The sequence below is a fragment of the Epinephelus fuscoguttatus genome, linkage group LG10 (genome assembly GCF_011397635.1).
Source record: "Epinephelus fuscoguttatus linkage group LG10, E.fuscoguttatus.final_Chr_v1".
In the NCBI taxonomy this organism is placed as follows: Eukaryota; Metazoa; Chordata; class Actinopteri; order Perciformes; family Serranidae; genus Epinephelus; species Epinephelus fuscoguttatus.
The window spans coordinates 25352771-25641128 of record NC_064761.1 but is presented as its reverse complement, the minus strand read 5'-3'; the positions used below and the strand labels follow the sequence as shown (position 1 = coordinate 25641128).

The 288358-nt window shown below is 40.7% G+C and overlaps 7 protein-coding genes across 9 annotated transcripts; 4 read left to right on the top strand and 3 right to left on the bottom strand.

Annotated features, from left to right (window-relative positions):
* The first annotated feature begins 4259 nt into the window (after positions 1 to 4259).
* Positions 4260 to 5176, top strand: LOC125896241 (histidine-rich glycoprotein). Its single transcript, XM_049588649.1, has 2 exons — positions 4260 to 4303; positions 4420 to 5176. The coding sequence occupies exons 1-2, from the start codon at positions 4260 to 4262 to the stop codon at positions 5174 to 5176; spliced, it is 801 nt and encodes a 266-aa protein (XP_049444606.1).
* A 61309-nt stretch (positions 5177 to 66485) lies between these two features.
* pex5la (peroxisomal biogenesis factor 5-like a) lies at positions 66486 to 203258 on the top strand. The gene is made up of 15 exons (XM_049588779.1): positions 66486 to 66940; positions 124684 to 124788; positions 140157 to 140268; positions 147927 to 148136; positions 151777 to 151900; positions 153350 to 153443; positions 153737 to 153766; positions 156794 to 156889; positions 180168 to 180284; positions 181750 to 181893; positions 184142 to 184212; positions 186062 to 186280; positions 189119 to 189284; positions 193048 to 193205; positions 196105 to 203258. The coding sequence occupies exons 1-15, from the start codon at positions 66920 to 66922 to the stop codon at positions 196304 to 196306; spliced, it is 1869 nt and encodes a 622-aa protein (XP_049444736.1). The 5' UTR covers positions 66486 to 66919; the 3' UTR covers positions 196307 to 203258.
* On the bottom strand, positions 203019 to 257972 carry usp13 (ubiquitin specific peptidase 13). Of its 3 annotated transcripts, none has more exons than XM_049588775.1 (21): positions 257618 to 257972; positions 253997 to 254122; positions 250529 to 250589; positions 247456 to 247577; positions 245430 to 245572; positions 244975 to 245159; positions 244697 to 244794; positions 244413 to 244603; positions 242739 to 242810; positions 240372 to 240465; positions 238201 to 238326; positions 234572 to 234725; positions 233063 to 233237; positions 232861 to 232949; positions 231728 to 231850; positions 222914 to 222937; positions 222346 to 222489; positions 214723 to 214892; positions 210227 to 210416; positions 207998 to 208082; positions 203019 to 207694 (listed from the first exon to the last, which is right to left on the bottom strand). In XM_049588775.1, exons 1-21 carry the CDS (start codon positions 257726 to 257728, stop codon positions 207598 to 207600), a joined length of 2580 nt encoding a protein of 859 aa, XP_049444732.1. In that variant the 5' UTR covers positions 257729 to 257972; the 3' UTR covers positions 203019 to 207597. The 3 variants fall into 3 exon arrangements, with proteins under 3 accessions (XP_049444732.1, XP_049444733.1, XP_049444731.1); XM_049588776.1 differs by having other exon boundaries at positions 240393 to 240465; XM_049588774.1 differs by having other exon boundaries at positions 240360 to 240465; positions 257618 to 257970.
* A 1572-nt stretch (positions 257973 to 259544) lies between these two features.
* Positions 259545 to 264908, bottom strand: ndufb5 (NADH:ubiquinone oxidoreductase subunit B5). The gene is made up of 6 exons (XM_049588893.1): positions 264752 to 264908; positions 262755 to 262837; positions 261654 to 261720; positions 261472 to 261533; positions 261144 to 261250; positions 259545 to 259761 (listed from the first exon to the last, which is right to left on the bottom strand). The coding sequence occupies exons 1-6, from the start codon at positions 264867 to 264869 to the stop codon at positions 259641 to 259643; spliced, it is 558 nt and encodes a 185-aa protein (XP_049444850.1). The 5' UTR covers positions 264870 to 264908; the 3' UTR covers positions 259545 to 259640.
* A 218-nt stretch (positions 264909 to 265126) lies between these two features.
* On the top strand, positions 265127 to 268727 carry mrpl47 (mitochondrial ribosomal protein L47). The gene is made up of 7 exons (XM_049587682.1): positions 265127 to 265269; positions 266747 to 266895; positions 267036 to 267096; positions 267178 to 267274; positions 267436 to 267566; positions 267775 to 267870; positions 268374 to 268727. The coding sequence occupies exons 1-7, from the start codon at positions 265136 to 265138 to the stop codon at positions 268483 to 268485; spliced, it is 780 nt and encodes a 259-aa protein (XP_049443639.1). The 5' UTR covers positions 265127 to 265135; the 3' UTR covers positions 268486 to 268727.
* A 181-nt stretch (positions 268728 to 268908) lies between these two features.
* Positions 268909 to 282305, bottom strand: actl6a (actin-like 6A). The gene is made up of 14 exons (XM_049587577.1): positions 282132 to 282305; positions 280206 to 280282; positions 278003 to 278177; positions 275379 to 275479; positions 274903 to 275000; positions 274665 to 274759; positions 273970 to 274076; positions 272586 to 272675; positions 272405 to 272466; positions 272117 to 272231; positions 271551 to 271631; positions 270846 to 270941; positions 270588 to 270674; positions 268909 to 269709 (listed from the first exon to the last, which is right to left on the bottom strand). The coding sequence occupies exons 1-14, from the start codon at positions 282154 to 282156 to the stop codon at positions 269629 to 269631; spliced, it is 1290 nt and encodes a 429-aa protein (XP_049443534.1). The 5' UTR covers positions 282157 to 282305; the 3' UTR covers positions 268909 to 269628.
* Positions 282294 to 285895, top strand: aldh7a1 (aldehyde dehydrogenase 7 family, member A1). Its single transcript, XM_049587576.1, has 2 exons — positions 282294 to 282408; positions 283651 to 285895. The coding sequence occupies exon 2, from the start codon at positions 283656 to 283658 to the stop codon at positions 285282 to 285284; it is 1629 nt and encodes a 542-aa protein (XP_049443533.1). The 5' UTR covers positions 282294 to 282408; positions 283651 to 283655; the 3' UTR covers positions 285285 to 285895.
* The last annotated feature ends 2463 nt before the right edge of the window (positions 285896 to 288358 follow it).

Here is a 288358-nt window from a genome sequence, read left to right as displayed (position 1 = left end):
CTTCCCAACCTGCCACAGGAGAGTCTAGATGCCCTCACTGCAGCAAAGGAAGTTCTTTTGCAGCAGAATCCCTGGAGGTGTGACAAGGATATTCTGCCACTTAAACACTGGCTGACACAGCACCCAGCCAAGACCAACCAAACTCTCGTAGTCTGTGAAACACCTTTCAGTCTGAGCGGTGAGATAATTGTCCTACTGGCAGAAGAAAACTTCCTGCCTCTCAGCTCTACAGCGGAGCCTGTGCTGACCTCAACGGAGAAGAGGAGGAAACCACATACTCCTCCAACTAAACGAAGCACTCCCTCACCTGCTGTCAAGACCACCCCCACCTCAGAGCATGAGGAGGTCACCAGCGGCGGGCAAGGGGACAAAGGAACAGTTTCTAATGATACTTCAATCATCCTAATCGTCATCGCAGTAGTGGCCACTGTCATCATCAGCACTGTCATTATCAGCTGTGTGTGCTGGAAGAGGAACAAGAGAGGCAGGGGAAATATAGGCCGCAGAAGTAAGAACTCTGTGCTGTAGATTAGACCACCCAATACTAGCAACCCGAGAACTCTTAAAGCCAAGGGAAAATGCTCACTGATTACTGTGGTTTATTCGGAAAATGTGGAGCCCAGAGTTGATTTTAGGGCCTCAAAGGCAACAGAAAGGACCTCTTCATCTTCATTCAGATGGACCAGCTAGAACAAACTAGTTAACCTTTGAATTCATTTGTTTTTTAATGATCATATTTACCAGCCAGTATTTATGTGTGCTGTAAAAAGAGAGCAGACAGTCTATGTACTAACGGTAAAAAAACCCCTCATCTTGTGGGCAACCGGACATTTGGTGAATGTAAAATCAGATGCACTGAAACAGTGAGCTTTTTAAAGTAGAATTAAGACTGCATTCAGTATTTTGTTCAAACTATTTTCCATTTTTCAGTATTAATAACTGCAGTTTGATGATGGCTTTTTGTGCTAACAGCAATACATTTAGGAGACAGTTTTATTTTTTGTGCAAAATGGCATTCTGACTCAACTGTAACAGTTCATTCTATGGTTTCTTACAATGCAACATGTTATGTTGAATAAATGCACTACTTTTAGTGGGAGCAACCTTACATTGTGTTAATCATTCAGTGTACTAAGTGGTATTACATGCAAGCTTGTCCTTTATCAACACATTATTCAGGAGGGGGATAAAACTCCAAGTTATAACTAGAATTAACGCCTCGTGGTTGTATGCCTCCATGAACCAGTCAAGTTGCAGTTGACATCTATGTCTGTCCAAACTCACATGTAGCCACGACAGCTGACAATACAAATTCTAAAACATCGATGCTTCACAAACATCTTCAACCCCACAGCACAGAGGATCTATACAATCAGTGCAGTTTTAAGATGGGGGCCAAAGATTTGTCACCATTTCAATATCCGACCAAATGCCTCCCCTTCTGTTCCTGCCACAGCCAGAAAAGTGCTTTTGAAGATCATTATAATGTCACAGTGAAGTTGACCTTTGACATTTTTTAAATAAAATGTCATCGCTTAATTTTATTCTATTTGACGTTTCTGTGACATTCTGTCAGAATTAGCATATAAGTTCATAACTTATGGCCAAAAACATGTTTTGTGAGGTCACTGTGACCTTGACCTTTGGCCAGTATAATCCATTCAGTTCAGTCTTGAATCCAGGTAGACGTTTGTTACAAATTTGAGGTACAGGCCATCTGGAAATATTGCATCAATGAGAATAAGATAGACGCAAGGTCACAGTGACCTGGACATTTGACCACCAAAATTTAATCAATTGTTGATCAAATGTTGAGCCCAAGTGGACATTTGTGCCAAATTTTAATATTACCTTAAGGCATTCTTGAGATATCGCATTCATGACAAGAGGATGGACAGATGGTTGGATGGATGGACAGACAGATACCCCAAAATATAATGCCTTCAGCCATGGCTATCACCAGTGCCAGAGGCATATAAATAGAGAGTGGCATTATACTGACATACTGTATCAAACTTTCAGTGTTAAGACTGATAATAACATATTACCAGCCAATCATCTAACTTGTGTCTACTCTCCTCCCTATTAGATCAATTATATATAAAAAGGCTGCCATCTAACGGAAGGAAGTACGAACAGTGTTCAAAACATTTGATTAAAATCCAGCTACTCCACCTTTTCCTTCTCCTGCAATTACTGATACCAGCCAAAACAAACCAGTTACAAATGAATGTTTAACTGTTGTCTGACAGTAACAGTGCTCTGAAAGGAAGTTAAAACAAAACATAATCAACAAACTGGAGATTAATGCATGTGAAATACAGGTTTCTGCTTTTCCTGATGTAGGAACAGATACGTGTATGTTTTTTAAAAATAAAAACATTGTTACATTCCAAAGAGTATGTTAATGCTGGCATGTATGTATGTGCATGAATGACGACTATTCAAGTTTTAATTTGTTGTTTATGCTACTGTCCAAGGTAAATAACATACCATACCTACCACATCAGGTGGCAGGTAGTGCAGTGGTGAAATCTTATGCCGTAAGAAGTACAGAAGTACTGTATAAGAGTATAAGAAATGAGAAAATAGGTAGAGCAGCACAGTAAAGGCCTAAAATATATTAAAAAAAAAAAAACTTCTGTCCTTGCTCTTATCTCAAGCTGCAGAAGTGTGTTACACCACGCCTCACATGAGATGCAACACACTCTATAGAAAAGATAACTAATGAGACCGATCTTGTTTGTGTCTCCCCACTGCTGTAACGACTCGTTTCATATTGGGACAGAAAATAATAAGGTAGGTTTTGGCATTTGACTGAACAACATGTAGATTTAATGATAACTTGATATAGCAAATTTTTTTATGATGTTATTTGATACTTGACCACTCATATACCATCACTAGGAAGAGAAATTATGCCTAAAACTGCCTTCTAAATGTGTATACAAGTTAAAAGTCCAAGTAAAATCTACTAGGTTTTATAAATTGTACCTTCTCACATTTTTTTTTAATAGTGAATGAACATGGCAAGAGGAGAAATCGTGGTTCTTTTTCTGTCTTTACTGTTTGAGTCCTCATTAACTCAAAAACAATGTGAAAAGGAGACAGACTGCCCCAAAGAGACCCAGGCTGTTTTCAGTACCTCTACAACAGAAATCCCACGCATCCTAAAACCAGGTGTGACAGAAGTTTTCTTTGTGGACAGCCTAATTGACACAATCCCCAAAGCAGCCTTTGTTGAAAACCCCCATCTTGAAAAGGTGGAGTTCATGAGCACTACCACGACATCTATTGAGCCAGGAGCTTTCGAAGGTTTGGTAGAACTCAAGCATATTGAGATCTCCAGCACTCCATTAAAGTCGATACCAGTGGGAGTCTTTAAAGACCTCAGCAACCTGGAGAAGCTTGTAATAAAGCTTAACAAGCTCCGTAGTCTGGAGAACGGCCTGTTTGAGGGCCTTACAAAATTACGAGAGCTCCTTTTACACATGAACGAGATAGAATCGATTGAAGATGGGACTTTTGATGAACTCGACAACCTCACAGTGCTCCATTTGGCTAAAAACAACCTCTCCGCTGTATCTACCAGCTGGTTCTCAAACCTAAACAAACTACAGACGCTACGGCTTTATGAGAATCAACTGACCACCATTCCTGAAGATATTTTGCAGAATCTGCCAAACCTAAAGGAAATTGGCTTGCAGGGAAACAAAATAGCAGAATTGTCACCTAATCTATTTCCACATAAAGACAAACTAAATAAGGTGTGCCTGGATAGTAATCACCTGACTAGTTTACCTGAAGGATTCTTCATTGGCTTCCCTCAGCTTAAAACACTGACCCTACAGAAGAATAAACTGACAAGTCTACCACCTGTGCTTTTTGGAGAAATGCCTAAATTGACAGAGTTAAGCCTGAGTCAGAACAATCTCAGCGCTCTTCCTAAAGGAATATTCAGCCCTCTGAAGAAAGTCAAGAAGTTAGATCTGTCTAAGAATCAATTTGTCACCTTTTATGCTGAGAACTTTGAAGGTCCTGAGAGGCTCACAGACCTGAATCTACAGTACAACAAGATAAAGTCACTGGACGTAGATGTGTTTGAAAAGCTACAATCACTGATCACACTCAAGCTAGCTCACAACGACCTCCAGACGCTTCCTGGGGATATTTTTGAGCCTTTAACAAAACTGAGAAAACTTTACCTCAGTGACAACCCTTGGCACTGTGACTGTAATCTGATAGAGCTTCACCTCTGGATGAAGACGAACTCCGACAAGCTTGTGTCTCCTGCTGTCTGTGAGTATCCAGAAGATCTAAAAGGACAAGAAATAAAATCATTACCAGAAGATCAACTTATCTGCCCCCCCCTCCCCCCCACAACCACAACCACAACTACCACATCACTCCCAACTACAGAACCAACAACCACCACTCTTACTACCACATCATTCCCAACTACAGAACCAACAACCACCACTCTTACTACCACATCACTCCCAACTACAGAACCAACAACCACCACTCTTACTACCACATCATTCCCAACTACAGAACCAACAACCACCACTCTTACTACCACATCATTCCCAACTACAGAACCAACAACCACCACTCTTACTACCACATCACTCCCAACTACAGAACCAACAACCACCACTCTTACTACCACATCATTCCCAACTACAGAACCAACAACCACCACTCTTACTACCACATCACTCCCAACTACAGAACCAACAACCACCACTCTTACTACCACATCATTCCCAACTACAGAACCAACAACCACCACTCTTACTACCACATCACTCCCAACTACAGAACCAACAACCACTATTCTCACTACCACAACACCACTTCCTACTACAACAATAACAACAACCACAATGCCAACCACCACTACACCCCTTACAACCACCACACCCATCACAACACTTCCAACGACAGAACAAACAACCACCATCCTTACTACCACAACTTTGCCTACCACCACAACACCTCCCACAACCACCGTAGCCATCACCACATTGCCAGCCACAACACCAACAACCACTTTGCCAACTACGACTCTTGTCTCCACCACACCACTAGCCACAACCACAACAACACCAACAACTACTTTTCTGCCAACAACCACACCCACAACAACAATTCCACCTACTACGACAACTAAACCCACAACTGCTATGACCACAACTACACCTTCAACAACTACGCCCACAACCACTACAACCACAACTACAGCTACAACAACTAAGCCCACAACCACCACTCTTCCAACTACCCAAACAACGACACTTCCTCCACAAACCACTCCAGTGAACTTCACCTGTCCCATGGAGCCAGTCATTCAGGAGCCATCCACTTCCTTCATGCATCAGTACAGAGACAAAGTTCAGGGGTGCAAATCTCAGATGATGATCTACATCGCACTGCTGGTGGTGGAAATCACCTCCACATTGGTACTGGCTAAGTTCACACTGTCTATTTACCGCCTGCTGCAGCGCAGGGAGAGGATGAACCATAGGATCAAACTCACTCGCTTCACCTACAGAAGGGAGATCATCCTCAGGCCTCTATGAGAGGCAGAGACTGAAGGACAGCACTTTAGAGGAGCTCACTCTTTTGATGCCAGTGATGGTAAACGGCCTCATCAGCAGCCAAAGCATCCCTAGGTAAGATGCTAAATCTCTAATTACTCATATAAAGAGCAACATGTAATATTAGCAAAAATGTTAATCGAATAAAAATAAAATTATTGCTGTGTATTCCTAAAATTATCATGTTATGCTGCTTGTAAGCACAGTAATGTGTTATATGCATAATGTATTCTACAATGATTAAAAAACTCTGTCATGACATGACTGAAGTCCAGGAACTTGGCCACTAAGAACACAATTGTACAGCAGGGGGAGACAGAGATCCATGAGACTTAATTTTCTGTCTCATTTACAGAAAACACAAGGAGATATGGAAACTTTATCTAACACAATCTAGGATTGATGAATACGTGTCTGTTATTTAGATGACATTTTGTAAATTGAATAAAATGTATTGGCTTGTTTATTAAGTATTACAGCTTTAACTTTTCTTCATTTGTAGTTTTCTGTTAAAGTAGCAAACTTACTTTATAAAAGCTGAAATTATTGTATTGAAATTGATCTTTTTATCTAAACAAATGAATCCCACAGGTCATTTCATGAAGAGAAAACATTGAACAGGGGTATAGGACTGGGATTTGTGTTTCATAGGGTTTTCTTCCTGGTAACTGAGAGTTAAACATATTAATTAGGCTTTATTGGCAGTAGCACAGAAAGACAACGATAGGCCAGATTCATTAAGTCTGTGTGAGCATACGTGTGTGCGCATATGTGTGTGAGATGATAAAATAAAAAGCTAAAATTCCCTTAAAATATAGTTTACTAGAGCAGAGTAATGACAATAACATTGAACAGTAACTATGAGGTTAAGTGTCAACTTTCTTTTTGAGGATTTTACATAAAAGTTTAATGAACTTTGTGTGGCTCTTTATACATTAACTAAAAGGCATCTAAAAGGTAAAGGGGAGTTTGAAACTCAAAACTGTCCACACCCTAGACTGCCTTAAAACTTAAACCTCCTTGTTACCAAATAAAGCCACACCAGTGAAAACATATCACTGTACAGTATATCACAGAATAACTACAAATACTGCAAGTTGAACTTTGTATTTTGTTCGAGATGTCACTATTTCTAAGATTTACATGAGCAAATAAGCTTATTTATGACTGTTATAATCAGTGTTTTTGTTATAGATTTTTATTAAACTGAAAACTTTCCTTTCCTTCATTGTGGTCTTTCATGCTTCTTTATTATATCATTGTTGTTTTTTTATTTGTGTTTTTACTTTTATGACTTGTTCAAACTGTAGCCAACTACGGTTTCCTCTCAAGGGAACTCTAACAACCAAAATTGCATAATTCATTAATATGTTTTGTTAGCCTTTAAGGCAAAAACATCTGCGCAGTGATGTTATGGTTTTATTTTCACCAAACCTACATAAAATAACACTCACCGAGTAACTATTTATGCTCCGAATACTGACTGAAACAACAACAGATGAAATGGAGAAACAGTGGAAACGCTACAGGATAAAATGTCAACAACAGTATTAATAGTAACGCTGCATAAACATAGATTAATGTACATGAATCTGTTCCTCCTGTGCACACTAGGAGACTTCCCACTACACCAACCCTCCTGGAGTGCGAAAAATATTAATTATTTCAGAACAAAGTGTAGGTAGAAACAACCCAGCCCACTATGACCTGCACATTTCTGTCTGTCATGTTGAGAGCATGTACAGCAAAGTGTCAGCATCTGCTCTCAGAAGCCACTGCACTTTGGATGCAAATTGTAGTATTAAAGATATAAAGATGTCTGCCAGCTGAACCATTAATAAACATTCATTCATTTTTTTCCATTCATTTTCCATATCCGCTTATCCTGTTAGGGGTCGCGGTTAGGCAGAAGCCCATACCAGATGAAGGCAGACAAATTCACGCCTACAGGCAATTTAGGGTCACATTTTTGTTTCTTTGTTGATGCAAAAAAGAAACTCAGTAGTGTGGAGATACATAGCTATGAATCTCTTCCACTAGAGGGCATTTCTGTATCGGATAAAGCAGCAACTTACAAAAAGAAAGACTACAGAAAGATTTACTGTTTCACTTGTTAAAATGTCCCCAGTGATGTTTCTTCCCTCACTAAAACTGTTGTATTGAGTAACAGAGCAGATTCCTGTTGAAATCAAGCGACACAGACAAGAGAATCTGGTTTGAAGTAAAATAAAATATGTGTTCATATTTAATCAGATGGGATCCAATCTGAGACTACTCCAGACACGGCAACTTACATAAATCCCTTTAGAGGAGTCTTCTGAGAGGGAAAAAAATGTTATGAAGTTGTGCCAGACGGCAAGGCTTGTGAATAAAGAGACTGAATGAGGGTAACACAACTTTGCTTTATCAGATTTACCTTCAGGCGTAGACACAAAGAGATGGCTGTGTTACATCAGATAGTGTTCTGATGCTGTGAGAAGGAAATAATAAATAAGTAGCTTCATCAGAAAGCACAAAATGTTAACCAAAATGAAATGCATTTGTTAATATCAGCTTCTAAATCATACAGCAAGTCTTAACCGGTCACTGAAAGTACAAAATCAAATGTCTTATACTGACACCAACATGCTGCATAACTCAACTGTAGAGATGTGCTGCTAAATATTTCATCCCGCTCTGAACTGCAGCTACGTGTCATGCACGGTTCGCTATTGTTAAGTCCTCTCCTGTGATGTTGCATCACAAAGCTATTCTTGTCTCCAGATGAAGTAAGCAGTCTGATGTCTTTATTATTTATCCCGATTTGAGTGACTGGTGTATTTTAGTAAGCTCTATCCTTGCTTCCCTGTGTCTCTGTGATTGCAGATGAAGCAGCTGCAGTTCAGCGACTTTGTGATTCTCTGAAAGGGCAAAAAAGGAGGCACGTGTGAAAACACCCAGTTCAGTTGTTACTCTGAAACATTTATTGATTTATTTATGGGCCGAAAAGTTGTTAGATTTAAATATGAGAATCACCTAATGAATACCCCCCATGTGTAAATGTTTGACTGTAAATTCAAATTGACAATAATACAAAAAATAGAAATACAGAGGACGTGACTTCAGTGTGTCCTTAATGGTAGCTATGAGTCTTCCAAGCACTGTAATGTGCAAGCACCTCAGCATATGAGTGAATTACAAGTAATCCTTAACAGGTGATCTTTATATTCAGTAATTTCTGTAACCACTTATCCTGTTAGGGGTCGCGGGGGTGCTGGAGCCTATCCCAGCTGACATTGGCCAAGGGGCAGTGTACACCCTGGACAGGACACCAGACTATCGCAGGGCTGACACATTCACACCTACGGCCAATTTCACCAATTAACTTGCATGTCTTTGGACTGTGGGAAGAAGCTGGAGTACCTGGAGAAAACCCACGCTGGCACGGGGAGAACATGCAAACTCCTCACAGAAGGGCCCGACCACCCCAAGTCCTCACTGTTTGTTCTCGCTGTAGAGAACTCCAACACTTTCAATGTAATCATTTTGCCTCAGTTATTATTGAGAAGAAAGACTTATTTATTAATTTCAGGGTCAGCTTTGGTCTTTCTGGTCCATCCTAAACTTTGGCCGTGTTAATAAAAAGTATAGAAAGTTAACATTACAGAGTGTGTATTTGCCCAGGCGTATACACCAGGGTGTAAATAGACTTGTTGGTTATGGACACCTGGCTGATTGCATCTGCTATGATGCTATAGCCTACGCAACCAGGTATAAATAGCTTCAGTGGCTATTCCACCACAGGCACAAATTGTCTGACAAATCTGACATATCTGTAGATGAATTGTTGTCTACAGATACCTGGGTGCAAATAGCCTTTATCATATTACTATCATGCTGGCCTCAAAATGATCACTGTTTCTCTGTTTACCTTATTACGTACGTCTTAACATATGCTCTGACTTTAGCGTTAGATAAGCAACAACTTCCCTCTGCTCAACAGAAACAATACAAATACTCAAGATACATGAGTGGTCACAAGATGGTGGTGGTTAAGGCGATACCTGGAGAAAAGCATATTTGTTTTTCTTTTCTGACTTTCCTCTCATTTTTATGTGTTTTTATTTTTGAAATACTGAATACCCCTGGGGCGACACGGTGGTGTGGTGGTTAGCACTGTTGCCTCACAGCAAGAGGGTTGCCGGTTCGATCCCGGGCGTGGGAGCCCTTCTGTGTGGAGTTTGCATGTTCTCCCCATGTCAGCGTGGGTTCTCTCCGGGCACTCCGGCTTCCTCCCACAGTCCAAAGACATGCAGACTGGGGACTAGGTTAATTGATAACTCTAAATTGTCCGTAGGTTTGAATGTTAGCGTGAATGGTTGTCTGTCTCTATGTGTCAGCCCTGCAATAGTCTGGCGACCTGTCCAGGGTGTACCCTGCCTCTCACCCGATGTCAGCTGGGATAGGCTCCAGCCCCCCCGCGACCCTCAAGAGGATGAAGCGGTTAGAAGATGAATGAATGAATACCCCTTTGAAGCCTCGTATAAGTATAAAGTTATAGGCAGTTAAACTGAAGAGTTTTGCTGTTCAGATTGATTCATTTGAGGCAAAAGCTGGGAGTCTACTGATGTACAGTATCCCTACTTAGGATAGTCTTGAGGGGTTTCTGTATATCCTGAACAGCTCTCCTGCGTGAGTGTAAAAGCCATAATAGCATCATTATAATGCTTTAGGAAAAGCAATAAGAAAGGCATAGACGGGATAAAAAGATCTCTTCTTACACTTCCTGTTTTATTCATCTATGGGTTATTTTCTCCCTTTTTAATCAGCTCTGTCACTTTGTCAAAGTCCCAACATTCACAATTCTAACACCACCATATTCGACCAATCATTATCTTTCTCCCTGTATTCCTCGAGCCAATCAGACCCCAAAAGCTACTCTTTCAGACCTGCTATTGCCCCACCTCCCCATCACCACCATAAGCTCCAGGATGTTCACAGAGATTTAATCGAGAGTTTCCATCAACCACCTGCTGGCTTCACTCCACCACCAGCGAGATCATCATCCTAGTGAAGTCCAAATGCCAAAGTCTCTCTCTGTTCCTGACCTCAATAAATATCAATAAAAACTTCCAATTTATCTTTAATTATTGAAACAGCTTTGGCGTACTGGCAGCTCCAGTTGTACATTCAAAACTATGTATCTGTTTCATTCCAGTGCATCCATCGAAATGTCCTACTTTACGTCTAGGAACTTCAAAAGCAACAATTCATATCCTTGGGTGAGACTACTTCCTGGTCAGCCAACCCCTGAGGACGAAGCTCCAAATGTGAACTGCCTGACCACCTCAAGCAATCTGCATTTTGAAAACAATTTCTTAAAAAATGTTACTACTGGCAATTTTATGATTTATATTAAATTAGCTGTCTCATTCAAGTTTGCTGCTCACGGCTCTGTCTCGGAGCAGTTTTTCTCATAACAACTTATTACATTTTTTTGTTAAAACTCACAGTGTAGAAGTCCAAGTGTACCTGAGACAAAACAATGAATTTGCCAACAATAGCTGACATCAAAAGGCCAGTTATATCTTACAAGCTCATAGGTGACCTTGCCATGAGGCAGTTAGACTATAATGACTGGCTGGAGCTACGTATTTGCTGACTATGGAGTTTTATGCCCTGCTCTGAAGGTTATCTAGGTTTAAATCTTTCCAAAGCAAGGTAATTGTGCCTCTGCTACATGGGCTTACATTTGACAATACGAAACCGACCTCTTCTTTCCACAGAAACGTGCAATGAGGTGGAGGGCAGAGGATTACATTGTTGTTCATAAACATAAAGAAGGGTTGCATGGTTGTTGTAGGGATCAAACCCCTTTTGCACTTTCTAAAAGACCTCCTGATGGATTACAACCAGCTGATCTAAAATAAGCACGGCGGAATCTGCAGCAGAAATCCTTGGAGCTAATAAAATATAGTGCGGGTAGCCAAAGTGATTAAACTATAACTTCAATAACTTCAAACTTGCACTTATCTCCCCTTGGTGATCCTTTCTATTATAAGAAAACATGTGCTCAATTCAGCTCACCTTAAATTTTCATTTTTAAATTCGACGCCTTCACAGTTGCACAGTTTTAGATGAGCTAAACGATCCTCTTCCAGTGGCAAAAGAACTTGTCATATCCCTTGAAGCCTCTGCTTTTAGGGTAGGATAAGCCTGCAAGTCCTGCTAATGAGCCTGAAATGGAGCTGAAGAGGTAATTGCGTGTGAAAAGGGCAATGTGCTGAAGAACATAAGAGGCCATAAAATGAGGAGGAGCCCATTACAGCCAAACTAAGACATTTCAACTGGAAAATAGCATGAAGTAAGCAGGCAGATTTTCAGCTGGGGTGGAACACCTGATTACCTGGGGTTAATGACCAACAGAGGCTTATAATAGAGAATATGTGGAACATACGATAGAGATGTGGCTGACTGAATTTCGAGCACTCTACTGCCCATTCTTCACAGTATTTTCTTTCTTTATGAAGTCAAGAGAAGAGAGAAAACTCTTGGGGGTGATTCAATTCTTGATTAACTGTGGCTTCAGAATAATAATCTTAAGTCAAAAGTCAGTTAGAAAAAAAAGCATACAATCTCAACTGATGTGCATTTCTGCAAGACGTTCACATCCCCTTTTGTGAGTCTTGACAAAAGTCATTTTAGGAAACTGCCAAGTAGAAGTGGACCAGGCGGATTGAGGGGAACTGCAAAAGGAATGACAACACTTCACATAAGCCGATCCAATCACACTGACCACCACAAGTTCATGACATGTAATGGGCATTTTTACTTCAAAGCCTTATATAGTGATATTTTTAAAGGTCCCACTGAACTTTCTTATTCTGTTTTATTAGTAGGAGCAGTGGTATCTTACATGAACACAGCATTGTCTGCCAAAGTTCAAACAGATGAGAAAGACTTTTGCTTTAATGATTTATTCCATGCTACTCTCACAAGATTGAAGTGGGCAGGGCTTAGTTGGAAAAACGTGACATCACATATTCCCATGCACCAATCAGAGTTTGGCAATATTTGAATCAAAATCTGATGACAGTTGTTTGTTCATGTGGTCAATCACTTTGGATGAACCCACACAGTCCTGGTGAAGATTATCTGCATTTTTGGGTTTTAACCAGAGCATGTGAGCGGAGCAGGGAGCTGAAGGATTTTGTGTTGAGTGAGGAGCAGCTATTTTTTTTTTTTAAAAGGTGGAGCGGAACCTTATCTCTTGCTCCAATTTCGCTCCGGTCGCTCATGCCCCACGCAGAATGCATCTTTGCACCTGCACACACCCACACTATTTTCTTTCAAAACTATGGAGTTTACTGTGTACTTCAGAAAAGAAACTGAGAAGAGAAGCAGCGGTACCTTGGAGAACAGTCCCTAACTGCGGGGAGAGGCGAGAGGGCTTCCCCAGAGGTCGGCCACTTAACCTGGTCCGTCTCTTCCACACTTTGACTTACTTCCACCCTGCCGACAGCGGTACCGTGGAGAACGGTCCCTAACTGCAGGGAGAGGGGATAATCTACCTATTTGTGAATAGAAGATTACAGATTAGGGTAGTACGATGCAGTTTTTTTGAGCGGAGTGGTGAGCGAGTGGAGCGGGATAAAATTTATGATGGAGTGGAGTGGAGCGGAGCGGAGCGAAGAATGCGCAGAACCAAGTGGAGCAGACGAGCGGCGCAAAGTGACAGGTCTGTGAGCGAGGAGTGGAAATTTTCACCCGGTCCGCTCCGCTCACATGCTCTGGTTTTAACGCTTCATGAATAATAACAGAAATTAACTTTAACTTTGGGTTTTTAGCTATGTTTCTTTAAATTTCTTTTAGTATTTTTAGTAATGAATATCTTATGTCATAGAGTGAGTACTTAAGATTTGAAACCAAGTTTTCAGAGGCATTAATAGACCCGTTTACAGTTTGTAAACGATGATGTAGACAAGGTGCGCACATTTTTTGCAATGGAAGTATAACAGATCACAACAGTTTGTTAAGCTATGCAAGGGCACTAACCACCAAATATTGCAAAAACTACTTCAACAAATCAACTTTGGCAAGTGGCAACTGACTTCCAGATCTGTACGGTATTAGTGACTGGCCAGAAGACATTAGTAAGTGGTCCAATCTGGTATCTGTGGACACTCACAGATCATCAAATACCACAACACAGATTCAGAGTTTTGTGTGTTGAAATGAAAGATCCTTCCTAGTCAAAGACTGCCATGTATGATGCGTGGGTTACAATCAACAAACGAGAAAACTACGATAGTTTGCAGCCATAGGTGCAGCCAGTTGCTCTGAAATGGTTGTGATCCTCTCAGAATCCTGTGCAACTTGACTCCACCAATAAAATATGAATTCTGACAACCACACACGCAACAACCAGACATTCTGGTGCTGGTAAAATGTCTAATTCAGTGTTTGCAGCCTGATATCTCATCTGAATGACTGGGCGAGAATGCTACATCTGTTGCCAAAATGTGCACGCATCTTTATGACAACATCAGCTGTAAAAGGGTCTACAGTATTAGAAGGGTTAGGATAATTACTCCTTGCAATGTCAGAGGATTACCGGTGCCACTGATCCCACTGAGAATCAACACTAAATTGCATCCATGTGCTGCTTTCAGACAATTTTGGTTGACCTGTCTGTACAGTTGACCACCGACAGCTCTCATCATATAAACCATAGGCAGGACAATCCTGCCCTGGCATATTTTTTATGCTCTCTGGCAATTTTTATTACATTCAAAGTACAAATAAACCCCAGTGTCAATCAGTTTATTTTCATTATAAATTAGAATGTGAATAATTGACTATGAAGAACGTGAAACATCTAGCAAGCGAGAGACCCAGATTTTTTTTGTCAGAACTTGGAGGACCAGGTCAGAGATAAAAAAAAAAGCCAGTGAAAACAGGACTTACATTTGGAAAGCTGTGACTGTAACTGCTGGAGTCTTGTCAGGGCTCTGTTTCTATGAGGTTGCTTTAGAATCTGTCAATCCTATAATGGTCAAATGCAGCTTAAATCACCATATCACCTGTGGGCATATAGGAAATACAGTAGTGACCTCAAAGCTGCAAAACCCAGATGTTTTTTTTCTTGTTGCTCAGAAAACACACGCTGTCTTTATTTTGCATATAAATCTTTAGTTACTGCATTTTTTTTTGCATTTGAAAAACAGTAATTATTCCTGCCTTGACTTTCAGTGACTGTGTGGTTTGTCATATCTGACACACAGACGGTCAGTCATCATCTCTTGGCTCAGTGGACTCAGTCCTACAGCTGCCCTCCAGCCTCCAGAAGCCTCCTTATGATGCATATGCAACCTACTGTTTTCAACAAACACATGAAAATGTCAACAGACATGCAGAAGAACAATAAATTCTTCTTACATTCAGAGTACTTTACTATATAAATAGCCTAGAAGCACAGATAAGATAAATCAAAAAAGACACCAAGGCTCAGGACAATTCTTTGAGCCACAAATGTTCACTCAACATTGCCCTTAAGAAACAGGTAAAAGCCTGCTGGGACTTGTTTTGTTTCTGTGGGAACAAAGAGAGCCTGGAACAAACTGTCCAATCATGAGGTTCATCAGATAATGCAGAGTACTGCCTCTCTGATATTGGACTGAGGGTTGGCAGAATTAAATTTGATCTGTAAGGGCTTCATTTGCATACAAACACAAAGTTTACCCTGTGCCATATTTCATAAAGACACAGAACACCTGCTGCCAATTAGATCACCTCCTGGTGTCTCGCTTTGACTTTTAATCCTCTATTTTTATCCAACATCAGAAAGCTGTTTATTGAGTGAAGTGAAAATTATCATTATTGATTCTTCAGATATAAACCTCTGTTGGCATTTCTGATTTTTCAGTTTAGGTATGCAAACTGTCATGGGAATAAAAAGTCATGTCATATCTTTAAGTGTTTAATTTAGTTTATTCATTTATCTTGCAAAACAAACTGAATTAAGTGTATTTCACTAATATGTTAAAACCCAATTACAACCCATAAAACCCAGACTGTAGCTTAAACTGTGACCTTCAACACTACTTGCCTAACATTTAACCTTTACTCTTCACCTAATCCTAAATTTTACATTAACTTCAAGCCGTAAAATGGGTGAGGACCAGCCCATTGTTACCACAATCAGAGCAGCATCCTCGTCCTTGTGTTGCTTTAAGCAGTGGTCCTCTTAAGTGTAGAAGAACAAGAGCACATACACACACAAGCAGCCTCACACAGGCAGACAGAGCTGAGGGGCAGTCCTGGCCTCTGGCACTGGAAAACACAGCCGCCCTGGCGCTGGTGTCTCACGCATCCGCCCCCCCGCCCCTCCATCCTAACCTCCCACCCGAGGAGTCTCCAGCAGTGCCAGCTGAGTCCAATCTCTGCCTGCCAGCTGCACCCCCCCAGGCGAGCTGCAGCTACATGGAGCTGGGGTCACCATGACACCTTCTTACTCACTGCTAAAAATGGAATCTGTCAGGTACTGATACTTGTCATGGTGGCACAGTGGGCACAGAATTTACTGAAGCACTTTAATACCATTTATTTTGATGAAATAATTTGCTCAAGACAAATGGTCCCTCAGTGAATGAACAGATTATTTAAATGCCTCCAGAGATGTAGATTTATCTTTAACCTTGAATCAGTAAATGGAATCTTTTACTTTTACAGACCTGAGTTTTTCCAAGTAACATTTGCATGACTCATGGAATAATTCTGCATTTTCATACAGCAGTTTGTTTAGAAAAAATCAATAAAAGCACGAGTGTTGATAATATGGTAGATGATAGGGCTGGGTATAGTTTAATTACGTATGGTACCAGAACCCTTAAAGTACCGATACCAATAGAGTACTTCCTTCGATACCCATAATATGAATGGAGTGTTGTGTAGTATCTCATATTTTTGAATGTTTTGGTGGCATCTTGGCACACTGAACTGCCAGCTCTGTCAAATAAACCGCGCTCAGCTTCACCACACAGACTGTATGGAATGTCGCTTCTCCTGCTGGAGTGTGAGCTCCACATCGGGGATAGCTGTGAGAGTCCGCCTGGCCGCACACACTCAACAAGGCTCACAGGAACAGGGCTCACTCTTAGCATTACAAGGCTAACATTACCTAACAGTTTTTAACAGGTTTAATGAGTTGAGCCGTTCCGGTGTTGTGTGAGTTTGTTGGAATCATTCGACGGCTCAGTGTTGGATGTTAGCTGCTGCTGTGTTAGCTCAAGCTAACTGGGCAGATGCTGGATGTACCATGCGCTAGGAGGACAGCATCTCCAGAGATGGCAGCAACAGAAAGTTATTTGATTTAGGAGGGAGTTGGAACGGTTGTTGATCAGACCCTCGGCTTTAAAAAAGATCGAACGAAGGTATTGTTTGACTGGAGACATTTAATATTACTTGGCACTAGGTGCTAGTGTTTTGGTCAATACCTTAAAGGTATCACGTACCGATACACAACCTTAGTTGGGGTGATCACTGCTATTGCAACCATGGTTAAACAAAGAAGTCACAGAATGCTACCAGAAATTAGATGAACTGCAAACAATAATAATGGTAATAATCTTAGGAAAACCATCACCCTCCTGTCCACAGTGTGGTTGTGCAGTGATAAAATATCACATAACAGCTGCACATGACAAACATATCATCAAAATCCACACTGAGAATCTCACAAATGGGCCAAAGAAGGAAAAAATCTGTATTAATACATTAATTGGGCAAGATTATTGTTAAAAGTGCCAACAAAGTGTTTCACATATACCATTATATCACGATAAGTCCCAAAATAAGAATCTAAACAAAATATAGCACTTTGAATCTTGTAACTTTGAAGCTAAAATAAAATGTGAAATAAAACGACACTTTACAGGGTGGAATATTTCTTATTTTTGCATCTCTAAAGTACTGCCACAATGATTTCCCTGGTGTTTTACTTAGAGTCTAATTTGGACATGTGTAATTATGTGATTGTAAAGCAGGATACATGTGCCATGGATGCAGTAATTAAAGGGTTATCAATATGTTACAAGATTTGAGGTAGGAAAGTGAGCTGTGGGAGGTGCTGTGGTGCTTCAGCTGCTTCTGAAACCCAAACAGCTGCAAATTAACAATGGAAGCATTAGCACCCTGAGCCACCGAGATGTCTCTCAAGAAAATGTAGAAGATAAAAAAACAAAGTTGTCAATACACAGTGAAAACGTGCCAAAAACGCACAAACTGTACACTGAGGAAATGTTAAAAATAAGGACACAAACAGAGCAGCTAATGTGCCATGTTTTAAAAAATAATTGCAAAGCTATAAAATCTAAATGATAGTTTCAACCTTTAACTACAGTGATTGCAGCATCAGTAACTACAGTATATTAACAGCCCCTGGAGAAAAAAAGGGAGTGAAAAATGTTCAAGCGCCTGAGCTGATGAGAAGATGAATCTTGGATGATACTTTGAATAACGATGCCAACGACCCAGCTGCCAAAACAAGAAGAAATAATGGCTTCAAATAATGACTTGTCAGGATTTGTATGAGGAAATGAGACAGAAATAGCTCCGCTTGAAAAAAAAAAAAAAAAAAAGATGTGCCTATTTTTACCCTGTCCTTTTCTCCTTTGTCTAATTTTAGTTAAGAATTACTCTTGCTGGCTGCCCAGGCGGAGGTCTCATCCATCTGCACAAGGGTGTTTAAAAAAATTACAGGAACAACTTTGTCATCCACATTTAAACACCTGGAGTCACACACACAAAAATGCTTAGCTCTCAAAGTCACATCATCTTGTAAATTTAGGGGTCAGTTTGAGTCAGTAGATTAGAGGGAAGTCTGAGATATTTTAGGATCTAAGATGTCATTCTAAAACAAACCAGTGATAATGATGTCATTGACTTAATGAGCTGTTTCACCTTCGCTATACCCCACGTAGGCCTGGATGGTGCGGCATTAGACCAGCGCATAGGACACCAGAGAACACTTTGCCATTCAACCTCCAGATTCATGGGCAAAGCATTTGGCTCTTAATTGGCCGTTTGCAATTAGAGAGATTCTGTCTGTTCTGTTCTCCTACCCCACAGGACTGCTCTGTGGGTCAACTCTGAGTAACGGTTTGGGGTTTAATTAGAAAGAAATTAACTATAGTGCAGTTTTCAACATGACCTATAGAGAATTCTATATCAAACTGTGTTAAGAGTGACTGACAGTATCTTTCTATACTGTGCCGCACTTGTACTTAAAGTCAATCACTTTTATAAAAGCAACTTCAAGATTAAAGGAACAGTCAGGGGCTTAAAAACAACACTTTGAAATGGAGGCCAAACAGGGGCAAAGACTGAGTAGAGCGGCTGCTGGTGGACAAATATCCATCCATCCAGCCATTTTCTAACCGCTTATCCTCTGGACAGGTCACCAGACTATCGCAGGGCTGACATGTAGAGACAGACAAGCATTCACATTCACACCTACGGACAATTTAGAGTCATCAATTAACCTATCCCCAATCTGCATGTCTTTGGACTGTGGGAGGAAGCCGGAATACCCGGAGAAAACCCACGCTGACACGGGGAGAACATGCAAACTCCCCCCAGAAGGGCTCCCACACCAAGGATCGGGAACCCTCTTGCTGTGAGACGACAGTGCTAACCACCACACCACCGTGCCGCCCGGTAGACAAATATGTTATGAAATAAAAAAGTGATTACAGTTTTGGAGGTTTTTTTTATACATGTGTGTTTTGGTATTGTAGGTGATTTCTTCACTAGGTCATGGTAGGTATGTGCCTATGATAAAAGGAAAACGCCGAACTCAAGGCCTAAAAATGGGAGTCCACAAAAGAATGGATGACGCCATGGTGACTACATCCATTAATTGTACAGTCTATGACCTTTCCAGGTATAACCTGGCAAAGAAACTGATGAACTGCTGGGAGCATTACAGCATTACACTCAGACATTAAAGGCATTAGATATCTTAATACAGGCCTATATATGTGTTTCTGAAAGAATATTTTTTTTCTTTAAAACAAAACACCTGCCTCAATAAATCACTGTAACATGTCACTACTGACATTAAGCCTGTATTAGCCAATATTTTAATATTTACATCAAATCCAATGTGAAAGAAGCTTTGTATAAATAATTTAACACCCCACTCTGAAGCTACAGTATACAGTGATTTTAAGCCTCTTTTAGCTCATTTGTTTTGGCTCTCAAATATTTGTTATTCGGTTGAATCTGAGCAGCTGTCTTCCATAGGCATCAGTTTCTTTAAAAACACGCTCTGACAACTCAGTGTCTGCTAGCTCCTCAGCAAGTTAGCAACTAGCTTGGGGAGAAAGTCAAATATCTTAAAGCTAAAAACACACATAATTTTTTCAGGAGTTTCTGGGGAGCAAACCAAACCTGAAAAGAGTGAATATTGGACTTACTTACTAACTTATTTGTTAGGTGGACGGAAACACCCCTCCAAATCAACACTAATGTTTGCTGGAGGTGAAACTGTTTTGCCCTGACAATAAGCTGATGATGTGGCGACAGCTGTGAATTTTGATATTTTCTGCCCTCTTGATGGCAAAAATATGATTTTGACACAGAGGTTTTTTTTACCTCAAGGGCTTCACAGTGCTTTAGCAAAAACACCAGGCACATAAAGCGCAGAAACACAAGGTGTGTAGCAACACTAAAACAGCAAGCAAAAAGCTTAATTCTCATTAAAAACAGTTGCAAAAAGCCACCTCCAGCTGCTAAAATGCTTTCTGTGTGACCAGAGCCTAATGCAACTTATTTCTCTGTGCATTTATGACCATTAAACAAAAAAAAAAAAAAAGAACTAACATAGCACACAACATTTGTAACGTTGTCAGGAATCCAATGTTGTTGTTGATTTGTCTGGCAGTTTTGTTTATTTTGGAGCCAGAAGTGACCATATTTAGAAAAGAGGGTGGAGCTGTGAAGGACGAGGGGTGGATATGACTGAGAACCCAAGGACACCGCTGTGGTAGCGACTTGTCAATTACAAGGCAGCCATGTCACTCTGACACACAAAAAGAGAATAAAATTAGCTTTTACACTGATTTACACACAATCTCTGTTTGTCCTCATTTGCACTGCCTCATGTTCAAACTGGAAAGCTGGGTATTTTTAGATAAAAGTATCACCATTCTGTCAAATTAGACTCAAACGTTATGAGATGGCCAATGCAATCTTCCAAACAATCCAACAGCAAAGTCTCATCAGCTGAACCGCTGTGGATAGGACAGCCAATGCAGCTGATTATATCACACTGCTCAACTAACACACACACACACACACACACACACACACACACACACACACACACACACTTGGTATAACTGTAGTAGACTCTCTCTGATCGCGTGCAGTAGTCTCTCATGACAAAAAGGCTTTTTAAAGTATATCAGTGGAATTTTATATTATTTTCATGAAGAGTCCAAATAGGTTTATTGCAGGAAGAAGCTCCTACTGTCGTTTGGCTGGAAGTCTGATTGCAAATTTGCATGACACAGACTTACACTCATTTCCAAAATTCATGAAAAATAATTATTAAAAAATGCAAAGAAACATTTTATTCATTTAAAGGAATGAGTAGGAGGTTGCTACACTAAACATGTGACTGCTGAAACACTCACAGGTTCTTATTTCTCTTTGCTTGACGAAGTACTGTACCTATTCAGTGTAGCTTAGGTAACAATGTACCCTTCATCTACCTAAACAATAGAAATGCCATTTCTTTGTGAATGATTAATGTTCAGCATGTCTCTACTCTGTCTTTTATCGCAAGAATCTGTGCAGGCTCATTTGCAGTGACAACAGGCATTTTTGGACCGGACAAACTGTTTCATAGTTCAAAGAGCCCCCCTTTATTTTGATGTGTCCCTACTGCAAGAACTACAAAGGATCGTAGTTCTTAGAACCCCTTTTTAAGCTGCTTTTTGGGAGGAAGTACTCCCCCAGCACAGCAGGAACTGTGCCTAATGCAAGAGTGCAGTGATTGGTCCAGACACTATTGTATGTTGATTGGCTGAACACAGCCAATGCAGCACCAGCAACCGCCATTTTAAAAATCCATTCGCCGCATAAATAACAGACAACACAAAACACAGACAACAGCTCGTAACAAATAAAAAAATGGAAGAAAACACAGACAAGAGGACAGACAGTTAAGCCCACGCTTTACTGAGCATATATGTAACAGTGCAGATTGGCTTTGACTGGACAACGCAAAAGTGACAGTTGGCTTACAGTATGTCACATCACCGTTCCAGTTCACAGTACAAGCCCTGTCAGGGAGTCGCCTGATGACATGAACTAACGACTGAAGGTAATGTCAATGTGAATATTTATTAAATTGATGATCTTATACCACTTAATTTATCAAATGGACTAGTTCAACATTTCTCGTCAGCAACTTTCTCCACCACTCACAGTTTTTTGTGTTTTTCCCACACAATGCTAAAAAATGTTAGACTTTAACATCAGGAGGGGTGTTGTGCTTTCACAGAGGAGCTGGAGGGACTTTGACCAACATTTGGATAAGGGTCTTAGGAATTGCTGAGACATTTTCATTATCAATTATTCTCATGATTTTTTTCTCAATTAATCGGTTATTTCATCAATAAAATGTCGAAAAAAAGCCTATTAGTCACCCTGGGCAGGTATTTTGGATAAACAAGCAGCACTAAGGTGACTTTCAGGTTATACAGCTTGAGCCTCATGCTGCAGCAGCCTGGATCACAACATCCTCACTTAATGCACCTGTGTAGATGTGGTGAAGTGTCACCTCAGCCAGAAATCAATTGTAATGTCCCTCCACTCTAGTCTCCAAGGAGGTGCTGTTCCTCCACCCTGCAGTCCCACACTGCCTGCACAGCACTGAAGATGGGTACTGCTGTATCTGGACACATGCCTGTGTTAGTTTTTAGTGATGGTACATAGAACACAAACTAATATAAAGGTATAGAATCTCACACATACGTGTAAACTGTTGTATCTCTTTGGCGCACACACTTGTGATGATTAAGACATCCAATTTCTTGTGTGCAGTTCACAGCGCCTCTCAGTCATTGTGAAGTACAACTGCAGGGTGAGATGGAACAGCAGGTGATTTGGAGCCCAGCAGGCAGCCGTCATCAGACAGATTTACACTTTGGACAGTAACAGCGTCCACATGATTTGTCTCTGTGCACAATATTCTCTGTCAAGGTCCAGAAAAATGAGTGTGATTGTTGGTTTATCTGTTTGGGGAGAAAATGGGTTTCATTTCATTTCAGATGTCATCTTAAAACATCAGATTGAGGATTATTCCAATTCAGTCAACCTCCAAGTCAACTCAGTGAATAAAACAGCCAGTAGTAATTTTAATTAAGACTTGATTGCAGTGTCATTTGAATCATCCCAGTTGCCATACGAAAATGTTGGCATTGTAAATTCTGCAAATCACGATTACATTAAATTTGTAGGATTCATACGTATCATATCAACCAACAACAGGATGTGGAGGGCTTGACACCTAAGTAAGATGCCTGTCAAGTTGCAGACCATCGTAGGCAAATGTTTGAGACCAACAAACAACCAGTTCCTCACTGTGTTTCCAGCAGCAATGCATGTACGATTTTTTTTTCCCCACAAAAAAAGTGGTTGTTTTTTAACGAGACATTGCTGCGTTTCTTGCCAGAATAATGCCACCAACGCCACGTTCTATAAGCCCAGACATGATCTTTTTCTAACCATAACCGATTGTTTTTTGTGTCTAAATATAACCACATGTTCACCACAGCTTTGCTGAAATGTAAAGAAATGTAAAGGTTCAACATACCCGCTGTATAATAATGTATAAATGTAACACAGCCATGGTTTGCAGGAATGTACAGCACAAATATTTATTGTGGAAATTGGGTTGTTTCAGTAATATTTCGATTTTAGAACATCTTTCAAGTCAGCATCTGAAAAATGCTTAAAGATTCAAATATATAGCCAGCTATTTTTTTTGTAGGAATTTAATCCATTAAAAATAAGGCTGTGCCAAATTTGCCATACTAAACTAAAGCACAGATGTCATCCTACTGTATACAATGCAAATAAATAATGGTTTTGAATCTGTAAACTTTTCTTGTACTTTTGAAATCTCTTCTCCTTAATGTGTCCTTTTTTATGTTGTGTTATCAAAGCTTTTGAAGCTGTACTATTTTTGTTATGATGCAGACATTGAGCAGTTAGTAAATGTACATCTATAATCAATGTTATGTGCCATGTCAAAAAAATCATTTGTTTGCCATAATCACTCTTGTTTCACACATTAAGGCACCATTTGCTCAGATCCCAAAGAAATTATTAAAACAGACAAATGTTTCATTACTCACTGAACTCTGGTGCAAAATGCCAGCTCCTCAGGAAACTGTGACGAATCTGATAATAAGTGTCAATGCTGACATAATGTTCCTTTAGACAAAAGCTCTGATAATCTGTTATCCTGAACTTAAAACCTGGAAACAAACTGAAAAGAGCCTCACAAAGAGTCTGTTAAGCTTTTGGTTTCTGATCTTGTAAATTCAGTTCATATTTGAATATCAACTGCATAAAATTTAGTTTATTGATGTATTTACTGAATACACAGGCGCATATCTTACTCTTATGCTCGTAAATATTACTGATGTGAACAGATGTAAGATAGATATAAGCAATAAAACTTTGACTTAGTTGTGTGATAGTAGATCAATTGATATGTCTTCAGTTTTGCTGGTAAGGAGATGCTTGTTTTACATTTGAATGATGTTTTTTTCATGTCAGGGATTTGTGGTAACCAACAACCAATAATGCTAAAAAAAACTTGAATGTACACAATAAATACTTATCTCAAACATTCAGTGTCTTCAAAGACATACGCACACTTACTCTCTGCTCGAGCCTCCCTCCTAACTGACATTCAGCTGACCCACGAGGAGTCGTCTCAGTACGCATATCAGCAGTGTCATCCCAGCGAGGGGCCTGTCTGCTGTGTCAGGGTGCACCCACAGTTAACCTCACCGTGAACATTAAGTAGCAATATAAATGGAGATTAGGCCCTCCAATGTAGAGAAGATAGAGTGCGAGGAAACAATGTACGTCTCCCGATAAGTAACAATGATAAGGATGCCACGGAAATGACTGTCTGGATTAGGTGCTTGTTGAGAGGATATAATCCCCAGAGTGAATGCCTCTTATGAGAATTGTGCTGTTATTTCTTGATGTCTATTGTTAACTAGAATAACTGCTTTGCGGTTGTATGCCTCCGCGGGGTCAGTCAAGTCGCACTTACAGTTTACATTCATGTCTGTGAAAGCATGCTGAAAGCATACAATCAGTTGCGCACCTAAGATAAGTCTCACCAATTCACTATCATCATTCATGTCTCCCCTTCTGTTCCTGAATTATGACATTGAGTAATGGCCAGAGAAGGGATTCTGCAGAACATCATGATGTCATAGTGAAGCTGACCTTTGACCTTTTGGATATAAGATGTAATCACTCCATCATTATATCCTTTTAGGACATTTGTACTAAATTTCAGGAGACTCGCTCAAGGGGTTCCTGAGATATTGTGTTCAAAAGAATGAGACAGTTGCAGGGTCACACTGACTGTAACCTTTGACCACCAAAATCGAATCAGTTCATCGCTGAGTCCAAGTGGACATTTATGCCAGCACTGAAGTCCCTCAAGGTGTTCATAAGATATTACGTTTGCAACGGTGAGACGAATGCAAGATCACACTGACCTTGACCTTTGACCAACAAAATCTAATCTCGTAGCCACCCTCTCTCTGTCAACCTCAAGGCATGGCTGCTGTTGTATTTACAGTGGCAGCAGCAGCCATCACCTGACTGCAAGCACCTTTAGACACACACATTCATGTAGACATTTTACAACAGCTAAAGATTCAGTGTGTAGGATTTAGGGGGATATATAAGCAGAAATTTAATATAATGAATATATTTTCTTTAGAGTATTATCACCTAAAAATACAAATGGTCATGTTTTCCTTACCCTAGAATGAGCTCTTTATATCTGCATGGGGAGCAGGTTTTTACCTGCGGAGATCGCCATGTTGCACTGCCATGTTTCTACAGTAGCACAGAGCAGACAAACCAAACACTGGCTCTAGATAGGGCCATTCTTGTTTTCATTTCGGGCACCGAAGTTAGTAGCCTCTCTATGATGAGCAGCGTTGAAAAACCAAATTTACTGAGATAGAGACCTTTGTGGATATTTCAGCTCCTCGTAAAAACCTCCTGAACGTCTGTATCTTAAGTTATCAGGGTAAAAAGGTGAGCAAACATGAGCAGGTGCTGGGCTAGCAGCCAGCTTGCAATGGTAAAAACCTCCTGAACAATTAACACTGATCCTAGCCCAGAGTTCATGCTTGGCACATGGGAGAAGTTTCAGCTGGTTGCAATCTGCAGTCCTCACCACTGGATGCCACTAAACCCTTCACACTGTCCCTTTAACTAACCATTGAACAGCTATGTTTTCGACAGATACAAAGCAGCCTGTAGTTACTATGTAGTCTGGGTGCATATGTAATGTCTCTCCAACATAATATTTATTTTATTGCGTTTGTTTATCTGTGTTTTATCTATGTGTGTTTTGTAATACGTGTTGTCTATTAAGTCCTTTATAAAGGTGTAATAACTTTATGTCAACACAAAATAAATCAGATTTAGTTAACTATTTGTATTAAATTACAACTACACAAAGTTTACATCAGTTCTCATACATAGTAATTTTGACAAAAACCACCAATGTTGTCTCACTTCGACGTCGTCAAAATCTGGCGCTTGGGCAGTGACTGGTGGTGTCAGATACTGCCGAAAAAGCAGACCTTCAACGTCAGCATGATACGTGGCCAGTCGCTATTATAGTTAAGCTGCTCTCTGCAGCATCGGGGGAAACGCGGCGGGACAAAAACAAAAGTTAAGGCAGCGAAAGTCCGAGGTGGACGGGAAGAAGGATGGCTGGGTCCAGCAAACAACGACTCTCACCCAGGACAGCTGTATTTGCGTCACGTAAGATCATAAAGCCAAACCGTGGTCATTTTTCTTAAACCTAACCACGTGCTTTTGTTGCCTAAATCAAACCATGTGTGTTTGTTGTTTGAGGTTAAAAAAAAAAAAAAAGTGTTTTTTAAAATAAGACAATGTATTTAACAGCCATAAGTTGCCACAGCGTCCCAGAACGTTAACAACCAACGCACCCAAGGTACCTTTCACATCATATCTGGACATGAAAGGTCCATGACCAAATGTTGATAAGTCTGTATGGATGTATTACAACCACAGTCTTTTCCTGAACCTAACCAAACTGTGACTATGACGTTAATGTTCTGAATGTCCTATACAGGATCTTAATCTCTAAGAAACATAATGAAACAAACGAAGTAAAGTAAAAAGTACAGTATTTTGCTCTGTGGTGTAGTGCAGTAGAAGTATAAAGTAGCATAAACTGGATATAAATAAATAGGAGTACTTCAGAATTACACACAAGTGCATTATATGATTAAATGTACCTAGTTACTTCACATCACTGCATTTTGTCAATTAATAATAAGGCATCTGATTATAGGATTTATGATAATAAGGTGTGAGATAGACAGACAGCTGAAAGACGCCTCTCACCCAGTGCGTTCTGGGATATGCTCCAGCCCTGTGTGACCTTGCTCAGGATAAGCAGGTATAGAAAACGGATGCATGGATGTTTGCTGTTGTTTTTGTGTGGAGTGGGAGCGTGATTCAGCGGTCAACCCCCGGGACTGGCAGGTTAGAGGGGAACAGTCTGTTTTCTCAGAGCGCTCAAACGTCACATAACAATCGCACATCTCAGCCCGCCTCAACCTGTCACATTTCATTTGATGTTTGTTTATCAGACTGGGGTCGCACACCTCCTCCTCCTCCTCAATCAAAAATACAAGACTTGTATTTTTCGAGACAAGGTACTCTGAACAATACATAGTTTCAACAAATGTTTGCAGTTCAAAACAAAATGAATCATGCAAATGCTGCTTGCAGAATTATGCAAATCAATTATCACAGCGAGACCCGGGAGCAGAGGAAAAAAAATGCATATAAATAAAACAAAAGTGCTGATAGACTGAGAGAGATTTAGATAAGAATAAAGACAAACAGCAAGCAAGAAGAGTCAAAGAAGTATGGATCATTGCATTTTCAGTGCACTAAATTAAATGTCCATGTAAATATACATATTGCAATAGATATAAAAACGTGCTGTAAACACAATGTGCAGATTAAAATTTTGTATTTAATTTTAATAAAATCCTTGTTGTTAGTGACACTGACACCTCCTTCTGAGGCCATTAAGTGGACTGCACTAAGCACTGTAGCAAGCTGGCATCTGCATCGGCCAGCTAACACGAGACTGACCGTGACTGACCGGCACCCTGTTGATACTGGAAAATAAATCATAATCATATTTCTATTTCATTTGGATGATACCAACTCACAATACCATGATACTAACTAGCTTGCTGTTTGCAAATTACTTTATCAGCTGACATTACAAAGCAACCATCCTGCTGCCTGTCATCGGGCCGTATAGCTCTGGGTATCCAGCGACCACTACCACCAGTTTCTCCTCCATTGTCAACCAACTGTAAACTTGTTGTCATGACCACCACAGAAGACCCGCCTCTCGAATTATATGATTGGACAACAGGAAAAAAGATGATGAAAAAAGAGATGACGTGGGATGCTTTTCCGCTTTGAGTTGAAGTTTTTTCAACTTGAGGAGTTCAGATCGCTCCAGCAAAGATGCTATGTGCCAAGAGCGCAGTAACACGAGGTGCGTCGCAACGCAAGAACCACAAAAAGCTTTATTCTTATTAAAACAACTACAAAAAGCCACCTCCAGCTGCTGAAATGCATTCTGTGTGATTGGGGGCTAAGTCAGCAGCTGCAGCAGCTCAAATTCAGCCAGTGCAAACCTCAGCGGTAAGTGAAGGTCAGTCTTCAGGATGCCGTTGCAAAATGTATGTGACAGAAACACTGCATGTCCGGACTCTGTGTTGTGATGGTGCCGTTCATTTGGTGACATTAGCGAACTCCATTTCTTAGCTAACGTTAGCTAATGTTAGCTAATGTTACTGTTGCACATCGTGGTGGAGCTGAAGAGAGATGCAACACACTTTGCATGGGAGAAGGTGACCTTGAGGGCTGTCTGCCAGAAAGGGATTACTTGGTTATGGTTCATCATGTCTTTTGGATTTCCACAAAAAAATTGGCCCAAGAAAGCAATAAAACAGGGTGAATACATGTATAAAGCTACAAACAGTACCTATGAGAGATGTGTGTCAACTCTCCACGTACTAAAATTCCAAATGTTATAATGACTGAGGAATACTATATAAATCATGCAATGGCCCATTAGATGAATTTAAATGAACGAGTCAGTGTGCTCTGTTCTCCCTTGTGCTGCGTCTCATGTTGTCAAAACAGTTTTTGTTAGTTGTTGATGTACTTGCAGAACTAATACATGTCTACGACAGCGGCAGATTTCAATGCTGTCCTTCTCCATTTGCATCTACATCAGTGTATAAACCTCTCCACCACCACCAGACTCCTGTCTCTGCACAGGACAATACTGCACAGGTGCAGAGGAGAGTCAAATGTATCACCCTTTTAAAGTCAAAAGAAACTGAAAATAACTCCTTTCCAACTCAGTGCTGGTATATTTATTCATTTACAATGCTCAGGAAAATTCCTGATATGTAAATTAATAAATGTACCAGCAGACGAGTTTTCATTCAAGTTGTGCTGTCCTCCGATGCTCCTGTCACATATTCAGGTGTTAAAAGATGAAACAACATTTTAAAGTAGAAGTGAAGCACCTTCTATCAGAATTACACATTTACTCATGAGCCCCTGAGGATCTGCATTATTATCCTCTTTTGTTGTCATAAAAAGATTCATTTACGACGCGGTTTTTATGTCGTAGCTACATGCCAGATACTCACCCTGTACAGGAGAAATCTAACTCACTCATTCCCTTCACATTTCTTTCAGATTTCCGTCTTGACAATCGCCCAGCGAGAGAGACTAATTACCCGCGATGATTAGTAAAAAAAATTACAGGCTGCTGTCAGTTCACAGACTGAGGAGTTGCACAGAGTGACAGTGATGTGACAGAAAAGTCTTAATGGATGTGGAGAATTTAAGAGATGATGCACTGTGATGCAGAAAACTACAGCACAAACTGACTGATTGTCGGGGTGTCGGTGGCTTAGTGGTAGAGCAGGCGCCCCATGTACAAGGCTGTTGCCGCAGTGGCCCGGGTTCGAGTCCAGCCTGTGGCCCTTTGCTGCATGTCATCCCCTCTCTCTCTCTCCCCCTTTCATACTAAACTGTCCTGTCCATTAAAGGCAAAAAATATCTTTAAAAACTGACTGATTGTATTAAAATTCAGTTTGAAGTCCTCAGATATTAAACTCTACCATCAACCTGCAGCTCAATCAGTGTGGTTAACGCCCATGATAGGCATGATTACACTTTAAATTCAAATTCATACCAATTTCTTTTTTAGTTGCAATTGTTTTCTAAGAGTTTCTGAATGAGACACTTGCGTCACAACTTCAACCAGTGGTCAAGGTTTCCTCCAGCGTTTTGTGGGTTGCATTCATCTCCAGAGGAAAGAAAATGCAAATTAAGTGCAGCAACGTCTTGAGGCCTTTCAGGCAAGCGACTGCAAGGTCACACCTACTGGTGGTAAGAGGCCTACTTGAATTTTCATGAAGTGAACACATTACTGATGTGAGGTCAGGAGCTTTCTCAATGGCTTTGAGTGTGTGCCATTGGGATAACCTTTTGATATTCAGTATGCTTGGTGTTGTATTGTATATACAGTAATCTCTATAAACAGATTCTGCATATTTGTATCCCTGCAGTCTCTCGCTGACTCCCTGCTGTCGGTTGAGCAATGGCTCTCAATTGTTCTTTCAAGGTAGCCACTGTACAATACATTATCTTTTAACAATTAGCAATTAATGGCAACAAAATGAAATCGGAAAAAACAGGTATGGTGGTATTTTCAAAGTAGCAGCTTGTTTTTTTGAAAACGTACAACTCCACTGCTTATTTGGTCATTACAGAAAAATCTCACCTCAGTGAGTTAGCAAAGGTCATGTTGAAGTCAGCCAGCCAACAGTTACAATGGCAATACATAAAAATGGCTCTGACCATCCTGCTATGTTGATTCGAATGGGACTGTCCATTCTACTCTCATTGTATTTCTATGGTAGTCCATTTGTAGAGTAGTGCTTACCAAACATGTTTGAATGGCAGATAAATAGTCAGTGTGGAGACATGGTACACATCAGCCAAAATGCAGTCTCTTTGGCAGCCCTGGTCAAAATTTTGTTTACTGCGAGTAGTTAAGTAAGTAGAGGATGAACTGATCTCCAAAAGGCATGAAGTTAAAGACACATTTCTAAAATATTTTGAGCAAGATTACTTATTTAATTTCAATCTTTTACAGTTTCAAAATATCAAAAAAAAAGGAAAATGGCCTGAAGCAAGAGTTTGGGCACCCTGCATGGTCGGTACTTAGTAGCGCCCCCTTTGGCAAGTATCACAGCTTCTAAACAGGTTTTGTAACCAGCTAAGAGTGTGTCAGTTCTTGTTTGGGGGATTTTCATCCAATCTTCATTCAAAAGGCTTCTAGCTCTGTGAGACTGTTAAGCCATCTTGTATGCACTGCTCTATCCACAGATTTTTAATGATGTTTAGGTAAGGGAACTGTGAGGGCCATGGCAAAACCCTCAGCTTGCTCTTGAGGTTGTCCATTGTGGATTTGGAGGTGTGTAAAGGATCACTGTCCTTTTGTAGAAGCCATCCTCTCCTCATCTTCAGATTTCTTACAGATGCTGTGATGTTTGCCTCTAGAAGTTGCTGGAATTTAATTGAAACCATTCTTCCCTCCACTGACTGCAACACAAACCCAAAGCATGATCGATCCACCTCGGTGTTTAACAACTGGTCATGTGGTCTTTTTATGAAATTCTGCATTTTTTTTCTCCAACCTTACTTTTGCTCACTGCGTCCAAAAAGTTCTGTTTTAACTTCATCAGTCAGCAGGACTGTTTCCAAAAAGCATCAGGCTTGTTTAGATGTTCCTTTGAAAACTTCTGAGGCTGAATTTTGTGGTGAGGATACAAGAAAGGTTTTCTTCTAATGACTCTTCCATGAAGACCATATTTGTGCAGGTGTCGCTGCACAGTAGAGCAGTGCACCACACCTCCAGAGTCTGATTAATCTTTCTGCAGGTCTTTTGCAGTCAAACAGGGATTTGATTTGCCTTTCTAGCAATCCTACTAGTGGCTCTTTTGGAAAGTTGGTGTTGGTCTTCCAGACCTCAACTTTGACCTCCACAGTTCCTGTTAACTGCCATGTCTTAAATTTATTATTACATTATGAACTGAGGAAACAGCTACCCGAAAACACTTTGCCATCTTCTTATAGCCTTCCTCTGCTTTATGGGCATCAGTCATTTTAGTTTTCAGAGGAGCAAATGGCTGCTGATTGATGCAATATTTATAAAGCTTTGAAATTTGCATTACATGGCAATATTGGCCCTCAGTCCTGTTTCGTAGAGGTATGTTTGTATGTTACTAAACTGCTTTCCTAATTACAATGTTATGGCAATGTAACCGCTGCCTGGATTATGTACAGATTTCTTTCAGGCAACGAAACACTACATTTATGTATCACATAGGCTTCAGAAGAAGGTTGTTGGGGAGGATGGTGGGCGTATAAAGTACAGGACCTTGACCTCAGAGCCCTGGGGTCGTATCCAGATTCCTATCTTAGGTTTAGGCAACAAAAGCACTTTGATAAAAGTTAAGGAAAGACTGTGATTTTGGTTAAATGTTGTCTATATTAACAGAATGCATGATATGCTCTCCATAGCGTTTCCATCAAAACCAATTTACTGTTTTAAATTTGTTGTGTATTAATGCAATTTCTAAGAGATAGGGCTGCTCCAGAGGCTTTATCGCCATCAGACAATAGCCGATGGATTCTTAGATTGTATTGTATAGCAAATGATCACAACCAGTTAGGGCAACTAGCTTTCAACCACAGTACAAGGTACTTCTTTGTTTTTCATTTAACTACTAAACTACTGTAACCTGCTGGAAGATGTCTATGTTCTTGTTGTATTATCTACATTGAACCCAATATGTACATGTAGGCACACAAGAGCTGCTTGCTGCTGGCTGTAAAACCTTTACAGATTCAGTGACAGAAAGGAGACCCAACTGTTCCCAAATAAACCATTTTTATCTGCATAGAATAGCTGTGTGTGTATGTGTGGATTTTTGTTGTTGCTCACACACAGGAGACTTGTTCAAAATGAAGAGAGAAGAACTGTGAACTCCCTTGGAGGCAATACAACGGACTTGCCAGTGTTACATAAGGCAGTGATTGCTCCTTTTAAAGACACTGGCACCTCTGTGTTTTCCTCAATTCCTGGCTCACATTTTTCTACATTGGCACAGATTGGATCTATGACATGCTGAGGTGTCAGTGGTTTGGCTCTGACTGGAAAACAATAGAATGAATGGGCCAAATTTATCACAGATTTTTCTCGGTTCTTAAAGAAAGAAGGACATTTGCTTTTAATCTGTAAGAGGCTTAACCCCCCTGCTGTGAGAGGAAGTAATGTTTATAATCCCTAAAGACACAAGTTTATCAAAGTTGCGGCGTTAGAGATGAAGCACCCCCACAGCACTGTCCTTCACCAGAATCAGTTCAGACTAGTTGGAAAGAAAACCCACCTTCAGATGATATACTGTTTACTAATAACACATAAGTGATCCTCATACAGAAAATATTCTGTTTTGGGGGTACGCATTTTCCCTTGATATGTGTCATCAACTTGAGCTTGTATTTTATACTATCCGGCCTGATTTTCTGCTCTCTTACGGAGTCCACTGTTGTGACCAAAGCAAATGTCCCTCCGAGATTATTATCAAAACAATAACTAAACCAAACCCCAACCATCTTAAACCATAATATAAAAAAAATATATTATCTCCAACTTAAACCTGATAATCTCAAGGCCAAGATCCAATAATTTTTAATGTGTCTGATTTAGTGGCATCTGGCAATGCCGTTGCCAACATGGAAAGCCTAAGGCAGAGAGAGCACACCTCTCTGCCCTTCCACGTGCAAACAAGGAAAGCCTGAGGCAGAAACAGCAAACCCCCCTGCCCTTCCATGTGCCTACATGGAAAGCCTAAGGCAGGGAGGGCAGCAGCAAGGAACCCCCAGGAACAGCGCAGAGCAGCATCAATGACAAACAGAAATGACATTGATAAGTCAGACACAGCAGGAAAAGGAGGAGCTGGGGTGGAGGAGCAGCTTGCAGAGGAAGCAGCATCAGTAGGCAGGCCAGAGCAGTTTAACTAGGGCGCCCTGAATGAGATTTGCCAGTTGGTTGTATAGAAAGAAATCATGTGTTCCTTTGTGCCGTATCAAGTCTTCGTTTTCCGGGAGATTTTACCCAGTCCATCCATCCATTTTCTGAAACAGCTTATCCTCATGAGGGTCACGGGAGGTCTGGAGCTGATCCCTACCAACGTTGAGCAAGAGGCTGGGAACGCCCTGGACAAGTTGCCAGATCGTACGCAGTGGCAAACAGAAGTGCATTGTGTGAGGTAGGCCTATGGAGAACCAATCTAAACACAGATAATGTTAGAATTCTATATCCATTATAATGTACAATTAACATGTACTTCATACTGATAAGTTCAAAGCAAAAAAAAATTACCACTTAAAAGTGGATTTCAGAAAAGTAGACAATGTTGTCTATAAAAACATATCAATAAAGACAGCTTTCACTGAATAAAAACACTGTCATATATTGTTTTCCCAGTGTAACAAACTCTTATGTGTTTTAGTGCTGAGCAACTGTTTCCCTCGAGTTGTGCGATATTTTCTCCCCTCAGGGATTCCCATCCATCCTTAGATGTACTGTGTGGACCGAGCTTAGTATTGGCTCGTGACCACCATATTTAAAAAAAAAAAAAAAAAAAAAACTCGAACATGACTCAGCTTGGCAGAGACTCTGAATGCTGGGGGTGCTGCTGTTCGAACAATTCATTCAGGTGCACAAAACCAGCACAGTCAGAGCTCATCTCCTGACAGCCTGCAGATATCTGCTGAGGCACACTGCTGTTTGTCAGTAACAGACTACTTTTTATGTGTAATTAATTTAAAGCATTTATCATTTCTTTAAAATAGAATCTTTTAAAATGATTCATTTTCGTAACTACATTTGTCATAGGTAATAAGTGATGATAATGAATTAAAATACAACAGTGGCACATCCCTCATATTCATGCCCTGCCCTCCACAGGCCTAAAGCAGTCACTACACTGCCTTTAGAACACAATGTAAAGTACATCTACAATATGGTTTCTTTTCTTATTGCATTCAAGTTTTCTGCCCTACCTTGTCTGTAGTTTTGCCAGACTGTTATGCAACACATTATTTCTAAGTCAAGGAAGCAAAAAAAGTTCATCTCAAGTTGTTCCTGTAAAAGCAGGGGACATGAATATACTAAAAAAGGAGCTAAAACAGCCTGATTTATCATAAATCTGATTCCCCACACTGACTCAACACAAAGATGACTGTAAACTAATAAGCAGAGCAGTCAGTTCAGGGAATGTGAACACAATTTAAAAAGCAGATTTTCATTTGTGATGACTCACAGAAGCTGCACAAGGATAGAGGACTGAGTAATGCAAGTGTCAGACATCCATACAGTCTCCTAAAGCCCTCACTTCACTGCATGAGATCGCTGGGATGTCAAGATCAGAGGTCACTAAAGGTCACCAGTAATTGGTCACTGATGAATTAGGTGTTTCAGACGGGTAGAGAGACGGCTAATCAGCATGTAATCCGTGTGCGTTCACTCAAGGAAGCAAGCTAATTTTCTGACTGTGCAATAGTGGAATAAGATGTTGTTCCCGACTTTGGTGGCATATAAATTAGCACCTGCAATGCTGAGTCACCTGGTGTGCAGACAATACAATGTACAATGACTAGACTCATTTACATATTGTGGTGCTATTTTTAACTCTCACTCCGGTTTAATTAAAATCATAGAATGCACAAATTGCAGCGAGCTGTTCCTTTTGGAAAATGTGTCAGTGGTCTCTCCAGTAAATCACATGTGGCAAAGATTGTTCACAGATGAAGGGAAACGTGTGTGTGTGTGTGTGTGTGTGTGTGTGTGTGAGTGAGTGACAAGGGGGGCTTGCTTGTGTCAGTGATGAAGAAGCAGAGACGGTAAACATGACTACAAAAGAGTGGGAGGAAACTAAATCTGTCCCTTTCCAGACTGCGACCTCATATGTTTCCTAAAAGGAGTGAGCACAACAAATATTATACCCGAATACCTTCTGCTTTTCCTCTTGCTCACCTGTCACGATGGTGACAAGACTGGGCTCCAAAAAGACAGAGACAGACAGGCAGAGGGAGTGAGACTAATAGAGAGAGCGGTTCTTTGCTGCATTGCTGGGCTTGTGTCCCATCATTTCTCCATCTCATTTAATTTATCTGATATAGCCTGGCAGAATCACCCGACCTTGGCAGTGATTATGCTCACCTTGTCAGTCATTCTCTTAAGATGTGTCTGTGGTGTCACATGAGAGTTGCAGCATTGCTAAGAGTGGTACCCTGCAAAGGCATGGTAAACAAAAGGAGGTGGATATAATATGGTTTGGATAGCTCTCTTTAGCATGGGTTTATTTGGTTATGTTATGTTCAGACAGAGATGCATGAAAGCTCTGCTTTGTGAAATTAGGTTTTTTTTTGTCAACCTTCTCAAGGTTAGGGCTGGACAATGTATAAATTTTATATCGACATCATAATATGAGACCAAGCGAGGCTCAAAAGTGAAGCCAAAAAGGGAGTGCCAAAAACTGCAGTTCCTCAAATGGCCACTTGAGGCTGGCTCCAGAAGCCAGTCAATCCTAACAGACCCCCATGTTAAAATGCCCAATTTTACAGCAGAGATAAACATGTTTACAGCCTGGTACAAAAACAGTTTAGGTCTCTCTAGCTAAATTCCCCCCCTTATGACGACTGTGTGGAGGTTGAATTTTTGTATAACTCACACGTTTAATTTTATTAGGCTTAAAGTGACACATAATTAAGGGTGGGACATTTTGAGTGACAGGTTGCTCCAGCCTCTCGCCCAAATATGGTCACTCAAGGCTCCAAAGCCTACATCAGCGACCTGTGCTGACAGCGTCAAGACGCTAAATCCAACTTGTGTTGCATCAGTAATAAGCAATAGGACAACATGAATCATGTAATATTATGTTTATAAACGGACTAATGGCAATGGCAGTGTTGGCAATATGAAGGAGATCACATTTCAGGAGATGGGAGGGGCAGAGCAGCACACACGGTGTTTGTTTACAATGAAGTTCATGTGTTTTGGGGTGGTGAGAGTAGACATGGCAAGAAAGCTAATACTGCACGAATATGGCAACATTTTGAGATTTTTGGATTTGAAGCAGATGTAAAAGTGACGCATTGCTGCTGTTGTGAGTTGAACCTGTAAGAACCCTGTTTCAATTCATATCTGTCGCTCACTTTGAAAGCTCTGCAGTGGATGAGGAACAGCTGATTCATGAAGTTAAGATGAGGAATTATCTACATGAAACCTCCTTATTTCAGGACAACAACCTAAATAAGGACAGACAGACAGACAGACAGACAGACATTTAAAGTCCTGGCAAAATACACAAAGCAGTTCTGTGGTAGTTTCTGCTATAAAAGGAGTCTGCAGAAACAGATTTTGCCATGATGACACACACACACACACACACACACACACACACACAGACTCACAATCTCAGCCAGCTGGTAATCAACACCTCTCTAAAACAGCTTCAACAAAAACTGAACATTATAAATCATGATGGTAGAATTTATAAGACTGTGGTGTTAAACTGCTTTAGGTTTAACTATAGGTGTACCTCATAAAGTGGTGGACATACTGTATGTCATGTGCACAGAATTATTCCAAAAACATACAGTGGGCACAAAAATTCCCTCCAAACCTGACGTAGCATTTAACTGTTGAGACACCATATGGTGATGTGATTAACACATGCTTACTTGCATGTTGAAGTCCCCAGTGTCAATTTGTCAGAACAGCAGCCATCTGCTGAGGTGTGAGGGGTCAGCACAGGATTGTCTTGACTCCATATGACACCACACAGCTGCAAGGGTGGGTGACATGATGACACAGTTGGGATGCGGTTTCCATCAGTGGCTGTTATGCCAAGATGCCCTTGAGAAAATGTGAACTCCCCAGCAGGCCTGCTCAACAATCTGCTATTGGTTAATAGCAACTGTGGAGGGATGAGACAAGTATGCAGCCCCCATATGAGAACATAGATGTAACAGTGATTTTAAGAGAGGGCCACGGATGAAAGGAAACAAGCATGCTCTGTATGAACGGAGCCTTCAACCTCTGGCAGCCACAGCAGGGGGCAGCTCCCTACAACTGTGACCAGGCAGGCCAGGGATTATTCTGCATTTGTTTTGCCCAGGGGGCACTTTTACAAAATAACAGTAGCCCAACGGCCAGTTAATAAATCAGCATTAATAATTTATATATAAATAATTAGCCTGTACTTCTGTTGGGGACTGTTGGGGAAACACACTCTGTGAATCAATTAATTTTCACTGTGAACAGTGTTGGGCATTAACACGTTGCCAGTAACTGTAACAATATTACTTTTTCCAGTAACAAATAGTGTAACTAATTTAATTCCTAATAGAATTTCAGTAATAATATTACAGTTACCCCAAAACCAAACAACTCATTACAAAGTTACTTTTCTTATCAAATCACCACTGACATGAAATACAACATCACATCAGCAGGCTCATTTTCGCAATCGTCGAGTTGCGCATGTACGTCACAAAGCAGCAAGCTAGTTTTGAAGATGGAAACACTTAGCGGCTGGAAATATTCCCATTACTTTGATTTTGTCGGGAGGAAAGATCACAAGAACACTGCTGCTGCAGGTAGTCGGACTGAAACTCTTTCCACTGTGAAAAACACATCCTCAAACCTCCTGTCTGAAACACGACTACTACAACCGATGTACACGAACAACATTAGGCTGCAAGAAATACACCCCACCAAAGGCGAGCCCTCCTCAGCCATGGAGGTCAGCTGTAGCCCTACACTGGCTAAAAAAACAAAACTGGATTTTACTCGTGGACAGCTTTGGCTACAAAGAATTAATGAAGCTTGTGGCTGGATATGTTGTGAATGAAATGTTGCTCCATGAGTGACTCCTCATCTTTAAGGCAGATATTTGGGAAAATACCAGTCCACAGGCAACTGAAGACCTCGAGGTTAGAAAAAAAAAATCCAAGTGATCTAGCCTTAGCTACACTTACTGGAGATTACCCTGACATTCACACAGTGGCACACAATTTTGGAGAGATACGCAATTACCAATTTTACAGGGGTAACAGAAAAGTAATATAATAAGAAGTCTAACAATAACCAAAGTAATGTTATTACTTTTGAAAAGAGTAATGAGTAATATATATTACATTTTAAGAGTAATAAGCCCACCACTGACTGTGAATAAGAATATGGTCAGCAGACCACCCAGCATCCTTTTGCAGGGTCAGATTTGACATGACTGAAGTAGACTATGTGAGTTAAATTTCTAATTTAAACTGAGACGTGAGTTATTTCTAACAAAGTGTCACTTTGTGTTAAATAGTTTTTGGGACATAAGGGCTCAGAGTGTCTTCAACATGCAAGATTTTAGGCAACATAATAAAGGCGGTTGGGTATGAGGTTAGAGTACCTCTTACTCCTCCCTCCTCTTTTGTTTGGGGGTGTAACCTCTATAAAAGTGCATGTGGCACCTCTTCACATCAGTGACACATAAATTCATTTTGATTTATTTCTAAACATTGGTACTTTTATAGCTTATATGTGCTGTTGTGTTCAGAGAGAGAAAATGGAAATCTTTGATAAGAAGAAACTGTGTCAAGATTTTGTTGAGGGTACTGAACGCTGCACGCTCATGGGTCATCTTTCAATCAGTAGACTAGGGGAGGGTTTTTTTCCAGCTTACATTATTTTTTTGACAATGCACATTTGTTTCTTCATCATTTATAGTCGCACAGCGTTCTTATTTGTCAGTTGACATTTCTTGGTGTTAGCTATTCTTTAGAACATTTTTAACAAATCATGCTTTAAAAAGTGATGGCAAAACAAAATCAGCCATTTCAAAAAGCCGTGGCAGCATGTCCTACACATCCCCAGTGTAAATGAACATTTTTATGCTGATGAACACATTCACATGTACCCTAGTTTTCTATGTGTACTCAAGTGACTTAGAGTGCCTGTTTAGAGTTTTGCACATGTATCCACCTCCCATCCCATCACAGGAACCTGGACAAGTCCTTATTCTGATTTTAAGAGCCCAGTATATGTGAGCTGTGAGAGTCTGAAAGAAACCAGGATACTGTGACATGCAAACAACACATTTTTGAAGGTTTCTGGTTTGTCAGCATAAGCACATCTTCAACTCGAGTGATCCAAAATAGCTAAAGCTTTTCCCTTTTGGTGCAAAGACAAACAGAATTTTGTGTATTGGTCATAAAAAACACACTTTTATTTGGTGCAACTTCTAGTCATGCAAGTCTATTTGTCATTCCACCTGTAAAAACAATCTGTCCATTTAGCCTTAAATTCTACTAATCGTGCACTCAGGAAAACACATTATAGTGGGGGTAATGAATACCAATCTGATATAAAATAACACTAGGATCATGAGGATGATTTCCTAGGTGCACAACATTAAAACATGACAGATGTATGTGATATTTCTACAAGTGGAAGTAATGCTGTCCCGAGGAGAAACCCCTGACACTGTCTCCACATCATTAGTCCTGTCTCTGAACACTTGTTCCTTCAGTCTAATACTGACAAATGATGAGTAATGCAGTTTGGGCTCTGCTGAGTTTTGTCCTTAACTCTCAGAGGCACACAGGGAACCGTCCGCTGGGGTCTGACCTCAGATAGCCTTCTGGGACTCCAGCCCAGAATGTTTTCTCAAATCTCGAATCTTTTCAGTTTTTTTTTTAAAAGACCTTCAACACTGTCATTCAGATAATGAATTATATCCATGTTGTTTATCCCATTATGCTGCTCCCTAAAGAAATCTATTCATAATTATACAGATAATTGAGTAAATGTTCTTCTGTTTGCCTAATATTCAGTTCAGAGTATTAAAGATTTTATTTGCAATTAGAGCAGCCCAGATTATTATGGCATGGATTCAAATGTAGCAGATTTGTCAGCTAAACGTTCAGTGTGTGAACTCTACTCCAGCACAGTATAACAATATAAGGTTTCAAAGTGAAGCTGTTTACACTAAATTCCTGCCCTACCTTTGTTATGTAACTTAAAAATAGTGAAATCAGACCTTTTTGCCTCTTTTTAGATGTCAGGAGTGAAAATTAGTCATCGTCAACATTTGTTGTGGTATGGTTTCAGATTGAAGACAGCTGGAGAACAACTAAAATAATTGGAGGTGGGCTCTGGCATTAATCATGTTTTTTACAAATGCTGTACAGATTTTTGGTGTTCTATTAACTCAGATGGCTTTAAATACAAACACATATAGCTTCTGTCAATAATCTCCTAGGGGAGCATGCCCCTATTCTCCCTTATGGTTTGGCTAAGCCCTGGATCTTTACAATGTCTAGCTCCGTCCCTGGTCCGCACATGAACCCACACAAGTGACTCCGCTTGGAAACCATCTCACCAGAGCAATCCATCTTAAAAAGTCGTTCCAATTGATCGAGGAGCACAAGAGCGGTCTTTAATAAGCCAAACAGCTGAGAGAGGGTGGGGGGATGTGACCCTATTTCTGGGTTTTAATGTGTGTGAGGAATGAGGAAATTAATGAGGCTTACTATGGATGGGCATGTATGGGATGGCTGGAGCCAGCACTGTGTGTGTGTGTGTGTGTGTGTGTGTGTGACAGTACAAGTGCCCTCTAACAAGGTGAGCCTGCCTGTGACTTGACAAGGGGTTAGACAGTGTTTGCAATTACTAAACATAGTTTGTTATATAGCAAAGTAGAAACTGAGTTTGTTACGGAGTGCTGTGTAATGACACCAAGATTAGCTGGACAGAAAGGTATTTAAATCAGTATAGTGGATTATTTAGCATCTGAAAACATATCTGACCCTCACTGAAAAAGCTAAATTATCTGTTGCTCCAAGAGAATATAAATACAGTTAGAAGTATATCATATTAGGTGTAATGTTGCTTGTCCAATTGGGATAATAAGAATATTTCAATATATATTTCAATAGAATTACTCCCATATTTTGACCAAAAAATCATTCAGGTATGTGCTTGACATTAAGAATAAGTTAAATCCTCAGTGCAATAAGCATCATATTCACAAAATAAGTCACATGCAATTGCAGTCTTCTGCTGTTGGCTACTGAGCAGTTTAAGGTTTAATTAATTTACTCCTTACAGGTAACTACTGAATTCACTAATTCAAACTGTTAAGGGAACTTTTTTTGGAAACTCTGGAGGAAATAAGTTTGGATTCTGAGCCAAATTGGTTTTACTCATTTGTTGCTTATCTATAGACCCTTTTACTGTTTGTAAACAGTATGATGTTTTTTGGTGGGCGGGGCTTAGCTGGAGGCAAAACAATTCTCCACAGACATTAGCTAACGCCAATTAGCAAATTCTGTTGGCTTATTTTAGACAATAGAGGAAGATTCAGATATACTCATTCTGAGTACCTGAGTGCACTCTGGCACAAACTAGACGGTCCATAGATTCAGAGCACTGTCAGAATGTACCAGTCCAGAGTACCGCACTCTTGGAGTGGCAGAGTGCACTCTGGGCAATCTGTCTGGGGACAAGGAGCAGCAGAGCACCAAGCAGAGTGAATGTGTGATTAACTTAACCTTTGTTACTTCATGTAGAATATATAAAGCTTTGTTTCATCAACCAGCAGGGCTCTCATTTTAGTGTAGAGCGTCAGACTGCATTTATGAATCCACCATGTCAGGTCACTCACTCCTTGAGTTCACGACTGTTATTTGAAAAAGTAACCACTGACCAACAGGACCAGACTGGCCGACCCGTATGCTCTCACTCAGTGGATGGGTGATGTCACAGGAAGCTTTGTGGTTGATTACTCTGCCAATCTTACAAAGGTGGACGACACTTGAACAGTTTCCTCCAGTTTGTTTTGCTATCGAAGCTAACGTTAGCTAATGTGCTACCTCCCCAATTTCTGATGAGGTGGACATGATAACCACTAATACACATAACGTTATTCATTCCTACAACAGTAAATACTTTTTCTCTAACGTGATATGAAGTGTGCGCATGTAGCATTTTTGATGATCACCTCCGTCCAGTCCTTTCGTCTTATCGCATTTAACCATAGCTGTCTTCGTTTTTGTTGACAAGCAGTGGCGGTTTTTATGCAATAAAATCTAAGTTTTGAGCCATGACTCCTTCTATTCTGTCTCCAATAACACAACAAGACGACATTTTAAGATTCCTACGTAGCCTACAGCCCCATGGTGGCGACTCGTGTTTTGCCTCCAGCTAATAAAATGACGTCATTGTGGCGTTGGCCCTAAAGGGGTCTATGAACCAGAGCAGAACTGTGAACTCAATCTTGGCTGTTTTCCAACAGAGGAACTCAGAGCATCAAAGCTTGTACCTGGCTTTTTACATGTTGTTTTCTTCTTTATAAACGATCATAGTGATATGTCACGTGGAGCATAGCACAACACGAGTGCATGTGAAGCCCACAGGCCCATGTTGTCCCAACCTTCCTGTTGTTTATTTATTTTTTATCTTTTTTAATATTCTAAGCTTTTGCAATCTGAAAAATGTGTTCTACAACATTGCAATGTTGGTTTGAATGTGATTAATTGTTCAGCCCTGATGTAAACCATATAAAGCCTTATATACAGTCACTGCATATCAGCGTTGCCACATACCTGCTCTTTTGTTGCGTTCCAACAACCTTGGAAACTTGTTATCATGACTCTCCCAGCAGTAAACACGGTCTGGATCGGCCTGTCTACTGAGACTTGCATGTCGATATTTCAGGAAAACTGTTTCAGCTCCTGGCTGAAGAGAAGAATGAAATGGATGTCACTCAAAATGGCTGAAATTCCACAATCCACAGGTGGCAATGCAAGAGTCAGAAAGTAATTACAAAATACATGAATGCAGTCTGGCTTCAGTGTTCCATCTTGACCTTAGAGTTGGAGCAGTTGACAATGTAGTGTCACCTCATGCTTTCAACAATGTCACATGAGCTTCATTAGCAGTATGAGTTGTCATGGAAACAATGTTTCTGAGCACTTTGAGGACTTCTCAATCATAGTGACACAAAGGTCAAAATAGACAATGATCAGAAGCTGCAGCTAAGATTTTACTTTTCAGGATTAAAGCATATTTGTTTTGACAGTGGCCACTGTGCAGTTTTGACATACCCAACATTTACTGAAAGGCTTTAATTATCATCAACATTAAAAATTGACATCATGAGGTTTTCACATTGCGCCTGCATGTGTGTGTATCACTGCGACTCCATCCAGCTAATTATCCCATGGTGCTGTTGCGTGTTGGGAGGTCACAGAAGTGTTATTGGCTGTCACCACTAACAGGCGGCACTGAGAGATGATCGCACCATCTCTGTGTCAGCCCAAGAGCCTGAACACACTGCACCCGGTCAAAACACACACAGGGCGTACAGCCAACTCTGATAGGATTTACACAACAGTACAAAAAAAACACTGATGTCAAATCCTTTGTGAGCCAAATGTAATCATTTTTTTGTCAGGCAGGTTGAATATGAAAATATCTGTCACACTTGGCACAAATGTTACTTACTCTAAATCCAGCTCAAAACACAAAATGCAGGCTTATGTAATGTTGTCATATTAATACACTTTGAAATAATTTGATAAAGTGACTGAGGTTTTAATCCTCCTCACAAATTCCTGTCACTCTCAGTTTTTCTCTCTCCTATAATCTCGTCTCTCCTGTCTTCACCACCACATCTTAACTCTGACAGGCTTCTAGTTTCAATGCAGCAAATGTTTAATTCCCAAAGCAAAACACTGGTTTGCAAGACACCTAATATGTGAATCAGTACAGCTGGCACCAATGGACTAAAAGGGTGGAGATAATTAAAAATAAAGAGGTGTGATGGGTTCCCAGCAAGCAATAGTCATGATTTAAATGTATTGGCTATATTTAGCTCCGATTTAGTTTAGCTACACGTAACCCAAATCTAGCCGATTTAATTTTGAAATTGATTAAATGTAATTTTTGCCATTGCAGATGGCATGCGGTATGATATTCAATCACGTATGGAGAGTCAACAGTAATTAAAATATGTTTATCTCCATTTTTTGGACATGGTCTCTACATATCCGTATAATTGATGATGTCTACACTTTGGCTATGGTTAGACATCTACCAAATTTTCACTGACAGCCCAAATTCAGCCGTGATTTAGCCTAGACGTCAGGTCTTCATGTAGACGGCTATTAGACGTTTTTTAAAGCAAAAAATGCTTGCTGGGTTGTCTTTGCACCAGCAGTAAACCGTATCATAACCTTTAAACATTACATGTTTTCAGATCAGTAAAGTTTACATTTCACCATTATAATGCTGCAGCCTCCAGATAGATTAAACAGGATCTTACTGAGCACACATCTCTGAACAATCCATGAGTTCACAGAGGATAATATGTCATCTCAAAAAGGAACTATCCTCTCTGCATTGTCCAGTTCACAGAGAAGAAGTCTTACAGCAGAAATAACACATGATGAGTGCTGTAAAACGGTGGGACTGCAAATAAAAAGACACACTTACTTACTGACCATTAGCCTTAATAGTCCATTTTCTGTCATTTGGTTTGCAGCATCCATCAAAAATATAAAGAGGAGGTTACAATGGATGAATAAAATTCACTACATCTGCTCCTGTGTTAGAGGAAAGCATTATGCTGGGGAAACGTGCCAGCATGAGTAGTGCAGGATTCCATAAGACACTCCCCCCCCCCAGTTTACAGTGGTTTTAGAACAGGTGAGGGGCGTTGTCAGGCAAAACACAGACTACACTTTAAAGTAGTGTTATGCTACAGGATCTGTCATTTCCATGCTTCCTAATCACTGTCTATGTAAGCAGCCACGCAATGCATTCTAGTAGCACTGTATTAAGTTAAAACTAGGCTATTAAATGCAAACCAGGGGTGTCCAGCTTGATTCAATGCCTCTGGAAACTACCGAAAAAATTAAACTAACCATTATCGGTCTAAAATAAAAACAAAGTGGGGCACCTGGTGGCTCAGTGGGTAGAGCAGGCGTCCCATGTACAAAAAACTGTGTCCTTGCTGCAGCAGCCACAGATTTGATTCCAACCTGTGGCCCTACGCCACATGTCAGTTTTAATTCCTGGAGCAGACAGCCCTTAGCACCTACCTTAGCACGCCTATCAAGCGTCCAATAATGGGAGGCAGTGCTACCCCTGGCTTCCAAAAATGCACCTGTGGACACGTACCATTAAGTTGAAGCTCATGTCTATTAACTGATGTTTGTCCCACTTGAAGGACCCAACTATATATTGGTGTTTACCAACCCCGCTGTGGCTGTAGACACAGGTTATTTTGTAGTCTCACTTTAACTAATCCTGCATATACCTGTGCAATCTGTGATAAGTTTTAAGTCCGACAATTACAGTGTCACAATGTCACGACACATTTTGTTCTCCAGTGCTAAACTTGAAAAATAAAAGCTGAATTAAAGGAGCAATCTGATGGTCTTGGGTGTGCGGACCCAGGTGCTAATCACATGCCTGCTTTATGAAAAGAGGGCTAACATATTGTAAATACTTAGAATTAACTTACTGAATATAGACTTTTGTACACTGAGTCTGTTTCTTTCTGATCAGTTTTTTTAATCCGTCATCCAGAAAAAATTATTACGCACAGAAACCTTGCGCACTGATTCCGATGTGTTTTATTCTTCTATTCGTTGTGAAAACTTGCAATATGTGACAAAATGAAAAGACACATTTCCTCCTTTGCCTCTCTTCACTGGAGTTATTTATCAGGCTGTCACCAGTCCCTCTCTGTCTTTCATTTGGCATGACAGCTGCATGAAGGGGCGGAGCTGTCCTGCCTCTCTGTCCTCTACACTCTGTGTGCGGTCCATAACCTCTTCCTCGTCATCGACATCCACCTGTATGTTAATATCTGACCTGTTGAAAGTGAGCTATCCAAGTTGTGAAATTATTCTGCGCACCCCGTTCCTCTGTCTTGTCGTCGCTGTGTCCTGCCGCCACATTTCTTCTTCTTCTTGATTCTTGGTCAAATGTCTCTCAAGGCTTCTGACAGATGCGAAAAGCACAGAAAATCAAACCTGTTCCGAAAATTTTAATGATGGATGAAAGTTTCGGACTCACGGCTGAATTCACAAAGAATGAACTGCGGCCGCTGATAGCAACTTGAATTGCACTTCATTTGCACCCGCAGTTTGCTCCGTCTTAACGTCCTATTCACAAAGGATATTGCGCTAATGATATACCAGTGCAAACACACCCACAAAGTTTGGCAGCTGAGTGCAGATTGCCCCTGATTTGCCCCTGGTTGCAATAAGCCACACATGGCAAAGTATAAATGCTGGCTTTGCGCCAAGAACACCGTGGCAGAACAATGGCAGACTTTGTTTGGCAAAGTACTGAATACTGTATACCCTCATGTAGTGATGTCTGCTGGTGAGTCAGTCCAACAGTGTCGGATGGGTTGAGGCTGTGGATTTGCCCAAGTTTGACCACTTTATCACTATTCCCTCTCACTTGTAGCTGTTTTCTCGTTATCTTTTGAATTTAATATGAATTATGGAATCGTTTTTGTTCACGTTTGTTTCCCCCGTTTCGTAAAATAAATTATTGAAAGTTGCTTTTGAAGTGCGTGACAGAAGTGCATTTTGAGAACGACCGCAGACTGTCACCTGTTGAACGCATCAATATCTTCGGATGCCATTAAAGTAATAATGATTATAATAATAATGTCAAAATATTATTTACAGACTGACAATCACTGCTGCCACAATCACTGGAAAGTCTGGGCGAGAGGCTTCCATAGAGGAACGCCCAGTTTGCACCAGCTTTCTAAAGACATTATTTACTTGACTCAAACTGCGTGTGGCTATTAGCGCTGGTGTTAGTGAATTAGACGTTGTTTATCAATGAGGCTCATTTGCACAGAAATGGGCAATTTTTCCGCCAAATATATGCATATTACCTCATTTAAATACGTGCAAATAACATCGGAGCACCGAGACACAATCTGCTTGGCAGCGCAGTTAGTGGAGCATCTCACCCTCTGCGCATGCTTTGTGAATTAGATGGTATCTGTTTGCTCCATGTTTACCAGTTTAGCGGCCGCAAAAGCCACGCAATCCTTTTGTGAATTCAGCCCTCAGTGTGCAAACGTGATTGACACAACGTGAAGTCGTATTTATTTTTAGACGTGTGACAATTTCAGATGAAAGAAACTGACGCAGTGTGCAAAGGCCTTAACTGTTGGACAAAACCAAGGTTATTCTTGGATGTATTGGTGACTAGCATGCTAGCTAACAAAATACAACATGTAAACAAGATTATTTCTAAACATTATGAAGGAGTGTTTGTCCTCCTTTGGTGGAGGCTAGCTGTTTCCGCTTGCTTCATGCTAAGCTAGGCTATAAACACACATTGGACCAATCTGCCACATGTACAGAGATGAAAGTGGTATTGATCCTCTAATCTAAGAGAGTAAAGAGGTGTAGTTTTCAAAATGGCAGCATATTCCTTTAACATATTTTACTTTAAATGAAAGCGTTTCTACATTTAAAATCTCAGTTCCTTTTAAGCATGATGTCCTTGTGTCACTCTGACTTGGAACTGTGTTGTTGTTGTTATGTAGTCAGCTGCACACGATGACGGCGCACAGTTTACTCAGTTGAGGAACTCCACACCCACAGACATGCTGCAGTATGTGGGAGTCCTGGTGCTAACAGGATGCCTAATTAGCATCTGTGTGAAACTCAGGTAGTTATCAACCTGCTGCGACAATTAACCGCCCTCCGGCTTCACACTCTGGATCCCCCCGTCTGTCTCATATCTCATCTAATCATATCCCCGTCCCTTTGTTGTGAAGGTGTCAGGTTTCTGTTTGTCAGGGTGAGCCAACAGATGAGACAGGAAGGGGGGAGAGAGAGACAGACAGATCAGATACAGGGACGAGTGCTCAGTGTCATGGATGGTGAGCTTGTTTACATTTGTGCCAACCTGTTTGACACAGTAACGCCAAACTACCATGACAACTAGTTCAACGTACAAATGTGCCTCCTCTCCGTGGTGCAGGATCACGGTGCAGTGTTGTTGGAACAGTCAAACAGACTGATTCATCAGGTTACCCTTTATATTCATTTAAGAGGCTGCACACAAGACTTTAGATGGCTGGGGAAATCCAGCCATCTAAAGTCCTGGTTTTGTTCAGGGTCAAGTGCATTTACTGTGTCAGTGCACTTCTGTGCTGATGAAAGAGTCAAGTAGGGGCTTATGTTCAGGATGGAAACACGAGTCACCAGCCAAGTCCTGCAATGTTTTGGCCGTGACACAAAAGATCTTACTCCTCATCCAACCAACAGGTTATAAATGGGACTTACACTATAAGTTTCTACAATCAGCCAAGGTGTTTAGTAGCAACTGCCAGGGGACAGCGGACTGATACTTAACACCTATACTACACAGCCCTGTAGAAGAAAATCTTGGCATCATATGTGTCTGTAAACCATGGATAAGCTACATTTGTATGTTTCATGCATAGCACATCAACATGTCTACACAGATGTAGTTCTGGTTACACTTATATGCGGTGGATGGCATGAAACTAAGGAAAGATGGCTGACAAGCTGCAGACCAACGAATAACAAAACCAGGTGTGTTTTAGTGAACCATCGCAGCATTTACAGCGCCGATTTTGGCACCAAAACTTGGATTTTTTTTTTTTTTTTTTTGAGACATCAAGACATTTATTTTTGGCAACAAAACTGGGCATCTGAAACAAGAGGTTTTCCCAACTCTAAACACAGTAACCACAGCATTGCTGGAACATAAAGAAATGTTAAGTTTCAACCAACAAATTTTCACTCTGACCTTGTCACAAATCGACATTTGGTCCACCTCCAGATATGATGTGAAAGTTGATTGTTGATGTTCTGGAACGCTGCATCAAGTTCTGATGATTACAGGTATTGTACGTCAGTACAACAACGCAAATTGACTTTTTTCCCTCCAACGCAGGTGGTTGGGTTTAGGCAACAGAAACACATGGTTAGGTTTAGGAAAAAAGAACAGAGTTTGGCTTTATGGCCTTCGGGACACAAACACCGCTCCCCCAGGTGGAAGTCAGTGTTTGTTGGACTCATACACTACCCCTCCTACCCGCCATACTTGGACTTTCCCCGGCTACACTTTCATTCTTGTCCAGCCACGTTTCCCCTGATGCCACCAAGCACTGTTCAACTATAACAACGTCAGGCCGCGTATCATGCTGATGGACGGCTTTTTTCATCAGTGTCTGACGCTGCAAGTCACTGTCCAAGCACTGGATTTCGACGACTTTGGAGTGAGACCGGGCTCTTTCAACACACCTGCAACATATGAAATGTACAAATGTGACATATCTATGGTTTGCAGAAATGTACGATGCCGACATTTATTACAGGAACACTCTTCTGAGCGTGTGCACTTTCATCTCCTTTGCTGCTGTTGTGTGCAGAGGCATCATTATTTCAGATAATTTGAGCAACAGACAAGTAATATTGTGGTAAATGTCTGGCAAATCATTCGATAATGAGGAAAATATACTCAGAAGTAGCTCTAACGATGCATTCACCTCATGAATCATAACATATTGCTCTCCCTTACATGATAGCACATTAGCTGCTTTTAATACTGAAAAGTACCAATGTTGGTGACTCTATCTTTGAATTACTTGGTGTTGGAGTGAAACCAAATGTTTTTGCTGTCACCCACTGCTGCCAATGGCACTACTCCATCCTTTATATGCTCCATAGTTTCCTCATTCTAAACAGCTTATCCTGCTCGAGGTCAAAAGGGGCTGGAGCCTTTCCCAGTGTGCATTAGGTGAGAGGCAGGAGTACAGCATTTAGGACTATCTCACATTCACCTAGTCTGCCTGTCTTTAGATTCTGGGAATAAACCAGAGCACCTGTAGGTGACCCATGGTGACACAGCAGGAATGTGACCTTATGTAGTGCTTATCAACAAACACAAAAAAAAAAGCATAAAAACAAGTGTGTTTCACTTTGTAGTATCCATAAACATGGATAGTGCTTTGCTTCTAAAATTGTTTGTGCTAGGTGGTCTTTCATTGTGTTTTCTGCCATGCTGGGAGAAATAGAGCTCACCTTTGGCATTAGCTAAAGAGGATCCTTAATAAAATACAAATAATCTCTGTTGCTGCAGTAATTGACCTTGCCACAAATAGTAAAGAGCATAGATAAAAGGAGAGGCACTGAGGGGGTCAACATTGTTTGAAGGCGCTCGCAGCTCAGAGGCTCGTGAATGCAACCTGCTTTTATCGGTCACCAAAAAACTAAATGCAGCGAAAGCGGGCGGCTGCATTTGCATTCTAAACACAATCAGCGTGTAGTAATATCAAAGCACTCCAGCCCCCTTGATCTACTTTTGCATTCATCAAGAAAATCCCTGCATTTGCTGATAAACATAAATACTTTTGCATATGAATATTCCTAGTTTGGTTAATCTGGAGCAGTTCAGCTGACATACAAGTATGTGTTTGCATTGGAGATGAACGGGGTTTCTGTGTGTGCACGCATACTCATCTGAGGGAATATTTGAGAAACATGAATTATGAATCCCGTGCCGTGCACAGATAACTGTGGTAATGAAGCCGACAGAACAACTGGATAGGCTACATATTTAAAGAGGCTACTTCCTTTGTGGACATGTCATCTGGGCATTAAAGATTTAGACGTTGTGATAGCCCAACATTAGAGAGGGCTGCAGGGTGAGTGGGTTGGAGATGAGAGTATTATCTGGCCAGTGTTATGCGGCTGATGCTTGCAAGAAACCAGAGCTGGCAGGGTGAGGCTGACGTAACATGACGGCACATGGAGGCTTAACTGTGGAGTGTCCATAATAACAGTGCAAACACTTCACAAAATCCTAAATTGTAAGTGTTCAGGATATTAATAATATTCACATGTTAAATATATTCAGAATCAGAGAATATACAGAAAAAGCAAATATGTGGGATTATGTATTGCTTACAACTTCAAGTGTCTACAAACAACCTCTATAATCACATTACAGTAACAGGAGTGAAACATTCTCTCACAGTACAAACCATAACACCTTGGTTTGGGTAGTATTAACCCCCCAAAATGAAGCATCCACTTTGTGCAGACAGTTGCAAAATGTTTTTCACCAAATTAGTTTTTGTGTAATTAGACATCTCTGTCTACGTCATCTAGTTTCTCTGCAAGATTAGCCTCACGTGATCCCTATCCATGTCTGTGTTACTGTACCAGGCCACAGACTAAGAGCAAAGCCAACACATGTTGTTTAATCCTCCAGTCCTTCCAAGACCTTTTGTTTAATCAAACTCCACGTGGAGTCAGTTCACTGATAAAGAAACAGTATACCATTGCAAGGTCCTGACTGTCATCAAAGCACTGAAAGAACATGTCAGCCTTTGGCCAGGTGAGCTCATAGATCCACTTACTGTTGGGTGTGTAGATGACTGGTTGTGTTGATGGCTGTCTTTGTGTTGAGCACAAGTGGAAGAGTTACGATTAGCAAGCTTGTACTGTTTACTAAATGGTGATTTTAGCATCACGTTTCACTAGTTACAAGACTATGCTTTAGTTTTTGCAAAATATAAATAAATACATAGTGATTTCTGAAAGACCCTGAAGTGTAACAATACTTAGCGCTGTTCTGACGGTATTTCCAGAATCCTCTAACCATAAAGAAGAAAAATATTCTGTTTATTCTAGCGGCATTGCTCTATGGATAGCAGTGTGGGTCTGAAAGCAAAAATATCTCAACAAATATTCTATGTATTGCCAGATGATAAATCCTGCTGACTTGAGTGATCCTGACTTTTTCTCTGGCGCCACCATGAGGGTGATATTTGTGGTGCAGAGTGAAATATCTCCACAACTATCGAGTGGATTCCCATTTAATCTGCTACCGATATTCATGGTTCCCAGATAATCCCACTGACATTGGTGATCTCTTGACTTTTTATTAAAATATCTGCACAGCTATTTAATGCACTGCTGTGAAAATTAAGACATTCATGTTCCCCAGAGGATGAATTGTAAAAAGCTTTGATCCCCTGACTTTTCTTCTAGTGTCATAATCTGGTCAAATTTCCTTTCTGACCAAATACTTGACAAACTGACAACACATTCCCTTCAGCCTCAGCTGTACTTTATGTTTGATGCTAATCACAAAATGTTAGCATGCATGCCTAAAGATTCAGTTGGTAACTTTTATGAAAATAACTGCCATATTTGCCCAAAGTGTTACTATACCCTGAAAGAAGTACATGATACAGAACGTCTGAAAAAAATCATGTCGCTCCTCCCCTTCCTACTGCCTCTAAGTGCATTATCTAGAATCAGATTAAAGCACAGTCAGCTACAACCAATTAGAGCCGAGGAGTCTGTATCATGTCAATCCCTCCATGAACTGTGGTCAAACTGTCAAACGAGGCAGTGCTGATCAAATATGAATCAAGATTCTGCAACCACATTGTCTATTTCTCATCTCAAATGTTTCAGAAACATGCTTTAGTGTACTGTTTAACTGTAAATGAGAGAGTTTGTCTGGCTGGTGGGCGGTTCTTGGTACTCCAGTTTATTGCCTCTTAACTTGGGCAAAGTGAGATCAAGTAAACAAACACTGTAGCAAAAGTACAAATGTGTGAAACTGTAACCAGTCTTTTAAGAGCCCTGACACACAAGCATGACAGTCAGCCATAGGTCAATGTCAGGAAGTCAGTGACCGTACGGCACGAGAAATGCTTAGCACATGAGAATTGTAAAGGAAGTGAGGAAAGTGGCTAAAGTCAAGACGGTGTGAGATCAATTTATTTTTTTTTAATACTAGGTAAGGTTTTTTTCTGTCATGGTGCTCTCTAGTTGCGATATTAATGTGCTAACAGACTAACTAACATCTTGAATCCATCCTGTTGGTCTTTCAAATACCCTTTTTTTAAACAAATACAGACTACTGCCACCTGCTGGTATGGAGAGTTATTTCTTCTCACACAGGCGCAGAACGTATGTGCTGGTTGGTTGTAGCTGTAGTCTTTGTGATGTGTCCAAGTGCTTTTTTTTGGTGGAGACACAGAGTAATGTCTGGGCCTTAACATTAATAAATTCAGTAACAGTAATATCACACTTTGCATTTACTAAAAAGCTGATGCAACCCTGAACCCGAGGCACAGCAGAGGTTCAAAGACAATTGTGTTTGTTGGAGTGTAAACTGGTACAAAGTGTCTGCCACGCTAGATCATTTGACATTATTTGTTTGCTCTATTAACTTTTCGTCATTCTCCTCCCCTGCTCTGTTTTGTTGGCTCACTGTTAATGACTTGTCCTCCAAACAGCAGATTAGGTGTTAGCGTGGTAGTTACACTGCGCGCTAAATCAAAAATAAATCACATTTTGTCTGAGGTGACCTGGTGAAGCATGTAGTTTTCAGGGGTTGTAGATAAGAAGGAGAAGAAGTCACATAACACTGCAGTCTGATCAAACAGTAAAAGAATCAGCTCTGAATTCATTCTTACTGTTGATCAAGCAGAAAGACAGATTATTCCTCTGAGTGTTACTCTGAATAACCACAGTACCAGGGTCTCTCTGGTTATACATGACAAGTACACACACAAAAAACAGTCACTTCCTCTAATATGTTTGTTTGTGAAAACACACACACTGTCAGTTTTCTGGGTGCCACTGACTGAAGGTCAGACCAGTCTCAAGCAAACAAAGCACAGTGGTGACGTCACTGTGCTCTACTGCACCGTAAAAACAAACACACAATACCCAGACTGAAAAATGACAAAGGATATAAGACAGCAATTTCCATTCAATCACGCCTTGAGGTACAGAACTGTGTTGACTGACACAGTCTGTGACCTGTCGCTTGTGGAGAAATGGCAGTTACAGGCTGAGCACTATGCTTCACTGTGAGAAATGTGCGACTGCATTTATATGAGGGACGACTTTGAAGGTCCAAAGCGCTTTGTACTCTCTGCTGTATGCTAGACTGTGTGAACAGTGTGGAAGCCACCTGGCACAGCTTCAGGGACTATTTTACATCAAACACGAACCCTAAACTCTGCTCAACAGAACTTGATAATCCTTCATGTGCTTCACCCATATGTTCAGCTCCAGTCTTTCCTCAACGAAAATTAAGCCAACTGTGATGTCACGTGACGTACCTAACAGCCAATAGATAACACACGAGATAAAATGGAGATTTAAATTTTTAATCAGCAAATTTGTCTGTTGAATTTGGTGTACGACTGCAAGTAATGGGCTCACCAAATGTGCCGACTGCATCTATTTTGGTCCTCATTCATAATATTCAGGCGCTACTTCATTTCAAACACTGAGATTAATGTACTCTGACATGTTTCTGAGATTTATGACATTTTTAGAATTCAAAAACCTGTCCTCAGAGGCTATTTCAGAAATGGACATTACCATCTGTGATCCAGTTCTGAGCGCTGACAGGTAATGATTGAATTATGGTGGAGTGAATACATGTCATGAATACACAGAGCCTATACTGTAACAAAGGCTGCTCACGATGTGTTTTTTTGCACTAGAAATGCCACTGCTGATGATGATCAAAACCAGTGTGTCAATTGTTTTAATTATCATAAATTTATCGTAATTATTATAAACACTCATCTGGAGTGGCACTATGCCTCTTCAGGTGTGATTCTCTCATCAAAGTAATTAAGTGAAGCCTCAGTGTCTTTATGCAAAAATGAGCATAATAGGTGGGAAAACCACGACACATTTGCTTCTCTACCTTAGCTTCATCCACACTCGATGCAGAGGCTTCTTCAGTCTTTACAGTTTAATTTCTTTAAAGGAGCTATGTGCCACATTCAGAGCAAATCTATGATTCAGAGTCTGGGCTGGGACTGACTGCACACAGTTCTCAACATGGAGATGGTGGAGCAGCTAACAGCTAAGTGTGCTAATTCGATGAAGGGTGATTCCAACAATGTCCAATTCAACCTTTCTCCGGCAGCCAGTTTTCCCTAAAAGAAATAGCCATGGCTCAGAGGTCCCGTTTCTGTGAAAATACACACTCTCTGCAGTTAAGACAACCCAATCCCAAGAAAAAATGTTTGCATTGTTCGTTTCTACAAACCACGGACACGCTACATTTGTCAGAGACACTGCAGTGAATGTGTGGTTAGGTTTACCACAAAAAAACACAAAATCCACTTGGTTATGGTTAAGGTAAAATCACGTTTTGGCTTAAAACACAAACATTTGATGGCTCAAAAGTCGCTCGAAAAGCAGGGACAGGATGGTTAAAAACACCTGAGTTCGGTGGCTCAAACAGCACTGAGAAACGTTGCAAAGGGTCCATAAAAACACCTGGGATCAGTGGCTTAAACACTGCTGGGAAACTAAAACTAACTGCAGGGTGTGTGTATTTTCGGAGATACTAGACTTCTGAGCAATGGGTGTTTGTTTTTGCTCTCAGTCTAGTGGGAATTTTTTCAGACTAATGGTGCTTTGGCGTTTTGGGCCATTAGAACAATGGCATTGCACCCTTACAGCTGCTACAGTGCTAATAGAGCAAACTCTGTTGACCTGGAGGGAAACTAGTGGGTGGGTGCTATATTTCCAAAACCACACTGTCCCAGTATCAGCGATAATGGCCATATGAGCGCAGTTCAAAGTGGAGTAGAACACACTCATAGGGACTCATATGCACTAAAATGCACGTGGTTGAACCATCTACCATAGCAATGAACAGAGAAGTTGAAATTACAACACACATACACATGCAGCATGACTTCATTCTCTGCTGAGGACGCCATTAATCCTCTATATCTTTACACGGCAAATAGTGGTTTGCTGCTATAATAATGTTCTGAATGTCGCGTCCACAACCTTAAACATGAGTCTTCTGAAACGTGTTCAGAGTCCTTTAGATAATTTGTTGTCAAGTCTAAAGCAAGACTAACAGTCTACAGCCAGGCTCTACTGAGACTTTCTTTGTGTACCATATTACATGGCATTTCAAGTGGTGGACCACCTGATAGACCAATATTGCCATCCCTAACTAGGTCACTAGCCTGCCTAGTTACATTTCTTATAGGAATGACAGCTGCCAGAAATCCCCAAACATCAAGATAATTTCCCTTTTTGAAGCAGGAGACATTTTATAAACCAAACTGTACCTGAAGCAGATGTTAGTTTGAAAAACAGTCAGTTTCCAGCATGGACCTGCCACTGAGTGAAGTGATGACTGAAAATAAGAGAAGATGGTTGTGGTGTAGGTAAACTGCAATTCTCCATGCATGCAAATGCCTGTATGACAGGATTTATGTGCACAAACTATTCATGTGCATGTATTTTTCTTCGCATGACGTTTAGGGCTCTAGTTTCACAGACCGGGCGAGGCAGAGGCGCAGCGCACCTGCGCTTCGCCAACTGGGTATGGCCAGGTGGATTTTGCAAGTTTGGCACACCGTGCATGCTGGCGCAGCTACTCCTCTATCCCACCTCCATCCCTCCTGCCTGCGCAAGTCAGAAAGAGGGAGGAGAGAAGGCGTGAAGTGGGTTTTACACAGCCCATTCACATCACACCAATCAAATGAGCTCCTCTCCTCGCCCTTAAATGCGCCGCATGAAGGCGTAATGAGAGTTTACTCAAATCGCCATGGCAGAAGAGAGCAGTAGCGTCAGACGGCCAAACTTCTCCCAGGAGGAAGCTGATGTTTTGGTCCGGGAGGTCCAAGCTCGCAGTGTCCGAATATACGGAACTGCGAGCAGACCTCCATGGGCTGATGATGCAAAGGTAGCCTGGGAGGAGGTCACCACAATTGTAAATCAATGTTGCGTTTCTCTCGTGCAAGCACGCGCGCTCTCTTTCTCTCTCGCAGTCTCACTCTGTTTCTTTTCTTTTGGCTTTTCTAAGATGACAGATGCTGAATATATACTCCCTATCTGATGCTGTGGCTGTTTGTGGTTGGCCGAGAGGGATGTGAACTCATTAGTTTGCAGCTGTGTTAATCAAATCAGGTTGGGTTTCCATTACGCGTGCCAAATGTGCCAAACGGTGCCAATCCCCTTTGATCTGACATCAGATGTGATGGGACAGTCGATATAGAGATACATTTATGTGCTGATTGCAGATAGTTGCATTTAATAGTGGTTTTTGGGTATTTATTGCATCGTTAATGTGCCTGACATTCTGGAAACCTGCCTGTGAGGTTTTGGTGACGTGTGCGCACTGTCCACCGGTCAGCCAAACTTTCACTTACACCGGCTGTGCACCGCCTGCGCTGACAGTAGACCTGGTTTCAGCTGGCGAGCTTTTAGCACACCTTCGGCGAAGCCTTTTGGCACGAAACTGGCACTGCGCCAAGCTGGATCTGTCGGCACCTCCCACTGCTGCACCGCCACACCCATCTCAGCGCACCTCGGTCTGCCAAACTACCAAACTGAGCGCACCTCGGGTTGCGCTGCTCGAAACTAGCTCTGCGTGGGGTTCGCCACCCTGCGCTGCCCCGGGAAACTAGAGCCCTTAGTCTTGAAATCCACCACTGCCAATAAAGGGCCAGTGTGTAAAATGGGTTGAAAACAGTGACATCAGTGGTCAAATTCTAGATTGCAGGGCTCACTTGCTCACCCCTCCCATCGGGTAAATGACGGTGGCCTCGTAGGGACAAAAAGCCCTGCGCACGAGTTTTTCAGGAGTAGGTCTATCTAGCGATGAGGTGAATGTTTATTTAGAAATCTAAACCATGTTACGATATTGTAATGAATCCCTCACGAGCAGGAGACCAGAGGAGCATTCGGGAAAAAGGCCAGTTTATTTGAGCACTCCAAAAACTCCGGTAACACTCCAGGGGGTAAAAGACTTCGTCCCAAACTCTGACTCTTCTGGCGTAACACACACACTCCATAACTTTACACACATATTAATTTACCATACCGAGTGGGGACCCCCTCCCCTCTCTGCTCCACCAATCTCCAGCCCGCACACTGACTGACAGCGTGGCCGGTAAACAGAGCTCAGCTGTTTATTTAGCCTAGCGATACCTCTGGACTATAGTAGCTGCAATGGACGACTTTGAACGTGATTTTGAAGAGTTTCTTGTAGCGGACACAGACCCAGAGCCATACCTGTTTGAGCCGGAGCATACAGATGAGGAACTCCATGTCTTTGATGCTGAGCGGGTGAGAGGAGAGGCTGAATGCACAGAATGGGATTCGGTGCTACCATCGCTGGGGAGATATATCATCAGGAGGAAAAGTGCCGCAGAGAGTGCATCACAAGGAGTGAAGTTGCGTCTTCTTTTCCTCGCAGATGACGGTTCGGGTTCATTCTCTCCTGTTGCGTGGTAAGTGTGGTCCATTCGCAAACTTTATAACTAAAAAAACTTTTCACTACTCTCTATCGACGAACTACTAACACTCTCTGCTGTTGTCTCCTCCTTCTTCCTTCCTTCCGCTGTCTTCGTTGGTTCATTTATACACGCGAAATGCGTTCTCTGGCTGGCTGGATTGTCCGCTCGGTCTGCCGTACATACATGGCGGCGCATGATGGCAACCTCTCTAAAGCAAGGCCCTTGCTATATATATATATATATATATATATATATATATATATATATATATATAAGCATAATTATAAGGCTACGAAAACCAAACGAATTTTATTTTATAGCGATCATACACTTGTATAAACACATTAATGGGTAGAATATTCAGATTCAGATTCAGATTGACAATAAACCATGCCAAATATTACACACTGGCCCTTTAACAACTCAACAACAGTTCACTTTTATTCCAGCTAAATTCCAAATTTCTTCATCGCTGGGACAAACATGCCTTCATATCTAACCTTAAAATAACCAAAAATAGATTCTGAGGTGTTGTGTTAAGATTACTGAGCACACATGGCATAATATAGGTATACAATGTATGACCAGTAACTCCAGTTATGTATTTTCTCACTAAATTTACCTGCTCAGTGCTGAAGAAAATTTTCCCTGTCAGCTGGTACATTTCAATTTGGCTGATATAATTGTCCATCAGAGAGCGCAGGCTGCCTGGTGCCTCATTCAGAGAGGTGATTCCCCTCGTCTTAACATTAATTATGTTCGCCTTATGTCTGTCAACACAAGGAGATTGATGGCTGAGCGAGGGGGAAAACAACAACACAGGACCACAGTCCAATGAAATCTAAAAATAGATTCAAAGGCCAGCATGCACACATCTGTCATCTGAAATCGCGTGGGTGTGTAATCATTATTCATTGATAAAACATGTGGCAGCGAATATGAGAGAATGGGAATCTTTTGAAAAACAGCCTGGCAAATTTACGTCTGTGTATTTCTGGTGAATAATATACGCAGAAACACAAGGCCTAATAATCATGATGACTTTCATGCCTGGGGGCTGGATTTGTTTTCATCTGGCGAGGCATGAAGAATATCAAAACACTGCGGATGGAAAGGACTGCTGTGTTCCTGTTGTTGCACAACACATAATACTGAGTGTTGGAAGTTTGGGTGGTTGCTACATAGCAGTGTGTTCATTATTGCAATTCTTTCATATCCGCTGAGGTCCAAATACCAGTAAAAGTGGAGAAGCATAAAAAGTCTAAGCTTCACTAACTGATTTTTGTAGGCCTTGGACCTCCCAAAATGCCTGGTGTCAGGTGTGGACACAGGTGACACTTTTCAGCCCACAAGAGGTGACAGATCAAAAATAAAGTAAATAAAAATAAAATAAATAAAGACTTGTCTCTTGATCACAGGGTTCCAACAGCTTGAGGCAAGTTAGATTTAAGAATTTTTAGGACTTTTTAATGTCACTCAGAATAAAATTTAACTCGATCAGAACCCAATTATGTAGCCTGGTAGAACCATCTTGATGAAATGAGCTCACCATTCTGTTCCGCCCTCTGCATTTGGCAAGATATTTGAAATAAAAAAATAGATGTTAACGTTTTTTTGTTTTTTTTAACATTTTAAAACGCAGTGTCAGAAGCATTATTAAGAAAGACTGAGCATCTCTTGATAGCCAACAAAGCAGTGTTACATGATTTCCAGGCAATGAGGTTTATATCGCTGGTTACCTCTTGCTGCCATCTGGAGTCACCAGTGTGAGGAGTTGCCCTGTGCAGCTTTAATTCATGTAATCTGTTTAGTGATATAACATCTGACCTGAGTACAGTACAATATAATAGCTGTCCATATGGCGGTCCTCTACTCTACGTCATTTCCTGATTCAGTGCGATCCCTTTCTATTCAACTACTCCTAATGAGCAGCTGCAAGGTGAGAAAAGTGTCTGCATGTGAACATGTGAGATGATGCATTTTCTTTATTCAGAACAGAAGTGTGAAAGGGTCACCACACGTTGGTATTCAGTGAGAATAAGAATGATAGGTTTTTAATCATGCCTGGAGGCCTTGATACATAATGTAAAGTTAGAAGAGCATGTTATATCAAGCTGCATACCAAAAGAAAAAAAAAATCCATAGATTTTTACTAACAACAACGTGACATGTGAAAGGGTTGCTTATAGTCATGAACCTACAGAGAATTATCACCTGAATCTGCAGCTCCCCTCAGCTTTACTAATGTACGTAGCGAGTTTCATCTCATTGTTTAACTGTCTTAGATATAACTTTAGTGTTTCACTCTCACTGCTCTCATAGTGTGATCAAAATCATTGATGTCTTAGGTGCTTATTTATCCAACAGAGAAAAAGAAGAAGCTCGTAAACAGTCCTTAAATCTCAAAGCAAAACATGGTATTTAGAGATCCACTGCTAGTCAACAAATGATCTCAGTGTGAACTGTGCCTCTTTCAGAACAGCTGACCAGTGTCACAAAAGCAATAGTTCACAGTAAAGCTGTGGCATTATGTCAGAATATAAATAATTTAAGGTGTCCATGTTGTGCATAATGTTACAGTTTTGGAGAGTTGTGAGTGTGTGTCTGTTACATAAAAAAACAGCTAGTCAACAGCTTTTTTGTTATCATCCATCCATACATTTCATCTGCTTATCCGAAGCCAGGTCATGGGGGCAGCAGGCCAAACAAATCACCCCAGACGTCCCTCTTCCCAGCAACGCTTTCCAGCTACTCCTGGGGGACCCCAAGGCATTCATAGGCCAGATGAGATATGTAATCCCTGCAGCATGTTTGGGGTCTGCCCTAGGGCCTCCTACCAGAGGGACGTGCCCAGAACACCTCTAACAGGAGGCATCCAGGAGGCCTGATCAGATGCCCAAACCACCTCAACTGACCCCTTTTGACGCGAAGGAGCAGCGGCTCTACTCCGAGCTCTCTCCGGATGTCAGAGCTCCTCACCCTATCTCCAAGGCTGAGCCCAGCCACCCAACAGAAGAAACTCATTTCAGCCACTTGTATCCAAGATCTCATTCTTTCAGTCACTACCCAGAGCTCATGACCATAGATGAGGGTTGGGACGTAGATGGACCAGTAAATTAAAAAAGCTTCCCCACCGACTCAGCTCCCTCTTCACCATGACAGTCCGGCGCAGCACCTGCATCACTACAGAAGCCGCACCAAACCGCCAATCCATCCCACGCTCCATTCTACCCTCACTAGTGAACAAGACCCCAAGATACTTGAACTCTCTCGCTTGAGGCAGTAACTCTTGCCCGACCCGGAGGGGGCAATCTATCGGTTTCCGGCAGAGAACCATAGCTTCAGATTTAGAGGTGCTGACTCTCATTCTGACTGCTTAACACTCAGCTGTAAACCACTCCAGTGTATGCTGGCAGTCACGGTGTGATGAAGCCAACAGAACCACATCATCTGTGAGGGGCAGAGATGCAATTGTGAGGTCCCCAAACTGGACCCCTTCCTCTCCCCAGCTGCACCTACATATGCTTTTATTATCTCCACAAGAAGAAGAAGAAGAAAAAGCATGATGAAGCACGGCTGCTTCTGGGTATCAATGGCACGGCTCTGCAATGCTTCAAGTCATACTTAACAGATGGGCGTTTTTATGTGGGCATTACCATCGCCAGGTCCAGTGCAACAGGTGTCCACTGTGGGGTTCCTCACAGGTCAGTGCTAGGTCCAAGTCTCTTTTCAATTTACATACTCCTTCTTGGCCATCTTATATGCAGGCATAATATCACTTTCCATTTGTATGCAGATGATACTCAGATCTACTTAAGCTGTGATCCAACAAACAACTATCAAAACATGACTAACCTGCTAGACTGCCTTCATGACATTCACAAGTAGATGTCACAAAATTTCCTGCAGCTTAATGCTGACAAGACAGAGATATTGATCATAGGACAAGGCAGTGCAAACGTTCAAATATCAAACAATCTTGGTTCTCTGTCCCACTCGATAATGTCACACTTCATGTAAATTCAGTAGTTCAGTCTGGCTTCCACCATCTCAGAAAACTCTCCAGAATCAGATCATTCCTTTCCAATAAACATCTGGAAAATGTTATTCATGCATTCATAACCAGTCGATTAGATTATTGTAATTCCTTGTTCTCTGGCATCAGTAAAAAATCCCTCTGGTGCCTCCAGCTCATCCGAAACTCTGCTGCCAGAATCTTCACTTGGACTAGAAAACATGACCACAGCACACTGATCCTGGCTTCCCTACACTGGTTACCTGTTGCTTTTAGAATTGATTTTAATTATTGATTTCTTACAAAGCCCTGAGAGACCTTGCTCTAACTTATATAACAGATCTTTTATTGCCCTATGTTACTTCTCGTGCACTGAGATGCGTTGTGCGTCCTCAGGTGCATCTTTTCTTGTTGTTCCGAGGTCTAGGTTAATTCACAAAGGTGATGGAGCCTTTGCGGTCAGAGCTCCATGACTTTGTTATGACCTGCCTGAGGAGATCAGGGCTGCAATCTCAGCCTCATCTCACTCACTTCTGAAAACCTACTTGTGTGAAACTGCCTTTCAATCATTTTAACTTTTTATTATTGTGTGTTTTACTCTGTTAGATGTACTCTGTTTTTATTGCTTTTATCTTTTTTTATTTGCTTTGTCTTTTATTTGGTTTTGTAAAGCACTTTGTAACTGTGTTTTGAAAGGTGCCATATAAATAAAGTTTATTAGTATCATTATTCTCACTCTCTGATAGGTTACAAAGAGTGATCATCTACATGGATTACATGGGTTGAAAATTGTCAATATGCAGAGTTAAGGACATATTGATATACTTTGGTTTGTTATTTTACAGTTAATATTACTTATAATCTGATATGCAGAGATTAGACCCTAATTTCCACTTCCGTATGCGACTGGTGTCAGTAGATCCGTAAATATATGGATGATGCCTCTAGCGTCCAACGCAAGGAAGTGCATTTCTTTATGGATGCATAGAAACTACCTGTAGCCATGGGGGAGAGGATAATTTTGTCAATTTTTCACCATCCAGTAGTTTGGAATATGCGCCTGAAACATTACCAGGACAAAAACAGGACCCTATTTAATTAAAAAGACATATGAAGAATTCCTTCGTCTCCATACACATACATAAGTGGAAACGAGGCGTAATACCAGTACAGTTCACATTTTGAGTTCCACGACAATCCTGTTTTAATTGGTATTTATACATGTTACGCGATTCATTGCTCTTCAAATAGGCTGGTTGTCCTTTTCTTTAAACCAAAATAACAAACAAATAAACAGCTTTGATTTGAAGGACTACATTGATTATAAAGAACAAACATTTACTGGGAACAAGCCTTCTCAAGTTTAGTCAAGACTCATGGGTACCCTCACAGCCCATTTTCATTCAGACATCTTGAGGTGGAAGTTTAAGGGACCCCTTTGAAAATGGCCATGTCAGTTCCCTTGCAAAAATTTAGCGTTGTTTGGCCCACCTCCCGACAAGCAATGCTGACACAATTGTTTGCACCAATTGATGTCTTAGGTTGTCCACTTTCACATGATACTACACTCTAAAAGTTATCCATGGGGTTAGTTGGTAACACTTAAAATAAATACATTTTTCATCTTAAAAAAATGTTTGTTTCATTAACATGTTAGTTGACAACGTATTTTAAGAAGTTGGTAAAAATCAAAAATATTTTTGACATATCTTAGTGGGTTAGAATTAAAATAAACAAGTTAAAATATCTTAAATAGTTTGACCACTAGATATCAACACAACATTTGGATAAATGTTATGTCGGTTCAACTTAATGACATTTTTAGGTCAAAGCAAGTCATGTTGGTTGTACTAAACTAATTGAGTTTGTCAGATTATAAGACTTCTAATAATGCCAGAGCTGGAACTACTTAAAAAGATGCATGACTATTATAACCTTAACATTCACCTTAACTAGTAGATTCTTTTTTAGAGTGTACTACCTTCATTTAAAAAATAAGTGTGTGACAACCTCTTAAAAACAGCAATGTCAGCCTCCAATTTCTTTTGCCAGAGAAAGCCAGTTGGGGGGAAGTGCACTGTGCAGCTGCATGCACATGTCAACACCATGTTATATGTTTGTTTGCTTATTTATTTATGTCAATTCAATTCCCTATTGTGCACACCTACAGTTTTTGCCTGCATGGCTCAGCAGCCAGCACATAGAATATTTGATTAGCCTACTGGTCAGGCTGCTAGGCTGTATTTTATTTCATTTAAAGATAACTGAAAAACTGTAAACAAGCAGGTCTTGCCATTCTTTTCAAACTTTTTAATAAGATTTATCTTTTTCGATGCATATAGTTATATAGAGAGAAAAGTTGTGTTTGTGGCTCATGTTCTTTTTTTTTTTTGTATTACCACCGACGTTATTTCACACTCTCTCACTCTCCTATCTAATTACCTAGAGCCTATATGACTTGCATAGTTTTGGTTATATAATTGTTTCTTCCACTAATTGGACTACCGGGAACAACAATATGCTCTCCAACCTGCAGATATCACGCTCTTTCAGACATAAAGTGTGCTGTATAAATTTTGCCCTTAGCATTTAATTAGTAAATTGCTCAATATGTTGCATAATAATATAGCAGAGAAGTGAGGAACACACATTTCATCAACTGAGAATCCAGTAATTGGTCAAAATAGGTCAAACTTGTTACTTTAAAACTTGCTTTGTGTTGTTTACAGGACACAACGGAAACAGATATACTTTATATAGATTGATACTTCCAAAATAAATTTAGATAGGATGGTGTGTACATTATGGGCACTTGTCTGAACATACTCCGGAGAGTGAGATGTTCTTGTGTGCCTCCTTGTGGAGCACGCCAGCACTGGAGGAGGCACCAGAGGGCTGGGTCAGAGGGAGTAGTTAGCAAACAGGAAAGAGGAGCGCACTATAAGAAGAGAATGAACCCCGAGGAGCGTCAAAACATTTAGACCACAGCTGAGAGAGGAGGAGAGGAGAGAGGGAGACAGAGGCGAGGAGAGATACGAGGAACACGGCAATGCGTTCAGGATGAAGACTTAAACCGCTGCTGGTTTTATTTTTTCCTACAACAAGGACCGCAAAGCGAATACTTGTGATAATCCAGCGTCAGCACATCTGTGAGGAGAGGTAAAAGTGAGGTCCGACGTCGCACTCCTCTTGCGCCCGGCGCGCCTCGGTGTCACCGCGCACAGAAATCCTGGATGAGCACAAAGTATAAAGCTTCAGCACCTGAGGAGAGGACAGCTCCACTCTGTGTGCTCCTCCGGACATCCTGTCCGAAAACTCCGCTACAGATTTTAATATCAACACTTCCAGTCTGACTCTCCGCTTCACAAGTCTGGAAGAAGTCTAAAGACCCGCTGACGGAGAGATCCGCGACTGACTGTGTGCTCAATATGTACCAGGGGCATTTACAGGTAAGAAGCCGGCCTCTTTTGCTTGATCATTTTTCCATGAACTGTTTTTAGTTGTGATGGAACAGATGAAGTGACGTGACAGCACGCAGCCTAGTTCATGTCAAGGGCATTTTCACACAGGGGATATGAGGTAATCACGGTTAGTCCGAGGCAAGTGGAGATTTCTGCGATTAAGATGGATGGTGTTTTTGTGAATTGGTAACAAACGTGCACATTTTGACCTCTTAACCATCTGAGGGACGTTTGCTCTCATCAAAACAAATTGCTTAATTTAACAAGAAGGGATGTATGCACCTAAAAGCAGCTACTGTACTGTGGCGCGCCTACTGCACGTGCAGGTGCATAACAAATGTAAACACAGCCAAAATGCCTACACTGGTTAAAGCAGGTCAGCCTTTACACAGGGGGGGCAACGAATCATTAGTTTCTTTACGTGCATGCTTATGTCACATGACGTCATGCAATCTGACGTCAATTCCCATACAGCAAACTACAGTATTATATACTTTGTGTCACGTGTCGAGGCTGAAACTTAACTCAGGCACCAAACATTGGGAGAAAAAAATTACAAGCTTGATGACACAGTATGCAACTGAGCTTCTAACAGTGCACGTTTAACGCACAATATAATCACACATTGTCATTTCAGCACAATAATCCTCCCTCTGTGGTTAATGATAGTCTCCTCTCCATGTGAGACGCATGGATTGTTGGTTGACAGAGATGCTTCAGCTTCCAGACAGTTGATTATGTAATAAAAGAACAGTCCTGAGTCAGTACTCGGGAGCATTAAAGACCAAAATTTAATATTTCATGATATATTACTCAAGCAGCAGTATTCATTGAAAATGCATGAATAGGCGGTTGGCAGCTCTTGTCTGGATTACCCCAGTTGTGTTTGCTAAGGGTCAATGAAAAGCCTGTGATACTGAGTTAAGGTTTTAAAGACACAAAAATTATACACATGTATTCACAGTTTTACATGTTTCATCACATGATGTTTCACTTATCTCAAACTTTCTATGTTTTTCATGACATGCATGCGAGCCATTACACTGTGCTTTGTTCGGATCACAGCTGAAACAAGATACGTCTCCTTCTCGACCATTATACGGGGCTAATTTAGCAGCAAATGTCCAGTGAATGCAAAGCAGATGCTCTATTTGTCTGTAACGGATCTTTTGTCACGACACTCGCTTGCGTAACTGATGCATTTATCTTGTTGTTGACAAGACTGCATGTGCATATGAAATCAGAGCAACATTTGTGAGTAATACAGCCGGAACTTTGTCAGACAGGGAGCAGGAATAATGCACTGCTTGTGTGAGGAATGAGTGGGGTTGGTTTTATCATGATAATAAAATATAAAACTTTTTGATAAACTTGTAATTCTGTCCTTTAAAATAAATGCTCAGAAACACGCTGTTTATGTGTTTCACAATTTAAACATGATGGTGATTGTTGTACAAAAGTTGTATTTTTAAAAGTGAGGCTGCATGGAATTTTTTCAAGTGAGTTTTTTTATATCTTGCATGCATTTTAGATAAGTCAGCATACATTGCTTTAAAACATAGTAAAGCATATATGAATGATAAGTGTGCCCTCTAAAATCTTCTTTTTTACATACTTCATTGTGTGGACGTGACCTCTGAATGCAGACTTGGGGCATAAATCACTGAGAGTTGTGAGTCTCCATAGCTTGAAATTTTAAATGAAGCCAATACTGTGCAGACTTCTTGAAGTAACAGCGATGCAGCGTCAGTCAGTCACTCATGACCAGAGCTATTAGATTTCCTTCCTCAAAGTAAATACCCTTGTAAAAAAAAAAATTATTGTCAGGAAGCAAGATTTGTCAGCTTATGTTCTGCAGCTCAGAAAGCAGTTGGCTGTGGGAACAAGATAAGGATGTCCTGTCTCTTTTTGTCGTATTTTTTATTTGTTGACCTTCCCGTTTCCCCTGTCCTGGTGCATCTAAGGCTATGTTCACATTAAAACCAAATGCGGCTCAAATGAAACTGTTTTGCTCTCATGTGTCACAGATCTGATTTTTTTGCTGAGTTGTGTGGACACAGAAATCCAATTTATTCCGATCAGATCTGGGCCACTTTCATATGTGGTCCTAAATCTGATACATATCCGATCACTGGCCCTGCAACCACTGTGAGAACAGTTATACTGGAATGTTTTTTTTCCCAAAATCAATGGTTTTCCAACAACACACTTCACTGTAAAGCCACAGATCACTCACAATACAGTGTTGGAGGGATGCGTCGAAACTACAAAAGGCTGCCGTACCTGTACCACTGCTGCGGTAGGCTGCCCCAGTCACCAGCAAATAGAGCCCGACGCTTTCTGGCTGGGACAGTTTGCCTACATACTGTGCCAGCATTGTCGTGAGGCGCTGACAGAGATAGTGGATTGTAGCCCTGGGTATTCGAAAGTTTTGGAAACCCTCCACATTGCAGCCCCACCATTCCTGACTCCTCTCCCGGCTGCACCCACACCTGTCTCTCCGGAGAACCACCAGCAATAGCTGCTAATAGAGCTAGTGGACAGAAAGGTACAAGAGCCTGTAATCCCACAAAACGTACGCCCGTTGCTGTGAGAGAGAGCATTTCTCCAAATTGATGCTCTCCCAGACAGAGGCACATGGCTAATTACTATGCAGAATGACATCTTCAGACCCTCCTGCTATGGCAATAACGTGACGTTTTTTGTTGTTTCAACGCGCATTGGTTGCATATGAGGCATCAGGGCAGAGATTCGTTCACACTGATGTCTGATACGGATCACTTCAAACGTTCGGCAGATCTGGAGACATAATCAGAATTGAGCATTGAGCCCTGTAATGTGAACATAGCCTGTGTGTGGGTTAATGTGGCACTGTAATCTACGGACCGTGAGGTATTTCCATAAACACACTAACATGTTTGCATATTTGCTGCAGATCTGCACACAATGATACAATATTGGTTGAATCAAATATCTTGGCATGGGTTTAACATGAACGACGCCACCAGCTCATGGTTGGCTGGTGTAGATTGGGCTTCTGCATGGGTGATATCAGAGCCTGACATCACCGGTGCTGTTTGCCAGAAATATAATGCTGGACTCAGTTTCTCCGGTCATACAGTCTTTAAAAGTACCATAAACACATGTGAATAAAGGGCTTACTGTATTGTATCAGCATCATCTAGTAGTTTCCAATTTGTGTTGTGCATTTTTGTGAGCAGAGGATCAGCTTACTGTATCAAATGCTGGAAATGATTGATGCAGTTAAAGAGAAGCAATTCAGGGGTGTGGATGTCAGCCTTATTGCTCTTCCTGTGAAGGTGCAACTGAAGATGCTGCGAGGCGAGCTGATTCAGCACGGCTGCTCATCTTCATCAAACAAAAAGCTACAGAAGTGTCGGTGTACCGTATATTTTAGCTTTGATGTACTACGTATAAGACAGACCTTGAGATTGTCGCCATCTATTCACCCTTTAGATGGCTCTTTGCCTTAACGTTCTGACGTTATTGATTGCAGAGTAATTGTTGTGGTGGTTTCCCTGCTTCAGTATTCATGTTTACAGTGAATCTAATTACGGGATCGCTTGTACTGTGTGTATAAAAGACATCCTGGATTAATGAAAGTGATGCTCCAAGGCCTTTGGATATTTGCTCTGTTAAGCATAACATGATTACATAATTTGATTACCATATTCCAAGTTCCCCGGGGAAGAACTTGGATGGATGCAATCGTTGATCAGAAGTAGATTAAGTCTCACAAGATCTCCATCGTACACACCATCTTTTCATTTAGCTCCTGATTTGTTGATACAGTTTGGTTTGCTGGGTGAAAGACTATTTGTTTAGAGGTCGTCCTCCAAAACTCTGCAAGAGTAAACAGGCCGTTGATACAATCTCAAAATTGCTGAGCTGTCCAGAAACAGAAACAGTATTTCCTGTTTTCTGTTCTGATTTGGTGATTTTATTTGTGCCAACCCTTTTAGTTTTTGGTTTCTTATTGTACAGCAAAGCCCTGATAGATTCTTTTACTGGAGTTCCCATTCCCCTCCTAACCTGACTTCACAGACAGGCCTGATTCTGACACATTAAAATGTAGTTAATTAACATAATGAAATCTGTGTTATGAAATGCAAAATAACATGTCACAAGTCCTAATGATTTAAAATATTCCAATTAATGCTAAAAGAAAATACAAGTGGCGTTTAATGGAGGAAATCCTCTTGAAGAGATGCAGATGCAGAATAATCAACCAATAGAGAGGAAAAACAGAGCACAGCAATCAGTCAAATCAAACGACTGACGTACAAGTTGACAAGGGCATCACAGCACCGGCAGGTGTCCGTGCAAGCATGCACCCCACACCACAATTCAAGCATTAGGCATGAGTCACAGTTGCAGAGTCAATCAGGCCATCTTTCGTGAATGCTGATCTCTGATTTAAGTTGACTAAGGCTTCTCCTTTGTTTCACCGTTGCAGTAAGACTTCTCACACAGCCGAGGTGGTCAGCTATAGGCATGACAAAGGGGTCCTGAACGCTTTTTCCACAGAGACTGTTTTAAAGTCTCCTTGATTTAATGAACCATGGTCTTGATTAAGAGTGATTTAATAGGCCTGACTATTTCAGGAGCCAGGATAATGAGTGAAATCAGGTGGTATCCGGCTGGAACGAAAGCTCCACAGACAGTACTGCTCTCCTTGTTGGAGATGTGCGGAAGGGGGCAGGAAACTAATTGTCTATATGAAACATAGTGGAGTGCAAAGCTGATCAGTCGTCATATTTTGGGGAATAGTTTCATGAAATTTGTGAGAAATAAGCAACACTAAAATGTAAACTACAGATATTTATTCCCATGCCAAAAAAATAGAATGAGAGGAGTTGAGTAGAAACAGGCCATTGTGTTAAAGTAACGCTGCTCATTTGTGGGCTTGAGCAAATGACTACAAGTGACTACTACAAACTACAAGTGACTACTACAAATGACTTAGATATTAATTCCCAACAAAATGTCAGAAAGTATTTCACTGATCATAAATTCAGTTCCAGCCTTCTAACTAAAACAGGAACAAAATCGTACTTCAAAGAAGCTATTTGCTGAAACATTTAAACATCACAACTTAAAGTATCCTTTTGGTAGAGGAATAGTATAGGAATGTATAAATGTACATTTAAATTGAAATATTTACTTGAATGGTGTGTAAAAGGGCAAGTTTGACACTGGACAGAGTAAGGTCATCATTTCAATGGAGAGAACAACGTGCACTACGCTGATTTTTGAGCAGGGTTTGCAGCTGAAGTTGAGCTTTGACTATCGACGGCAGGCAGCAGTTATGACAGCGACAATTTTACTGCAGAGAAGAATGCTGGAAAAGTTCATTTCTGCATCTCTGAATGAAGTTATGTGTTTCAACTATGCTCTCAGTTCTCAAGCATGGCAGAAAAGTACACAAGGTTGGAAAATGAATACCATATACACTGTTCACACTGCATCCACAGCATCCTAATTAGCTGCTTTGGAACGTTAGCGCTACTAATGAACATTATAACTTTCTGAACCCAGCCTTAGAGTCTCATTCCCTCTTTTTACAGACTTAAGTGAATTACTGTGTGTGGTACTGTTGCTGAAGAGACCAGATAAACAACCTAAAGGATTTGTGTTGTGCCAACTGGCTCACCAAAGTGGTTGGCATCCAGTCTTCAGTCACTGGTGACAGTGGGGGGCATATTGGGAATGTCTCCTTCTCCCTGGTTGGGTAGTCAAGGCTCTATAGAGGCTCTGAGCAGCTTGCGGGGCTCGTAAAGCGGACTAGAGGGGGACTAAGAGGAATTCAAGCATACATCAGCAGCAGTTGTCCTATAAGCTGATTGAGGGGTTGTTGTTGTTTTTGCTCACATGGCATGGGAATATGGTCATTTTCACTGTCACATCAGCTCTGTGCTCTCCTAACACCCACCCAGCCATCCTGTAAAATCATTAAGAATGAAAAAATGAGCAATTGGGATAGATGTGGGCATGAATGATGAAGACGATATGAAAGATGGGGATGACGGGAGCTGAAGGAGGAGGAAAAGACATGCATTATTGTTGTGGTGCTTAAACAAAGTCAGTTATTTTATTTTATGTTTATCTTTGTTTTATGTACGCTTTAATCAAGTCACTAATGTGTCCCTCAGAGTCATAATTTCACATGATGAGTCCCTGCTGTCTGACTGAGATGAAATCCTGTATCATACATTGTGTTACAATTCATTATAGTCCAAGTTTGACAGTGAGAGTGTGTGTATGTGTGCAGGTATGTGTGTGTGAGACTTAGTGTCAATCACTCTTCCCTGTTTGAGAATCTAATCCATGGATAAAATCCTGATTCACGACTGACAAAAAAAAAAAGAACCAAAATCCAGAGCTGTGACGGGGGTGAAATGATGAGATTGGGCTTCCTGAGTATTCATGTCCTGTCGTTGTTCCCTCACAAAACAGGCTGTCAGAAACTTGTCAAGAATTAATAAGGCCGTGTTTTTAGAACCATTACAAAGACTGGTTTATACTTTCAAATTTATTTTGACAAGAATTCAAGAACCCAAAGCATTTATTTGTTAAAGTGAAATAATAACAAAATATTTTTCACAAAACTTTTTGTTATTATTCCTTTCAAAACTTCACAGTATGAAGTCTTCCTTCTCTCTCATTCTTAATAACTGAAATTATACATTCTTCCTTTACCTAGGGTCATGTGCCCTCGTCTCTCAAAACTGCTGCTATAACTCCAACACTTAAAGAGTAACTAAACCCTAAAACCATTTTTTCAGCTAATAATCATTGTTTCTGGTTGTATAGTAGTGTTACTGACTGATCCTGCTCAAAATCTTGACAGTTTAGTGCAAACTGTTGAAAATCTACATTTTATTTTAAAAATGTCGTATGGAGTGCCCTCTACAGCTTGAAACCTGGTTACTACATTTGAATATACATTACATTACATTGGAGGCAAATGATTCTTTTTCGAGGTGAATGACATCACTAACTGTCCATGCTAAAGCCTGCCCTCCCCCCTTTACTCCCTCCCTTACTATAAAACCCTCGGGGGTGTGTATGTGTGGAGCCGCGAGGGAGGGGTGGATGGATGCGGTGGGCTACTGCTCTGGCCCAGGCTCCCAGAGAGGGAGAAATAGAACCGGCCGCCTTGCCTTCTGCCCGTGTGACACAGTTAGGGGCGGTTTTCCAAGCCACCATCGGGACAATGAAAATAAGTCGAAGTGTGGAGCGGAGGAGAGGGACCTCTCTCCCCGCAGCGAGGGACCTTCTCGTTCTTCTCGATTTGAGTGCAGCCTGCCATGCCATCTCACAAAACATCCTCTTAGACAGACTTTCTACCACTGGTATCACTGGCACCACTCTTGCCTGATTTAAATCATATCTCTGTGGCCACACACACACACTTTGTCCAACTTAGAAATTCCAGATCCAGCTCTTTTCCAGTCACTAGTGGTGTCCCTCAGGGCTCTGTCTTAGGTCCCCTTTACTTTATCTTCCTACCTTTTGGCCATCTCTTTATAAAATTCGACATTCATTTCTACTGCTACGCCGATGACACCCAGCTCTATCTATCCACCAAGCCTACTTCCATTCTTCCACCCATTTCCCTTTCTGACTGCTTACTGGATATTAAGTCTTTGCTCTTGTACAGCTTCCTCAAACTTAACAGTGATAAAACTGAGGTTCTCCTTGTAGGTCCTGAATCTACTTTGGTTAAACGGCATAGTTTCTCTCTGACCACTGACAACTCAGAATTCTGTCCTCCCCTCAGGTAAAGAGTCTGTGTGTTGTCCTGGACAGCACATCGTCCTTTGAGGCACACATTAACATTTTTACTCGGTCTGCATACTTTCATCTCTGTATTGTTAATCACCTTCGCCCGTCGCTTGCACCTCACAGTACCGCTATCCTCATTCACTCTTTGGTTGCATCTCGTATTGATTATTGCAATTCTATCCTCTTTTGCTCCCTCTCAAGTGTCTTCATAAACTCCAGTTGGCCCAGAATTCAGCCGCCTGTATCATTACTAGAACCCCCTCCATAGATCATATCACTCCTGCTCTTCGGCAGCTTCAGTGGCTTCCTGTTAAATATCATATTGATTTCAAGATTCTGCTTCTCACCTTTAAGGCCCTTCATAATTAAGCCCCTTTCTACCTGTCTGAACTCCTTCATCTACACACCCTCCCGTATTCTTAGATCCTCTTCTGCACTCCAACTCACATCACCATCTCGCCAGCTTGTCTACCATGGGTTCTAGAGCCCTCAGCCATTCTTCTCCCACCTTTGAAACTCTCTACCCCATGACATTCACAATATTGACTCCTTTTCTACTTTCAAATTCTGTCTGAAATCTGTCTGTCTGATTTAATGGTGACACACACACTGAGACTTGCACTGATGATGACTTTATGTTGACGATTTTATACCTAGTTTTTATAATTATGACTTTTGTCAAGTTATTTTGTAAACTCATTACTGTATATTACTGCATTGTTTGACTTTATGAGCTATGGATACATTGCTGCTTGTGTCTTGTAAGGTGTCCTTAGGTGCTTTGAAAGGTGACTATAAATAAAATCTATTATTATTATTATTAATAGCCTTGCACTGGTTATTGGCTCATCACTGATGCTCTGCTGAAGGTTACCACAATCCAATGGAGATTTTTAAATACTTCATATTCTCTTATTGATTGTTAGAGTCAGATTATAGATTTTTCTCTGACAGACAGCCATTCATCAATATGACTGACAAACAGACACAAACCTTCACACGCCTGCAGACAATTGAATCCTCTACTATTTCAATATTTTGTAAATCAATTGTGGCTGGATTGAGCTTCTTAGTTTGATGAGTCTGTGCATAAAACAAGGTGATTAACTTCAGGAGGGAAGTGATTTAAACATACTGTATGAACATTATTTAAGCTTCAAAAGCAAAAACAGACCATTCGTACCACAAACAGAGAACCTCAGGAAAAGCTATCTACATTTTTGCGACTAACAGCCAAGTTTACACCTCTGGCACAACACTGCTAATGATGGTGCTAATTAGCTTAAGCATGAATTAGAGAACAAGATGAGATTTTGTAAACACACAAAGGTGAAATTTATTTGCCTGATATCAGACAGAAGCATTAACTCGTTACACTTAGTTTCCATCTTCAGTCTGACATTGCGTCAACTCTAACCGATTTCTGTGGGGGAAGGGGATTCTATTTTCTCTGACCAATCACGAGAGACCAACATATCCACCTGAATTGTAGGTCCACACTGATGTATAGCCATGCCAAAATACCTGTTATTCCAGGGTTTTAGGAGTGGAGCAGAAGGAAGTAAAAACACACTACAATGTTGGGGTGATACTGAGAAAACATGTTGATTTAGAACAGCCTCGGTAGCAGTATCCATCTCTATAGCGCTTGGCATTGGTGTTATCACCATTAGAGTTATACTCCTCATTAGTCCTGGTGCACCGCTCGACAATTGCTTGATAATGGCTTGACAACGGCGTTACTCACACCCATGCCGCTAATTGGATAATCCATTGTCCCACGCAGCACTCATTGGTCGTCTTTTATTTTAACCAAGAAACCGCTGTTTTCATGTCACCATACCAGATGAATCAGGCAATTTGGTGAAGTGGGTGGATTCAAAGGTCCTGTCCCAGGCGAGAATTTTATGATATTTTAGATTGTAAAAGGCAATTTGTGGCATATTGACATCTGACCAAACAGATGTCCAACCAAGGCCAAGTCATGAGCTATGTTGTATTTCAGGCAATCTTCATTTTTCAAGTTTTACTTTGAATTATTATCAGAGGATGAACAAAAAACTCTTCATGCTCCAGCCATAAATACAACGGACAACTATACCTACCTTCCATAGGGTGTTTATCAAAGGACCTTTTCAGTTTCCATAAACTACACAAACCACAATTTATATCTTTTCTTTTACTATGTTTTTCTTCGTAGTTTGATTAATATCTGATTAGTAGATTGGAGGTACAGAACCATTAGATATTCATACTGTATGTGCGACTTGCTTTAATCCTTTTATTCTTAAAGGCGCTGTATGTAAGAATGTGGCCAAAACAGTTACTGCACTCAAATTCAAAATACTGCCGCGAGTCGTGTCCGCCCCCCCCCCCCCTCCCCTACAGATCCTCACACAACATTATGAGTCTCAGCTGAATGTCGTGGGATTGACTTGGCCTGAACTACAGACTCTCTCTCACACACACACACACACACACACACGCGCGCACGCACACGCACACACACACACACACACACACACACACACACACACACACACACACGCACACACCAAATGTCAACACAGTGTATCAGGCTTTCTCAAACAAGACGCCTGTATCTGAGAAGGGATGTAATCAATGTGAAGCACCCAAATTCACAGCTTCACAGCTCTACATCATTCTCTCTGTTGGTAGATTTCCTCTGGGTATCTTTGTGCTCCAAGTCAGTTAACACGGCAGCCCCACACGGAGAGTCCCCTGAGCTACTGTACAAAGCCACATTCTTCCTCCCACAAAAGTAGGACAAGCCCCAGCATCTTTGTTTCTGGGAGCAGAGGGCTGTGCAGAAGAATGGGTAGCCCATCCATCTCTCTCGCCCAACCCATTCATAACAGTCATTCTCCAACTGGGAATTAATTTGCTCCAGAAACCAGGCGTCTCAGCACTGGAGAGGAGAGAGCATGTGTTTGGTCCTCCGGGGAGATATGAGCTATCACGGATGAGAGCTGTTGATAAACAAATATGCACTTTACTGTGGCAGATGCTAGCAGGATTTTCACCTAGATATTTAAAGGGACTTCCCAGTGATGAGTTAGTGCCACCCCTCCTTTGTAAACTGACTAAAAGATTATTCAGCTGTGTTTCTCCTTGAACTGTACTTTAATACTACTTCCCATGGCTCATAATAGCAATTATAAATAAGTATTAGTGAGTAATCTGCCTATTATTTTTTCATTTAACTAATTAAACATTTAGCCGAAGCTCATCACAATTTCCAAGAACCAAAAGTAAAGTCTTCAAATGTCTTGTTTTTTCTGACCAATAGTCCGAACCCAAAGATGCTGAATTTATGATAATTAAACAAAGAAAAGCAGCAAATCTTTGGCATTTTTGGCCTGCATGATTCTAGGGATCTCAATGTCAGTCTGTTGGTCGGTCCACCACTTTGGTCCAGGCTGAAATATCACAACTATAACTGCCATAAAATGGTCTACCGGTCCCCGGAGGATGAATCCTACTGACTTTTAACACCCCTGAAATAGAAGAAATGTCAGAGGATCACCAAAGTCTCCTACTGTCAGTAATTTAGCGCCAACTGTGGTGCAGTTCAGTGCTTGGTTTAGTCCGTACCAAAAGACTGTTCTTAGCATCAGAAAATAAGTCATTTTGTCACTTTAAGTGCCGTAATTGCTTCCATGAGCTTTGTGTTACAATCACAGCTGCTTGTACAACAGCCAAATCAGTGGCTAAAACTACAATAACTAAACTCACAACGCTACCACCCGTCAAGTACTGGAAAACTGCGATGAAATTTTGTATTCATGTTTCCCACATGCATGTGGAAAGCAGATGCCCACATGCTTCTATACATACTAGGCTTGTTTGAGGTGAACTGCACCTCGCCTGGAAAGTGGATGAAATCAGGCGGCAGCAGCAGAGGGCATTGGCAAAAAGCCACAGTCAACTTGGACACACTCCAGGAGCCTTCAGTCTTTACAAGAAGTCACAGAAACACTCACATTCTGTTAGATCTGATTCCAATTCATTACAATGTCATCAGACCCATATATCAGTTTGCTCTCAGTCTCCAATTGTTTAAATTATGGCAGAGAAGCCAATTAAAATGCTATACAGGCGATCTGTAATTTATGTTCATGGTTCAACCTCCATTTTACATGAATCCTCATGTAAATCAGCATCCTATCAGTTTACTGCTGTATATAAATCAGCTAAGCAAGACAACAGCTTTCATTAAAGATCAGTCAGATATAGTCAAGGCTTCACATCTGTACAGATGTAATCATCCCAGAAGTTTTCATGTTACTAAATACCTCAATAATTAAAACAGTCCAGTGTTAATATAAAAGACAGTATGTATAGTTTATGATCTGTAATATGAATGTATTTAGTCTCTCTACTAAATGTCACCATCAGCCACAACATGTATCCTGTTTACACAATAAACCTTCATATCAGACAAACCAAATCAAAGTCTCTCCAATACAACAAAAATGAAAAGTTTACATGAAACGTCATATTGTTGAGTCACCATCTAAACCAATCTGCTGTTAGATCAGGTGAGAGCTATGCGTTTCCCATCATGCCCTTGGTCTTGCAGTCGCTGGAGAACAGCTGCGGCGCTGGCTCTAAAAACTGCAGCCGGCTTGATTTCATGAGATAATCAACGCCCACACATGCATAACGTCAGAACAAGTCCAGATCAGGTCAGACACAGATCTAACCAGCATGCACTGTGTGGCAATTGGCAGTGAATGAGCCAACTGCAATCATGTGTCTGCGTATGACAACACGTTCCACACACTGGCACTAGAAAATACGATGTCAAACTCCTAACAGCAAGGAGAAAAGCTCCTTTGTTGTGTTTGGCTGAACGACGTGAAAAGTCAAAAGGAAAGTTGTGTGTGCGACAGCTTAATGAAAATAGGGCTAGTGACGAGAAATACATCACATACACAGAGTACATGAAACAAGCATCCAGTTTACATTAAAATGTGCACTTGGCGCACTTATGGTATGGACAGGCAGATGATGTTTCTGTGACATGGACACACATGAACCCTGGCAAACATCTGGAAACCATGATCTAGGGTGCTTTCAGACTTAGAGTTTGCTTGCTTTGGTCCAAATCAGGTACTAATTTTGTTACAACTAATTTTTGTTAATTTTTGTTATGAGTTGATACATGTTCTCACAGCAGCATCTGCAAACGGACTAGATAAAATGCCTTGCGCGAGAAAGCACCAGAGTTTGTTTGTAACCAGACTGAGAGCACCTCTTTAAGAAAGTCTCAGTCCGGTTGTTTTGGTCCGCACCCAAGTGCGATTGTTGTGTTCACACCCGCCCAAACGAACTGCACTTAGGAGGCAAACGAACTTGAGTTTGACTGAACCGAACCAAACGGGGCATGTTTGTGTAAGCATCCTTAGTCTTTTGTCTTCCTACTTAGCAAATGAATAAAATGATTAATCAGTTGTTTTAAACAGATACACTCATGCGTGTTATGTTTGCCTCTTGCTTTGAGCTTTTTCTGACACAGCAGCTACAGTAAAGCAGAGGGTGAGAACAGATTCACACATTAGATGTGAGGTATATCCAAAGGCGGTTGCTACATGGGGAACACGTGAAACACTGCTCCCATCTTCATCACGGTTCATTCACATCACTGTTGTGCTGGGAGAATCCATTTTTGCACCTCGAGCAAGAGATACTCATCTTTTGATTTGCCGACTCCCGACATCCTGCCTCTGGATTTGAACCCTAGCAACTCTATCTTCACCCTCAGCCCTGAACTGTAGCTCTTCCTCTCTGAGTCGGCAATCTTGTCAGATAATTGCAGGAGTACACTTGACAAAAACCAGGGTCTGCATATTATCACAGCAATTAGCGTGTACCCACAAATACCAATTACCTCCCTCTCGTGATCACCACTAATGACAATTTCAACACTCTCCGTCACAGTCCTGTACTTACAACCAAGTGCTACCCAGCAGTTTACAGCAGGGAGAAGCAAGCTGTTTGCAGAGAAGTCAAAATAATGGAACGTAAACTGAAGCTGCTCTAATTTCCCTTAAATTAATTTCAAGAGCTTTTTGCCGCATGAACCAATAATTTGTCTCTCCAAAGCTCTCTTGTGTGAGGCTGGAGTGGAAATAGGAATCTTTGATGTTATTTGTACATGCTGAATGAAGGATGAAGTGTGGAGGATAATGATACTGGAGCTGAAAAACGTGGCAATTTAAAATTATTTGCAAAGGCAGATGCAGAAAATTTGTGTATATTTAATTTGTTTAGTGTTTTCAGGCAGATGAATTTACAGCAGTTGTTCCGCTAAGCGAAGTAGTGAAGGAGGGAAGAGGAAAGGTCAAGTTATACCACTTTCCTTCAGTTGTTCACTAAGCGAATCTCAAATCTAGTGTAGTGTATTTCAGTGTCTGTGTTCCATAACTTTCTGTAGGAGTTTGTCTGTTGGAAGCAGGTGAAAGGGAATTGCCTTGCATTTCTATAAATACCTATGAGACATGCAGTTAATGAATTCTCTGGCAGGAGTTGAGGGCTGGGCTGCAGAGCGGATCGCAGAGAGGAGCTGGGTGTACAGATGGGATATACGCAGAGTTCAAGGGTACACCAGCTGAGAGGTCTAAAGGCAGGAAGGTTTCGTGGCAGAGCAGGACCGACTCCTCACCTGGAGCAGTCCCACAGGCTTTAATCTGACTCTGACTGCATGTGCATCTCACTTCACCCCTGTTCTGCTTGTGTTGTTCTTCAGATGCACGTGAAATACCTGCATGCTACTGTGTGCATGTGTGCATCTGTATATATGCCCCCAAGCATGCAGGCATGCTCACACAAGTGTGGGTAACAAGGCAAGGCATGGATGTGTGATTCATTTTCCTCCACATGACAGCGGCTTTAGCACTGTGCCAGGGAAGAGGTCGAAGGCCCTGCTCCCCCCTGACTTCCCACCATACATGCAGGGAATGAACAATGCGTCTTGGCAGCCAAGTGAATGATGATACATGTGTTCGTATGATGGTGCATCAGACATTGCACAGATCATCTACTGGGGTCAGTTTACCTCCTAAAATCATCTACATGTTCTATACGAACAGAAAAAGTTTGAAATTTAGTGTCTTACACAACTTTGGAGACTTTGGTTGGTGTAAATTAACAGGTTTTGTATTGTAATCCTGTTTGAGATATATGTTGCATTAAATAAAAATATCATAAAAGCCAATGAAGACCTGACCAGAAGTACCAGGACTGAACCAAGAGAGCTACAGGACATCTGTGTTAGTTAGTTAAAGAGAAAGTTAACCCAAGAGTTTTTGGCTCTCTACCCTGGAAGTTTAAAAATGCCTGGATATGAAGAAGGGGTAAAGAAAGAAGAAACAATCAGACTGAATATTCATTGTGAACAGCTACCCTGAAAGAGATAAACAAATATTTCAATATGATGTGACATTTTAGTTATTTGGGAACAAATATCTTGAGTACCAAAGACAGCACAACAAAGAAATATCTATGTCCTTGTTTAAAAATGTACCTATTCATTTCTACAACCCTCATCTCTTGTGGCAGGATGTACGTTTTTCCATTGTATCTTCCAATTCATTCCTCTCTCAGCGTAATCCATCACTGACAGAGGCAATGAGGGTGTAGGTGTTTCTGTGTGTCTGTGACACTGTCTGTATCAGAGGAAAGAGGCCTGTGTGTCAGTTAGGGGCTCGCTGGCTGTGGGAATGTCTAGTTCAAGCAATATAGATACCAGAGTGTGTTGCTATTTTGGGCTGTTTAAGCTTTCCATCTGTATGTGTGTGTGGTATGTCTGTGTCAGATTATTGCACATGAAGAAAGTTATTAGACTGATTAAGTTGTACAGTCCATGCCCCCTTTGTGACAGTGTAACAGCATGCAGAGGTACCATATACAGTAAACAATGTCAATGCTGGGTACCTCAGTTTCTCAGTCCGTCATCACAATTGACCTTATTTCCTCAGGGGCCATTTTGTCTAGACGAGTCTGAAATTTTGTAAAGTGGGCAAGATGTCTTAAGATGCAGGCAGGCAATGTTCTACAAGCATAAAAATAGAAAGGGATATGTGTCCCCTCTGCAAAAGTGCCACTGAAAGAAAGAGGTGGCCATCTGTCAGTGATATAGCCCAGTATGAAGGGTGTTGTGCCTGCACATATTCACGCTGGATTTATACGACTGCAAGTCTGAATCAGAATTAAATATTGTAAACATGGTTACTACAGGGAATCTAATTTAGATTCAGGATGCAGCTCAATCATGTGCAATACATCTGTCAAGTGTTGAAGGGTTAGGCTAATATCAATGGGTAAAATCAGACACAGGGCCATAAATAAAAACCTACATATATGTCTGCCACGACCCACGTTAATCCTCACCTCAAATAACCACAACTCATTACAACATTTCTGATGCTAGTGAGGTTTAAATACTCACATAATGATGACAAACAACAGGAGACATGCAGAAACCTGTGCGAAAGTGAATGGATCGATCCAGACTACAAAGGAAGAAACTATAGCACACTGTCATCAAAGATAAATCCATTGTGGACATTCACCCACATGGGAGAGTCCCAGTATAACCAATGTCCTCTACAGTTTGTCACCATAACTCTACTGGATAAAATGGGAGTTAAGCGCCTCACTCAGGTTCACCTTGATATTTTTAGAGACAGTCATGACTTTTGAACCAGTGGCTCTCGAATGAAAAGAATAGTCCTCTCCTCGCGGAGAGAAAAGCACATGCTAAAGAGCAACAATACTCCATTGTAAGGTAATCTCACAGAAAAGCATGAAATGACCATGACCTCCTAACACAACATTATGTGATGTTGGCATGTAATGTGTTAAATTATTTGGTGGTGGCACACTTGGGTTTCGGCAGTTTACTTTGTTTGGTTTAGAAAAAGATTGTGTTTTAAAATAAAATAACTATGTTTGTTACATAGCTGACGTGAGTACATTGAAAAGTACATAAAGGATGCAAGTATGTAAAGTGAATAGAAGTCAACGCTGACTGTTTTACACAGGACACAAACAACAGTCTCCTGGGGGAAAGTCCTGTGTTTCTTTGATTCATCAACCACCCCAACCTCCCTCCATGGACTCTTTATACCATCTGTGGGGCCATGACTTTAACCATCGCCCACTGTGTGACATTGTAGAACCAAGAAATTTGTGTGTCCACCATAACAAAGGATCCAAACTGACTTTCCATCGACATTGTTACCACGGGACCGGCAACATGTTACATGCCACCACACATAATGCAGTGTTTAGAGGTTGTGGCCATTTCATGTATCTATGAGACCAGGTTGTCAATCAAGAGTTTAATGTATCCAAAAGTGTGTGTGTGCAGTTTCATATGGATGCTAGCATATACAGAAGTTCAAGTGTCTTTAGCTTCTATAATGTGATGTATATGAGTGAAATGGAATATATTTGAAAATACAAACGAACTTTTTGCTGTATGAAATCCAAACACACACCTCTGACAAGCCACTGCTACCTTCTATGACCAACAAATTAACAGTCAAGAAGGGCTTTATAAGATGGCGCAGAGTTGACAAGTTGCCACAAATCACATTTGATTTGAACTATTTATATGATGAGTTAAAGAAAAGTTGTAATAATATTTCAACCTTTTACAGAAGCTAGGGGGGAACCAGGAGCAATTTTATTGATTTGATACCAAAATTCTGACATTTAGTTATATAAGAGATAAATTAACAAATAACACAGCAATTAAGGATTAGATATTGTTGGCTAATTTATGATTTCATGCTAACATTACTAACATAAATGTCTCAGCAGAATTCAGCGCTGTGTGAAACAAATCTGATGAAGGATTTTTGAATATAGCCAATGTAACAAAGATCAAAATCTGCTATAGACGCTTAACACATGATCTGCTCCTGGAAAGCAGCAGCCTGCTGTCTCAGCTCTAATTAATGTCCTGCAGTGTAAGAAAGTGACGTGGTCCAGGAAATAAATGCACACTATGAGCTGTACATTGTGGAAGCCTAAATGGAAATAAAATTCCAGCAGAGTTAATGAATCACAATCCATTTCTATTTCTGGTCAGTAGAAAAATGCACTGTGATTCATCTGAGTAGATAATTATGATAATCATCAGATAATGCATAGACATTAAAATACTGAATCACAGGGCTCTTTCTGAAAATCTATTAAATGTATTTTTTTCAATTAATGTAAAAAAGAGAAAAGCATGAATCACTCAAGTTCATTTAGAGTTGAGACCTCACAAAAAAAGATTTATCTTGTTCCAGCTTACAAAAGATAAGCGAGCTGTTGAGATAAGAGTTGCATGTCTGGGGTACTTAAAGCAGCCAGTGGAGTATTTTCCCGGCTTGGCACTGTTGTTTTGTTCCCAGCTCAACCAGAAATAAATCTATACAGTCCCATGTAAAGGTCATAAAAAAGATTTGAGCTCAATTGGGTGCAGTCAGGCAGAGAAACATGCTTCAATGGAAGAAATTCAAAATGACTTTCCCAAATTGATTGAACAGCTACTCTAAAGTGGGGCTGAGCCTCAGGCGTTGCATTTCACAGAGGAATATTTTCAAAACTTTATCCGCAACCTCATTGTAAAGGAAAAACAATGATCACATCATCCTGTAGCGGTCCTGCTGAAAAAAGAAAGACGCTTTAAATTAGAGAGAAATCCCATCACATCACGGCCTGAGGTTGGAAATGTCTTTTCATTAGCTTAGATGACAAAGACAACTTGAGAGCGTAACCTTTATACTTTCAACATTCCTCCATACCTACTCCTCTCCTTCACCTTACACACCTCAAGAATGCTACCACGTCAATTAAAGCCTATCTTCCAGCTATCATATACCCCAGGGTAGTTAGACAGGCTGCCACAGAAAAGGTCAGTCACAGCTTTAACAATGGTGCAGGGAGAAATAAAGACACTGAGAAGTTGGAGGAGTGTTGTTGTTGGAAATGACAGGAAGAGCTGGCACCAAACAACAGCAGGTCAGATTAGTCTTCACTGCTTTACAAAATTTTGTGAAATTCATCACAAAGACTGTTTAAACTTGGTTTTGTCTACTTCGTACCTTCAGTGGATTATAGCACAAATCGGACAAATGCTTCTTAAAGAGCTTTAAGTAAAATTATATTTGGACAAGTTGTGGCTAAATAAGAAAAACAGCAATCAATTGCCCCAGAAAACAGTCACTTTTACTATTGATCAATCTGCCAATCTTTATTTTGCCTGGTCAATAAAATTCGGAAATGAGGAAAAAGACAATTTTCCCAGAGCCCATGGTGAAGTCTTCATATTGCTTGTTTTGTCCAACCAACAGAGCAAAACCAGAGAATATTAAGTTTGCTATAAAAGAGGACAAAGAAAAGCAGCAAATATTAATATTTGAGGAGGCAGGACCAGTGAATTTTGGGGATTTACAGCCATCCTAGCAACTCTGTGAGACTGGACTGCTGTGTGTACATGCTAACACCAGCAAAAGTGTAATATCCAACCCCAGATTAACTCTCGTTTGGTGTTCAGTGGGTTGTTTTGGGTGCTGTATCTCTTATTGCCTGCTGCTTATGGTCTGGCACCTGGTTGCTACCTTTTTTGTAAAGCCCCAACCTGTGGGAGTACACGTCCATTAACTACCCAAGCACAGGAAATAAGAAGGAAATAAGAAAATACAGGCAGAGGGCAAAGTCTTTGCAGAAAAATACACCGCCACACACCTCTAGTATGCATGTTTAGCTGGTAAAACTAATTAGAATGTATTCTCAGAGGAACATGAATATCTATAGTAAAGTTTACAGCAATCCATTCAATAGCTGATAATAGTTTATAGACAGTGGACAGCACTGTCACCTCACAGCAAGTTCAAACCTGGGGTGGGGGAGCCCTTCTGTGTGGAGTTTGCATGTTCTCTCCTGTGTCAGCGAACCAAGGGCATTTCTCAGGGTTCTCCAGCTTCCTCCCACAATCAAAAGACACGCCTGTCAGGTTAATTGGTGACTCTAAATTGGACATAGGTGTGCATGTGAGCGTGGATGGTTGTCTCTCTATGTGTCAGCCCTGTGATAGCCTAGCGGCCTGTCCAGGGTGTACCCCGCCTCTAGCCCAGTGTCAGCTGGGATAGGGAGGATCACCAAAGTCCGTAGAGTTCACCCTCTGGGGACCATGAATATCAGAAGAAAATCTAATGGCAATTCATCAAGTAGTTGTTGAAATCTTTCAGTCTATAGAACAATTCACTGAGTAGTGCCAACCATCCATACTGCTAAATGAGTACCAAATTACTGACTGACTTATGAATTATTGACTAATCATTTTAACTCTTGTTGCACAATAATGTTTATAGCCAGAGGGAATGTATTCACTCATTTGCCATCCTAACATTCCTCCTTTCATCTGTGCTATTTCAAAGTTAAAAATGTCTCCTCATCTTTCACTTTATGTGCCTATAACTTGTATTGAAGATCCTGCATCCTGCAGATTCATTAACTTCAATAGATCCCTCTAATGACAAAATCCATGCAAAGATATTGCTTCTTATATAAATGACAGACAGCAGTGAATGCATATTGTAAATTCAAATTAGCAACTCAGAGGTATCCAGAGAGACATGCATAATATAAGTTAAAACACCAGCAGGTTCCAGCTCCATCAATCCTGTTAGAGCATTATTATACAGCCTCATCTTTTTTTGTTAATGTAAATCAGTCTGTTGTGCACAACAGAGGATGTGTTCATGCTTTGAAGAGCGAGATAATGCGTGGTATTTTCACTGCGCTGTTGGCAGCCTCTTTTATGGCCAACAGCTTTAACTCCAATAACAGACTCAGACTGTAAAAGAGAAATCATATATCGAACTATTAGTGACGAGATGGTTGCTTCTTCACAGCATGTTTGCTATTACAGTTTGTTCCTTTCTGCATTCATTCGCTGCACAAAGTTTTCAAAAGGCAGCCAGACAGAGCCGAGATGGAAACTCTCCATTTTGGCAGAGGGTAAGAGAAAGTAACAAACTAAGCTGTATGACGTGATTACGTGTGCCACACAGACCCTTGTGTAATCAGAACCGCTGCCCACATCTAATCTTGTGTGAAGAGCACCCTCCCCACACCCAACACAAACGCACGCACACACATACAACCATCAGCCCGTAGACGGCCAGTAAAGAAATTGTCTTTTGATGATGAACTCCTCAGCATGGTGATTTGAGCTCGAAGTCTGACATTTACATGAGGAAAGCTTCAACAGCAGCATCCGTCTCTCATCAGAAATAACCGCTATTGAGTCCACTTGTATGACCTAACATGAGAAAATCATCATGCTGAATTTATTTTCTGCACTGATGAAGGCAGCTCTCACGCTGATTGGTAGGTCATACAATGTTTCCAGTCTCTTATCATCAAAAGCGTCCTGTTGAAGGTCCAGAGCCAGATCAAGCAGGTCTCATGGCTGGTGGTTGATGAAGTAATAGCACAAATACATAAAATAGCATGAAATGACGGCTCAATGACAAAAATAAACTACAATTATTGCCACAGGGTTGTATGCCTCAGCAAACTAGTCAAGTTGCAGTTACAGTTTACATCCATGTCGGTCTAGACTCAACTGTAGCCATGACAGTAGACAGTGCTTCAAATATGGATGTTGCTGCAAAGAAGCTTTATATTCTAAACCATGGATGCCTCACACACACCTTCAACCCGGCAACAGAGAAGATATATGCAATCAGCACAGTTTCAAGGTGGACACATGAGATCACCAGTTAAGTGTCTGACCGAATGTCTCTCCCTCTGTTAATGAGTTACAACATTGAATAATGACTGGAAAAGTGTTTTTGCAGAACGTTATGATGTCACAGTGACAATGACCTTTGACTTTTTGGATTTAAAATTTCACTAAATGTATCCATGTGTTAAATGTTGGCATAATTAGGGTATGAAGTCGTAGTTGTGACAAAAAACATGTTTTTTGGGGGGGGGAGGGGGTCGGCATTTTTTGCCTTTAATTGATAGGATAGTGAAGTGTGAAGGGGGGAGAGAGAGAGAGAGGGAGAGACATGCAGCAAAGGGCCACAGGCTGGAGTCGAACCCGGGCCGCTGCGGCAACAGCCTTGTACATGGGGCGCCTGCTCTACCACTAAGCCACCGACGCCCCGACCAAAAACATGTTTAATGGACTGCACTTATGTAGCGCCTTTCCAGTCATCTGACCACTCAAAGCGCTTTTTACACCACGAATCACATTCACCCATTCACACACATTCATACACTGGTGGCCGAGGCTACCGTACAAGGTGCCATCTGCTACTCAGTTTTTAACAAGTTAAGTTTTTAACACACTCACGTACCAATGGAACAGCCATCGGAGGCAATTTGGAGTTCAGTATCTCGCTCAAGGATACTTCGACATGCTGACTGGAGGAACTGGGGATCGAACTGCTGATCTTCCTATTGGTGAACGACCCACTCTACCTCCTGAGCCACAGCCACACTAATCAGTTCATCCTTGAGTAAAAGTGGATGTTTGTGCCAAATTTTAGGAAAATTCCCTCAATGCATTCTTGAGATATCACGTTTTTTGCACTTATTATCGCGTATATTTTGCCAGATATTTAATACTCTATTGTTTTTAAAACTGGGTCCAGTGAGTGACCCTGACCTGGGGAACCCATTGGTTGTTACTGGTTGTGAACGTTAAATGGTTGTTACTGTACTTAGTGTTACTGTAATTTGAGGCATTTTCTGGCAAAGAATTTCCTTCAGGATAAATAAAGTTCTATTGAATTGAACAGAATTGAATCAAACTGAATTTATGTGAATGGGATGGACAGACAACCTGAAAAACACAATGCCTCCAGCCAACGGTTGTCGCTGGCACTGAGGCAAAAATCTAAAAAGAGCTATTTTGGTCCTCAGTTTTAAAAATAGGACCCGAAATTGGCCACACACCTGGAAGCTATTGTGGAATCTGAGACCTCCCGATCAATGCTCGGGCACAAAGCCAGCCTCTGCTCCAAACTTGTGGGTGCTGTGTTGAGGAATCCCTGCCTTGTTTCCCTTAGCGAATATCTGTTTCCATGCAGAAAACATCCTTCTCACTCATTCATGCAAGCACCTAATAATTACAGATTACCACATGGAACCATGCGTTTGGTTAAAGGACATCCTTTGACTGAAAATAACAATGCCTCTCCTGACATGTTCCTGCTCTGTTTTAGCAGCCGAAGTGGGAGGACTTGGAATAGCAGGCTGATGTTATCACTCCTTTGTGCAAAGCTATGAAGCGGCTCAATGACACAGCGTGTTAATGTGATGCTTTTGTCAAGGAACTCTGTGGATTTTACTGTACAAGCACGTCCCAGCATAATCTGGCATGGAAAGGCAACTGTTGAAGTGGGACTGTATGTGTGTTTGCCAAAGGCTAAGATTATAATAGATTGTCCAAATTACGTGATGCTAATGGGCTGCTAATTCATTGTTTGATGATGAATGAAACTTGTGCTATCTTGGCTCGCTGGTGTGACTGGCTGCTGTTTGGTTTTAAAAGAAGTAAGCGTCAAAGACAAACGCCTTGAGGGGAAAGACAAAAAGGGACACAGTATTTAAGACGTCAGGACAACAGCAAACAAAACCCAGCGAGCCAGTGTGCGGGGAATTTAAAAAAAAAAAAAGAAAAAGAAATCTGGCAATAAAGCTGCCATCAGTATCTCACCTTGCACAGCTGCTCTGCATGAATGACCATGGTCTCCCGAAAATCTGTTTTTGTGATGTTCGGCTTAGTGCTAGCAGTCATATCAGGACATCAGTCTTCTTCTGATAAAAAGCTCAGGGGGAAAATCCAGCCTGGTCTGAGTTTTGCCAAAAGATAGAAGACGTAACACTGGTCCTACGTTTTGATGCCTCCCTTACTTGCAATAAATGGCATAAGGCCACAGTGACCCATGATCAGACTTTGATTTACTGTCACAAATTTCAAAAGGGATTACCGCTGATTTTAAATAAAGACTCTTAAAACATTTAATCTGAAAAGTAAGATGCCAAGGCTGAACAGTGACACATCACCTCTACGCTTTGGCTTCGTGGAAGACAGAGATTCATGGCTGTGGACTGCTCTGTGTGGTAGTTAGTGGTGTCTCGCCATGTTGAGTTTGACGGCGTTCTGCGTCCATTGAGATCAATGATGCCGCGAGAGGGCATTTATCTTCTGACGGATTCCTTGTGATTGTGGTGAACGCGTAACGAGGTGCCTGTGGGCGTCTCCTTCTGTCACCGTCACAGTTTCTCTTTGTCACACACACATACACACACAGGTGCAAAAACACTAATCTGAACACCTCCCCACCTTCCAACACACACACTCAAACATCCACAGATATACTGACAGAGAAGAAAATTCCTGCCCATTGTAAAGCTTCCTCACAATAGAGAACCATATATAACAGCTGGCAGTTCCCATTTAAGGCATGCTCCTCTCTACGGGTCATACTTCAGTCTGATAGATTTGTACTATTACAATGTGATGATCACAATAGAGCCATTAGATGGTTGGCTGCACCCTTTCTTAACATGAAATGACTTTGCATGCCTGGAAGCTACAACGTCATTGTAACAAGGTCCACAAATTCATCCAGTTCATTGCGTCCAGAGAAACAAGCAGCTCCTCATTCAAACTCCAAATTTTCCACTTTAAACAGGATGTGAGGTCATCCACTCCCCTTCAGTTGAACAACTCGCATTGGACTGGCTGAACATGTCCAGTAAATGCTTTTAAAACATCAGCAACCACAAATGATTTGCTAAGTGCACAAGGGCTGCTTAATGGTCCCTCTGGATGTGCCTTTACATTAAGTTTGCATAACGTTTGAGGCTTTGGCTTCTTCTTGGAACTTAATAATTATAAACTTAGTAATTATAACTCCGAAAAGTTTCTGAGATGATGAACAGCAGTGCTGCTCCTCTCTGAATTACTGTAAAGATCTCCCATGAAACCTCATATTCTGCACATTCAGCTCAGTTCATGAGATAAAGTGAGTTTATTACTGTATATGTTAACAGCGTCCAAAGTCGCTGCCAGCCCACATGACTAATGTTATTCAAACATAAAGCGCTGCTAAAAACAGAAACCTTGTCTGACAGCAGCCTTCAAAATCCTGTAATTCATCTTCATCATTGAAGTTAAAAGGGCTGCTTTGGATGTTTTTCTTTAGTGGAACTTGGTTCTATATATATATCAAATGTGTGTATTTCAAAATGACAGTGTGTGTCTGTGTATGAGAATGTGTGTTACAGAGACAAATGCAAGGAAACTGATGCTGGCAGTCTGAGGTGTAATTGTGCCTTGTGCTTCAGTAGTTTATCTAATAGCTTTTTTAAATGTTTGTTTAATCACTTGGATCTGGCTATGCACTGGAAGTCCAAGACGCTTCCTGGCTCAGTTTTACTGATAACAGTATCAGCTCAAATAGGCGCCAGTCCAGTTCTTTAGAAAAAATGTCTGATTGGAACAAACTGTCAGTTCACTTCTGAATACAATTACTTACAATGCAAAAAAATGTTGATATTATGGAGGAATCTTTGAGGCTGCCAAATTTTGTGTTCCTCATTTCCAGGAATTACTGAAATTCTGCAATGAATCTCGTGTAAATTGAAAAAACAAACAAACACAAGAATTCTACCTTATTAATAAAAGCACACTGTGAAGGAATAAATCCTCTACAAACAACCAATGAATGATTGCCTTGCTGTCATATCCTCAAGTAGTCACATCTTTTTATGATATGTAAATGGCTGCATCTGAGGAGCATTCATTTCCTGTCACAGCATGGGTGAGCATCCTCAAACAATAAGCCATTACTGGCAGCCTATCTTGTTTGAGCAGCAGGACCTCGATCCATTCCAGCAAAGGACCAGTGAACAAGAGGCAGGCTGGGTGACAGCAGGGAGGTGGGGTTGGGTGCCAAGGCCTTCAGAGTGTGACACCGTACTAATCAGGGTGGGGGTGGGCGAGTGTAACAGGGGACCTACACTTGACCTAGGATTGCTTGTTAATGCGTAAACACTGAAAGCCTGACTCGTGCTTTTTATTTATTCTTGATATGAATCAAATCTGGGGTGCACATGCATTAATGTCTTACTTGGCAACTTTTGCAGCTCTAATGGCGAGCACTGGAGAGATTGATTTTTGGATTGTTTGTTGGCCTTTTATGAGTAATAAATGACGCACATATAATGCAAGCAGGAAATAACTTAGTATCCATAATGTGGATATCAACTGGATTTTGATCAGAGCTGACTTGCATGTAAGGCAGTGTCTTAAAAAAATAGGCATCGGCTTTGAAATTGGTCATGATCAGCAGGCTGGGAGATTGATGTGATGCTGATGCCTGCCCGTTAATGACCTGTCCCCTCCTCCCTACAATTCTCTATTCCTGCAGCTGCTGTTTTTAAAGGCTTTAATTGGGCAAAGTCACTCAAGGTAACCAGGGCCTCATGGGCCTGTGTCTGAGCAACCTGATTACTGTGTGTGTGTGTGTGTGTGTGTGTGTGTGTGTGTGTGTGTGTGAGTGTGTGTGTGTGTGTGTGTGTGTGTGTGTGTGTAAACACCGGCTGGGTAAAGGCACCACCCTGGGGCATACTGAAGTCAGCGAGGAGGAGATGTAATTGCTTGTGGTGGCAAAATGACTAACAAAATAATCCAACTTTTTGCTTTGATTAAAATTCAATTTCATTGCCAAAATTTTGGTGAGAAAACGTATGCTGGGTAAAATCCTGGCCCGAATACACACAAAGCTGATGATGATGACTGAAAGTGGATTGTGGATTCTTTTGTTTTTTAGCAGTGCTAACAGCATGGCTCTATGAATGGTAATGTGGTTCTGTCAATTGGTCGGTCCACCACTTTGGTCTAGACTGATGTAGCTCTGCAACTACAGGACTGATTGTTATGAAATTTGGTACAGAGATTTATGGTGTCCAGAGAATACATATTGCTGACATTGAGGAACAGAGAGGCACAAGAATGTGAACAAGTCTCAGTTTTCTTGGATTGTGGACAAAGAAAAACTAGTAGAGTTGTAGAGTAAGCTGTAGCCAGTCTGTAGCCACTTTCTCATTCAGAGCGGGAATATCACGCCCTTATGCCGCCTTGGTATTCTGTATATAAGGTGAACATTGTTTTGATTACATATTATGTTCGCGACCTCCCGCGAGAAATTTAAAAAACAGCTGTTAGCAGTAAATGTCCGCAAATCAAGAAAACAATGAGTCGGGAGCTCCTTACCTTCCGCGCAGGGGACAAGATCAACTGCCATATAACAGAGAAGGTAAATGATTGTTATTGACACATTGACGCCATTGTTGTTGTTTAGCAAGCGCTGCCAATGCATATTTTGTTTGTCACACCAGACGCCGACACTGTTGTGTTACATGTCACACCATAATCACACATTGGAGTGGAATGATGCTGCCGTCTTTTGGTCCTGTGTAAAAATGCAAAGAAGGCATAAAGAAGGAACTTTGTAGCAGCCCTATCTTGCAATCTCTGTTTAAAAAAATTTGTATTTAATTCAGCATGTATCTGATCCACCAACTGGCACTTATATTTGTGAGAAATCAGAATTTATAGAACGATTCATCTATGATTTCCAGGGTCTCCTCCCACTAAAATAACGTAGCTAATCTACGGAGGTTGGTGGCAAGTTGAGGCAACAAAATCAAGATAGATAGTTTATCTTTATGGATCATACTTGCCAAATTGACAAGACTGGTTAACATATGACACCTTTTATGTTGTGTTTCTAGAGTTATCTTCTTTTGCAGGCATGTAAGGAACTGTTAATAGGTCGCATATTTTTGAAGGAGTTTGGCGTAATATTTTCCATCTGGAGCAGGATGGGAAATAATCTCAAAAGGAATCTAGTTGTAGTCTTGCAAACAGTGACTGTAAGATCCTAAAACAGCAAAATCTTCTAATGTGTGAATTAAAACTCACATTGTCTTTACATGTGAGAGGGTGTCAGACTTTAGTCTTTAAGAAGTCTTATCAAAGACCTATAGTGTATGGGAGGCATTAGTCTTGCTCTTAGTCTTGAGACTCTCTCAGTCTCTGTCTCTCTCTGTCTCACTCACCCTCTCCATAAATAGCTCAGGGTCTATTTCAGTACCACAGATACTTGAGACAGAACAGAAAAATGAGTGGGCCTGGATTAAATTGCAGGTATCAAAACAATAAAAGCCAGTTTTCCAGTTTAAGTCAACTAATTAGAAGGTCGCCCTGAGAACAGCCCTCACCTAAGCTGCACAATATGGTCTGTGTTTTATTTTTCCCCCATTGTCCACATTGAAGCTATAATCCCCTGTGGCATACTGTACTCAGCAACATCTTTATCATGTAATTGAAAGGCAGTTGGACCTGCATCCCTTATTGTGGGTGGATAATTAAATCAAAACACATCTTGATGGACTGGAATAGTAATGCATGAAGAAGACAGAGAGCCACGTTTTGTAATTAAAGCACTCAGGGGCAGACAGCGGCCTAGTAGTCATTTGTACGACAGCTCCTTACAAAGCACAAACTCATCTACGGAGAGGGAGACAGCGCAGCCGCCCAGATCTAGGACAGTCAGAGGCTCGAAGTGAGAGAAGAGTCCGCAGCGAGAATGTAATGCCATTTTCCAGGCAGCCACTAGTAATCAGGTTACTGTACCCGTCTGCTCAATGCACAGAGGGGATCCTCCTCCTTTTACTGCCATCCCTCATCATTAGCAGCTGCAAGTAGCAACACAGCTATACTGTAAGTAATGACTTGGGCTGGCTCTGCAAGAGGGGCTCAGTGTCCTCGTTCGCCACAGTTTTGTCTTAATGGGCAGGTAATAGGGAAAGAGGAAATTGGCCACCGGGGTCTGGAGAGGGCTCTTGCTCTGCCAGGATATGAGGAGTTATCAAAGGGGGAGGGAGTTAAAGTAGAGGCAGGGAGAGAGTAGTGCCTGAGGGAGGGTGTTACCGCCCAGTCGTCATTTCCCGTCTTCGTCCTTCAATCATGTTCTCTCCCTAGCCATCATGGCCACCCGTTATCTGTCAGAGTCACTCTCAGATGTGTATGTGTGATATCAGGAAGAAGGGAGGATCTGGAATGAATTTGACAAATTGGATTTTGTGTTGGTTTGTTTGAGCCATTCAGAATGATTTTAACTAGGACAATAGGCACAATTTTGACGTTTAATCAGCTGGCAAAAAAACTCAAAATAGACATCAATGAATATATAGTATGTATCACATCACAAAATGTTCATTCCAAAACACAACCTTGCAAAACATTGACTGACAGCCAATTTAATTTGTTTTCCCAGCAACATCCACCCGTAGCAATACAATATCCGACAGTAATAACTCCATAACGACTACATTTTTTCAGAAATGAATACACTTGGTTAAGGTTAGTGAAAGATTGTGGTCTCAGAGAGAGTGCTTCAAATAGTTCTAAAATAAAATGCCAAAAATGAAGAAGATGAATTAAGACACACCTAACATTTCTTCTATATGCACAACTATCAAAGATAAAACTTAAATAAACACGTAGGAAAGTACGGAAAGTCAGCTAAGATCTGTATCCTCTGTTGTAATTCAGTGATCTGTCAGCGTCGCTCTGTTCTCCCGTCATTCTTCTTCCTTATAGGTTAATTATAGTGGGAGATGTGCAGCAGCCTTTGAGCAGCGGAGGAGACGTAGCACTCTTACAAGACTATAATGTCAGCTTCTTTTATTACCGTCCAGCTGGTGATCTGCTGCTGATGGAGGAATTACAACTCCAATTTCAGCACTGACAGAAACCCTGCAGGTATTACTGAGTGCTGATGAGGGAAATGTACAAGTCAGGGTCAGGTAATGGGAGTTGGGGTCAAGCAGCTATTTTTAAAACTGATGAGGTCAATGAGAGAGAGTGTGCAGACTGTGTAATGTTTTCTGATTACAAATGACTCTCTTTTCTTACGGCAGCATGGGAGGGGTCTAATGTCAGGATGGATTATCCAAATTCATTAATTGGTTTCTTTTGTCCTCTCAGGGCATTTCTGTCTATCAGGCTCCGCTCTTAAAATCAGACAGATGAGTTTCTTCTGTTTGATTTCTGACTCATGACAGATGTATTCTGAGATCTACATTCTACCTGATCCAAATCAGTTTGGTTTCAAGAACGGTCTCTCCACTAAAACTGCACTGCTGTCAATGATAGAAAACTTTAGATTAGTGAGGAGGGATGTCCAGTGCTGGATCTGCCTGCAAACTTGAAACAGTAAATCACCTAATCCTCTTGTCCATCTTTACCAAAGTACACAATTCTGGCATAGCACTGAGTCGTACCTGACACATGCAGAGATCATTTAAAGTTTATTTACATTGGGATACCACATGGATCTGTTCTTGGTCCACCACTCTTCTCAGTATAAAACGTCTCCCTTGAACCAATTATCCGCTCATATGGCTTTTCTTATCCCTGGCATGGTGATGACACCTAACTCTTTCTGTCCTTCCCATCAGAATACCCACTGTCTCAGTACGGATATCAGGCTGCATTGGTATCCCAAAATGGATGACTGAACGTAAGAGAGAACTAATGCTGTTGCTCATCTAGGACAGTGTCTGTCTGTCAAGCTGTAATGCTAATTGTAAATAAAAAGGGAATTCAGGAAAAAAGAGAAAAAGTCAGAAAAACTCTACAAAGTCACTAGAATTAATTTCTAGGCACCATGGTTATGCCTACCAAATTTAATGGCAATCCATTTGATAGGTGGATTCATTCATTCATTCATCTTCTAACCGCTTCATCCTCTAAATCTGGACAATTTAGAGTTACCAATTAACCTAGTCCCCAATCTGCATGTCTTTGGACTGTGGGAGGAAGCCGGAGTGCCCGGAGAGAACCCACACTGACACGGGGAGAACATGCAAACTCCGCACAGAAGGGCTCCCACGCCCGGGATCGAACCGGCAACCCTCTTGCTGTGAGGCGAGAGTGCTAACCACCACACCACCGTGCCGCCCCTTGATAGGTGGATATTTTCCTAAAATCCAAAAATGTGAACTTCTTATGGTGGCATGAAAGGAAAAGCCTGGGAAACCCAAAGACGGTAGGCCTACCATACACTAGAGGACTTTGAAAATACTTTACAAAGACTAAAGTCTGACACCATCTCACATCTAAAGACAGCCTGGCTTTTTTAGTCCCACACTATAAGAGCCCTGACACACCAAGCCAACAGTCTGTCATCAGTCAAAGTTGGGCCGTCAATGAGCATCTGTCACCCTAGCCTTTGTGGTGTGTCCCACACCATTGCCCTTCAGTGGCCCTTGTCTGCTTTTTTTCAGCCAATTTTAGTCAATTCAGCATTCAGGCAAAGTCGAGAAGGAGTAGGATCAAAACAAATATGTTACGTAAGGTGAGATTAGTTTTCTTTAGCCACTGAACTCTTTAGCAGAAACGTTTTGTGATGTGTTATTGTTCATTGGCGCATTGTAAATATGCTCTGTTCTTTAACACTGGATTGTTATGTGCTAACTAGCATCATAAAGGTCTTTCAGTATCCCTGTTTGAATGACTATTACAGACTAATGTTGTCTGCTGGTTTGGAGAGTTATTTTACCTCACACAGGCGTAGAACATCCATGCTGGTTAGCCACTGGCTGTAGACTTTGTAGTGTGTTCATATGCAACTTTTGGGCAGAGACACAGGCAACGTGAGAGTGGGCTTTTGTTGCCACTAGTCGGTTTGGTGTCCCTGGACCTTAAGACTGTGCAAAGACTGGAGATCTTGCAGGATCACTAATTTCAAAACTGCAACTACTATTTCCCATTCAGCTCCAGTTGGACAAAATAGGGTCACACTCCCTATAAGGCAACATTTTGTTGCCTCAACGCACTTCAAACCTATGTTTGTTAGCTGCACCATTTTAGTGGGAGAAGACAATGAAAATGAAAGGTGAACCATTTCAAAAATTGAGTTTTCTCACTAAAGACTCTTGCTGCTTCCTGTTGTGCTGGAGAGAGCGCAGCTGTTGTTTGTTGACAATGTTCACATCATTGAATTTCACTATTTGTATGAGCCAAGACCAAAAACTTACAATAATATCAGTAAATGTTGATTTTGTTGAAAAGTCGAACTGAAGAAAAGACTGATTTGAGACAGTTATGACTGAGTTTTACAACCACCTTGCAACAAACAATGGAGATCACGGGAGCGTGCACCAACTGAGGTAAAAATCTTATGATTTTGTTCAAACGTTGGAAATTTATTTGCAACAGTTAAATTGCTTGAAAAGTCATTTGGTGTATCATCTGGGGAACATGAATGTCTGTACAAAATGTCATGGCAACGCATCTTAAAGTTGCTGAGATATTACAGTCAGAAGTGGTGACTAGCATAGCTAAAAGTATAACAAACTTAACTTTAGTAAATTTGCTTGTTTAAACTTGTAGATCAGCTGATCTACAACTCTGAACCACTAAAACGTGTGAGAGACTAATGGAGAGGTGATCCAATGGAGTCCATTGGGCCCGTGTCAGATGACAGAAACATTTAACTGGAGCACTACTGAGAAATACACTTTGAACAAAAAAGACCTTGATAAAACCAGTTTGAAAACAAAAGGGACCTAAAACCCATCTGTATGTATAAACCTGATTTACACCAAATAATAAAATACATGAAAACAACACACCTGCTCATTGAGGTGTTCAGAGCAGGTGCGATGTTTAAAATAAAACAAGCCAACACTGCATATCATTAGTCTTAGCCGACAGAGTGCACTGAGGAGCAAACTCACATGAGGAATTGCTGAATTGCTGGTACTTCACAAATTTGCCACTTCCTTCAGTAGCTCACAGATGGCTCATGTGCTTCTGAGCGCTGGACTGTATCTACTGTACAGAGAATGATTAAGGGGAGAACTGACTCACTATTATTTCCTGAAAATAGAGACTTACAGCTATGTCAAGCCTTGCTGCCAGGTCATTTGGGCTTCTGGGAAATGAACAATAAACTCAATATAATAACACTCTAGAAGCCAGGGCACCCTTTCATTTAGTTTTGTGATTATGTAGGGGAAGAAATAAGCTCCTCTGATTATATTTGTCGGGGTACTTTTGCTTATTCACTACTTGTCATGGTGCTAACCTGTGCTGTATAAGAGCAGGTTGCACACTGACCAAACACATTCTGGTTCATACAACACAGCGGGTAAAGATTATCTCAGCCTCCATTTTTTTCCCTCCACCACTCAGTCAATTCTTTACATTACTATACTGTATGTGTATTGTGAACTATAATCACTTGATATTTTATAGTAAGTTTAAGGCATGTATTTCCTTATATTGCTTAAAGTGGCTGTATCTCAGTCCATGATTAGCATACCTCTCTCCACATCACTGATAACCTTTTTACTATGGCGGTGTTGGTAATGCCATGGTTCATGTAGAATGAACCTTTTGTTCCACTGCTGGCTGCAAACATTTTGTTTTGTCTTTCACTGGTGTCTTCACTGTTTCCCTTCAATGAAAATCCGAACTTGTTTTCTCAGTTAGAATTCCTAACATCATGGTCAGGTTATGCTCCAGGTCCAGGTTGATGATGTACTATCTAAAGTCTACAGAGAGCATTTGCTCAATTCACACTAAGTTCTAGAGTGGTGCAGAGATAATGTTTATTCAGGCCAACCTAGATGTTAAAATCACACCAGTTCCCTCTACAAAAAGCCAATGAGATTTTTCCACTGGATTTTGGATATTTGTAGAAAATAAACTCTGTGTCAGACAAGAATTTATGATATTAACACATTTGTTCAGCAATCATCTTTTCATTTACTCTTTATAAATGAACAGAATCATTTGCCAGAAGTAAAAAGCTAACATTAAGTTACAAACACACTACACTACGGTCGCATGACTTACGCTACCAGTACAACGAGGCTACAAAGCCCAGTTCAGACCAATGACTTGCGATGAAATGAAACCTTTTTAGAACATTGCAGAGAAAAGTTGCAGCGGTGTGACTGGCTAGACTGAGCTTGGCTCAAGCAGGCTGATGGTGTCACCTGCAACTCTGCTGGTCAAATCGCCGGCAGCTGATTTTAGAATGTAAAGTTTATCACCTGTTTCTACATCTCATCGGCTTGCAGTGAAGTCCTTTTGGTTAAGTCAAAATGACAGCAGACAGCGTGTGTGCTTGCTGCGGCAGGTGCTCTGTCCCCGCCCAGCCCTCTGTTTCAATCCTCACAGTACGCCAGTGTCGGACAGTGGGTCGCTGCTGCTGCTCACTGAATGTGCTCATGCCCCCTCACACACACACACACACACACACACACACACACACACTCATTGACTGAGAAATTAGTGCTTGTTATTCATATTCATATTATTATTATTCTGTAGTCTCATTTAACCCTTTGTTAGCAAATGCCTTTTTTAAGACATGTAAAAGTTTCAAAATTATGGGAACCACAGATCTTATTTGAGGCATCTGACCAAAACCCCATTCAAAAAGCAACAGACTTCCAGACAAGGGAGCCAAAAGTGCAAAAATGCTAACTCATTTCCAAGTTTTAGGACTCATTCCTGCAACACTCTGTTTCACAGCGTAAACATTAAAAATCTGAGTTGATGTAAAAGAGCACTATGAACTGCACAGGGCATTATTTGACCCCTCAATTACAGTTTTACAAGCGGTATATTAACATTAAGTGTCATGTTTACTCTGATTTTCCTTTCATTTCTGACCCTTCTCGTGGGTGTTACAAATGAGGCAACAGGGGTGTCTCTGGCCTTGACCACAACCATGAACACGATGGCTGAATACATACTGCATGAGGCTGCAACACTATAGTGGCAGAGGAAGGTCAGGTTGTAGAACATCAGAGTGAAGGGTCCAGATGGCAGCAGGGGAAAAAGCAGAGGATAAATAAGCTTTATTTTATAAAGAACAAACAGTAAACATGTACAGTGGCTATCTTGTGTTGCACAACTGTTTGAGTCATGTCAGCAAGGAAGGCGCATCCCCCACAGACTGATCTGAGGTTAATCAAGGGGCTTAGACCCTCAGAAATGTGATCCTTTGTTGTTGCAAGCTGTTTGGAATAACACGCGTCTTGTCTGGCATAACTTTCCTCTCGTTACATGCTCAACATTTCAGCTCCATTGTCAAGTTCAGGTCTAAATTAATGAACTTGTCAATCAAAAGGAGCAGCGGTCCATGCATGGAAGCTGTCTCTGATGTTTAATTTGCAGCTGTTTTAAATTGCTCTCGGTAGGAAAAGAAGCTAAAAAATGAAGGTAAAAGAACAGCAGGGAGACACAGATGAGTTGTTAAGTTCTGGAGCTGATGGCAAGGTGACACGAGTGACACCTATGTAGTATAATTGCAAATTCAAGACTTTAACTGTCCTATAGCTTTAATGATTAATAGGTGACAGCAGGTTGATTTACTTGTGTGTTGACTATAGTCATGGCCACTCACATGAAAGCCCGTTCTCTGTCCTTGTGGCTGACACGACCATAAAGAACCACATTGGGTTCTCCCAAAGGGAGCTGCAAGCTGTGGATGGACTTCACGTTAGAGCTTCAATCTCACTCCTGCATCGACAGACACGAGGAGTGATTTAAAAACTCCAGAGAAAGAATCAATCTTCCTCTGCTACGAAGAGTGGAAGTCAAAACAAAGCCTATCATCTAGTGCCGTGGTACCTGATAGAGGAGTCGTCTCCAGAGAATATAGCTATGAGGGCGAAAGAGGAAAGAGGAGCATGTTGAGAGAATGGTGAGAGGGTGCAAAGAGTGTTAACACAAGCTTGTGAATGTGAATAACATGACACTTACACAAGTGTTGCTATTAGTAAGATAAAAGTCAACAGAAATGCAACCCAAGAACAGCACTGATGGCTTATGGATTCCAGAAATGTGGATTATGTCTGAGATGTTATTAAATACTATAAATATTCATGATACCAGCCTCTAATTGTTTGCTGCTGAAAAGAGACATCACAAGTGACAAACTGCACATTTACTGACAGTTAAATTTGTCTTAAATCCTGATATCTTCTCCACACATGCCCTACATGTACTGTACCTCCAGTCAGACTGTGTAATTTGTGTATGCGCTCTATATTAGTAGCCCGAGTTACACAATATAAAAAAATGTTAATATATGCAGTTATAATGAGAAATGGGAGCGCATTATCCACTACTCAGAGTGCTCAACCAAGCACACTAGAAACCTCAGCAAAATCCTTGTGTTTTTCTTGCCAAATCGGATTCTCGTTAATGAAATGTTCAACTGCCAAAAAACATCTCATGTGAGTACTCCAACTGGGAGGGGCTCAAAGCTCTCGGTAATGAATACCACTGGCCACTTTTTAGACCAATGCCGTCGCTTCCTGAGTCGTTGCTGTCGGCAGTTCACAAGAGTCTTTTAGCCGAGTGGATACAGTGTCCGGTCTTCATACATATTAATGGGTAAAACATACATCCTCTAGTGTAGGAGTTGCTTCCAGAGTCAGGTCATGTACAGTGTTTCCTAAGTTGAAACTGACATGCTTTTTACATGCTCTGTGATCCAGTGTTAATGTTTTATGAGCAGTGTGCGATTCATGTTTCAACATGAGCCTGCAGCATCCACAGGGATTACATACACATCACTCCGATACTAGCTAGATGGTTTAGTATGAGTATCATGTTGAGGTCTGTCAGCCGGCTCGTTTTTTAATGATGCTCACCTCATTTCAGTTCATGTCACTGGGTGATGGTTTGCTTTGCATAGGATGGGTGATCTTGTTACAGTGTCCTCCTGACCCCCTGACCTTTGACCTACAGTGATATCTGGGCGACGGACTAAAGGTCTCTTTGAAATGTTCCTTTGTTGTTATCGTCTCAAAAATAAGACAACTATGGTTAAATGCAATAAAACCAAAGGATTGGACAGAGATGATCATCAAAAATGCTCAGGTGCAGCACACACTTCAATTTAGGTTATGGAAAGAGTATTTACTGTTGTAAGGATGAATAACGTTATGTGTATTAAGGGTTATCATGTCCACCTCATCAGAAATTGGGGAGGTATTAAGAGGAATATGAGATTTCTCTGTAACACTAACTTTTTAGCGCATTAGCTAACGTTAGCTTCGATAGCAAAACAAACTGGAGGAAACCGTTCAAGTGTCATCCTCCTTTGTAAGATTGGCACAGTAATCAACCACAAAGCTTCAGCAGTCCTGTCAAATCATCCATCCACTGAGTGAGAGCATACGGGTCGGCCAGTCTGGTCCCATTGGTCAGTGGTTACTTATTCAATATAACAGTTGCAGCCCCAGAGACATGAGCTAACATGGTGCATTTGTAAATTCAGTCTGACGCTCTACGCTAAAATGAGAGCCATGTTGGTCGAAGAAATGGAGCATTATATTCCTGTGTGAATTAACTAACGGTTAAGTAAATCACACATTCACGCTTCTCAGCACTCTGCTGCTCCGTCTTCCCAAACAGAGTGCTCAGAGTGCGCTCTGCCACTCTGAGAGTGCTGTGCTCTGGATAACTGAATGGTACCTTCTGACAGTACTACGAATTTACGAAGGGTCCAGTTTGTGCCTGAGTGCACTCTGATACTCAATGAGAATGAGTTTTTCTGAACACACCACTCGCATCATCTTCCTCCATTGTTTAAAACAAGCCAACAGAACTCACTAGCTACCGTTAGCTAATGTCTGTAGAGGATTGTTTTGCCTCCAGCTAAGCCCCGCCCACCAAAAGATATCATACTGTTTACTAACAGTTAAAGGGTCTTGTTAGCATTAGCTAGCTCATATGATTGCACAAGGATTCATGTGTAAAGGTTAGCCTATCATCAACATTGTGTACTTTAAATGTGTTCTCCTATGATTAGGTTGATTTATCTTTCCTAATGAATATGTTGTCAATATGTGGGATTTACGCTAATGTGTATTTTAAGACTTAAATTAATTATCAAACAATAATTTGGTGATGCCCCTGCAGTAACTCTGAGGCCAGGCTCCATACAGTATGATATGTCTGAAAGCTCCAGAGTGAGGGTGCCATGATACACTGGCATTACAGATTATTTAGATGTGCGGATAACAACTGAGCTGTGGCAGGTCGGTTTGTGTCACATGCTCATTTTCTACAGTATGAACATCACTACTGATTGATGTCGTCCAAAATAGTGAAATCATATTTGTGATTGTGTTGTAACTGTGATTATGATTAGAAAAATGATCACTGCCTTGTCATCTTATTTAAACAGCTTTATCATTTCATACGTGAGTTTTGATTCACATTGTGTATTGTATCAAAATCAAACACATAATGGAAAATTACTGTAAAGATTATAATAATGTCAACTATATCATATCACCCAGCCCTGCATTACTGTAGTGTTTCCCTAGTGAATTTATGTTGCTGTATTTGAGTTTTGCTGTGAAACATAAAGAATTCATTAAGACCAGTTAACATATCTCATCCTTTACGCCAGCTTGTTTATCTTGAGAAAATTCTGGCTGTGTTTAGTCTCACTGTCTGAAACTGAAGTTCAAAGTCATGCAAACCTCTCTCAGACACTGTGTGTGTGTGCCTCGCTGGCTGACAGCTTTTTATATGTTCTCCTGATGCACAGACACGATCCAGCTACACTTGGAATAGATGAATCTTATTTGCTCGAGTTGCTCTCCGTACAGAGTCTATGGCAATGTGAGCTCATAAATCTGCAATACTGGATTAAAACGTTGAACGCTACACATCATATAATTAATGGGGAATAATCAATAGAGGGTGATTAATATTGAAAAGTGATTGATGGAGAGATTATTGAAGACAGACAGTGAGGGCATTTGAAGTCTTATTTTGCACTCAGGACTGATGGAGGAGGGTCTCACGATCAGAGTGATCTTTGCATTCATTTGTCACTTTTAGTTCAGCTGAGCAGCTTTCAATCAGACAGTTTTCAGGGTCAGAAAACGACTGGAATCATTAATTTCCATTGAGGTGCATGCTGTTGAATTTCCTGGCAGATTTAGCGTGAAATTATATTTAAACCAATAGAGGAAAACACACATTAATATCAGATTTAACTGATGTCTTGTGTTTCTTTTATTACAGAGATTAACTGTTAATTCATGTAATTCCATTTTGATTAAACTAATCAAGTCAAGTTTGAGTCAGCCATGTGGTGACATTTTTAAATCTGTTAAACCTTTATGAGATCTGTGATGCAGGAAAGACTGAGACAGCACTGCAATTTGACTTTTTAATACTGCCATGTAGACGTTTCGGATGTCTTTTGTGTCTTTTTTGCAGTTTCAAAAACACTATACACAGGTGAGGTTAATTATAAGAGACAGCAACTGTGTAAAATGCAGGACATTCAAACCACGAAGAGATCTTATACCATACCAGACATCTAATCATGTTAATTCTCTTTCTGTTCTAAAATTAATAAAATTAAATTTGTCTGCTCACAAACATTTTAACTACTGTCCTCAGGTGTCCTGTTAAAATCCTCATTTCCGTTGATGCCTGAATCCAAAACAGTCGTTTTACAGTGACAATAAGGTATTTTCTGATTGGAGAGCAATTTATTTTTATACAATGGGTCTTATAATCCCCCGTTCTTCTTTTTTTAAATTAACAAACTGAGAATTATGTAATATTTTTTGTTTTAATTAAAGTGTTATGAGATTTTCAACACCAAACATTAGTGTGAGTTCAGATTTTTGAGTGGCGATGGCAGATGTCCAGGTGTTTGTGTGCACCAGACTCATAATGAACTGCACAGCACACTCCTCTGCTCTACAGTATGGGATGTCAGCTCTACTGGGACTGACTGACACTTTTTAAACAAAACTGCCTTTAAAAAAGGTCAAAATTGAGCTGCTGTACAACAGTGTCGGTTTGGCATGTGTGTCTTTTTGTTGTTTAATTATCTTAGAAACTATAAAGACGCATTTCTTCTCCTTTGAAAGAAAATCAATGAAGCAGTTTGAGAAGTTATTGGCCATTAAGACAGTCATCTGATTTATAATAAAGAAATAAAATGACAGATGTTCAACACTCCTAGAAGGGATATTTTTTTTTTTTTTTTTTTTTTTTACAATGTTGCTGTATGTGAGAATGTTTCTGCTTCCATTTTTTTTTCTTATAGCCTGAGGTCCAACTGACAACCATGTAGAGTAACATCAGCATGCATAAGCTCAAGGCTACTGTGTCCTGTGTGTGCTGCAGCCTTACATCTTTACAAATAATCTGCTCCAACACAGCTGTTCCCACAAGTCATTTCTTTGTAAGAGATGAACATGTGTAGGCCCACACTGCGTTCTATCCATGCACACGTATTCTGTAAATGTTCCAACTGCTCGACTGTAATTGCATGTGCAGTTTCTCCTAAGTGTTACAGACTTGAACAGTTGGGTACAAAATGCACATGTAGACCAATTAGGGCTGGGTGATATGGAGAAAATCAAATATAATGATATTTTTTTTTAACCAAAAACATCAACAAACCTCAACATCGATGCTGCGACAATATTGTAGGGTTCACTATTGGTGCTTTGACAAAATATTTACATAATGATTTTGATAAAACAATAGATTATAAGATATCTAACAAATTAATGCCCCTACTGATTTGGTTAGGTTTACAAAAAGAATCATGGTTGGGCGTTGTCACATCACATACTTGATGTTAAGTTACATACTTAGTGTAGTTACGGAAACATGGTGATGACGTACCTTAAAATAGCCTAAAATTGGTTTCACTTGCTTCACTACTCATTTAGTACATGATCAGTCTCTTGGGGGAAAGTCCTGTGCTTGTTTGACCCCTCCACCAACAGAAACCTGCCTTCTTAAGTGCAACACACACCGCTGCTGGCACAGTGCTGTGGCCGTCAAGGGCCGCCCCCCAACACACACCGGCAGCAGTGTGCAGCGGCACCGTCAACATGTATTTCCCACCCCAGCCCTCTAGGTTGCTGTACCTACACTAGTTGCCAACGGTTGCCAACTGCTAGTAACAGAAGAAGAAGAGGAAAAGCTTTGAGGCAACAACAACTTGAATTTCACAGGTGAGTTTCTTATCAAAGTCGTCTTATTAAAAATTTGAAACAAGCAGAGTTGATCCTAGACGAGACATACATAAAAGGCTCTCGCAGCGCCGCCATGAGCGCCAGCTGCGCTGGAAATAGAGCAGTGGGCTGAAGCAGAGCGGCGCGGCACGTCAGCCAGCGCCAGTGTGGGTTGGTTCATAGAATACAATGGAGGCAGGGGCGTTTTGACGCGCGGCATACGGCAGCGGTGTGTGTTGCACTTTATGCGATCATGGGCACGCTATACTACTTCCCTTTTTACTCCCAACAGGGCTTTCATCACGTGATCCCAGTCTTCATGATTATGTGGGTTATACACAACTTGCTGCTCATGATTACGTGGGTTATATATAAACTTGCATCATTTTGTGTAGGTATACATGCAAACAGTGCATGAGAACAGCCTGGGATATACTGTCAAAGTGGGTAAAGGCAAATAACAGCTGGAACAGTCTAGTAAGCTCAGAAAATGTCATTACTTGACTGTAATGTGGCCTTTAAAGCCAGGAAAAGACAACACTTATGATATTACAATATCAAAAATCTATGACAATACACACGCCTTTATCATGATATCGACATAGTATCGATATGCTGCCCCAACCTAACCGACCGTTGCTTAAAATTAGCTTAAAAGTTTAGACTTCATGATTAAAGAACATGTTTTCCTAAATTGTTTATCTTCAGACATGACGTTAGATAAATTGGCTGAACTGGAAACTACAGCCTTCACATGTTAGTACTATCTTAGACTAGAGACCTCTCTTTAGTGTACCTGTTTCTCTCCAGATGCATACTCAGATAGCATCCAGTATCCCACAACGCAAGACAGGATAAACAGATACAAATGGGTGGATGTTTATTTATTACTATCTTGATCTTTCGATATTTAATTAGTAAAGTTAATAGCTGATATTTGGGTATAGCTTCTTGTTGATTCAATAACTGTATACAGTCTCGACGGTAGGTACAGTACAGGCCAAAAGTTTGGACACACCTTCTCATTCAATGCGTTTTCTTTATTTTCATGACTATTTACATTGTAGATTCTCACTGAAGGCATCAAAACTATGAATGAACACATGTGGAGTTATGTACTTAACAAAAAAGGTGAAATAACTGAAAACATGTTTTATATTCTAGTTTCTTCAAAATAGCCACCCTTTGCTCTGATTACTGCTTTGCACACTCTTGGCATTCTCTCCATGAGCTTCAAGAGGTAGTCACCTGAAATGGTTTTCCAACAGTCTTGAAGGAGTTCCCAGAGGTGTTTAGCACTTGTTGGCCCCTTTGCCTTCACTCTGCGGTCCAGCTCACCCCAAACCATCTCAATTGGGTTCAGGTCCGGTGACTGTGGAGGCCAGGTCATCTGCCGCAGCACTCCATCACTCTCCTTCTTGGTCAAATAGCCCTTACACAGCCTGGAGGTATGTTTGGGGTCATTGTCCTGTTGAAAAATAAATGATCGTCCAACTAAACGCAAACCAGATGGGATGGCATGTCGCTGCAGGATGCTGTGGTAGCCATGCTGGTTCAGTGTGCCTTCAATTTTGAATAAATCCCCAACAGTGTCACCAGCAAAACACCCCCACACCATCACACCTCCTCCATGCTTCACAGTGGGAACCAGGCATGTGGAATCCATCCGTTCACCTTTTCTGCGTCTCACAAAGACACGGCGGTTGGAAACAAAGATCTCAAATTTGGACTCATCAGACCAAAGCACAGATTTCCACTGGTCTAATGTCCATTCCTTGTGTTTCTTGGCCCAAACAAATCTCTTCTGCTTGTTGCCTCTCCTTAGCAGTGGTTTCCTAGCAGCTATTTGACCATGAAGGCCTGATTCGCACAGTCTCCTCTTAACAGTTGTTCTAGAGATGGCTCTGCTGCTAGAACTCTGTGTGGCATTCATCTGGTCTCTGATCTGAGCTGCTGTTAACTTGCGATTTCTGAGGCTGGTGACTCGGATGAACTTATCCTCAGAAGCAGAGGTGACTCTTGGTCTTCCTTTCCTGGGTCGGTCCTCATGTGTGCCAGTTTCATTGTAGCGCTTGATGGTTTTTGCGACTCCACTTGGGGACACATTTAAAGTTTTTGCAATTTTCCGGACTGACTGACCTTCATTTCTTAAAGTAATGATGGCCACTCATTTTTCTTTAGTTAGCTGATTGGTTCTTGCCATAATATGAATTTTAACAGTTGTCCAATAGGGCTGTCGGCTGTGTATTAACCTGACTTCTGCACAACACAACTGATGGTCCCAACCACATTGATAAAGCAAGAAATTCCACTAATTAACCCTGATAAGGCACACCTGTGAAGTGGAAACCATTTCAGGTGACTACCTCTTGAAGCTCATGGAGAGAATGCCAAGAGTGTGCAAAGCAGTAATCAGAGCAAAGGGTGGCTATTTTGAAGAAACTAGAATATAAAACATGTTTTCAGTTATTTCAGCTTTTTTGTTAAGTACATAACTCCACATGTGTTCATTCATAGTTTTGATGCCTTCAGTGAGAATCTACAATGTAAATAGTCATGAAAATAAAGAAAACGCATTGAATGAGAAGGTGTGTCCAAACTTTTGGCCTGTACTGTATGTTAAAACAGAAAAATATGTATAAGAGCAGAGATTTTCTGATTAAAAAAGAATGTACATGTCATGCACATTTTAATACCCCTTTGCGTTCATACAACTTAAAGTATTTGGGATATTTCCAACATGATATATGTGATTCATTTTTGTATTCCCACTCTTTAAGATTCATCAGTTTTTAAGGTTTCATTGTACTGTGTACTTATCGAATTATTGATTGTTTTGAGATGTGTACCACTGTAGGTGAGTTGAATGGTTGACCACACCTGTCAGCATAGAGCTTAACAGCCTATAGTAAGGTGGGTGTGTGGTGTAGGCTGTGGTGGCCAATTTAAAACCTTTAGCCCGATCAAGACTTGACTTGATTACAATGGAAATGTTGTCCATTTAAATACATTTGTGACGTTTATGTGCAGATGTTATTCTCATCGTCAGTGCTGATTTCCAAAGAGTCTCACACCCACACATGATATCTGTAGGCCATGGCCCTGCAGGTTGAGCATGAAAACAGTGCAGCAGCAGACAGTGGTGTGCTAACACTGCTACACGTCCTGCTAATCACTGTATTGGCACCTCAGCTATGGCGACCAGTAGCTCAGGAAGTTTATTCTTAATGGTGTGAAGTCACAGGTAGGTTCGTGGGTGTTTGGGCTCTAACAGACTGGCACACACGAGCCTGATACCGTTGCACTGATTCCTATTTAAACCCTATTAGCTCAGCTGTCCTTGGGAGCGGCAGCCTGTAAACACCTCAGGGACACTTTTTCGCCATCTATCCCCATTATAAGGCATTACGGTCCTCTGCCTTTCCTTAAGTGTCACTTCATTTCTGTGAAAGCTCTGCCATGGCACATCCTCTCCATAATGAAGTATATTCAGTTGAGCTGAGATGAAATTAGGTTTACAGGGAGCCACAGTGGAATAATTATTTCCGTGTACGTTAATCTAATAGTGGACATTTACTGTAGATCTTGTTTGTTGATGTTTATGCAGTCTTGGTTAACAAACTGGGGGCTACATACAAGATAAACATCGTCGCATCAGCCTCAGAAAGTTGCTTGCTGTAGATAAAAGTTTAACATCTGTTAGTCATCATGTGCACAATACCAGTGTGTCAGTGTATTTTTGGTTTTAGATTCAGCCCTATGGGCTCTCTCAAGTGTGAGAGTGTGCATCCTCCTGACATTCACAGCTGAGCAAGGTTAAACAGTATTTTGACATAATCCTTCGTGTTTTTTAAGCTGCTGCATGGGATACCAAGATGTTTGGGTTACCATCTGAGGACAAAAGCTATAATTCAACAGACATAACTTGTGTCCGAACGTCACACCCCTCCTTAATCTAACAAATCATTACTGTATGTAACGCAGATGGTTAGAGGGGGCTAATCTTAACCTTTTCTCAGTGCTTCTATATCAGTAAGAATTGTGAAGGTGCTTACATTTTTTAAATTCTGCCACTTAATGAAAGAGTTATTTATACTTTAATGGTGACTCAACCCCCAAATTAATCAAATAAGTTACTGAAATAAATGAATCATGGTACGGTCAGCTAAATGTCAAAGAAAGCTCATAACAATAACATACGTCACTATGCCTCTCATGAGATATTCATTATAGTGAGAATATGATCAGTCAGGTTTATGTGACACCATATTGGATTCAATCAAAGCAAGAATAAAAAATGAAAGATTTATTGTACTATTTTAATTCAAGCTGCTGTATGTGGTAACAGAAAGGGCAAAAACAGCTGTGGGTCAGCTTTTTTAATACTTCCTTATGACCCCCTAACCAATTCTGGTTGTCTTGTAGACTAATCTCACCTATGTGACACCTGAAAAAGCTAACGCAAACACTAGAAAAAGTATTTGTCTTGGGTCTGATTGGCAGCAGGAGCCTGACATGCCCTCCAGTAGTTAAATGCTGCAGGTGCAGAAATGCGGCCACAGGGTGGCTTTCAGCAAATCGGCTGAAACCTCTTTTGTTGACTGAGGGATTTAAAGCGTCACCAAAGCTTAAATCCATACAGACTTGTCTGTCACAGTACTATGAGAGACATTCCTGACAGGCAAACACTTTAAAACAGATCACCAGCTGAGCACTGCTGTCCAAGCAATCTGTGGGTGAAAATCTGTGCAAATGAAATAAGCTGATTCACTTTAAAAGGACTGGAGAGTTGAAAGCGAAGAGGATGCAGAAGTGATTGTAGCGCTTTTGGTCAAGTACATTACATTCATTTATTCTAAATCTTTTTCTTTGAATCAAAGTGGCAACCATATAACGTAATCTCACTTTTTGAGTGGATCAGCCATTTAATACAATTTGAGTTCAACATCAAATACAGAGTCACACAATCTTTTATGTAATGGCTGTCTGTTTATTTTGCAGAATCTGTGTCAGCTAATGTTGAATTCAATTTTTTCCCTTATTCCAAAGAAGACAATACTCCTAAGTTGTTTGCATGGCTAATGAAAATTAGTATTCTACTAATACTCCCCTTTACTTACAGCTACAGATATTTTGATTAATGTGTGCACACATGCCATTTATCACGTAAAACATGGAAAGGTGTAAGAGCTGGAGCTGCTTGTGCCGTTTTGCTTTTTGCATCAAAATAGGATTTTTAAAAAAAACTCTCCATCCCTGGCAGCATGGTTTGACCCTGCAAACACAGCCTCCATTTTCATTCCTTCAACCACCTCCTTGAAAACGTTGGTGTTGTGATATTTGCATATATCCAAAAATCTGTTGATATCCAAGTCTTTCATAATGTTAAAAAGTAGTTTCTACCCAACAGCCTTGCAAACTGTTGATGAGTTGGTTTGTGTACAACACATCCAGGACAACACACAGAGCTAAACCTAAACAGGCAAGAGGCCATGTCTCCCAGACTGCAGTAAAAACCCCATTGAGACACATATATCAAATGCGCTGTATACATGCTTAAAGAATGCTTGGTGGATTTTGTTAGCTTTGGCCAAAGTCAGGTTAGTCGTTTTCCCCTCTTTCTGGTGTTTGTGCTAAGCTAAGCTAGCTGCTGACTCAAGATTCAGATTTACGGTACAGACACAGTCATTTCACTTGTTTTTATATATTTTATTTGTTGTGTTATTTGTAATTTGCTTATGTCTTTTATGCACAGCCCATTGAGGCATTTTTTGTGATTTTGAGCTATAATAAATTTTGACTTGACTTGAAGGTGGTATTGACCTAATTATCAGCAAGAAAGTGAGTATGTTTATTTGCCAGAGTGATAAATAACTCAATACAGAAATTAAGCAAACTATTTAGTATTTTGACTCTGCTGTTGTCAGTGTAAACCCCAATGTTTCACTTGCTTGATTGTTTCTAGAAAATAATCCAAATGAAAATAATTTACTAACTTTGACTGCCTGTAGCACTGTGATAATTATTTTACATTATGCTGCATTAGATGACATTAAATGCACACAAGAGACAATTAAAAACTGACAACTTGGCTGCAGCCTCCGATGCCTCTAATTAGTTCTGTAGCCTGAACTGCACTTTTGTTATGAAGGAAATAAGGTAACTGTGGAATCAAAAAACTGATTGGAGGTGAGAAATAAATCTACCATGCTGTTTTTCAGGGTCATAATTATGTTCACATTAGAATAATTGCAATTCAATAAGATAATTTGGCCGTGAGCACAAAAGAACATTGCGTCACCAACCAAAAACGTGTCTGTGATCCTGAATGTGCCTTTAAACAGTTTTAGGCCTTGAGAGTTAGATCATGTCTACTGCTCAGACATCTTTATTTGGCTGGCAATGACTTAATGTCACATTTTTCAAGTCTTTATAAACCACTCTGGGTACATGAGAGGGTACAAAATGTATCCTCAGGAGACATGACTTGGTGTAGAGGGCAGTCATTTGTACCGGAACGTAAATTTCCCGTGGCAGTTATCCTGGACGTGATTTGTGTTAGTCATCATAAACAAAAAAAAAGCTTGTCTTTGACGTGACACTGCTGCAAAGACTATACAGCGGGCCAATAGTTTTGGACAGTGATGTATGAGTAACTGTAAGCACACATAATTCTTCAAATTATTTTTCAAGAACACATCAGGTTGCAGTTTTCAGTGATGTATTAGGTGTGCTGCCAACAAACCCCATTCATTATAAGAAGCAATATCCATAAAGTGTATGAAAGCCAATAAACAGTGGCAGAAAATGACACACTGGGAGGAATCCTCCTCGTGAGCTGGTTCAGTTGAAATGCCAGCAATAAAACTGAAGACCCAGGGTAACATTTAAAGGTTTTAGCCTAGCTTATACGGACTATTAGCACTATTGGAAGTCAGTTATTGGCTTTAATATCTGGGGTGTTCAGGATCCTATAACACACTGAGCCTCAGCACCAGGGTGAGCCGCCCACAGTGTGTGCAAAAGTATGCGTGTGTCCATTGTGATTATACGTGTCTGACTCCGCATAATTAAAAGTTTCCATGCAAATGCGTGTAAAGGGAAGCACTACGGATTATAATTTAGTGACAGCAGAAATGATGCAATGACTTTTTTTGGTGCCTGTTTGTGTCTCCAAACAAACCTCCTTGCCTCAGAGTAAATACAAGGGCACAGCTGAAGTTGTGGTTAAGGAGATCTGGTGGCACATTGCAATTGTGGTGCTTGATTTGTTGTAAAATTGTACTTTCTTTTGTCCGTGCTCACTGAGTGGCCATAATTGCAGCTCTGAACAAGCTGTGCCTGACCTTTTCAGCAGGTAACCCCCTAAAACAAAGTCTACTTAGAATCCTTTTGCCACTGGTTGCATCTGTCTACCAGTTGTGACCAGTTTGAATCATTTTTAAAAGGCCTGAAATGCCTAAAATGATCTAATAATTAAAGTGTAGAGAAAATTAACATATATTTGTCAGTAACAGAATGTCTTTTTGGATGTCCTACTTTGTTAATTATCTCCCAACTTTTCTTATTTGACTTCCTCAACCTGGGTGCTCCATTATCATTTGTAGGGCTGTACCTGTACTCAGAATTCTATCAGTTAAGTTGGATTTGGTTGTTCAATACAAAGACTCAACTATTTGTTCCTTTTTATCCATACAGAGTTTCAGAGTTTAAACACAACTTCGTTCAGCAGGACAGTCAGGTGCAGCTACGTTCACATAATATAGTAAACAGGCCGAGTAAGGGTAACACTTTTACTTGAAGGTATCTACATAAAAGTGACATGACACTGTCATAACTATGACATGACACGGTCATGAACCTGCCATCAACATTATTTACATGTCATAAACGTTTATGACTGCTGTCATTAAGTGTCATTCGGTTTTTATAATGACAAGTTGACATTGTTTGGGTTCTTTTGATTATGACAACTTAACATTAATCAAAGTGACATTACCAGAAGATGTCTTTGTCATAACAACTTGACATTAACAAGAAATGCACCTCTTTTTGTGTTAATGACAAGTTGACATAATGATTGATACAAAGACATCTTCTGGTAATGTCATACGGAATTCAGTCAGAACCTTTTTAGTCAAAGAAAATTTTATTTCTATTTGCAGTGTTATATTTGGCAGTATGGCTCTATTTTTGAGGCCTCTCTGCCTTTCCTAGGCCTATGTGGAAAGCCTAAGGTGGAGAGAGCACACCTCTCTGCCCCTCCATGCGCAAACAAGGAAAGCCTGAGGCAGAGAAAGCAAACCTCTCTGCCCTTCCATGTGCCTACATGGAACGCCTAAGGCAGGGGGAGCAGCAGCAAAGACCCCCTGGAAACAGAACAGAGCCAGCATCAATGACAAATAGAGATGACATTGATAAGTCAGACACAACATGAAAAGGAGGGGCTGGGGTGGAGGTTGGTTGCAAAATGGTTTGCAGAGGAAGCAGCAACAGTAGGCAGATTACATCAGTTTAAATAGGGCACCCTGAATGAGATTTGCCAAGTGATTGCATAGAATTAAATCATGTGATCTATCAGCTGACTCCCTTCCATCAATCAGCTGCTCCATCAGCTGATGTAGCTGAAATGTGAGCTGAGCTTGACATCGTGTCCTGCCTGAAGTAATGCTATGCTTAATTTGTGTGATGCGTTACTGAAGCTCTCCCAACTCAACCACTCTTTTGCAGCTGCTTTTGCACCTCTGGCCACCAAAATTTCAACTGCAACCTCCCCTCCCCATATCTGTGTGAGTGATTGCACTTGCACCCAGGTTCAGTAATTAGCAAGCTGGAGTGCATATAGAGTTCTGCTCGGCAGCCTGAACTTTGGCTTGTGTTGAGGGGCCCATTCCCTGTACCGAGGATCTATAATCTATTATCATGATTTATTTAAACAAGCTGCCTGTGTCCCAGTCAGCATACTGCAGTCCACATTATGTTTGCCATTGTTTATCAGCTCTCTGTAGCCATTAGCATGCCACATATTTTCCTCTCAAAGGCTTGCAGAATATGTGCTCGTCCCTGACTGTGATCAATTTTCCATCTGCAGACAGGCATCCCAGCTATTGTTTGTGGCATTTCTCTGAAGCCAAAGCGAACTATGCCAGAGGTTAGAGGCTAAAGGTCTGCCAGGAGCGCTGAGAGGCGCATCAAAAACCGCACTGGATTATCACAACCAGCTGATACTGAAGCATGTGGTCCAACCTGCTGAGCAGATTCTGCTCCAGGTCCTGATCTGTCCTCTCAATGCAGTGGGGAATTTATGTTATTCAGCATTCATCCCTGAATTTTGATATTGCATGTGAGATGAGATAAACAAATATCTATTCCCGTGATGTATTTTTTTCCAGATGTGTCTTTTTATTCCACTTTTTTTTTACCTGTCTTGAACCAGCGCTTTAAATAGGTGGCTATTCTCCCCTCTTGCTCTGAAATAGATCTTGTAGGGAAGTCTCTCCTGTTACATAAGCTAGGATCTAATGTCACCAGTTTAACACCATAAAACGGATCAACAGAAAGGTGCCCTGGTTTTTAGCAGTACGTATTCCCTCATGAAAACCATCTTGAACTATGAAGAATAGGGCTGATGTACAGTCCAGCTTGTATTAAATAAGTGCCTTATATTACCAGAAATACATCTTGAACCACTACTTTTATTTAACAGACATTGACAAAACAACTTAAAGTAGGGATTCCTTTAGACCAGAGCAGATACAACATATAGCTTCACCCTTCATACCAAAAGTAGCTTACACTATAACACCTTCCATCTGCACTCTTAACACGTGTCAACATCTGAAAGTGATGGTATCATGCCTAGTGACCCTTTTGACCACTAACCTTGAGTTCAGACATCTAAAAAGGTTTGGTACAGACAACTCCTGACAGGTCAAAACTCTTATCTTGCCTGCAAACATATACAGTATTTAATCTCCACAGAAGTTTAGTGACAAACTTCATTTTCTTGTGTAGAAGCAATGACACATGAAATTTAGTATAGATTATTTTATTTCTGTCTTGTGATCGCAACAAAAGATGGTGCAGTACAGCCAGCCTGCATTAAAAATGTAATTTTACTCATCATTAATCAGAGCCACCATGCCTCCATTGTTTGGGATGCATTGCCCTGTAATTTTACACCTGTTCAGTTCATTAATACTGTTGACGAGGGATGTCAGTTTTGATTAATTTTCCTTTTTACAGCGCGACACCCATTAACATGTGACTAACTCATTCATTTTCAAGGAAAACAGGAAAAAAAGAAGCAAAACCACATGAAATACAAGAGGCCTTTTCTTTAAGTCCAGTGCTCCAATGACTTCAGCAGAGCATTTCAAAGTGCTAATTATGTAAAGATGTGAAATTTTAATGTTCTGTGATGTAAATGTTTTCAGGGGTTAAAGTAAGAAAAAAAAATGTGCCTGAAATGTGCGCGGAAGATTTGTGTACCTGAAATCTGAAATCTTTCCCGTAGCAGGGGGCTTGGTGTTGCGGTCACAAAACGAAGAAATAGAAATGTATGTGTTGCAAAGGAACGTGTTTATTATCAAAACGAACAAAAAGATTATGGCTTTAGTAGTTACTTTTCAGATTAAACTTTTATAGCATAATGAGTTTATAAAACACTGTGGCCATCCCAGGTTTTCCTCCTCTACATTTCAACCCAAAAAATCCATTTAACATTTTGTGTGTTATTGTGTGTGTTATGTTAGCACCACTAGCCATATTGGCACTACTAATGGTGCTAACGGCGCTAACAGTATTTAACAATGCTAAAAGGAGTTTGCAGATCAAAACTGAGCTTACTCACTAGGGTGACTTACAAATGAGCGATGCTGCTAGCGAGCTCCCACTCGATCTGGCTGGTGCACAGTGTAGAGCGGCCAAGGCTAGCACTATGTTTCCGCATGTTAATGCAGATGGCCAGCGTTCTGTCTCCCACCAGATTCAGGTGGTGCACAGTGCAGTAATCTGAAGGGTAGCAAAAAACCTATAGACTGACTTGCCTGACTAGTCAAAAATATTCTCAGCGATTAATCAACAATAGTTTTCCACTGTAAATGGGCAGAAAACTGAGAATATGGCTAATGCTGCATTCACACTACAAGCAACACAGCATCATAGCTACATTATCGCTGCAGTTGGAAGTGTTGTTCAAGCACACATTAACATAGTTAAGTCGCCACAGGCTTGTTTGTGTGTGCTACCTGCCACAAACCACCACTGCAATGCACAGAAAGCTAGCATAGCATCAGCTAAATAAGCTAAAATAACAGCGCCACAGCTAGAAACAAACCATATGATTGGTTGATGCCTCAACGTGTCATTAGGCCAGCTTTGCTTTTGTTTGTAATGCCACATGGCCGTCAACAGCAACAAGTGTCAGGTGTCAGTTTGTAGCTTCATGTCAACGGCTTCCATTGAAAATGAAGTGTAGTCTGTTGCTGTGCTGCTCGCGGCATTAGTAATAATATACTAGTAGTGAAAGTGCCACAGCCTGGTGCAATATAAGCTTACACAAAAACCTGCTATTCATGTTACACTTTCTGTGTAAACTATTTCATGGGGATATCACAGCTCATTAGATTTGCTCACAAACAGTCCCACACTGGAGACGCAGGGTTGAATGCAGGTAGTCTTTGATGAAGGGGATACCAGATCCTTTTTAAAACCAGGTCATGAGCAGAGTTGTGACCTGTGTCAGATGTGACACCTACTGTATGCCCAAATGACAAAAAGCCACCTCTTTAAATGACAGACGAAGCCAACAATGTGTCATATTCCATGACTGAAAAGGGCTTCACTCTGCAAAATAATGTTCTGGGCTTTTAAGTACATCGACTGAGAAGTTCACCAGTAGCTGTGCCAAATTTTGCCAGTGGAAATAATAAAGAAAAACTGAGGACCGCTTTTAAATTTGCTGATGAATAGAAAAACCCAGGCCTGTTAACTTTGACAGCAAATGCCCAAAACATTCTGTTAGCATTTTTAAAGCAGTCCTCCGAATGGTCAAAACAGGCCATCATTAGCTCCCAAGCTCAATGATTCATCTCTCTTATTTCTGTAGACAGGGACTTTGAAAATAGCAACTTAGACAGGAAACAGAAAGCAATGAGATGCCACGCTGACTCCTTCACCCAACAAGGTCACTGCTTCAGCATGAAAGCAAAACTGCAATTTTTCATAATGACCATTTTCAAGTAATGATGCTTTCCCCCAGAAGAGAAAACTCGCTTCGTGTGGAATGAACTCACTACCACGGACTCGTGTGAAAATTGCAAAGCTTTTCAAACCTACCAATGAGAACACCTACATTACTTCTCAGTAAATGTATTAGTCTGCAGTGATGTACACACTGTGGTGGCTGGGAAATTGTAAATAGATTTTCTGAGCCTTGAGATAAACGGCAACATTTATGTCCTCTGCCACCGACAGCACCTAATGATTTGATTAAACTGTTCGCATAATGCTGCAGTCAATCTCATGTGCTGTGGATAATTTGTTTTTTTGATTTTATCTTCCACAACAACAGCTCCACAGTGACCAAATTTTTAATCAGATGCTGCTGTATTACATCAGGAAACTAATAATGAAATGTGTTACAGTCATTTTATTCAGCTCACACACTGAAATCAGATGTTCTTAAACAAAAAAAAAATTAATAATTCATATTTCCCTCCTTGGCAGCCTGCATGATTGGAAATAAAAAGCCTTCATTCTCCTTATTTTCAACACATAAATCATCTTATTGTGAGGAAAACAAAGTTGTAAAATAAGAAAACACACACAAAGGCTATGAAGTTCCTCGATTACTGTCCGCTGTAGTGCGCTGCCAAATATATCAATAATCATTCCGAGAAAAAAAAGAGCCAGTTTAGCAAAAGTTGACACAAAACAACACAGAAGGCCAGCCAAGACTGTAAGCCAATACAAACTGACTGTGTGCCTGGTGGAAGATATCCTCGACACTGTTGGCTCACACAACACCTGCACATACGGCACAGAGAGAACATTCAGCACTTTTCAAATAGCATCATTTGCCATTCATTCAGAAAAACAACTAAAAACAAATGTTCAGAGCTTTTCTAAGCCGTGTGAATACTGCTTTGCTGCTGGTGTTGTCTTGGCAAAGGATGTTGTTCATTTACGCAGAGTGAGGCGAAGCTAGAGAGTGGGCGCAGGTGGCTTTTGGGACTTTATTAGGAGCATTAGGCTTTCAAGGGAACTCTCCCTCATGGCAAGGCAAATGCATTTTGTGACATGATCAGCTGAGGAAATCAGTGGAAAAATGCCTGATTCATTTTTCTGGCAAGTGGAAACATGAAAAGCCCTAATAAGATCCAGCTAAAAGGCTTCCAGTGTGCTTCGTGTGCAGTCTGAACAGGCAGCTTCACTGAGTCTACAGAATGTAGAAACTGTGTGTGACGAACAGCAGTTTGGTCTCTCTCTGGTCAACAAATTTAATTGCCGGAGGATGAGCTCTTCTCCGAGATGAAATGTGTAGTCTCCTGTGACGATTATAATTCTACTACATCTGTGTGTCATAAAATGATTAATAGCATACAATATAATCTATCGTCTGTCTGTGGGTGAAATGTGAAGTGAATGAATGTCTGAGGCCGACGGCCATAAAGTCAGGGTGAAACGGATGACAATAGGCTGGCAAAATCAATTTGACATCTCATGTAATCAATTTTTTACTGTTATGTAATGTGGCCCTGGCAATTATCAGACAAGCTCTACACACTTGTCTTACTATGGGGGGCTGTGGGTGGCAGACGAATGGTGGGACAGTTTATGTGTGTGACAGGGTAAGTTTTGGTAGAGTGAAGGTGACATTTCAGTCTATATACCTGTTTATACTGAGATCATATCACTACTGTTGACTTAAAACCTTGTACAGTAGAGCAGCAGTTCTCAAGTGGGTAATAATATTGATAATGAAGCTGCTTTGAACAAGCACAAGTTTTATGGGCATCTAATTATTACTGACAGTAAGTAGGTTCGTTATATTATGATGGAGTAATGCTACACAAATATGGGACAAACAACATGGTTTCAGCTCACAAAATAATCCTATTTTTGTCGAGAAAGAAGCAGCCAGTCTTCGGCACAAATATACTTTACCTAAATCACAAATTATAGCTGCCAGGTGTGCAAAAAACCATCCCTTTGTCACCAATTCCCAAAAAATACATTTCAGTTTCAAGTATGGTCAATGAAAGTGATCATCGTAAACTTAAAGGTGCCCTGTGGTGTTTTCTTGTAAACAAAACAATGTTTACAGTCAGATTTACTCATGAAAATGCACACTTTGGCGTCACTGTTTGAATCAAGTTTACTTGCTAGCAACCTTCTTTCTCACTGTTTTTGCTGACACATTATAACCTGTCTTGGCACGCTACAGCCATCTGTAGGTCAGTGGAGGAATTTGTATAGCATCACTCACGTTGCTACAAGTGGTCAGAAACTTCCAGCCCATTCTCCTTCCTTGGGCATCAAATACAGAGGCTTTGTCACACTTGTCTTGTATGACAGTGACACCAAGGACTGCCTTTGGTATCTTTATAAGTAGGGATAGAGCGATATGGATTTTTTAGGGCCGATGCTGATACTGATTTTTTTTCCATCACCCTTAGCCGATGACCGATTATGGACTGCCAATTTTCTTGAGCCGAAATTTGGGGCCGATACTGTTTAACAGTTAGAAGCTTTGAAAGTTTAAAACTTACCGTTGTCCTGAAGCAGCTTCCAGGGCTGCTTTCACCACTCTACCAGTGGGGGAGGGGTAACGCTGCATGTGCGCTGCAGGGTCTTCCGGCAGCACAGAGCTGCCCGTGAATGCCTGTCTGTAAATCATGCCAGGGAAAAATAAATCCGCGAACCCACGCGCATATCGGCCAATGCCGATACAAGTAAAAAACTCAAATATCGGCCCGATATATCGGCCAGCCGATGTATCGGTCTATCCTTATTTATAAGACACTAAGCTTTCAACTAACTCCAGTGTAAATCCATCCATGGAAATACTTGACGCTGAGAGTAAATATGGTAGTATAAAGACTGAAAAAATCAACGTCGGGTGGGAGGGACGGGAGGTGGAAGGGTCGGAAAAAAACTTGCACACAAGAGACCACAGTTCCTGTTCCAAATGAAACCAAAAAGACAAAGTTGTCAATGCAATTTTTGTACGGATGTAGTGTAGGATTGGGCAATACAAAGATATTATGCCGTTATCGACATATGAGACTATATATCGTCTTAAAATCTTAAGATATCGTTGTATTGTGATATTTAAACTTATGGCACTTTTAATTTGTCAGAATGCTTTCCTTAATCCACTTAGTCGTTACAGCCACATTATTGGTGATTATTGAAAAATCTCTTATCTGTTAATATTTTCTGACAACAAAACCAACAAAAAATAGTCATTCCTACAACTTTTTTGCATCAGAGAGGGTATTTTGTCACAAATATAATGTTCGATTTTGACTCCCAGTCCTAGCATTAATGAAGTGCTTTTGAGGAGATTTAAAAATACTGAGATAAATATTGTGTATCGAGATATAACCTAAAAATATCTTGATATAATTTTTAGGAAATTCCGCCCAGCCCTAATATGGTGAACTGACCTCAGTGACATAATGTAGTTATGTCGTGTTACATCACATAATAAAAACAATTATTTTAACCCAAACATTATCTTCTTTTGTAAATTCAATTCAGTAGAACTTTTTTTGTCCTGAAGGAAATTCTTGTGCCAGAGAATTCTTCAAATTACAGTAACACTAAGTACAGTAACCACAATTTAATGTGCCAACCACTTCCCTGGGTCAGGGTCACTCACTGGGCCCAGTTTTAGAAACAACAGAGTATCTATACAAGATAAGAAGCGTTTTCAAGGAGCAAAAGCAACACCAGTGCCTAATAAAGTACAGATGACGAAGACACCACCAGAGACAGCGCAGAAAACGGAAAGTAGTTTTCTTGCCAGAATGTTACTGTGACAATTTTACAACATTAGCCATGTTTTACAATGAGATTCAGCTGTGCATCACATAGATAAGCTTAGGGATGCCTTGTGCATTGCTATGAGATGCTGAGATGTGTGACAAAGCACCAGTATTTGACGACTTGGAAGGAAAACAGGTTGAAACTCCACAGGGTACCTTTGACAAGCAAGCACCATTCAGAGAATTGACTCAACGGTCTTTTTCCTCTTTTGTTCCTCCATAGCTTTGGTCTTCTTCAGTATGATACTTCACAGATCAGCTGACAACATGTGATGTGGTGTGTGTCATCACACCACATCACTTTTCAGTATAGTTTGAACCTTTTTTAATTACTTCTATGTTGTGATTCCAACACTGCTAATACAGCCATCTGCCATACACTGTACATAATTCTTGATAAATAATATGGTCTGTGTAACGAGCTTTGTATAATATTCTGTCATCATAAGTACTTGATAAGTACTGCTGTGGACGACCATGCTCATCACCGTCTACAGTCAAACCTCTACATCGTGCAGTGACCCTCTTTTCATTGCCATAGTCTTGTGGAAATGTCTTGAGTCGATGTGTTGTTACCGTAGACAGCCCCACACAGTATTCCATCATCATAAGGTAAAGTCTTTTCTGTAAGATGCCCTGGACGGGGGCTAAAAGCACTGAGTTGTCCAACTGTCCTGACACAAGTCATTGTTGATTTCACTGTTGTAGGGGAAAGACTCTAGGGCTGCAGATAAGACTGTTGCCATGGTCCTGAAGGAGATACCAAGTAAGGCGTCATCAGAAGGGAAGCCCCTCCTCACAGTGACTACCAAGGTGGGCAGAACCATTTCAGAAACTCCCCCGTCCTCCCCCCCTGCCTTCAAGTGGAACGTCCTCCTGTGTTGGTCATACTGAACAATAGCAAAGCTTTGAGTGTCCTATAACTGACCTCCACTGTCTACTAACTCATTACTTAAGCCTTTTGACTGTTGTATCTAACAAAGAAGCAACACGTTTCATTTCCAGCTGCTCTATGGGGTATAAAACCCTACATCACTACATTTACACAAACAGTGAATAATCATCTCATGATCTATAGAAGCAGCCTCAAATTGCTGCAGTTACCCATATTACCCTTTATCTTTTGTAATTAGCCTTTCAAAGATGTATAATGCTCTTCTAGTTTAGAGTTATTGTGCATTTAGTATGTATGGGGGGGATTAACCAGAGGGTCACACAAATTTCCTCTCCCCATTCCTAATCAGGTCAGACAAAACCTCCCTCATAAACTTTTTACACCTCATAAGCAGCTAATCCTCAGCACAAACAGCGTATGAATGCATTTCCAAAATGCTATGCCACACAGCATGGCATTGAGCTATTGACTGAGCTCTCTGTGTACAAAATACTGCAGCAAATGACTATACCCGCTGCTGAGCTTTTCACTTCTCTTTTGCTTTTTCACGTGTTGTAGCTGGATAGAGTCGGTCCAGACGCCAATATGAGTTTTCTTGCTCTGTGCTTGATTGCTTTTTGTACAGTATGTGTGCGTGGGCTGCTGTGTGTGTCGTCTTTTATATCTGTCTGTGTTTTAATAACCTGTAGCATGCTTCATACTTGCTTGATTTTCTAATACAATGTCTGGCTCTGATAAGCTGTCATACTACCAAGTTAATGCTTCCTCTCAGGTGGCGGGGATTTAATTATGTCTCAGTATTTTTGCTGAGTTCACTATCAACAAAATGGCTTGTTTGTTTCTAAAAATATATAGTTCATTATGTTGTAATGTGCAAATTATGATACTTTATATTTTATATTACTGTATAAAATGGCAAGAAAACATCAGTGATAACAACTTTCCTCAACAACAGCTAATCTGCTATCTACTGAAAAGACTCAGTGGTGGAGTGGAGGGTATACGGAAATATAAAGAGTACACTTGCCTCTTTTCTGGCCATTTCCAGCACACCCAACTACAGCCAAAAAGCCCTTGTGATATAGGAGTATACCCACATCCTAAGTGGTTACCTATCCATCCACCTAGTAGTACAACCTTCAACTACCACTACACCACAGAGATGCAATAGATTCCTGTCCCTCGAGACGCTGCAGTGTCACAGAAATCAATATTACGGACACAATAGGTCAATTATTACCTGTATGTAACATTTTACCACCTGCAACTATCAATAACTTCATCCTTCAGAGAATCCAGTAACAGGATCAGCTGAGCAAAACATACATGAAGTACGCATGCCCCTGTTTGTTCACTGTGTCCGGTTCTTACAGCATAATAATGACTGAATCATTATCCAGCTCATTCAGCGAGTGTCAGTGAGGAAATATCCTCTGCTTCACCGGAATTACAATTTCCATTATCAAACAATGGTTGGTATGAAACAGACACACAAAGATGTGCTCATGCAGTGCAGCTACCACAGCTGAACAAAGAAAATGCCCCACCTCTAAACTCACACTTCATTTGCAAAGACTAGCTGCTCCACAAAGCCAAGACATTCTCTGACATTATTATCTATAGACAACACTGAGTAATAATGTCACATTGTTTTATGAAACATGAGTCAGGTCATAACAAAGACAAAAATCACATGAATCATACAAGTAACATTATGGATCTCTTACAAATTTAAATCTACTCATAATCCTCATACTAATGCCTCTACAGTGACAAAAGCTGTAAGGACAATTTTAAACCAGAACCAACCAACAAGCCAACAGCCCAGTCATACTTAAACTAAGCAGGACAAACATATCTGAAGTGAGCCAACACGATGAGGGATATATATGCAGCAGTGTGTAAAGATAATTGTTACATTTCTTTACACCATCAGGGCAAATCTTATAATTTGTCTTGCTATGGATTTTAGGTCACACTGACTGGCCCTGACAATGAAAGTGGTAATATTTTTTAAATCTTTCTATTCCTTGCTAAAGTCAGAGAACAATGCAGCCCATTCAAAAACACTGTATCTCCAAAATGACGGGTTTTGGAAACAAAGGAAAAACAGCCTTGTTTTATGATAATGACAATGCATTTTTGACTTTGTTAAATAGGTTTAAAATGAGTTTTATTAGACTAATAGGCTGTAGAATTATTGTAATCTGTCAACACACCTGAAAACATGGCAATTAACGGCCACTGCTGTCAGTCCAGTCACTTTAAAGCACCTGCATTGCTGTCAAGTGGCTGCTTAGAACTGCAGTACAAAAAACACAGCAACAAACTTGGGATGCTTCCAAAAAACAAAAAGGAAGCAGCATGAAACCAGATGTCTATCAACTATCTATAGCAACAAAAACAGACACAAATATTATTTTAACAGTTCTTTTCATTCCTTCGTGCCACTGAAGGTGACTCCTGGTGGTAATATAAAAGAGTGTGTGAATATGACCTTAAATTTGCAGCCCAAATTGCAAAAAGTAAAAGTGCTTTCAACTATGAAACATGTCACTTAACCTGTACAAAACCAAACCACACTTTACCGGAAATACAAGGACTGCATTAGAACATCCAGGTGAACACGCTAATTTTGGCCCATTTACCAGGAGACTGCAATAGTGCGCTGTCACAAAAAAGCGTCTGTCTTTGCCCAAGCAGCACTTAAACATCGATCCAGCTTAGTCTGCACTGAAAAAGAGACTAAGTAAGAGATAAAAGAAGTAACCACTCTAAAGTTTTCTCTCATCCATGCTGCCGTTTCATAGTCTACTGTTTACCTGTTCTCTGGCCCGTCCGTGATGTTGATGTGACACAAATAAAAACCAAACACTCAGAAAGGCGTCTGCTGCAGAGCTGTGTTCCCAGCTCTGATCCACTGGCAATGGGAATCTAAGCCTATGTGAAGTGAGTTAACCTGTGTTTTAAAAACCCATTTGCACACGCTAATTTTGGTGGAAACAAAGTATCACAGTAAACAAATTCCACGCAAATATCCACACTAACAATGAACTGATTCTACTAGTACTGCCTAAGTAGGTGAAACATCAACTATATCTTATTCCTCTGAGCCTAACTTCAGTTGTTACAGACACACTGTTGAATTGGGTGACATGTTCCTTAACTAAATATGGGCACTGTAGTTTATTATTTTTTTTATATTGAGTCAATACCACGTCGCTCTAGTGCCATAAATAGTTACAAAAGTACCAAATGTGTATTAATCCGCAGCTGAAAATAGTCCCCAACAAATGCGCAATTTACTCCTGCTTGAGTAACATTTGCACACACTACAGTGCCTAGCTGTTTTAGAAAATTACTGGCCTTTAAAAAAGAAAAAAAGAAATGATGTATTTGTGACCTATTTTTAAAGATTTGCCTTTTCAGTGGGAATTCATCAGCTCTGGGCTGAGTGCCACAGACAGGGCAGGAAAAATGGAAAATATTACAACAGACACTTGCTTTGTTGATTTTGGTCTTTTCATTGGGTATGCTGAATATAATAACATACAGAATTATGTGACCCTTATCCTTTCAAAAGTAAAATAGACAATAGTATAAAATTCAGTCTTGGTTATACTTTTTCACAATTTCATTTCCAGTTTTGCAGCCTAAGGACAAATCTTGTAAAGCCATTATGATGACTCATAAAATACCCAACTAACTGAACTTCAGTATGCAGGCCCGTGGGAGTACATGGAACAGTTCATCGCCACCCACAGCAACAGCTTCGACACAACTGTAATGAGTAAACAACCTTCTGCATTACAGATAAGATTTATAAAGATATGTCAGAATCAAGAAAACAAAAAGTAGCACTTAAAAATACAGATTCTGTAGAGATGAATGTGATATAATTCCTCAACACAGCATAGTCCACATGAGAACTATGCATACACATACTGAAAGATGTTGACTGTTACTATTTTTCAAGACATCATTCCTTTTGTAGCTTCCATGTTTAACAACCTTTGTAAGTCCTCTGCTTTGATATTTTGTATCCACCTTTCCCTTTATGTAGTGTTTTCCATCCTCTCTACCTCCCCCTGTCCTCACCTCGACCTCCCCGCCTTCAAAGCTCTGACAAGTTTAACTGGTACACGGTTCCCTTAACAGCAACATCTGAGAGATCTCTTGGAGTCAAGCCCAAGCGGCACAATTAGCTCAAGTTTTCCATTACATAATTTTCTACATTATTCCTTAAAGCAAACAAAGTGCCAAAGTGATTTGCATAGGAGAGGAGCAAAAAGGTATAATATGAGGGGAGAAAAGGAGGGGGAAAAAGGCGGCTGGGGATTATGATAACCTCCTTGTCGCAAGAGTAATGGACAAACAGCTCATGAAGCTGCACTCTTGGCTTAAGAGCCAACGTGTAATTGGCGCTTGCATGCTACCTGCCACCGGAGTGCCTGACACATTTCCCCAGATGAATGCAGTGGATCCTCTGTCCCCATTTTCTGGATGATTAGAAGAGGAAAATACAGAGGTCTTGTGGTTTCAAGACCATTATTTAAAATTGGCCCCCATGGCAATCACAGGAAGTGCTTTGAAGAACATCCACAACAATCATGTAGTGTGTGGTAACGACTGCACAGTGTCCTCTATCAGGAGACTGCCCATGGTAATGACAGCCATATCCTTGACCCTTACAGTTATGACTCAGTTTCATTTGCTCAAAACCGACAGTGAAGTGTGAGATTTAAAAAAGCTCAAAATACAAATCTGACAGTTTTGCGATTATTAGATGTGATCAACAACGATTATAAGCAACTCTGTCAGTCAATAATTCTGTAAAAGTCCACATCCATTCTAGGAGCTGTCAGACTGTACCTGGATACAGTGGTGATTTGTGCTGAATGCAAACTTCATTTTGACGACTTGCTCAAAGTAACAATGTCAACATACTAATGTTTAACACATTTTATATTTACCATGTTTGCCATCTTTTAGCCTGTTAGCATGCACTAAACACAAAGTGAAGCTGAGGCTGTCGATAGGGAATTAGGACATGTCAGGTGTTGCAGGTATTTAGTTAAAATTAAGCCAACATACTGGTTAAAGTTAAAATTGAACATGAATGTCTAAACTAAATGTCATAGTATTCCATCCAACAATTGTGGATACATTTAACTAAAAACCACAAACGACAGTCTTATGGTGAACTTGGGGAAAAGTCATCAACATTTAAGGGCAAACCATCTGATAGATGTTAATATATTTCACCCACAAATAATCAGCACAAAGTCAAACACACTTTCAGTGGGTGCTGACCTCTGCCATGGTGGTCCCTTGTCACTGATTCTGTTTTCATGGACAGGATTTCAAGGCCCAGCAGGGGGCAATAGAGTGTCCGGTTTGGGGACCTTGGAATTGCATCTCTGCTCTTTGCAGATGATGTGGTTCTATTGGCTTCACACTGTGACCGCCAGCATGCACTAAGGCAGTGTGCAGCTGAAAGTGAAGGTCGGGATGAAAGTCAGTACCTCCAAGTCTGAGGCTATGGTTCTCTGCTAGAAAATGGTCAATTGCCCCATCTGGCTTGAGAGAGGGTTATCTTCAAGCAAAAGAGCTCAAGTATCTGGAGGTCTTGTTCATGAGTGATGGTAAAAGGGAGCATGAGATGAACAGGCAGTTTGATGCTCCATCAGCAGTGATGCTCACACTGCACCAAACCATTGTGGTGAAGAGGGAGCTGAACCAGAAGGCAAAGCTCTGTACTGGTTTACCAGTCCATCTATGTTCAAACTATCACCCATGGCCATAAGATTTGGGGAGTGACAGAAAGAAGGGGACTGCAGACACATTCAGCCAAGATGAGTTTTCTCTGTAGGGTAGCTCAGCTCAGCTTTAAAGATATGGTTAGGAACTGAGACATCCAGAGGAAGCCTGGAGTAAAACCGCTGCTCCTTCACATCAAAAGGGGTCAGTTGAGGTGGTTTTGTCATCTGATCAGGATGCCTCCTTGGCACCTCATGTTGGAGGTTTTCTAGGCATGTCCAACTGGTAGGAGAGTCCAACTGGTAGGAGATCCCATGCTAGTCCAAGAATACACTGGAGGGATTATATATCTCATCTAGCCTGAGAACACCTGAGATCTCCCAGAAGGAGCTTGAAAACATTGCTGGGGAGAGCGACATCTAGAATACCTTGCTCAGCCTGCTGCCCCCATGACCCTGCCCGAGATAAGCAGATGGAAATGGATGAATGGATGGATATTTCACCCAGGACCAAAGTGGTGGAGCAGCTAAACAATAGACCAACCAACGTTGCATTTCCTATAGTTGCTAGCATAGCTAAAAATTTTACAACACATTTCCCGAAGCTGCATAATGCAAAGAGATGTATCACTCAGTTGGTAAAGCAGCCGCTTCCTGTACCAGAGATCCTGTTTGTATAATCCTCACTGAGTCAATTAAGTGCCAAGCTGGTTGCAGTTTATCACAAATAATGTTCTAATTTCACAACTAAACACCATGTCGTATTTTCTGAGAATATGCTAACGCTGACAACTTTCAGCAGTGAACATGACTCAGCAGTGCTCTTAGCCAGGACACTGTCAACAGCTCTCATTATTCTCTTAAAACCTCCTGACTATTTAATGATTTTAATGTATTACTTGAAGATTATGGTATGCTATAAATGTCCAGCATGCTGCTCCGCTGACAGTGCTGACCTTCAATCAGTCACAACATCAAAAACAGGGAGTCTTTAGGGAGAGCTTCAGCCTGCATGCAGAAAACATTGTTACTGCTCAAACAAATAGAGTGGAGAAATCCAAGGTCATTTATCATGAGGGGGGATTTTCACATACACCACAGGGGTTTAACAGACCACCTCTGTTTAATGCAGACTGTAACTCTCAGATGTCCCCAGTGCTTCACAAGCATCATGAAAATTGTGATTCACTGACAGATGTTTCTCTGGTTATCATCCACTCATCCACTGCGAGCATGTGCATTTATGAATGTCATTTACATTGTTAAGAGACTCTAACCCTAAAGTCCTCAGGTCCCATGTCTCCACGAGAGAACATTATATTTTCACAGCTCAGCTGGCTTTTATGTTGAATGGACCAGTCAGATGAGAAGCCGTTCTGATGGAGCTACATTTGATTTGTTGAATACAGGAAAAACAGAAAATGTCTTTCACACAAAATCCTTAAACTCAACAAAACAGAAGGAAATCTATTATTTTTTATAATTATCTATGCAATATTGGTAATGTATAGTGCAGTAGTGTACTAGAATGCATTTTATTTCATAAAAAACTACTGTAATGTAGTATATATCAGTAACTATACTACAGTGCCCGAAGCAATACATAAGAGCTGATTTAATGTTACAGAAAATGAACATCCTCTGTAAGCTTACAAAAAGTCAACCTAAGATCAGGATGAATACAAAACTGCAGGAACCCTGATAAAATAACTTACTTTCCAGCAACTACTGACCTTTAATGCACATCTGCAAGGAAACCTAAATTATACAAGTGGATGATATATAAGAAGATATATTACTTACACATCTTTACGCACTAAAAAACCTTTATAACCTAATAAATTATAATTCCAAGACCATACTGCTGAGTACAAAGGAACTGATTGAATGTTATTTGTCTATAGGGCTACGATAACAGTTATATTCATCATTGATTAATTTTTTTTGATTACTTCTAATTTTAGAAAATGTTTATAAAAGGTCAAAAATAATCTAAACAAAAATGCCAATTACAATATCCCAGAGTCTGAGGTGGCGTGTTTACATTACTTGTTTTGTCTTATCAACGGCCCAGGACCCAAATATAGTTACTTTAAAATTATATAAAACAGAGAAAGAATTGTCATATCGGAGACATTGCTTAAACAATTTATCGATTATCAAAATTGCTGGAGCTTAATTTTCTGTCAGTAAGTCAAACTGACTAATCATTTCAGCTCTTACTGTTTTGACCACTGATTCACAAACTATGATATGTGCACCACTGATGGTGTGCAAGCTCACTCTAATGTAACACAAGGAATCTCTATATATAATGCTATAAAAAAAATTTCGAATAAAAATATTTAAACTATAAGATCCCTGAAATGTAATTCATAGTTTTCCCTTTCCTGTAATATTTTTGTTTGATGTCAGTCTGATAGGTTGTCATGTTCATGAACATGACAAGCACACATGTCCATGATTAGTTATGAGCTCAACTGTAATGGCAAGATAGGAAGCCGAGATAAAATGAATGGTTTAAAAATCCTGAAATGATGGCTCCAAACAGGAACTATGAGAAAGGGAAGTACAGATCAGGAGGAGAATATTTGTTTGAGATGATTTGAGCTTTGTGACACGGTGCGTTATCCTGCTGGAAGTAGCCATCAGAAGATGGGTACACTGTGGTCCTAAAGGGATGGACACAGTCAGCAACAATACTCAGGCAGGCTGTGGTGTTTAAACCATGCTCAGTTGGTACTAAGGGGCCCAGAGTGTGCCAAGAAAATATCCCTACACCATTACACCACCAGCAACCTGAACCGTTGATACAAGGCAGGATGGATCCATGCCTTCATGTTGTTTACACCAAATTCTGACCCTACCATCTGAATGTGGCAGCAGAAATCAAGACTCATCAGACCAGGCAATGTTTTTCCAATCTTCTATTGTCCAGTTTTAGTGAGCCTGTGTGAACTGTAGCCTCAGTTTCCTGTTGTTAGCTGACAGGAGTGGCACCTGGTGTGGTCTTCTGCTGTTGTAGCCCATCTGCTTCAAGGTTCGACGTGTTGTTGGTTCAGAGATGGGCTTCTGCAGACCTTGGTTGTAACTATCTTCTATCATCACAACTTCTATCATCTTGAACCAGTCTGACCATTCTCCTCTGACCTCTGGCATCAACAAGGCATTTTCATCCCAAAACTGCTGCTCACTGGATATTTTCTCTTTTCAGACCATCCTCTGTAAACCCTAGAGATGGTTGTGTGCGAAAATCCCAGTAGATCAGCAGTTTCTGAAATACTCAGACCAGCCTGTCTGGCACCAACAACCATGCCAAATTCAAAGTCACTTAAATCACCTTTCTCCTGATGCTCGGTTTAAACTTCAGCAGGCATCTGGACCATGTCTACATGCCTAAATGCACTGCGTTGCAGATTAGCTATTTGCGCTGAACAAGCAGTTGAGCAGGTATACCTAATAAAGTGGCCAGTGAGTGTATATATATAGCAGCTTATACCTAACACAGTGAACTAGATCACTATACCCCATCTCATCAACAACAAACACACACATACACGCAGGCTAAAAGGGAAAAAGTGTTTTGATGTGGTAAATAATAGCAGGGTGGATGAATGCTTCTGTTTTTGTTTTGTCTGAATGACAGAGCAGAGCTTCTCTCCCTCGCTGCCTTTGGGTCTGTCGGTTTAATCATTGCTCCGTATGTTCTAGGTGGTGTTTTAATCAGGTAGTGTTCCAGTTGAATACGGGTAATTAAAGCAGCAGAAGCAATTTGAAATGATTCATTTCTTCCATTAGAGGCCAACAGTTGACTGGTTATTATACAGCTTTTATAAAGTTTTGAAGTCAAGATGAAATGAGGCATCCACCTCTTTGACAACACTAACAATTGTAACTGAGTCAACGGTGGCTCAGCCTTCACTCAGACTCGATTACACTTTTCAAAGCACAGACCATAAATCATTGGATAAATTTGACCTTTGAAAACAAGTCTACCCCTGTGTATTCTCATCCTGTGATTTGTCGCCGGTGTCTAAAATTGGGGGGAAATGCATGGGCCAGCGGCAGCAGAGGGTGAAATCAGGTTACTTCACACTGTGAGACTTCCCATGGACCAAAGCTTTATTCCAACACCAGAACAGCACAAACTCTAATTACCTATGCTGGGTCAGCATTCTCGCAGTGCAGCACAAACTCTTGCTCAACAAAGTAATGACCCCTCTCTGGATATTATTTATGTTCTTTTTTCAAAGGTTTTCCGTCTGCAAAAGTTTCTCCTTTTTTCGTTTGTGCAGCAAATATTAAATCTCCTTCCAAACTAGTTGTGATCATCGTCTACATTCGTTCATTTCAATCATCGTTGTTGGACATCATTATTAGCCGCCAGGTGAAGAAAACATTTCTGTTGTTCAAATATGCATGAGGCAAAATAAGCATATTCACCTCACTGTAATTATAATATGCTTTCTGTTTTATTGAGGCATAACCAGAGCCATTTTTAACAGCTTAAAAAAAATATTGGATTGTTTTCTCACCTTGACACCTCATGACTTCTCCTCATTTTATGAGAACTGCTAATAAAAATAACTGTCAACTGATGACGTGTTTCAGAGGAACGCTACAGAAAATGACCCATTACTTCTGTTTGGGATTTCAGATACTAAAAACATGCTAAAATATCATGATTTTTCAAATGCACTATATCTGTGGTCACACTGTGGCCCCGTTTCCACTAAGCAGTTCAGTACAATTCAGTTGGGTACACTTTTTTTTTCCATTTCCACTGTGAAAAGTTGTGGATGGTACCAATGGAACCGTTTCGTACGGTCCCCATTTTTGGTCACCCCCCTGCTGGGGTACCTAGCACACAGATCCGTTGATTGACCAATAGCGGCCAGTCATGCTTGCAGTGCTGATTTGTGGCTGGTTTTGAGGCTCATGTAAGGCTCATGTAATCACTGTCCATACCATGGAGAGTTTTACGTATCTTAGTAAATTGTAACTATAAAATCAAAGAGTGTTTTGCTGCCTCTTGTGGCAGCTGTCGTCTGAGACTGACTCCCAGATTTCAAGTCTATTCGGATCTTTGCTATTTTTAGGTTTTAACAATTTGTTAGGTCTAACAGGAAGTCAGTTATTTTCTGATGTCTAATTAACCCCAAACACCAGCAGTGTCACCATGTGGGATAGCATACTCTACTTTTCGTCTGTAAATATTTTTCTTAAAACTTTATTAGGTACACCAAGCTAAAACAGATGCAGTCTAATAAAAATCCTTCAGTAAATCTGTCCTTCATGAAGGTTATAATGTTTCATTTTTGTTGTTTTAGAGAGGTGTTGATTTAACTGTATGGTTATATTGGAGGCTGCAGTTTGTGTTGCTGCTGAACAGTATTGCATTATACTGACAGAAAAAAAAACCTTTCCCATTTTCAGGCCTAATGCACTGAGGGCTGCACAGCAATTCACTGTGAGGTACATAATTAAACAGGATGTATCCTGCTATTTATGTGCTTAAATTTAAAAATGGATCATCAATGGAAAATGAAATAATGGAGGTTCATTCTTGTTTTCCATTTGTCAGCTAATGAATTACTGCTGTTCTCCATGCCCTCTCTCTCTGTTTAGTCATACACTCAGAAGAGTCAAAGAAGTCAATATTGAAGTCAGTTTGGAGTTTTCAACCACTAACGCTTGCAAAAAATCATTTGACAATAGTCAGATTTCCGTCCAAGTGTAACATCAATTTTAACCAAATTTCAAGAAAATCTGCAAAAAAGACATCCACTGCTGTAATGCGACTAATATGCAAACTTTTCATGTGCCACTGAACCACTGTAGAAGAGGGGGTTGCAATGACATCATATAATAAAATAGAGTGCCAGTTAAACCTCAAATTGTGGACAACAAAATAGAAAACTTGATGCAAATTCTGCAAAACTTCAATTAAATGCGTAGTCCAAATTAAACACCCAGTCCCTTTTACTAGCCCGGTGTGGCTACACATTTCGACAAATAAATGACTGCCTAAATTAGACGCCTGGTTTGCCAAGCAGTTCATTTTTTTAATAGAAGAATAATACTATATGTATAATAATAATATTATTTTTACACATATAGCAGTGTGGTCTGTGTAAAGCCAGCATCAACAAAACACATGGGTTAAATTAAACTATAATCAAAGAAGAGGACGGATATACACATTTGTAATTGTGAGGGCGGGTTCAGTGTAGACATGCTTTCAAAACCTCATTCAGCACCTTTCATGTGAAGCATATGGCAGGTTGTGTGCAGTCCATTCCATGACTGGTGATTAAACTAAGTGCCTTCATTAAGATTCTGCTTGCAAACACGGCCTGCAGAGCTACAATAGCAAATGTCATGCTTCCTCGCTGCCAGTATTATATACTTGCTACAGAGCCTGACAACAGTGGTGGTAGCTCTCCTTTTCTACCTCCAAATTATGAAGCATTGGTTGGTAAATTGTGGCCAGCTGCACCTGGACTATCGAGGCTTCAGGGTACCGATAATGAATTGGATGTAACTTATTCTGCAGCTGCACTGGCAAGCCTACAAATTGGTGCATCACAGGCAAGGTGATTAGCATTTTCATGGTTTGGAAGGTGAAATAAGCAATAATGGTTAAGCAATTATTGTTTGGGACACGTCCATCACACTTCACACAGCCCTGCTCATCTCGGTGGTTTTCACAATGCTGACTATAGGAATCATGCAGTGAAATGACGTGCACTACCTGCTCTTGTTTCTGTAGTAATCTGGGGTTTTTTTTAAATTAAATTTAAATGAGGGACCTCCTTAATTGACTACACTCATTTTGGTTTCGAACAGGGCTTTTTTTTTCGTTAAATATCTACATGACAAAGACTTAAAACAAGTAAAGTATCACTATAATAGCAGAGCAGAGGGATGAAAGATGCTTATAGTTGTGTTTTCTTGCATCTTAAAAATAGAATCAAAAAGAAGCAAAAGCCATACAAATATCACAGTTTTTGTGCCTGATTGGACTTGTGAACAGATTTTACTCTCCAGTTATTCCTATGATGAAAAGAGAGAGAAGTATCTACTACTAGTCCTGAATAAAACACAAACTGATTGAAACTGCTCCAGCCAGTTTAAAAAATGGAGCAGGGTGGAACTTTTATCCATTAATATAAACAATAAATGTTTCTTAAATGGAAAAAAACAAGGAGCAGAAAAGGAGGGATGCTGCTTGGCTGTAGGGGGCACAAAGGACAGTGATGGAAGTTAATGACAATAAAGGTATGTTATAAGAGGCCGCATAACTTTTCATGGTCTCCACTACCACTGCTACGCCGATGACGTCCAACTCTACATTTCCACTAAATCCATCACCATTGCAACTCACTGTACTCTGACCCACTGCCTCACTGAACTTAAATCATGAGTGTAAGCCAACTTCCTCAAACTAAACTGAGATAAATCAGACATGATGACCATCAGTCCCAAATCCCTCACCAAAACCTGTCACAACTTCTGCTTTACTATACATAACTCCACTCTGTCTTCTGCCTCACACACCCCGACCTTGGAGCTACTCTCAACAGCAACCTCTTCTTGGAACACCACATCAATCAAATCACCACAACAGCCTCTTCACCTAAAAAACATAGCTCGTATCCACTGATCAGTCTGCCTCTCTGCTGCCAAAACTCTGATCCATGCCTTCATCACATCCAGAATTGACTACTGCAGCTGTGTTCTTTATGGTATATCATCCTAAGTCCAAAAAAAATCCAGTGTATTCAGAGCTCTGCTGCTCATCTGCTCACCCATTCCTGCTCCTGTGACCGCGTCACCCCTGTCCTCCAGAACCTCCACTGGCTCCTTGTCCCACAACTGATCCAATATAAAGTCCTTCTCCTCACACACAAAGCCCTCCATAACCAGACTCCCCCCTACATTATCCATCTGCCCCAACACCATACTTCTGTCGACAGCCTCCACTCCTCTGATCTCTGATACAAACCTCCTGTCTCCACTACTCAGGGCCAAGCAACAGAACCTTCACCATAGCTGCACTGTCCCTCTAGATATCTCTGACCAAACACATCCGAGACTGCACCAATCTGTCCCTGTTAAAATTACTAATGAAAGCTCACCTTTTCACAACTGCTTTTAATGTGTAGTTAATGTTGTGAATGTTGTGTGTTATTTATGTTAAGTGTCTTTGAGTACCTTGAAAAGTGCTCTACGAATAAAATGTACTATTATTATTATTATAATTACTATTAGTAGTAGTAGTAGTAGTAGAATAATGTTGCTACCAGCCATGCTAGCTTCTTAAGTTTATGTCTACAGTCCCTCATGTGCTATCTCCCCCCCCCCCCCCCACCTCACGAGAAAACTCTGCGAGGACGAACTCTGGTTTGACCGCACTTTAATGGTGGGAGGTTTACACTTAACTAGATTGGTTAATGTAGCTTGGTGACGTCACATAATTTTAGCAGAAACTGCAACTTAAACTGGTTTCCACAGCTCAACAGTAAAATTCACGCGCACGCGCGCACACACACACACACACACACACACACACACACACACACACACACAGACAGAAAAGATACTGTAGTTACTCTCACAAAAGAGCCTGTCCCCTCAGTGTGTCATCTGTCCAAATGCTCTGAAAAAATAAAAGGACAAAAAAACAACAACAACTCTGCAGGCAACAGTGCCATCACAAACACAATTTAAATTCCAGATTGGTTTAAAAAATTGGGTTCAGGGGTTGGGAGATGTCTCGGTGCATAAAAGCTGTATGAAAAGCCAGGTTTTACAATAGTTTACTAGGTAATTACAGCGCATGTAAAAACACTGTCCAATTTCCTGCCTTACACTGATATTTTCCAATTACCATGTTGTGGGTTCATACCAACACAACGATGTGATTGTATTATGAAGACGATTCTCCATTCAGCGGTGGCTATACAGCAGCTGTGTTTTGATGTCTGACACAAAAGCTTTAAAAAGAAGTTGGCTGTAGCTGCACATTTGGGCAAAATCTGTTACTAATGCAGCAATGCAACCATATGGCAGTGTTCAAATACCACTGGCACACACTGCTACGAATGAAAGAGCAGCCACTGAGCCTTCCATGACTCAAAATACACAGAACATGATTGGATGTGGTCTCTGTAACATGTCAGCTATCCCTGTGCTCTTCACATGAACATTAACCCAAGTACAAACTCTTATAGTTCTTAAAAGGCTGCAACGTTTCTGAAACATCTGATTGGATCAACACACACTTGAATCTCTTCAGTGTATCTATGTCAAGATGCTGTGAATAAATGATGTGCTGCAAAGGGGCAGAAATGTGTGTTATCTTCCTAAAAAGACACAGAGATGTGTCAGTATAGGGACAGTGGTGTTATCTGTATCATGCCCAAAAGGGCCAAACTTCACTTAATGTTAGCATACCAGGGACTTTTGTGTAATGGGAGTGTGACGCTTGAAGCCTGAACTGTCTTGTCTGTTTGCTCTTACAGCTGGTGAGTGAGCAACAAGAGAGCCGCCCGCTTTTAAGTCCCTCCATCGACGATTTTCTCTGCGAGACCAAGTGTGATGGGGTGTCCCGCCCAGTGACTTCCAACACAGCAGGTAGTGCACAGTACATTATTACTCTTCAACAATCGTCAACAAACATAGGTAGATGACTACCCAGTTTTACAAGTCTTTTTTATTTTGCTTTTTTCACGTCCTTTAACCACTGAGACCGGGCTTCGTGTCAAAAGAATAATATGGAACAGAAATGTACAATTACTCTGCAGTACATAGAGGAAAAGCTCTTAGATACCATGCTGTGGTGGTTAACACGTGAGGGTCTTGAATGGCACGTTGAATGCTGCCTCTTGTTAACAACATGTTTTTATCAACCATAGCAACAATGCTAGGGAGGTTGCTTTCTGTTCAGCTGCGTCATGTCTCTATTAAACACAACATCATACCAATTATCACTGTGACTGGCAACACAAAGAGTTTATTATGCTTTTAACATACAGAGGAAACAGGACAACTGACTGAGTTTATATAACATACTAATGCATGGTGGAGCTGGACAATTAATCGTATTGAAAGAATGCACTTTGGATAACACAAATAAGCAACAACAAATACAACCACGCCAGAAACAACTGGCCCTGTGAGAGTAATGTACACACATGCTGCCCTACGCTCCATGAAAGAAACAACTTGTAAAATGCCACGTGCGAGCTTTGATGCTCGCAGTTCTGCCGTGTGAAAATGACCAAGGCCGAGTTTAAGTGCAATCATTACATTTTGCATTGTTTGCTGCAGTGAATGTGTGTTCGATGGAGAGACAGAGAGTTACTGTGGATGTGCTGAGAGCAGAAAGTCTCCTGTGTGCTTCCTGACCAGTCTGGAAGCTGAGGCAGGAACAGTTAACATGTTTACAGTGAGTTATAAGTTAAGTTATAATGATTATTATACATGTTGACCAGGCTTGAAGTTACAAGTTATAATATTGTACTGGGATTGGAGGTTTCTACTCTTCAATAGCCAAATACAAATGTGTTATTCATATCAGTGCATGCTTCAAGTCATCTCATGACATCATAAAATGCAGGCCCGGCCTACGTGTAAGAGTAGTGTACATGTTAACTTACCATGTGTTGTGTTGTCGATACTAATATTAGTCTAGAAAACACAATTAGATTATTTGACCATATTCAGCCCTAATGCATGGCATCCTGCACAATAATGCACTGTATATGTGACGTACATAACTTAACAAGAGGTATCCTGCTATTTATGTGTTCTATTTACAAAATGGATCATCAGTGGAAAGTGTACCGACTCTAATGGAGGCTCATTTTGTTTCCTGTTTGCAGTTTATGAATTACTGCGGGTCTCCAAGCTCTTCCTCTAATACACTAATAGAAGATTCAAAGAAGTCAATTTTGGAGTCAATTTGTAATATCTGTTTTCAACCACTTAGGGCTTTGAGTAACATTTTTAATTTCCTTGGATAATGGTTAGGTATCACCAACTGTAAACCAAATTTTCAGGAAATCTACAAAATAAAATGCTAATAAATAAGTGCCTCCATGCATTGCTTTTATGTAAATACTAGGAGTTGGGTGCATCAAGATAAACAGTTAAAAAAATTGCCAGTTTAACCTCAGTAGGCGACCCAATGGCCAGAATAAATGTTGGCATTGTACAGTATGTTTCTGCAAACAATTGTTATGTTATATTTGTATGTTATGATGTAACAAAAATGTTAAAACTTTAAGTTTCTTTACGTTTTAACAATGAATGATTAAAATTAATGAATGATTAAAGTGTGGTTAGGTTTGAGCACAAAATCCATTTGATTATTGTTAGAAAAATCATGTTTGGCTTCAAACAACCACTTTTTTGACATAATCTTGGCAGGAAACACAGCCTGCAGCTTGGTAGGTGTCTCGCCTCAGCGTGAAGCCATCCACCATCCTCTCCACTTCCTGATTACAAAGTTAGCTCACTCACAACGTAACTTTAAAAACGCTGATATGTTCCGTATGAAATGTGCAAACGACTGGGCTGCAAATGGTAGGACAATGTAGAAAGCGTGTAAATCTTATCTTTGTGTTTGTTCCATGTCTCATGTATGTCATGACTTATTTTTGAGTTTCTATTGCATTTTGGTTTTATTGATATACCAACTTTTCCACCTCAGCCAACCATAAAAACATTTTTGTAAAATGTGAGACTTGAGTTTGGGGTCACTACAGTCCAGTGTGGTGCAAGTGGGCAAAGGCCATGCATTATATACTCTAAATCATAATTCTACACAGAAATCCATCAATGACAATAATAGCCTATGGAATGAAACTCAACACCCACTACTGTTTAAAGCATTAACCCAAACAACTTGTATCTGAACACACGAGTGCATCTTGACATCAGTGATGTCTCTTTTAATACATATGTGTATTGTGCAGTAAATATTTATCATAACCTTTTCAACCTCCCAGTAAATAAATTAAAAATCAACTAGGTCAAAGTATGTGTTGAAAGATGAAACGTTCTGATCGTAACAGATGCCATGTGCCATCTTGGTTTCCACATGGATGGGACCCTGATCACTGAGCTGCACCATCTTTTGAGTGACGATGATTTGCAGAACCAGATTGCACAGCTGACATGTGTCATCTCCAAACTGGCCACTGACTGTGCTGATTCAGGCAGACAAAGTACGGGCAAATGTTATGGGGAAACTCTCAACCTTCTGCCTCCCCAGTGCCTCCTGCTGCTCCCGCTGACAGTGACGTGAATAACTGGTCATGAATCTCAAAATTCCCTAAATGGTCAGATCCTGTTTAATATGTAGTCTATGTGCACTGATGTCGAGATATGTGCCATTTAAAAGCAAATCCTTGTACACATGAAATCATCAGTGCCGAGTAGTTATGTGTCGTGTTCCAACACAGTAAGCAGTTTCCTTGTTTTCCGCATGTTCACTTGGGTTTCCTCCAGCTGCTCTGATTTCCTCCCACAGTCTTAAGACATGCAGATGAAGAGAATTTAAGGTGTGACTGTCTGTCAGTCTGTTTTCACACTGTGATGGACTGCCACTGAATAACACTAAACAGGAATTAGCAAGCAAAGAAAATCAATAATGAATGATAATTACCAGCTCAAATATGCTAATCCACATGAGACCCACACCATGTTGTGCTCTCTCTTGCACACAGTTTTACTTTCGCCTGACTTTGAGGTTGATGACTATTTTTGCCTATTGATGGAACTTTAAAAACTCCACCATGAATTATAAATTGGTTTTGTGGTTATCTGGGGTTTAGAAACACACTAGTCAAATAAGTGTCTGTTTGAATTTTCAATTTCAGTAAGAAAATGAGCTGCCCCTGTTGAGAAGAAATTGCAGTGCAGTGTCCTTTCCACTTGGTTCGGATATCCATCACTACTCATTTGCAGACGTAGGCTGAAACTCATTATTCAAGAAGAGCCTCTCATCAACACCCCCTCATTGTATAAAATCCCTTCTCCTCTGTACTTGCACTCAAAAATCTTTTGTTTCTTTTGTCAGCACTTGGCTCTAACATGCTGGTTCAATAGTCACAGGAATACTCTAAAGACACAATGGTTCTCACCTTTGAATTCATTTCAGCACAATTGACTGCTTGAGATTTCAGAGATCAATTATCATTGGGGATGCACTGATTGTGAAATTCTGGGCTGATGCCAATACCACTGGTTACAATATTTTGGCGGATATTCAGTCTTCTTCTTCTTGTTTATTTTGTTTTTCTTGTTATTTATTCCCCCTTTTGTGCCAGGGGAACAAATACATCTTTATTATAAAAAAATAAAATATAACTGAACTGTGCTAAAGTCATTAAGTCCTTCATTACACTGCCTTCAAATATGCACAAATTCAATCATAAACATTACCTTACCAAATAACCTTCATTCACATTAAACGTTTAAAAAGAAACTGCTTCAAAAGCCATCTTACAATATATCGTAATTCCGTCTCTAATATCTATTCTATTTTGCCATGAAAACAGTTTGAAGATATCATGAGGACTTTATAATCTGAACACATCATGATGTAACTCAGCAGTTAGTTTTCACCATCGGCTGCGAACAGCTAACAGGTAACATTAACTAGCTCTCCACCTGCCAGTGTCAACATGGATTTGCTGTTCTCAGTGTAGCATTATCAGGGAAACTGTCTGTTCACTGCGTCCTTTCGTTATGACAGTGTCCCAGGAAGATCACTGTTCATCCAAAGCACGTTTTCTAATGTCCATGGGATAGTGGGGTACCGTTAGTCTGGAGCCCTGCTCTTTAGCCTTCGCAAGATGAATGTGACGCAACAGAGAAACATCAACCACTGCCATCAGTGAATGTCAACCTATTTGCCGATAGGCCGCATTGCTGCATCCCTCTTTGATCCAAAGAAGATCCTTCTTTGGCTTAAAATACACAGTTCTAGGGGCTGGAAAAGCAGTGACAATTCTCAAAAAAACAGCAACTTTTGGTGCCACTGTCCTCGCTGGGAAAACAGCAACAGCTCACTAAAAACACAAACGTTTGGGGGCTAAAAAGCCACAAAAGACTTACTAAAAAACAAACAGTTTTATTGTTTGTTGGTCTCTTAACTGTGGCCCGGTGTTTTGGCTGGCATTTAGCAAAGTTTACACATGTCAGCTGAACTTGTTAAGACAAGTTGTTACTCATACTCAAGATAGATACTCATAACTTAGTCCTCATCCTCAAACCTTTTTATCTTGACAAACTGAAGAATGCTAATGAAGACAAAATGACAAAAGGAGTGCTACTTCACACATGCAAGTGTCAAGACAGGTGCTCATTGGGTCCAAGGGAAGATCCAGAGATTAAAAAATGGTTGGATCCAAGGGAAGAAAAAGTGAAGAATGCTGTCTGGAAATTTGAACATCAATTGGTATACGAAACCTCTGCATGGCTTGTACAGTTAGTAAATAGTAGTAGTAAGTTATGTAGCCTTCAGGTGCCTGTTCAAGATCCTCTCAGGGTTTTTGATTTAAAATAAGTCCACCGACAGCATTATCAACTGAATCCAGATGGCTTGAGCTGATCAAATCTGCAAGTTTTCATTTCAGTCGGCAACAATTATTGGCTTGAAAAATGAGAAGCCAGCTTTCATCTCTCTCTGCCAAAGGTCAAGGACCCATTGTTTCAATAATTACTAAGACAAAGAATTTTAAACAGGAAACGTCCACTGTTATCTCTGAAAACTGTAGCGAATGGTCAGTTAAAGTCTCTTGTTCACTCAGTATCACTTCTGATCTGAGAGGTTTGACTCGCAAAGGTTGTATTTGTATGTCATTCCCCTCCCACCACCCCATAATTTCTGTCAGTCTTCATTATGTTGTGAGGCAGAAAAGCTAAAGACTCCCATAACATGCTCATTAATTATATTTATTTGCTCACCATCAGTCCATTGGCCACCACAGAGCAACACTTTTCCATTACATTTATATACAGTATACAAGCATCTGGTTAAAATACCCAGTTGATGAGGAAAACTTACAATAATTATCTTCCCGGTCTCATCATTTCAAGAAGACCCAAGGGTGCCAAAACATTTTTGACATCATTGCCTTTTTGTGAACAGCTTGTGTTTCTTTTTGATGCTAAAAACTCTTCAGGCAACCTTCCCCACGAGTGTATCTCTCTTGATTTGTAATTGTACTTGTCATCTAAAGAGCACAAGGCATGGAAGACAAGCATACTCTCTAATTACGCAGAGATTTCAGTCAACAAATGTTCTCAGTTGGTTGTCATGAAACAGCAGCACGCCAATTATGCAGTCATGTGTCTGTAGTTTTATAGCTCACATTGCACAAAAGACACAGTCAGGGTCCTGGGAAATGAGTGAGAAAACTTTGTAGGCTCCTCAAATAACCAATGCATAAAAAGACTGTTTTACTGGGGTTGTGAACTTCTTATCTTAACATCGGTTTATAAAAATTAGGATACAAAGATTTGAAACTTCGAACTTAATGCATGTTAATAACTCCAAATGTGCGGTATGTACAATTTGTGCATTACACTGACAATGTAATGTGTGTAATGGATTTAGGAAATACAATAATGTTCACCTCAGGGGGAAGAAATTAATGACAACCAGTAGCAAAATTGCATCCCACAAAAAAAGATCACAATTTCCCATTACAATTATGTTAAGAGGAAAAATATCACCCAAAATTAGGCACTTTTTCCACCCTGATTGCTTTCGTTTTATTTATGAATTTACTTATTTTAACTGCAAGATACGCTTATAAGCCGACTGCTGTCTTCATGCATCACTGTACATATACTTTTTCCCAGAAAATATCCAACGACGACATCAAATCAAACCACTAACAGAAAATATTCAATAAACAAGATGTAATAGAAAAGAGGCGTAAATGGAGAGGAGGAAAATCAGTCGTGGGATAAGAAGCTGATTCACAATGACAAATCCAGTCCCTTTGAAGAAGAAAACAAGAAAGCTTACATTCTGCTACAACCTGATGTTTTGCATTTATCACAAAAATGACTCATCTCAAACATCCTCTACCTTTTTTTTTTTTTTTTTTAAAGATATTTTTGGGGCATTTTAGCCTTTAACTGACAGGACAGATGAGTGTGAAGGGGGGAGAGAGAGAGGGGGAGTGACATGCAGCAAAGGGCCATGGGCTGGACTTGAACCCGGGCCGCTGCGGCAACAGCCTTGTATATGGGGCGCCTGCTCTACCCACTAAGCCACCAGCACCCCAAACATCCTCTACTTTAAATGTAACCTAGTTATCAGCTAATAAATTCAACACTGTCACAGTGTCTGCAGTCTCAAGCTGGACAACAGAACAGACAAAAGTTGAGCCCCTTAACAGACGGCTCTGTCCTTCTTTGCCGCTCTAACAGCCTGCGATTGAATTACTTAATTGACCATACTTCAGCTGCTCTGGGGACAGCCTTATCCTTATCAGACTGCACAGCAGCCTGTAGTATATTCATTTTTTTCTGAAAAGAGCAGCAGCAAATTTTTTAGATGTCCACCCGGGGTCAATACCGTGACAGCTTAAGTACCCTTGACAGCTCAACTCGCCGTGTCAGAAAATGTGTAGATCAAAATCGAAGCGTCACGCAGCAGAATAAGTGAAACCTGTCGTTCTATCATATCACAAAGAGAAAGGAAAGCTACCAAAACACAGTATGATGTGGTGAACAACCTTGAACAGCCACAAGCAGAGAAAAACTATTTGATATTTAAGAATAAAAATCACCCAGATAACCATCATTCACAAACTGAATTGATATTAAATCTCACTGAATTTCAAAAGAGAAATTCTTTAAGGTAGCAAAAGACCCTACACCCCACACTCTCATTGTAATGTAATACAGCTAATTTAATCAGTAATAAAATGTTAAAAAATAGCATGTTTAAAAGGTCAAACTGTGCACCATAAAGTGTACTACTCCGGCTTCAGAATGCAATCAGTAGTGAAACTTATCGAACTACGCTGTCTTCACATTTATAAAGTCCCAGATGAAGTGAAGCGTTTTTAAGAAGCAAGAAAAAACTGAAATCAATATGTGAACATTAATATGTGATATGTAACATCCTATCACTGCTGCAATTTAAGGTACATTTGATGGTTAAAGTCCCTCATTCATGCGGAAGAATGGTCTCTCTCAGATTCCCCCAAAATCCTGGTTAGAGATCACAGAAACAAATTGAACTTCTTTCACGTCCCTCACAGTTCTGTCTTCAACACTGGACCTGCTGGATCTCAGTGAACCTGGCGAGAGGAGGAGCAGCAAGGACAAAAGGAGCCCCCTGTCATCCCGGGGCAACAGCCAGAAGAACAACTCTCACAGGAAGAAGACGGATGAAACGGAGCTGATCCAGGTGGAAGTTGAACAGACAGGACCGAGCATGAGGACCCCGGAGAGAGCGTCATTAGACTCAGGTAGAGGCGGATTGTTAACTAACTTTGGACTTTTGACAATCATTTAGAAGAGCCAAAGTATAGACATTACTAATATACAACATATGAGTAAAAGATAGTTCATCTTTGGGACAATGATGCAGACTAATCAACAGTTATTTAATCCTGCTACAATGAAATAGTTTGTTTGGTACTGACTTAAATGTGCCTGAAAAATGTCAAATACTTAAAGCTGGCATTGGAAATTTGATCTGATTGTTTTTTGCCCATGTTTTGTTGAAAAAAAATGTTTCTATTTCTCAGTGAGTAAAGTTTTTTTTAAAGTTTGTTTCACTAACAGTCCCAAGACTCAGATATCGTATCAGCACTACTGCAGAATTTTTTAAACAATATCTACATGTACTGCAATGATTCAGTATTGATAATGAAGCATACATGGTGTTTCCAATACAACATGCAGCAGTACATTGGTAAAGTACACTGAGGTATTTATACTGAACAAACAACACATTCTTACACCCAGCTCATCAAATACCAACGCTTGGTCATTGGTGCTACACATAAAACTATGACACTCTAGGTCAGTGGGTCCCAGCTGGTGGGTCGCAGTCCAAAAGTGGGTAACGGGAGCATTCTAAATGAACGCAGGTGACTTTCGAACATGTCAGGTTTGTAAAAAACATAGATTTTTTTAAGTACAGTGAATTTCCAGCACAGGGCTTTTGATTTCAAGTGCTGTTTCCTGCTGTAGAGTAAGTGACTAATGGACAGCTACTTGACAGAGACAGCAAACTAGCTTAATGACATGGCCAAACAAGTATGATGCTGAATGTGCTAAACTGCGTGGACCTTGACTAATGACTTAGGAGAAAGCCGGACCCCGTGGCTGGACTAGTGGGGAACCACTGCATCAGGTTTGGATTCTTTAGGATGGCGTGCCAATTCATGCTTGTTACATGCATTGTGTCTTTTCAAAATAAACTTCCATTTTTACAGGAAATGTACAGTTTCCATTCATTATATGAGTATACTCTCTTTCAAAATAAACTTTAAACATACTTGAAAAAACTTTTTTTCACGTTTACATCCATAGGTTTAGGCAACAAATGTATATGATTAAGGTTAGAAAAAAAAAGCATCATGGTTTGGTTAACAGGGTTGGGTGGTTCTTGGTAATACCAATTCGGTTCGGTACTCCGTCTTGGACCGGGTTTTTTTTTTTGTTTGTTTTTTTTTTTGAGACCGACCGGACCGCATACTCGGGAAGAACATACGCAGAGTGGACTCTGCGGAGGTCCGCCCAGTAAAAGTGGACGTCTGCAAGCCCTGTGCGGCTACAGTCGAGTGCGCATGCACCGAGGCCTCAACTGTAGCCTGGAGTTTGTTTAATAGTGACAGCAAGTCAATAATGGCGGACAATTTAGTCTCAAAGAAATCAAAGAATGCGCCACTATGGCAACACTTTGGCTTTGAACCAGACGAAGGAGGCAACCCTTGTTTGCACTGATTGAGTAAGCTGCAAAATTTATTTGTAAGGAATTTAAAAAAAAAAAAAAAAAAACTTGTTACTGTCACTGTACGTTCACACCAAACGCGATGGACGCGATGTCATCACCCATAACGCGAGTATCGCATCGCTTGATCATAGATGTCCCCTTTTTGATCATCGCTTCAATCACAATGACGCAACCCTCCTCCCGCAATTTTCTTCACCTCCCACTATTTTCTCGTCAACCATGGCTGAGTTAACTACCATAGCTGCTGTTTATCTGTTGTGGACATCTGATTTGGATCAGAGACCCAAACGCCGCCGTGTCTGGGTTCACAATATCCTCCAGAAACGCACACAGCTGGGTGAATATCATCACCTCCTGCAAGAGCTGCGTCTGGATGACGGTCGTTTCCAGCAGTACTTCAGGCTGACGCTGGCCCAGTTTGAGGACCTGTTGGCCCGTATCGGTGCGAGGATCTCCCGCCTGGACACCAACTACAGGCGCTCCATCCCAGCTGCGGAGCGCCTGTCCATCTGTCTCCGGTTAGTTGCTTATAATTTCTTTATGAAAATGAACGCTGATTGGATGTTGCGGCACAGCGTCACGCGATGTCGCTTGAAAAGTTCAAATTTTTCAACTTCAAGCAACACACGCGATGAGGCGATGGACACGTCATCGCTTCATCGCGTTGCTCTTATCGCCTGAAACTCATCGCCCGAAGCAACGTCGCGTCATTTACATTGATTTTGAATGGAAACTTGTGGCGTTCATCACGTCCATCGCGTTTGGTGTGAACGCACAGTCTCTCTGTTGTCCTAAGGTCGTTTTTTATTGTAAATGAGTCAACTGCACCCCCAAGTGGCTAAAATCCGGTATTACCAACGTGATGCGTTTTTTTTTTTTTTTTTTAAAATACAAAAAACGTTGTGTTTGTTTTCTTCTCATACCGACCCAACTCTATTAGTTAAAAATAAGTGTTTGGTACTCATGTAACATCACATGTCACATTCCTCACTAGCATAGTATGCTAAATGTACTAGCACACCATGCTGTTAATCAAAATGGTTCGATTGACTTTTGGTTTAACATGGGACACAAACAGTGACCTCTCAGATGAAAGTTTCAAGTTTGTTTGACCAATCCACGTCCCCTTCTGGCCTCACAATGTGAACTTTCACACTCTTTATACTGTGGCAGTTGCCCGCAGCATCACAAAATGTTGCCAGCCGCCGCTAAAGGGTGCCTCCATGAAAGTCTGACGCTGAGGGCCACTGACCGAGCTTCAGTATTTGATAAGTTTGGAGTGAGACCGGGTTGGAACAGAATAATTTTAAAAGTTTTCCTTTGTCTGTCTCACTCTCAGCGTGTATTTTATTCGGCAATGTCACCAACATCTATAAAAATGAAATCTTATTTCACACAGTCCCCTGCCCTGCTTTATCTTGCTGGCAACCATCTCATCCAGTTTCTCAAAGGTCATAAATCTTCTACCATCCCTCTAAATACCCCAACAACTCTGACTCCCATCATCCCCAATGGAACTGACCCCCCACATGTTCGAGATGGGCCAAAGAGGGATCAAGCCAATTTACTGTAATGAAAGGGATCATCTTTAAAGACATTAAGAGGAAACGGCCAATTACTTTCCTATTTGCCAGTTGAAAAGGTTAAAGTCTTCAGTGAGAACTAATTATGTAGACTGAGTCAAACTACAGTGTGGTGAATAATTCATGGCAGGGAGATTGATTATGGCGTCATTTACAAGAAAAAACTTTATATCCTGTTAAAATTTGTGGGCAGATGTTTCTGTTTAGACACCCTCTGCACTAACTGCCTGCTTTTAGCTAACTGTCTCTTCAGAAAGATTCCATTAGTTGTTGTACTCCAGTGTTAAAAGGGTTGCTTATCAACTAATGGAAAACATAACTAGTTGCTTTTTTAATTTAGTGTTATTGGTTGTTTTTTTTCTTCAAAGACATTTCACAACACATTCTTCCAGACTGCCCTGAGGCTAAATGTTATTTCACAGGAGAATTTTAGATGTAGTAATTCATTTGAAAAAAGGTGACAATGTTTCTGATGTGCAACAAATTAACTTAATTTGCCTCTTTCATGAATTCATTCTGTTTCATTATTATTTTATTCTTAATTATTATTGCTGTCACCAGTTACTATTGGTTCCCCGTTGGATAAATGGGAAGAGCTGAACCCCAACCCTGAGAGGAATGGGAACAGGAAATGGAAGTTGGAGAGACGACGTTCTTCTAAAAACTCGTCCAATGAGTTTCTTTGGTGAGTACTGTCCAGAGCAGGCATCAATAACAGAGCGACATTTTCTATCAGAGGGACATGGGAGAACTTTCCCTTCAGGGTTTTTCTGTCAGAAAGGAATCAATTAATTTTAAACCAAACTACAATTTCTTTTCTTAACCTTAAGCAAGAAATGCCTTTAAGTGCAGTCAAGGAGGGTTTTAATTGAGGTCAAGGAGGTCGGGATGGTTGATGAACATGTAGTGCATGCAGGAGACTGGAGATTGTCACAGACCTGCAATTTATCATCATCACTACCTTTTGTAAACTTAACAGTTAATCAATATATTATATAATGTTTTATTATCATCATCATTATCATCATTATCATCATTATTATTATTATTATTATTATTATTACTGTTATTGTTATTGTTATTATTATTATTATTATTATTAACAGTAGTAGTAGTAGTAGTAGTAGTAGTACTAGTAGTAGTAACAGTATTATAGATGGGCCAAAAATAGGCCACAAATAGATGTTCTATTTTTGGAGCTGGACTGTCATTAGTCAACTGTCCCATTGATTAAAAGCAAGAAAGCCCTTAAAATATCTTTTAAAACAAAAAAAAAAGAAAAGAAAGAAAGAAAGAAAGAAATATACTGTTAGTTCAATTATAGCAAATTATAGCACCATACTGTTGGAGCGCAAAGCACACTCTTGGCACAGATGGAACAACAGAACATCAGGCACATTCAAAGTGAAAATTAACCATTTATGCTGTTGGATTCAAACTGGGTCTAACCCACCTCTGCAGCAGCTGCTCCTCTCCATTTATCTGATTTGATCAGCTCTGAACAGATCGACAGATTAATTATCCACCCCTCGACTCGAAAGTGCTGCTGAGGAAAAAAAAGAAGAGCTCAGCCTGATGTACTTGTAGATGTATGAGAAAGAGGTTGCCTGTGATGATGAACTTTGTCGTGATGCATTTATTGTTGTGCTGCCCCCAAGTGGCCTAAAAATCAATTACTGCAAGTTTAAAGAACTGTTTAAGTTATCTACCTTAATCACACTCGAATTCTAACTGTAGTTAATTTGCCATAATCACGATACTTCCAACATTTACTAATGTACTTGTTAAGCGCAGATATTGCACAATTGTAAACATATTTGTATGGAACGTAATCATGGCTTCTGTGGAATCATCCAAAATCAGTATTCTTATCTGAAAGAGGAGGAAGTTTGTGGAAGCCCCTGGACTTTGGGTGACAAACTGAGACAAAGTCCCTTGAAAACTGGTTTACAGGTTCACAGAAATTCCAAATTAGCCAAGGTGGCAGTGATTTCAAAGTGGAGAAATCTTCTGTGTGTACATTTGAAGTGCTGTATGTCCCACACTATGAAAAGTATCAGAAATGTTGTATTCATATCAAATTGAGTGCAATGTGTTGGCGTCATGTAAATCACGTGTTTCTCTTCTACGTTAGGTCCATAGACTGTAAAACCCAATTAGAGCCACTGAACAAGAACTCCTTGGAAGCGAACACCAAAGTGGAGCCTGAGTCTGCCCTAGCATCTCAAGTAAGTGCTCAGTATGACAGGAGCAGGCAGTAATCATCATTATTGTATGCGCCGTCTGCACTTGAAATCAACATCCTTTTGAAGTGAGAAAGCTTCACACATCTTGTTGTGACTGATGGTTAAAACTTCATAATAATTTCATGAAATGATGAATGTAACAGGTTTATTCTGCAACTGCATGATAATGCATGATAATGTAGCCTTAATATTTCAGTATGTTTCTAATGAGACACCCTGTTGTGTAACTGTTTACCCATCATCCTGTCCTAACACCTACAATTCTTCCATTTCAGCTCAACAGGCAGTATATTAGTGGAAGACATGTAAGCCTCCCTATATGCATCCTTTCATATGATATTGAAAGACTTACACATTTGCACCGGGAAAGAAAGCATCACACCATCTCATAAAATCTGACTTCAAAGACCAAAAAGAGGAGATTGTATTGAAGCCAAAAGGCAGCTTTGAGGAAATCCAGATATACTGTTGGCCTTGAGATTGTTCCTTTGTGGTGCTACGAGGTCCAAATGTCAAGCGCTTTCCTCCTCAGTTGATGTCTCTGTGTAGGTCTGCATAACAGGTCTTGTTTCCAGACGCCATTATTAGATTAATAGCCTATGAATTATTCAGCAGCCTTACTCTGAGCCCATTAGTGTTGAGATCACCAGGCTAGCCAAACATACATCACCTTTTCAGCATTCTAATAAATAATAGATTTAGGATTAAAGATAACCGTCCGAGATGGAGGGAAGTTATTGGCAAAGAAACAGTCCAAATTTGTTTCACTCAGGAGTTACATAAAAGCTGACAGAGATACTGTAAAGAGTGGTTTTAGTTTCCTGCTTGGCAGGTATCATATGCACACACAAACAGAAAATGCAAAGAAGGAATGTGTGTTGCATGAGACTTACATACAATGAACTGATGCAAGAAAATACCCCAAAATTTGAGCGTTAAGGAAAAATCCACCCTCAGATGATCATGCAGTGTTAGATATCATCAGTTTAAAGTAACCAGTATATTCCATGAGTGACTGAGGGTTGTATATATTGCTATTTGACCTCAGGATCAATTTGTGACATGACAAAATAATCTCAACTCAAGGTCCACTATAAAGTTTTTTCTGAGCTTTCAACAGCGTCTCACAGTCTTCATCTGCAAATGGAACTGGTGGAAACTGAACTGTATATTACAGATTTTCTGTGTAACCAATTGGGCGAACCCCCTCCCTTGAACAACTATTGTTGTAAATAGACACGGCAGGTCTATCTAGCTTTGGATTTTCTCTACATGAACAAAGCAGCGTGCATGGAGCTGTAGTAATTGGAATTTACGAGGAATAGGGATATTTCCAATGATTAAATTCCCTGATGTGATGAATGAAATGAAAGTTTAAACTTAGACTAGTAGATTAGTTTATACATTTTATAAAACTAAGAAAACTGTCAAAATTCAGCACATTTTTTTTGTCCGAAAAAATAAAGCATATATTATAAGAGCCATGTGAAGTTCTTTTTTTTTTTTTTTTTTTTTTTTAATTTTTCAATAATCAAATCCTATTTAAAATGCAGCTGATTTATGTGGCAGTTTGCACCTTGCATTATGAACATTGTATCTTACAAAACATGACAACAACCTACTTAATCAATGTTTTAAAATGAGTCAATAAGAAGACAGCCAGATACAGCATTTTCAAAAAAAAAAATCATGTAGCTAATGATAGCTAAATTAGCCAAATAGCTAAAGATAATCAAATGTACCAGCAATAGTTTTAAGGTAAGTCAGCAAAATCAGAAGCTGCCAGCAAAGCTCCTCATTTCTGTCGCAGTCTGAAATAAAATTTCAAAATATTTTTGTGGTAAAACTTTCACCATTATCATTGTAAACTGCAAATGTACTGTGAAATAATGTTAAATTGGACAGGCGTAGCAACGGTAAATAAGGGGGGCAGGGCTTAAGAATCCATCTATTTCTCTCAATCTGCCTCATCACTTCAGTACTCCATTTCCCATGATGCCATTCCACAAACCCAAAAGAACAGATGTGAACTTGGTGCTATAAATCACAAATAAGGACATACAGTATCACAAATTACTAACACCTCTGATTCCAAACACAACGTCAGGCTGCATTGCATTCTGGTCTACTGAGTCTTGTGATGGCAAACAAATTGGTGTTGCTGCCTCTTCTACATTTACTCTCATGAAAATGAGAAAAATCAAAAAACTGAGTCTGGAAAGAAGCTCTCACTGGCACCAGAGCCTGACATCAACTGCTGATATTCTACCAAAATTGTTTCTGGTATTAAACAACAGCTGGACTGGAAATCTCTTTATCAGGGGGACAGATTTCAGGGATAATTTAAATAAATAAACACAACCAGAAACGGTGGATTTTTCCTTTCACAGCCCGACCAGAAAATACCACAGTTTCTTCATGCAGCACAGCAAATATCATTGTAAATGTGGTGGTATTTTATTTTTACATTGCATGCATTGTTGTTCTTGTAACTAAAAAAAAAAAAATTATCTACAACAATGGATGAGGCAATTTCTTCTGAACTCATTAATACTGAGATTAAGTAACCTCAATTAATCTTGTATAATGGCAGACTGTAAAGATGGGCATTGTTACAGGTACGGGCTGTCCCGTTCTGGGGGAAGCCACTGACATGGAGCAATTAATTCTTTGGGCTCTGAAATGGATTTGCCAGTCCTGGAAAATATACAGTCACTGCTATTTACAGAAAATCCAGCGCCATGTCACATCTGAGCATGAAAATCTCAAAATCATTTACCCCTCACAGTTAAATGTGTAGGTGTAATGTGTATTCATGTAAACCACACCACACTCTCATAATACAAAACCACATGCGTGTAATTGGTCGATTTTCATTTTCACAGCAGAGCAAGGCTTTATATGCAAGTTTGTAACTGAGAGGCTGTCAGCATATTTCAGATATTGCATGTGCAGGTGCACGGGAAAGAGAGGGTGGGGGAGTGAAACTGCGAGAGGCTGGATGAGTAGCATGGCATTCAGATGAGGGGTGGGGCGAGATGCTGACAGTAGTGATTCTGCTGGCCTTCCTAAGCATGTCAGAGGCTTTGTCGAGGCAGGGATATTTACTCGTCCCTGAGAAAGCAGAGACGGCTGACCCTGCACACTCTCCCTGCCTGTCTCTCCCTCTGGCTGATTGTGTGTGTGTGATGTGGTGTGCTATGCAGATGCGTGTGCGTGCGCGTCTGCTTGTGTTGTGTGAATGTGAGCGTGTGTATGTTTAATGGATTTTGTTTTTGCATCTATAAATATATGTATACAGTGTGAAACCTGTGTGTGTATGTGTGTGACAGGCTCGCTTAAACAAGGAGCAGCGGTGGGGCAGCGCCCTCCTGTCCAGACATCAGTCCCTGGAGGAGGAGTTTGAGCGAGCCAAGGCTGCTGTTGAGGTAGGCACAGTGCTGCTTAGTGCACCTCACATCTGTCACCTGTCAAAAGAGAGCCATCTCTGCCGCTGACTTTTTATAAGGCTGAAAGGTGGAGTCAGCGATTTTTGAGAAAGATTGTTATTTGAACAGCCAAACAAATATGTCATGCAGATTTATCGTCTCACTCCCACTGTCTTTGCCTACACATCCACAGCCTTTCCCCTGTCCCGTGCAAGAGCAGTGGTGTGTGACTCGGCCCGAGACAGTTTGTTTGTTTGTTTCCCATTTACAGAGCCAGGGCAGTGTATGAACACCACATTTCTTTTTTCAGCACACACACAGAATGGGCAACTCGTGGACCGTGAGAATATTTTTGCAGAAATTGACTAAAAATGTATTCGATTAGAATCGCTGACCTTTAACAGCAACGTTGTTTAATTCAATATTGACCAGCAAAACTTTTTTTGGAAGCATTCAGATCTACTCAGAACTAGTCAGTGGTTAAAGATACTGCTTAAAAAGATGACTGGGGTTCAATCAGCATCATGCTAAATCCCAGGTGGCTCAAAAAGTGGTCTTTTATAGATTACCCTGACTTCAGCCCTATTTGCCAATTTGTCAGCCTAACCCCCGAGGCCCTCAACTATGAAGCTTTCCTCTGAAATCAAAATCTAGTGTCTGAAAACTCTCAAGAAAAAGCATGTTTATTGGACTTGAATGTTGCTTCTCCTCCTCCCTGAAATGGGCTCATTACTGGAGCAGTACTGTAGCAGACAGGGTTGGAAACAAATACACTCACTACAGCTGAAGCTGCTGAAAACTGATGCTGTGGTGGGAGTTATTTTCCTTCATCTGCCACATGGGGCAGCATGGAGCTCATTCTGTCTGTACTTAAAAATAAACTTGTTTAAGCTACACAAAGTTGGCATTTACACTTTATGAGAGGACGTTTCAAATAGTTTGTTTCAGTTTTACAATGAAAAAGCTTCAAGAATGAGGATTTAGTGGTTTGTTTGGGAAATGTACATCCTCTAAAAACCTCCTCTCATGAAATCCAAGAGCCAATTGCACAAAACACCTTAAGTTTTCTCCTTAAGTGCGACACTTAAGACTTCATTTTTCCTAAGCTTAGGAACTTGGTTTCCCTAAGTAGAAATTTTAAGGCATTTACTGCACTGAAAGATTTTACTGTGGTAAAATACTACAGTTTCCATAATAACCATTTGTTTGCTTGCGTTCAAGCTTATAATACCTAAAGTTATCTGTGCAATGGTTTCACTAACTTTAAGGGATTCCTTAAGTGTAAGGCCAAGATAAGGAGAAAATATAAAACACTTAAGTGAACATTTAAAGGAAACATGAAGAAAAAGACATGTTTTGTGCAACTAGTTTTATTAAGAAAGCCTTAACATGGACTTTAAGGAAAATCTTAACTTGAGGTATTATGTGCAACCAGCCCCCTTGTTAACATGTCCATGTAGCCTTTTTTTATATGCTACAATACATATAATGAGCTAAATAATGAGTCAGTACCATGGCTTTCTCCTACCTTTCTCCAGCTTCCAGGGTTTTATTCGTGCCATATCTAAAGAACCAATCCCATCAACTTGTGGGGTAAAAAAAAAAAAAGCTACAAGTAGCTACATATTAATACTTCGCAAGCTAAGTTTCATTTTCACTTCAACTATTATGCACTGATCCATCCATTCCTTTTCTATTACAGCTTATCCTCTTAAAGGCGGTAGGGTGTGTTTGTGTGTGTGTGGCGAGTGGGTGGGGGGATGTAGGGTACACTCTGGACAGGTTGCCAGGCTGTACATACAGCTCATGCTATCTGTAACCCTTTACAAGCAGAAGTTTGTGTGTTTGATGAGTAGAGTTGGAGCTGAACAGGTAAACTCAAGCTGCAGGCGAGGGGTGGTAACTAATTTGCATATTCATAGAGCCACACATACTAAATCAGGCAGACTCAAGCCATTTTAAGGCATGAGGGGATTTTTTTTATGGAAAAAAACTTCTAAATATGTAATTTTAATGAGATAAGATGAGTTTTAGGGGTTTAATCAATGCCTGGAGAGAAACCAGTAAAAAACAGCATACAGGCGCTCCCCTTAATTCTTTAATGAGAAGCATCCAGGACTGTCTCCACTGCAGTGAATGAGACAGTCCCAAATGGAGTTAACTGGATCTTTGACCACCCAAGACTGATATATTGAGAATTCCCCTCTGTTGATCATAAAACTTTCAGTGTTTAGTCATATATTTCTCATAATTTTATTATGTAAAGACCATATTTTCCTCAGTAGAAACTCCAACCCTGCCTTTAGTCCCCAATTTTATGAAAAAAATGAACTGGATATAGAAATATTTTAAGAGCTGCAATAAATTGAGAATTCTGTGAAGTTTAAGCCAAGAAAACATTTTTCAATATCCCATTTCCAACATCATTGTCCGTGTAGCCCCATAATCGTTCCTGCAATTTGAATGCATCTACCTGAAGTCCTGTGGAGCTGACTTCTATTTGCCCCTTTCAGCCCCTTCATCTCCTTGTCAAATGATCACTATTGTGCCTCCTGCTACGTATTTGACCCTGCGGTGCTAGCTGACAGTTTAATAGTCCATGCTAAATTCCCACACTCAAGTTCATGGGGTGTTTGACCTAGAGAAATACTCACAACTCCGAGCTGGCTAACAATAGAAAGGTAAATAGGTCAGTCATTTTACGGCCAGACATATCAGATACCACGGGGATGGCAAAGTTACAGTAATTAGATATGGCGTAATTCTTCATAGGACTGTGTACCGACACACTACATGTGTTGAGTTGTGAAGTTGGCCTGATAGTCTTGTGCTATCAGGGGTGAGAGAGTTTGCCGTAATGACAACATGGAAAATTACTTGAAATCCTCCTGCATCTCTGAGAAAGAGCAGGCTTTTGTTTGAGGCTCAAAGCACTTTCATCACCTTTACATCTTTGGTGTCATTGTACATTAAAAGGTCTAGGGGATATATTGGCAGAAGTGAAATTTATAGTCGTCATAACTAAGTTATGATTAGTGTATATTCACCTAAAACTAAGAACTGTTGTGTTTTTGTTACCTCAGAATGGACCGTTAATGGAGCAGAGCTCGTCCATGGAGTTTGCCATGTTGTTTCTACAGTAGCCCAGAACAGACACTGTATGTTGGCTCTAGATAAGGCCATTTGTATTTTTGTATCTTCCACCACAGTTCTCCTACAGAGAGAGACAGGAAAAAGTTTCAGTTGGTTTCAATCTGCAACTTCACAACTAGATAACACTAAGTCCTACACACTAGACCTTTAAACGCTAGTTGATTGACTGATGAGATTGACAAGCTGAAACCATAATTGTCATTCGCACTTTGAGTTTCTTTTCCTTTTGTTGCAGTAGGTTTCTTTCAGCTGAAAATATTTTTGAAAGGTTACATAACAGTGGCCCAACAACAGCTACCTGAGTGACGTAAAGAGCAGAGTGTCTGTTCTGTACCAGAGTTTAGATAACCAGGAAAGCTTGTTTTTTTACTTACAATAAAACCACTCTACCACTCAATGGACAACTCCTTTCACAGAAAATGGCAGTGAACCCTGCACTATTGAATTACTTCAGCTTTCCTGAGAGCTACAGTAGACTGTTGCACACTGAGCTTTGTGTAATGGTCAATAAATAATAAAACATGGACAGGAAGACTGTGAGAAAGTGAGAGGAGCAGCTGCACAGGAGTGGACTTCCCGCTTGGGGATCCCTTCCCAAAGTTGGCAATGATGTCACATCTTGTATAAGCCATGTGATGGATCCTCCAGAATAATTGTGCAGTTTGAGTACAAGCGTCAGCCAGAGGGCAGGTAAGTGATGAGATTCTGAGATGCTCCTGGACAGGCGTCTGAGCATGGAGCATCGATTGGAAACAGTATCTTGCGGCTTCGATCGAGCAGCCTGAGTGCTGGCCTCCGCTCCAGAGAAGCTCTGACGCAAGCGGTCAGCCATTTTGGCTTCAACTGCCAATGTCAAAGCCCACAATCAGATAAATTCCATTAAAGTAGCTGTGCATATGCATGCTTGTTCATACTTAAAAGGACATGGAGGTAGAGACGGCTCAGATGGCAGAGAGAACATTAAATCAGCACACCGCCTCTCTGCCAATTCATTCAATTAGACGAAGTAGCCAAATGTAAGAAAAGTAGGACCCACTGAAGGAGTAGACAAGGCTCCCAAATATCATCCATTTTACAAAGCTGGCACTGATAAGAAACTGTGTGTTTATGTGTAAAAAAGGGAGAATAAAATGGCAGTGGGCCATGAGACAGAACTCTTTGAATTAATTTACAAAGAAACTGATAGAGTTGTTTTCTGAGTAAGTAAGTGACTGTCCATGTCACATGAGGATCCCATCAATTACTGTGAGCTGATGACAATGTTATACTTTTATTAAATAGAGAACTACAAGCACAGCTGCAGGGTAAATTGTGTCTTCAGGGAACAGCGTTTTGGCTGTGAGGCATGACGAAGCCCCCACAGTGGCGATAAAGATTAGATGAAGGTGACTGTGTGGCCTTTTGTTTGATTAAAACAGCAGCCGGACAGGTTCACTTTTATCTTGCAGAATATTGGTCTGAGGCAGTTCTAGTTTAGTGAGAGATTGCAGAGGCTGTTGTCTAGAAGTTAGAGATTGAGGCTTGTGATCAAAAGGTCAGCAGTTTTAATCCACAGGCCTGCTGGGAAAATGCGGATGGGGAAAGTAAATGAGTAATGCTTTCACCTCCTTCAGCAACAGTGTGTCCTCAAGCAGACAATGAAACTCCAAACTTTTTTCAAGTTTTCAACATGATAATGAGGGTGCAAATGGCATCCACCAATAACTACAAGTGTAAAGTCAAATGTAACTTTATTGTCTCAAAAAGGAAATTAATTTGGTCAGAGGTACATAGTGCAAGAAGGTAACAGTATAGAAAATACATTAAGTAAAACTATGAAGACAAAAGCTATGTGTCATCCTCTTACAGTGCTGTATCAAGTGTGATGTTGTATATGAAGGGCTCTTGTTGTGGGGTGCTTTAATACCTGGAGTGTTTGCATGTTTGGTTTTGTCCATTCAGGCTGGTGAAAAAGAACTCTGGTGCAGACAAAATAACTGCTGTGAAAGAAGAGTCTTCCCAACCCATAGTTTGTTTGCTCTTGTCTAAATCAGTGAATGGCTTGATAAAGTCACATTCCCGTTCATTCCGTTTCTTTTCACACAGGAAAAAAAAGTAAGCACACTAAAATGCATCACTAAAAGCCACATGAGAAAGCTAGATGTGTCTGCTACAGGAGTGTGAAAGTAAACACAGGAATATGGTCCTGAAAAAGGTCCAATGTTCCTCAAGGAGACAGCGTACTTCATTGCTACTCCAGTTCAGACCTGGGTTAATTCTCAGGGTAGCTACTAGCAACTGTTGATCATTCATCTGCATCCCAGTATGCAAAGCACATCTGGCTAGGTAGCCATTTTGCTCATATTTGCAGACTGCTCCGTGTAGTTGGGTCAAATTCAGGTCTGCTCACATTCTCACTGAAAACAACCACTTAAGATTTTGTTTGTGACAGGACCAAGGCTGCTTACTCCAACCCGAGTACAGTTGCTGTGTCCAGATCTATCCCACAGAAGCCAAGAAACAAGAGTACACAAGTCAGGTTTTAAAACAGACCAACTAAGGATTTCAAGTCCGAATGAAACGGAAGACAGAGCATCTTCAGCTTCTGTACTGTAACATACTTCCCAGTGAAACAGTATATTCAATGGTGTGCAGTTACAAAAGGGATTTAAATCAAATCCTTCACATTTGATTGGACTGCTAAAAAGTGGGCAGGCTTAGAGTTTAGCATGTAGAGAGCTACAGCGGAGCACACCACTAAGCACACTGTTGGCTTTTCCTCCTCCTCCTTTGCCACTGAATCAGGAGGAGGACGAGGTACAGATGAATCAATTAGACCTCAACCACACTGTTTTGGAAATGAAAACAAAGGTTTTGCCTTCTGATATCTAAACACACCTCTCTTCCTTTTTCTTTCTTTCCATACAGTTAGCTGTACAACACACAAATGGTAAAGTGCGGTTTTCTACATCTGTATCTAAGTCTTATTTGATTAGATTAACTTTTGTAAACGGCCCTGCCTGCAAGATGAGTCATCAAACATTTGAAGCAGTTTCACCAAGATTCAATCAAGACTGGGATACTGATGTATGAATAATCTGATACTGAGTTTGTGAGATATATTTATGTATTTCTATCTATTTATGTGTAAATGATCAATTAACACAGGTAAACTGGATGAAAACTGGGAAAATGTATTTTTAATTCCATTGGGACTTAAAGGACAATAGATGAGGGAATAAATGCAAAAGCTAAACTATTATTAAACTCATCTTCTGCCTGTGAACTGTTGAGGGCTCAATCTCATTAGCAATCTGTATAAGTGACGTATATATATATGCAAATCATTTGGTATCCATGGTAACAAACTCACCACCTGCATGCAGGGACTTTCCCTGGTCAATCAAAGAGAGAAAATGAGTTAAAACAGAGGTGTGTTATGCTCAATTTTGTCCTTCTATGTATATTTTGGCAGTTTGGCTCTTTAAAAATTAGTTAAATATACTGACTGCCTCCTTGATATTACGGTAGAAGACGCCTCTTCTTCTACATTGTTTGTCACTACTCATAAAATGAGGTCAGGTTGTGGACTCGACTAATTATCAGTTATTTCTTACAATACTGTGACACCTGAGAACATAAATGTACACATGAGAAGCAGTAAAGTGCAGCATGACTTGCTATCAATCACCAGAATTTAAGATAAGAGATAAGATAAGAAAAGAGATAAGATAAGATAAGAAAAGAGATAAGATAAGATAAGACAAGATAAGATACACCTTTATTGATCCCACAAGGGGAAAGAGTCAGATTACTTGTACTTGTACTCGTCGTCCTCCGCTTATCCGGGTCCGGGTCGCGGGGGCAGCAGCCTCAGCAAGGAAGCCTAGACAGTCCTCTCCCCAGCCACTTCCATCAGCTCTTCCGCGGGAACCCCGAGGCGTTCCCAGGCCAGCCGGGTGATGTAGTCCCTCCAGCGTGTCCTGGGGCGGCCCCGAGGTCTCCTCCCGGTTGGACATGCCCGAAACACCTCCCAAGGGAGGCGTCTGGAAGGCATCCTTACCAGATGCCCGAACCACCTCAACTGGCTCCTCTCGATGTGGAGGAGCAGCGGCTCTACTCCAAGTCCCTCCCGGATGTCTGAGCTCCTCACCCTATCCCTAAGGCTGAGCCCAGCCAGCCTGCGGAGGAAACTCATTTCGGCCGCTTGTATTCACGATCTCATCCTTTCGGTCACTACCCAGAGCTTGTGACCATAGGTGAGGGTTGGAACGAAGATCGACCGGTAAATCGAGAGCTTCGCTTTCTGGCTAAGCTCCCTTTTCACCACAACGGACCGGTTAAGCGCCCGCAGCACTGCTGACGCTGCCCCAGTCTGCCTGTCAATCTCCCGCTCCATCCTACCCTCACTCGTGAACAAGATCCCGAGATACTTAAACTCCTCCACCTGAGGAAGGACCTCCCCCCTGACCTGGAGTGGGCAATCCACCCTTTTCCGGCTGAGGACCATGGCCTCGGACTTGGAGGTGCTGATTCTCATCCCAGCCGCTTCACACTCGGCTGCGAACCGCCCCAGTGAGAGCTGGAGGTCACTGTTCGATGGAGCTAGGAGGACCACGTCATCCGCAAAAAGCAGGGACGAGATTCTCCCATCACCGAACCTGACACCCTCCACCACTTGGCTGCGCCTAGAAATTCTGTCCATAAAAGTTATGAACAGAACCGGTGACAAAGGGCAGCCCTGGCGGAGTCCAACCCTCACCGGGAACAGGTCCGACTTACTGCCAGCCACGCGAACCAGACTCATGCTCCTTCGGTACAGGGACTGGAAGGCCCTTAGTAAGGGGCCACCCACCCCATACTCCTGGAGCACCCCCCATAGGATGCCCCTGGGGACACGGTCATAAGCCTTCTCCAAATCCACAAAACACATGTGGACTGGTTGGGCCAGCACCCTGGCGAGGGTAAAGAGCTGGTCCACGGTTCCGCATCCGGGACGAAAACCACATTGCTCCTCCTCGATCCGAGGTTCAACTATCGACCGGACCCTCTTCTCCAGCACCCTGGAGTAGACCTTACCGGGTAGGCTGAGGAGTGTGATCCCCCTGTAGTTGGAACACACCCTCTGGTCCCCTTTCTTGAAAATGGGGACCACCACCCCGGTCTGCCACTCCAGAGGCACTGCCCCCGATGTCCACGCAATGCTGCAGAGGCGTGTCAGCCAAGACAGCCCTACAACATCCAGAGCCTTGAGATATCCGGGACGAATCACATCCAACCCCGGGGCTCGGCCGCCTCGGAGTTGTTTCACCACCTTGGCGACTTCTGCCCCAGAAATTGGACGACCCGCCCCTGAGACCCCCGTCTCTGTTTCCTCACTGGAATACGTGTTGTGAGGAGCTCCTCAAAGTATTCCTTCCACCGCCCGACAATGTCCCCAGTTGACGTCAGCAGCTCCCTGCCCCCACTGTAAACAGTGTGAGCAAGTTGCCGCCTTCCCTCCGAGGTGCCGGACGGTTTGCCAGAACCTCTTTGGAGCTGATCGATAGTCTTCCTCCATGGCCTCACCGAACTCCTCCCATGCCCGAGTTTTTGCCTCCACGACTGCCGCCGCCGCGCTCCGCTTGGCCTGCCGGTACCCGTCAGCTGCTTCTGGAGACCCACAGACCAACCATGCCCTGTAGGCCTCCTTCTTCAGCCTGACGGCTCCCCTCACCTCTGGTGTCCACCAGCGGGTTCGGGGATTACCGCCGCGACTGGCACCAGCGGCCTTGCGGCCACAGCTCGCAACCGCCGCCTCAACAATGGCAGAGCGGAACAAGGCCCATTCGGACTCAATGTCCCCCTCCGCCCTCGGGACGCGGTCGAAGCTCTCCCGGAGGTGGGAGTTGAAGATCATCTGGACAGGTTCTTCCGCCAGGCGTTCCCAGCAGACCCTCACTGTTCGTTTGGGCCTGCCAGGTCTGCGCGGCGTCTTCCCCCACCATCTGATCCAACTCACCACCAGGTGGTGATCAGTTGACAGCTCTGCTCCTCTCTTCACCCGAGTGTCCAGAACATATGGCCGCAGGTTAAATGATACAACTACAAAGTCGATCATTGACCTGCGACCTAGGCTGTCCTGGTGCCACGTGCACCGACGGACATCCTTATGTTTGAACATGGTGTTAGTTATGGCCAAACTGCGACCCGCACAGAAGTCCAATAACTGAACACCACTCGGGTTCAGATCGGGCAGGCCGTTCCTCCCAATCACGCCCCTCCAGGTCCCACTGTCATTGCCCACGTGAGCGTTGAAGTCCCCCAGCAGAACAATGGAGTCCCCGGTTGGGGCACTGTCCAGCACCCGTCCCAGGGACTCCAAAAAGGGTGGGTACTCTGAACTGTTGTTCGGTGCATAAGCACAGACAACAGTCAGGACCCGTTCCCCGACCCGAAGGCGCAGGGAAGCAACCCTTTCGTCTACTGGGGCAACGTACAGGCAGAGAGTCTGGGGGCTATCAGAAAGCCCACCCCGGCCCTCCGCCTCTCACCCGGAACAACTCCAGCGAAGGAGAGAGTCCAACCCCTCTCAAGGACTAGGGTTCCAGACCCGGAGCTATGTGTCGAGGTGAGGCCGACTATATCTAGCCGGTAGCGCTCAGCCTCTTCCACAAGCTCCGGCTCCTTCCCCGCCAGAGAGGTGACATTCCATGTCCCAAGAGCCAACTTCTGTAACCGAGGATCGGACCGCCAAGGCCCCCACCTTGGTCTGCTGCCCAATCCACATTGCACCGAACCCTTCTGGATCCCTCTACGGGTGGTGGGCCTGCAGGGGGACAAACCCATGTAGCCAGTTCGGGCTGGGCCCGGCCGGACCCCATGGGCGAAGGCCCGACCACCAGGCGCTCGCACACGGGCCCCAACCCCAGGCCTGGCTCCAGGGCGGGGCCCCGGTAACCCTCTGGGCCGGGTACACGTATCCTTGATCATACCCATCATGAAGGGTCTTTTGAGTCAGATTAAAGATTTCAAAATTTAAAAACGTAAAACAAACTAGGCATGCAAAAAGAGTACAAAAATACAAGAAACAGCAATAAATAATAATAATAATGAGCAGTGAATAAAAAGTGATCAATGGATTAAAGTGAACATATTTAGTGCAAAGTGAATATTGTATGTGCAAATAAACAACAACAAGGGGGACAGTTATGCTTATTATGGTGTCCATAAAGTGTCCATAATGTTCCTAAAGTGTCCATGGTGCAGTTTACTGTGAGCAGTGCTGGTTATGTAGCCTGACAGCACACATGTGGTGACCAAAAATGTCCAATAAATGAGCTTCCTGTTAGTCCATACGACCTAATGCTAATAGCTCTTGGTTTGACTGTGAAAGGCCAATGTGAACACAAGCTGGACCAGAATTGAAAGGTAACAGTGTATCATTATTTCTCCTTGGCCAAGACCAAATGAGCCAAACTCCAGGTGTGAAACATCCTTAATTTAGCTCAAGCATCGACACACATCAGAACACAGTTCATATGTCATAAATTCACAGCTGACTGCAGTAATGCTCTGCCCATATGGTGTTATCACAGACATCCATATAGTGTGTAATCGCATTGTCTGCCAAAATGCATTGGTAGGACTTTGTCCAGGGAAATGTATTTTATTCTTCTCTGAGTGACATTATCGGGACTCCAGCTTCCTATTTTTGTCTCGCTGACCAAGGACTTGGCCTATGCAGCACAGCAGTGGGTGGCTCATTAACATTAAAAGGCCAGCCTTGCTTTTTTTTTTTTTCAGAGGCTGCTCCATGTCACTGGTAAATAATGAGACTTTTTGTAATGTAAGCGCCCTGGGCAAAGTGGATAAGTAAACCCTATTCACGTGCTTGGTTTCCTCAAAAGCTTGAGTCTCAAGTTAAACAGACATAAACAGATAAGGTAAGAGTCCAAATGAGGAGCACTCACGCACATACGGCGACTTAAGATCATATATTCTTACTGAAGCGAGGTGTAAAAACATGCTAAAGCAACAGACATTCAAACAATTTACAAATTCAACAAAGGGGAGCTGCTTTAATTTACGGGGTCCTAACAATGTTCATTTCAGCAGTACAAACACTGTAAGCGGATCATGAAAAATTAGTCACTTTACATGCCTGAAATAGCGTGTTTGATGGTTGCCAAAGGCTTCAAAGCCCATAGCCCTACATTTCGCTTTACACTTTAATTCATGTGCAAAATGGTCTACAGATTTTCATAAATTGAGCCGTGGCTGTGATCTGTATTTGTGCAATATCCACATTCAAGAGAACACAGGATAAAGCTTGAATGTGGAGCCAAACAGATCTTCTGAGTGCTGCTAATTGTGATTATTAATTCTTTATTAATATGTCTATTCCTAGAGCAAAAGATACAGCTTTTGTTTTTCCAGTCAAAGTACAATTTACTATTTCAGTGAAATAAGGTCTGAAGCGATTGTTTTGAACCACTTTTTTGTTTGGGAGCATCAGTTTCTGTGTTTCAGCTGACCTGGCATAAATTATCCAGCTCTACAAATTACCTTTCTGGCAGAGTACATTTATATTCACTGGATTTATTACCTCAGTCCAGCTGACTAAGACACAACTAATTGCATTCGAGAGGCAAAATATTAATATACCTTTCCTATGTGACCTTTTTTTTTACGTGTAACCTCTGCCATGATTATCTATATTGTCAATCATGTATTCATATGAATCCCCCATCCCACCACCAACCCAGTTCATTTCCAAACAGTGGTGACATATTTGGCGGCAGGATTCTCTGGATTCAATCCATCTCACGTAACACTTCATCAGAACTGCTGAAATTAGAGTCGCAGCTATGAGTTCACCCCAGCTATACACGGGATATAATTTACCGTGCCGTATCTTTGTCTTGTTCCACATAATTACACTGCCAATGCCAGTGTAAAAAGCGCCCTTCACAGCAATATTAAGAAATATGACTTGATTTCTTGTAAATTAAAAACACGTCCGTATATTTACTTCATTTTAATACTGCGAACAATTTGTAGTCATCCGTGATGCAATTAGGGGGTGGACAAGTTACACACCAGATGGGATTTCACAACGCAAACAACTGACTATGTCTATGAGACGCAAATAACGTGATGATGGACTGAGGCATGGTGCAAACACAGGCCCACAACAGGATGAGAAATAATGAAAACAAATATGTAGATATTATGTAAGTAAGCATAACAGCTGTAGTATGAGAACCATGCACATGAACATAAAGCTGAAGATGGCGTGTAGCGGCGCTGGGCTGTGCAGAGATTTTGCCACAGGGCTGACAGTTGGAACAGCTGGTCACATGACATCCACACACATCCATTACAAAGAAACAGTGTACTGTACGTACATTATGTACAAGTTTGAGGAATTTGTTCTTTAAAATTTCTTTATACTTCACTGCATCACAAAGGGAAATATAGGACACTACATTCACTCCACAGCTTTTCTAGTTGCTTTGCAGTTTCCAGAACCTGTGAGCAGTTAATAAATGCTGACGTAATGTTACAGTTCAAACTAACAGTATATCAAGCAGTTTCAAGATGACACCACCTTTACAAGCATCATAAAAATGCTGCTTGCACATTCATGAATGTAAGTGTCTTGCCATCTCATGGCTCATCCCTCATGGGATTATGAGACACTTTTACAATACATCAATATTTACAGTACAACAGAGAACAACTTCCATCTGGTCTGGTCACGAATCAATCTAGTAATAAAAAGCAACAACAGTCATTATCCACTCCTTACTGACAGAAGGTTTACTTCCTTAAATTCACTGGAAAGAAAACACTGTCAATTCGAAGGTCGATTTTTCAAACAACCATTTCAGACGACAAGAGCCATCCATATCAAGCGACTCACTTCTATATCATCAAACAAAAGATCATAAAGGTTTGCAGAATAAAAGGCATTTTCTATTTTTTCCAGATTACGCCAGGGCTACACTGCCCGCGGAAGCGCAGCGCACCGAAATTCTCGCGCGCGCCGGAGCACCTCCGTTCACATCAGATGCGCATTTCTCCACGCCGTCGACAAGCAATTCTGCTCCCAGCTCTTGTTTTTCACTGCCTGGCTTGTCAGATTCGCTCACGGCTCGCGCAGAAAATAGACCAGACGCCGAACTGATCGCAGCAAATCGTGAGCCTGCCGCGGAGCTTCCCGGCGCGGCGCGGCCAGTGTGGACGACACAGTCGGTTAACATGGGCGCCGAAAGGAAACTGCCTTCTCTTCTCAGAGCTTCGAGGCTATTCGCGGCGCTTCCGTGGGCGGTGTGGCCCTAGCGTTAGAGAATGAACAAGATTCGACTTTCTTATTCCAAAGCAGCCTACCAACCCTTTCAATACAAAGCTGCATACAAGCTCTAATCTGAGAAAAACAGACTATGGTGTCCAAGAATGCATTAGCACTAATCCAACAATATAATAAAAATAATATTCAAAAACTTAATCTGCAAAATACAAAACCCAAAACCAGTGAAGTTGGCACGTTATGTAAATTGTAGATAAAAACAGAATACAATGATTTGCAAATCCTTTTCAACTTATATTCAATTGAATACACTGCAAAGACAAGATGTTTAATGTTCAAACTGAGAAACTTTATTTTTTTTTTGCAAATAATCATTAACTTAGAATTTAAAGGCAGCAACACATTGCAAAAAAGTTGGCACAGGGGCCTTTTTACCAGTGTGTTACATCGCCTTTCCTTTTAGCGACACTCAGTAAACGTTTGGGAACTGAGGAGACCAATTTTTGAAGCTTTTCAGGTGGAACTCTTTCCCATTCTTGCTTGATGTACAGCTTAAGTTGTTCAACAGTCCAGGGTCTCCGTTGTCGTATTTTACGCTTCATAATGCGCCACACATTTTCAATGGGAGACAGGTCTGGACTACAGGCAGGCCAGTCTAGTACCGCACTCTTTTACTATGGAGCCATGCTGTTGTAACACGTGCAGAATGTGGCTTGGCATTGTCTTGCTGAAATACGCAGGGGCGTCCATGAAAAAGACGTTGCTTGGATGGCAACATATGTTGCTCCAAAACCTGTATGTACCTTTCAGCATTAATGGTGCCTTCACATATGTGTAAGTTGCCCATGCCTTGGGCACTAATACACCCCCATACCATCACAGATGCTGGCTTTTGAACTTTGCGCCTATAACAGTCCGGATGGTTCTTTTCCTCTTTGGTCCGGAGGACACGACGTCCACAGTTTCCAAAAACAATTTGAAATGTGGACTCGTCAGACCACAGAACACTTTTCCACTTTGCATCAGTCCATCTTAGATCAGCTCGGGCCCAGCGAAGCCGGCGGCATTTCTGGGTGCTGTTGATAAATGGCTTTCGCTTTGCATTGTAGAGTTTTAACTTGCACTTGCAGATGTAGCGACGAACTGTAGTTACTGACAGTGGTTTTCTGAAGTGTTCCTGAGCCCATGTGGTGATGTCCTTTACACACTGATGTCGGTTTTGATGCAGTACCGCCTGAGGGATCAAGGTCACGGGCATTCAATGTTGGTTTTCGCCTTGTCGCCACGTGCAGTGATTTCTCCAGATTCTCTGAACCTTTTGACGATATTACGGACCGTAGATGATGAAATCCCTAAATTTCTTGCAATAGCTCGTTGAGGAATGTTGTTCTTAAACTGTTCGACAATCAGCTCACGCATTTGTTCACTAAGTGGTGACCCTCGCCCCATCCTTGTTTGTGAATGACTGAGCATTTCAGGGAAGCTGCTTTTATACCCAATCATGGCACCCACCTGTTCCCAATTAGCCCGTTCACCTGTGGGATGTTCCAAATAAGTGTTTGATGAGCATTCCTCAACTTTCTCAGTCTTTTTTGCCACTTGTGCCAGCTTTTTTGAAACATGTTGCAGGCATCAAATTCCAAATGAGTTAATATTTGCAAAAAATTACAAAGTTTACCTGTTCGAACATTAAGTAACTTGTCTTTGCAGTGTATTCAATTGAATATAGGTTGAAAAGGATTTGCAAATCATTGTATTCTGTTTTTATTTACGGTTTACACAACGTGCCAACTTCACTGGTTTCGGGTTTTGTAATAAGACTCTAAAAGGATTATTCTGGATATTGAATACTTGTATGTGGATACTTTGGAAAGTACAGTTTGCAAATAATACATCTGTATTTTCACAAAATTCACAAAATGAGATGGAGACTGACACAAGGTCACAGTGACCTTTGACTACTGACCACCAAAGTCCAACCAGTTCATCATTGAGTCTGACTGGAAGTTTGTGCCAAATCTGAAGAAATTCCCTCCAGTTGTTCTTGAGATATCATTTTTACCAGAATGCAACGGACAAGGTCACAGTGAACTTGAACTTTGACCTCTGACCACCAAAATCTACTTCATCCTTGAGCTTGGGGGAAAGTTTGTGCCAAATTTGAAAAAAGTCCCTCAAGGCATTGTTGACATATCGCTTTCACAAGAATGAAACAGATGACGTTACAACAACCTTGACCTTTGACCCCCAAAATCTATTCCTGCAAGGCCTTCTCAAAATACCACAAAATTCACAAAATGAGACAGAGACCGACACAAGGTCACAGTAACCTTTGACCTTTGACCACCAAACTCTGATCAGTTCATTATTGAGTCTAGATGTTTGTGCCAAATTTGAAGAAATTCCTTCCGGTTGTTCTTAAGATGTCGCATTCAGGAGAATGTGACAGATGAGGTCACAGTGAACTTGAACTTTGACCTATGACCCACAAAATCTTAACACTTCTTCATGAGTCCAAGTGGACATTTGTGCCAAATTTGAAGACATTTCCATTAGGCTTTTTTGGGGGGGAGGGGGGTTAACTGCCAAACTGTTATGATACGTTGCTTTTACACTGCAGGAAGAAAAAATCCACACCACCACAGCCCTTATCAAGAGTCTTGACCTTCATGTGTGTGGGAGTTAACAAATATTGCGTGCACAAGAATTAATGAGACATATCATAATCAAACAAATCTATTTTTATCATATATGTTTCTCAAGAAATAAGCACAATGTGAACTTCTAATAAGGCCTCAGTAAAGAACCAACACTGTTCCTTCATGTAAGCCTCTAAATCCAAGTTCCTGAAAAAAATTCTTACATTTATGACTTTTCCAACCCTATCACTGCTTCCCTCCATCTATTTCCTCCACCTCAGGAACACTGATAGTGCACTTCCTGACAGAGCTGACAGCAAAAACTCACCCACAGGCAATTTGCCTGAGAGTCAGCGACCTGCAATTACCTGCCATCTCTCACCATCGGGGGGCACACGATGGCCTCCATGTCAATCACAAGCCTCAAAGATGGGGAGATGAGAGGATCTTTCTCACACACACACACACACACACACACACACACACACACACACACTAGATCTTTCTGACCTCTCTACAGTGTCACTGCACACACATTTACTGTACACAGTTCGCTCATGTACTGATGAGTTTCTGGCTTTAGAGGACTCAATAAGTCACAGGAGGCTGTTCTGCTCTGTTTGGCATTATTCTTCCCCGTTTGCTCTGCCTCTGACAGGAAGACAGCCAAGAATCATGGACTCAGCCAGCTGGAAGAAAACTCACATGAAAAACAGGCATGACGTTAACTGCATCTGTAGTGACGAGGCTGTATGCTAGGAGCAAAGGCGCAGCTCAAGGAGAATTGTGTGTACATTTTTACCGCAATGGGTACAAATGAAGAGGGTGGAAGAAGAAGTTGTCTCTCAGTCATGTAGCGAACTGTGTATCTGAGACTTCAAACTGTATCCCAAGATAACTCAGAAAATATTCCACTCTGAAACACTACACAAATGTACTGCAGAGTATACACATAGTAAAACAATAATCTCTACTTCTAGCAAATGTTGGGACTGTAAATAATACAAAAAACTTTATTTGATATCTTGTTACAATAGCGGCACCCTCAAGTTCAGAATTTGCAGCTGCAGTCTGATGTACTTTTTTAATGAGATGATCAGACAATAAACAAGCATCTGTTGTTTGACAGTCACAGTGGACTGAGACAAAAAACGCACATTAACATTGTTTTTATAGACTGAAGACTCTATGTCTCTGAACGCAGACTGTAGTCAAAATAACTCTGCCCAGTGCATCGGGGGCGTGCCAAACACTTTTTTTGGTAATTTTGTGGCAAGTCTCACCTAGCACATCTGCGGCACACTCTGATACAGGGTGGAATCAGAAAGATCATGTAATCATACACTGTAGGCAGGCATGTTAAAGGCTGTGACATTCATGCCAAACCACATGGACTTCATTCATCCCTTATAAACACAGGGCTCTCTCTAAGGATGGGAATTGATAAAGATTTTATTGATACCAATGCCATCATTGATTTTGCCCATCAGTCCAATTCTTTATCAGTTCCTTTACTGATTCCTGGTTAATTTTCTGTGGGAATAAAGTGAGCCTATGCAGGTTTTCAGCATATATGCAACTGTTTTATTATCTGCAAAGACCGTAAATGAAATGACAGGATATCTGTACAGCCTTCATTTTCATTTAGGTTTTCTGAGTCAAAGAAGAAATCTGCTAAGCCTGCCTGTGTGGCACAAATGTTATGGTAACATATAATATTTAAAAATGTAGAAATATACGCACATCACTAAGTTTGGGTGCTGGTCTAAATGGAAAACTTTAGAAAAAAGAGAGAAAGCCCGTACACTCTCATTATGCTCCAAAAATCTTTACTAGTTAGACAACGTTTCGAGCATGTCAGCTCTTTATCAGGTCATCTTCTTTTTTTAACATATAATATTTACCCTTGTAATTGACATGCTGCTCAGTTAGGAAGCTCAGTTACAGTGTCAAATTCATGACATTCCTGTAATTTAAGCATATTGTTTCAGCATATTGCTGGTGTTTCACTGTAACATGATATAATAATTTTACGGACATTACAAGCACCACTGCTGTCATCTTCCTTCGTGGACTGAAACCACGCTTTCGACTGTTCTCTCCGCCATGAATCCTTGTTGCAACTTTCATTTTGAAATTCCTATGGTCAAGGTCTCCAAGTGTAATAGTTTGTGATTTTATTTGCTCTCACAACGATCCATAAAGTACTCATCTGCAGTTTAACACCACCATGGTACCATATCTAAAATAAAAGCAGTATTCTTTGGCATGTTGTATTTTCTAAATTAATGTTTAATTCAGTTAGATTTTACTGTTTCACATGCAAAAATAATTACTGACCAGTACAACAAAATTGTTACCTGCTTCATCTTTCCACATAAACATGATCCTGCAAATCCAAAAATAAATTTGGATTCTTTTGTTTCCTGGAAACACCACAATAAAATTTTACCCGAAATAATCTCTGTCACATCACGTTGCTCCTCACAGCCACACATCTACCTGTATTGTAACAGAAAATGCTGAGCTCAAGGCAACTCTTTAAAAACGAGATGATGTGTATAGTCGTTCCCACGGGCTACTGAGTGTTTTGGATGGAGACACTGGGGAAGGATTGGCAAGAACAGACAGAGGTCCTGAGAGAGTGATTTGGAGACAAAGAAGCATTAATTAATCGAGGATTTTTCATGGAACTGTGTGAACCATTTCCAATGACTGTAACCGAAATCCCTGTTTATTTACACTGCAGCAGAGTAGAGTACAGTAGAATAATTAATTATAACGACACGTTTGATGCGCACATAAGCACTGAGGTTTCTGTGGTCTGCACGTAGTTGTGGCTTGACAGTGCACAACATTCCTCCAATTAGAGACAGCTGATGAAACAGATACCTGCTGTCTTAAGATGGCATTAAGGGGACTTAACAGAGTAAAGGAAAGGAACTTCAGGTTTGTAGCTGTACTTTGGAAAAGCAGTGCTAACATGCTCACAATGACAATGCCAACATGTTGATGTTAAGAAGGTATAAAATTCAGATGTTCACAATTTTAGATATTTTCTAATAAGCACTAAACACATAGTACCACTGAGGCTGGTGGTAATGTCATTAGTTTTAAGGTATTATGTCATTAAATAAAATATGAGGGGAAAAGCTAATTTTTGACCTAATTGTGGCACCAGATGAAAAGTCAGGAGGTCATTAAAATGATTACAGTTCTGCCTGAGGTAATCATAAATGTGTAATTTTAAGGCAATCTGTCCAATAGTTGTTGAAACACTTCACTAAAATCCAAAAATGTCAAAAGTCAGGGGGTCACAAATTTAGTAGGATTTATTCACTGGGGGACCATGGATCTACAAAACTGACTTCCGATAGCAGCGATGAAGGCCCCCGACCTCACTGTGCCTCAGCCATAAACGCTGCACATGAACACACTGCAAAGATTACAGCAAATGGTCAACTAGTGCAAAAACTCTAACCCTGCATGACAGGAAATAATTCTCCACATCAGCAGACAGCAGTAGTCTGTAATCATTCATTCAAAAAGGAAAACTGAAAGACCATCTTGACGCTAGTTAGCAACACATTAACAACAACACATATTTACCATGTGCTAGTGAACAATAACACAAACCATTGCCAATCAGCGTGATTCCATTCACAGGCTCCACAGTTGCCGACGCCAATGTGGCTTGCTGAATCAGCAGAAAAAAGCTGACTAGCGCTGACAAGGGCCAACAGTGCAGGACACAGTGCACCAATGAGGGCGGCAGATGCTCACAAACTGTCCAACTTTGACTTTGCTTGGTGTGTCAGGGCCTTCATGGAAATCTGTGAAATAATTGTTGAGATGTTTCAGTTTGGACCAAGGTGGTAGGCTAACCAACTGACCAACTTTTCATCCCTGGAGTCACATCACTTGCATAGCTAAAAAAGCATGTCTGTCTATGCACCACAGTTGTGGTGTCCAGTGTGCCACACATCAGAATGTGTCATTCTGAATCTTCTTTATAAAAGTATCACTGCGTTCTGTAAATAAATATTCAAAGTTAAAGATGTCAGTAAGTAATCTACAGTGGAAAAGTCACCACATAGACCTTTATATCAGCTCTAAAATAAACAGGTAGAAGATGGTAGAACAGGATAGATGCTGTGCGGTCCTGTTTCATACCTAAATCCCTTGATGCAGCTTTTTGAACACACTGAAGTTGTTTCAACTTCTCTTGGCTGAGGCAGCCAAACAGAGTGTTGCACAAGTCAAAGTGAGATGAGATAAAGGCACACATAATCCTCTCTGTATCACTAAAATGCATGATGGTTCTAATTTTAGCTGTGCTCCTGAGATGGAAAATCATGCACAGGTTTTTAAAATCCCTTTCAAAACAACATCATCAGACTCCTCAGTTTTTAGAGGCAAATATGAGGACACAAGTCTACTTAACAGACCAAGAAGAAGTTGAATCTTGCTGGAAACAAAACAAGGACTTTTAGCTAAATGATACAATCGAAGATAGATATTTTTCTTTAATACTTAATGACACCTGATTTGTACTGTTAAAATATATGCAAAGACAAAAAATTATATATTGTTTTGTTTTGAGTGAGAAGTTCAGCGGGGTGTCATCTGCAAAACAATGAAAGTGCATTTTATGTTGCATTTAATAAATTAACTAAAAGAAGCACCTACACTGTGATCTTTGATAAAGTTCATACTGTACAGTGATTTTCAAGTTTCACACACTAAGTGCAAATATGAGTTCAAAATGAGCAAAGAATTCATGTCACACTTTTCACAAGGATAGAAACAACTTAACCTTTTGTCCAAATTTGATCATAAAAAAACAAGTTTTTCCACACCACTTACCCTTCACCATCACAATAAACAATCAAACTCAAGAGGAAAATTGTATGTCTAACTCATGATTAGATTTCCTTGAGTGGCCCTTCACTCTGCCTTGCCTTTTGACTGGATTTTTCCCACCCCACTCGCCTGGTCTGATTTGGATTTCAGGCCTTCATTTTCATCTAGTTAAGCTGATTGAGTTGAAAAAATAACACACGCAACCCCCACTTAATTCTAATCGAGTGCTAGGTTTGAGACACAAGTACAAATTAACAATTTTGTCAATGTTCTTAATTTATGAAATGAGGCAAACTCCTCATCGAAACATTACTGTGATTAGAACAGCTGATTACTGAAGGGTAAAACAATTTTGGGCAGCTGTTTAATGTGTAAGTCTGACATGTGCACTGTTTTGTTTTCAGCAAGTAATAATCTCATAACTTGATTATTGACTTATCCTCTGTACTGATTTAATAATTAACAGTCAGGTAATGTTGAGTTTCTCTATGATGGTGAATGAAGCGCAGTATTAGCATATTATTTATACTCATTTTTAAAAGTGTAAATGCTTTATGCCATTGCACTAACATATTCTTTTTTAACTCTGCCAGACATAAGCCTGGAGAGAATCATGAATTTGGTCGTGCGTGTGTGCATGTGTGAGTGTTTGTATGTCTGTGCGCAACTAATCTCACTAACTATTGGAACAAGCAGCCTCATATTTCCTGTGAACCGTATGTTCGAGGATCTCTCCTGGTTGCCATGATTCATAATTGTTGGAAAACCTGTTTGTGATGTTTTATACAGTCATTGGCTACTGACTCCTCACTCCTCTCAACCAGCCGGTAGGGGCCACAAGTTTTCCGGAAATTGGCTTGGCTAAAACAAGCCTTACCATCTGTTGCAGGCCACATTTTGGCCTTCGTCATGGCTCAAAAACTTTTTGTTACAAAGGTAACCCCTGCTCTCTGATAAGGTACGCCTCATACCGCATCATACCACATTGGGAACATTTCAAAAGTGTAATGTTTTGCCTGCAGATTTTTTAGAACTGCTGTTTTTGTTGATTTGGTCATTTGTCTTGATACTTGTGCTTTTACCATGAGTAAGTAAGCAGGCTATGTGGGTAAACTGTTTCTTTTTTTGCCTAGTTTAGTTAGTTTAGTTATGACCAAAAATTTGGACCAAAAATTTCTAGCTGTGTTTTAGTCATTAAAAATACATTCATCCTCATAATTATGCTGTATCAATATTTCACATGCAGTGCCTGTTAAAATAGACTAGGCGTGTATTTTTATTAGTTTCTGGGACGCTTCTGAAACATGCTGCAGCGCGTCTGCTGAAATTACAAGAATTGTTGAGAGTGGTTGCACTGAAACTGAGCGGCCGCCTGGCAGAGATTTGCATTCTACTGAGAGCACTTTTCTAGCTTTACAAATGGAAACACTTCAGTTCAGCTATTTGTTATTCATTGGAAGAACAGTGTTACATCCCATTACACTACGATATTGTATTTGAATGTTGTGTGTACTGCAGGCAAAGACAATAAAGGTTGTGTACCAGAGATTTATATTGAGATACTTACATACATTGATGTTGGTTGTTATTGTTTGAAAAACTTAAATGTATAAGCTTGTGTCTAATAGGTTCATTTTTCCCTTCAGATTGAAAATGAAAAGCTATTCCAGGAGGTGGATTGGCATATTCGACTGATGTTATTCATCCATGATAACCTTCAAGGATTCAGCCATCTAACTGAAATGTCAACAAATAACAGTTCAAATGTCAAGAGGTTAAGACCCCAATCCAACATTTGACTACATAAATGAAGTCCGCTCGCATGCATGGTTAAAAAGTTTTGTCTTGCAGAAGAGTTATGAGCACTTTTTGCATTTCTTAAGTGAACATATATGAATATACCACGCTGTTTTCCAGCTGTAAACATTATTGATGTAAACTCACCTTTAACCACAAAAGAAAACATTGATACTTAAGCTCCAGGTACTGTTATGTGTTAATTTGTTTGCATTTAAAAGACCTGTCAATCAATTTAAGAGTGGGAGTAAGTTCTAATCTTGTGTATTGATTTTTCATGATGGGGCCAACCATTTGTTTGCATTGTACGTGTGGAAAGCTCCTTTAAGCTCTGACTTGACTTTCAAATAAGCTGAGTCATCAGAAGTGTGGCGGTCCTTATGTTACAGTCAGTGAAACAGCCACATGACATTTCCAACAGAAGAGTGATGGGAAAGGAGCTGTTCTACTGTGCACTAATCACTTATTCCCTCCTTCTCCCCCTCCCCCATCTCTCCATCCTCCGTCCTCCCACTGTGTCCCCCTCTCTGTCTCTCTGCTCTGACGTCTGTAGTCAGATACAGAGTTCTGGGATAAGATGCAGGCAGAATGGGAAGAGCTCGCTCGGCGGAACTGGCTGACAGAAAACGAGCAGGCGCAGATTCCCTCCTCTGTCTCTCCACATGAGAAGGTCACTATCATCACAATGTTACAATCAGCATGTGCAGAAATTTGTACTGATTAAACTAATGTAGAAATATACAGTAATGCCAGCCTTTATAGAGTAAACTATGCTTGCCTATCTAGAGTTGTACTGTAAAATGAGTTACCCGGCATTTGAAGAAAAGTGACATAAAATATGTTTACTGTACTTTTGATATTAAGATTTTATGTAAAAATACACCTCAATCATGCATAATGTCCAAGTGAAAAGAGCACACTGTCCCACATATTTGCCTATTCCTTCAAAGTTAAGGAATGGTTCAGCATTTTGGGAGACTGATACTACTCTCATCTTTGCACAATATAATGCTCGAACCAAGAAGTGATTAGCTTAGCTGAGCACGACTACAAGCAGGAGGAAACGGCTGTAATTCATACACAGAGATTTTTGCCTATCTTCAACCAGCTCTGTGTCATCATAGTGTGTGCAAATGAACGGTGTTTGCCTCCCAAACACCGTTCATCTGCACACATTGCCAATGCTAAAGTGAGTTTCCCTTTAAGAGGAAGTTACTGTCTTGTTGTCATCGTGTCACAAGCTGAGAAGGTCACTGTCAATCTCCTCACCTAATTCTCTGCAAAAAATGAAAAATACATCTCCCAAAATGTCAAACTTTTTCTTTAAACCCTGTTGTTGGATGTGGACATCTCCATTCACAGGAAGCAAATATTTGAGACCTAAAAGAAAATACAAGCTGAACACAGAAGCTACTGTGGTATTCTGATAGAAAGCATTACAGAGCTTACATCCACTGTCATTCAGATATCAAAATGTGCAGAGCTGCCTTGAACAGTTTGAGTTCACCAAGGAATTCAAATCCCTAGGTAAAGACTTTTACTTTTTACTTTAAATGTAGGATATTGAACAATCACATTTATGTTTCTGCAAATCAATACCTATAGAGCTTTTTGTATGGGATTAAATATAACCTGCAATGTACCATATATATGAAGCACCATCATATATGCTATAAAGTATTTTTTTTGCATCCTAGAGGACAGAGCATATGGCTGAGTAGTATACTTTACTTTACAGCTTTTTTTTTTTTTTAATAAGCTGACCTTCTTATATGAGGAAATCATACGAGATCAGACCTCTGGGCTTTCTGATTGATCCCAGTGCAGAACTAGTTCTTAAAGAAAAAGCTGTTTCAAAGTCATCGCACTCAGAGACGGTCAACAACACACTCCAGGGTAATCACAGTTTGAAAATGCAAGGTTTAACATTTAAAGAGAACAGACAAAGCCCGGGGAGCTCAGCCAGGTTTGAAGTGAAGCAGAAAAGATCAATTCCTGCTGCTGGAGCTTTGCTTAAATATACAACTGCACAGGACAGTTGCCCTGGTTTGCATTTGAATATGGAAGAAAGAGAAACTGACATTGCCACTGTCACTATTTTTTTTTCTTTTCTTTTTTTTTTTTTTTGCTGACAGGGTTACTACTTCCACACAGATAATCCTTATAAAGACTTGCCTAACGCATTTGAAGAGGGACTAAAGAAGTCTCGAGAGGGAGACTTGCCAAATGCTGTGCTTATGCTGGAAGGAGCTGTCTTGCAGGACCCTCAAGATTCAGAGGTAAATTCATTTCACACACACACACACACATATTGTATTTTTTCCTTATTTAACCAGGCAAGCTAAGGAGCAGATCGAGGAACATTTATGCCGCAGATGGCCAATAAAACTGCAGTCCTGCATCGGTCAACCAGCAGTTGGGTTTTCAGCGCAAACTAATGGCTAAATCCAACCCCAATAAGTCCACCTCATGTTGAGAGAAGCTCAAGAGGAAGAATGCCTCACTGACCACACAGGCTGTGTGAAGCAGATTTAGTAGGCAGCACCCACAGGCTAGATGCTGATTGCCTGTAGAGGGCAAAGGATTTTTTTTCTTGTTAAGAGTTGTTTACTGTAGCAAATATACTCAACTTGTCCATACTCTTGATGAGAATTTCCATTTGCCCACTGAGCTGAATAATAGCTCATTCTGCAGGTTTTTTTTCCTCCTTTTTATATTCTCCCCATTTCTAAAGAAGTGACCTCTTTGCAGGCTGAAAGAGCAAAGCCCTCATACAAAGTACTTTCGGAATCCCCTGGAATATACAGAAATGTGCCAGTTATTCCGAGGAGAGGATTATCCCGCGGTGTATGGAACTAATACGATTCCAAAATTCCTCCTAGGGCGCTTAGTGGCTTATTGCCCCACTGTGAAGACCTCTGAATCATTCAGAAATAATTTCGACCCTCATTTCAAAGAGTGGAACAAAAAAGCATCTACAGAGATTAGCTTTGGAACAGGTTATTAAGAGTGCCCTTACAGACACAAATACAGATGGGTAATCTCATAATCTTACATTTTTGGTTTGAGGTTAGTTATATATCATTGTCTGCCCTCTTGTGCTGATCAAGGGTACTTTCCATTTGCATGTCCCTGCTGAGAACCAACACTGGCACAAAGATCAGCCACAGTGCCCCTCACACAGTCATATTCTAGCAAGGGCATAGATTTTGTTGCAACATTGAGAAGGAAATTTATGACACAGGGGGATTTGGGGTACTTCGGGGTAAATAGAAGTCCCCTAGTACTTTCTCTGAACCTATGCATTTACTGAGCAAAAACGTGATTCATCTTTTAGTTGACTGACAGAAAATGAACTAGTGTGAGGGTGTTCTGCTTCAATCAATTTCATATCATTGTAAACTGAATATTTAGGGTTTTTGCATTGCTGGTAGGACAAAACAAGAAATCAAAGGACGTTGCCTTGAGCTGGAAAAGTGTGATTTGACTAAGAGCACTATCAATAATGAATGCAATGTTTGTTGCAGCTTTGATATTCTTTATCTGATGCACTTAAAGGGATACATTGTTGATTTTCAACCAGATCTGTGTCACTACAGTGTGGGACGTGTGTGCAGATGAACTGTGTTAGGGTGCCCCCTGTGCTGTTCAGTGAGCAGAAATCCACTAGAACGCTTCATTTTGCGTCATCAATGACATCATCCAGTGAATTTCGGTTGGCAGACAGGCTGGGTGCTCCGGGAGCTGCCAGCACAGGGGCACCTTAACAACGTTCATCTGCACACATTTCCCACACCATGGTGACACAGACTTGGTTGAAAATGTATAATATATGAAGTTTCCTCCAATAAATGTAGGGCTGCAACTTACCATTATTTTCATTTTCACCGATTAAGCTGTCATGAACGGCAAAGTTTCACAGAGGCCAAGGTGACGTGTTCAGTGTGTTGTTTTGTCAAACCAATGGTCCAAAATCCAAATATTTTCCCTAAAAATGACTCAAATGATAAATCCAGTATCACAATAGTCCACAATTATAATTTTCTGCTGACTGATGAACTGTTCAGCTCAACATGAATGAGAAGTCCTCACCTAAATTATCACTTAACTGTTTTTAAAGAGATGAAGCAATATGTCAGTGAGTCATCTCTGATAGCTTCACTGAATAATAAAAGGTCTTCTATTGCTCTGATGATTAAATTGAGTATATGAGAGTATCTAAGGCCAGCCCTCCAAGCTAAATACTTTTTTTTATACACACATTTTTAATCATAATTGCATGTGCCCGTTTGACCTCATGAAAGTTTTACAACTGATGGAGATTTGAATGTTAAATGCACCGAAGCTCCTCTGTGTTTATGTGTCTGAAACACTAGCGTCATTTGCTCCGTGTTGGATCCCTCTCATTGTGCCTGACTGATGATGCTGAGCCACTGTAACCGTGGTTCAGCCCCTTGAGAATACTGGCTATGGGGTCCAGGTTTCCATCCTGCTGTTTACTGTTACCTGTATTTTGTTTCCCTGCAGGCTTGGCAAGTGTTGGGGACCACGCAAGCTGAAAATGAGAATGAGCAGGCTGCGATCGTCTCCCTCCAGAGGTAAGGAGAAACAACTGCATCAAATTCCCATTTAAAAAAAAAATGTTCTCAGACTTGGCGGAGCTGTCAGCTGTTATTGCTCAGAGACACCATATGTTTGCATAAGTGGGACTCTGTGGAAATGTTAAGAGATGAAGCCCATCATATGAAATTTGCCTGAGAGGTTTCAATAAACTTTTTGGCAGAAGTCTATTCAGCAAGAGAAGTCAAAATTCTGATGTAGAGATTTGTTTTATTTATAGTCCTGAGGAAAAGAGCTCTTTACTGTTTTACTTTACCAAGCTGCGATTGGAAGGAAAGGTTCTGTGATTTTTATTCCTAAAATAGAGACACCCCACATGGATGGTGATTGCACAGAGCCAGGGTATGAGTCCTCAATGGGAGGTGGCCCACTTTCATTCATAACACTGCTGAAGCCAGAAATTGCACCTATCTGGGAGTGTGAACGCTGACAAGTCAACTGAAGACACAGGAGACAGCCATTCAGGAAAAAATGCATCCGTCCTTTTTTTTTTTTCCCCAAAGTGTGACATAAATTGTCCATTCTGTGAAATAGAAAAAATACTAAGAAATAAATAAATAAAAACATTTCATTGCTGTTCTATGTAAATGGGATTACAAACGATGCAAATAATGTATTTCCCAATTCCTGCGAGAATCTCACGTAATCCAATTGACGCATTGATGCATATTCTGAAACGCCACTCAGATCTCAGATAGTTTGCATGGTGTATATTATGTAATGCCCCATCTGTGAGGGGTGTGTTTGGGTACGAAGTGAGATTAAATGTTTAACTGGCATTAGTCCTGTTGTTGCTACACTGGCAACACTTCAGTTGGCAAGCACCATGTTACCCTGCTCTATTCAGCTTTTTTTTTTTTTTTTACCACTGCATTAAAAATTGCAACACAAACAAAAACACATTAAAAATAAACATTTTGTTTGGCTAATGTTATTTCTCATGCACAGAACTTTTGTTTAGTTTTGCCTTATTCTGTCATGGTTATTTTATGCTTCACTTTTGATGCTCAAAACATGTGAGCTTTGCCTCCACAGCTCTCTGCAAAAACATTTTCTGAAGTGCAGTGGGTAACTGAAGTGGCATTAATGTGAATGATGGATGTGTGGTTAGTTTGATTATGTATACAAAAAAAAAATCTGCCAAAAGTGGGACTTTTCCATTTTCTACCCCTTGTACACATGGGACATTTAACTTTTTTCACACAAAAAAAGGAACACATCCTTGAAAGTGTACAGTGGATTTGAGTGGCCTGAACCAAAGTTTATATAATATCCAGCACACTGCAGTGGGGGACTGAAATAATTTGGTTTGACTGAGATTATGTGGGTTTTAAGGAAGTTGGCGCATCAGCTGTAGCAAATCTGTCTTGAAAATTATCTTGATGAAATCTTGTTTTGGTCTCTCCTCCAGTTTCTAAACTAATCCGAGTTGTGCATCCGACAGAGTGCTGCTCTTCTCCCATTTTCAATTACAAAAGCCACAGTAGATCTTAGTGGCGGTTGTCCAAGTGATGTAACCGGTGATATAACGTCAGCACTCGCAACAAACACGCTTTCCATCTCCAGCTCACCAAGAGCGTTTTTTTCCCTAAATGCAAATCATCTAACCCCACTGCTGAGGGCAGCATGCAAACCCAGTCCTCTGCAGGAGAGGCAGTGCAGGAGAGATGCAGCTCATCCATCCTGACCCAGAAATCATTAGCCTCTGCCTGATGTTCCCTCGCTTTGGCCTGTCCCAATTAATGCCTGTCAAATCTAGATTTTCCTTTGAAGTGCACACCTTACACCATCTCTTCTCTCCCATGCCCGGGTCCTTTCTCTATCCAGGTGTTTGGAGCTCCACCCAAACAACCTCCAAGCCCTCATGGCCCTGGCAGTGAGCCTGACCAACACTGGTATGCGACATGATGCCTGCGAGGCCCTGCTCCGCTGGCTGCGACACAATCCAAAGTACAAGCACTTATTGAAGGGCAAAACGCACCTCATAGGATCCCCAAACTCTCAACGCAGGATGTCTACCGCTCTCAACATGGGCAGACATGAAAGGTAGAGTATTTAGACTGAATGGGCAGACAGTTCAACGATACTTTTTACCTGATGAAAACATCAAATAGATCATGTCGCTGTATTTTTAGATCTTGTAAAATGACATTTAACCTAAAGATCTGGCACACATTATGTTATGTTGTGTGCCATGTTGCACTGCTGTGTGAGTGGCATGTTTGACTGTGCGTAACAGCAGTCTTTTGATGGTCATTTACACATTGTCCATAACAATAACTATGTCAGGTAACAAACTGCATCAGCCTCGGGTCGGATCCGAACTGAAAAATCAGACAGTCTGTTGGGTGCGTGCCGGGCTCAGTTATAATTGCCTCAGACTCGGGTCAGGTTCGGTCAGGAAAATGCGGCCCAAGCCACGCTATAGTGTGCTCACCTGTGTGTGTGTGCACCCCCTAATATAACAGTAGGGGAAACACTGCTTATCTATAAGTACAGAGTCACTGAGTACCTGACAAACATATGATACATCATGTGCTACAAGCTGCATACTCAAAAACAAGATCATTACCGGCTGTTTCAGGGTCTCATTTGTTTTACTTAAACTGCTGTTACTTTGTCAGGAGAAGCAAAATCTGATTTCAAGGTCTCTCAACCACAGCTGGTATTGGTGTAATTTCACTGGTGAAGCAGCAATCATGGAGCTTCGTGTATCCATCTTGTCAAACCACTCTTACTGCTGTAGAAGGCAGACCATCTGTATTATCTTAAGCTAGGAAAAATGAGGCCGTTAGATATATCAGATTGAAAAGGCCTAATTCTGCTCCCAAAGTAAAGCAGCACTTTATCAAAATATTTAATCATCTAGTCAATGTGAAGAGGTACATCCCAATTACTGTGGTCTCTGCTCCAATCCATTCATATCATACTTTTTATTTCTGCTTCTTACTCCATCCCTCACTCTTTACACTCCTCTTTTCTGTTCTTTCCTCTCCTTTTTTCTCTCTAGTAAGTTTTTCAAGTGAAGCAGCAACAACAGGAAAGATTCAGTTTGTATTAGCAGTAACATAACACAGCTCTAGTACAGCTGAAAGCAATCAGTAAACAATAAAATAAAGCAGATATCTGAAAGTCCAAACAGGAACACAGGGGTGAAACTCCAAACCACAGAAATTCAAGTGGATTCTGCAGAAGTACAGTTGAAAACAGAGAAAAAAATGTGATGGTCTGATGGTCTAGCACAGCCAGACCTCCGGGAACAGCATTGTTCAGCCTTGCTTTCAATTTTTCCTAGTGGCCACTTGTGGTATTGCAGCAAAAAACAAATGCTGTGTGTCCCAAAAGGGACAGGACACCTCAAACTGCATTCATTCATAAATTCATTCATTTTCTGTAACCGCTTATCCTGTTGGGAGTCACAGGGGGGCTGGAACCTATCCCAGCTGACACTGGGCAAGAGGCGGGGTACACCCTGGACAGGTCGCCAGACCATCACAGGGCTGACACATAGAGACAGACAACTATTCACGCTCACATTCACACTTACGGGCAATTTAGAGTCACTAATAAACCTAATGTGCATGTCTTTGGACTGTGGGAAGCCCGAGAAAACCCACGCTGACACAGAAAGAACATGCAGACTCCGCACAGAAGTGCTCCCTGACCCCAGGATCAAACACCGAAACCTCTTGCCGAGAGGCGACAATGCTAACCACTGCCATACCGTGCCCACCTCAAACTGCAAACAAGGTCAATTGTGACTCGATCATGAATTTTTGACCCATGGAGGTTTTACTTTTGTAAAACCGTCCTTGAGCTGAAAAAAGCAATTTAAAAATCCATGACATCGTCTCAAAAAATTCTATGGGCTGAGCGCCAACTTGTGGGCAGGGCCAGCGTGTAAAACACTACTGTGCATATTCAGTGGGTTGCATAACCCACTAGTAAACCCAGACGCTAGAAACTTTATTTGCATAAAAGCGAACAAGAAAAGCAATTCTTACTGGACTAAGTAAGCGCCATCTTGTGGTCTGGTATCCAGATTTAATAATACATGGATGGAACCCTTCATAATTCAAGTGTAGTGGAAACATACAATATGTCATCACAGCTTGGCTCGGCTCTGCATGGTGCTGCTAAATCGAACCAACCATGGTACAATAACTCAAGAAGCATGGAAGTCATCGTGTTTATCATGTTATAAATTTGGCTCACTTTCTTGATGGTTGATTTAAGTTTAGTTAAAAGAGTGTGCCCTACTAGCACTACAGTGCTGACCATGAACAGCAACATCCCCAGTTCACATTTGGCTATGCATCCTTGCTGCATGTTGTTCCCCATATCTTCCTATCATTTCCTAATAAAGGCATAAAATGCCCCCAAAAAATTATTTTGCCTGCTTCACTGCTTGGCCAGAACCACAAACAAAACAATAACAAAAACTTACCAATCAAGTAAAATAAAAACAAAAACAGTTCATTAGCTATTCATTTCATTAACTAATAACCTTCAAAACACTAAACTCTGCTACTTTTGCTGCCAACACGGAGGATGTGATTTACATAAACTGAACTAATGAACAAAAACAAAACTGAATACTAGTCGTCCTTCTTTTACTCAGCTCTCTCTGCATGTGTCCTTGCCGTTATTTCTCTTTTCTTCTTCCCTCATTTTATCTCTGTTAGCTTCCTGTCAATCTCCCTCTCTCTCTCTCATTTCTTACACTGTGAATAAAAGTTGACATGCAGTACAGTGCACATTGTAGCTCTGCGATCTTAAGAGTGCTCACTCAGCAGCCTTAAGTCACACTAATCCTTAGCTGTGTTTGTGTTATCTGTGTGTGTGTGTGTGTGTGTGTGTGTGTGTGTGTGTGTGTGTCCACAGCTCCATGCTACCCGAGGTCAAGGAGCTCTTCCTGGAAGCAGTTCAGCACAACTCTGACAGCATCGACCCGGATTTGCAGACAGGCCTTGGGGTGCTCTACAACCTCAGCGGAGAATTCAACAAAGCTGTAGAGTCCTTCAATACAGCCCTGTCAGTGCGGCCTGAGGTAGGAACTCGGACACGTGTACAAACACACACACACACGGTCACACAGGAACAGGCAGATTAGACAGATTGTAGCTGTATTTGTACAAACGCTTGTCAGAGGCGGAGATGCTCTGCATGCAGGAATAATCTCATTGGTGGGGTCAAGCTTCAGTGGGTGGAGCCATGGAAGAGAAAAGAATAAATTACCTCATTTATAAACGTCAAGGCCAAAAAATGTAAAATCCTCATCTGATCAGCTTTGGCACCACCAACAGTATGGAACAATTTTGAGGTATCTATAGTTTGAGAATTCTGCTGCCACTCAGTATGTGCCAGGGTCTCACTGACAAAGATCTAACCAGCTGACTGTAAGCTGTGGTTTGTGAACACATGGGATGCACTGCTTTCCTTGCAGAAACAGCATATGTCAGACAGCTGGTTGACTCCAGCTGGTACTCTATTATGTCAATGATGTAAACTCTGCACCTTTCATGAAACACTATTCATGGTGATCAGAGGCTCATTCAGATATTCACAGCAGATACAGTTAACAAAACTGATCATCTCTGCTCGACTGCACTCCGAGGATGCCGGCTCGTCTGCGTACCCTTGCTGGTGGCCGTTTATACACTGCTACATGGGAGTCATGCAACATTTCACAATAAGAAAATGATGCCTGTATACGTATATTATCTCAGTATTACTGGAATAAGATTGTATTCTTCAGTACAAAGCCTAATGTTATAGTGAATTACTGCAATAATGATAATAATACAAACACAAACCATGACAGTTAAACCGCAACATAACTTTTCTCCAAAATTTGAGGTTCCACAGTATAAGTGCCAACCAATATTGTGAGATTGTGGCATTTATTACGCCCAATCACATTTCAATGTTAAAACTAATCACAGTATAGAACTGTGTATAAGCTATGAATGCACAACACACTTGTAATGCTTACTATAATATATAGCGTGACAAATAGCAAACTAGCAAAAATATTTTTTGACATTTTCCATAGTACACTGTGAATGTATTAGCAAAGAAATGTTAATATATTAGACTTTGACATATCAAATACACTGCATGTTTCAATTTAGCTATGGTAAAAATGCACATTGTCTGTTCCTCTCTGTAGAAAGTAATGACTTTTATCATTTTTTAATGTGAACATATACCAGACGTCTGTATTCATGTATTAATATATAAATCTCACCCATGAATTGCCAAGCCTTGTCCACAACTTTTTCAAGTCTTCCTTACCATGTGTTCCCACCAAACATGATGAACGCGATTTACTTGCGCGAGTAAATGAAAATTCATCGCGCTTCTCCCTTGAGTTTGGACGCTGGGCCATTTATGTTAAATCTGCATTATCGCGTCAGATGCGTGAGTACGAGCCAGCCCATTTTCACTAGATAACAACAACATTACTTCCGCCACTTCTTTCTCTCATTGACCATGGCTGAGATCACCATGATCGCTGCACTGTACCTGCTCTGGAGGTCCCAGATTCGTCTGAGGGCCAAACGCCACCGTCGGTTCTGTGTGCATGATATCCTGCAGAGGCACACTGCACTCGGCAAGTTCCACCATCTCCTATAGGAGCTATATAGATTATAGATTTGACCGACACCAGGCAGGGCGTGAGAACATCAGGACGTCAGTGACGTCGGGACAGTCTCAATGTTGATAGGCTATTGCGTCACGGTGTCAGGCGAATTCGCCTCAGAAGTTCAATATTTTCAACGATGCGGGCGAATTTCGCGTCTATCGCGTCCTTCTCATTGCGCTAAACGCGTCCATCGCGCCGCCCACTGCAAATTTGCATCAATTCGCGTCTTTGCATTAACTTTATATGTAATCTAGTCGCAAATTTGCAAATTAGCGTTTGGTGGGTACACAACATTAGACATTCACTCATATTCCACAAGACAATCTAAGGACTTTTATCTTTCATGATGTCGGACTTCTCTTAATCAATATTCATTGAAATACAGAGGACCATCTCTTTGGAACATCCTTCTTACATTTCTACAATCATCACCTACAGTATCGTTATTCAAAAAACATCTGAAAGGACTCTAATTTGCAAAGACTCTTAATACTTCATTGATTCATTTGTAATTTGTTTGTTTGTCTGTTTTTGTAGATTGTATATCTCTAATAATTTTGTGTTATTTATTAGTCTGGAACTCTTGTTTAACTATGCAAACTTCACTTTTATCTTTTTATGTATGATTGTTGTTATTTAATAGGAGAGGTATCTTCATAAGCTATTTTTGGCTTCTAACCTCTCCTGCACAATGTTTTAACTTTTAATTTCCCTTTTTCTGTATTTTCTATATATGTATATGTGCAAATAAACTAAACAAAATACATAATTCATTATAAATAGTTGCATTTATAATCTTGGATGTTCAGTATGCAAGCTTAAATTAACTTTCTGAGATATTGTGGCTGTTGCATTTTAGTTCATTTTATATTAAGAGCACAGTATTCCAATAATAATATGCAAAATATGAGCTGCCTCCTACAGTTTAACTGATTTGGCTTCTGAGAAACACATATAGTGCCTAAGATCTGCTACAAACACACACGCAACACAAAGTCACACACTTGAAAACCATGATCTGTCACACACCACATGTTCCCATGCAAACACATACAGCATACATGAAACCCTCGAGCTTGTACACATCCTTAGAGGGATGAAGCCACAAATATCCAGGGAGAGCACATGGAAACAAATGCAGTGAAGCACATCAAACGGTCACAGCAATATGTGAAATAAGGAGCTGCCAAATTTGGCCCCATGAACTCTTGACTGGCACACATACGATCTCAGCGTAAAACAAGATCTGGTGCACACACATTTGCACAGAAAAACAAAACAAAACAAAAAAAACACTTTGATGCATATTTCATGCACAACAAACAAAATAAACACATACATACACAATTACAACCACAAACTTTCCCTCCATCTCTGCATCCCCTTCATGCAAATCAGTCTCTGTCCTCCCAGCGCTGTCCCAGGCCGGCAAGAATATTACTCACTGTTAAATCCAACCTCCCACATTTGACTTGGTAATATCTGCTCCCCTGCTGGAAAAAATAGCTCTGAACACAAAGGGAGGTAATTATATCCCGCTGCTAGGCTTAGCCAAAGATGAAGGACCCCTATACTGTAGCAGACCATGACCTCTGTATGTGCCTGTCTACCTGCAGGTGGGAAACAGAGGCAAGGACACTCTGTGATGTAACGCAGCTCTCCTTAAAATACCCTTGTTAGGTTACTTCACAGCAGGGAGCGGCATTAACACTCCAAACAGTTCCTTGTTATTTGTGCATAAAAAAAAAAACAAAAAAAAAAAACAGAATTATCCCTCTAACGCTGCTTTGTCATGCTGTCTCTGCATATATAAGGCTGAGTGCTATGTAGCAACACAGATTATTCAGCTCTGTTTCACTCACACTTTTCTGTTAAACACACTGTCAGCTGCTTGGGCAGGTCTTTCAGAGATGGAAAGCATTTAAGACTTAAAAGATAACTGGAGAGATGGTGCTGATGAGTTTTTAATTCAGGCTAACATGAACTCCCCACTGTGTTTACTAATTAAATACATCCAGAAATATTTATAAATGCAAGCCACATTATCAAGGCTGACAGCATCTAACTACACACATCACAGTGAAGTTTCCTAAAACAAATCTTCATCTTCACCCTCTGACACTGCTCATCCTTCAACCAACCCCAACACTCACCATCCATCCAGGACTACTTGTTGTGGAACCGCCTGGGGGCCACGCTGGCAAATGGGGACCGGAGTGAGGAGGCAGTGGAGGCTTACACGCGAGCCCTGGAGCTGCAGCCAGGGTTTATCAGGTCCCGCTACAACCTAGGCATCAGCTGCATTAACCTGGGGGCACACAGGTGAGTGATGTGGGGCTATAGGAGGGTGGGAAAGAGCTCCTACACTATGCAATGGAGTAGAATTAGTTAGGGTAGCACCCATTATGAAAAGTCAAAATTATACTTCAGGCCATTTTAGAGAATATACAATCTAGTTAAGTGAGATAAATAAATACAAACTTAGCAATTCACCTGTTATGCAGCAGGCTATGACCTTTCAACTATGCAGTAAATCATAGACAAAAAATTCATATTAGGTACTCAATCAGCCTGTTATTTTCCAATTAAGCAATTAATCGTCTTGACAGTGTCCGAAAATAGTGAAAAAATGGCCTTTATAATTTCCTACAGGCTGTGGTCAATATTCAGATTTCTTGTTTTATCCGGTCCAACTAGTATCAACTCCTCATACTGTAGAGGCTGCAACCAGAGAATGTTTGGCATTTTCGCTTACAAAAACAACGAAAGAAAGAATTACATTAAAACAACTGTTCATAAGTTTTCTGTCAAACTTATCATTGCAGCTCTAATTCAGAAATCACAAAAGTTGTGATTTGGAGCAGACTAAGGGTGTTATGTATAATATGTATTTTCACTGAAAATGTACAAAAATGATGATGGTTTGGCCTCTCTGTAGCACCACAATGCTTCATTTACAATGGTATATTGTGACACATTTTACCATTATCAAAAAAATTGCAGTTGAGATTTTTTTTAATTGTGATTTCATTAATATTTCAATTAACTGTGCAGCTCTGAGCAGACAATCCATGGATTACTATCAGCATGTGCATTAAATTAATGTTGAATGTTACAATAATTGCTTTTAGGTGATATTTCCCAAATGCCTGGCTGATTACAAAAAAATGTGGAGAAAATGTTCATTTTGTGAGTGAAAAAGCCAATATTATAGAGACATATCTGTGTGAATTAGCAAAACTCTGAGGGAAATATACAGCAAAAATAATTAATGTTAATTTAAACAATTCAGCCCATACAGCACTTATAAAACCCCCAAATTAGTATGCAGACTCATAATGCACCCAAAATAAAAGAGGGCCCAAAAACAACAAGTGTAGTAACTTAGCCCTCAAAGCAGCAGAAATTAAGAAATTAAGCTAGCAGCCAGCAGACCCCAAAACATAGCCAGGTCCAAGCAATAAAACTAGCAAGCCGCCATGACAGTCAAAAAACAACTTTAATATAACATAATATAATAGTTTAGCAAAATAAATAGAAAACAGCCTACTTATTTTGTTGAAGAGAAGCAGTGACCCTCAGCATCTCAGGTGAAAGTAATTAACCTTCATGGAAGAGTTTTTTCCGCGAAGACAAGAAAATAACCGTTGGGTTTGAAGTGACGGTTAAGGCTAACACCTGTATGACATGGTAGACTAACCGGTGTCACTCAAACATTATTATTCCTTCACAAACTTCCCTGAGACGACAGGACGGACCGTGAGCAAGTGAGTTAGCCTATGGAAGGATATGGAGGCGGTGACCGTAGCATTTAGCAGCTAGCTAACTCGGTGCAAAGCGGCGCGCGGCGTAACTGTCAACTGAATCCAAACGCCCATCCTCGCGGACTGAGCCCTCGCGGATTTCAATCGTACGTACTGTGACGAGTTCAACGTCATCACGTAAAGTCTGTGCCCTCGAGACTTTCACTCGTTGCCATGGGGACATTCGAACGACGATTGCTATGACTGCATACAGTCATCATACGTACGTACGATGAGCAGACAGAAATTAACAGCAGTTATAACTGCTGTTCTGTCCCTGCTGATAACAAGATATAACTCTCATGTATAAGGTTGTTTTGTGAGTAAACAAAATAACTTTCTGTATTACATATGGAAGACATTCAAATTCAGGGATGTTTGTAAATAAGGACAGAGCTATGACTAAATAAATCTGGTAGGCCTATTAGTTTCATCAGAAGATCTTCTTTTGTCATTTATTGGCCTCTTTTCTAGCCTATATATTTGGCTATAAGAGAGGCTGCGATAATACACTGCATTATGATTCTCCTCTGTAGCCTATATTTTTACATATTTCTGTATCATGATATTGAATAGCATTTCTGGCCTGCGTGATTCAAGTATTGCTTTAAAAGGCTACAGTTGCCATTTTGTAGGTATTTAAATCTGTTGAAGTCTGCACCCCAAGCGGACCCTCTGAAAGTCTGCAGAAAGCCTGCTTTAGGCTCCTTGTGGACTGGATGAACTCTAGATTTGGACAGCCCTAAGAACTCCCAGACTACTCAGGAATGTGCCATGCAGCAAAGTCTAGACATTTTGGGTGCGTGCCGAATCACACACTTTTCATTTTTACTTTTAGTAGGTACTGCAACCCAGAGAGCTGTGCTGTTGTTACTTTGTAATGTGTGAAGTTTAACTTTAAAGTTATAACTGCACAGATTGTAGACTCTAATATATTTGTGACAGTGAAATTACATCTACAGTCCTGTGCCGTTGTTATTTTTCATAGTTATGTCCTATTGTTGTTGGTCATACATTGTAATAGGAGAGTATACCCACGTCCTCCTCGGTAGCCTACCCATTTACAAAGTAGTACACACATCTCATCAATCAGGCCTACCACTCTGCTAACTGTCACTTAACGTGCTAAGTTAGCTCGGTGGCTACGGGACAATAAGTTCATTTGGACTTTCCATCTCTTTGGCCCTCCACTCCTTCAAAGGCCAGCACTTCCAAAAACCTTGTACAGATTTACTTTACTCGCACTGATTGTAAATGCTGGGGTGACCAGGCCATAAGATGATGTCTGAATCAGTCCTAGCACGTGAAATGACATGTTTGGGTGTGCGGAGCCTGAGCAGGATCAATCCTTGCAAGTTTCCTCTACCCACACAGGATGCCTTAAACCAAACTGATCCCTGTTGTTGTTGCTTCCCCAGAGAGGCGGCCAGTAACTTCCTGACTGCCTTAAGCCTTCAGAGGAAAAGCCGGAGTCGCCAGCAGTCCCATCAGGTGATGTCTGGAAACATCTGGGCGGCTCTGAGGATAGCTTTATCCATGATGGACCAGCCCGAACTCTTCCAGGCTGCAAACATTGGCGACCTGGATCTTCTCATGCGGGCCTTCAACCTAGACATTTGAGGAATGGGAGGTAGTGACAATAGCAGCTCCCCCCTTCACTTACTCTTCAATTTCTACCCAACAGCCAAAAGCCCAAAGTGCACACATCAGAGCGGATCAGATCTGATGTTAGAGACGTAGAGTAGTGTGGTTTTTATGCACGTCCAAATTAACTGCCGTCGTCAAAGTTGTCACATTTTTCGCCCAAGTACCTTGGAGCGGTTCTGAGGACAGGTTCTTCCAAGTGCTTGAAGTGACTGCTTTGTGATGGATTTGCACTGCAATTTGTGATTTCCCTGAAGAGCACAAGGACGGGCAAAGATTGTACGAGCAATGCCTTAGAGAACACATCAATTAAAAACTGACTCATCCAGTGGAACAGAGCTGAGCCAGGAGAGACAGGCAGACAGACAGCTCGAGAATCTCACACAGGAACCCTCACATGCTGTTTGCAGAGAAAAGATGAGGTTTTGAGAAAGAATGAGAAATGAAAAAAAAAAGGTTTTGTTATCCAAGTAGTTTCTAGGACTCAAGTCTGTCTCGCCCTCCTGAAGGATGGATTTAGTGAGCAAATGATAAAGACGGCACCGTATGACCTGAAGTTCGAAATTCTGTTCCTGGCTTGTTTTCATCCTCTTTCAATGGAGAATAATGATACTGCATGAATAAGCATTTTCATAAATGGATTTCTTGTTTAAAATTAACATATTTTAGAAGTTTTCCCTTTGCACTTCAGACAAACAGATACCTTCCTCAACCCAAGTGGAATGTGCAAGCCAGGTTGTAAAGCCTTACTCAAATGCATGCGGGCAACAATATTTATTTATACTATTTTTATGGCAACACAAAAACACTAAGCCATTTTCAGACTGGTTTTGAATTCTTTAAATAACTGCCATCTTCTGAACTTGAAAGCTTTCTGAGCCATTATTTTTTTTGTTTTGTTGTTGTTGTTTTCTTTTGTTTTGGCTCCTAGCTTCTCTTTGTTCCCTTTATGCTGAATGGTTAGAGAAATACACACAAAGCCGGGCAACATTGATCTTTAAAACCTTCATTAGTGTGGAAACTTTCAAACTTTCTCATATGAACAAAAGTCGTTACAGGTCTAAAAATATCTCTTTCATCTTCTGGGATGGCTTTAGTAGCCCTCACATTTGATGTAACCACCCAAATCTCATTTTCCCAACTGTATTCATTTCAATACAGTGTAATAACATTACAGGTAATAGATGTGTAGCTGCAAGCCAAGACCTAAGCAAGCCTGGGGTATTTCCTAATGCAGTCATTTGTATCTTCGCTGTGCCTCCGCAGGCAGCGAACCTCATACATTTAATTAAATTAGTCTGCCTCAGCCATCATGCATGATTTAAATATTTATGTAAGCTTGGGCAGAATGCCGCACATATTTGAAAAGCTATTTGTTCGACCATCTGCAGACTTCAATTCACATGAAGACATTAAGTTATCATGCATCTGCAAAACACATGATTTTATGGAGCCAGTTATTTGAGATGATTCCTCCACATCACCACACAAGCAAAGCTTTTAAACATGCTTTTTTGGCTTCTCGAGCATCACTGCTGCTAGTTTGAAAATGAAGTGAACATCACGTTTCTTGCTGTGCGACAAAGTAAATGATAGATAATCTGCTGTTCTGAATAGCTCAGCACCCTGGTGTTGAAAAGACGTGTGCACAGTTTTGGCTGCGCTGCTGTAGAAAGCAGGTTTTTATTCACAGATCCTATGCAAAAGGTCATGTTTTATGTTGCCATACTGAATTGTCAGTTTGTCCCCATCTGCCTCGGTGGACCAAAAGGAAGTGGTGATTCTGTGCTTTGAAAGAACGCTATCAGGGGAAACCAGAGACCAGTACCAGAGCCATTCATCTTCCAAACTGTACAGCTTTGATGTCATGGTCTGTATGAGAAGAAGTGTTTCATTAGGAAGCTGGGGGAGAACAAAAACAAGTGTGCTTTTTCATGAGAGAAGTGTGGTCAGTGGATGCACAAACAGCATCCACTGAAAGTGTAGCCTTCATGTTTTATAACCCCGCGGTGCGGCGATCTGACCCCGCACCTGCCGAATTCACTGACGTACATCAAGCTCTGCTATCAGATCCATGTTTTATTTCACAAGCCACTGCACATGTTCTCTTTGAAACTCACCTCAAATACACTTTGAGAGGGGAAACTAAAGTGCAGAGGTAACAAACTGTAACTGTTGTCCAACCGGTCACATTAATATGTTATCCACTTTCAACGTAATGAGTAAGATGATATTTCAGGCTGAAACAGATGAGTAGCTACTGCAGTCAGATACTTTAAAAAAAATGTTGGCAGAGATTCTCTGTGGCCAACCATGATGTTTAATAGATCAAGGAGGCAGAGGAGCCCAGCGAGACACAGCACATATGTGCATGCCACTAACAATCTGCATCAGAGGGGGGCTGACAGTGGACTGCACAATGACAAAGGCAACGAGGCCAAAGCAGAAGCGGAGGCACAAATTTATTCAGAGATTTCATGATTAAAGACTTGGCAATGTAGCTTTTGTTTTTCACTGGAATAATATGGGTGATATCCAGTAGTCCATCAGTGATATCCTGTTGAATATTTCATCATCTTTCAATTACTAAATAAGTTATCTTCAGCAGCATAGATGGAACCAGTCAGTCTGTCTGCCCACAACTTTGCTTCAGGCAGAAATATCTCAGCAGCTGTTTGATGGATTGCCATGAAATTTAGCGCAGGAATTCATGTTCACCAGGGGATGCCTCCTGCTGACTGGGGTGATCCTAAGACTTTTGCTTTAGTGCCACAAAAAGTAGGGATGGGAACCAAATTGTCTTGGCATTGTATGCCTCTGAGGTTATCAGTTTCTTTTATCGATGCTGGCATGTTTTTCTAACAGCTGTGCATTGCTAAACAATGACGTTAAACTCATGCATCTACGCTGCTGGAAGCTTGGAGCAAGATGGAGCCATGGTGGAGAGGAAGAAAGTGTGGCTTCATTTTATGAAGATGACAACAGTGTTTCTTGTAATGTCTGTAAAATGATAATTCCAAGTAAGGGTGGATACATCGCAACATGAGTTTAAAGACATACTATACAGAATTTTCCCTAAAAACCAGAAGTAATCCCTCTCAGTCATCACTTAACACTAGAGTGTGTGGTGGTGTATTTTTCTGCCCTCTGCCACTGCCTCTCAACCAAGCAGGACGTCTATTGCTGAGGAGAAATATCCTCTGTATAACATTATTAACATTTTATCAACATTAGCATCAAGCAGGGAGGTTTAGCAGATTCTTTTGTCTCAGAATACCAAAACGAAAACAAATGCTGTACAAACAGGCTATTCTCCTTATTTCATTCATTTCATATGATCAATACGTCTGCTCTGATGCTGAAAACCTGTGTGCACCTACTGTTTTCCACACAGAAAACTGATCAGGACTCAATAAGGGAACTGATAAACAATTAGAGGAATAAACAAAATCGATAATGGCTTTGGTATCAATAAAATCTTATCAATTCCCATCCCTAACCATTAGTGAAATATCTAAACTACTGCATAGATCACCATGAAATGTGGCACAGACATTCCTGCCCTCCTCAGGATGGATTTTAATAACTTTTTTTTTATCTCACATCACCATCAGGTCAAAATTTAAATGTGTCCAATACCTGCGAAGCTAATTATATTCTCATCAGCCTCAGCTTTACTTTGCGTTTAGTGCTAAATAACAACTGCTAGTATGCTAAACATTAGCATGTTAGCATTGTTGCAGCACCACTGTGCAGCCTCACAGAGCCCCGAGCATGGCTGCAGACTCTTGCTTGCATCTATGTTCCAGCTGCTCCCACTGTACATCTGTTTCAGCCAAGCTTCTGTTGACATCCACCTCAGTTTTTTATGGTGTGTGTACAAACGCTGCCGGCTAGAGGCTCACTGAGCCAGCGTGCTGAGCACTGTTCCCAAGACTGTTTCATTTGTATCAGATTAGAGTCTTAGCACATCCAAGACAAGCTTCCACCCACTTTTCTTTCCATAAACCCAGTGTACTTGTTATAGTTCCCTGAGAAACTGTTGAGCGTCTTGGGAGTTATTCTTCAGGCCAGTATCCCTCCTGTTTTTAAAAATGAACACATACTCTGTCCCTGGTCCTCCCAGCTGTCTTATGTGTCAACAGTGAACTGTAGAAACTCAAAAACATGATGTCTGGTAAGTTGTGATTTCCAAATCAACTCTAGTTTTCTTATATGAGGTTGTAGGCCTTCGCTTTTTTGCATTTCAAGATACTGTAGTTGTGTTAAAAATGAGAAACTTATTTTTTTAAAGAAACTTTAAATTGCTGGCTTAAAGTCTAAACTTTTACTGTGCACATCATACTGCAGCGCATTGACATAGGATGCCTGGTGGCAGATTTCTTTTTGTTGAACCTACCTACCGTACCTTCTCAGGTGAACTGACCTAGCTTAACGCATGCTCCTGAGGAACAGATGGAGGTTGATCGCATGCTAGATCCTCTACATTTGTTTTTTTTCTGGATGCTATTTTCATTTGTATGCATGAAAAAAATGGAAGTGCTTTCTTTTGCTCCCACTAATGTAGAGAAATGAAATATATCATGAGGTTTCCTTACAATATTTCTACAATGCACTTTTAAAATCTGCAACCTTGACGAGAAGTGATGTATATATTCAGTTATATATTCTACACCAGATGCTTTTTCTTGCATAGAACGAGCGAGTGCGCGAGGCTCGAGCAGAGAGATGAGTGTGAGGCGCATCACACTTAAATCTCTTCTGAACGTGCCGACACTTGAGCTTGAAAACTGGTACATTGCTACCACTGGATAACTGTAGTTGTATCCTGTAGAAATTTTGTAATTATGGCTTCGACAAATTATAAATGTGCTGGTGACACTTTTGATAACCCCACCCAGTACAGCCATCTGTCTGTTGTTTCTAAATGCTTTTAGTGTTGAAACATGATCATGCTTAACGTCACATCAATGAAATGTCATGCACACATTCATAAAGCTGCTGTGAATGATTCATAGTTACTTATTAATATCATAATTTTATAAACTGTAAATCATTACAGCTTTGTTGGTTCTGGTTACACATGTAAACAGAACAAAACATTGAAATGAGTGATATTAACATGTTCAGCACTGAGTTTACACAGTGTTGCTTTATATACAGAGACCCAAAGTGTTCAGAATTACGTAAATAAGTAAATACATATGGCATTGTGGAATAAATAATCATATGAATCATGAATAAAAACAGACATGTATATGTAATGTGACTATGAAATGAGGTGCGAAATAACCACAAAACTCAGCATATTATTTGGGATTTTCACAATAAAAGTCTATAAAGTATGGAAATATGTTGGAAAACCAGTATGAATGATATGGGCTGGAATTATTTTTTATTATATAACATGTTTGCAGTACTTCCCAGCAGTGATAATGATAAGAAAAAAAGACTGATGGAAAAAACACACATAAAAAATAATTAATTCAAGATCGGTTTGTTAAATTTGCCGTTATGAGTCGATTAGCTTCGTAGCTACTGTAGCTAGCAGTAGCTCCTCCTGCAACACAATGTACTGTTGCACGGGGGTGTAAATCACAAGTTTAACCATGATGTGATATCAGTTATTTAAATGACAATACAATATTTGCTGGTGTCACAAAGTCTGCCATGATACGATTTCAATTTGGTTTAACTCAAGGGCCATGGACTAATATGACACATTATCAATAAATATCAGCATTGTCTTTTTCTTGGCTGCTTACCATTATCCACCTACTGCTAGCCTGTTTAGGAATAAGGTGCTGGTACAGAAATGGTGACACAGACGTGCCATGAGAATTTCAAAGTAAAGGCATATCTAAAAGATTATGATGTGTATCTGTGTTTTCACTTTGCAGCATTGATACTGGATTGATGATCACTGAATCGATTTATCTATCCAGATTGATGTATCATTACACCCATACATGTTTCAACAATCCGACTTTTAGTTTGTAGGTGTTTAACGTCTCCTGACAGCCTGCAATCTGATACAATAACATTTTATAACTACCACTACTGCTGACAGCAGGCAAGAGAAAATATTTTGCACATTAGATTTAAGATATTTTAGTATCTTCTATGGCCTTCTTTAAAATGTATTCATTTATTTAGAGGAAATACCTGTATTTATGTAATAAATTTTGAACACTTTGGATCTCCATATTTATGAAGCTTTGTGAGTGTGGGTTTAGTCTTCATGCATTAAATATCAGGTTCTCACAATATGAAGCCTTTATAAATTGTTATTAACGGCATCATTGGTTGGGGTTATCAAAGGTTTTCAGTACGTGCTGTGTACATTTCTTTCTTCACTCCTTTAATTCAACATGTGTACAAAGGCAGTTTGCTCTGGGTTATTTATCGATGCATCAGACGTGTATGAATAAAATGATATTTTGATGAATGAAGTTAGAAATTATATACTTTATATACAGTATGAATAACTTATTGAAACACCTACTATAATGCATATTACTCTCCCTGTATAATCACAAAGAAAGCATTAGCACCTTTGAAACGTACAATATGAAAGTAATCTTTTAAAATAAACTGTTGTTATATATTCTACGCTCTCGTGTTTTTATTTTCCAAAAGAAAAACACTTGAACTGCAGCGTCTTGTTCTTTCGTAAAGAGGCCAAGTCTCAACAAAGGTGGAGTTTATTAAATTATCCAAACATCGTAAGTAAACAGTGCCACTGAGTATACTGTCATGACTCTATTCACATACACCTAAGCCACATTTGGATAAACGCATACATTACAAAAGTCAACTTAAAATATTCCCTTCAGGAAATCTAGGTAATGAAAACTACAGAATTGGCACAAACTTGTTTGCAAAAAGGCAACAGAGTAAAAACAGGTGAAGAACCTTTTTTTTTTTTGACATTTAGTTAAATGAAAAAAGAGAATACAACTCACAAAAGTACACTTGTACAATCCAAATGACTAAATGTCAACGTCTAGTGCACATGCTGACAGTGAAAAAGCCTTTTTGTGACAAATTGAACCGTAACGTTTTAATAACGTGGAGGAAAAAGAATGGAAGAGACCGAGCTGGAGGGAAAGCTGGAACAAAAAGACAATAAAGTGATCAGGAGGATGGGAGGGGTTCGGGGGGACAAAAGGTGCTGAGAAATAAAATTAATTGCACAGAGTACTTGAAGACATTTATGACTAAACATTATTAAGCAAGACGACAAGTTTATGACCCGCCCACTGACGATGAAGAGCAGAGACAGCGATTACAGACCAGGGTTTGACAGGACACATTTGGTTTCTGACAAAATCACTTTTCATGGGAAGAACGGCAGAAACACAAGACTTGCATAGAGAGACCTTTGAGAATTCCCCGCTGCATAGACAACGCACACTGCAGCAGCTTATCAAGTAGTATCTGATGAAGATGAGAGGTCGAGATATGATAAAACCGAAGTTTTGCTCAGGGAAGTCTAGGCACAGTGTTGTTAAAGGGGAGCACTGCTGAAATACAGATTTATTCTGTAACATGGATATTCATCTAAAGATTTTATGTGTCTGTAAAGACATTAACCTTCAAGGAAATACACTCCTATGGCACCTACGACCTTTCACACATGCACTGCAAACCTGAAATTATCTACACATGACCTGAATGAGCTCTACTGTATGCAAGAACGCAAAGGTCTGAATCAGTTGGATCGTACAATAAACAGACTTTATACTATCAGCTCCCTAGAAGTCTGTGTGATGTCCAACTGAGCCCATGCGTGAATAGAGTAGGGAATCGTCTGGAGAATTCAGCGCGAGCAAGAGGGCATGTGGATGACGTTTCCATCATGCCAGCTCGTGAAAAACCAACAATGGCAACAAAAATATCTGGAAAATTGACGAGATTCAAGAACTTCTCTCAGTGAGGGCCTTAGCCGAAATCAGCAACATACTTGTTTATGACCAAATTACCTACAGGCTATGTGACTGCGCTGTAATCCATGTTATGTCCTACCTCCTGTTCCACTCTACCCAGGCACCATCCCTCGCCTAAACCAGTGGTTCCCAACTGGGCCAGCTACAGGGTCCAGAATTCTAAGTCATCAGTTTGAGGTCCACACAGTTTAATATATTCAGCGTCAAACTTGCATTTGGACATGTCCTTGAGCTAATTTGATGTCTCTGAAGTAGCTGTTCGTTAGAAACTCACTCTACAGCAGGAAACAGCACTTCAAATTTAAAGCTCTGTGCTGGAAATTCACTGTACTTCAATATAAGGCGGAACTTGTACTTCTGCGTCGAATCAACACCCTACCTACGCTGCAGACTGCATCTATGGAGAGCCTACGGTGTACCCTACGCCAAAGCCTGACATGCACCTCCCCAGATACATAACTACACGTCACAGCAACGCAGACCTCCTGTCTATTTTTGTAAACTGAAACCATTTCCCTCAGTGGAAACTTATTTACTTTAATTTCACAGTTAAGAAACAATAAAATGTGAAGACAATAAAGCCTCCACAAAAATAGCATTTTAAGTCTTGTGTGTGTGTGATTTATCCTGGCTTCATATGAGCAGAGGTAATCTCCGCTCATCGCTAGGCTAATTTATACAATGTAAAATGCCATAGGCTTGCGCTTGTAATGTTAGCATGTTTTATTTGTGTGGAAAACATGTTTAGTATAAGACAGTTGTTTTGTCGGTGAACCTCATGAGTTGTAATTTCATAGTTACCTTTGTTACATGTTGCTGTTGTCCCTGGTTTTATATGAGAAGAGAGAAGTCCGCTAGCCACTAGGCTAATTTGTACAATGTAAAATGCCATAGGATTGTGCTAAAAACATTAGCATGTTATATTTGTGGGGAAAATGTGTATAGCAAAAGACAAATGTGTGTGAATGCTCTGAGTTATAGTGAAGCTGATTAATATGTACTTGTGTTTGAAATAGTATCTATTAAGCCATGTTTAATGTGTGTTTTAAATCAACTAAACTTTACAGCATTTCACAGAATTCCCCCCACTGACTAGTGTTTTACAGGTGTATCTGCAGAGTGACACAGACATCTCATAAATGGTTGCATAGGCCACATGCACAGGCTACAGCGTAGGGTCTGCCGCCCAGTATAAATCCCCCTTTCGGTGGGTTTTTTACAAAGTTGACACGTTTGAAAGTTGCTTGTGGTCCACTCAGAATGGACTATCGACCCACTGTTGGACCTTGACTCAGCAGTTGGGAACCACTGGTCTGAACCAAACGGAGTATTTCCAGAGGGTAAAATATCTGACACAATCTCCTGCTGGGTGCAACATGTGTGAAAGAGAAACTCCGGATCATGCCCGGACATAAATCTCCAGACAATGTCCAGAGTTGATTTGAGAAAAGCATTACCTGACTGATCCACAGTTTTTGATGTTCATCAGATATGCAGTAAAATACTCTTCTTTTGTTCTTTCAGTTATTATTGTCAGAGGATTGTCCTCTCCTTGAATATGAGAGGTAATGACTCCAAAATCATCTAAATATGTAATACAGTATCGCTCAGAAAGTCTATTTTCAGCAGCGCTCCCCTTTAAAATATGCACCCAAAAGTGCACAACGGAGTGAAAGACAGTTGTGCCGCTTGCCAAGGTCAACAAACTGGAATTACGTATTGTGCCACTGACCAGACTATCAGAGGCTGCTGATTCACCAATATTTGACAAACAACCACATAATATCTACACTGAATCTGTCCGGCACATTATGAACACACCGAGTAGATAAATGAGAAGAGTACAGAGTCTGCAGATTATAATCCATCTTGAGGTTATTCATAGTGACTCAACAGTAAAGGGCCAGTTCTACGTTCACTGTGGTTTTTGTGTTGAAGCTGAACAGGAGGTTTTGGTTGCAGTGAGCACCATGAAGTTTTACATTCAGCACCGCACCACGGTCTGTTATTAGGTCACCTTACAGCTTTGATCATACAGCAGGTTTAAGAGTAGATTTGGTTGTAGTTGCATATATTGCTTTAGACGTGAAAACAGTTCAGATGCATACATGAGTTAACTGACCTCTAAAATGTGGCAACATGTGAGGCGGAAACATTCATTTTAACTTTTGGGTCACAGTCTCAATCTGTCAGAGTGATAAAGGAAACAAACTGGACCGGCTGCAGCTGAGAGTTTAAGTTTTGCGGACTATGGAACTATCTTGGAATTTGGGCGTATGAATGAAAGAAGTTCACGCACTTCTGATTTGATATCTTGGAATAATCACTGCTTTGCTTATATTAGGCATTAATTATATGCAATAGTGTCGTCTCTTCATAGACTTAGGGCCACGTCAAGGGCTCAGCAGCACTGAAGTTGAATTTTAAGATATCACATTCAGTTGCTTATAGCTGGTGAATAAAAGTCCACTTGAACTGCATCAGCTGCAACATATGAACTTGTTTTTGTCAAAGTGCTTTCAGGGAAGGAAAATACTTCTATCTTGAAAACTCAGCCTGTTCACCTCAGAGAGTTTCTCATTAAAAGGGACAAACTTCATCTCCAGGTGGAACTAAAGCAGGTCTGAGCCATTACTCAACCTGTAATACTGTATTTTTAACTACAGTCGAGTTAACACCTGTTCACAGCCTTCTTGGTGCTCTCCTTCAGCCTGAACATACAGTATGTCGGTGATTTCTCTTTGTGTCCAACCAAAACATTTTAATTCTTAATGTTATTTCAATTTCCAGGGGATGAAAAACATTCTTTTGTATCTGAGAGCAAAATATAAAACCCACCAGCAGCACAGTAATTTCTTGTTGCAGTTTCAGAGCATCTCAGGGCTGGCAGTGAAGCCATTTCAATATACATTTATAAAATGTACCCCATTGAAAATACTGGCACAGCAGCTGAAGGCATAGAGGAGGAACAATGAGATTTGATATGTGACATTATTTTGTGTACAGAAGGGGAAATTGCACACGTCCCTCTGCACCTGCACTGTCAAGAAAATGTCTTTTCTTAAACACAAACACTGAAATATACATTTAAAGCATAACGAAACACAAATGCACAAAAAGCACATTGCTTTCCTTCTCTGACCAGTTTTCCTGGTTTGCTCCTGAATGACATCACAGTAAGGCGAGCAGCTGGTCTGAGAGGTTATTTCCATCGTTTTCACTGTGGCTGTTATTATAGTTGTCTGCCAGTCTTCGGGGGGGGAAAGACTGCGGTTCTTTAAAAGGTTGTACGGTGGAGGAGGGGGCGGTCACTTCAGTTTAACTGCTCGACAGTCGATGGTAAAAGTAGATGTAGCCCAAGTCTTTTGGAGGCCTTTCTGACAAACACACTTTGTGGTCGTTGTAGATCACCCACCTACAGGAAGAAAGAACATTTGAGTTTTGTTTTTTGCAGTGTGAAATGCGTTGAAAGTGTCATCTCTCTAAAACTGAGGACAGAAGAAATGTGTTGATTTAGTTTAATTCATTTTGACATTTCTGGTGGCAAAAACTTAATATTAAAACTGATAATAATAAATTAATTTCTTTAGAAAATTTATTTCCTGACATGAAAACACAAAAAGGTTAGACCTCCCTCGTAGTCATCAACAATGTGCAGTCAGTTTTGTACCAAAATAAACTGAGTAAACATAAAGTAGAGAATCTGTGTGCATCTCACCTTCCCTCCTTTTTGATGTGACAAACATAATGTCCAGACATTGTGGATGCTCCCATGTGACTGATGAAAGCAAAGAGCTCATAACCTGAAAAAGGCGGGACATCCAGTCATGTATATAGCATATGTCATTAGATAACACAGCAGTGTTTCACAAACACTAAATGTCTTACATTTAAACCATCTGTTAACACAGCCTGTTTAAATCAACGGCTTCGGTAGACAGACCAACACGTTCTCATCCCAGGTAATCAAATTCCAACGCTTTCTACTCCCGCTTTTAGTGTGTGACACCAACGCCAGAGGCACCCTTCAGCTTCTCTGTGAGAAGCACCCTTTAACGTCTGTATGTGATGCACAGCTGTCTCCTGGATGCACATACAGTTGCAGTTTAGGCAACAAAACTACTTAGACAGAACATGCTTTGGGTTAAAAAAAACTATTATAACAACATGATGTAAATATGTCCCATCCGTGAAGTCAATTTTTGACGGACTGACAGACATAAGTCATGTAACGTTTTCACATGAAACACAAACAGCAGTGTCCCGGGTCAAAGTCTGTGTTTGTGTGACCCATCCACTCTACATTGATTTACTAGCTCTATATACCAAAGACTGTATAATAATTATTTATTTATTATTTAACCCATTTTCAATCAGGTAAGTCCCGTTGAGATTAACTATCTCTTTTACAAAGGAGACCTGGCCAAGACAGTAGCACACAAAAAGTCACAGTACACACGCAGTAAGGAAAAAAAAAAAAAAAAAAAAAAGGACGACAGACGACTCCCCAAAAGTGAAGTCAAAACATCTTAATCGCCCCCTGGTGGCTGGCTGCAGTACAGGTCATACAGCTCCCATCCTCCATGTTAGCAGATGGGACATGAGCCAAACTAAAAACTCAAAGTACACGTCAAAAATTTTTTTTGCAAAGATTGTTTCTGTCATTAATAGTTGTTCTTATCACTCAAACGGGAGTTTGTAGTGGGAATTCGACACCGCAGGGATCACTACTGTGCAGACTCTGGCTCCAGATTACATTCCAATTGCAAGATGGCAGTGGTTGTAACCTGGATACTTTGACGTATAGTCTACCTTTATATACAGTCTATGCTTTAAAACATGTCAGTTTCTCTGAGCGTCAAATATTGTCGTGAATGGGTTTGTACTGGAGTTAGCTGAAGGCTCAGTGAGTCTAACAGAGAATCAAAGGATGCCTTTGGCAAAAGTGTCACGTGTCAAGGTGCGTGACAAAGCATTGGTGTTTAACGACCTGAGAATGAGATCAGGCTGGTACATACATACATACAGTACAAGCCTTGGCTATAAAGATTTTTTAAAGGCTCCACACAGGTGCAACACAGTATGAAAACAAAGAACAGGTGCTGATGGTAGCGTCTCGATGTTACAGGTCACGCACAACATAAAAACATTTATAAATAATTCAATATTATTTTTTTCAGAATGAAAAAAAAAAAGGGGTATTTCTTTATGTATTGTTCCTGGTGCAAGAGCACACTGTTTACCATGAAGACCAGTAAACAAGGTCCTCTTATGACAAAGACAGTTCAGAATATGCTTCTGTGAGGAGAATTCTTTGAAAAATTATGAAAAGCCAGGACAACTGCATTGCTAATGGAATGGCTAATGGAATTTTATGATTTACATTCATCATTTTGTGCTGTATTTGTTTAAACATTGTATGTGGACGCATTAGTACACTGTACATATCTTCTTTGTGAGGATTATTAAGAGTTAAAAAGCTCCTGAATCATGTTTTTGTGCCTAAAGTCAGTCTGGCAGAGCAGGTCAGCGCCCGGCAGCACCACAGTACACTGTGTATCAGCGTCAGACATTAATTGGAGCTGAGAGTAAACTGGCCTTTGAGAGAACATAACATCCTGGTAAAATTAAAAATCAGGAGCTGAAAAACGCCCTCTGACACACTTGTGGACTCTGACCCCATTTTAATTTCATTATAATGCAGCTTTTTGTCTTGTAAATTAATATACTAATATGCTAAATGTTTCTGCTGGATCTCTGCCCCAATTACTGAGCTTAAGTTTGGCTCCATCTTTCATTGCAATCCTACTGATTCTACATCGACAAAGGTTGATAAAAGTCAGCCTCTCATAACTTGATGAACCTTTAGATAAGGATCAGTACCATATAAAGTCAAGACAGACACAGCAGCTACAATGAGTCAAATCAGTCACGCAGAGTCACTCACGTCCCGGTCCGTCTTTGACCCGCGGGCCCGACGTGTCTCTGTCTGGGGACAGCGTGGAGTCGCTGTGTGAGTTGGCGTTGGAGAAAGCGTTGTCGTTGGGCTCCGTGTCAGCCATGTCTGAAAGGGCGTCGCTCTCTTCCTCCTCCGGGTGGGTGAAGATCCAGTCGAGTGCTCGTTCAAGGTTATTGTTCTGAAAGAATGTTTCAGGTTTAATACTTAAGTCCACTGTAACTCAAAACCAAAACGTTTATTATATAACAGTATTTTCATATTTGTAATGTGTCAGTTCAGGTAAATAAAATTTAGCCAGTTTATGGGGACTTATTACGCTCACAGTCAGGTTCCTACTTGTATTTTTGATTTCTAATAGAACATGTTTACATGCTTTAATGTTCAAAAAACTTTTCCTCATACGGTCTGTGCTGGAACACCTGTATTCACCCTCTGTCCGTGACGCTTTATAACAGCACATCCGCTCCCAAAAAACCCCAGTCTGCTCTGATTGGTCAGCATTTTTGGGTCTTCCTAACATGTAAAATCACCAATAAGAGCTTCTAAACCAAAGTCATCAAATCAAGGAGAAATTTACATCAGCAACCAAGATCGCAGGTTTCCCTGATGTTAGCATGTAGCTACATGTAGCATTGTAGGCTACGTAATGTAAACACATGCAGTAGCGTGCCTGGAGCAGATGACCATTATAAAGAAATCCGTCACGAGCTGATGTCAGCTTGTCGTGAAAGTAGAAAAAACAGCAGAAACAGAGTACTGAGTCAGCCTCACTCCGAAGTCGTTGAAAACTGGCACTTGGGCAGTGACTTGCAGTGTCAGAAACCAATGAAAAAGGCATCCTTTAATGTTGGCAGCTAGTTGCTGTTATAGTTTAGCATTGCCTGATGGCGTCAAGGGGAAACACGGCCAGACAAGGACGAAGGTAGGGCAGAGAAAGAGGAAGTGTATCTTAAAAGAAGACAATGCATGTAGCAGGCAGAAATTGACAGGGCATCCCAGAACATCAATGACCAATGCACCCAGGGTACCTTGCACATGTGTGGACGTGGAAAGTCCATAACAAAAACGATAATATGTGACGTTGGAGTGAGAATGTGTTGGAGTATTCAGGATGGCAGGAATCCTGGGGTTTCTGCTCACAGGGATAACGTTTACATACTTTCATCTCATTATTTGGTACCGTTTAATATGATCATCTGACACTGTAACATTACATATGACGGAAATAAAGGAAAACCATAATAAGTCCACTTTAGGAAAACCTTTGTATTTGCTGTTCTGAACATGTGGGACATCATCCTTTCCTTGCAAAATCCTCTGCTTCACAGAAACTGAGCATAAATGACTGATCACTGTCTTCTAACAGCTGTAACAGGAGCTTTTGGCACACAGAAGTCATATGACCGACTGATACAATGCATGTGAGGAAAAAAATCTGTGCTGAGGATAAGAAAATATCATATTCTATCTTGTTTGCTCTCTCTGTCATTCCCTTGCTGTTGTATCTTTAGGCTGCTCCTTAAAAAAAAACAGGAAATGTTGGGAACATAAGCAGTCATTTATTAGGGAGGTGTCAGGTTATCGTTCCCCCTGAGGATGTTTGCTTTTAATCCAAAATAGAGGTGTGATTCCTGCAGAGCGCCTGTCCTGATTGGTGAATGCAGCTGCCTGCTTTTTTCTGCCTCTCCCAGTCAAGTCACCGAGGTTGAAAAAAAGTTCCTCCTCCTGATTTTGGACTAATAATAAACTGGGCTGTGAGACCCGTCTCTGCGTCACACCTCCATCGCCCTCATGAGGAATATGTGTTCCTTTTTTTTTTTGTTTCTTCACTTCAGCAACATCATGGATGGCTGGGAGTTTGGCGGTATTTGAGGATGACAAACAAGGAGGCCTGGTGTCTATTTCTGTGGCTTAATAACAGTCTGCTGTGCTATTTTTGCTGAGGGGGCAGTTTGAAATATGAAACATGAAAGGTGAGAATCGGCAGCCATTTCAAAACAGGGGAGAAAATGAATTTGCTGCAGCTGCATTCCCTTCAGTTCACACCCAAAAAAAAAAAAAAAATCAATACTTTTGTACTGTGTGTTTATGATTCATTTGTGAGACGTGATGATAAAATGGTTCAATGTGTCTTTGAGGCAGATCCTCTTCCTAAAGGCTGCATTAGTGTCCATATGCTGCTGGGACTATTTGTAAACACCACACAGAGCAGGCATCTTTAATCACTCTGACATGTAGGACCTATTAAATTTGCAGTTTGGAAAGCGAACAAGTAGGCCAGCCAAGCCTATTTACGACTGACGGAACTTGGTTTTCTTCTCCTCGCCCTCTCTCTGACCTCTTTTCAAACAACACCTCACCTCATGCCAACCTCCTGCTTTGTCATGAACTAGTGGCACTTTGGTTTCTATCGACCAGGACGGTCTCCGGCTGTGATCAAAATCATTCACTCATTAACTACACACGATCTAGAGAGTGCTATGTGGAGGACTATATCGTGACCTTGTCTGCAAAATGAAAAAACTTTTGGAGACTACTCAGGTCATTTTCTCTGTAGCATTAATGACATCATTGTTGTTGCACAATCAAAACATGCCGGATCGTCGGCTTTGGAGCACCCATAATAAATATTAATATACATTTTTGTGCTGAATTCATATTATACAGTAGAATCTATGTGAAGATGGACGACATGACAGCTCCATAAAAGTGAAACCAAAAGATCTTGTAGCCCCCCGGTGGCTGGCTGCAGTATAAACCCTGCCCCCTCCATGTTAGCAGATGGGACATGGACCAAACTAAACAATCAATTCTGTCATTTTAGGTAGTTCTTAATACCCTACTGTTTATTCAAGTGTTCGTTTTTCTAATGACTATTGTTTTAATCATCCATCTGATGCTATAAAATGGGAGTTTGACATCATGATTGACAGCTAGGTGTGCCATTCAGTATGCACCCAATCTATGGTGCTGCTCACAATAGGTTGGATGGGTGTATAGGCAGGAACTAGACACCACAGAGATCGCTACAGTGCCAACTCCGGCTCCAAATGACGTCACCAGCGCAAGATGGTGACAGCCATATCCTGCATATTTTGGCTTCGTTTCTGTACAGTGAGAGGAAGTGGAGACATGTCATCCATCTCTATATAGTCATCGAATTGTGCTGAATGTATTTTCCAGAATTAATGAATACAAAGTACTTTGTTGCAGTTTGTGTTGTGATGCGCTGCTCACATTAAACATAATTTTCTTAATAATACTTTTTATAAACCAGCTTTCAGAGCTCTGTGGAAATGTCACCCAATATTTGTACGACAGGTTGCAATCACGCTGCTCTCTCCATTTTTTCCTTCAGTGCAATGCATGATGGTCAAGGGTGTAACAGTATGTGTATTCATCCTGAACCATTAAGTACAGAACATTTGGGTTGGTATGTGACTTCCTTGGTACGGTGCGCCCTGTGACCCAATGCATTGTGGGACACTTTGAGTCCACTATATAGGTTATAATAATTCTCACCGCACATCTGAGCAGCACCACAACATGTCAGACTCACTATACAGTGGAGTATAAACTGAGTAGTGAGTGATTTCGGACAGTCTTCCTGTCTTTCCTCTGGTATCAGGCAGTCATTGCTGTGGTGTTTTTACACATATCAAAGTGTGTGGGTGGTTCTTTGTCCTCAGATTTTCACTGACTTTGTACCTCTTTATTGTCTCTGTGAGTCACAGACTGAGGAATGAGCGCCACCTACAGAAGTCTGGCTCTCTAGATGTGCTGCTGTTTTCTTATTCAGCTCAGTCATGAGGCATCAATGCACACACACACTCACTTCCCCTTTCTGGTCATTCAAAACAAATCACTGTTACCACAAACCCAATGCATGACTTTGTGTGCAGCAGAGGATTTTAGTCACCGGAAAAGACCTGTGTTGTTTACAGCAGCAAATGTAGAAACTCATAAACTGAGGTTGATGAACAGTAAACAAGCTAGTTCTTGTAAAAATTGTTTAGGACTAAGACTCATTTGAATTAGACGGCACTAGAGCTGCAACAATTAAGCTCAGAGTTACCTATTAAATGAATCGCCAACTAATTTGATCATCAATTAATCAGTAATTTATTAAGAAAAACGAGTAGAAAAAATCTCTGATTCCATCATCTTAAATGTAAATATTTTCTGGTTTCTGTGCTACTTGGTGCCAGTAAACCTAATATTTTTTGGTTATGGAAAAAAAAGACATTTGAATATGTCATCATGGGCTTGACACAGACATATTTTACCATTCTTTGACTTTCTACAGACCAAACAGCTAATCAACTAATCGAAAAAATAATCAACAGATTATTCAATAATAAAAATTGTTAGCTGCAGCTCTAGCTGGCTGAAACAAATTATTAGATTCAAAAAGAAGCCAAGAAAATAAATAAATATTAATACTACACAAGTGCAAACAAGAACAGAGTGGGCAGAAGACTGACCGTGGCTTTGAGTGCCTGGATGCTGTGAGCGCGGGGGAAGCCCATTGAAGTGAGGATGGCGATGCTCTCCTCAGGGGGAGAGTTGGCCAGTGGGGTGGCGCCCATGGGGCTATCGCTGGTGGAGGGACCGGGATCCATCATGGAGGGCAGAGTGAGAGGTTCTGCAAAGTCTGAGAAAGGAGAGAAAGAGAATAATAATGAGATGCTGTAGCTCTATATTTATTTTTAACTAAATCTATGATTAGATTAATGTTGGAGGTCAAAGTTAGCTGATTCTAGACATCTGTTTGCTCTTTTGCTGCGGCAGATAAAGTTATAATTCATATACAGAGCAGAGAAGTGCAGTTTGAAGTTGTACTGTTAATCCTTTTCACAAAGTTCATGAATCTGTATATCTGACTAAGGGTGATTAAGTTACAAAACATCTGGGAAGGTGAAACACATCCCTGATATCACTGCTGTTCAGAGGAATGCATACAGGAGGAACGTTACACAAATCTAAATGAATTCATGAAACTTCCTTTACATTCTGAACACTGAAAAAATATTTGTAAACATTTACAGCCTCTGCATGAAACACATTTAAGAACAAATTCTTTGTCATTTTCCAAGTGAACTGCGATGCAGATTCAAATGAAAGTGAAGTGACCCTCAACACGGGAACAAGGACACTCCTGCTGTAATTACTTGACTGCTGGTCATAAACAGAGCTTTCATTACCGTCCTTGCCATAAATGAAAATGTGTACCACTTATCTCCCACTCCTGTCTCTATCTCAGCCTCCTTGTCTTGTGTCCTTTAGATTACCCATAATACAGCTGTTTTTATGCAATGGGAATAAGGCTGTCTTGCAGGCAGAGAAATAAGAGATGTAACTGAAGAGCTCATGTTTGCACGTTAAAGGAGCAGTGTGTCAGATTTAGGGGGATATAGTGACATCTAGTGGTGAGGATTGCAGATTGCAACCAGCTAAGACACCTCCTGGTTAGAATTCCTTTACTGTTCATTTTTCAGGAGGTTTTTACTGAGCGCTCTTCCTCTTGAAACAAACGGACCCAGTGATTAAGGGTGAATTCACACCTGCCCTGTTTGGTTCAGTTCAATCAAACTCAAGTTCGTTTGCCCCCTAAGTGTGGTTCGTTTAAGCAGGTGTGAACACAGCAATGGCACGCAGGTGTGCACCAAAACAACCGGACCAAGACCTTCTTGAAGAGCTGGTCTAGGTCTGATTACAAATGAACTCTGAGAAAGTGTTCTAACCTTGGGCCAAACCAACTGCAGTCACAAAACACATTGTTTGGGTTAAACATGAGCATGTTACAGTCCTGGAGGATTATTAATGTGCACCTCCTCCTGTACTGCCTTAATATGCACATTCAGCACATCCAATGCATCAAAACATTGTTTTCTAGTTGGAGCCGCGCCTCGTTTTCAAACTGTATGGTTTGACTAAAATGAACAATGACAGCAATATAGTCCACGATGACCAGCGCTAAAATCAACCTGCGTAGTTGTCCCTCCATTGTGACATTAGAAAGTGTCACATTTATCTTACAAGTGTGCTCTTCTTCAACGTTTTGTTTACTTCCTGGATTTTTCCCTCATGGAAATTCTGACCAATCAAGAGCAGCTTTCTTGCATTTTATCTGGTCCACTTGTAAATGCTGACGTGAGAACACGAATCAACTCTAGGCAATTATTCAACTGTGTAACTAAATTAGTCCCTGATTCGGATCAAAGCAAGCGAACTCTGCTTCTGAAGGCACCCTCAAACTGGTAAAAACACTGAATAAATCAGTTTCAGGTTACAAATCAGTGTTTCTCCAGCAATGTTTAGCATGTTGGAGATGGGCTGCTAACCTAGCACCTGCCAATCTGTGTTCACCATCTTTCCCTGATAACTTAAGATCCAGATGTTCAGGAGGCTTTTACCGGAAGCCAAATTTTCCACAGAGGTCTCTTCCTCTTCAAAACAAACAGACCCGGTGATTTAAACAGGTAAAAACACTGAATAAACACTGCAACGTTACTGACTTGTTGTTCAGTGTCAGTGTTTTTCCAACATTGGTCATCAAGGAGGGGATGCAAACTACGGTGGCCAACGTAAAAACACAAATGGCCCTATCTAGAGCCTGTGTTTGGTAAAAACATGGCAACAAGGTGACAAAGAGAATATTATTTTCAGGTGATTATTATTATTATTATTACTGGACCTTTAAATTAAATTATTGCTTAATTGGTTATTTAACTTCTAACATAAACTTTGACTCTGTGTTTAGATCTCATCACAGCTTTTTAAAAGACATTGATTAAGTTCACTTGAACCCTTGCCCTGCTCGGTAAGGCTCAATTTCAGTTTTCACTAAATTCACCTAAAAACAGGATAAGTAAGTATAATTGAGTCATCTTGTCTGCACAGGGCTTTGGAGATGCACCTTTTATAATGAGGTGCCATTTGTTAACCTTTATAAATGCAGCATACCTCAGTCAAAGAGACATTCATCAGAAATGATTAAGTGAAAAGTTCAGCTGTAAAAAATAACTTTAAGTGGTGTTAATGGGAAAGTAATGAAACTAAACAAATGTGGGGGAGGAAGAAGAAGTGGTAACTTCTGTGCAGCAGGCAGGGACGGACCGTTTCACGGAGGTTATTGAGCCTGAATGCAGCTCATTTTGCAGATGCATTAGGCCCATTTAAAAACTAACAGGCAGGGAGGCTGCTCTAATTTCTCTCCACTGTAGAGGCCCTTAACAGCCAACAAGGGAAATAAAAGTGACACGAGTCAGTGCCTCAGGGGAGCGCCTCTACTGCTGAGAGGCACTACAAGAGACAAAGTCAGCTCTGACAAAGTTTCTGGTGATGATCTCACACGCACACATGCAGCGATAAACACCTGCAGTACACACGGGGAGGCAGCGTCTGACACTCGCAAAAAACAACTTAACTTTAATGTACGACCTGAAGTTGTGACGTGTCTCTCACTTTGAATTACCTTTGTGCTTAAAAGGTCCCACACACATAAACTTGCCTTGGCTCTGTATACTTGCTGCAGAAATGTTTTGACAGGTTTGCACAGGCGTAGTCTTTTGTAGGAAACAAAAAAGCTCAACACAAGCTTCACACATGAGCCGACTGGCTTTCTGTACTAGTTAAAGTCTTAGCCCACCATCGTGTTGCCTTGTGAAGCAGCATCTCCAATTCTTTTACTCAATCACTGCCCAAATCTCACCTTTCACCTCCTGACGTCTACAGACTCAGCTTACTGAAATTGTTGAACTGTGTCTCTTTCAGTGCAGCTGCTGCTCTGAATATTTGTCACCAGTAATTTGGGTTACAGTTACCTCTTTAACCCTCAGCACCCACTAAACACTCAGTCCTGTTTCTTTTCCAAACTATTTTCGATCATTAGACCCTTACCATTATTTTGGACATACATACTGAAATGTATGTGAACCATGTCAAATATATAAATACATTTTCATGAATCCTGAACTGTTGGACTTCCAGACTTCTTTGAAGGCAGGTAGACTCCATGTTTTTAAGGTTTCAACTGGATACTCTGACAGCAATATTTTAGATTTTGGGCAAGAATAGGTGAACAACTGGAGCCAGATATACAGTTACAACCGTACACTGTATGAAAGAAGTGGACATAGCCACCGTGACCTCACCCATTGGTTTGTGGACGACCATTTTAAAGCCTTGAGTCTGGCATTTTGGTTGTCACCATCTTTGTCTTTTGGAGCTTTAAATGACCATCTTTGGATGAGAGGGTGGAGCTGAGGAGGGGCGAGGGGTGGATCTGACTGGGAACCCAATGACACGATGCACGCCCACCAACTCCAGCAACCTGACTACACCTGGTTACACCATGCACAGTCGCTGCTAACAAAGCCAGCTTCCATAATTCGAGGTAAATCTTATACCTGAGTGCTAAAGTAGTCTTAGTAGCTACCTGCATAAATGTCCCCATTTGGAGAAACCTTGTAACGTTATACACTGAACAAAAATTTTGAGGCCACCAAATTGATACAGACGACTTTCATGAACTGAAAACACACTGTGAAATGTAAAATCGAAACATGGACAACACCCAAAACAAGCTCATGGCTATTTAAATGCACACAGTGCCATGGATACGCATTGCTACGCCTGTATCCTGATTGACAGGTTGCAATGGTGTCAACTTGTCAAGCCACGCCCTAAAGCATACCCTGCTTTATTGTCTTTTTTACTCTGAACGGGACCATAATTTACAACATGAACATCATGCTGTTTTGAAGAAAACTTGAAACCATTGATTGAGAGTATAAACTCATTAGGAAAATGTTTACTGAGGTAACAAATCAAGTAAGAAGAAGGATAATTTTCTCATAGACTTACACACAATCAGATGTCTTTGTGCAACCTGCAGAGTCGCCCCCTGCTGGCCATTAGAAAGAATCCAGGTTTATGACACTTCTGCATTACCTTCACCTTTCAGACCCAGAGGCCTAGGGGCCATTTATACGACAACAGTTTCTCTAAAAACGGAAAAGTCTGTCCTTTGCGTTTTAAAAAACTTCTGCGTTTATATGACGACGTTATTAAAACGATCCCCGTTCACACGGAGCCGCAAAATCTACTGGAAATGCTGTAGTATGCATGCCAGGTCAATGGATGGCAGTGTAAATTTGCAAAGCGACACCACAGCATCACGCCATGCGCCTGTGCTGAAGCGCCTTCCTCTACAACGCGGTGATTACAAACCAAAACAAAGAAGACACACTAGCGAAAGCATGCACAGATAACTTTGTCTGGATGGACGACAAGGTGGAGTTGCTACAGTAACAGATCTACACTTCACCTCAAATCAACAGGGTGAGCAGCACAAACAGAGCTCGGCCTTGTTGTTGTGATGGTCGGCATGCCTGGTGACTGGAACCGTAATGCGCATGTGTGAAAAGTACGTTTTCAGAGGAACTGCATATTGCACGTTTACATGACAACGGAGACGCTGCCGTTTCCAAAACGTTGCACTCTGGAACCCGTTTTCAAATCGTTGTGTTTTCAGGCACCCAAAACGCCGTTGTCGTGTAAACGATCGGCCTAAACACAACTAAAGTTTACCGTTTTCAGTTGAAATCGTTGTCGTATAAAAGGCCCCCTAGTCCGCTCCTTTTTACCCTCTATGGCTACATCCATTTTAATTCTACTGACATGTATTTATTGACCAGGAGAAGCTATAAACCTTAGTCACACCCAGTGGTGAATAGATAGTGCATAGTGATGCAGCAACTTAAAGTCCTAATGAAACTAAAGTTAGAGCGGCTTTAACTTCTGTAATGATACATTTCCCAGTGAAATAGAATATTTGAGCGGTGTACAGTTACAAGAGGGATTTAAATCAAATCCTTCACTTTTGATTGGACTGCTAAAAACTGGGCGGGTTTGGAGTTTAGCGTGATATGGAGCTACAGTGGACTATTGGCTCTAAACACACCTGCTTCGCGGAGAGATGAATGGACTAGACCTCCGCCACATTGTTTTGGAAACGAAAACAAAAGTTTTGCCCCCTGATATCCAAACACCCATCTCCTCTTAGCTACCCTCATCACCCTGTCTTATTTGATTGGATGAACTTTTGTAAGTGCCTCTGGGTAAAAGAGGAGTCATCAAACATTTAAAACTGTTTTACTTGGCTTTACAGAGAGAGAAATTTTGATGTAAAGATAATCTGTTACTGATTTTTTTGACATACAGTACAGGCCAAAAGTTTGGACACACCTTCTCATTCAATGCGTTTTCTTTATTTTCATGACTATTTACATTGTAGATTCTCACTGAAGGCATCAAAACTATGAATGAACACATGTGGAGTTATGTACTTAACAAAAAAGCTGAAATAACTGAAAACATGTTTTATATTCTAGTTTCTTCAAAATAGCCACCCTTTGCTCAGATTACTGCTTTGCACACTCTTGGCATTCTCTCCATGAGCTTCAAGAGGTAGTCACCTGAAATGGTTTCCACTTCACAGGTGTGCCTTATCAGGGTTAATTAGTGGAATTTCTTGCTTTATCAATGGGGTTGGGACCATCGGTTGTGTTGTGCAGAAGTCAGGTTAATACACAGCCGACAGCCCTATTGGACAACTGTTAAAATTCATATTATGGCAAGAACCAATCAGCTAACTAAAGAAAAATGAGTGGCCATCATTACTTTAAGAAATGAAGGTCAGTCAGCCCGGAAAATTGCAAAAACTTTAAATGTGTCCCCAAGTGGAGTCGCAAAAACCATCAAGTGCTACAACGAAACTGGCACACATGAGGACCGACCACCAGGAAAGACCGAAGAGTCACCTCTGCTTCTGAGGATAAGTTCATCCGAGTCACCAGCCTCAGAAATCGCAAGTTAACAGCAGCTCAGATCAGAGACCAGATGAATGTCACACAGAGTTCTAGCAGCAGAGCCATCTCGAGAACAACTGTTAAGAGGAGACTGCGCGAATCAGGCCTTCATGGTCAAATAGCTGCTAGGAAACCACTGCTAAGGAGAGGCAACAAGCAGAAGAGATTTGTTTGGGCCAAGAAACACAAGGAATGGACATTAGACCAGTGGAAATCTGTGCTTTGGTCTGATGAGTCCAAATTTGAGATCTTTGGTTCCAACCGCCGTGTCTTTGTGAAAAGGTGAACGGATGGATTCCACATGCCTGGTTCCCACTGTGAAGCATGGAGGAGGAGGTGTGATGGTGTGGGTTGTTTTGCTGGTGACACTGTTGGGGATTTATTCAAAATTGAAGGCACACTGAACCAGCATGGCTACCACAGCATCCTGCAGCGACATGCCATCCCATCCGGTTTGCGTTTAGTTGGACGATCATTTATTTTTCAACAGGACAATGACCCCAAACACACCTCCAGGCTGTGTAAGGGCTATTTGACCAAGAAGGAGAGTGATGGAGTGCTGCGGCAGATGACCTGGCCTCCACAGTCACCGGACCTGAACCCAATGGAGATGGTTTGGGGTGAGCTGGACCGCAGAGTGAAGGCAAAGGGGCCAACAAGTGCTAAACACATCTGGGAACTCTTTCAAGACTGTTGGAAAACCATTTCAGGTGACTACCTCTTGAAGCTCATGGAGAGAATGCCAAGAGTGTGCAAAGCAGTAATCTGAGCAAAGGGTGGCTATTTTGAAGAAACTAGAATATAAAACATGTTTTCAGTTATTTCAGCTTTTTTTGTTAAGTACATAACTCCACATGTGTTCATTCATAGTTTTGATGCCTTCAGTGAGAATCTACAATGTAAATAGTCATGAAAATAAAGAAAACGCATTGAATGAGAAGGTGTGTCCAAACTTTTGGCCTGTACTGTATATTTGGCCTATAACATGGGGGAAATGATAAAACATGTCAGACCTTTCTGAATCATGCATACAGTTGGTTCTAAACTCTGTCAGTTGAAACTCTGGTGATCATCTTTATCATTATCTGTAAACACATCACATTGTAATTTACCTTAAACTGTGAGGAAATTGTGCACTTTATTTTCCTTCTTTTCTTCTGTAGCATTGTCATATTTGTCTCTGTTTGTCTCCCTGTACTTATCTTCTATTTGAATGCATTAACATTCCCTTACCCGGCTCCTCCATATGGGCTATGATCCAGTTGAAGGCCATCTCAGGGCCCATGTTGCCTGTGTAGTAGACCGCCTTCCTGCAGGCCTCCAGTGGAAAGCCCATCTCCGCCAGCTGCATTACTGCCGCCTCGTCTATTTCTGGAGCTGAGGACACGACAAACCGACATCAATAACTAAAAACATTGCAGTTGCTGATTCAACACCACCGGTAACCCCCCAGTTTAAACAACCAAACAGATCTGCGCTGGCTCTCTCTTTGGGCCTCATTAAACAAAGAGACCGGAGGAGAATCGGCCCCGGGGACGTTTCTTTATTGAGGGATGATTTATCAAGGAGAGAAATGAGTGGGGCTGAAACTAGCAGAGCCACGTGGAGAGGGAAAGTTTGTTCAGAAGTAGAGAGCAGCTGCAGCACCTGCTCAAGTACGCATGGTCCGAGATTCAGCATCCGTCATCACTGCTTGGTGCTTAAAATACATTTTCAATCGCTATCACTTATAAAAACGTTCCATATCAGTGTACACAGTACTGAGCAACTGAGATCTGTGACAGAGAAATGAAATACTCACAGTCTGAGGAGCCCATGGAGTTGTCTGAAAGAGGAAAAAAAACTGATTTCAGGTGAGCTCAAACAATAAGATCATACACTGTCACTGGTTTTCTGGTTTTCTTTTGTTTGTATGTGGTTTTATGTAATTCTGAGAAAGTTAATCAATTTACAGAATGAATGAATGACACCATAAAATCAAATAAGCCACGCCCACAATCCAGCATACATAATTTCAAACAACAAAACTAAAGAGAAGTGACTAAACCGCCCTTCATAATCAAATAATCACAGAGTAGAACTGAATTCATAAAACACTCTCAGATACATTTCCCCTGTAGCACTGAAAATTAAAATAAGCACTAATTAAACAATCTATCTCGCCTTCTTTTCCAGGCTTAAACACACCAAAATTAAACAACCATTCCAGTTTTTGCTCATCTGAGCACCAGAATATAACAGGGTTTAGTCGAGCCATTTCACGGAACATTAACTCTCTGAAGTCATCACAGTGTGTACGGTATAAAAGAAAATTGGAGTCACTTTCCTCTTAACCCAAATCACAAAGCTCATACTATCTGTTTTCCTCCTGAATATATATTCATTATTATTTTTGAATTGCCCTGTTTGATATGCACATGTCCTGAAAGACACCATGCAGGGTTTTTCTAAAAAAACAAAACAATGTACAGACTTATACATAAGTAATTCCTCTCCATCATCACTTATGACCTGCAAGAAGTGTGTGATTGTAAATTTTTCAGCAGAGACTCTGCCCTCTGCCTCTGTTTTATTATTTTCTTTTTACTGTCAGGCAGCACGGTGGGGCAGTGACTAGCGTTGTCACCTCACAGCTGGTTCAAATCCAGGGTGGGGAGCCCTTCTGTGCTGAGTTTGCATGTTCTCCCTGTGTTAGCGTGGGGTTTCTCTGGGTACTCCAGCTTCCTCCCACAGTCCAAAGACGTACAGGTTAATTGGTGACTCTAAATTGTCCGTAGGTGTGAATGTGAGCGTGAATGGTTGTCTGTCTCTATGTGTCAGCCCTGATAGTCTAGCGACCTGTCCAGGGTGTACCCTGTCTCTCGCCCAGTGGATAAGCAGATATGGAAAATGAATGAATGAATGTCTGTGTTCGGGATGTTTACAGCGATCAGGTGAGGTTGGGGCTTTATAAAAAAAATAAGGTAGTGACGAGGTGCCAGACAATGAGCAGCAGGTATCCAAGAGACACAACACTGAAAAACACAAATATAGTGAGGAGAAACGCCAAACGAGAGTGAGTCTGGGTTTGACTTTTACACTCAGTCTTGCTGGTGAGCATGTTAACATAAAGTAACTGAAAATCATGCATAGTACTTTCTTTTTTCCCTCAAATTTCAATCACAGCATATTTTCCTCAATACCTGAGTGAAGCTCTTTTGTCCAATCAAGAGCTGTGCTATCTACTCCACATAAACACATCCTTATTTATTCTGCTCTCTGCCATTTTGATTAGACAGTTCCATAATCGGATCATTTCACGTTTTCATTGTACTGATTCTCAATAATCACACTGATCAAATGAACCTAGCCAGAATCTTCCAAAATCTGGTGAGAGGGGCCCCAGGGCAAATCATTTGCTGCTGTGTCCTAATTTACGTCCAATTCTGACTCACTCTTTAAATTCAATACAGTCGAGTTTTGCTGCTACAGCCTTGTTTGGTCTGGTACGACCCATAGACTGTGTAAAGTAAATTGCAAATGGAAAATGGACTGCACTTGTATAGTGCTTTTCTAGACTTCCAAACACTCATAGCATTTTTTACACTATGAGTCACATTCACCGATTCACACGCACACATTCACACACTGGTGGCCGAGGTTACCATACATAGTGCCGCCCGCTACTCAGTAACCATTCAGACCCACTCACACACTGATGGAACAGCCATCTTAAGCAATTTGGGGTTCAGTATCTTGCCCAAGAATACTTCGACATGTGGACCGGAGGGGCCGGGGATTGAAGTGGATGACCTGCTCTACCTCCTGAGCCACAGTAATAGCCACTGTGACATCACCCATTGGTTCATGGGCTGCTGTATTGAAGCCTCCAGTTTGGCATTTCCATTGTTGTCATCTTGGCTTTGTAGAGCCAGAAGTGATATTTGGATGAGAGGGTGGATCTGACTCAAAGACTGCGGTGATACCTCGCAGACAGCCCATCACTGAAGCTGCCCCGCCCTTAAATATGCTTAACTTTAAGCCTTAATAAAACATAAATGGCTGAGTTATGTAAAAATTCACCCCCGGTACAGTTGTCATGAATGTTGAAATTAGCTATAGAGACCCAAACTGTTTTTAAACATGTAAACATGTTTATTTCTGCCGTAAAGTCGGCATTTTAACATTGAGGTCTACGGAGATTGGTCCACTTCTGGAGCCAGCCTCAAGTGGCCATTAGAGGAACTGCAGTTTTTGACACTTCTGCATTGGCTTCATTTTTTAGCACCACAGGCTGCATCTTGGGAAAGTCATTTAGGTTCTGATGGCTAATGTTAACAAACCAGATATTTTTGTAAAATGAACACTGCTGAATCAGTTTCAGCTGTCTCATAATCATCACTTGTGGGCACAGGAGCTGCTGTTGTTCAGTCACATTAGGGATGTCGCTTTCCAGAGCGGGTCGACTAAAGTAAGATGTAAGAGGGGACTGAAAAACTTTTGGCGAGGAACTTGTCACCACCTGCTGTGAGCAGATTGATCAGCCCCAACTGTTCACAAACACTGCAATCACAACTTGAGCAATTTCTGCTCGTATCAAAACACAATAAAATTCCTGCTGAGTCTTTTCTCCAGTTCTTCTTTCACTCTTTCTGTTTTCGTCTTTCTGTCACCAACACCTTACCTGTCAGGTTTACAAAATCAGTTGTAGTTTCAGTTTCATGTCTTTCTCTCCCAGTTTCTCTTGTGCTCCTGCCTCTCTTTCATTTAGAAAACAGATCATTGATTATTTTGAATACCCAGTGGGTATATGAAACTGAAAAACGACTGAGTTTTCCAATTTAATATTGAGGAATACAATTAGATTAGCAAAGAAAGCACAACCAGAAATCAATATCTATATGGTTTGTAATTGTTTTTAACTGAAAAATGAAATCACAAAAAAAAACCCCATCCATTCTTTTTGTCTTCCATTTTCTTAATGGTCTGGAATAATTGGGTGAATGGATGACACACGGACCAATGAGAAATAATGTGGTTCAAGCAGCATACAGGAAAACACATTCGTGCGGTGCTGTGTGATCAATGAGAGGCACTGAAGCCTTCTGGAGACAGAAGGGTGACCAGTGATAAATCACTGCTGATGCCAGCCGAGGGATAACTGGCCAGTGGTTAATTTGCGACCAACGAAACCCATCATATAAAGGTGACATAAATAAATCAGAAGATACATTGAAAACAGCACATTACTCCCTCTGACCTCTTTTCATTTCATAGTTTAAACAACACGACTGACACACAGCTGGAACTTGTTTTAAAGCCCTGCCAGAAGTCGCCATTGGACGAAACAGGGATTACAATCACTCCACCACCTCAAATTTACGACATCCAGAAAACTTTTATGCATCGATTTCACTGTGGCCCTCTGAGATAGCTGCGTATTGCTGCTGTCAGACAAAGATATGCAATGCTGCCTAAGCGAGGTAGTTACAGTTTAAAGAAAGGGCGCTTTAATGAGTAACACTGAAGAGTTTTAAGTAGATACTGCACTCTTTCAAAAAGCCAATTTCATGTGTTTGGAAGTCTGAGATAGCAGGTACAGCACACATTGTTCCATCCTGAAATATTAAGGCAGTCATGTTCAGACCTCAGTTTTGTCCTCCGACTTTCCGTTCTAAACGACTCTGTATAGCTCTCCTCCTGAGTCTGTCAATGTGTGAGGCACCGCGAAGGCCGCTCGCAGAGGTTCATGTGTCTTTACACTGGACCCCTTTTTGTGTTTGGGGCTTGAGACGGCACAGAACACTTTGTGCTTCATGCCTGCTGAAATATTCAGGAGGACACTGATAACTTGATGTAGCCGAACTTTGCAAACAGAGGAAGGATGGAGGAATAAGAATTACAATCACAGAGGAGACAAAGACAGGCAAACAAAAGAAGGGATAATGGAGTTTGGGCCATTAGGAAGCAATGTTATTTTAGTTCACTAACAGTAAACTAAAAACTATGACTAGGTGTGAAAAATCATTTTAACTAACTGATATTTATAATGCCTACGTGAACTTCTTTAATCATTCCCCTGACAACTACCCCCTTTATCAAAAAACAAAAACTAAAATCTATACTCACTGGTCACTTTATCAGGTACACCAGTTGAACCAGCTGCTCATTAATGCAAATGGCTGATCCGCCAATCACATGGCAGCAACTCAATGCATTTAGGGATAGACATGGTCAAACCAAGCATCAGAATGGGGAAGAAAGATGATTTAAGTGACTTTGAACATGACATGGTTGTTGGTGCCAGACGGGCTGGTCTGAGTATTTCAGAAACTTTCATACACAACCTCTCTAGGGTTTACAGAGGATGGTCTGACAAAGAGAACATATCCAGTGAGCAGCAGTTCTCTGGGTGAAAATGCCTTGTTGATGCCAGAGGTCAGAGGAGAATGGCCAGACTGGTTCAAGATGATAGAAAGGCAACAGTAACTCAAATAACCACTGGTTACAACCAAGGTCTGCAGAAGCCCATCTCTGAACCAACAACATGTCGAACCTTGAAGCAGATGGGCTACAGCAGCAGAAGACCACACCAGGTGCCACTCCTGTCAGCTAACAACAGGAAACTGAGGCTACAGTTCACACAGGCTCACCAAAACTGGACAATAGAAGATTGGAAAAACATTGCCTGGTCTGATGAGTCTGGATTTCTGCTGCCACATTCAGATGGTAGGGTCAGAATTTGGTGTAAACAACATGAAGGCATGGATCCATCCTGCCTTGTATCAACGGGTCAGGCTGGTGCTGGTGGTGTAATGGTGTGGGGATATTTTCTTGGCACACTTTGGGCCCCTTAGTACCAACTGAGCATGGTTTAAACACCACAGCCTACCTGAGTATTGTTGCTGACTGTGTCCATCCCCTTAGGACCACAGTGTACCCATCTTCTGATGGCTACTTCCAGCAGGATAACGCACCATGTCACAAAGCTCAAATCATCTCAAACTGGTTTCCTGAACATGACAATGAGTTCACTGTACTCCAATGGCCTCCAAAGTCTCCAGATCTCAATCCAATAGAGCACCTTTGGGATGTGGTGGAACGGGAGATTGCACAGCCAACAAATAAGCAGCAACTGTGTGATGCTATCATGTCAATATGGACAAAAAACGTTTCGAGCACCTTGTTGAATCTATGCCACCAAGAATTAAGGCAGTTCTGAAGGCAAAAGGGGTCCAACCTGATACCAGCAAGGTGTACCTAATAAAGTGGCTGGTGAGTGTTTTCTGAAACAATAAAAATTAGACTAAAACTAAATATTTTTAAACAATAAAAACAAAACTGAAATGAGCAAACCCTCTCTGAAAACGAAGTGAGACCAAACTGAATTGAAAACAAAAAATAAGGACAAAACTAAAATAACTGAGAGGCAGACAATTCAACACTTTGTATCTTAAGCTGGAAATATCACTAAGCAAACAGTGTGACGCAACAATATTTAAAAAAAATTAAAAAAAGATTGACAACAATACTGTTTGTGCTCTAAAACACACTCGCTACCTCCTGGCAGGTTATTCCCAGAGCCCAGGGAAGTGCATTACAAGGGGATCTTAAAAAATCATTATAACTTATTAAGCTTAGCCACACTGTGAACACAACAACTTTTCAGTAATTGATTGAGCATGCCTTTCCTGTGGGATTCCATTCAATATGCCCTTAAGAGAAAACTTGGGTGGCTTTGAGCAGAACATCATATTAGAGACAATTTCACGGATCATTTGTCTCTGTCACAAAAATACCCCACACCTCCTGAAAAGGATGTCAGGTAGCAGCTTTGGGACAACACGCATCTGAGTTAGCTCTCAAAGCAACACTGTGGTACCAGTTTATTGGGAACAATCTGATTCTGTCTCATACTGAGGGTGTTTTTAACATCATCTACACTCGTGTATATAATCAGAGTGGACAAAATATGTTCAGCTATGTGGGTAAAAAGCAAACAAACAAACAGGTGCTCGGGGGAAACAATGTCCTTTAAAATTAACAAAAGGACTGTGAAGTTGTACATGTAGAGCCAAAATGCCTCCAGTAGTTAAGAGCCCTGTTTTACATGTTTTCTCCAAGTAGTTACGCATCAATGCAAAAACATCCCTGCAGGACACTGTAGGTGAGTCATGGCAGCTCGTGACCGGGGGATCCTTCTCACTGAATTCTGGGTTAGAAAAATGGAGCACTGTCTGATCTGAAAACAGCAGAATATATATGAAGCAGCACCAAATGTTTAACTGCAAACACCCAGAAGAAATGAATAAAGAATGAAATGTCAGATAAAAGCTGGGGTAAGCAGTTTTTTTTTTTTGCGTCAGTGGGTAAAACTTCCACAATAACCTTTGAGCGTCATCCAAATGGTCTGAGACAACACTGGACTTCTGCACCTCTTCTTGGCTCTGTTTTTAGGCTTCACAAAACCTAGCCATTTTAGAGAGGATGCTCCTATTGGCTGTTCTACAAATGCACATGCATGTCCCTTCAGATGGTGAAAGCCTGATTCAGTGGTGGAGAATCTTGCAGAAAAGGCTACTATTCCAGCATTGGCAACAACTGCCTACACTGCAAAGCAAGCTCAAAAAATGGAGGATGGACTTATGAACCAAGAGAGTCTAAAAGACAGTCTGACAATGAACAAAATAAAAACACTGGCAACGTGTTTCAGAGATGGAGAGACAACGTTGCTAACAGTTAAGCCTTCTGTTAGCCATAACTAAAGGCTTACGGCTGCAGCTAATTCAAATTCATGTTTATGTGGTTAGGTAGAGCCTCGAAACACTGATGTCATCTCAGAGGGCTTCACATGCCCACAAGTCCCATAGAACTGCCGCTAGAGAACAGCAACGGGATCGCAATCACAATCAGGATGACTGAAATGAGTGACTAGTACTTGTACCAGCGTTGCCAGGTGGGAAATGTAGGATTATCGTACCAGAGACTCAAAATTATCGTATTTTGAGGGAAATTATCGTACATCCGTCATAACCAAAATAACAATCCTACTGATGCGCTATGGGCAAATACAGTCACTCTAGTGTTTACTTTTTTGGTTTACTTTTTTTCCATTTTCCTTGCTTCTGTTTTTCCTCTTCTTCTTCTTCTGTTCTGAATCTCATTCTCACTCGACCTCCTGACAGGTCCTAGCATCTCACGGGGCGGGTACAGCTGACCATTCAGCCAATCGTGCTCATTTTTCAGAGACAAACATCACTCACATATCTCATGCTAAGCAAAGTGCGATTGGCTGGAAACATGTCACATGGGAACAAATACCTTCAGGGCTCACAAAAAAAATCTGGCATACTGATTACAACAACACATTCATGAAATGGTCAAATTATCATACATTAGCCCTCTGTACATCGTACAGAGGGCCAAATTATCATACAAATATGATAATTATCGTACACCTAGCAACGCTGACTTGTACAGGTTACTGTATGAAGTGCGTGCATATGCCCGTGCTTGTCTGGTGGGAGGGGCTTAGGACAGAGAGGGGAGAGCTGCAGGAAGTAGGCCGGTTTTAACCTTTTCCAGACAAATGCCTACCTCAAGGGGCGTAGGTGGCTTAGTGGATAGAGCAGTCACCCCATGTACAAGGCTGTTGCCGCAGCGGCCCGGGTTCTGTCCAATAAAGGGGGGGGGTTCTTTACATTATTGTAGTTGTAATCACAGTGCCACACCTTCTTGAACGCAACCCCAAACTCTGGGACCAGTTGCTAAAAACCCTTAAGTGTTCTCCATGAGTATGACACTAATGGCTTAATTTCTCCTTAGCTGAGGGTCTTACACAGTTGCACAGAATCCCTTAAAAGGCTTCCTTTGTTAAGGAAAAACATTAACTCACTTACTGCATTGAGAGAGATTTACAGCAGTAAAAGTTTCCATGGAAATTATTTGTTTGCTTGGACTCACTCTTGTGATGCCTGTTATCATCTCACAAATGTAACTTATAGTTAGGTAGTAAAAAGAATGGCAGAAGAAAAGAAGACAAGAAAATCATGTTGGTCTGAGAAGGAAAAGATTATACCTCTGGAGGTATCAACAATCACAGAAAGCACAAACTACAAATTAAATTGGATCCCCAAAGACCAGAGAACAGAAACAATTGTAGGCAGAAATGAAATGAAAATTAATTCAGTCAAAATCTTAAGTGTAAAATCAAAAGTGTATCCACTGGGTTCTCCTGGTCGCAGAACACTCTTCTTGTGGTGTGTTGTTTTTTTTCCATTTATCACCATAAATTCAGTCATGTTGCAGTTAAGACAAAGTCAGAGGAACATGCTTTTTTTTGGCTTGCTTTGGTCGCTAACGTCTTTTGTGCAACGGTCTCTGAATTCCTTATGTATAACACCAAGACAAGGACAAAACCTTAAATACTGCTGTAGTTATCCTATTCTATCACACTGTCATGTTCAGTTTTGATGCCCGTGTGGAGGTTTGATGTGGTCAACTGATAATACATGCTGACATAAAGCAAGTAGGCTTAGCAGCCTAAAGCCATGAATGTTTCTTTACAACAAGAGTCACGGTCATCTTCTCTTTGATGCGTGTGCACCCCCTCCCTGGTAAAATAGATGTTCTGTACCTCTGGTGTCTTCCGGTAGCACGATGGGAGGCATAAGGTCAGGCAGCTCCTCTTCACTCGCCTGCAGCCCAGAGGCTCTCAGCCTGCTCAGATCCAAGAAGTCTGGAACATCTATGGCCAAATCTGTACAGGAATACACAGATGTAACACTTAACTAATGCACCGACATGAATGGTGATCAGAGGAGCCTGTGTATGTCTCCTGAAGGTGGTTCCAAAAGCATCTCAGCCCATAGACTTACAATGGGAGAGTGCTGAATCCAAATAAGTATCTTTATATCCTGTTTAAAACCTTAAGACACATTTTATACATTATTCTTATATTTATGGTTTGTTTGTCATTTTTTTCATCAAATCATTGAAGGTTATTTTATTTTGATGCATAATTTTGATTGGTTTTTTTTTTTAAGTTTAGCCGGGGCCATGCACTTATTTTCAAACACCGCTCACAGTTCCCACTGAGGAGTAAAAACATAAATAGGAGAAACTTGACCACGTGATAAGAAAGGATTCAGGCCCATCAAGGAACGGATAATCTCTACTGTTGAGAGGAGATAAATGGTTCCCCTGATGCAGCATAACTCAAGTCTCTGCTGGCTGTTTGTGTGACACTCCACCCACAAAACACAACTGTGGCTATGACTGTGACATAAAACTCCCAAACGTAATACTAAAGACCATGATCTATAAATAGCAGTTTACACAACTGACCTATGATGCAGCCGTATCTCATTAGTGAAAACTGCACAGAGCTCAACACTTCAAACCCTGAAGTTTATTGGCAAAGCGATGAAGGTGAACTGAGAGTTTTTGCAATTTAAAATGCTGCAATTCATTTCAATTCAGTGAAAAGTAACTCGCTGTCCAGATAAATTTAAAACTCCAGTGGCTCTTTACAGAAATGGGCAGGATGAGAGAAGGGGAAGTTTACGTCTATGTGTACAAAATTGCAGGTGAAGCAATTCATGTGTATACAAAAGTCTACAGTTTGATCCTCTACTGTACGAGCCTGTGCCCTCACCATCAAACTGCTGTGTGATGGTGCCCTCTGCTGGACAGTTACAGCACTACAAATGCTTGGGAGACCAGTATAAGACATTTTATATCCCCAGGTGAAGGCTGACAGATAGTTACCTAGCTTCTTCGGCACCCAGTCGACCCCAAAAGTGAATTTCTTGATCTGCACAATCAGATACTCTGGGAAGGAGGCAAAACGGGAGGTCCTGCAGAGGAACACAACAAGGAACTCAAATTTTATAAATACAACTGGTTTTGAATTAAAGTTTTGAGGTGATGACAAAACAGTGAGGTGTAGAGAAGTCATTCCAGGTCTTACTTGACTCCAGCTGACTTGGCCTGCAGCGCTGAGCTCCAGAAGTCTGGGACGTTCTCCGGCTCTGTGAAGGCCTGCAGGCAGGCTGTGAAGGGGATCCGTGCTCTGACCGGCTCAGGGGGAGCCCGCATGTTCTCCTCAGCGTCCCTCCGCTTGGCCTCGTACGCCAGCAGCTCCTCTGGTAGAGTGACAACAAAGACTTTGAGCTGAGCATACACTGGGAGACTTTGAAATGACTTTGAAAAGACTTCTAAAAGTCTGGCATCCTCTCAACATCTAAAGAAAATGTGAGGTTTTAGTTACACACTTTTAGATTTTTGCAAAAAACCTGGGATCTTACAGGGTCGCTATAAGCAAAACTACAATTAGATTCTTTTTGATATTATTTCCTTTCCTGCTCCTGATGAAAAATATTACACCAAACTCCCTTTAGGAAATATAACATTCTGACAATTCCTTACATGTCTACAAAAAAAACCATGACTGTAGAAACATGACATAAAAGGCGCCATACAGCAACAGTATTCTTGTCAATTCGGCATCAGTATTATTTAGAAAGATAAAATGTATTTGCATACAAACTTTGCATTTTGGATTTTGTTTCCCTAACGTGCCACCAGCCTCTGTTGGTTACCTGTGCTATTTTAAACTGACACTGTGTGACTGAGCGGCTGTATTTTCCACTGAAATACGTGACAGTTAATGGATCAGATACGTGCCAATATTAAAACGTACTCTTGTTGATTCTACTCTTCCAGTTTCTCCTCCCTTTTCACAGTACAAGAGAACTGAGACTTCTTTGCCTCCCCAGAGTCCCTTCAGTGTTGACTGTCTACTTCGATTTTTTGGGGGGTGCTGCAGAGAGCGCAGCAGTTCTTTACTTTTTGCATGAGCCAAGACTAAAAACTTACTGTCATAATAAATGGGTTCGACTTTGTGGGAGTTTTGAGACGAGAAAGACAAACTTAAGACAGCTCAGACTGAGTTTTATGACAACCTTACACCAAACCATAAAGATCACTGAGGTAAATCTCTCATGATTTTATTTCAACATTGGAAATTTGTCTGCAAAAGTAAAATTCCTTGAAAAAGTCATTTGGTGTGAAGCTGGCATACGTGTTAACATCTGCAAAACTCCATAATATTCAGTATTTTGAAATTCAAATTTAAGTAAAAACAAGGGGAATACAAGGTGCACTTTAATAGCGGTTAATGATTTAAGGTGTTTTTAAGGGATTAAAGTCACATTTGTCTAAAGTAGTGATACAAGACCATAAAGAGTCATTTTTGGAGACAAACATGTCCTCCCTCACTCTAAACTACTCAGCCCCCAGTCTGGCAAGCCAGGACCTTCTGTGCCCTTTCAGAGAGCGACCTGCTGATTCTCCCAGCAGCTGGTGCCACCTGAGCTCAGCGTCGTGCCAGCTGTACCGACCAGAGGCAGCTGCGGCTTCCTGCTGCAGCACAACATTGTGTGTGTATGTGTGTGCATGTGTATGGGGGGTCTTTTACCTCGATTGGTGGCCGCCTCGATGGGAGCCGGCAGCTGGATGCAGTAGTCCACCCGCTGAGTGTAACGAACCCGGCGTGTCTGACAGCACTGAACTCGCTCCTCCACCAGGAAGCGGAAGACGTCGCTCGGGTTCTCCGAGCCTGCGCTGTTCCTCTGTAAGACAACAACGTACAGGGAAGATGAGAGGGTGAATGTGAATATCAACAACAAAATCAGTCAACGGCACGAGGCACACATTTCAGTTTGATAACAGATATGGACCAGTGATGTGGTCCTGCGATAAAAAAAATGATTGTGGGTCTATATAATGTGCCTGACCATATGATCCTTGAGGTGTGAAGTTTCCCTGTCTCTTTCAACGTTTTGTTTAGTTAGGTCTGTGGTTCCCAACATTTTTCCTTCAGGGACCCAATTTCTATCATTTAATAAACTGACAACCCCTGACATTTTAGTGATAATTCACATAATATTTAATGCATAATAATTATAACAGTACAGATGTTTGTGGAAAACAAGCTATTTATATGAAGTTGGATCAAATGGCCTGAGGAACGTGACAAAGAGCCCAAGGCATTGACTTGGCTTCCAAATTCCCCAGTTCCCAATTCGACTGAGCATCTGTGGGATGTGCCAATACCCCAGACGTACCGCCCATCCACAGTGGGGCCTCTACAGATTGGACATAGCTCTGGTATATCGAGGTAGGGACACAGGAAGTCTAGGGATGCCCGGTTGTGTCTGGCACCAGGGTCTCAACGGCAGATCCCTTGAGTCCTGCGGGTTGCGAGATGACGTAATTTATTTATCTTAAGTTGTCTTACACCATTTAACAACCATCAAGAAGGCCCTGTGACCTTCCATGAGGCTTTGGCAAACCCTAGTGGGGGTCAGGAACAAGTAAGATAGATTTTTTGTTGTTGTAATTGTGCAAAATAACATACAAAAAAAATAAAATAAAAAAAAAAGGTTTTTTTTAACATTTAATTTTTTACTCAGATTTTTCATCAATTAATTCTTGATTTTTATGAACCAAATGACATCCTAACAGCAGTTAAACCTGTCATCTGTCCCATCTGTCCCTCATATTGTAATGGTATTGTTTGGTATGCTGCGCTAATGCACCAATAATCTCATAAAAACTTCATTAGCCTGGAGCAGTTTCGTGTCTTGTGGTACGAAGGCTATGACAAATACTTTTTAGAGTGAGCTCTGAATATGTTTGATTGTATTATAGCTGTCAAAAACACAAGTATTGTTATTTAAATGACTGTATGTCTGCTTAAGAGCTGTGCAGAAGCTTCACATATACCCTGGACATGTAAAGCTTCTGTGACACATGGCAGCCTGAGGTCTCAAATGCAACTCTATCTATAAATCTATTCTCTGCTGCGGTCTATTACAGTCTCCTGGCATGACTTCATCCCGACTGCTGTTTGACCTACATCTCTTAATACAGTCATTCATAATGCAGATATAACCCTTTAATTTAGGACCCGCCTCATCTGACCGAACCCTCCATAACTGAGAGTGTTACATCTTTTCAGAATCGCAGGCACATTAATCACCATCACTGAGCGGCTCTGTGTCACCTCGCTGCTCATGAACAGCAGGGGTCGTCGAAGTTTACGCTGTTTATTTGAAGACTGTGATGAAGGATGGCGTCGCGACTTAACACAGCAGTTTGCGCTGCACTCTTTCTGCAACCCAGCCCTTCTATTCTAAGAGGCTACAGAAATACACAAGTTATAATTTCACTCAGGCCAAGTATGCAGGGCTGACATAGACAGAGGAAAATGTTGCTGATGGTGGTTGCTTTAGTCACGTTATCTATCCCTGGATAACTAAATCTAGTTCTAGTCTAGTTCACAGACAGCTGTAGGGGCAGGCCAGTGGACTGAAGGAGCGGAGGACAGTAAAGGCCATTTTCAAATAGTTCGAGCAGAACAGGATTTGTGAGGTTCCTACAGATTAGGGAGCAAATGGGAAGCATGTTGTTGATCTAAACAACACGAAGTGGAGGAGGTGTCGGGGTCCAAGTCAGGGCATGTATCGTGGCTGAGGCAGAATAGGAAGCATTATCTGGCCTCCCTGTGTAACTGATAGCACTGAGCTATATTTATCCTGGTCCAGAAAGACACGTCAGAGCGCCCCATGTGTACGTACCAACCAAGGAGACAGTGTGCTGTGTTCAGTCAAAAACAGACCCTCCCCTCCCAATCAACTGTCCATCCATGTGTGTCAGGGGTCACATATCACCCAGCCATCTTGTAAAAACGTGATGATTTCACAGTAGAGGAACTTTATTGGGACTATCATTTGTGAGAGGCAGCATCCCTTTCTGTTGTGTGTTTGTGGCATTACGTGGAATTACCTCCCAAGAATACACACTTGTAACCGGATCCTCTAACATACATACTGTATACGTGTAATTCCAAAGCTTCCCATACCTATCTAATGAAAAGTATGTTGATATTCATAGCATGTCATGGTTGACTGCATTTCTCAAATGAACTAGAGCAAACATTACAGGGCCTTGACACACCAAGCTGTCAATATTGGGCTGCTGGTGAGCATCTGTTGCCCTAGTTTTTCCCCACACAGTTCGCACTAGTCGGCCCTGGTCAGCTCTTTTTCGGCCAATTTAGCATGTTGAATCTGTGTCAGAGATGGCAGAGCCTGTCATTTAAGAAATCCCTCTGATAGGCACTTCAGCTCAGCGCATGAGAAGAGAAACAGAAGAAGCAAACAACCAGCTAAAGCCAAGAGGGCAAGATCCAAACAAACTTGTCGTATTAGGTAAGATTATTTTTTTAGTCATTGAGCTCTCATTGTGTTACTATTCGCTTCACCTTTCAACATTGGGTTGTGCTGTCAATGTGCTAACCATAAACTGTATAAACGTTGTTACCAAGACGTCAGCCACTGATTTGTGGACTCCCGTTTTGGAGCATAGAGTTTGGCATTTTGGTCGTCACCATCAGTTTGTTTGGAGCCACAAATGACCATATTTGGGCGAGAGGCTGGAGCTGTGGAGGAGCGAGGGGTGGATCTCACTGAGAAGCCAAGGACACTATCAACAGACAGCTTCCCACCCCTAATTATGCATTATAAAAAAGTTGTCATGAGCTATAGAGATCAAACCATTTTCTGTACCAGGCTGTACAATGTTGATTTCTGCTGCAAAGTTCGGCATTTCAGCGTCGTCAGGTTTTGGCACTTCTATGTTGGCTTCATTTTTCAGCCCTGGAGGGTACCACTTGATGCTAACTGGCTAACTAGCATCTTGAATCCCTCCTGACAGTCTTTCGTTTTTTTTTTTGTTTTTTTTTTAAATGATGATTAAAGACTACTGCCACCTGCTGGTATGGAGATATTTCCTCTCACACAGGTAGTTTGTCATTGACTGTAGTATTTGTGTTGTGTTTAGGTGTAACTTTTTCGCTGAGACACAGGTGACATGAGGCGATACAACAGTTGGCCTTCATTGCCACTAGTTGAGGTATGAAATGTGATGTCATGATTTCACATGACCTCTTCACAGTCTACCAGCTGTGGTTTCTGCTCATTGACAGTCACCTATTGTACATTTTGAATATTTCGACATGCACAGAGGTTCAGCTTCACTCACCTCCACCAAATTAATCATGTGCAGGAGGAACTCGTGGGCGTCTTGTTGTCTGTTGGAGGAAAACTCTGGGTGTCCCCTGCTGACCAGGGCCTTCAACATCCGGGGAGAGACGCCCCTCTGCTGGTGCTGCAATGACAAAATTTGGGTGTCACACACACTGACATGCGTGCATGACCACTGACCTGTCTCAGAGGGAAGTATAAGACAAGCAGTAGACCAGCGTGCAATATTACAGACACAAACTGAACGCAGCTTTGGTGGCCTGCCAGTACCAGGCTCTGTACAGGAAAATTCCCAGTGAATCCAGTATGAAGAGCCGTGTTCTTTATAGCTTCAGCAGAGAGAGTTGATTTTATATCCTGCGAAGATATTCTGAAGAATGAATGGCACTCAGCTTGTGGTGCTCAAAGTGCCAAAAAAATACATTTAAAAAACAACAGCATTATCTTCTTCCAGAAATCATGACCCGCTTATGCAAGATATTCCACAGATGTTGTCGTGAGCAGTTTAATGTAGGAACTATTTTCTTTACTGACTTTCTTCTGAGCTACAGCCACCAACTGTATCCCAGAAGGAGGTGTGCATCTACTGCTACCTCACCTAGCACTCTGAGCTAGCTAATGTTACATCTCAGCCTAGGAGGATGCCATTAATGTTTACATGTCTAACTGTCATGAGCATGAGCTTCTTATCCATGAGTAGATGCACAGATCCCTCTGCGCAATGATACAGTTGGCAGGTGAAGTTCAGTAAAAAGAAAATAGTTCTGACATGAAACTACTCCAACAAGCTCTGTGGATTATCTTAGTAAGCGGGTCATGATTTCTGGAGAGAGACATTGCCTTTGAGTCTTTCAGATGTATCTTTCGAGCACCACAAGCTGAGTGTCATCTAGTTCCATTATTACTATAATTGAAACCACTTTGTTAATGGAAGTGTGTGTAAAAGGTCGTCCCCTTTGAAATAATTAAAATAAAGTTGAGGTTCTCCATCCGATTAGCGGTATCGTAGCTAAGCGAATGTATGATAACTTTCATATCATGATATACCTTGAAACTGGTATATCGCTGGACCCTCGTGGTATTAACCCTCTCACAACTTTCCACCAGAACGCAAGTGAGCATACTTTCCAAAATGTTGAACTATTCCTTTAAATTAACTATTTCTTTTATTTTACCCAGTATACACCAACTAAACATCTTCATAATCAAATCATTATAAATTAATCCCATGTGGAGACATCCCTACACCCCTGTCACACCTCTAGCCAATGTATCACTGCCAGGTTAGTAAACTTAAAAAGGCATTTCACTGTAAATAGTTTCAATGAGTGATATTTCCTTAGTACAGACTGACCACAGCATGCCAACCCAAGCCTTTTCCCAGCTGTCAATAAGTACCCAAACTTGACCCCACCGTCACATGTGTAGGAAGTGCAGGATCATAGCTCTGCCCTATCAATTACTGTGGCTGGTAAGGCCTAAAAGAAGCCTGGGGCTTACAGACATGGTGCTGGGCCCCATTATTGTTTAATGGCTTTCCTCTCCTAATTTCCCGGCAGCTGTGTACTATGTGGTTGAAAAGGCAATGATTTCATATCTCGTGCATTCAAATTAGTACAGCAAAACACACAAAGAAATACCCTACTGAATCAGCCCAACTGTTAGAGGACTTGACAGATTGCAGGAAGCACTCATAATGAAGACAATCATTATGCACAGCTAGTATTTGTGACTAAATTAAGCAGTGTTGTGGGGGAAATTAAAAGCAAAACACTGGGTTAGAGCTGCGCCTGGAGCTGTGTTCATAAACAATTTGAGTTGCACATTTGGGACTGCAGCCCCGGGCTATTTTCAGACTAAAGGAAAAAGGTCAAAGCACAAGAAAACCTGACAGTGTATCTCAAAATCATGTCTTCGTGTTGTTTCGATCAACATCTCTCCAGCTGTCGCAATCACACAAAAGCTCAGGTGTATTAATAACACAGATTATGCTGCCTTATGAAAGTTGTTTCATGTTTAAATTGGGAAAACATCAAACTGGCAAGCTGAGACTCTTTCCTCTTGACAACCCTAACAGTTTGGACATGAAATGAAAAAGACTCACTTTGCTACCACTCAGTATTAACATGCTTCTGTCAGTTTGGGAGCTGCACATACCCAGTTTAATACCTTGTATTCTTCTTTCATCACCTGTTCAATGAGCTCAGATTTCATGGGTGGTTTGGAGTACTGGCCTGAGAGGAGTCCGTGTCCCACTTTAGCCCTGTCGGAAAAAAAACAAAAGGTATAAACAGGACAACATAAGGTCAGTCTGTCAGTTTAGTGTGGGTGTGGGTCTATACTAGACAGAGAAAGACATTTCAAAACCATCAGACAGTCTACCTGGGGCCTGAGGGACTAACTTGTTCACCCCGGCTCGTAGAAAGCTGGCTCCAATTTAAACTCAGCTCTGTTACCATGGTACCAAACCTTTCAGGAATATATATTTTTTCTATTCTCCGTCTCTTCCTAAATCCTTCAGATTCACAGACATACAAATCTAATCTCTGTCTTATTTGTGAACAGTATATTTTATGACACAAACCTTTGTTCCCTACACCTTATAGATGTTATAAAATGCTCCAGTTATTGCTACTTTTTGGAAATTTGTGAATGATTCTTTACCAGATCTGGCTGGGTTGAGACAAAAAACATTTCATCACAAATACCACATATCATACCACACATAAACTGTAGGGGGCAGTGACTCAACCCATTCCTGTACAAGTTTCATCAGTATCTCTTTCTTCAACAGCTAATATTAAGATTCATTTGGTCTCATGTTGTTTTACACATGCTAAGAAACGTATATCTGAGCATTGAGTTGTTTCAAGCAGTAACATCCTCCCAAGGCTGAAACAGTGAATATAAACACAGAAGTCTGTATCAGTCTATGATGATTCAAGATTTTATCTTAATTAAACTTTATCTTCACAGAAGAGCCTCACTGAGATTTAAAAAAAATATTTTCAATAGTTTCCTGGCCAAGATTGGCATTTTATGCATAAAGTAATCCAAAATGTATTCAGCAAAAATAAACAAATACAATAAATAAGACTAATCTGTAACAGTAGGAGTAAGCAAACATTTAAAGGTCCAGTGTGGAGGATTTAGTGGCATCTAGTGGTGAAGTTGCAGAAGTAAAAATTCTTCCACCTGCCAAATAATTGACCCTTTGCTAAGTCCCGCCCCCAGACACAGACTGGCCAGTCATGACGTCATATCAGGCCGGCTCAGACCAGGGTCCGACAACAACACAGCTGTGCTCCATTGACTCTAATGCAATCGTTTCAGATTTCCTTCATTTTCAGGCTGGTTTTGTAGATTTGGAGCTAAATGTTGTGCCTGGGGCACGTTGTGTATTAATGATACTCGTTACCTGGAGAGGTTGGAAAAAGATATACGTTTCTTCCCTGTTCCAAAACCAAAATCAAACCCTGAAAAGTGTAGGGTTAGCTAGCTAGCTACTGAAGATATAGCCTACTGAATGTATACACATGCTGCTTTTGCTTTTTAATGATTATAAGAGTGAAAAAAAAGACCGACCCTGCTGTACAGGAACCAGTGAAGGGAAGCAGGGAAGCTTTGCTCATATTCAGATAGTTTGGCTTTAGCTTCTAACTATCTTTGTCTTTTTAACCTGTTGTTGCTGCTGAGTCAGTTTGACATCCTGGATATATCCTTCAAACACAGACTGTAGACCCCTCTGTCTGCTTCTCTCTGGAATCACTGTTTCATTTTCCAAAAATATGATAATATTTCTTTAGGGAGTGCAGTTAGTTACAGTGTGGGCTCCATGCTTACTGCGACAGCTTGTCCTTTCATACGCATCCGGAAAGAGTTCTACAGGAATCTTCTCCTGAACGCTCTTATTTATGTAGAGGTAATTACAGAGTAATATTTTCAGTTAATTAGGATAATCCTACCTGTCCAAGAAAAAGTCAAATTTATTTAACGCTTTGCCTTCAGTGTTTTTAGGAGAGGGGTCATGTTTAATCAGTCCAGGCTCAACACATTTGGAGACACAAATTCTCTTTCTGAATGGCCTGGTTTTTGTTGACAGGCTGTAAAGTACAAGCAGTGGCGAGAAAAACATGTTTATCTGGCATTGTGCCTCAGAATATGAAACGTTTGTTGCTTCACATACAGTATCTGATATTTGTCACCTGCCTGGCTAACATTCTGCTTTCATCGTGACCACAGCACCTGACTGGACTCACACACTTGCAACACACTGGCTTATATGACAAGTATTTTCCAGAAGATGCAGAAAAAAGGCTTTCACCCCACTGAATATGCATTTATTATCTTAATGAAGTGTCATTGACAAAACTTTGCCTCTTATAAAACAGCCATAGTAACCATAAAGATACAAATTTGAAGTTAGTAACTCATAACGAAACCTTAGCCATTTTTCAACCACAGCAGCAACTGAAAAACACCTTCACTTGTTTTGCGTATCTTAACACTGCATTATGTAACACTGGAGTCACTTACATTTGTGTGGCGAAGTCCTGGCTGGGGTCGAGAGGTGAATAGTCAAATATCCTCTGAAGATTACCCACATACCTAAAGATCAAAATACATGTCACACGCTCACCTCAGATGGAGCACATGGTTACATCACAAAGACATAAGACCACTGGAAACACACAAGTTGGCATGGTGAAGACACTAACACCATCTGCTGGGGGCCATATCAGTTATTTAAATAACCAAAGACGTTTCCAGAGAAGTATTACTATTACATGTATACCTAATCCTGAGCTAGACAATCAACAAACAAACATAATTATAGATTACCATCAGTAATTACAAGCAGTATTGCAAAAGAAATTTCAAAAGCGGGTCATATTATAAAGTCCTTCATCTCCATGTGAGTTTGTTTAAAATGGCGACTCCAGTTTCTTTTGCTTGATGTCATTTATCAGTGACTGGCATACTTTGTAAAATTGTCTGGCCTACTGAACCTCTTGTTAGATGTTTCTCGTGCTTAGAAACTCACTTACCAAAATGCCGGTTTCAAGATCTGTTCAGTAGCTCACAAATGCTGCTATACCTGCCAGTAAATCTAATATCTGTAAAAATATTTTATTCATTTATGTATGCTGTGTTTAGAGTATTTTTTTCAACCTCTTATTGTTACAGTACTGAAGGTTCAAAGGCACAGGGCCTGATCTTACCTGACACAAAGCAGCGCACAGCTTGCAACTGTCACTGCTAGTTTCAGACTCAATTGTCATTTTCATGGCCAGCCAGTGCCCATGTTGTTAATAGCACTTGTACCCATCTGTGCACCCATGGGCGTGCAGGTCTTAAAATGAGGTGTGGTCTGTTGCATTGTTGGCGAACTGCTATTTTGAGGGAGCAGCAAGAGATTATGCCATTGACCAGCAAAAACCTGGTCTACTGTCAGAGTGCCGCCATATTTTCCTGCTATTTAAAGGACAGACTTTGGTCTGTGGGAGACGTACACATTAATCTATTAGTCTAATTAGTCTATTAGTTAAGTACAACTTCACTTTTCCTAGGGCAAGAGCATCCCCATTAAGAGGGACGCTGTGCGCAGTTATGCACGAGGAGCAGCATAACTTCACTGATTATTTTAGAAGCTAAATGTTTAGTTTCAAGTTTATAATTAGGCTGCAGTTTTTAGTTTTGCTGCTTAAATGTCCCACGGTATTTGCAGTGACATGACTGCTCTTACTGCATTACTCTCAGCAAAAAAACGCTTCTCCAATATGCCGAATGTGCCATGTAAATATCAATGTAGCAGCTGCAGGAGCACCTGTCAATCTGATTGGTTAAATTCATATTATGCCCAAAACAAACCTATGATTAATTAAGGGACTTAATGCAACCCCTCTACACCTTGTGCCTTACTTTGTGCCCAGACTATGCTCCGTTTAACTATCAAAAGTGGAGATGGACCCTAAATGCACTTGCACTGTGCACTTTGGACCACGCACTGTAGAGTGTTTAATAGGGCCCATGGTGTTCAGTATTGTAGAGTTGAGACATTAAAACACCCAATGAAATCACTCCTTAAACATGGCCTATTTATGCTCTGCTATAGGCCCTACAATATACTGTGTATGAATAATGTAAAAAATAGTCTGCATGTTAAATAATTTAGATGAAAACATATTCTTGCTAACTGTGCGTACTCACATCCTCTGGAAGTCAGGGATGCTGAAGAGAACCTGCATCACTGTGCCGAAGTAGCAGCTGTTGCCCAGGTTTTTGATGCCTGTGTAACCAGAGCCAAACACCGCTTTCAGCTTCATGCCCGACTCCTGGATTACCTCCCATTCACTGACCCGCGGCCGGGCGTTATTGTCTGTGTGGTGGCCATTCTCTGTCTGAAGGGAGACAAAGAGAGCTGTGTGAAACCTTCACTGTGGAAGCCTCACATTTTGGTTTTTGTTTGTTTGTTCACAGCTCAGACAACTTACTCTTTTCTGCATCTGTAGCATGTCTATTCCAAAGTGTGACAAGTGATCTGATATGTGGGGGTCCAACACGGCCTCCTCCTCCTCAAATGAGTAGACATCTGAAACCAAAGGATAAGTTACATCACTAAAATAGACCTGGTTTTTTTTCGTAGACACAAATTTTCTGGTAAAACTTTGCCAAAAGACAATTTAAAGGACACTGACTAACTGACTAACACTACGTAATAACTCAGATTGTGGATTCAACAGTTCAGATAACCATGTTGGGTGTCTCAGACCTGCTCCGTCTGGAGTGATGGTGTCCAGTTTGACAGCCAGGGGGTATTTGGTCTCTTTGTAGTGCTCCAGAGCGTGACCGTTTCCTCCACTCCCATCAAAGAACCACTTCCCACAGTACACGGCTCCATCTGTCAGGTTCATCCACAGGTTTTCTCTCATCTCGCACTTCTGACACTTCCAGCCACTGATAGAGAAAGACACAGAGACTCTTGTTTCTGTTGTGTTGCTTTTATTTTCATGTGAAGACTCACAGAATGATTTAAAAACTGCACTTTGCTCACAAGCAGGTGGAAAAGTGATTGGATTTATATTTTGAATATTAACAGTCTGGATAAACAAGACAAACAGCAAGAGACACAGTAATGCAGTTGTGTAACTGGCTGCACAAATACAACCACTGCTGTCTAGAAATGTAATTAAGTCCTGCTTTATAAATGATGCAGTGGTTTCCTACCTGGGTGGGATCCTGACCCCATTATCCAGCTGTCTGAGGCTCCTGGCATGTCTGGACACCTGGATCTCCTCCTCCCAGGATTCAGGCTCCTGCTTCTTGTAGGCTGATGGTGCGTTGAGCACTGCGTCACAGGCGATGGTCACCTGAGCATCACAGAAATCAAGCAGAGACAGAATGAACTTCTGGAAGTGGAGTTCACCTCGAAAATCAAAAATACATATTTTTCCTCTTGCTGTACCTGTAGTGCTGTTTATCAGTCTGGATTGTTCTGGTGTGAGTTGCAGAGTGTTAAAATATTCTACCTTCTCGAATATAATGTAACTAGATAACACTCGGCTTGTGCTACTCAAAGTGTCTCTCTCCAGAAATCATGACCCGGTTACTCAAAATAATCCACAGACGTTGTTCCGAGCAGTTTTATGTAGGAACTATTTCCTGTCTACCAAATTACACCTGCCAATCATTTCACCATGCAGACGAAAGCGTGCATCTCCTACTAGATCACCTAGCACCACTGAGCTAGTTAACATTACGCTCAACTGAGGAGGACGCCATTAATATTTGCGAGTCTCTCGTCCCTGACTAGACACGTTTTCCTCTGCGCAATGATACAGTTGGTGGGTGTAGTTTGCTAGAAAGGAAATAGTTCCAATATGAAACTGCTCAGAACAAGGTTTGTGGTCTACGGCCGATATCTACAACACTCTGTAACTCGCACCAAAACATCTAGCTTAATAAATAGCACTACAGCTAAAAGGAAAAATAAGTATTCTTTAATTTTGGGGTGAACTGTCCCTTTAAATGCAAGTCATCATTAACAGTAGAAAGAAAGGACAATAGCAAGATCTATGCAAGACATTGTGAAGCTGTGCCACATAAAGCGATGGATCCAGCAGAGGAAGACAGGGTGTCTCTATGCGCAGAGACAAAGCGTGCAGAACAAACTGAAATTAGGATAGGTGGTCAGCACTCACAACATTTAATGATACATGCGTAAAATAATTTGAAAAATTAAACATGACATGCCAACACAAAACCTCATTCACTGTAGAATCTCATACTCAAAAAAACAAAACAAATTAAAACAGGAGTAAAATGTCTCCTCTGGACTCCAGGCAAGAAAAGAAATACAAAGCTAAAAGCAACACCTGCACAGTGTGTGTATCCAGTGGTTCCCCATAATATACACTTGGCAGAGAGCAGCCTATAAGAACAGCAAAACCTTCCACAAAAATACATCCAAATGGAAACTTTTAAATAAACTAACAGCGACTAGAGGTTCGAAATTGGAAATAATCAAATTAAAATGAATGGATTCAGACTTTGCAGCTCTTTAACAGGGCGTCTACAGGCATAACCAAGGGCACTGTGGAGCAGTTGTTAGCACTGTCGTTTCACAGCAAGATGGTTCCTGGTTTGAACCCAGGAAGGGACCCATCTGTGTGGAGTTTGCATGTTCTCGCCGTTTCAGCATGGGTTTTCTCTGGGTACTCCGGCTTCCTCCCACAGTCCAAAGACATGCAGGTTGATTGGTGACTCTAAATTGTTCATAGGTGTGAATGTGAGTGTGAATGGTTGTCTGTCTCTATGTGTCAGCCCTGTGATAGTCTGGTGACCTGTCCAGGGTGTACCCTGCCTCTCACCCAATGTCAGCTGGGATAGGCTCCAGCCTCCCCGCGACCCCGAACAGAATAAGCGGTTACGGAAAATGAATGAATCAATTATATATATGTTTGTGTGTCACACAAATGTTTATGTACTTCCAAGTAAACACACTAATGTCAGTTCAAAATGTACAGTAAGGAAAAATGGAACAAAAAAACCCCAACAATTTGGCTTTTAAAGGCCTTATATTAAGAAAACTTATCTTAAGACATTTTAAGACTTTTCAAGGACCTGTAGACACCCTGTTTAAAACAAGAACAATCACGCTGTCTGTTCAGTGACAAGGGAACCACTGAGCGCACCCTCTCCCACCAACATGCATGGAAACACACAAGAGCCCATGCAGTGCCGACTCACTGACCAGAGCGGGCAACTCCTCAATATTTGGTAAGGGGATCTCGAAGTGGTCTGGAAAAATGACGAGCTTGGCCTCGTCTTCATATTCATAGTCCTCGCCGTTAAAATCACGGTTTAGCTCTAAATCTACAGGGGAGGAAGTAAACATTAAGAAAGTGTTATTCTGTGTTCTGCTCCTTTGTGCTCTTGAGTGTGAGTTCTGATCTTATTTTATGTTCCTGCTTCGTTCCTTCAGTCAGGACCGTAATAGTCTAGAGACACAGTGAGCACAAACAGATGAATCCTTGAACAAGAAAACCACCAACATCTTTTTTTACAGCAGTGACAGGATGACTTCATACGACGCTGATGACTCTTTTGCTCCGACACGATTTATGCAGAGCTATATTTAGCTGTTTATCACACACTCTCATCACCAGCAACTTATGGAGTTACTAAGGAGAATAGAGCATGGCTCAAATCCCTGACATTTGTCTGTGCAGCTATGGCATTCTCATTTCATTACTGATTACAATCACGGCTGCAGCTAACAATTATTCTCCTTATTGATTAATCTGCTTGGTATTTTTAAAATAATCATTTGGTGTATTATTGTCAGGATGTAGAGAAAATGTCCATCGCACTTTCCTAAATCCCAGGATGACATCTGACTTTGTCCGACCAACAGTCTCATTCCCAAAGAGCAGATTTTTGTCTTAATTGTTGTATTTGTTGCATTTTAATGGGTTTTGATTGGTTGCTACCAATCACAGTGGGACTTCCTGGTTAAATAAAGGTAGTAATACTTATAGTAATTGATGAGTCCTTTTCGTCGGCTAGTTTTCAGGTTCTTCTGTTTTATATCTTTGGCTTTTGAACTGCTCGTCCTACAAAACCAGGCGTTTAAAGACATCGCTTTTGGTTATCGGAGCCTTTGATGGACATTTTTCACAATTTTCAATTATTTCTGTCGACCAAACAATGAATCAATGAATCAAGAAAACTGTCTGCAGATTAATCAATGATGAAAATTACTAGTTTCGGCCCTAGTTTACTATCAGTTATGACAAGGAGAGGCATTAAATCCTCACAATGAAGATATTTTCTGTCCATCAGCTACCTGATTAATCAACTAATCATTTCATTTCTCATTTAAATGATATCAAACTGAGGTGAGACTCCTCTCTTAAATCACTCAGTCATCTGTGCTCCACTCCACAGCCTAAAGTCGTGTCATGACTCATGTGAAACAGGATCATAGGTTATCCCTGTCATTGTTATTGTGCCCACCGGCTTCATGGTAACGGCTGACGTTACCAGCTAAAGGCTTGATTAGATCACTGGACTGGTATGGAGATGATGGCGGATACATACATGCCCGCTATCACCTCAAAGACCCAAAATGGACGACAGCAAGCAGCGTCTGACTGCCAGCCAGACGCTGAGGGTTGACCTAATGTACAGCACTCATCAAAAGGCAAAGGATGGTTAAGTCTATTAAACTCCGAACAATAATGAAACAGAAACATCAATTACACAGAGGGTGAGTGGAAGGAATTCCTCCCCCACCAGGCTAGTCGCGAGGGAGGAGGAGGAGGAGGGTGAGGGACACCTGGTCCCCTCTGAGCAGCGTCATAACTTCAGTGGAAGTGTGTCAGGGAGGTTGACAGGTGGTGGCAGCTGAGAGGCCGACGAACAACCAGCCCCTCCCCGCGCCGAGGAGGAGGAGGGGAGCAGACCGGGCTTTGATTTAGAACAGTTACCAACCACATATACAAATAAATGGGCTATATTTGGAGCACAGGAGGAGGAGGAGAGGTCTCATCATGGGAAATATCTGACGCTTTGGGTAAAGGCCGGCTGGAGGGGCAGCTGACGGGTCACCACAGTGTAACAAACAATAACACCTGCTAGTAACAGAGGGGGTTCTCTGAGCATCGAGAGGGGTTTCTGAACAAACAAATCACATTTACTTCACGACCGAAACACCAGGTTTAGTCCAGCCTGTACCTAGTAGTGGACAGTGACTGAGTTTACATTAAAAATTTGAGGTGCTTGTATGTTTATTTTATGCTACTTTATACTTCTACTCCACTACATTTCTGTACAGTTTCCTCCACTACATTTATCTGACAGCTACAATTAATGTTTACATTTCAAATTAAAATTTTACATTTAAATACAATGCATCGATAAAGATTAATAGTCTACATTGAGGCACCTTCTCACATGTTCAGCAGTTCCACCAAAGCGGACGTTTCGCATCTGAACGACTCAGATGGTTTAGGTTAAATAATTTTAAAGAGGCCCAAAAACCTGAAACTTTCCGATATTTACCCACACAAATAGAAAATTAAAGTTTAAAAAATGAGTAACAATTTATGAACCAATACTTCTCAATACTTCTTTTGGGCTCTGATACTTATTTGACACCCCCTTAGATTTACAACATTACAATGCTACTTACACATCGATGCATCAGTATTAACAATCTAATAATGTAGTAACAATCTAATAATGTAATATATCACAATATATCAGTCACAGGGGACATTCATCTGCCTAATGAGTACTTTTACTTTTGATACTTTGAGTGCATTTTACTCATAATACTTCTGTGTTTTATTTAAAGGTCCAGTGTGTAGGATTTAGTGGCATCTAGTGGTGAGATTGCAGAACTGAAACTATTTCCGTGTGCCAGGCGTGTAGGAGAACTTTAGGGACCAACGCGGTAACACAAAAACACTAAAATGTGAAAACACAAGTGGCCCTATCTAGAGCCAGTGTTGGATACATCCCTTCTGGGCTACTGTAGAACAACATGGCAGACTCCATGGAAGAGGATCCGCTCATATGTGGATATAAAGCAGTTCATTCTAAGGTAACAAAAATTCAATGATTTTTATTTTCAGGTGATTATAAACTAATGAAGACATAGTGGTGCATTTTATCTCCCATGTCTGCCAGTAGATGTCCATAAATCCTGCACACTGGCCCTTTAATTAATACTCTGAATGCAGGATTGTCACTTGCGACGGAGTATTTTTACATAGTGACAAACGATCTGAGTACGTCTTCCACCACTGCCTCTGACTTACCTAGAAACACTTTTCCATTTCTTCGTCTGGGGATGGCGCCTCCTGCAGCTCCTGTGGCTTTCTGTGGGAAACAGGAAGGAAGAGATTAAATCAGATCAAAGAAGCCTCGTCAAATTAAAACACGTCTGATGATTCTCTTTGTGGAAAAAAAAACTTTAATGCTCGGCTGTGGCAGCAGGTCCAGATGGTTGTCATTTTGTTTGAAATGGATGCTGGATGTTCCACTTGCCAGGTCGGGTTACAAGGCGAGGGGAAAACCCCTTCCACAGTGTGGGCAAAATTAAAGAATGATGAATGAAACCGCTTCAGTTGCACAGTTTGATATGTAGACTTGGACAGATACAGTTTACACTACATCATGTGTTTGGGCCTGTCTTTGCCTGCAGAGCGTGAAATCATCTTTCTCTTTTGCTCAACGACATATGTCCAGAGTGGTAAGAAACTAAAATTAACTTTAACAGACTGGTAGATAAACACTTTGAGTCTGCCAATAACATTTGCAGCCCTGATACATGGATCAATCAACAAACAAAAAACACTTGGGTAAAACTGTTTTTCTGCCAAATGACTGTCTGGCAGCAAAACAACCCAGTGCCACCGACTGGCTTCCTATTTATCCCATCTGGTCCAGGTGTATGGAATAACATTTAAGTCAATATCAAGTAGAAAAAAAAAAAAGATTAATAAATAAATATGCCTATGAAATAAAATTTAAAATAAATAAATGAGTGACAAATATACATATATATATATATATATATATATATATATAAATGTAAATATAAATATACGAATAAGCCAGTGTAGTTCAATAAATTTTAAAAAAGGGATTTAATTAAAAAAGGACATTTTAAAGGACTACAGTCACCTGAAATAAATAAATGTGGATTCAGGAAATAGAAGTCCCCTGAAATAAATATGTAGTCCTTTAAAAGTAATGGAAAAAAGTAAAGTAATCCTTTAAAAATATTTATTTATTTTTATTTATTTAATTATTAAACTACACTGACTACTTTTTATGTATACATTTCCATTTATTTATATATTTAATGCCAGATGTATTAATTTCTGGACTTATTTTATTGGCATATTTATCCATTTTTACATTTATTTATTTATAGATTTATTTATTTAATATTGGTCTAGATGGCATTCAGTTCAGGTGACTGCTTCCCGTTCACTCAGCAGGGAGGAGAAGGAGGACACGGTGTGGCAGACAGAGAGAAAGACAGAGAATGCTGACACACTCACGACCAAGTGGACTCATGGGAAAAAAAAACAGCAGACACAGGAGCCTGCAGAATGTGAGCAGCTGTTTCAGGCCAGATCCAGGCATGGAAATAGCAGCTCTTTACAAAGCAGAGCTTATCTGAGGGCAATTAGAGCCAGTAGGAAAACACGGCTGCAGCTCAGGCCTTTGTTGTTCACCATCGACTTTTGAAAAGAGAGGCTTGTTTGAGTTCATGTGTGACTTTTTTTTTACCACAAAGGAAAAGCAAGAGTGTTTTTAAAAATACACAGGGATGGACAAAATAATAAAAACGCCTTACAGTATAATGCAATCCAATGCAACACCACTTCAAACTTCAGAAGTTACCATAGAGTTGAACTAGTGGCTCTCTGGTTCACACATCTAACAATCTATGAAAATATTTGTTGCAGGGTTGTTGTTTTGGATTGCATTATGATCCGTCTGTTATATAAAGCCTTCAGTTGTGTATTCAGTATGATGCTATTATTTGGATTTCAGAAGTAACTTTGACAAGGCTGTGACACTTTATGTCATGGGTGTGTAATTTCCAAAAGTTTGTGGACTTTTTATGGAAGATTCTTGAAAAACATGATGTAAAGTGGTTCTAGTTACAGGGAGAATTGTCAGTTTAAACCCAGGTCATTTGTTATTGGAATATTTATTCTCTCTATATATTGAATTGTACGCTTGCCTGTCTACAAATTTCATATTTTTGCATGTTTATTATAAGACTCTAGGTTTCACTGGAAATTAATAGTTAATCAATTAAATAGAAGCGCATCAAATGAGTACTATCTCTCCACATAATTAATACCAAATTACCACTTTCTTTCTGGGAAAATCCACAGCATACAGTACTATCAGAAAACAGAACAGACAGAGGTTAAAGATGTGATATGGGGGATACAGACGGACACAGAGAGAGCTGAAAACATATCAAGTGTTCGCCACAAACACTCAGACAGGCCTCGGTCTGAAGGTCAGTCAGGTCCAGTGAAAAAGTTCATATTTTCATCTTTCTTTAATTAAATGTTGATGACTGAGCATTTCAGCTTCAAGAACACGCAGGGCGGACGATGTAATTCAACCACTGATGTTCCAAATAACAGCATCATGATATCGGCGATCAGGGTCACTCGGTATACCTTTTAATCTCACACTGCTTTCAGTGCTGCAAACCTCTGCAGCATCAGTTATCATGGTGTGAGTTTAGCCTGTAATCCTGACGGCGTTAATGACATGATCAGCTTACTGAAATACAAATAGTGGTAAAATAGTGCTTATTTCAATAGAGACTGCCTCCTATTAGACATTTATAAGCAGTTAATGGTTCATAACACACTATACTGTAGTTCTAAGCATCTTTAAGGACATGTTGTGTGTTTATTAATGTACTAGAATTGATTTGTCAACTATTACAACCTCTATGAAAACATATTTTTTCAATGTTTATATCTACATTATTATTTTTATCTGTTTATACATCAGCTTCCTCTTATGGGTGCACACAGGAAGAGTTATAGTTGGCCTGTGGCCCTTTGCTGCATGTCATTCCCTCTCCCTCTCTCCCTTTCACGCCTACCTGTCCTGTCCAATAAAGGCAAAATTAAAAAAAATAATAATAATAATAAAAATGTATATGCTGCTTATAAATGTAGGTTAAAGTAAATTATAACCAATGTCTGAAATCCACCTTGCTACTTTTCCACGTTATGAGACTCTCAATCTATGTATGTATGAATATTGAATGAAGTATGAATTAAATAAATGATTACAAACTAAAATAGATCAAATTTAATATTATTTGTACGCAACCAAGATCTGTCTGTAGCTGGGAGAAATTTGCATCATCACTGAAACAAAGTTTGCTGTCAGTACATGTTTAAGATGAGCCATTGCCATAGTTAATGCGCTCAAAATGGTTCTGTTTTATTTATTATCTTTATTAATATTACTCCTAACTTGTTCTCTTTTTCATTATGTTAAGGTAACAAATATCCATGGTATCAGGATAAAGTGTAAATCTTAGAGGGGAGGTTTCGCTGTAAGCCTTTTGGGTTTTTTTTTACCTCTCATCTGCACAATCAATGCTATGTTTGTTGTTGTATATTTTTGTTTTTAGCACTTCCTTTATGCTAATAAACTACACTAAGCTTAACATTTGAGGACTAAAAATCAGTAACACACTATAAATACACCACAGGAGTAAAACTTACCTCTTTGACATGTCGTTTGAGGTGCATGTAAACGCTCTGTCCTGTTTTGCGATAATGTCTCTCCACATGTTCCCGTCCGAAGCCCAGGAATGTGTTCATACACACATACAGGCCTCCCTCTGACTCCTGCAGACCAAAACAAACAGTGGCTATGAACACGTCAACACAACAAGAAGTGCACTTTACACAAGAAACCTATCCAACCATATTCTTGGTCCTCCTGAATCTATGTCCTCTATCTTTAATTTCAGAGGAGATGGGATCTAACACTCAGATGAAAGGCACAATTTTAGCTTTATTTAAAGTGGACGAGAACAGTTCAGTAAAAGCAGATGAACTTCGTGACAAAAACTATTTAGCATCAGTTAAATTGTGGCGCACTGTACTTTGGCCTCACTACCTCACACAAAAATGTAACACAACATGCACAGCGGAAATGCAAGTAGGAGAGATGTGCCAATGATTCTGCAAGCACATTTTCAAAAGGGCTTTCTTGCTCAAACAGTCTTTTTCTCGCACTTTGTCAACAAGCCAAAAATCTGTTCCAGCACTCTCGCACAGAAAGAAAAATCTCACTTTAATCGAGAAAAAGGCTGCTGCTGAAAATTCCTGTTTCTTACTGTAAACGCACAGAGTCAAAGACACCTTATACATGTTATTTTAGCCAAAGAATGTCTAAAAATTTGGATTAATATCTGATATTTTGTTTCATACAAGCAATCTGACAGATCAATTGTGCTGCTGCTGCTGTTGTTTCGACTAAAGAATACAAGCATCCTGTTACATACAGTGACATTAAAATTCATTTCATTGACAAAGTAGTGCCTCGCTGAATACCTGCATGTTTAAAAACACAGTAACCTTATTCCTCATAAAACTGCTGATGCGTGCCTGTGGACTGAGGCCCATGCGTTTCACACCTTGGATTGACTTACTGTATCTGAAACTTGTTACAGGATACAAAGGTATGATCATTTTGTCTACATGTGACCAGTGGCTCACATTTAAAGTGTTTTAAAATACAAATACAGTAGGACCTCCTCCGGGGGTTTTCGTTTTTCAGACAGAAGCAAACAACCTTACCGCACTTTCACATGTAAACTGTCAGAGACAAAATCCATCAAGAATAAGTCTGTTTAAAACTAACCTAAATCTGCAATCAGTGTGGGCCTTATAAACCCCTGTGAAAACCTTTAAGTGGCCCAGAGTGACATATGAGCTTCAACAGTGCAAGGACAAAAATAAACCAGTCCTCGGGCCAACATGATGAACTCCAGACAGCTGAGTCACCTTTAAAAACGGTTTCAGTCGAGAAAATAGGTTTTTATGTTGTATGTCGCCTAGAAAGTGATGAGAGCCAAAAACCCAGACTTTCTTTCTGACACATGTCTTTATAACTGTGTCAAATCTGTACATTCTCACATTCACACATTTTTAAAAAATGTTAAAATCAAAATATATGATGTTTTGACGCAATATCACTAATACCTTAATCACATAAGAAACAGAAAACATACAAAATAAATGTGCATCACAATGTGGGTCATGAGATTTTCTATGAACTCTCTAGTGACACAGTAACATCAAAACATGTTACAAACGTACTTTAAGTCAATCTACCAGTATCACAGTACTACCAGGGATAGCATGAGTTTTTGCTTAGTCATTGTAAACTCACAATTGGACACAATTTTGGAAGCAAGAGGCGTCTTAAACATTTAACTGTACATCACACCATGAATTGATTGCTGTAGACTCATAAGGCTAAACAGCACAATTAAGATTAAAAAATATCACTATAAATTCACTGTAGTGACCATACAGGCATAAAGATGAAAATATTGTAGTAATATTTAGGGATGCATGATATATATGTATTTATTTTTTAAAAAATTAGCATAGCGAAAGACTAAAATATTGCATGATGTTGAGATTTGAGTATCTGTACAGAAAGTCACAGCATAAATTGATTGCTGTAGACTATTACGGCTAAACAACACTATAAACTCACTGTAGTGACCACACAGGCATAAAGATGAAAATATTGTCGTAATATTAGGGCTGCACAATATGTTTTTTTTTTCTGTATTGCAACATGCAAAACACATCATGAAAGACAAATATTGCATGAAGTTGGGAGTAACTTTAAAGAGAGTTTTTTTTCTCGTTTATATGTTTATTTTTTGGTGCCTTTTGTGTTTATTGCTCAATTTATTCCATAACATAAAAAATGTTAGAAATAATTTCCTTTCTTTTTTTTCTTTGAATTTGTTGTATTTTAGCAGCATAGGCTGCTGAAAGCAGCAAAAACACAGAACTGAGTACTCTACATTATTGTACCTTATTTATCGTGATAAATATCATTATCGCAATATTCATCATATCCTGCAGCCCTTGACAAACTACTGACAGTTTTGATTCAAATTTTAGGCAGAATATAAATTAAAAAACACCAAAAATGTGGTTTTAAAAGGCAAAATTGAGTACTTTAATCTCTTATTTAATGCGGTTGATATTGTTATTGCGATATTCAGCAACGTTATCACGTATATCATCATATCGTGCAGTCCTTGACAAACTACTGACTGTTTGAAGTCAAATTTTTTGGCAGACCATAAATTAAAAACACCAAAAATGTGGCTTTAAAAGGCAGAATTGAGTACTCTAGTGTCTTATTTGTTTCGATTAATATCGTTATCGTGATATTTAGCAACACTGTCAAGTATCTCCTCATATTGTGCAGCCCTAGACAAACTACTGACAGTGTCAAGTCATATTTTAGGCAGAATATAAATTTAAAACACCAAAAATTTGGCTTTAAAAGGCAGAATTGAGTACTTTAATGTCTTATTTATTGCACTTAATATCATTATCAAGATATTTAGCAACGGTACTGTGTTTCTTCTCATATCATGCAACCCTAGACAAACTACTGACAATTTCAAGTCAAATTTTAGACGGAATATAAATTAAAAACACCAAAAAATGTGGCTTTAAAAAGGCAGAATTGAGTACTCTAGTGTCTTATTTATCGCGATTAATATCGTTATTGCGATATTCAGCAATGTTGTTGCATATCTCATCATATGGTGCAGTCCTTGACAAACTACTGACAGTTTCAAGTTAAATTTTAGGCAGAATATAAATTAAAAACACCATAAAGGTGGCTGTAAACTCTCTAACACACAGAACTGCTGTATCATACAGCACAGCTCCACCCTGACAGGGCTGCTGAAGCTTTTGAAATTAATTCACAGCTGAGGGCAGGTGTGTGTTTTAGCGCGTGGTCGGAGCGGTAATGTGGCCTGAGCTGCACCGTCTACCTCTTCCTGCACAAAGGGAAACCCCTCCATCCCTCTCTCCTCTGATGTAAACAACATTTAATTATTTATTTCTGTCAGGTTCACAGGGGAAGGTGGCCATGGAGACACACACACACACACACACACACACACACACACACACACACACACACACACACACATTACAGCGGGTTCACGTGTGTTGTTTAGCCCGGCCAAGTCAGACTGTCAGTCCGCCTGCGACGCACACTGATCACCTCCTGTGTCTCCACAAACAACCGTCTCCTGCCTGTCTCAGTGTGTGCGTGTGGACACTTACGGGAGAGTCGAAGGAAAAAGCGCACTCGCTCTTGAAAACCCTGTCTCCAGTCCTGGGCACTCTGATGGTGGGCATGTATGGGACCAGCAGCTCTCCGAGGTCTGCAGCCATCTTCGCATTCCTGCTTCTCGCACCACAGTGCAGCGGAGCCACCGGAGCAGCGCTGTCAGAGGAGAGGATGCTATTTTTAAAGCACTCCGTCTCTACATTCCTCCGGCCAGGGGGATGTGACGCTGAAAAACATAAAAATAAAATGACAGAGGGGTGGAGGCTGGCTGGCTGCTACACTGGCGGCAGAGCTAAAAGCATGGAGGAGGCTAATGTTGTTCTTTTGGCTGTATTTTTTCCCTCCTTGCACAGAGATTTGACCTGCGCAGATATTACATTGTTAGTGTTGACTGTGGTGACGCTTTCAGCACGGGGATGTTTTACCAGAAGGGCCCCTCCCACCTCTGAGGATGATTCATAAAGCCGCCCACACTTACTACAGCATGTTTCCCTCTCCAGGATGGAGGAGAAGCATGCATATCAGGTGCATTTTCATTTTAATTGCTGCTCCTTTATATATCATACAACCCCAACAAAACACTCCATCAATCTGTATTAATCTGCAGTAGCTTTAGTTGATAAAATTATCAACTGTTTTTAAAAAATCCTTCATTTCTCGTAAAATTTGGCATTTATAATAACTAAATTGTGGAAGTCACACTTAAAAAGAGACACAACAAAATGTTAATATCCTGCATCTTATAAATAAAGGTCCTTTGTCCATCAGACAACAATCGTCCTGTCTGCACAGCTCTGCCACCTGCTGGACACTCTCACGAAGTGCAAAGCATATTAGCCAAGGGCGTACATTTCATTTCAACATTGGGGGGGACATATGAGGGGTGACTCAAAAGTACTGGGTCTTTTGTTTTTAAAGCCATACATGAGCTGGCACGTCAGTATATTACTAAACTTCTCTGCCCCTGCTCCAACTCCCGACCTCTTAGATCCTCCGAATACTGTCTTTTAACTGTCCTGCAATCGAAGCTGGTGGGTAAGGGAGGTTGTGCCTTTGCCGTAGATGCTCCAAAGCTCTGGAATAGCCTTCCACTCTCCCTCCATTGACACTTAAGACAAATCTTAAAACATACATGCGTTCAACAGCCTTTGGTCGTTTGTAGTGTGTTGTTGTTTTTTTACTATTTTATAATCTTTTTTCACGTATGTAATTTTTACTAGTGTTCTTGTTTTATAATTGTGTACATTTTTTATTGCTATATATTCGTGTGTCATTCTTTTATTTTGTACTGCATTTTGGTCAACTGCAGTTATTTCTAAATGTGCTATATGAGTAAACTTGAAATGATTTGATATTGATTTGATGAGGTGGGTTTTTGGCAAAAGGTGAGTGTACAATAAACAGAACAAGCAGTGGGTGGCCAATATTGTATCCCACGCAGGGTGTGCTTCTTGACAGACCAATATGTGGCCACCCAACTTCCCTCTGGATGAGAGTGAACATGTGTGAACTGTTCATTATGAGGCAAATACTTGATACTGGAGCAGGCTATTGAAATCCTACATCTAAATGTGTAATCTTGTCAAACCTTTACATTTGCTTGTGTTTATTTTACAGTACAGACACACTGTCACATAGGTATGATGAATGCAACAGATGTAAAGTATCTAGGGCACCTAAATAAAGCTAAACGTCTTGCATGGGTTTATAAAAGCACTAAGTAAATGCCATAAATGTCCATTAATATGCAGCCCATATCTCAGGCGTAAAACAAGCATATGGATAAATCACATTCAGGATGAAAAACAACAAAAAATAGACTGCACCTATGCACATATGCATGCATCTCTATGTAGAGTACATGACTGAGTATGCATTGACAAACAGGTGCAAAGTGTTTGTGGCAATAAAGACAATAGCTTAGAGTACATATATACTTTATTTACGCACGGAGGGAAAAAATGTACAAACAGTGAGCTTCATCGGCATGATGCACAGATGGTGGACACTTCTGGATTAATTGTCAGGTGATGACTTGGGGCTGTTGTCAATTAGTTCCTTGTTGAGGGTCTCCACTTGGAACCAGGGGCCGTCTCCCTTCTGCCTCATCTGTCGACGCACCTCCAGCTGCATCAGTCTGTTTACAAACAGGCAGGGAAATCATGAGATCATGCTTCAGGAGTTGATAAGAGTGAGATGTGAATCCCAGGATAGTGCCACAACACTTTTCACTCCCTTTTGACAAAGTGAGGAGAAGAGGAAAATGATGACGAGTCTCTTTTCTGAAGACTGAAACTTTCTTTTTTGCTTGTACACTGAATCTCTAACAAACAATCCGTTTCAGTTTGGAAAGATACATTCAGAATTACTGTTCAACACTGGAATAATAAAATCACAGTTTTATGACTAAACAAATGGCTACAGAGTGCCCCAGGGATGATGTTTTTCTGTTGGCCGACGCGGAAGTTAGCATTGCACTAGTCTCTATATACAGACTCTACATTCAGTGAATGTAGAGTCTGTAGGCAAACCCCGGAGATCCTGCGTCCGGAAGAAGAGCGGAAGAGCCCTAGTTTCCGGTTGAAGGCTGTTTGTAGTTCGCCAACTCTGAATCCATCGCAATGGTTCAGCATATTTACTTAAATTTAAACCGAAGTCGGAAACGGAAATTCGCCTCCTCCACCCAAATCAAACCGAAATGCCAAAAAAATCAGGGAAGGTTCCGAGAATGGCATTGCACTGGCTCCCTTGTCAAAAAGCCAATGGGATTTCTCACTTGGATTTTGGATAATTGCAGAAAATAAGCTCTGTGGCAAACAAACATTCTGATACTTAGACATTTTGTTCAGCAAATGAACGCCACTTTTATCATTTTTGAATCATACAAATAAGTAAAAAGCTAACGTTAGGCTATAAACGAACTACACTCAATTGCATGAACAAACGTCAGTACCAAAACAAGACAACAGAGACATGCTAAGCGTGGATAGGCATGATGATGCTCTGTAGTCTGATTGAGTCTCTTGTTAGCGACCGCCTACAACACATAGAAGCTTTAAAGTTCACGAGTGGGGTATTTACTGACGTATTTTATGTTGTTGAACAAAGAAAAAATTGTGAAAGTCTCTTCAGCTTGTATTAACCACAGACTTTATTTTAGACATCTAACCACCCAAAAAACACAAAACACATTAACTCTGAGAACTCATATCCAGGTTTTAAGACTCATTCTTGTGGCAAAATTTCCACCACAGATAAAACTTCCTCCTTAACACCTTTAGTTTAGTGCAGAGTAAAATTGCTGGCAGACCTCCTGACAAACAATAACCATCACAAACTACTAGATGTAGTGCACAAAATGCAAAACAAGTGCATGGTTGGCTCCTGATGTGTAACTTTGACAACTTGTGCTGCCAACTTTAATAAGATCCTTTTTTCCCCTTTGTTTCAGAACATTCAAAAATGTCTTGATGCCCCTTTGCTTTCTGTCCTTTACATGTGACGGGGGAAAAAACTCACCTCATGTCTGCCTTTTCTTTCTCTATTTGGATCGCAGCCATCATCTTTTCGTAGTCCTTCACTGGGGAATCATAGAAGGTCCGTGCAATCCACCTGGTGATGGGGTGCTGCAGAGACACACAAAACACAAGTATTTGTAATGACGGCAAATATATTTAATCAAAATAAACAGTCACTGACCCGTTCTTAGCCTGAGGCCGGTGCTGTGTGCACATTGAAATCATGGCAGGAAAAAGACTTTTTTAACTCTCAACTCACTCTCACTCTCAGTGACCAGAGTTCAGATCAAAAACTTCTGATGAGATAAGATATTAGAGTAGCTACACACCTTGTAGTACTCCCAGTGCTCAGGTTCGTAGTCCTCAGGAGTCTCAACCAGTTCTGCCTCACCTACACAACACAATCACACTCAAGTTCACTTCAAAGAAACATGTAGCTTCTTTTGATTTACTCGTCAAATCACATCTTTAAATTAACAAATATTATCAGATGATCCAAATAAAAACTTACCGACAAAGACATTCACACATGTGACAATGACCACCACAGGAATGCCAGTCAGCAGGATGTAGTATTGCTGAGGAAAAAATGAGAAGTCAAAATGAAATGCTGAAAACTATTGTTCTGCGTAAGGGGCAATTAAGACTGGAGTTCTAACCAAGCCTCCATGTCAGGAGTAATTATTACTTTTATGGAAAATAGTCGACATTTTATGCGCTGCACTTCTATATAATAGAAAAGAAATATCATGGGGCGGCAGCAGCTCAGTCCATAGGGACTTGGGTTGGGAACTGGAGGGTCGCCTGTTCGAGTCCCCGTCCGGACCAAAATATGGAGCGTGGACTGGTGGCTGGAGAGGTGCCAGTTCACCTCCTGGGCACTGTCGAGGTGCCCTTAAGCAAGGCACCGAACCCCCCAACCGCTCGGGGCGCCTCACCAAGGGCAGCCCCCTCACTCTGACATCTCTCCACTTTGTGCATGTATAGGTCCTGTTTGTGCATGTGTGTATCTTTCGGACCTGTGTGTAATTGACAAGCAAGAGTGAAAATATTGAATTTCCCCGCAGGGGATTAATAAAGTAAATAAACTTAAACTACAAGCACAAGAATAATTTTTGGAACAGAAATTCTTTCCACTTTGGGTTTGACTCTTGCATGGCTCACTACTGGCTCTATGTAATGTTATTATTACATGTGTCTACACTTACGCTACCTCTGAGCTAAATGCAAACGCTACTGACCAGAGGATCTTCATCTGTGAAATATGAATATGACTTGAACACGTACAAATTGGCTCTCAAATAAGGCCGATAATGGCATGTTATTTACTAGGTGGATTCAATAACAGTGATGCAAATACCTTCAGGAGCGCAACGTTAAAGACTTTAGGGGGCTTAACTTAGTAATATGACATTTCAGGCTTTTAGTATCCTTGTTAAAACATTAAATAAGTGAGCAGGTAGGGGTAGGGCAGGGCTCCACTTAAGTGTCTTCTGAATCCACATACAGCTGTGGCATTGATCTTATTATGGACTATTTGCAGCCCCCAAATTTGAGCTGGGACCACCCCTTAATTCATCATGATCACAGGAAATGGTGTTACAGCACTCACCAATAAGCGCAGAAATCTCCTGTCGTAGAAGTCAGTAGGTTTGATGACAAACATTTTCTTCCCATGGCCCCAACGAACAGCCACTGCAAGACAAGGCGGGGGAATACTGTGGTGACCATGGATTTCAGATTTAAAGGTGGGTGCTTTATTAGCATAGTGACGTCTTTCCAATTGAGTTTCCCTCTCATACATATGAGACCAGAATAAAGCATCTTATAAAGGGTAAAACACATAAATTTAAATGTATGACCTTTAGTGTGGTTTCCAGAGGTCTGCAGGTATGGAATGAGACTGAGTAAAATGTAAAAATGTCATTATCTGTGCCTGTTTTCAAAAAGAGCCTTAAACAGTAAGGTAAAGTTTAACACCCTTAAACAGTTGGGAAAAACTCTAAACCAGTTACCCTCATATCCATTTACAAAGTATTTATTTCCACCTGCCATACGTCTCTATTTATGGTATCTTACCTGTGAACCCAATGTTTACTGATAGAATAAATGTCTAAATGTCTAGAATAAATGGCCATTTAGTAGTTAGCATTAGGGTAGTTTAGTCTCTAGGTTTTTGGTTAGTCTTAGGAGTTTTGTCAGTGATAAATGCCACTGTATATTACATGCACTTTCTTTTCTTAAATCTAAACACCTTTCTAGTAAACACATTTTAAAATACAATCTGCCCTACGTTTTGCATTCTTGGGATACAGTCAGTGCCCCTGAACCTTAGCCCCTCTTCAATGAAGCTGTTTAAGGTGCTTCTTGTTAGTGCAAGGAGGTGTGTTCTTCTTCAGTGGATTTCAGATACCATCCCACTATGGAACCTATACCTTTAGAGGCTATAAGCTTCTGGCTGAAGGACCAGCCACTCAAGTTTTTCACATTTGGGACCCTTTTCTGGACTACTATCAAAATTGGTGGGGCTCTTGGGAGTGGACTGTATGGACTAGTAGGACTGAGGTCTTGAAACACATCTCTATGTAGGTTTATGTGCTCAATATGCCAATTTCACTTCTCCTCCTTTTTGCTTAGACTTTTGTTCATCTGTATCTGTATGTTAGTACGGAAATAAGTTGGAAAAGAGGATGTACATGAAGAGATGTACATCTTCCATGTCCTTTATTTTGTATAGTTTATTTTGTATAGTTATGATCCTCAAATTAATAAGTATAATCTAAAAAAAATAAAATAAAAAATACAATCTGCCAAACTGCTTCATGTCTAGGCCCCTAATCTCAAGTTTACAATAGTTCATCAGGGTGTCCCATTTCACATCTCCATTATTTCTTATGGACTGTTCTTGTATTTTTTTTATATCTGTTTTTGTGACTAAATCTGTGAATGAATGAATGAACTTATTGGGCTGTAGTATCTGAGTAAACTTAAAATACAGTGCCTCCTTACATCCAGATTATTTATGATCATTCCCAAAATGTGTCTTCTTGTCAATAAATTAATGTTGGGCAATATCACAGCTTTATCCTTACAACAATATATCATAATATTAACTAGGATTTACAATATCGTGTGGTAAAATGTTTAATGTGCATCCCACTGATTCAAACGGGTTATATAGTGTTATAGTTTCTACAAAACATATTTTCCTGGTCTTTACACTATGGGTTATTACAGAAGTTGGTAAAATTAGATGTGACGTTAATGTTATAATTCATTTCGACAGAAAACTGAGCCACACACTGACACATGATAACATGGGGAAGAGTGACAAATTGTAGTTCAAACACTACACAAACAATTCCTAACTTTACACCGGCTAAAAGGCAGCGTATAACGTTGTTAGCTAACAAATAAGAGTGAGCAGCTATCTGCCACTACTAAAGTAACGTTACTATCGCACTTTGTACTCTTTTGTTGACAGCAGGACAAACGTTACCAGCTAGCTAACATTAGCATGCTAACGAGCCCCAGCGCAAGGTCATAAGAAGAGACGGCCGCCTTCAGGCTCAAACTTCTCACTCTTTAAACGGCCATAGTGTCTCTTACCTTTATCTGTCCGTGGAATTGTTCGAGAGAGTAAATTTGCCGCATTGTTTCCAGATTTCAGAGGACTCAGTCTGGCTGCAAAGGCAGCAGCAGACCTGAGAACACTCATGCCCACCATCTCTACTGTGGGACGGCCGCTCAACAACGCGACCTCTGATTCGTTGATGATAGAGTGAAGCGGAAACCGCCATCTTTAATAAGGGCAGGTATGTTTATTTTACTTTTGTTTTTATTTATTTTTTAATGTATTGTCGTCTAGGTGTGGTATATACAACTTAAAACGCAAATAGATATTAATAGCTCGGAAAAGTTAAACAATAAAAAAAAACATATATTTAGTGGACGAAATGCATGACGGGTAATGTGGGAGGGACTACGGCAAAAATGGCGGCGTCCTCGTCCGCAGGACGCGTTTTGACTCTTTGCAAGCAGTTTCAAAATGTCTTTAGGATATCCTCAGCGATAAATATTCAGCACTGTACTGCTGCTGTAACCAAGTACCAGCCTTGTCTCTACAGGTAAGACGCTGTTACATTGTCTTAAACATGATTAATAAGCGACGATAAAGTCAAACGCGTTACAGCTAACAGGCTCTGCTAGTCAGGGACGGTTTGTGTAAATAAGTCATTACTTAATGAACACACAGTGTATAACAGCGCTAATAAATAAACGTGGATATCTTCAAGGCTTAAATTTATGATGCTACCTGCAGACATCTGCTGAGTGAAATTGTTGACACTGGATTAAAGAGTCATGGTGTGGGTGATAGTTTATGACTATGACAGTCTCCGGTGTAATTAACTGTGTATATAGATACAGGGTTCTTAATTCAATTCAATATAACTTTATTCATCCCGAAGGAAAAACAGTAACAACCAGAACAACAAATGGGTTTCAGGGTCACACACTGGACCTAGCCAAGTTTAAGTTAAGTTTATTTACTTTATTAATCCCCCCGAGGGGAAATTCAGTGTTTTCACTCTTGCTTGTCAATTACACACAGGTCCGAAAGACACACATATGCACAAACAGGACCTATACATGCATAAAGTGGAGAGATATCAAAGTGAGGGGGCTGCCCTTGGTGAGGCGCCCCGAGCGGTTGGGGGGTTCGGTGCCTTGCTCAAGGGCATAAATGGACTGAGCTACTACTGCTAGTCTTAAATATCAGTCAATATATATACATATATTTATACTCTATATATAGAGAGAGTTACTGTAAGTTAATAACTAAAACGGTGGAAAAATGCATACTGCTCCTGATAATCAATGTTATATATGTTATGACAGCGAGAAGCAGTATTGCACATGAGTTTGAGAAAAATATATTGCACAACATTGACATGATGTAAAAATGTTGCATATTTACATCATGTTCATATTGTAGGGTACACCCTGGACAGGTCACCAGACTATCACAGGGCAGACACATAGAGACAGACAACCATTCATGCTCACATTCACACCTACGGGCAATTTAGAGTCATATGTGCATGTTATGATTGTGGGAGGAAGCCGGAGTACCCAGAGAAACCCACGCTGACATGGGGAGAACATGCAAACTCCATACAGAAGGTCTCCCCCAACCCTGGGTTCGAACCAGGAACCCGCTTGTTTTATTCTGATTCATTTTCATTTTGAAAAAGGAGGCTTCAAAGCTGCTTTATTTATTTCCCACTGTACATAAATGGCTGGTAAAATGGCAGCACCAGCTCCAATTTTTTTCCAGTGTAGATCTTCCTACAAGGTTCTATAAACGTTCTCCTAAAGCTTTAAAAATATGCCTGCCAAGTACCCTTTTTTATTTTCTATTTTTATTTGTTACAGAATTTTATTATTGGATTCGCAGTGATGATTTCATGGTTGTTATCTGTCAGGAAAGGAAAGGTAGTTAAGGAAGGAAAGCAGGAGGCATTATAAGAGTACTTGTTTTAGGATGGACTATCCCTTATACGTTTTCTTATGTGAGGTGTTTTTTTTTTTTTGCCCTACCAGGGAAAAGTCCGCACTTGCTGCCCTGTCTTGGTACAGTCCCACCAGCTCTGTGGGTCAGTGTCGAGCCCTGCACACTACCATCAGCAGAAGAGGGCTGGAAGAGTTCTTTGACCTCCCTGAGAACCGAGGAGAGTCCAGCGTCAAGTCAGGTAAAACACTGGTTGCAAGAAACAACAGCAGTTACCGCCATTTAGACACCTTAGGTTGCTGTGGCACTATTGTAGCACAGATTTACCCACCAGGCGTGACGACAACATTTCACACTTTTTGTTTTGTTGTCATTTTGTAGGTGGACCATGGACTGCCAAACAGCTGAGAACAAAGAGCAATGAAGATTTACACAAACTCTGGTAAGCACTGGTGAGACACACTGGTGCTCCACAGTGTATCATCATTTATCAGCTGTGTGTAACGCTCTTGTTCTATCTCAGGTATGTGCTGCTTAAAGAGAAGAACATGCTGCTCACACTTCAGCAGGAATCACGAAGGCAAAAAGTCATGATGCCGAGTCCAGAACGATTAAGGAAGGTCAGTATGCCTAACTGATATCTCCACTATTACTATATTAATGGTGTATTACAACTGACTGATGACATTTGGCTTCGCCTTCAACAGAGCCACACAGGTGCATGTTTTTTTCTAAGTAAGAGTCCTGGCTGAGATTATCCTTGCTGTCTTTTTCCTTCTAGGTTGAGCGGTCAATGATAAGACTGGAAACAGTGGTGAACGAGAGAGAGACTGCACTGCGTCTGCTGCAGACAGGACAGGAGAAAGGCAGACCAGGGACCTGGAGGAAGAATACATTTGGATACACCTACTGGTGAGGCCACATTGTCTGTATACATGAAGACACACAGCAGCACTACGGAGTTGTTTCTCTGTGTGTGTGTCCCTGTTTTGATATCAACAGAATTTCCTAAGTGTAGGCAAAGCTGTTATCTGATTGCAGTACATCTAAATGGCCAAGCTTTATAAAATTAAATGTGAGAGACGGCATCACTCATGCACGCTTGTTGTCTTTCCCTCAGGTATCGATTCAAAGAATATGCAATTCCTTGGTACATGAACAGAAGGTACAAGCGAAAGAAGTTCTACACACCGAAGTTCGTCGAACCACACATAAGGTAAAATTTTTTGTAACCTCTTATCCTTTTAAGGGTTGCAGGGGGAGCCTATCCCAGGTGACAATGGGCGAGAGGGGAGGTACACCCTGGACAGGTCGCCAGATTATCACAGGGCTGACACATAGAGACAGACAACCATTCACGCTCACATTCACACCTACGGGCAATTTAGAGTCACCAGTTAACCTGCATGTCTTTGGGCTGTGGGAGGAAGCCGGAGTACCTTAAGATAACCCACACTAACACAGGGAGAACATGCAAACTCCACACAGAAGGGCCCCACCCAGCAGGCGGGTCCAAACCTAGGACCCTCTTGCTGTGTGGTGACAGTGCCAACCCCTGCAGTGGTCTGTAGACTGACCATGTTGGCACAGAGGATGTTTTAGTCAATGTAAAAAAAAAAGTGTGGAAAGAGTTCAACCTTAAGTTATGCTATGAAAATGTTTTCCTCCAAAAAACAAAGTGTTGATTTCTCATTGTTTTCATGTTTTTCTGTCCTGCAGGCTGCGTATAGAGAAGCACCTTCGAGAGAGGGCCAGGAAAGCCAACTTAGAGAGGAAAGCTCAGGCCAAGCTCAAGGAGAAGTTTCCTCAGATGAAAGCGTCCGCCTCATGAAACGTCAAGCGCAGATTTTACAGTTAGGGAGTTCTGACATCTGTCCAGACACAAGGTCTTCTCTGTATTTTATCTGTGGCGTGATATGGATACTCAAGTCTGACTCGGCTCATGTGAAATAACCGAAGGTGGTCTGAAACTGTATGAGTGTATTTGTTCAGCTGTTATTTGATCCTAGAAGATAAATTATGCTAAACCATCCTGTTTTCATACTTAAAATTAAAATAAACCTCATGTATTGAGTTTTCGTCATTGTGATTTACTAGTTCATAATTTGAGTGTTTAAGGTTTGGAGATCATGACTTTTAAGAATGTGTTTATGCAACTTAACATGAAATGATTATCTAAATGTAAACCTGCTGTTTCATGTCAAACTACATGTTAGTCTTACAAGAAACCCTCAGACAAGTGAGCTATAATACATTATCACACACATTTAACAAAAACGACTTTATTTTTAAAAGACCATGTGTAGCCAATGACAAGCAAAGTGAAAATTAAATACAGATTTATTTGAGTTGACACCAATAAGCAGAGGTGAGAACTGACTGGTCTCTGCCTATAATGAGCTTACTTACTACACAAAGAAAAGACTTATGAACAAAAGACATTATTCACCCCAAAACTGTAAGGTCGTTCATCCAAATGCACGTCACCTAACTTTTACTGTGTCAGTGTTCTGCAGAAACCTTGCAGAGCAAATTCTGTGTTCACGTGTTTTACCACATGCGATCATGAACTTGATTTACATGCTGATATGTAATGGCCCTTTGAACATGACAGACATTGTCTAAAGTAAGAAAACGGGCACAGACTATCAGGAGAAGATCAACTTTTGTCCGTTCTGTGAAAAACGTTTAAAGATGCAAGGTTTCCACACAACACCGACTGTAAAGACATCAACAGAGGAACTTAAATCCAATTTCATCATCGTGACATGGTGTACTTTGTAAATGTTTGTCTGATTTTCACAATGAACCCCAGACAAGCGACATACAGACAAACTCAATTATTTTTTAAAAACAAATCATACAAAACGAGAGCCATCATCTGTGGGTGTTCCTGAGTCCAGGGTCAGAGGTGAACGGATCATGTTGTTGAGCTTGTGGCAAAGACGGTGATAGAGAGGGGCGGGGTATCAAATCAAGGGCACTTCCTGTCCACACACTGCTTACCACCCTCTTCGTATTCCTGTTTGGAGATCCACATCTGCTGGAAGGTTCCCTGACAGACACAGAAGACATGCTTAGTTTGAATAAATCAGGACAAAGATAAGCAGGAATACAAACAGACACACATAACTTAAGACAAAGCTGTCGAGGAAAGTAGATGTGTTGCTACTTGTAACACATTTTGCCATCAATAATCAAATGTCAGGTAATCTATGTAAAGCCCCTTTCACATCAGCAGTCTATCCCTAGATGTTCAGGAACATTTCCTGCATGGGGTCGTGTGTGAATGGGAGCAGGGATCAATATTCAAGTAAATCTGTACCGGAAATTTCCCACCTCAAGACCTAGTAACATTCCAGGGAAAATGCCAGTGTGGCTGTGTTGTGAGCGAAAGCAGCAACATTGCAGGGGCAAGCACGAAAGGGTTACATCCGTCTGACGAAAAATGTTTTCACGTGGAGCAATCTAACAAATCACAAGACTCCACTAATGATGTATTTTAATCCACGACTTGTTTGGTTTAGCATTTACAGCAATGCAAACGTGTTGAATAATTAATATATAACAAGGACAAAAACAGCTCCCTGCCTGCCACGTTCCTGAAAACCAATACGACTTCCGCCGCATACAAGTACATTCAACCTTTCCCAATCCTCTTCTTCGGTTGAGTTTTATGGCACTAGACTATGTGTAAAAGAGGCTCAATATACCACAAGACTTTCCCTTTAAATATTTGGGTGCCACGGTGCTTCCTGTGCAGACACCTTTTGCAAATCACCAGCTCTGTAGATGTTGCTTTAAATCCCATCGGTTGAGAGAGACAGTTTCCTTTACCTCAACAACCACTGTCTCCTAAATATATAGAAAATAATCTTCTTTCAAATGTTGATATATTCTTATAACACAGTTTTAACTGCTGTGTGTCCTTACAAGTGATGCCAGGATGGAGCCTCCTATCCAGGCACTGAACCGGCGCTCCACTGTAGTGTTGTTGGCTATCAGCTTCAGCCTCATGCTCTGCAAATCACAGAGAGACATGTTAAACTCTGGCAGTAAATAGAGTTGTGTTCAGTGATGTATTCAAAAGATCAGACCATATGAGTTTAAGTAAGTACTTATGTTGTGAGTTAAAATCAAATTTAGCTGTACTACGATAACAATGTTTATCAGAATATGGGATCAACTCACTGGAGGAGTTTTCTGAGAGAGTTCTCTGTTCAGTCGGTCTGTGAAGCCCTGAATGAGCGTGTTTCCTCCGGTCACCACGACACTGCCGTATAGACCCTGACACACAAAGTCAAAAGGTCAGCAAACTTTCTGCTTTTTAAAGCAACAGTAAAGATTTAGGAGCAAAAATAAAGTGCAACACACAGGCGTACACACTGTCTCTTAGCAAACATTGGACACGTTCTTTAATAAACTCACATTGTTGGACATAAAACAGTGACAATAAATGGATTCCAGGGGCTATTGTAGTTCCAGAAATTGTAATATACACATTTTTTGGCATGCCCAATATTTATTCCAGAGTTATTTCCTGCATTTCAAAAAAATGTTGACATTTAGCACACCTCAGAAGAGTGTACTAAATGAGTTACATACAGCTAGCCAAATGTAAAAAAAGGTAAAACACACAAATAAAATGCAAGGCACTGCTAGTAGCCGTTTATCTGTGTTTTATGCTGCATTTTAATTGAAGCTGCTGGTTGGCTTGTTTTTATGATTCATCTTTATTCCTGGCAGATTTTTTTGTCAACAAAAACATTCGAGCAAGACATCTTTACCCATTCAGTCATTTAAATGGATAAAAGTTAAACTGTCTCAAAAAATAGAAAACTTATTTTAAGACACCACAAAAATTGCAGCCCAGGGTTAAAATTTGTTGATAATCACCGGTCGGATGTCGATGTCACACATTCCCACGCTGGTCGTCACCACATGGCCGACTCCCAACATGGTGTTTCCAGACAGGCCCTGTAGTGATCAGAACAAACAAATCTAATTCATTACACAAAGAGAGCAACACATTTTGACATTTTAAATACATTTTCATAACTGAGCTGTTCTTTAGAGCAGTAGTTCACAAACCCCTATCAGCCTGTCAGATGAGCTCAAGTGCCCCTTTATCAACACTACCCGTTAAATGTGTTCATGTCATGAATATTATTAAAAACTTAACAATTTTTTTCATACAGTTTTTACAAGATTTAAAAATACTGTTGGTGTTTTTTTCATACAATTAAAATGTAACTCTTTTAGCTATTTATCCATTACATTTAGTTTGCCAACTATTAAAACTGTATAATTATTATTTTAGCAACTTTTTAGGCATTTACACATGAAGTCTCTGCTTGCCTGCTAACTACTTTTTACACACTCAACTGCAAAACATTGTGTCCAGCTGACTCAAATACATGTGTAGCATGGCCGTCCTGTAACATCCACATTAAAACACACACCTTGGCATTAGAGGGGTCAAACAGCCCCTCCGGGATCTTCAGCCTCTCAGCCCCAAAGTCACAGTTGTAGCCGTTGGGCAGCTCATAGTGCACTGTGGGCATCTGTGCAGCAACCCTGACGACAGAGAAGAGTTCACCTGAGAGTTAGTTATTTTGGGATGAAACTGACATTTTCACCTTTCAAAGGAAGTTTACTCATAGCAGACAAACTTCCATAGAAACTGTGGGTTAAAAGAAAGGATCATGCCAGTGCTATAAATGGATTCATATTACAAATAATGCTCTTACTGTTCATCATATGGCGAGTCAGACACCTGCAGCACAGATGCCTGGAAGTCCTGGATCACACACTGCAAACGTGAAGAAAAGACAAGTTGGCACACATTCAACAAAACACAATATGCACCAACTAAATCAACAATTAATTTTTACTCCAGCGACACAAAAAGTCTAAGAGTTTGCTGCTTACATTACACATGTAGTTGTGCCATGAGCGGGTGACTTGAGGTAGTTTCTCCTTTTTCTTCCAGCTGGCCGGTGATCCTTCCCGCACTCCATCCTGTAATGACAAACACTGTGGCTGACACTGTCTGGTGTGACGGAAGATGACAATCAGGACAAATACAGACAGTGTATCAAAAAAAAATTTCAGACTTTACTTTGTGACTCCAAAATTGAAATTTATACAACAGGGATCTCAGGAGCAGGATGAACGCTGGAGACTGTGTGCTAAATAAATGGCAGACCACTTTTATATTTTTTGGATATGCCCACTGATCTATCCATATTGGCGAGAGATTGCCAAAGAACTAAGGAACATCTTTGGAACAGAGGTTGCCCTGTTTTCTATCATTGTGTGTAATTTCCCCCTTGTCTTTCTCTTCAACCTGAAAACATCAATGAAAATTAGTTCTACAAAAAAGGAAAAATTAAATAAATTGTACAGCACCTTTTATAATAAAGTCAGATCACTGACAAGCCGATAATAGCACAGAACAAATGTGAGCCACAAAAACAATTTTTAAGAAAATTATCATTATCAGACTAATACACAGGACAATAAAAATGAAAATGTAATAGAGCTGTAACAACAGTAAAAGTCAAAAGACTGAGTGAAATTAAATGTAAATTAAAAAAAAAAAAAGAAAAACAATTTATTTAAAAAAAACCCCACAAGAACAGAAATGATTACAATAAAATAGATGTAAAAGCTATAATAATAATAATAATAATAATAATAATAATAATAATAATAAATAGTTATTAAAAAGATTCAAAAGACAAAACAAAAAGAAAAATTAAATTGATGAGGGGTAGAAATTTATAACAATAATAAAATAAAATAGAAAAAGATATACAATATACATACAACAAAGTAAAGGAATAAAATAATGTAAATAAGATGTATACTATCTATCCATCCATCCATCCATCCATCCATCTTTTTGTAATTAATTTAAAAACTTGGATCTGTTTGCTACCGGTGCAGGCTTGTTCTTTTTAATCTATTCAGTCTGTCCATACTGTTTTTTCATGCATGTGCATCGAAGAGTAAACACAGTCTTACAACAATTATGATCACCTTGTTTAAGAAAAATAAATGTTATTATGCTTTTAAATTTACTTATCCACACACCCAGTTGATGAAATTTAGAGGCAAGATATGAAATCAATTCATGCAGTGATATGGGAAAAAAGTTCACTTCATTATTGTCACTGACATCATCTGTCTTGCTCCTCAATGCCCCTTACATGCACAATAAAACAAAAAAGGACTCCACAGCAGGTTTCAGGTAGGTTATTTAAAACATACCAAACACTGAAATGAGATTCACTAAAATATACTAACTTACCTTTGATGCGATCATGTAAGGGGGAATTATTTCAACATTCAACTCTTGAAAAAGCTCCCTGCACTGCATACTCATGAAGTCTCCAGCCAGGGGCGATTTGACGATGCCTGTCAGAGAGAATAAATTACACAGGACTCGAAGGAACACAATAAATCTCTACCATGTTTACATGTAGTACACCTCCACACTCCCTTTATGCCCCTCAACTTGACAAAAATATGCCCGGAATTACTCAAAATTCTTTAGATTAGCTGTGTTCTGATTAACTCATCTTTTTGTGTCGTTGCAGCTCCAAATGAAATGGCTTTGTATCAGAAAACATTATTTGCTGTTATCCAACATCATTTAGTTTCATCCAGAAATGTGGTTTAAATCAGGAGCAATTTTAAGAGATTAACCAACTTGACGGCTCACTGAAAATGACTTTTGCCCAACTAAACTTCATAACAGCAACAGAAGCTTGTAATAACTGAACATTTGTAGGAACAGCTGGCTTGATTGGCGAGGCTGAGGTGTAAGCTCCAGCCAGCAGATGGCAACATAAATCATAGAAAATAAGCACTTGCATCAATGAAAGCTCATACATTTTCCATTTCTCCTCTTAGGTGATGAATCCCCTCCCTGGTTTAAATGTAAATCAAGTAATATCTGCCGGTAGATCGTCAACTTGTGATTAATGTTTAATAACTGGTCACCTTGCTGCAGGACGTAGCCATCGTGCACTGGAATTGCTGTGGTGTGTGTGGCGCCGCTGTCCAGGACCAAGCCCGTAGACCGCCCATTGGCAAACCTTTAATACTCAGAGTTAAGGAAATGTAATACAGTTCAACACGTAACAGAAACAGTACTCTGAGAACATCATCAAACAGTAAACAGACAGTTAAATGACTCATGTTAGCTCTGTTTCCCATGAAGTGAAACAGTAAAGGATACGCAGAGAGCACAGCTGATTTGCAGAGGAAGAAGGCAGGAATGTTGTAATGTTCAAACATCAGCTCTGTTAGTTTCTCTCGTTTTGCTCGTGTGTTCCACTGCAGACACAAAACAGAAAACAGGCTGCTTACAACAGAGTACTGTCAGCACAACACAAACTGCTGTGTTTCTCCATGGGGTGATGAGGACCAGCGCAGGAAACAAGTTTTCTAACTTTTTTTTTTTTTTTTAGCTTATTTGCCTTCATTATTTAGAACAGATAGATGTGACTCAGGCTTGAACCAACACCACTCTTAAGGACTCAAACTACATGGGGTGCACGCTCGACCAGGAGAGCTACCAGTTCCCTGGACAAGTTAATATGTTAAGACAGAACAGGACTTTTAAACCTCATTTGTTGACTGATAAATTCAAACTATGTGAAGACTGTTTGGCCTCTGTACAGCCGCAGAGAAGTAACCAGTGTTCAGACTCACCGATGCTTCTGACATGAGCACTGGATGCAGGCTGGGTTCAGACTTGAAGTGCATCTTGTAGGTGTGATCCAAAATGGCCTGGAAACTGTCCCAGTCTTCAACTGTAAAAGGAACAGAAGAGAAAATAAGGACGAGAAAATAAGGACGAGGCTTTTTAACTGTCAAATCACTGTCGGACTACAGCAGATTCACAGTTACATATGCTCAACATGAGATAGCCAAACTTGCTCCGATGATGCTCCCAATCTAGTTTTGGGGAAAAGTGTTTAAAAATGTAGGCAGTAAAAACATTTGCTTTACCCATATATATATCTGGGTTGCTGTGCATCTCTTGAAATCAAATTTAATGTTATTTTTAGGACCTTTGTAAGACCTTGACAGAGAAAATGTAATATTCTTTCCTCAGCAAAAGGTATGCACATTAGGGCTGAGCTTTATGTTCAAAATCCACTTGACAATAATATCTCATAAAGTAAAGGGAAATGCAGAGAATGGTGTCCAACTGCAGGGCAATTTTGAAAACACAGTGTAAAACAATAAGGCTGTTCTGGTCATTCTCACACTCAGAGTAGACCACAGCTAAGTCCTCACATTAAGACACATGTATGTTACAATTTACCTACTTTTTATCCTCTTTAACAGTCCATTAAATCTGTAAACTCCAGCTAAGCAGTCACCGAATTAAAAGCCTGCTCCTCTCCTTTATGTCATATATTGACCAATGCGGCTGCACACCTTAAACATCATCATCCAGATTCCAGCAACTATCAGAGGTAACAGAGAGATTTCTGTCCTCTCTGAACCCCTCTGTCCAACTGTCCTTAGCTTAGCATCATCTGTGCTGTTTTGTGTACTTCTTGAATCCTGCTACCTTCGTGAGAGCAGAACCATTTGAACATTACAAGAAAAAGAAAGAGCTGGACTGAGTCACATACGAAGGCCAAACCATAGTTAGATGAGTGAATCCTGTGGGGAGACATTTCTAATGGAAGTAGGCATCGTCTCACAATTTAAAACCTACTACAATAAAAAAAAAAATAAACAAAAAAATGACGATATTTTCTGACCTTAAATTCTCAAAATCTAATGTAAGATGTTCAAAGAGTCCTGTACAAAAACACTGTCATGTTATCAAAGTATGTCTTCACTTTTTTGTGGCTGCAGGCATACAAAAAAAAAAAAAAAAAAAAAAAATCAACGTCACAAAAAACGTGTATCTTTCACCATCATCATCACTGCTGGGTCAGATGGTGGAGAAAATAGAGCAATGATGAGCTTTTTTAGATAATAATTTGAGCATCAGGCACCAATGTTCCAGGTCAGCCCTCTGAGGGAGCCTGTGGTCCCACGGTGCTGTTCTGCTGCAATTAAGATCGGTGTCACACTCGTCTCTAAATAGCCTCGCAGCCAAACTCCACTGGACCAGATTCTGATGAGAATCATCAGCTAGGTCAGCGCACCGGAGTTTCATATCCGCTGTCGGCAATACTCCTGAGGTGACAGAAATCAAATGCACCAGCACTGTTTTGCATTTGTAGAGGAGAATTTCGGCTTGGCTTTAAATGCTTTGGAATGGAAATTATTAAACAAATACCTGATTGGTTGATAAAGAGGAAATTAATTTGCAGCAGTTTGATTGCTATGTAATATTCAAATCATGTGTTAAAGACAAATGCCAACATTCAACGGATCCAGCTTTAACATAATTGTAAATATACATTGTTTGAATTCAAGTTATTTTAAACATCACAGTGGGCTTTGGGAAATTGTAATGTGCATTTTTCTTACATTTATCGACTGAGAAAATAATTGATAAATTGATTGATGAACAGAATAATCAAAAGATGAGGCGATAATTAAAGTAATTGGCTGTGGCAGCCCTAGTTTTTAGATAGTAGTTGTTAAATTGGGATAAACAATTAAATTTAGCTTGATAAATTTGAACTGATGTGAGAAAAACACCATAAAAAGAGGAAAAAGAGACTGAAACTGAGCCTCAAACCAAAGCATGGGAAAATAATCAAAGATCCAACAGTGATTTTATTATAGGATAACAGCTCCAGTTCAGCTCTGGACATGTAACCCATATCTGGCTTTAAATATATCCACATTTAAACGAGAGCAAACAAGGATAGGAAAATACGATCACAGTCAGGCAGACATGATGGTAAGACGGAGAGGGGTCTGCCTTTCACCAAGAGGACCCCAGATGGGAGGGCTCATGATAATGAGTTGCCTTGGTCTTCAAATAATCTTATTAATATTCATGGTGAACAGCACATCATCTATACGTCAGTCAGGGTTGTGACGAGTTCATCTACAAAGTCGGCTGTCAGACCAAAGGAGTCTAATTATGGATATGGATTGAGCAGACGGGATTATAAATATTCATTGTTGAGTTTACGTCACAGACCATGACTAAAAAACAGGGTCATGCACTTATACACAACCCATGTGCGTTCATATGGGCTGTAAATGCTGTCATTTCTCAGCACTGCACAGACACAGCAGAAAATGTTGAAACAGCCTGGTCGGTGACAAACCCAACAACACAGCAGTTAGAAACCAAAACGTTAATTGGATTTTAATGCGTGAGGGGAAAAAAAAAAGTAGTTAGCACTCACTCATGCCATTCTTGAGCGGAGACATGACCTCCATGCTCTCCCTGGGTACCCTCAGCTGGTTGGTATCGATATAGTAGGTGGTGCCGCTCTGCTTGCTCTTGTCGCCATCCGTCTCCATAGGCGTGCTGCCATCCTCTCGGTCAAGGGTCACACCTATCACCGTGGGGAAGTCCGCCTGAGACAAGCCAAGCCAAAACAAAACAGGACACAATGCAAGTCAAGACAGATTCTCACACACCCTAGTTTACCAATATCTAGCACAGGAGCACAAATTCAATGACACCTGTAGCAAAAGATCTCCCTCATCCCAAACACTGAACTTCCCACACATTAAGTTCCCATTTTTGTGAAACTGAGGGTGAGGCAATGCTCCTCTGACTTATGAAGACTAGGAGTACAACTGTTTTGAAATTCTCAAAAGTACCTTCTGTAATGTTTTGGCTTGGACTGACTAATTCATCTTGCATAAACAATTTCTGACTTAAATCATCCCATAAGCTTTTTAACGTTAGGAAATTTGACTTGTCACAGTAGGAAAAGCTCAGGTGTTACATTTAGAGCTGCAACAACTTAACTATCAGCAGAAAATTAATTGACCTTTTTGACCTTTCTTCATCGTTATAGATGTTACCTTAAAGATACACTATGCAGGACTATTGAGCACTCTAAACATGCACACCAGTGGAAATTAAAGTAAAAGCCAACCTCAGATTCACTCCAGTTTGATGTTTCACCTCGCTATTTTTGCTTTTTGTCAGCGCTGTATCGCTTGGATGCCTACTGCTTATGGTCTGGCTCCTGGTCACTAACTTTTGGTAAAACCCCAACCTCACCAAAGTGCTACGGAGAGTACACGCCCATAAATGTCCCAAACACAGAAAATAGGTACAGACAGAGGGCAGAGTCACTGCAGAAAAATAAACGGCCACACACACTTTTAGTGGGTCATCATGAGTGGTGACTGAGAGGGATTACTTCTGTATGACTCCATACATTTTATTTTTTTAGGAAAATCTTGCAAAGTATATATTTGAAAAAAAGTACAGCTTGACAAAACAAGACATTTAAATATGTCAGTTTGTGCTCCGGGAACCTCTGAAAGACTTTTGCAATATTTTGTCTGAATATCAATTAATCCAAAAAAAAGTAAGATTAATCATTTTAAAGGTGGAGCACCACCTTAATAAAGAATTCCAATTTGTTATTTACATGGCCAAGTTCAATCAATATTTGTGAACATGAGCTACTCCCCCTCAAAGCCAGAAACCAGAGATGTAAGCCTCAAAATTGTGATGTTATAGGGTATAAAGTCTGGAGCTGCTCCACAGACAATGAATGGAAGACTGATTCTGTGGACACAGAGAATGACTGTTGTCTTTTTTATGCCCAAATGAGCTTTTTTCTATTGAAGATGTTAATGTACCCACATACTCAGAACATTACCCTGGTTGCTCTCAGTGTCATCTTTAACATCTTTTCCAATTCACTGTCTATGGAGCAGCTCCAGACTTATGACTTACAATGCTGTTAATGTCTGCTAATATTTTTGGACTGTCCTAGACCATATGAATAACATGTATCAATTTTTAAAATGGGCATACTTTCCCTTTAAAAATAATCATAAGTAGCAGTCATGATCAGAACCAATACTATTAAAACATGATTTCATGATCCTTCAATGAAACCGTGATCTGTCACCACAAGTGTAACCTCACACAGTAATTAGGTCTCATTTGTGTTGGCACACAAAGATGATGTACATGGACAACATATTATATTTGAAAACAGGAAAGTGGAGGTGGAGTGGTGGCATGTGGTGACATTAAGCATGATATGGCACATAGTATAAAAAAAAAGTGATTCTCACTACGGATGAGACCAGAGTATATAATACTGTGTTATGTACCCAAGGTCGATATTACAGTGATTTCACAGACTTATGAGAGTATGACTGACCACCAGTGCTCATCTCTGACATTTTCTCTTGTCAAACTGATATTTGCACAATCAAGATCTCCACCAAAAGCACAGATAAATCAAAACTAAGCAAGGATCCAGAACGATCTGAACTCAATTTATGCCGTCTGTCTCCAGAGTGACAGCCCTCATTTCTTGACATTGGCGAACCCCCGGAGGGCAGATGAAGATGCACAGAGGAAGAAAAGACACATAGTTAATCAGGTCATTTGAGTGATCCACTTACCTTGGGACAGTCTTCTCCTGCGTAGCCAGCTCTTACTGTGTATGAGCCAATGTCGAACACCAGCGCTCCCACCTCATCTGCAAAGATGAGAGATCATTGAGAATGTAAATTAAATAATAATTTTCACAATGAATATACAATATGTGACCAAACTACTGATATCAGCCACTTTTAATTTATATTTGCATTTAGCGTGCTTGCTTTAATATGCTCAGGTGTGTTTAAGTTAGGTATCTGCAATGACAAATAGCTGTTTAAATTTGCAATATATTCTTCTTTGAGTTGCGTACATAGAGAGAAGTTCCTCAACACCACATCCTACCACACAATCACACAAAAATCAACACCTCAGATAAAATCTCCATTCTGCGAAGGTGCCCTAAGAGTGCACCACTTCTCATAAATGACAAGCTAGGAACAGGAAAAAATGTTCACGTCCTTTTTGTAACAACAAAGTAAAGTATCACAAAAAAGACTCATCTGTAAGGTCTAACCTGTTTTTAACATTCCTGTACTCATCAATTATTGGTTGATATCACAGTTTCACCCATAAAACGTATTTGAATAAGAAAACTAATAATACCTTGCAGTGCTGAAATAATTAGTCAAATTAGTAGAGTAGCTGACAAAGTAGCTCACAAACAAAGTTAATCGATTATGATTTCAGTTATGAATTTATAAAGTTAACATGCCAACATATTGCTCAGTATTGGCACAGATATCAAAGCTAAAGTAAGATGAGTTAAGCAGGGAAATTTAGTTGTGGCAGCAAAGGACAAAAATAAATAAAGAGAAATATATAAAGTAACGAACAATAAGGGGTTTGTAAACTAAAATATGAATAGAATAAAAATTTAAACTATGCAAGAGCATTTGATGAGATATGGTGACTGTGATGCTGATAAAATAACAGTGTGATTTATAAAAGCAGAGTCAACAAGTCTATGTAAACTGTGCACACTTGGCTAATATATGAAATTGTACTCATTGTTTGACGGTTTTCAAATAATAGAATATAGTGCAAGAGTCAATGAAATATATTAACATAATATGGTTAAATGTGGTATATTATTATATATGGTGGTGTAGTAGTGTAGTAATACAGTAGTATAGTATAAGAAAAGCTATAAATTTAAGTATAACAGGCTCCTCAGCTGATACATGCCCTTTGTACAATATACATCAGCTATGTTAAAATATAGTGTGTATGTCTATCTGTTTCAGTAACACAAACTAAGCATGTTACAATGTTATGATATTACAGTAAAGCAACTTATAGTTTGCACAATGATCCTGTTGATACAACTGACAATCATTTATGTAGATTATTAATTCTGGGGTATAGTTGTCATTAAGATTGCCAACAGAATGAACTGCATAATTAATTGCAGCGTTAAGAGCAGCAGATACAATTAATTAAGAAACTACTTCAGTTCAGAGACACATATGTAAAGTTCTCGCCTAAGTGAATGTCAACAGAAGAGCAAAAACGTAGCAAATTTAATGCCGAATAACCTTGCACGGTTCAATCTTTAATCACAGTCAGTGTGGAGACGTGTATCTTCATTTCTCAGAGAGCTATATTTAACGTCGCACAAACGGAACTTGAGGTGTTCATGGCAAGCCCACTTTCATTCATTTCCTCGCCAGCTAGCTACGCAGTGCCGGTGTTACATCGTTGCTACATGAACACACTAAGTTAAATTTAAATCACACGATGACGCACTGGAAAAAATAAAATTAATTCACTCTTAAACTCGTGCCGACTAAAGATGTTAGCAATACAGCAGCTTCAGTCTACCGCGGAGCTAAACGCTAAGTTAGCACAGCTAGCATAGCTTGCTAGCTATAAAGCTGGCTAAAGCTAGAAAACGGAACAACGTGGACCACAGTTTAGTAAAATTTTAATCACAAGAGCTCACTCACCGCCTCCGTACACTCCGCCACTCATCCTTTAGATTATCACAACGACAACTTTGTCAATATAAGTTATTACAGCAGAACGAGAACCGCTAAACGGTTAATCACAACAAAGGGAATTTGTTAGCATGGATCAATCTAACAAAGCAGGCGCCACACTGCGTCACGGCCGCTGTCCAATCAGAACGTAGCACTGTAGCAGTACTTCCGTTTCAGCTCTGACGGAAACATCAAGTACTTCCATGCTCTGGAGTGGACGTGGCCCACCGCACTTTATATCAACGTGAGTGAGAAACTGATAGTTAAGTAGTATAAACTTACTTTTAATCAGTATAAAGTGACATGCACAGAGTATAAGAGCAGGTTTTATAACAGCACGGTGATTTTTTGTTAACTGCAGGACCTTGAGTCACGGTCGTTTGGACTCAACAAGAAAGACGCTGATCTCGTCGACCATGTCACTGCATGTTGCAAAAGTAGCAACGCTAACAAACTGACATGTACTATTTGTGGATTTAAACAATGCAAATGTGAAATTACTATTTTGGTTTTCATGAGAGATGCTGTGGGTGTACGCTGTATTATTTATATATCATGAATAAGTTGAAGTCTCTACAGCCTCGTGGTTTTCCAAAGTTGGATTTAATTGCGCAAGCGCATAGGTTGAACAAATTGCTGACCATATAGTTTAGGTCTGAGAAAAGGTAAGAGTATATAACAGGTAGTTTTTTTAAAAAAAGAAACTCATTCAACTCCAACATTCTTAGTTATAAATAGTCACGGTCCTAATGCATATTACATACCTGTGACTTCTGTTGTATTGGCATTATGCTGTAGATATTTTTGATGTTACGTTTTGTATGAGAATATCCTGCATTTTTACAGTTAGTCTATGAAATATCAGAGGATAAGGCATAGAGTTCAAGGTGACCTCCTCAAATGGATTGCTTTGTGCAACAAAACCCAAAAAGATTCAGTTTAATATCACAGATGACTAAGAAAACCACAGACAGTTCACAGTTTTAGAGGGAAACAATGAGTTGTTATTATTATTAATTCAAGGAGAAGAAGCTGTTAAAAACACTCCTATTTTTAAACAAGCATTCTCTGGCCAACACCTGTTGACTTTCCGCATTCCCTGTGGCTCGTGTTCACTGTGTGCTGTGTTGGACTGTAACACAGCTTGTGCAACTTTTTGAAGTCATTCATTGATATCGAAATTAAAAGTTAACTCTTGATCTTGGAGACAGCAGTTGACTGAACTGGAGCTGACAGACAAGTAACTGATTTGTTTGTTGACACAAAATTCACAAGATATCATTTTGATTATCAAGCAATCAAGGTATTGATCAAGGAACATTCTCTGATTCAGGCTTTTCAAATCTAAGAATACGCTGCCTTTCTCGGTTTTATATCATTGTAAAATGAATCTGAATGTTGTTGTGAGATCGTCTGCAATCATTTATAAATGTTCTACCAACCTTCTTAAACTTGTAAAATAATTTTTAACTTGGTTTGCTTCCAGCACCCATGCAGCGTTGCCTCACCCTGACCTTTGCCCGGCACAGCAGGCTCCTCTTGAGAAATAAATTTGCACCCATCCACTGCCAGCAATCAGCAGCCATGTCAAGTCTCCTTATCAACCAACCCAAATACTCCTGGCTCAAAGAGCTGGGCCTGTCTGAGGACAACCCAGGTGTTTACAACGGGAGCTGGGGAGGGAGCGGGGAGGTCGTCACATCATACTGCCCCGCCAACAATGAGCCAATTGCCAGGGTAACCCAGGCAACCATGGCGGAGTATGAAGAAACTGTCCAGAAGGCTAGGGAGGCTTGGAAGATGTGGGCAGATATTCCTGCACCCAAAAGAGGGGAGATTGTGAGGCAGATTGGAGATGCACTTAGAAAGAAGATTAACGTTCTTGGGAGCCTGGTGTCTTTAGAAATGGGCAAGATCTATGTTGAGGGAGTGGGAGAGGTTCAGGAGTACGTTGATGTCTGTGATTACGCAGTTGGTCTGTCTAGAATGATTGGCGGGCCCATGCTGCCTTCAGAGAGACCAGGCCATGCCCTGATCGAACAGTGGAACCCAGTTGGACTTGTCGGCATCATCACTGCCTTTAACTTCCCTGTGGCTGTCTACGGCTGGAACAATGCCATCGCTCTGACCTGCGGCAACGTCTGCCTCTGGAAAGGAGCTCCAACCACACCTCTCACAAGTGTTGCAGTTACCAGGATCGTTGCCGAGGTGCTGGAGCATAACAACCTGCCTGGTGCTATCTGCTCCATGACCTGTGGTGGCGCTGATATCGGCACAGCCATGGCGAAGGATGAGCGGGTGGATCTGCTGTCATTCACCGGCAGCACCCATGTTGGCAAGATGGTGGCTATGATGGTGCAGGAAAGATTCGGTCGTAAGCTGCTGGAGCTCGGTGGAAACAACGCTATCATCGTGTTTGAGGATGCTGACTTGAATCTTGTGGTGCCCTCAGCTGTCTTTGCATCTGTGGGAACCGCTGGCCAACGCTGCACTACAACCAGGAGGCTCATGCTGCATGACAGTGTTCATGACACAGTGGTTGAGAGGGTCGCCAAGGCCTACAAACAAGTCCGCATCGGAGACCCCTGGGATCCCACCACCCTTTATGGGCCTCTGCACACCAAACAAGCCGTGGATCAGTATCTGGCAGCCATTGAGCAGGCCAAGAAGCAGGGTGGCACTGTGGTCTGCGGAGGAAAGGTGATGGACCGTCCTGGAAACTACGTGGAGCCCACCATCATCACAGGGCTGGCTCATGACGCGTCCATTGTACACACCGAGACCTTTGTCCCCATACTGTACGTGCTCAAGTTCAAGTCAGAAGAGGAGGCGTTTGCCTGGAACAACGAGGTCCAGCAGGGCTTGTCCAGCAGCATCTTCACTAAAGATATGGGTCGGGTTTTCCGCTGGCTTGGGCCCAAAGGATCCGACTGCGGCATTGTGAATGTCAACATTCCTACAAGCGGAGCTGAGATCGGAGGAGCCTTTGGTGGAGAGAAACACACAGGAGGTGGAAGAGAGTCTGGCAGCGACTCATGGAAGCAGTACATGAGGCGTTCAACCTGCACGATAAACTACAGCAAAGATCTTCCTCTGGCCCAGGGAATCAAGTTTGAGTGAAGTCTTCAGGTGATTTGTTAAATAAGCATTCAATGAGCCCAAAAGGACAACACTGAATGTTTTAGAGACAGTGTTGCCTAGCAAATGCAAGACATTTGTCTTTGCATTTTTTGCATCCAGAAAGGTCAGTCTGATTTATAACAAAATTTGGAATAATTTTGGAGCAGTTTAATTTTTCCTGTACCAAATTTATGTCTGAGGTTGTTGCATCGGATATTAGCGTTGGTTTGAAAAAAGTTTGGTGTTAAAGGTCAGATACTGTTTGCCCAAATGTTGGTGTGCACTTTTCTACAAGCACTTAGAAAGTGAGTTTAAGTGTTAGATGACTGTACCAGATACTTTATACTGTACAAAAAATAAATCTTAGCTTATTTTGAAAGAAAAAACTGGAGTGGACATTATTCATGTCTAGATTAAATCATCATAGCGCAAATGACAATTCAAACAAGACTGCTTAAAATCTTCTTAACAGCATGTAAAGGTTAAAAGAAGGTAGCTTTTTAAAACACTGCCTGTTTGCATCTCTCTGACAGCATTAATATACTGTACTTTGCATCTCAAGCACTGTGCTTTCATGACAATAAAACAATAAATAAAAGATTTCATGTTCACATGTGGAGTTGGCAGGTCTGTTTTTTTGTCAGCGTTTGTAAAGAGGATTAGAAAAAGCAGCACTACTCCCTAAAACTAATTTTTACTTAAATGATCCTAGGTTTTCACATGCATCACTCAAGTATCAGTAAAAGCCACAGCAAAAATGTAAGATGCAGTGGAGTTCTTGATAGATGAAAATGAAATGTGTTTAAATGAATGTTGGAGAGAGATACGGCACATACCTTTCTGATACAAAAAATGACACTTGAAATCTTCCATCACTGCTTGAATCTTTAAGGCAGATATGCTTTAGAGATTGCAACCAGTTAGGTCACATTTGCAGGTAAACAACCTCAACCCTAATATTGATGTTATGTAATATGTATTATTTGGTAATTGATTTTAAAGTTTAAAGACAAAATAGACATATAAAACTACACTACAGCAGACCAGATTTAGACAACTTTATTAAACCCACCAGGGGCAATTTGTTTGAACAGTTTGCCTTGCACACACACGATAGCACGACATACATCAACATGTAGACATAAATAAATGAGTAACGAGTTAATAAACAGCAATAAAAAATATGCCACGGAGTTCAGTGGAATAAAGGAATAGACAAAAGTTAGTAGACATATCATAAAAATTATGGAAATCTTAGCAAAAGAACAAAAACATGGTGATATCAGCAAATGTTAAGGACATGTTAACTGTATTTAATTGTATGGAGTTTACACCCACTGTGTGCAGCCTTGTGAAGCTGTTTATTCCTGACATTATTCACTGGATGTTTGTGATATTATGTCACAATGACTACTTTGTTCACCGCAATTCCAAAACGGATTGTCAATAGGAGTTGTGCTTTACCCCTTTAAATCTGGAGGGACATCAGTTTTCTTGTGCTGCATTCAGACACCTTTCACAAGCATTTAGATATTTGAAACCTGAGGGAATTGGTTTGGTTTCTTCTGAAAATGTGCAAAAAGGCAATGAGGAACTTGAAAAGAAATGTCCTGCAAATTGTACGAAAATAGTAAAATGTGACAAGAATAAGAATAAAAAGAGGGGGGAAATTATTTAAAAAAAAAGAAAAATGCTCAGAATTTTTTTTTAAATAATTATTATGATTGTACTTTTTAAATCATATTACAGAAAAGGGTCCTTGTTTGGTTTTTTTTTTTTGCCTTTTAGTTTTCCTGTAACTTACATTTTTTTGCATTTTTGGGGTCATTGCTCGTAAAGCTGCTCATTGCCTTTGTTGTGTGTTCTTCAAAGGAATCAGGCCAATTTGCTCAGGCTTTGAAGGGTTAAAAGTTTTCACTGCAAAGCACCTACAAATTGGTGATCTGACAGGCAGGTACAATCCTAATGTTTTCACTATTTCTGATGTAAATGTAGTGTTACACATGGTTCCCACTCTCATGGAAAACCTGGAAAAGTCATGGAATTACACATTCTTGTTTTCCAGGCCTGGGGAAGTCATGGAATTAGACAAACCCTTCAAAGTGTAATATAATGGCAAATATATTTTCTGTAGGCTAGCTGTTGACATATAGCAGCTCTAATATGTGCCGATATATTGACCATTAAGTAGCCTATGTTTTCTCATTTTCTCCCCAGGTCTCTCCCTCTGTGTATTGCCAGCTAGCTCGAACTATGTGTGAATCTGATGTGTCTGAATAAGAGAAAAATAATGTTATGACAGTGGAAAATCATGGAAAAGTTCTGAAATTTTGTCCAGGAAAATGTGTGGGAACCCTCATTATTCTCCAAAGGTCTTCTTCATAGCAGACATTTTGATTTGTCGTAGTAGGAAGAGCATGGGCGTTACTAATAATGCTAACAAAGTATGACAGCCAGCAAACAATACCCACACACAGAGCAGTGTCCTCCTGTTGTACTGTAACTATGTTTTTAATAACATCAACATGACATGTGGGAGTAATTGCCTCACCATAAACCCACCCTGGAGATCAGTATTGCAACATGTTTGTCATAAATAACAGAGGAATTCAGTGACTTATCCTGTAATATCATTAACTACAGTATGGGAGAAATAAACTCTGTCCCTTTAACAGAAATACTACTCCATCTCCCATCCTCCATGACCCCCATATGCTCACCCTCCCACTCAGCAGCTCTCTACCTCATACTCCAGCTCTGTCTCTCACTCTCTGCATTTACTGCTCCTCCTAGCAGCATCTACACTCACAGCTGAAAGGAAGAACTGAAACGACAGCGCTCTGTGCGACTCACAATCCATGCTATTTAGGACGTATGCAGAAAACGCCCACCTCCTCTGCTACTCCTCTGTGCTGGAAAAAGGTAGAAGAGCTTTAATTATTTGACTAAAGCTAGATTTTTTTTTTGTGTACATGAGTGTCCACATTGTGTGTTTCCTCTGGATTCATTCATTTGTGATAGACTGCCACAGCAAAAATAACTTCCAGGGTAAAACTGAGATTAAAATGATGATA

Excerpts from the sequence above, each read along its gene's own strand:
- LOC125896241 (XM_049588649.1), top strand. The coding sequence starts at position 4,260 with ATGAAGACGAACTCCGACAAGCTTGTGTCTCCTGCTGTCTGTGA. Across the intron at positions 4,304-4,419 it reads GTGTCTCCTGCTGTCTGTGA|AACCAACAACCACCACTCTT; the intron begins GTATCCAGAAGA and ends TCCCAACTACAG.
- pex5la (XM_049588779.1), top strand. The coding sequence starts at position 66,920 with ATGTACCAGGGGCATTTACAG. Across the intron at positions 153,767-156,793 it reads AGTATATTAGTGGAAGACAT|GCTCGCTTAAACAAGGAGCA; the intron begins GTAAGCCTCCCT and ends TGTGTGTGACAG. Across the intron at positions 156,890-180,167 it reads GAGCCAAGGCTGCTGTTGAG|TCAGATACAGAGTTCTGGGA; the intron begins GTAGGCACAGTG and ends TGACGTCTGTAG.
- usp13 (XM_049588774.1), bottom strand. The coding sequence starts at position 257,728 with ATGGCTGCAGACCTCGGAGAGCTGCTGGTCCCATACATGCCCACCATC. Across the intron at positions 247,578-250,528 it reads AAATGGAAAAGTGTTTCTAG|ATTTAGAGCTAAACCGTGAT; the intron begins GTAAGTCAGAGG and ends CCTCCCCTGTAG. Across the intron at positions 210,417-214,722 it reads TCCAGGCACTCAAAGCCACG|AACAATAACCTTGAACGAGC; the intron begins GTCAGTCTTCTG and ends ACATTCTTTCAG.
- ndufb5 (XM_049588893.1), bottom strand. The coding sequence starts at position 264,869 with ATGGTGGGCATGAGTGTTCTCAGGTCTGCTGCTGCCTTTGCAGCCAGA. Across the intron at positions 261,534-261,653 it reads ATGTGTGAATGTCTTTGTCG|GTGAGGCAGAACTGGTTGAG; the intron begins GTAAGTTTTTAT and ends TGTGTTGTGTAG. Across the intron at positions 261,251-261,471 it reads AGCACTGGGAGTACTACAAG|CACCCCATCACCAGGTGGAT; the intron begins GTGTGTAGCTAC and ends GTGTCTCTGCAG.
- mrpl47 (XM_049587682.1), top strand. The coding sequence starts at position 265,136 with ATGGCGGCGTCCTCGTCCGCAGGACGCGTTTTGACTCTTTGCAAGCAG. Across the intron at positions 267,275-267,435 it reads GTCCAGAACGATTAAGGAAG|GTTGAGCGGTCAATGATAAG; the intron begins GTCAGTATGCCT and ends TTTTCCTTCTAG. Across the intron at positions 267,567-267,774 it reads ACATTTGGATACACCTACTG|GTATCGATTCAAAGAATATG; the intron begins GTGAGGCCACAT and ends TCTTTCCCTCAG.
- actl6a (XM_049587577.1), bottom strand. The coding sequence starts at position 282,156 with ATGAGTGGCGGAGTGTACGGAGGCG. Across the intron at positions 274,760-274,902 it reads AAATCAGCTGTGCTCTCTGC|GTTTGCCAATGGGCGGTCTA; the intron begins GTATCCTTTACT and ends TGAGTATTAAAG. Across the intron at positions 272,676-273,969 it reads CTTACATGATCGCATCAAAG|GATGGAGTGCGGGAAGGATC; the intron begins GTAAGTTAGTAT and ends TTGTCATTACAG.
- aldh7a1 (XM_049587576.1), top strand. The coding sequence starts at position 283,656 with ATGCAGCGTTGCCTCACCCTGACCTTTGCCCGGCACAGCAGGCTCCTC.